We start from the raw sequence: 286,338 nt of genomic DNA, 5'->3' as shown, positions 1-286,338 counted from the left end.
GTGCTCAGTGGTCAGAGATCACAAAGATGATCTACACTTCCTACAGGCTCCTGATGAACCAGACTGGCCAGGAGGATAGCAACTTTTATTTAAGTGAGAGTCAGCAAGGGTAGTTCCCTTTCTGCTTCCCTTTCTCTGCTCACATACCAGCCCTCTACATCTCCACAGCTAGGAAAAGCCAAACCAAGGAGGGGAGAAAGAAGGCATTTTTCCTTAGTGCCCTCCAAACCAGAAAGTTCTATGTGCTCACCTCATTCCATTCAGTGACCCTTTGTAGTGTGCTTTTGGCTAGATAATATGTTGAGATGTATTTCTCTTTTGAAAAAAAAATTATTAAACTGTTCTTCAAAAAGTGATTAGAGTTCTTCTGCCAGCCATAACAAAGTAACTGGAATCAGATAAGCCCTCTTGCTGTAAACAACTAGAAAACTGTACAAAACATATGAAACAACTGTTTTTCCATTATTAGATAAAAGAAAATGCAGGTCTGTGATCCATGAAGGAGAGAAACATGAGCCTCGCATTGCCCTGGCTTTCTGTTTGAACTTGCTATCCAGACCACGGAGGGGGAAGGAACCCAAACAGACCACAGCGGTCTCTGTGAGCTGAAGAGGCAAAGATCAGAGTTCTGCTGAGGCAGCTGGAATCTGTGGGTGAAATCTTGGACAGAAAGGAGTGGCACCAAAAACAGAGCTCCAGAAATACTATAAAGGTCCTCTTGAATCTTTGGTCAAATTCTAAGCTACATTTTCACAGAGCAAGACACCAAGAAACTTGGCTAAAAACAATTACTGAGTAGTTGTGAGCTGAGTGGAGATCCCACAGCAGTGGGAGACACAATGGTCCCAACCAACTGGAGTTAAGTCCCTGAACACCCTTGCCATTCAGTTAAGACTCTAGAGAGAATACACCTTATCACTCTAACTCAGTGGACTGCTTTAAAACCACCTAAGAAAGATTCTTTTTTAAAGCCTAAAATAAGTAAGCTATCTTTTAAATATAAATTGCCTATCCAGAAAAAAAATCTATATTCCTTAAAGGAAAATAACAAAAACTAAACAATGTGCCATCCATAATCTTCAGTATGTGATCAAAAATTACTAGCGATGTGAAGAAATAACATGTGATCCATAATCAAGAGGAAAAGTAAGTCAAGACAAATAGACCAAGAGGGGTAAGGGGATGGGCAAAATGGACGAAGGGGAGTAGGAGGTACAGGCTTTCAGTTATGGAATGAATAAGTCACAGGGATAAAGGGTACAGCATTGGGAATATAGTCAATGGTATTGTAATAGCATTACACGGTGAGAGATGGTAGCTACACTTGTGGTACACCCAGCATAACATATAGTTAGCAAATCACAAGTTGTACACCTGAAACTAATGCAACACTGTCTGTCAATTGTACTTTAATGTAAAAAAAGGAAAAAAAAGACCAAGAAATAATAGATATGTTGAAATTAGCAGACAAGTATTTTTAAATAGCTATCATAAATACTTTCAAAGATTTAAAGGAAAATATAGTGAGGCAGAATAGATGCAAAATTTTAAGAGAGATGGAAACTATTAAAAAAAAAAAAGAACCAAAGAGAAGCTTAAGAATCCAAAAAAAAAAAAAATATCTGAATTGAAAATGTTAGTAGATTGGCGTAAAAGCAGATTAAACATTGTAGCAGGAAAGATCATTGAAAAAGAGCAACAAAAACTATCCAAACTAAGCACAGAGATTTAAAGACAAAACAAAATGGCAGACATAAATACAATCAACTAAACTTTGACAAGAGAACAAAAGCAAATCAATGGAGAAGGGAGTCTTTTCAACAAATGTTGCTAAAACAAGTGGATATCTACATGCAAAAATTTAATCTCAACATGCACCTTACATCTTTCACAAAAATAAACTCAAAACTATAAAACTGCTAGGCCAAAGACTAGAGGAAAAAATGTAGGCAAATTTGTGGTTGGCAATGACTTAAAAAAGAGTATGATCTGTGAAGGAAAAAATTGCTAAGTTGGGCTTCATTACAATTAAAAATTGCTCTGCAAAAGATACTGTTAAGAGAATGAAGCAAAACATAGACTGGGAGAAAATCATTGCAAAACACAAATCTAATAAAGAACTTTCTGAAATGTATCAAAAACTCTTAAAACTCAACAATAAAGAAACAACCCAATTTATAGATAGGCAAAAGATCTAAACAGACACTTCACCAAAACAGATATATAGATTATGGATAAACATATGGAAGATGCTCAACATCATGACATTAAGGAATTACACATTAAAACAGTAATGAGATACTACATCATACCTATTAGAATGGGTAAAATCAAAAACACAACACCAAATGCTGACAAGGTTCTAGAGCAAAAGGAACGCTCATTCATTGCTGGTGGTAGTGAAAAATGGTACAACCACTCTAGAGGACAGTTTGGCAGTTTCTTAAAAAACTAAACATATCATTACCATGGGATCCACCAGCCATGCTCATGGGTATTTGCCCAAATGAGCTGAAAACTTATGTTCACACAAAAACCTGCACTTTAATGCTTAGAGCAGCTTTGTTCATAATTGTCAAAACCTGGAGGCAACAAAGATGTCCTTCAATAGTGAATGGATAAATGGATAAATTGTATATCCACACAATGGAATATTATTAGCTCTAAAATGAAGTAAATTATCAAGCCACATCGGAGAAACTTCAATGTGTATTGCTGAATGAAAGCAGTCAATCTGAAAAGGCTACATACTCTACAATTCCAACTACAGAACAGTCTGGAAAAGCGAAATTATGGAGACAGTAAAAAGATCAGTGTTTGCCATAGTTTGTGGGGAGAGATGAAAAGGTGGAATGCAAGGAATTTTTAGGATGGTGAAACTATTCTATGACACTGTAATGGTGGACACATTTTTATACATTTGTCAAAACCCATAGAATGTACAACACAGAGTGTTCCCTAATGTAAATTATGGACTTTGGGTGATAATGACACTTAAGTATAGGTTCAAATATATCACTGTATATTTGACAAATATACCACTTTAATGCAAGATGTTAAAAACAGCAGAAACAGACAAATGTGAGTGAAGGGGTATATGAGAACTCTCTGTACTTGCCATTTTTCTTTAAATTCAAAAGTGCTCCCCAAAAAAAGTCTCTTGGTTTTTTAAATGAACTTCAGTTCCTAGGAAGCTTTGGTGTCCTATGGGGTAAAAAATTCGAGGGCCAAGAAAAGAGGAGAGAGAGTTGGACGAAGAGGAGAGGAGAGGAGAGGAGAGGAGAGGAGAGGAGAGGAGAGGAGAGGAGAGAGAGGAGGGGAGGGGAGGGGAGGGGAGGGGAGGGGAGGGGAGGAGAGGAGAGGAGAAGAGAAGAGAAGAGAAGAGAAAGAGAAGAGAAGAGAAGAGAAGAGAAGAGAAGAGAAGAGAAGAGGAAGAGAGAGAAGAGAAAGAAGAGAAGAGAAGAGAAGAGAAGAGAAGAGAAGAGAAGAGAAGAGAAGAGAAGAGAAGAGAAGAGAAGAGAAGAGAAGAGAAGGGGAGGGGAGGGGAGGGGAGGGGAGGGGAGGGGAGAGAAGAGAAGAGAAGAGGAAAAAGAAAAAGGAAAACAAGAAAAAGAAAAAGAAAAAGAAAAAGAAAAAGAAGACAGATAGGGGGGCTACTAAAGAAACAGTAATGCCAAAGATTGTCCAAAATTGATGAAAAATACCACTCTACAGATCCAAGGTGGTCAACAAAATCTAAGCAGGATAAACTTAAAGAAAACCATACTTAAACACATCATAATCAAATAGTGAAAACCAAAGATAAAGAGCAAATCTTTAAAGGAGCCAAGTGTACGGGAGGGTCACCTGACAGAGAAAGAACCAGGACCCGTCATCATTGATTCCTAACCAGCAACAACACAAACCAGAAAATAATGGAATATTTTTTTAAGTGGGGGAAAAAGAAAAAACGCATGTCAATTGCAATTCTAAATCCAGTGGGGAAAAAAATCTTTCAAAATGAAAGTAAAATAAGCATATTTAAACAAAAGCCAAGAACTTTTGTCACTACTGGATTGGACAACAAAACATTTTTTTTTCTTTAGGAAGTTATTCAGACTGAAGGAAAATGATACCAGATGAAACCTCAGATCTGTAGGGCAGGAAGAAATTATTCACTGCAAACCATAAATATAGGGTTAAGTAGAAAAGACTTGTTTTTCTCACTTCTTAATTTCTTTAAAAGGCAATGAACTATTTAAAACACTAACAATAATGTATTTCAGGAAACATAACTTATGTAAAAGTAAAATGTATGTAAACAGTAGCATGGGGCGCCTGGGCAGTGCAGTCTGTTAAGTGTCAACTCTTGATTCAGCTCAGGTCATGATCTCAGGGTCCTGAAATCAAGCCCTGCCTCGGGCTCCACGCTCAGCAGGGAGTTTGAGATTCTCTCTCTCTGTCTCCTCTGCCCCTCCCACCCCTGTGCTCACACACACTCTCTCTCTCAAATAAATAAATAAATCTTTAAATAAAAATAAACAGCGACATAAAGAACAGGAAGGCCAGATGTCACTGTATCACTACAAGGTTAATAAATCATTTCAATAAGTGATTATTTCATACATGATAAGGTATTAATAAATAAGTCTAGGGAAAAATTCAATCTAATAGATAAAATGTAATACCAAAAAATGCCCAATTATTTCAAAAGAGGTCAGAAAAGGAGTAAAAGAACCAAGGGGACAAAGAGAAAGTAAATGGAAATATGGTAAGTTTAAATACAACCATACAAATAATTGTGTTAAATGTAAAGGCAGAGCATTTCAGATTAAATTTTTTAAGTAAATGCCAAACATTGAAGTTTACAAGAGACTCACTTTTTTTTTTTTTTTTTTTTTTTTTAGAGAAAGAGAGTGTATGTGTGCATGTGTGCCCACACAAGTGGAGTGTGGGGAGGCAGAGGGAGAGGGAGAGAATCTCAAGCAGGTTCCAGGCCCAGTCCCGATGCAGAGCTCAATCTCATGACTCTAAGGTCATGACCAGAGCCAAAATCAAGAGTCAGATGTTTAACTGACTGAGCCACCCAGGAGCCCTAAAAGATTCACCTTAAATATAAAGATAAATGACAAAAAAAAGTATGCCACACAACATAAATTAACTAACAGCAGAGATGAAAGAGAGGACATCCCTAACTACACTCCAGACATTGCAAGGATAAGAAAAGACTATTCTAAATTATTTCATGCCACAAAATTTGATAATCTGATGAAATTGACAAACGTCTTGAAAAGCACAAATCACCAAAACTGATACAAGAAGAAACAGGAAATATAAAGAGCCCTATATCTATTTAAAAATTGAAGCTATTATTGAAGACCTTCCCACCAAGAAAACTGCAGGTCCAGAATGCTTTACTATTGAATTTTATGTAACATTTAAGAAAAAATAATGCCAATTCTACATAAACTCTTTCAGAAAACAGAGATAAAAAAACACTTTCAAACTCACTCTATGAGACCAACATGATTGTGAAACCAAAACCAAACCAAAGGGTAGTCATAGAAAAGAAAACCACAGACCAAGATCCTTGTGAATAGAGATATGAATTCCTTAGTAAAATGTTAGCATAGTATACATGTACATATTAATATAATTAAATAAATATAATAGTAATATATATAAAGTAATGTATCATGACAAAGTAGAGTTTATTCCAGGATTCCAAGAATATAACATTCAACTATCAATCTATGTAAGTTAGTATATTAACATATAAACTGTATGTATCTCAGTAGATGCAAAAACAGTATTTGAAATTTTTCAAATTCATAAAAAAAAAACAGAAATGAGTTTTCCGCAACCTGATAAAGAATATCCACAGAAAACTTACAGCTGACAAAAGACTGAATCCTTTCTCCATAGGATAGAGAACAAGGCAAAATGCCTACTCTCACCACTTCAGCATTTTACTGGATATATTAACTAGTGCATCAGAGCAAGGGAAAGAAATAAAAGGTATACAGATTGAAAAGGAAGAAGTAAAACTGTCTTTATTTACAGGTAATGTACTCATTTATGTAGAAAATCCTAAGAAAGCTAAAAAAAAAAAAAAAACAGGAGAACAAAGTGAGTTTAGCGTAGCTGCAGGATAGAGGCTCAACATACAATAACTAATTATATTTCCATATTCAGGCAACAAACAATTGGAAATTGTAATTTTAAAAGTACTGTTTATGATAGCATCAAAAAACATGAAGTATTTAGGGAAACATTTAACAAAATATATGCAAGAATTGCAACCAAGACTTGAATAAAGGCAGTTTAAGACTTAAATAAATGGAGAGATATATATGGGGTTATATATCCGGGTGGCGCAGTTGGTTGAATATCTGACTCTTGACTTCAGATCAGGTCATGATGTCATGACGGAGCCCCACATTGAGCTCCCCACTCAGAGGGAGTCTCTTTGAGGATTCTCTCTCTTTCTCCCTCTTCCCATCCCCCCATTTGCCTACAAGCTCACCTGCTCTCTTTCTCTCTCTGAAAAATAAACAATTCTTTTTTAAAAATGAGAGATATACCATGCACCTGGATTGTAAAACTCAGTATTGTAAAGATGGCAATTGTTCCAAATTTGATGTATAGCTGCACTGTCCAATATAGTAACCACAAATGGATCAAGCACTTGAAATGTGGCTAGTTTGGTTTAGCATGTGGTAGAAGTGTAAAATAAAACCATATTTCAAAGACAGCACAAAAAAATAATGCAAAATAACTCATGAAACATTTTCAACATCTATATTACACATTGAAATGACAATAATTGGATATACTGGGTTAGACAAAATTCATCATTAAAAATAATTTCAACTTGTATTTTTTTTACTTTCTTTAAAGTGATTATTGGAAATTTTAAAATTACATATATGGCTCACATTTGTGGCTCACATTATATTTCTAGTGAAGAGCAATGATTCATGGTTTTGTGGCATACAACAGGCTTTTTGTAGAAATTAGAGGGCTGGTTCTAAACTTTATGTAGAAGCTGAAAAAACCAGAGCAGAACAATTGTGAAAAAGAAGAAAAAAACTAAAGGATTCATATTACCTGATTTCAAAACTTATAAAGCTACAGTAATTAAGAAAGTGTGATAATGATGTGAAATTAAACACAGAGCTGGTATCATGCAGTCTGGATTTAAAATAACGCGAAAAAGTGCTGGATGTGATGAATCTCCATGAAAAGGTAATCTAAAACCATAATGAGATACTACTATACCAGTAGGTTGGCTAATTATGAACCTAATAATGTCAAAGTGCCAGGCAAGGATCTAAAGCACAATCTAAACTCTCATAGACTGCTGGCGGCAATGTAAAATGTTACAGCCAGTTTGGGAAATTCTTGGTTGGTTTCTTATAAAACAAGGCCATGTCAACCCTTGGGCCCAGAGATTCCACATCTACTTCTAGGTATTTATCCAAGAGAAATGGAAATATGTGTACAAAAAAAAAAAAAAAAAACTTGTACAAGAATGTTCATAAAATCCTATTCATAAAAGCCAAAACCTGGAAACAACCCAAATGTCTATCAGTAGGAAAATGGATAAGCAAACTGTGGAATAGTCATATTACTCAGCAGTAAAAAAAAAAAAAGAATGGTCTACTGATGCATGTTGCAAAGTGGATGAATCTCAAAAACATTGCATTGAGCAAAAGAAGCCACACACTGAAGAGTACACCTTCTATCATTCCATTTACATGAAGTTCTAGAACAGGAAAAGCCAACGTACTTTGGCTGAAAGAAATCAGAATAGTGGTTGCTTCTGGTAGAAGGACTGACAGGAACCGCCTGGGAGGGGAAACAAAGCAGCTTTCTGGGGTGTTGGAGGTGTCCTATATCTTTTTTTTTTAAGATTTTATTTATTTATTCATGAGAGACACACAGAGAGAGGCAGAGACACAGGCAGAGGGAGGAGCAGGCTCCACGCTCGGAGCCCGATGTGGGACTCGATCCTGGGATTCCAGGATCATGACCTGAGCTGGGGGCAGATGCTCAACCACTGAGCCACCCAGGCACTCCAAGCATCCTATATCTGGATGGAGATGTGGGTAACATGGATGTAGGCATTTGTCAAAACCAATAGAACTAACCCACTTAGATATTGTGTACCCCCATACTAAACTGAGCACTATGTGAATTGCACTTCAGTTTTTTGAGTTTCTTAGCACTACATGTTTAGCACTTCTGATGAAACAACACAGAGAATTAATTAGTGTGCCCCAACTTCATTCTTCCCCCTGCATTACCCCCTCCTCCCATGTCATAAACGTTGACAGCCTGGAGTAAATTCCTCTATACCCTCCTCTATGCTTCTAAGACTCACAAAGTCAAATCCATATTAAATAGGAAAGGGCAATAGCACTTGTCTGTGTGTGTACGTGGTTTTCTTTTGTTGTTTGTTTGTTTATTTGTTTATTTGTTTTAATGAGAGTTCCCTATGCATGTGTTTCTGCTACTTGCTCCTATCGCCTCACCATACTCCAGGTCATAGCTACACAACATCCCATTGCATGAGAAAACCACAATTTCTCTCTCTACTCACTTACCTCCACTTCTTCCATCCCAGTGATGGACCATCAGGCTCACTCCAGTTTTTGTCATTATAAACCATGTTGTGTAAAAAAAAAAAAAAAAAAAAAAAAAAAAACTGGTATAATCATATACCTCATCTCCCTGGTGCTTTTGTTTTTATAGGAGAATTTCCCAAAGTGGGACTGGTGAGTAAAAAAGACAAGTGGGTTATTTGTTTTAATAGATATTGCAGATTACATTCCACAAAAAGGTTGTAGAAATCTCATTCAGCGTTCGGTCTGATATATTTTAAGTTTCTGCAGACTGGCTCCAGAAATGGAAATAAACTATGAACATAGCATAATAATCATTTTAGGCAATTCATCTATGCTTTGAAGTGAAAAAATTCAGCAACATATCTAAAGCCACAAATAACCAAGTTATTCTATCAAAATACATTCTGAGAGGCAGGAGAGCACGATGGATAAGAGTCAACCCTGGCTAAGGAACTGTCCAAACCTGTCATGCATCCATTTCCATGACCTTGAATAATTTACTTGACCTGTTCGTGCCTGAGTTCCCTCGTTAACAGAAATGTAAACCCTAATAGTGCCTATACCATGGAAGATTAAGTAGAGATAACGCGAGGAACCTGGTACATGGAGAGTGGACAGTATCTAATCCATGGAAGGAGCTTTATAAATGTTAGTTATTATTGGGCAATTTGCTTAACTTCTCTGAATCTCTGCTTTCTTACCTGTAAAATGGGGCAAATAGCACTAACCATCTCATGGGCACATTAGAACAATGTTTTTTTTTGTTTTGTTTTGTTTTGTTTTAATTTATTTATTCATGATAGTCACACGGAGAGAGAGAGAGAGGCAGAGACACAGGCAGAGGGAGAAGCAGGCTCCATGCACCGGGAGCCTGACGTGGGATTCGATCCCGGGTCTCCAGGATCGCGCCCTGGGCCAAAGGCAGGCGCCAAACCGCTGCGCCACCCAGGGATCCCTAGAACAATGTTTATCTCAGGTTAAGCTTTCAGCACAATAGCTAATGTTATTAAAATACAATACAAACATGAAGGAGGAGCCAGGTTTAGGCAGAAATCTAAATATGATGTGGCTGGCACTCAAACCTTCCAACACTCAAAAGGAAGCTAAGTTCCTGCCAGGCCTGTTGATGATACTGAATTCTTGGAAGGCCGTGCAAATCTTCCAGAATGCAGAAAGAAATCGATAGGCACCCTCCAAAGATTTGCTTCCCTCCATGGTGAATGATGCACATTTATCTCTTCCTACAGCCGAGTGGCTCTGAACAATTGAAGAGTCTGGAGCCACTCCGAGTTGGCGGCTCACCCAAGCAGAGGCCTTCTGCCTTCCAGGGTCTGCCTGCAACTCTGACCTTCACGAGGCCCACAAGCCCAGGTGAACAATGTGACAACTGAGGCTACCAGAAGGCTCAGTGCGGAGTGACCTGGAGTGTCAGAGGAAGTCAGTCATTCAGGTAATCTACACTGACCGAGCATTCACTGTGCCCTAGGGCCCAGACTCCAGACAAAAAGTGGGGGCACCAGGATGCAGAAAGCTTGCCCTACATGATGAAGACAAGAGACCCCCCACTGGCCACGTCCACCAGGGACTGCCATTCAGTAGAAGGTGCCTAGATTGTCAAATTGGAGGTTCTTCAACTCTGTTTATTAACTCAACTATAGATTTTTAGTTAATTTAAAAAATAAAAAAGCTCTAAGTCAAGTCAGTGATTGTATTTGGGAAAACCAAGCAGAAACATGCCTATTTTATCTCCTTACCAGGGTCAAACAAATAAACTTGGCTTTGATTTACTAAAGGCTCCTAATCCTGCTTTTTACTGAAAGTTAAATATCCCTTAGTTTGGGGACAGAATAATCAGCCCAGGTGGTCAACTAAACTGATGGTTGCTGTTATGAGCCTGGTGCCTGACGACGAGAGGTACAGAGGGAGTACTGGCAGCTGGATTCAGGGAAAGAACTCCAGAGAAGCCTGTGGCTGCCCAGGGCTGGACACTCAGGTTTGTCCATGTGCCCCGAGATGACCAGATCTCATGAAACTATTCACTCGGACCCCTCCCATAGCCTTGATTCCCACTGTGAGGCAGACTGTCCCCAAACTGCAACACTCATACCCATTCCCAGAGGGTGGTCCCACTATCAAGGGACCAAGGAAAGCCAGTTTCTGGTCATAAGTATGGAATCTGAACAAAGGATGGTGGCTGCTCTTGGATGACACTGGATCTAGCGGAGAGGCTCAGGACCTCATGAATACTCCCAGGTTCATGCTTCTGGTGCGCAATCCTCCCCAGATGCCAGGTCTATTGAATGAAAAGTATATCTTCCCCCTGGGAAGTGGGTTTCTGCCCATGCCTGGGGCCCCCTAACTGGCCAACACCACTCACTTAAAGTACTGCCTCCCTTACACCTAACGGGAGGCCATGAACAACAGTAGCTTTCACCTCAGAGGCCTCCTGCCCACAGGAACAGAGCTACCTTTTGGCTGTAGGGCTCACACAAAACAAGATGTGATCTTTTTTGTATTTGATGCCCATAAAATCAAGTCACATTTTAATGGGCCATTTCTATGACACATGTTTTAAGTGTCTGAACATATGCATGGTGGGGGAAGGGCCTAGAAAAATATCAACCAACGATATAATATCGATTATATTGGGAAGGAAATATGATAAAACTAAATCTACCAGGCAGCATGAATAAATAAAATAAAATAAAATAAAATAAATAAAATAAAATAAAATAAACAAAAAAAAATATATTCCCATGTGTTTCACATCACATCAAATCTGGATCATGGCCCAGATTATCTGATTAAAGCCTCATGAAACACAAGTGAATTGCTTATTGATTAGAAGCTAAATGATTAAGAGTTTCTTAACCAATCTCTCCATCTCCTCCACCACCCTCACTAACTTGTCCTCCATACCCACCGTCAGTGACATTTTAAAATTATGATCACTCACCTGTTCAAACAACTTCTTTAGTTTGTCAAGACTATATAGTAAAATCCAAATGTCTGAGGCACAGAATTCAAGACCCTACTAATCCAATCCCTCTCCTAGGAAACCCTGCCTTACACCCTCTGCTTCGAGCCCCCCTAAAGATGCCTCTGTGTCCCTGAAAAGCAAGTCCCCTCACCCGGTACCACCTTCTCCATCTTTTCTATTGTTGACCTTCTATCGATCACTCAATCCCAGTATCACCTCATCCCTCATTCTTCTACTATGCCTTTCAGAGTTCCATTTCTGTATCTCTCACATTGTTTTGGAATGACTTGTCCTCTTGTGCTTCCTATTTTTTTCTTTTTTAAATATTTTATTTATTTAATTATTTATTTGAAAGAGAGCATGTGTGGGGGAGAGAGAGAGAGACAGAACATGAGCATGGGAAGAAGTAGACCCCTTGCTGAGCAGGGAGCTCGATGTGGGGCTCCCAGGCCAGGACCCCAGGATCATGATCCAAGCCAAAAGCAGACACTCAACCAACTGTGCCACAAAAGGGCCCCTCCTATTTTTCTCTTATTCCATTTCCCTGACTAGAGCCTGGAGTAAGTGTTGGTAAACACTGGTGGGTGAGTGAGATGGATAGTTGAATAAATAGCAAACAAAAAAGTCCTAGCTAATAAGATAAAGATAGGGATAGAGAAATAGAGAAATGGATGAGTGGATGGGTGGATGGATGGATGGATGAGTAGATAGATGATAGATAGATAGATAGATAGATAGATAGATAGATACAGATAGACAGACAGAATAGATAACACAGATTTCCTAGTCCTCTGCTTCTCCTCTGATCTCCAAATGATTCATATATTCTATTTTCAAGAAAGGAAGAAAAAATGTTATTTTTGTCTCAGGTAAAAATTGGTAGGATTTTTCTGGCAAAAGAAATGGGGCACAGATAGCTGACCTAATTTCTCTCCTCTCAGTGAAACAGACTGTGGCAAATCTCAGCTTGCAGAGAAGCTCCAGAAGACAGAAGAACCTCAAAAGAAGCCAGGCCTCGGCCTCCAGAAACACAAAACAACTTTACAACTGAAGCCAGCATTTCCTCAGAAAAGTCTCTCACACTCCCACATACTGCATTTCAGGGACAAATCCATCAAGAGTCTTTGAATGTTTATTGAGATTCCAGTCAGGCCACACTCACCCCACCACCCCACCCCCGGCTCTGGCCGTGTCCTGCATCGAAGACTGAGCTGTAAACTGAGTTAGTGTCACATATCTGTGGGCCATTCCTTGCCTGCTCCTTCTCAAACATACCCCATAAACTGATATGTTAGTGGCCAAAGGCTATGCAAAATGTCCTCATTGCCACGTTTCCATTCCTACAGGAGACCAATAAAATTACTGATACTGAAAACAGGCTAAGCTGGGACCCAGGTGTTATCATGTGAGCACAATAACACCACAAGGCAGATACTATTATTAGCATCCCCCCATCTTACTGATTATGACACCAAAGCACGAGAGGTTAGGTAACTTGGTCAAGGTCCACAGCTAGTTAGTGGTGAAGCTGGGATGCCAACCCATGCACGCCTGGCCTGCCACTCCCTCTTAAGCACTACACTGAGTAACTAAGGTAGTAAGAATGCATTTTGTCTCGTGGGCCTAAATAAATCTACTTGGATATCCTACGTTTTAGAAATGCAACCCCTGAATTTGTTCATTTTTCCTGACGTGTCCCTGATGCCAAGCCTAGGCAACCAAAGAAGAAAAGTGGGCATCAAAAGGCCTCTGCTGGGTCCTCAGTATTCCCCTCCCCCAACTCACCTCACCTCCCCCCACAAACTGAACCTTCCCTGGAGGAGAAGTATCATTGCCCATCATGGCTAAGAAAATCAAGGTCAAAAATTAAACACAGAGTTACCACAGGACCCAGCAACTGCCCTGCCATGTATCCTCCCAAGAGAGATGAAAACATCTGTGCACAAAAAGTGACACATGAATATTCATAGCAGCATTACTCATAATGGCCAAAGTGGGGAAATAATCCAAATGTCCATCAACTTATAGGTAAACAAAATGTGGTATATCCACGCAGTGGAGCCCTAGCCAGCTCTATCAAGGAATAAAGACAGAAGCATGCTACAACATGGAGGCAATTTGATGTCCTTATGCTAAGGGGAAGAAGTCAGACAACAAAGACCACCTACTGTTTGATCCCTTTGACACAAAAATGTTTAAAATAGGTAAATCCATAGAGACAGGAAGTAGAAGAGTGGTTGCCAGGGACTGGAAGAAAGAAAAATGAGAAGTAACTAATGAGTAGAGTTTCTTTTGGGGGTGATGCAAATGTTCTGGAATTATACAGCGATGGTGCTTATACAATTCTGTCAATTACAGAGTTGAAGGGGATGGATTTTATGGTATGTGAATCACATCTCAATAAAAAAATAAATATTTTTAAAAGATTAGCAAGTGCATAAAAAATGTGAATGCCCTTCAATTGTGAGAGATCCCAAGTGTAAAAACTTAATAGATGCTTTCTTAAACTTGGCGACATTCCTTAAAATGTACATACTATTACCAATAAAGAGTATTAAGGCAAAAAAAACCTGTTCTAAAGCATTAATAATAAATACATTTCAATCAATCATGCTAGAGGAAAGGCTGAATTATCCCTCTCTCTAGGGAAATTATTATAAATTCTTTGTCATATGAAGAGGCAGTGACAGTATGCAGCCAAAGATGATAGGAGAAAAATATTAGAGACTGTCAAAAAATAATAAAATTATCTTATTTTTCTGAGTTTCTATCATTTTTTTGCATTTTTCAGTTTTTTTAATGAGTGATTTGTTACATCTCTTCTTTTCCTAAATAAAAAACTTAACTTTTATACAAAAAAAGTGGGGGGACTAGAGGTGAGGAATACAGTCTCTGGGCTGGGAGTGGCATCACATCCATATGCCTATGGCCATTTCTTTTCTATCTCTTCCTTCTACCAACTGGAGTTGCAAGACCTGCAGCAGGGCCGTGGCCGTCTGTCCCTTTCACCTGTTTTTCCTCCTCCATCAGGGCTCCAGGCTCAGGTGCCACCCCAGACCGACAAGGAATTTCATAATCTCATAACACCCCTTAGCCATCCCTACACATCCCCCCAGCCAGAAATGCTAAAACCATTTCCATTCAACACCTGCCCACCCCTCTTAATATCCCGGACAGTCAGACACAGATAATTATGAAGAGATAGATGTTGGGGGATAAATGTCACTGGTGCCATTAATTCTCCAGGTCACTTTGCAGATTTCCTCTGTTCTGAGATGGATGGTGGGTGCTGTGTTCATAATAATGGCCATCAAACCTTAGCCTTTGCTTAACATTTTGCAATTTATATGAACTTCTTTGATCCCCAGAGCTCCACGAAGTAAGGACAACAGTGTAATTCTAACATGGGTACAGATAAGAAAATCAGACTCTGGCAGGTCAAGTGATGGCCTGGCCAAAGGCTGCTGAGTTTGTATTTTAATGTCTAAAAAGTTATCTCAGTCTCTCTAATATGAATAAATATCTCCCAGGTTTAGGGGATTGGGTTGACTAACAAGAGGTTCTCTTTGAAGGCCTTTTATACATGAAGGGTGAGAGTTGCCTCCAAACACAGTTACTCATCAGGAAAAAGGCCACCTCCTTGCCCTTCGGACAAAAGCAGGTACATGTTTTATATAAAATGGATCTTCAGGGCCCCTGAATCAACAGAGCCCTCTCCTTTAAGAACCGTGAAGTCTATCAAACCTGTCGATGGTCAGCTCTCTTCCCAGACAATAGGGTAAATCAGCCTTCTTCTGCAGCCTCACTCCAAACTGACCTTGACTAGATAAAGAAAGCAAGAGTACCTAAAGAACACCACACAGGGGTGCAGCAACCGATTGACACCTTCCAAGTACCCCAGCCAGTAACCAAGGCAGGCCATCTGGCTCTTTCTCCGGCCCTCCATGAGGAGGGACTCACCACGGGGCCCCGTGTTCCTCTGAGGCTACCACTCTCAAGCACGCCCAAACCTGAGAGGCCTGGCAGGAGGGGGTTAGCTGCAGAGAGGTGAGTACTCAGTCCAGGCCCAGAGCAGCAAGTGGGAGCAAGTGGGTGAGCTCTGAACCTCTGATAAGAAACAGGACAAAGGGATACCATCCCCTAAATGCCATCCTCAGGAATATTTCCCATACAGTCCACCATGCTGATCTTCTCTGGAGCTCATAAATTCTGTATATAAAATGCATCAGGGAAGATTATGGACTTCCAGTTGCTCACACATGAGCTCTTCCTTTCTCTCCCCCCCCCCAACTTTCTATCTATCATCTGCCTTTTCATGCTGCCTCAGAGCCCTGTCTCCACAGGTGTTGAGCATTCAAAGGCGAGACAAACTTGTAGGTGAATCCCATCCCCAACTGAAGTAGGGGCAGAGATGTTGGCATTGCTCCATTTCATCATCCATCCATCCAGCTCTCCCTGCCTCTTTCCATCCATTCATCTACTCATTTGTTGACCAGTTATCAATAATCCCCCCTCCATGCCAGGGTCGTTGAATTAGATCAGTACCCTTTCCAGAGAACCTGACAGTCTACAGGGAGAGACAAATTCAAGAGCAATACAGAGTGACGAGTACCTCAGCAGGGATACAGAGCAGCATGGAAGGCTCCAGAAAGGAGGTTACAAGGGAGCAGGGCCCTCAGTGGTAAGTAGGAGTTGACCCAGAGGTCAAGGCAATCAAAGGACATTCCAGGGAAAGAAAATAGCAGGTGAAAAGTCAGAATCTGGGACTATCAGGGCCAAATCCAGAATTAACCTTGGGAAGAACTCTCTTTTATTGCTGGTTTGAGATAATATCTAACATAAAGTTTCCCTCATTTTCCAGTCATGGGTCCTGTTTGGGTCAACCTAAAGTTAAAATGGTAATACCAGGAGAAAGAAAAGCCATAGGGAACAACGCCATGAAGGTGGGAATGAGTAAGTCAAGTTCTGGGAATAGTGAACAAGCAAGCCAAGTCGCTTTGGTTAAATCAAACAATCCTTCTAGCCTGTAAAGGAGATGAAACTATGCCAAGCCAGTGGCTTGGCATGGGAGAGACCACGGTGGCAGCCTTTCAAAAATGAAGTGTTACATTGCTGACACATTTTCTCTCTTTCTGGAGGTCATTTAGAAGAAAGGGATACTGTCTTAGTCTGTTTGGGCTGCTATAACAAAATACCTCGGACTGAGTGGCTTATAAACAACAGGAATCTGTTTTGCACAGTTCTGGAGTCTGGAGAATCCAAGATCAAAGTGCCAGCAGATTTGGTGTCTTGAGGATGCCTCCTGGTGCACAGATGGCCATCTTTCTGCTGTGTCCTCACACGGCAGAAGGGGAAAGGGAGCTCAGTCGGGTCTCTTCCATAAAGGGCTCCAATCCCACCCATGAGGGCTCATAATCACCTCCCAACAGCCCCACTGCCAAATACCACTAAATTCAGTTAAGCCTGGAATCAGCAAAAAATAGCCAGGCCCTTGGGTCAGGCAAGGGGGCGATGGGAGAAGCCAACGAACGGCAAGCTTGTCCATTCTCCATCCTCCGAGTCCCAGCCACGGGAGTTTAAGGGTGGTGCCACGGAGTATCTTCTCCCGCAATCCGTAACCAGCAGGCCATTAAGTGCCTGCAGCTGAGGAAGACAGCTGTTGGATAGGATAATATTAATCATAATCGATCATGGCTGATCAGTGCTAAGCACTTCAGATGCGTACTCTCAAATCTCCAGAGCACCCCAGGAGAGTATGAGAAGCCTCATGATACAGCGATGGAAATTGAGACCTGAGAAGTTGCCTGCCATGGCTCGTGCAGCTTGCGAGGAGCAGACCTGGCATTTAGTCCAGGTCTGCTTTCCCGTGAGAAATCTTTGACTCACCAGTGGGGAGCCCCACTCTTCCGAGGACCTGGACAAAGCAGGCACGTGTGCAGGCCGGCATAACTGCTGTACAGTAAAGACCTGAATGAACTGGCATTGCCCCCCTGAAAGGACAGTCTTCTCCATTTCTGTATCAAAAATAGCATGCCTTGGGGCGCCTCAGTGGCTCTGTCACTTAAGCGTCCAACTGTCTGGCTCGGGTCATGATCTCAGGGTCATGAGCTCAAACCCTCTATCCAGCTCGGCACTGAGTGTGGAGCCTGCTTAGGATTCTCTCTCCCCTTCCCTCTGCCCCACTGCCCCACCAGGTCTCTCTCTCTCTGTCTCTCTCTGTCTCTCTCTGTCTCTCTCTCTCTCTCACACACACACACACACACACACACGTGCATGCTCCCCTCTTAAAAAAAAAAAGTATGCCTTTGTCTTTTGGAGAGATTTGAGAAGCTCCTCATTGAAAGCACCTTGTATTCGTTTCCTAAGGCTGCTGAAACAAAGTACCAAAAACTGGGCTGCTTTAAACAGCAGAAATGTATTATCTCATGGTCCTGGAAGCTAGAAATCTAAAATCACATTGCTGCAGGGCTATCTCTGTGACAATTCTGGGGGTGACCGCCTCCTTGTCTCTTCTAGCTTTCTGCTATTTGCCATCAAGGCTCGGGGTCCCCTGGCTTGTAGATGCAACACCCCCATCACCCAGGGGCCGTCTTCCACCATGTGTCTTCACACCATTTCTCTCTGTTTCTGCATTCAAATTTCCCCTTTGTATGACAGTAGTCATACTGATTGGAATCCACCCTAATCACCTGACTGTACCTTGCTTACCTCTGTAAAGACCCTGTCCCCAACTAAGATGACATTCTGAAGTACTGAGAGCTAGGGCTGCAACACACCTCCTTGCGGAGCATAAATCAACCCATAACTCATGTACCTCAGCCACTAATCCTCAGAGTTGAACTTTGATTCATTTCCTGCCAGCCACTGGCTCTCCCCTATCCCCGATCTAAGCATAATTATGTCCCCGCATCCCCACAGTGCTGGAGGTCATCTGGATCTACAGTCAGACACCCCATCCCCAGCTCCGACCTTCGCTCCCATCCAAGCTCCATCTCTCCTGAGCTGCCCACAGGATCTCTATGAGGGGCAAAGAGGCTTGCTTTTTTATTTTTTTTCCTGGCAATTCACTAATTTCACTTTTATTTCCACTTGCTCACAGCATCTGGCAGCTCAGTGCTGACAGCCCGGTGCCACTCTGTCATAATCAGCTCTTTGTCTGTGGCTTCCGCTTGGGTGTGTACATGCAGCTGGGGACAGTCAGCTGTTTCCCCAAACACTATTGTATGCTTAGGAAGAAAAACTTAAGTCTTTTTCATTAAGCACCATCCTTCAATATGGAAGCTGAAAGCATATCCACTTTACCTCGCTTCACCCCACAGATGTATCCCTGAGGTAATGACACTATGGTAGAGGCTCTACTATTTTTTCTGAACACTTTCCCACCCACAAGGTCTTGAAGATTAGCAGGAGGGCAGGAATCCCCATGGAGCAAAAGCAATTATGGAGGTCATAAATAACTGTGGTTAAATAACTGGCACATGGTGTCTTGGGCCAGGCCTCATTCTATTTTGTCACAGGACATCAGATGTCACAGGACATCCTTCCTGTCCACAGGCTGATAGAAAGCCCGTTATTTATACAAACACAGAGCAAGGATGACATCTGACTTCCAAGATGGCCCGTGTTCTTTTAGCCCTGCTAAGGTTTCATTTGGAGGAATGCACTACGTTCCATTGTGCCCCTGGGCCTTTGCACTTGCACTTCTGCCACCTGGAATGCTCCTTCTTCCAGTGCTACACCTTCAAGTGTCAGCTCATGAGTCATAGTCTAAAAGAAGCATTCTTCCTTCTTCACTTTATTGAGGAATGATTGACAAATATGATCACATACATTTAAAGTGTAGAATGTCATGATTTGATACACACATACATGAAGAAAAATCACCAAGATCAAGATTATTGACACACCCATGGCCTCACATAGTTTTGTGTATGTGTGGTAAGAATGCTTAATATCTATGCCACCAACTTTCAAGGATGCAGTAGCACATTATCCGTCATGGTCACCATGCTGCGCGTGAGCTCCTCAGAACTTACTCTTCTTCTAACTAAAAATGTGTATACCCTTTAACCTGTGGATGAGTGGATAAAGAAAATGTGGTGTGTGTGTATTACATACAATGGAATATTATTCAGCCATTAAAAAGCCATTTGCAACAACATGGATGAATCTGAAGAGCATTCCACTAACTGAATGAGCCAGACAGAGAAAGATCAATACTGCATGGTATCATTTATATGTGGAATCCCATAAAAAACAAAAACAAGAAACCCATTTCATAGTAGCAGAGAATAGGATGTTGGCTGCCAGGGGCAAGAGGAAGGCAAATGACCTCTATTAAGAGGTCACAGTGTACAAGTTTTCAGTTACCAGAGAAGTTTCCTTGATGTTTCAGGTGGGGTCACCCCTCTCATCGCATCCTCTCATAGAACTCTCCACTGGGCCAATCATTTGTCACAAGTGAAATTGGCTGACTTCTCACGTGATGATATATTTAACAAGATCCTTCCTTGTATGTGCAGGGCAGGAACCAAGAATGCCTTGTTGATTTCTACCCCGCAATTCTGTAACCCCCACTCCTGTGCCTGGCCTGTAGTGAGCTCCATAAATATCTGTCAGATGAATGAATGAAGGCTCTCATCTCCATGAACCGTGCCCGCCAAAAGGGCTACCCCTTCCTTTGCAACACTCCCCGATCCCCAAGCACTTTGTTGATAATCAGAATATAACAAAGGGGGGATCCCTGGGTGGCTCAGCGATTAGCGCCTGCCTTCAGAGCAGGGCGTGATCCTGGGGTCCTGGGATCGAGTCCCACATTGGGCTCCCTGCGTGGAGCCTGCTTTTCCCTCTGCCTCTCTCTCTCTCTCTCTCTCTCTCTCTCTCTCTCCTGTCTCTCATGAATAAATAAATAAAAATTTTTTAAAAAGAATATAACAAAGGTGTCAGGACACTCAGGACAAAAAATTTAAGACGCTCACATGACACATGATCTGTGTACAGAACAAAATGCTGGAAACTGGGACCAGGAGAAAAGTTGGTATCACAAAAGGACTGTAATCTATCACATATTAAATTGCATTATAATCAGTGTTTTATCTGTCTCCTCTTCCAGACCATGAGCTCCTGATGACAGTGACCATGTCTTACTCCTCTGTACTTTCAAGACATAGCATGGGCAGCAAATAATTGTGGGATGAATGGACTGCTGAATGGAGTCCATTAACTCTCAGGAGTTAAAAAAGAAAATACTTTGCAATGCCAGCAAATGTTACCCAATAAATTGGCTTGCTAAGATTGGATTGCTTTATAATATGAACAATTTCTGAAATGAGACACCACTAGAAAACATGTTAGAATGAAGAATTTTCTATTCTGTTTGCCATGAGGACTTTCGCATCACCTTACAAGTTTGGGAGCCCCAAATGCTATTTTCCATTCTGATCAGTCACAAAGCATATCAAGATTTATTAAACCCAGAAACCCCAACCTAAGTAGAAATCTGTACACACACCGCCCCACTCCGGCCAAAACCGCTCATGACATTTAGGAATAAACCCAGTAGCCAGGGCAACTCAGTGGTTTAGCACCACCTTCAGTCCAGGGTGTGATCCCAGAGACCCGGGATTGAGTCCCGCATCAGGCTCCCTGCCTGCTTCTCCCTCTGCCTGTGTCTCTGCCTCTCTCTCTCCTCTCTCTCTCTCTCTCTCTCTCTCTCTCTCTCCATATATATATATATATATATATATATATATATATATATATGGATAAATAAATAAATAATCTTTAAAAAAAAAAAGTAGCCAAAAAGTAGAGGCAACATGGGGTCTTAGAAAGAGAAGAAACTTGACCTGGCTTTTTCAGAGGTCAAAGTTTCTCATATTTTATTCATCACAGAATCACTTGGTTGGAGAATGAGGAGTATATCGTAAATATCCAGATTGGCTCTCTGTTCTGAGGTGGGGCCTAGGATACTGCATTTGCGACAAGCTCCAATGTTTAGCAGATGCTAATACTGCTGAGTGTGGATCATTCAGCAGAGTTAGTGAAGGATCAAGAATCTAGAATCTAGGGGATCCCTGGGTAGCTCAGCAATTTAGCGCCTGCCTTTGGCTCAGGGCATGATCCTGGAGCCCTGGGATCAAGTCCTACATCAGGCTCCCTGCATGGAGCCTGCTTTTCCCTCTGCCTGTGTCTCTGCCTCTCTCTCTCTCTCTCTCTCTCTCTATCTCTCTGTCTCTCATGAATAAATAAATAAAATCTTAAAAAAAAAAAAAGAATCTAGAATCTATTGCTTAGCTGCCCTAAATCTCAATTTCCTCCCCTAGAAGATGGTACTGGTAACCTGTCTACTTTGAGAGGTCATTGTAAAGTTGAATTGAGACCAAAGATTAACACCACCCTTGTTTCCTCTCCCTCTACTTTGGTGGGTTCATAAATTCTGGAAAGGAATCTTTGGGGGACTCTACTTCCTCACCATTTTATAGAACAGTGAAGTGAATGGAACGAGGCTCTGATGCAGGCAACTGGTCTACCTCCTGGAAGCCCACACTCTGAAGGCAACAAGGAGTCTCCTTTGGGTAAATGGCATCATTTCTATTCAGGGCCTCTCTTAACTATTTTATGTTCGGTAGTAGATGTTGCCTACACTAAAACATGACCAAAAATGTGAATAGATAAGTAAGCCAACAAACTGATAAACAGGCAATCAAACTTAATTTAAAGCTTATTATTTCACATGCATGTCATTCTCTAGCCTGAGACCTTACATCGTATTTTATAATGTATAAACAAGTAAGATTGACATTTCTAAAAGGAAGAAGCTGAGGAAGAGCAAAGCTGGACCTGGTTGTAATTGAGGTTTTAAGAAAACATTAAGCTCCTTGTCTGGACATTTAGGACCATCTATGGTATGATCCCCACCTGATTCTCTGGCCTTCCTTCTCACCACAGGCCCTTCCCACCATGTTTAGTCTATGCTACCCTACTTCCTAGTCCTGAACAATCTGTTCTGTCCCCATTCCACACAGGCCTTTGCTCACTTTGGTCCCACAGCTGAATATTCTTCCCCACGTCCTGCCCAGGATATAACACGTGCCCATCTTCTAAGACTTAGCTCATGTACCATCTCATCAATGAAGTCCTTCCTGAGTCTCCTACAGAAGATGATCTCTCCCTGCTCTGGCCTGACCTACCATATCCGCTACAGCTTGCATTTATTTATAATCTGTTTATACTCTTTCTTGCTCCTAGACTGAGTTCCCTGAAGTAGGCACTGTGTCCTGTAGAGGCCACACCTCTATCTTAGCAGATCTTAGTCTTTGTTGAACAAAAGAATGAATGAATCTTAGTGGCAACACAACATCGATGCTTAACTCTAACACTGCCCTGGTCACACTAAATTGCAACTTTTTGCTTAGATGTTTACTTCCCTATTAGACTGTGAGCTCCTTAAAGATGCTTCTCGGCCCCACATTTTTAGCACCTGTCAATGCTCAATAAATATTTATTTAATGAATGTGGGTTGCTTTGGATTAAAGTCAGACAAGTCTCCTTCAGAATACAAAGGATAAATGCCTGATGATAAAGATTTTAAAGGGCTGTCAAGTTCATGTGTTGATTTATGGAACAAATTAATACGACAGCATCAACACTTACAGCCCTCCCCAATCAGTCTCGGCAATTATGTGTACCCAGGGCAGGGCGCAGCTGTTTGTGAGACGTGACATGAGAAAGGTCTCCCTTGGTTTGCTCAAAGGTCTTCAAGATATTTTTAGTTGACAAACAACCATGTGTCACTCATCAGACATCCCATTAAACCAAATTGTACAACTTGTTAGACAGTTTCCCATATTAGTTGTGAAGGCTCTGTGTGTGATTTCAATCCTGCTGAGTGCTGAGCCCACCCTAAAGCCAGGAATGGGGTGTGTGTGTGTGTGTGTGTGTGTGTGTGTGTGTGTGTGTAGAGTGTGTGTACATCTTGAAAAATACTGACCCCATGGCTTTCCTCACCACCTATGGTCTTGTTCCCCCATACCAGTACAATTTTGTACCAATTTTGTACCAATTTCCACAGGGAATTAGCAACATGGGATATAATTAGCTGGCAAATTCTCTATCCTAGAACTCCTAATAATATCTAATGTTATAGGAACTATCAACATTCTTGCCATAAAGTACATCTAGAAGTTTTATCAAGAGAGGTGCACCTGCGTGGCACAGACGGTTGAGCATCTGACTCCTGATTTTGGTTCAGGTCATGATCTCAGGGTCATGGGATAGAGCCCCACATCAGGCTCCATGCTCAGCATGGACTCTATTTGAGATTCATTCTCCCTCTACCTCTGCCCCTCCCCACCTCCCTCTCTTTCTCTAAAGATAAATAATCTTTTTTTAAGTTTTATCAAGAAAGATTATATGACACATATTAAATGTTGAGTTGTATGACGCATACAGACACTGCTAATTCTGAACCACCAGTAATGCCATGGAAACCCCATCTCTAAATACGTGAGGGAGAGCATGGGGGGGCTGGAGGGGCAGAAGGAGAGAGAAGCAGACTCCCTGCTGAGCATTGAACCCAAGGTGGACTCAATCCTAGGACCCTGAGATCATACCTGACCCAAAGGCAGACGCTTAACCAACTGAGCCCCCCCCCAAAAAAAAAAAAAAAAAAACCAACTGAGCCCCATCCAAGCACCCCAGAGGACCTTTATAAAAAAAAGTTACAGAAAACCCAAGAGCCATTAAAAGGGGAACAGGAATTGACATATCTGTCTTTATAAAAATGTAAAGCTTCTCCAAGTTAAAATAAGTGCAAGATTAAGAGGAAATATTTATAAAATATATAACCAAAAATGGAGAAACATCCTTAATATGTTGAAAGTGCCTACAAATAAACAATAAAAAGATACACATTTGTAAATGAGTCAAATTTTAAGTAGGCAATTCACAAAAGAAGAAATATAAATGGCCTATAGGCTTGTAAAAAAAATTCTCTTTTTTGCCAAATCTCATTATGATAGAGTAAATATGTATCAAAGCAATATTTTCCCTATTGGACTGAAAACAGGTTGGTGCATTCGTGGAAAACCAGTGCTCTCATCCTTTCATGGTAGAAATTGAAACTGATACAACCTTTTTGGAAGGCAGTTATCTAATATTATTAAAAAGCACAGTCCTTAGTCATTCTATTTCTTGGAATTTCCCTTACAAAAATATTTCCTCACATATTCAGACATACACTGCCACATGACTTATACTACTGAAATTTGGGAAGGAAATATATATTTACAGAAATAATATAATAAATATTAAAATATTAAATGATACATATTTATATGAGTGAATTGTGGTAGAAGCATCTCATGGAATATTCTTCACCAGCAGAAAGCATGAGTTGGATTTAAGTAAAAACACTATCAACAGATAGATGCCCATATCATCATGCATACTGACTGACACTTCTGATTTGAAGTCAAGACTGTGGAGTTTGCACATAACTACTTTTAGGTTATATCTGTATCTTTTGTCTTCTACACAAAGAAAAATAATTCTCAAGACCTGAGAGATGATAAAATGGAAGCATCTCATAATCAGTCATTTGCATGATCACACATGACATATGTAACAATTTCAGAACATCAATATCAATACTACCATCACTGATAGGGTTACTGAAAGTTTAAAAGACATTGAGTTTTTGTATTTTATCCCCTCATTCTTCTCCATTTTACAGCTACTCTCTAGATACACTGTCAGAGCATGTAGCTGCTAAAGACTATTCTCTTTCCCATTAATTTTATTTTTTATTTGTTCCACAAATAACTATACCCTTAATGTCTACCAAGGTTTCTTCTGTTAATGGCTTGCTAGTTCCCCGGACAGCCTGAAGCTCATTTGTCAGTAGATTCCTCTTTATGGTCTCAAATGAACTATACTCTGAGTTCTCACCTATGTAACAGTTCATTCTCTTTTAAACCTGAACTTCAGGCTTGATGGACATAAAATCCCTGGCTCACATGTGTTTTCCTCAAGCATACTAAACATGCTGCTCCATTTTCTTCTAGAATGAAGCAGCACTTTCCAAAACTCTGCTGAGGATCTAGTGTTATTTCCTTTTAAAGTTAATAGCTCTCTGGACCTAGCTACCTGAAGGATTTTTCTTTTCTTACAATCCAATAATTTTACTAAAATATGTGTTTGGGTTGGTTGTTTTGTGTCAATATTCTCAGGAACAGGGTGTGCTCTTTCAATATGTAGTTTGAAGTCATAGCTTATAGTTTATATAATTGGATTATATTTGGGGTATTTGTTCTGTTTTCTTGTTTTGTTTTGCTTTGGTTTCCAGCTTCAGAGCCTCCTATTGTCCCTATGTTGGATTGTCTTTGCTTATCTTCAAATATGTCTCCTCCTGAAACCTTTTTATTTTTCTGTTTTCACTTGTCTTTGATTTTTAATTTCTTTCTCCTTTTCACTCTTCTATTTCTATTAAGATATTTATGGTGTTTACATTTTCTTCTGCTCCTTACAGTTTAGTCTTTAAAAAAAAAGATTTATTTATTTATTCATGAGCAACACAGACTGATAGAGAGAGGTAGAGACACAGGCAGAGGGAGAAGCAGGCTCCTCACAGGGAGCCAGATGTGGGACTTGATCCCAGATCCTGGGATCATGACCTGAGTCAAAGGCAGATGCTTAACCGCTGAGCCACCCAGGCATCCCACAGTTTAGTCTTTATTTCTTTTTATTTCTCATCCTTTCTTGAGTCCCATCACTGTGTCTCTGGGTTTTTCTAATTATGATGTATAGAATTCTCTCCTAGCCTGTAGCATAATGTCTTTTATCCCTCTGAAATACAAAGTGATGTTTCTCTTCTGTTTTGTGGTATGTCTCTTTATTACACATAAATATCATCCTCCTCCTTATTCTCTTGTTTTCTTACAACAACTTTGTATTGGATATTGTCTTGATTCTTTTTGTGGCCCATTCTTATGTGACAGTAACCTTTCTAAACTTTTAGGAGCCATTGTTCACAAGTTAGAAACATTAACTTCATAGGGGTCCTTCTTCTATTGTTTTTGCTGTGTTTACGGCTTGCTTTTTGACACTCCTGGCCCTGTTCTCTCCCACTGCTCTTACTTGGGCTTTCTCTTCCTTTGTCTCTACTGTCCTGGTTCTGCTCAATTTTGATTCCACAATCAACACTTTCTCATGGGCACAGGCCCTCTTTTGGAGAAGTTTTAAGAGGAGTAGCAATCTAATCCCTGTTCCTTCCCTTGCCCACTCTATTGGATTGAGCAAAATCTCTGCACTTCAGCTGGGTTCTCAAATATACCTGCCATGCTCTCCAGTAAATGTGGGGGGAAGGGAAAGTGACCTAGAGCCTCTTGAGGTTTTAGCTATGTTTGGTTTTATTTCCCCCTAACAGTATCATCTATGTGTATAATCTCTGGTGTTGTTCTGAGTCCCAAGATTTGCCTGGCAGCTGCTGGGAAGGGTCAGGAGTGAGGCTATGAAGACATAGGGAAAACTGCAGGACCACCAGAATCTTACTCACTCTGCAGTTCATGACTTAAGGCATCCCTTGTTAAGGTGCAGACAGCTGGTAGAGAACTTGGTTTGCAGATTCTGAAGACAACTGCATTTAACAGGAAACACCTCCAGCAGTTCCTGGATCCATCAACCAAATAAGTGACTTTGTAATGGTGGAGTCTTAGGCAGTATGGCAGGCAGATGAAGAGATGGTTGCCATCTCTGTCATCTTCTGACCCTCACTGACTAAAGCCCAGGTTCCCAAGCCAGAGAGTGGTGGGGCTTGGTCTGGGCAGTAATTTCAGCAGAAAGAGGGTGGAGGTTGCATGTGGGGAGCAGTTTCCTTGGATGACTTGGGTGGGCATGAACCCAGAATCCTCAAGTGCTGAGACAAGCAGACATCACTGACCTTCTAGAACAGGACAAAGTCCCCTTGAAGATGGAAAAATTTGGAAAATGTCATAAAGTAAAACCAGAATCCAGTGCAGGGAGCCACTTGTACTCTTTTCTGTAACTTAGTGCAAATGCCTAAGAGGTAGGAGATTGGCCGGCAGAGAACAGGCAAAGGCCTTGCTCCCAGGTGTGACAGACTCACAGGCACCAGAATTACCTTCCTGGAGTGCAGTGGGGTAGGAGAGAAGATTGGGAGTGGAGACCCTGGGGAAGGGGACCCAGAAGGTAGCATAACGTCACAGGGACACCCTGAGCATTTTCCACCTGCCTAAACAGCTACACCTCTAGTATCCTAATGAGCATCCTTAATGATGTCACCCTCATTTTTAAGTCGAAGAAATAAAGACACAAAGAAGCCAAGCGACCTGCCAAGAACCACATGACAACAACACACTTGGTTCCAAATTCTAATCCAAGTTGTCCTCCTAGCCCAGAGGCTTCACTCTTCACCACTGGGCTTTGGTTAACTTCCAGCTCTATCATCACGTGGCTGTATGACCTTGTTCTGACTGCTTAGCTCCTCTGCCCCTCAATGTCTTCATCTCAGAAATGGAGAACATTCACAGAATTATTTCAGAAATTAGATGATTCATCCACATCCCCTATGTGTCATCTCTAGCATGGTGGCTGGGGCACGGAAAGCCCTCAGCCTGAATGTGCCCACTTCTGTCCATCGTCAGCTGCCATGCGTGCATCATCTTTCAAGGAACCATTAATATGCTGCCATTTCCATCTTATCTCCTTCATCCTCTTCATTAAATCTATAGAAACTGTCTCAAAGAGTTATACGGCATCCATGGAAAATACATGGGGAAAGATTACAGTTTCGTCAATGAATTCCAATGATTTCCCTCCGTGACAGTTCAGAGTGGGCAAGAAATTTGCTTTTCCTAGAGAGTCAAATGACATTTAGAGAATTATGTTTTCTGTCTTATTGCAGGGAGATAATCCATCTAACCCTTAAACATCTGACAATCACTAAACCTCAGGAAGAGACCAAGTGAAAGGTAAACCCTTCAGAACAGCCCCCAAGGACCGGTCTAGAAATCACACTCGAGACCAACTATATTGTGGAAGGGAAGGGCTGTATTGTAGGAGAGGCCCAGGAGGACAGTCAGCCTCGATTTCAAGAGGCTTTCAGTGATGTTCTAATCCATTCAGTACACTCCATAGTTAGGGAACTAGAGACCCAGGGAGAGGAAGTAACTTGTCCAATGAATTGCTATGCCTGAAACTTGTACCCAGGTCTCCTGCCTCCTAGTCTGAGGCTCATCTTGGCACATTCAGCAGCCTGTCCTTTCGGAACTGGCATTGCCCCAAAATCATAAACAAGTTATGGCTCCACCACTTAACGGGGGAAGGAGGGAGCCCTTAGTAGATGAGTTAGCCTTCATGTCCTGATGCATGAAAATAGGAACGGGACTAAAATCAGCCTCATGGACTAAAAGAGGTAAGGATGTGAACAGCCTGCCAGACAGACACAGAGGAAAGACCAGGTGAAGAGGTGGCCCTTCTAAGCCCTTAGAAGAAACCAACCCTGCAGATACCTTCATCTTGTCTCCAGAATTGTGAGACAACACCTTTCTCTTATTAAAGCCACTCGGTACCATGCTTGTTACTGCTTGTCTGTGGTTATCTCTAGGTTTGCAAGCACCAAAATTGTCCCCAGGGTACCCCTGATTTCCAGATACGCTCTCTGCCCCCATTATGCAGCAACAACCCCACCTCCCTGCCGTAACCAGGAGCTCCCCTGCCAGGATAACTCCCTTCTCTGGCAGCTAATGTACCACTATGACCAGGCAAAGGCTGTCCCTTTAGGGGAGCCCTTACTGTGCCCCCGGGAACCCAGCCCTGGGGTCCAGCAGAGCAGGAAGTTATAGGGATGGAAAACACAAAAGCCCCAGATGGGCCCCCAGGGGTGATGGGGAAAGAATCCACTCCTGCTTCCACCTCCTGGCCCCAGGTAAAGATGCCACCTCATCCCATGCTGGGGCTTGGCCACCTTCTACTTGCAAGTGGACCCCACAGGCTTGGTGTCAGTGACTGAGAGCAGTTCCTGGATCTATCAGCCTCCACCTTCTGCTCACATGCTATGGGCCGGATTCGGGGAGGGAGTCAACAGCCTGAGCTGCCATCTGATTCAAAGCAGTATTGGGCATCGTAAATAAAACACAGGCCGAGAATACATGTGTGGTGGAGCAGTAGATGTCTGGTGACAGACCAGGGTGCCTCACAGAGAGCACAGCCCCCACCCCATCCCCAGACAGCTCTGACTCCCCCCTGGCCTGGCTCTACCATCTACCTCCTCCCTGAGGCCGACTAGACCTGGAAACCGGATATTGCCAGCCAGTCACACACTGGTTCCAAGAGTACCACACAGTTATCCAGGACTTACTCTTCTGTCCAAAGTCATTCATGCAAATTCTCTGTTTTGTCTGTGTGAGCCCCCCTCCCCGCCCACCTCTGCTGTAGGCGAGGAAACAGTGACTGGAGAGAAGAGGTCACTTGCCCTCAGTGGGGGACCTGAAATCGGAATGAAAGCCATTTCCTCAGAGCCCCTGCTCCTCACATGAAAACGGGTATCCAAGAGGAGGTGGCCCTCAGAGAGAGGGGGGACCAAGCCACGCTTCCACACTCTTTGTACAAAGAAAGGTGAGATGCACGGGCTACAATGACAGCTAGCCCCCCGCCCCTCCCCGCGCTGGGTCCCCTTCCTCTTTCGCTGTACCCATCACCATCCTACCTGTTATTTCCAGCAAAACATATGTTCCATTTGCCCTGAACAATTAAATTGATCCCAAAACACTTCCCACCCTGCAGAAGAACCCCTCCCTGAGAAATCAGCTTGATGAAATCGGGTGCTGAAGTTCTGCTGGGAGAGGCCGCCCAACTCCCCACAAATGTTCTGTCTTTCAGCGCATAAAGTCAAAAGTAGCTTTCAGGAGACGGTGTTTACTCCAAAGCGGGAACTAAACATTTGTCCCCCCCCCCCCTTTTTTTATATATATCTTTGAGGCAGTAACACCTGTGAAGGCAACTGGGATGGCATTTACAATTATAAGCAGGTCGATGTCATTTCATCCACTGAGGTATCACATCAGGGATTGGAAAGGGCTGTTTCGGGGGTGACAGGATGTCACACGGCCCCATCGCGTTCCCCAGCCATTGGGTGGTGGGGCTGCGGGAGCTCTTTGAGAACACGGGCGTTCCTTCAGCACAATGTGTGACCTCTGCTCCGCCTCTGAGCAGATGAAAGGATAGAAGAGCTTCTGGTCGATGCTGACATTCTCCCTTATTTAATGGCTTCCATAGAACCCATTGCCTAACTGTCTTATGACCAAAATGAAAGAGAAACAGGGCCTTGAGAGATGCTTAGACGTGTCAGGTAGAGAGCTGGGATCCTGGGGCTGCGTTGTAATTAGGTCCTCGTGCATTCTGCGGCACCAAGGGTTCCAGGTCTAGGGACACTGACAGAGAAGGGGTAGGTGGGGTAGCCTACAACTGCCCCAACTGGTTCCCAGACTTGAAAGCTAGCTGGGAAGGAGAGAACACAATGAAGCAAGATGCTGGGCACAGCCCCGGGGACTGAGCACAGGTGGAGGACCGGCTGAGAAATGGTGCGATGAGGGGAGCTGGGCTTTGGGTAACTGGCAGGTCTGCACGGAGGCCCCCTCTGCCCCTCACTGGCTGTGTGACCTTGGGCCGGTTACTTTTCCTCTCTGAGCTTCAGCTTCCTCCTGTAAACTGGGGATAGGATTACCTACCTCCCAGGATCTGTGAGTGCCTCAGATCAGGTTCCCCAGAAGAAGGCCATGAGATGAGGATGTGGAGCAGTGATTTTGTGGGAAATGTCTGCAGGAAGAAGCAAGAGAGAGGGAAAGGAGAATCAAAAAGAAAGATGGAGCGAGGATGCCATAGCAAGGTCTTTGCTACTTGAAGCGTGGCCCGTGGGCCTACAGCAACAACCATACCTGGAATTTGTTAGAAATGCAGAATTTTGAGGTCCACTCCAGACCTACTAAGCCAGAATCTGCAGTTTTAACGAGATCCTGCAGAGAAGTGGAAAAGCACTGGGAGAGAACCAGACTCAGAGATGCTCCATCAGGGAAGACCAGTCCTCGATGAAAGGTGCCCTGCAGCTCGGCAGGGAGGGCGGGGGCCGTGCCGGGACCTGATGGCGGCTCCGGCTCACCGCCCGCCCAGGCACCCCCTCAGGACTGAGCCGCAGGTGCTGGCCGGCGGAGGTGAAGGCAGAGGAGCAAGCCCAGAGAAACGGAGCCAACGACACCCGCCCCGGGGTGACCACTACAGACCTCGATGACTCCCTTAGGACTGCACTTCGCATCGAGTCCCTGCCCCTTCCCCCCTCCTCTCAGGCCATGAGCACCCAGGGATTCAGACAACGCCCTGCTGAGCACCCGCTTGTCCTGGCTTCATTCCTGTGGAGCAAAGGCAGGTAACTGGGCTTGGCAGGTGAAGAGGCGGGGATCTCCCTTTGAGGATCATGCATCTGGTTTGGGGTCCTATCACCCTCCTCAGCAGCCTCTGCTGATGTCACCCGGCCTTCACCCCACCCTTGATGGAAGTACAGTCCCGGGAGCTTGGAGCACAGGCACCCTTCGGCTGCTTCCAGCAGGTGGCACTGCTCTGGTCGCAGGGCCAGGAGCAGACACCTGCTTCTCCCTCTCACCTGGCATGCTCGGCCTCTTGCCCTCACCCCTACCTCAGTCTCCCCATCTTTCACACCACACTCCCCCAGATGTGGAGGCTTGCTCTGAGGCTCAGCCTACCAGCTCAGGACCAAAGTAAGGCCTGCCTGCTTCTCCTCAGCATCCCTTGCCCTCTCGGGCTTGGATCCTGTTCTCCACACCCGCGAGCTGGTCAGAGCTTTCCTCCACAGCACTGACCCCTTGGACATGACCTGAAATACCCTGCTGCCTGCCCTACCCCCGCCCAGCAGACACTGATGTGACGCTCCATGAGCATGACCCTGGCCATAATAACCCTTTCTTCCACCCGAGAGAAAGCTGACCAGTAGGTTGCTTCCCCAGCCTCAACCCCTTCTGGACGTGGCTCCCTGTCCCTCCGAAGTCTCGGGGGCCTGTGAAAGTCCAAAGCAACAGGCAGTGCTGGCTCATGGGTGTGGGGCTGACCTGTCTGGTCACACGAGGCCCTGCACTTTGGGTTTAATGCTCTGCTGTTGCCATCTTGCAATCCTTAATTTTTGTAGGGGTTTTCCCCATTTTCATTTTGCACTGGGCCCCCCAAATTAGGCAGCCAATTCTGATAACACATCATACCTCGTCAGACATTTGCCCCAGCGATCTAATGGACATGCTGCCCCTTACCCAAAGCAGTAGGGCGGTGAGCATTGTGTCTCCACACTCCATGCTCTTTCCGCCCTACCTCCTCTCCTCTCCTCTCCCACCACTCCTCACCCTTCCTGATCCTTCCCCAAGAGCCTACTAGTTGGCCCCTCAGCTAGGACAGCAAGATTGTCGTGGGTCGAGCGGCACACAATGGGTAGAAGAATCCATTCTGGTCCCATTAATCTCCATCTAGAACCCCATGTGTCAGAACAACTCCTTGGGATGTGAGTTTATACGTTTCATCCCCCAGGTCTCCCCTTCGCTACTCCCATTTTTTTTTTAATTTTTATTTATTTATGATAGTCACAGAGAGAGAGAGAGAGGCAGAGACATAGGCAGAGGGAGAAGCAGGCTCCATGTACCGGGAGCCCGACGTAGGACTCGATCCCGGGTCTCCAGGATCGCGCCCTGGGCCAAAGGCAGGCGCTAAACCGCTGCGCCACCCAGGGATCCCCGCTACTCCCATTTGAATAGATGGCACTGGATTTTCATTCCAAAGCCAAAGATGAGGATTGGAGAGAATTAAAAAGAGAACTAGGGAACAGAGGCAGGGAGGCCTGTGTCAAGCCCTCGGCCCCCTCCGTGTGCCTGAGATTTATGCACACTGCACCCAGGCCCCATCAATCAGGCTCTGAATCCGGGGCCCTGTCAGCCACCCAGAAAGGAAATCTTGAGTGACCTGAGATTCTGGGCCAACATTTACAGCTGTGCTATTGCAGCCCAGAGATGGAATTCCCGGCCTTGGCTGTACATGAGCATCACCTGGGAGCTTTTAAATATCCACTACCACCAGATACCCTGATTCTCTTGGGTGGGACCCAGGGATGGGGGAGCCTGAAAAGCCCCCCACATAACACTCCCGTGTAGCCGAAGTTGAATGGGGCTGGGCCAGGAGCTGCACTGGAGGCATCCTGAGGCTAGGCCCTCACCCCTCTCTCTGCCCAGTACAAGTGGATCTGCTTAGCAGCACCTAGCAGCCAGGCCCCATCCACACCGGGTCAGAGGCGATCCAAACCCACCCAAAGTCAGCAGACCAAGGAACAGCCAGGGCTCTGGATGTTCTCATGCAGCTCCTCTGTTCTGGTCACACTGCCTCTGCTGGGATCCTGAGTTTCAGCCCCTGCTCTGCCCCAACTCTGGTCACTTGGATCCCCTGCTCTGTGCACTTCCTCCTGGAGGAGCCACTGAGTGTGGATGGAAGAACCTAGAAGGTTGGGTCAGAAGCCCTGGATTCAAGTTCCTAGCTCTGCCACTTACCATGGACACTCAATAATGGGTAAGAAGATGGCATGAGGCAGCAGCTGCTTGTGTCTGAGCAGGGTGGTCCCATGTGGTCCTGGTGAGACCACAGGTCAGTGAGCCCCTTTTCCAGGAGGAAGGTGGGCCCTTGACCCAAATGAAGCCAATCAGACTCACCTTCCCAGAAATGTATATCCTGAGCAAAATGACCCAATAATTTAAGAAAAATCGGTTTGCTCGTTCCTCCCAGCAGAGGTCTGCTAGCTAAATCCTGGGATATCAGGATGCCTGGGTGGCTCAGGTCTGAGTGGTTGAGCGTCTGCCTTTGGCTCAGGGCCTGATTCCAGGGTCCCGGGATCCAGTCCCACACTGGGTTCCCCATGGGGAGCCTGCTTCTCCCTCTGCCTGTGTCTCTGCCTCTCATGAATGAATGAATAAATAAATCTTTAAAAATACATGAATAAATAAATAAAAATAAATCCCGTGATACTATGGCTCCTGTCCTTTCAGGGAAGTTTCTCAAGCAGGGTGGCTATCATCAAATAACATCAAGTGAACATACGACTAGAGACAACAAGTGCTGGCAAGGATGTGGAGAAGAGAATCCTTGTGCATGGGCGGGAGGAATGTAAACTGGCGCAGTAACTGTGAAATACAGTATGGAGGCTCCTCAAAAAATTGAAAATAGGGGCAGCCCGGTTGGCTCAGCAGTTTAACGCTGCCTTCAGCCCAGGGTGTGATCCTGGAGACCTGGGATCGAGTCCCGCGTCGAGCTCCCTGCGTGGGGCCTGCTTCTCCCTCTGCCTTTGTCTCTGCCTCTCTCTGTCTCTGTCTCTCATGAATAAATAAATAAAATCTTTAAAAAAATTGAAAATAGAACTACCCTCCGATTAAGCAATTCCACTTGTGGGAATATACCCAAAGGAAATGAAATCAAGATCTCAAAGAGATATGTGTACTGCTATGTTTGTTGCAGACTCAGTCCCAATAGCCAAGGTATGGAAACAGCCTAAGTGTCCACCTACAGATGAATGGATACACACACACAAACATACCCTGAAATATTATCCAGTCATGAGGAAGAAGGAAATCCTGCCATTTGCAACAACACGGAGGAAACTCGAGGGCATTATGCTAGGTGAAGTCAGAGAAAGACCTACGGTGTGACACCACTTACACATGGAATCTAAAACCACAAAACACAGAGAAACAGGGGAGGATGGTGGTTGCCAGGTGCTGGGGAAGGGGGAAAAGGGAGAGAGAGTAAAAGGGTACAAACTTTCAGCTATAGGATGAATAAGGGCTGGGGATCTAACGTACGACATGGTGATTCAAGTCAACAATATTGTATTATAGACTTGAAAGTCACTAAGAGAATAGATCTTAAAGTGTTCTCGCCACTAAAAAGAAACAGTAATTTTGAGAAGTGATGGAGGTATTAACTAACCCTGGTAATCATTTTTGCAACACGTATGTGTGTGTCAAATCACCACCTTGCACACCTTAAACTTACACAATGTTATATGTCAGTTATAGCTCAATAAAGCAGAAAAAATAAATAAAACTAAGACAATAGTAAAAAAAAGATAATAGAGGTACCACAAAGCTAGAGATCGTCCTTTTTTTTTTTTTTAAGGAGTATCTGTGACAATTGTATATAATTTTCAAGGTTAATGGCATCTTGATTCACAATAATGAAAGTCTTGTTTATCTACATATTAGTGTCCTGAAGCTAGCTTAATTTACATAATCATAAATTGCATTTCAACTGTCCTCATCAGCTTGTTCCCTATTTGATGAAAATGTAAACAGTAATTTTATTTGGGCTCAATTGCATATAGACTGCATTTATGCAGCCTCAGAAAACAGCATTTTAATCTAACCAGCAAGTTGGGCTCATTACCAAAAAAAAAAAAAAAAAAAAAAGAATATTGGTTAAAACACCAAGTCAGTTCCCCAAATGTCTTTGAAGGCTCCAGTCATTGTATTATTACCCAGTTGGTTTTAACTGTATTTGCCCAAAGCTGGGAAAAGCTGAGACTTCACAATGAAAATGTCCTTTAGAGTCCAAGCTACAAGCAGCCAGTGGACGCCAGGATTCCAAGACGGCTGGTGGAGGGAGGCCACGAGCGTGCAGGGGCCCCTCTCTAACCGATACACCGGGTACCGACGGCGACCAAGAGCTGGGAAGGAAACTCCTCTGACAGGAGACAGGGTGACCCAGGATAAAGGGGCCAGCTCACCCAGATGAGAGCCCAGGCCTGGCCCCACCCAGAAGCAGGCTCCATGCGGGGGGCCCGACGGGAGACCCGATCCCAGGATCCTGGGATCACGGCCTGGACCGAAGGCAGCCGCTCACCACTGAGCACTCAGGTGTCCCTGGGGAGTCTTTTTTATAAGGACACTTATAAAAAAAAAAGGACACTAATCCCATTCATGAGAGCACCACCCTTATGACATCATCACCAGTCACAGTGCAAGTTGGGAGGGACAGGCACAGAGTCTCAAAAGATCACCAGGAATGTCAAGTTCAGGTCCAGGGAACCAAAGGGCAAAGCAATGTGGGGGGTTGGCCGGGGGTGGTGGTGGAGCAGGACTCCCCGGGACAGCACCCATCACCCTGGCCACCGCGCCGCAGTCCCTACAGCTCCCACCGCGGCTGCGGCCACGGCCGCTCTCTGCAAGATGCGACAAAAGCTTAAGGGAGAAGGGCACGCGTCACAGCACCTTCACAGCCCACTTGGCTCACGCCAGCTCCAGACTCCAGCAAGCAGGACATGTTTCCTGCTCATCGAGGTGCTGGCTCACAGCCGCGTCCGGCCCACTGGCGCTCACAGGCCGACGAACCCACAGCTGGGGGCAGACTCTGCAGCTGGAGAAAACGGTCAGATGCTTGCCAGGTACGCGAAGTAGACGCTCTTCTCTGCTGTGGACCAGCCTTTGTTCCCGAGGCCCAGGGGACAAAACAGGAGATTTCTCTAAACCCGGAGTGGCCAAAGTGGGGAGAGGGATGCTCCTGCTTATGGGAACTCGGAGCAGCCACGCCCTTTAGAGAAGATGCTCCCACGCTGCGGCCTCGGTGGCCCGGAGACCAGACGGGGCAGGCGGGTGCAACACAACCAGTTTCCAGGATGGAGTAACCCTGCAGGCCCGCACACCCTGCGCCTCTCCGCACACGTGTCACATCGCTGGCGCGACATCTCTCATCTTGCACAGTGCCTTCGCGACGTCAGGCACACCTGGGGCAGCCCTGCCTTGTGAGCGCGCTGCAAGCAGGCTTTCTCAAACATGCATCTCCCGGGGAGCCTGTAAAGCCACCGAGGCCGGGCCCCAATCCAAGACCCTCTGAATCTCTTTTTTAGCTAACAAGCAGCGCAGATGGCCCTGGAGACCCCGAGGAGAAAACAGCTCTTTATCCCTTATGGCCGGCTCAGGACCCAGGCTCCCAGACCCCCTACCAAATTCCTAGTCCCCTGGTCCAGAAATGCATTAGCAATAGCTTGTAGGGGCACTTTCACTCTTGACTGTAGGATAACAGCCTACATTCTAGAACCCCGCACTGTAATTTACTCCCTCAAACTTACGGTACAGGGCACTCAGTGATGCCTGAGCTCCAGCTTTCCCTGCTGAGGACAGGTAATGACCTGAACCAGGACAGCAAGGAGTTAGCTTCCAAGGTGATCTCGTCTGCAAATGTCTGCATGAACCACATTGCTCTGTGACAAACCCTGAGCCGGGACCTTTGTTTCTTGTTCCTGGACCCCTGGATCCTGCATGTTTACACATCCCAAACAGAAACACATGGAGGCTGTGATTCCTCCCCTGTGGCACCATTGCACAGGCCTGCCAGCAATAACTCGGGGCCAATGTGAAGGTGGTGAGTTCCCTGTCACTGAAGGTATCCAAGCAGCAGTCGATCTACCATATATCTGGAACGCCAGTAGCCATCAGCTGAAGCATTAGACCTCATAACCAGTGAAGTCCTTCCAACTCCAGGTGGCTTTGACTCCACGGATTTCAGATTTGACTTCTGCCACGACATCACCCAAAACATCCAAATTCTGCCTACACGGCTCTCTGATACTGAGACCGGTTTTGCACGAAGTGGTAAAATACAATTTAAATATCTCCTAAGTGTCAGAACCATGAGAAAGAAAAAAACAAATTAATCAACAAAGAATTCCTTTTCAGTGGTTTTCAAGCCAGCTTGTGTCTGTCACCAAACCACAGGTGAAATGCTAATAAAGCTCCGCTTGCAACAGCAGCATAACAATTTAAATCTGGCCTATTTTTCTAAAGAAACAGAGAATATATTTCCGCACATGACAAACTTTTTTCTACGAAAATGATCAGAATACAGCAAAGGGCTCCTGAAGCCTGGATGGAGGCCGAGTCACCGCGGGAAGGTGAGGAAGTCCCTACACCTTTCGGCCCGGCTTGAAGAGGCTGAGGACCTGCTGCGGCTCCGCAGGCTGCGTGCTGAGTGCGCGGAGAGGCGTGCGCCCACCCCGAGGCGAGCCCCGGTCCTGGAAGCACAGTCTGGCCCCCTGGCTGCCCACGCCGGCGGCGCCCGCCTGCCATTCCTCACACCCTCGGGTCTTCCTCTGCTTCCATGCTGCTGCAACTTCTCTTTTTTTTTTAATAATAAATTTATTTTTTATTGGTGTTCAATTTGCCAACATACAGAATAACCCCCAGTGCTCATCCCGTCAAGTGCCCCCCTCAGTGCCCGTCACCCAGTCACCCCCACCCCCCGCCCTCCTCCCCTCCCACCCCCCCTAGTTCATTTCCCAGAGTTAGGAGTCTTTATGTTCTGTCTCCCTTTCTGATACTTCCCACACATCTTCTCCCTTCCCTTATATTCCCTTTCACTATTATTTATATTCCCCAAATGAATGAGACCATATAATGTTTGTCCTTCTCCGATTGACTTACTTCACTCAGCATAATACCCTCCAGTTCCATCCACGTTGAAGCAAATGGTGGGTGTTTGTCGTTTCTAATGGCTGAGGAATATTCCATTGTATGCATAGACCACAGCTTCTTTATCCATCATCTGTCGATGGACACCGAGGCTCCTTCCACAGCTTGGCTATTGTGGATGTTGCTGCTAGAAACATCGGGGTACAGGTGTCCTGGTGTTTCCCTGCATCTGTATCTTTGGGGTAAATCCCCAGCAGTGCTATTGCTGGGTCGTAGGGCAGGTCTATTTTTAACTCTTTGAGGAACCTCCACACAGTTTCCCAGAGCGGCTGCACCAGTTCACATTCCCACCAACAGTGTAAGAGGGTTCCCTTTTCTCCGCATCCTCTCCAACATCTGTGGTTTCCCGTCTTGTTAATTTTCCCCATTCTCACTGGTGAGAGGTGGGATCTCATGGTGGTTTTGATTTGTATTTCCCTGATGGCCAGTGATGCTGGAGCATTTTCTCATGTGCGTGTTGGCCATGTCTATGTCTTCCTCTGTGAGATTTCTCTTCATGTCTTTTGCCCATTTCATGATTGGATTGTTTGTTTCTTTGCTGTTGAGTTTAATAAGTTCTTTATAGATCTTGGAAACTAGCCCTTTATCTGATACGTCATTTGCAAATATCTTCTCCCATTCTGTAGGGTGGCTTTGAGTTTTGTTGACTGTATCCTTTGCTGTGCAGAAGCTTCTTATCTTGATAAAGTCCCAATAGTTCATTTTTGTTGCAACTTCTCTTATCCACCTCGGCCTTGCTCCAAACACAGATTCAAAAAGCACCTCCTCCAAGCTGTCTTCCTGGGTTGCCATGGGGATGGTGACTACTGCCTGCTGTGCACCTGCAAGCCTCCAAATGGGTCCCCGCTGGGATGCGGATATAAAAAGATACACCCCCAAACAATCCAGCCATTTTCTGAAACTTTTGGAGATTTGGAGATTACGCTCTTGGCCTGAAAGGCATGGCCCCCTCCACTGGGCTCTGGGCCCCCATTCTGGAGTCGAGCTGAATGGGGATCAGCCCAGTTTGCCACCTTGCCATGTGGCCTCTGAGTCTCGGTTTCCCCAGCCACGACACAGAGATAACAACTCCTCCACTGACTTGTTAAAAGGTTGTGATGAAATAAAATCAGTGGAAGCACCTGGCACCAAGGTTTTTCCATCAATGTCATGCTGTCCGGTCCTTGCAGGGTTGCCTACTGTGAGAGTTTAGACACTTGGTACCTCAATCTTATCATCTGTAGAAAATGTGGGCATGTGCTCAGCTTCTTATTTCACTGCTCAAGAAACAAGCTTATGCAAAATAATAATAATAATAATATTTATAATGAACTTCATGCATTCCAATATTTACTGAATAGTCCATTTATGCGCACTGTCACGTGAGTGTGCCACGGTCATCCATTCCTCCTAAACAATGCAGGAACTACCATCTGTCATTCCTAAAAGGATTGGGATGGTCACCCACTGAGGACACGCTATTAGCAGGGAAACCAGGGCCCACGGGAGAGCTAGCCCCTTGGAGGGACAGGAGGGGCCTGCACTCCGCCTTCTGCTGCCTGGTGGCCCCCCAGCGGCGTGTGTAAAAGAGCCTCACGACATCCCTACCACAACGCTCGAGGCTGCTCGTACACTTCACCATTTACAGATGAGGAAACTGAGGCTCAGAAAACCTTGCTGGGTCCGGCCCAGAGCCCTCTGCCCACCACCGGCCAAGACGCTGAAGGAGGGAGAGCTGCGTCTCAGAGAAGGTGGAGCCGGGTGCAAGTTTGTCGGGGGCGCCCAAGAGGAGCACTAAAGGTTAGGTATTCCTGGAGCACGCCGCCCCCCTCCGCCTCCCCTTCCAGAACAGGGAGGGGACGCACGAAAGGAGAAACGTGAGGCTGCTGGGAACACAACAGAACTCAAAGTCAGGCCCACTGGGTCTCCTGCGATCCCCACAGCGCTGCAGAAGGGCCAATGTTTGAACCCACGTAGTTAAGAGAAACAAAAAGCGCAGTAGAAGATAGTTCTCAAGGGTCTTCAAGGTGAAAGCACGGGACCATGCACCCCAAGCTGCCGAAGACAGTCCCAGGTTATGCGAAATAGGGGCCAGAAGTGCCCCCGCGTGCTGTCTAGGGTACCCTGAGGTATAAGGTGGTCCCGCAACTGCTCAGCCTCGGCTCCACCTTAGACTCACCTGGGGAGCTTTGTAAACGAGATTACATCAAAACCTATGGGGGTGAGATCCAGACATTGGTCTTTTTTTTTTTTTTTTTTTTTTAAGCTTTCACCAGCGATTTTCCTGTGCTGCTGAGACGGAAGGCACCGTCCCAGGTGGAAGACACCGCCCTTCCTGACACGCGAAGGCGAGTCAGAGCCACAGACGGCAGCTGACAGGTGGGCCCCCAAGGAGCCTGAGCCGCCCTGGGGGAGCCGGGGCAGCAGAGGACCCCACCTGCGGCCCAGCTGCGCCTGCTGTTCATCTGCCTGTTCGTATTTATACTTGCCCACCTGCTTCTGGAAAGACTGGAGGCTCCGTGGCAGTTCCCGTCGGTGCCAGCGCACAGCGAGCAGATCATTAGGCTCATCCGGCTCCCAGAGACGCAGTGAGGGAAGTCGCCGGTTTCACCTTGAAACAGAGAAGGAGGCCTGGGGAGACGGGTTTTTCCACACATTCCGGAGAGGTCCTGCCAGAGAATTCCATCGAGGCTACTGGCAAGAGCGGCCCCAGAGCCCAGGGTACAAATGTGTCCTGCTCGGGGTTTCCTGAACAGATTGTCCCCAGAACTGCATCCATCCTAATTAAGGCTGCCAAGGAAGGCCCCGGCCCCTCGTCGAACAGCAGGGAGGCTCCTGGGGAGACAGGGGCCGCCCTCGCCTTGTCCCAACCTCAGAGAGCAGGGCCTGTCCTCCGGCTGCTCCCCTGGGTTTGGAATCATTTTTACAGCTCTGGCACGCTCACTCCTGACCACAACACATTTCCAAGAGGAGAACCTAACGGGACGTTTGAGAGATTTCCTGTTTCTAAAGAGGGCCAGCAAACATCAGGGCAGCCAGACCTGGACAGATGCATCCTGGCTACATAACACGGTCCACTTCTCGGTGTTTTTCACACTGTATCCTTGAAAAACTGAGGGTGCATTGGGAGAATCTGCTCATGAAATACCATTTGGGAAACTTCAGAGTATACGGAAAACCTTTGTCATTCGTGGATGTAGCATTCACCATTTTGACTCGAGGGGGAAAACAGGTTACCCAATTGCTCCCTCATAAAAGTTATAATCATTTCACACACACACACACACACACACACACACACACACACACACACACACATAAATCTCACTGTCCTAGGATCTTCAAACGTTCTGATCTTTGCCAATCTGAAAAATGAAAATGATTACCCCCATGTAATTTTATTTTTCATCTCTTATTAGGAAGACTAAGCAATTTCTCATAGACCTCAGAAGCAGTTTACTTCCTTCTCTATGGACTCTATATCCTTTGCCCATATTTCTTTTGGGTTCATAATCCTTGCTTATTGGTTTGTAGAATCTCTTTATATATGAGAGACTCCAGCCCTTCCTCTGCAATACAGTAAGCAAACAACTTTGCAGTTTGATGTCTACATTTTTATTTTGTTTAGGGTCCATCTAGCCAAGTCTATTTGAATATAAGTAAATGTATTTATATTTTCTTTTGTGGCTTCTGGGTTTTGATACTTTAGAATGCTTTATAAGGAAAACATCTTTCATTTTTCCTTTAGTAGGAGACTTTTGAAGGGACCGAGCCAGGCCAGAAAGCATTCAGTGAAAAATATTCAAAGAAAATCATGACCTAATGTTACCCTTTCTGCATGTGAAGATCATGGTAACCAAAGAGAAAGCTGGCAAAACACAACATCCATTTTCAAGTTCTGTCCACGGTGGAGCTTCCATCTGAGGGACTATTTCTCATAAAATGTCACAATCTAGAATTCCCAGCTCCAGAGTGATTAAATGCATGTGCATACCAAGGTCCTGGTCACATTAGGGGAATCTCTTTCTATCAAACCCACAACTGCCATGTCAGTTGGGGTCTCCCAGACAACTTCACACAGCAATAAACGCATGACACAGGTGAGACTCAGTGTCAACATATAACATGGAGGGTTTCTCTAGGGAAACTCTAAGGAATTAAATAAGTTTTCTTTTATAGATATTTAGATGTGTTCTGTTTCCCAGGGATTCCATTGCTCTCCTGTGTCACCAAACCCATACAATGGGGCTTTTGCCTTAGTTTCCTATTTGGTATTCAAATATTATCCCTGGGCATGGATGACTGCCCTGAGCCCCAGCCCGGCAGCTGGTGATCTGACATCACACCTGCCTTAGCCCACACCTCTCTGTCATGTTGCCTTCTCCCTCCAGACAACCCTGACTCTGGATCAAATCATCCTGGTGGTACATGAGAAGACATCCACCTTTGGGGACAGGCTTTTGCCCAATTAACTCTAACTGCCCACCTACTATGTGGAGACCTATGTACATGCTGGGGAAGCTGAGGCAACAGGACAGGTTTGAGTCTCCTGGGGGTAACTGAGCCCAGAGCCTCTCCTGAGCATCAAACCAGAGACTCCCAAGAATGGACATCTGGCTTCACCCTCATCACCAGCCCCTGTTCCCCCCACCCCCCTTCAGGTCCCCAAAGCATCTAGACTTCAAGCTGGAACCCAAGCATGTGACTGGGTATCCTGACCCTTTCCAAGGTCCTGCAAACAGAGGTGGGCCCTTGGCCCAGACTTCCTCACCTGGTTTCTAGAGCACCTCCTTGGTCTTCTGAACCCTCCCTGCAAAAAAACAAAAAAACAAAACAAAACAAAACAAAAACCGTGGCCATCTCTCAAGTTTGCATGGGGTATAGAAACATCCCCTCAAATTGATCTTGTGTTTAGGAGAGCATGGTTCCTAGATCAGAGTACTCCTAGCGTGAGTGACCATTTATTAGTGCAGGAGAATGTTAAAAGCCTCAGGGAGGGTGAGCCTTGCTCCAAGGTCAAAAACTAGTTGGCTTCCAAGCCCAAATCAGAGCCCAAGCTTGCTGGTTTCCAGCCCTGTGTTGCCCCACCAACCCTCCGTGGCTCCCAGACCAACTGTCTCCCACTTCCTTGGGGGACGCGCCTGGTGAGAACTCTGCTTTTCAATTCTATCTGGGATGAAAAGAGAACGGGTTGACTTTGTAATGTCATCAAAAATTAAGCTTGATTTCCCAGCTTCTGACATCCAAATTGCCAGTGAGCTTGAAAGCCCGGGTGGAGGCTGTTGGCTGTGTGGATAGAAAGGAGCTTGCAGCAGGGGAGGAGGGATAGGGGCCTCTCAACCGCAAGAAGAGATGAGCAGGAGTGAAGGGGGGGGGGAGCTGCAGAGCAGGTGACTGCCAGGAAGCCAGGGACAGGGCAACAGTCCATAAAGTGAGATCAGGGTAAGGGTCCTCCATTAAAATTTTAAACCACAGGCACTCCACGACCATGCACACTTGAAATGCCGTCCCCGGGAGATGGAAGCCAAGAGGCTGTTAAGGTTATTGTGTGAAGTTGCCAAAAAATTGAAGACATAATGCATCCTTTGTCCTTTGGAAATTTTTTAAAAGAAAAGTTCCCCATGACATGGAACACGTTGTACAAATGGAGGAAGGAACATAGCGCAAGCCTCTCTGAGATTGCACCAAGTGTCCTCGCTGAGAGGGTAGTCAGAAAGATCTCTAGAGTTAGAACAAACGGGCTCTAGAGCTAGAAAAACCTGGGTTTGGTCTCTGGCTTTAATGCATTTGTTCACTGGACAGGGCATAACCCCTTGCAACCTTGGTTGCCCCATTTGTAAAATGAGGCTAATCGCACTTTCACCAGAGGGTTGTTTGGGGGTTACGTGGGGTGTGTGAGAAAGGCCCTGGAACGGGACCCGACCCGGGGCGGGTCTGAGCTGGTCATGCCTCCTCTCCTTTAAAAGCCTGAAGTGGCCTTTATGACGTGCTTATCTCAATGCCTTCGTTTTCCATGTGGGGAAAATGAGTCCCAGGTGTGCAGTGACTTACCTGATGGGCCTCAGCAAGCTAGAGGCAGAATCAAATTCGATTCTTCTGATTCTCTCACATTAAGAGACATCTCTTCTCAAATACCCCCTCCCCGCTTTTCCCCAGCCGATCAACATCTCCTAGGTTTGGAGCAGGAGGGAGGGAAGGCAGGCGCCGTGGCCACTGCTGGGGATCTCCAGCACCACCGCTTTCTAAGTGATCACTGTGCGACCTCCCCCAGAGATCTGAGTCCGGTGACGGGGCCATAGGAAAGGGACAGGGGGCCAAGGGAGGGAGGGAGAAGCCTGGGGGGCCCTGCAGGGATTCCCAGGGAGACCACAGTTTGCTGGGGACATTGTTTCCGAACAAGTAGGGAAGGGGACCACGTGTGGCTGTTGGCCAGGTGCGCAGGACCGAGGGCAAGCAGGACCGCCAAGGACGTGGGCGAAGGCCGCACCTTCCCAGGGCTCCCTGTGAGCACACGGCATTCACCGGGTGCAGGTGGGGGGGGGCTCCCAGGAGTCCAGGAACAGCAGGGGCTCGTGCTCCTGCTTCCATGATCTCCCTTGATGCAAGTGTTCTGATGCTCGAGCAGAGCAGGTGCGAGTGGGGCCCCCTCGGGCCGCGCCCTCTGGCCTAGCGCTGAGGTGCTTCCCGTAATGAGCATACTTCCTCCTCTAAGAAGCCGAAGGCTGGGGTGGACCCCTGCGCCCCTCATCCACTCACACCCCGGCTTTACTGCTCTACAACCTGAGTGGGAAAAACACTCCGACGTTTGTCCCCTATTACTCTCACTCTCACCACACTCGTCACACTTCTGACACCAGATGTGGGGCTCTTGCACACGTCCAACAATTCTTCAACCCCAGCTGCGTGTCTCCCTGGATAGAGCATCAGGTCCCACAGATTAAGGACTCAGTCCCACAAGACTGACCCCACCTCAGATGCTAATTGCAAGTCCTGGTTGTCTCCTAGACTTCTGACCAACTGGCTATAAATCAGGATTTCTGTGACCCGCCCCCCTTAGGTTTCATAATTTCTTAGAACAACTCACAGAACTCAAAGAAACACTTAGGTTTACCAGTCTATTATAAAGGCTATGATAAAGGAAGGATGATATTATGATATTATTCTAATGATATTATGATGATGATATTATCATATTATTATGATATGATAAAGGACAGATGAACACCCAGATGAAAAGATACACATGATGAGGTCCCGAAGGGTCCAGACCACACGAGCCTCTGTCCTCGCGAAGTTGGGGCACACCACCCTCCCAGCACATGGGTGTTCATCCCAGCACACCACCAACCTGGAAGCTCTCTGAGCCCCTTACTTTGGAGATTTTTATGGTGGCTTCATCACGTCCACATGATCAACCATTAACTCAATTTCCAGCCCCTCTCCCTCCCCAGAGGATGGGCGGTGAAGCTGAAAGTTCTAGCTTCTAATCATGCTTGGTGTTTTTAGCAACCACTTCCCATCCTGAAGCTATCCAAGAGCCCCACCAAGAGTTGTCTCATTAGAATAAAAGACTCCTATTATCTAGGACATTCCAAAGGATTTAGGAGCTCTATGTCAGGAATCAGGGGCAGAGATAAAATATTAGAGCAAAAGATGTTCCTGGTGCTCTTATCACTTAGGAAATTAGAAGGCTTTGAGGAGTTCTGTGCCCAGAACCAGGGCAGAGACCAATATGTCTATTTTCCATCATTGCACACAACCCCAGACTCTGATTCCACATGTTGGGGGGGAGGCCTACTAGACCCCTCCAAGAAGGATGCTTGGCCTCAAGGAATGTTCTAGCTGGATGGCAAAGATGAGATTTGGAATAAGATTGTGCATTAATAAAATATAAATAGATGGTACCTGGAATGGGGGGAAAGGGGGCGATCCTAGGCACAATTCAATCCAATTCTCCAATATTACAAATGGAGACCCTGAGTGGACCAGAGAAGAGAAGGGCCTTGCCCCAGATCACACAGCTAGTTTCTGATATAATGGAGACTAGAACATGAGTGCCTCACTTAGCTTGTTCTTGTCGGTGACTAGAAGGCCCAGAGGAGGTTCCATCCGTCTCCCTGTGCACATGTGACCCTCCTCCTGAGTCCAGACTGACCCATCAGTCAGAAAGAACCGTGAGGTGCCCGGGTGGCTCAGTTTGGTTGGTACATCACAAAGAATTACAAGACCCTAAGTGATGCCCACTAAGTGGTTACTACCGTGCCCCACGTAGTGTATAACTGCGTCTCACTGTGTCCATTAAAGTATTACCCTGGGGACACTGCCCACTGGTTTTTACCCTTCCCTGTAAGGCTGAAGGAGGGCTGACACTGCCTAAGCCACCTAATGCTTTCATAAACCAGAGCTCTCTGATGTCCTATAAACCCATGTGTTCTTGTGACCTGGCCCCAAGGCTCTCACCTCTTATCTTCAACCAACTGAATCACCCCAGCCCCGTACCTTGTCTGCTGGACATTGGCCATGATAATGCACAAAAAAATAAATTTTACACATCAATTAAAATTTCATGGTGAACTGGCAAGGCACTTCTGGCATGCTGGGTCCAGAGACCCACGAAGAAGAGCCTTCATCCACAGGTCCATGACAGAGGGTGTTTTTAACAGCTGGCACTAGCCAACAGGCTGTCTGGGGGCTAGGGGCCCTTCCCGCGGTGGGGGCTTAGGGCAGAGATCATGCTGAAGTGGCCATGGCAGCCTGTAACCCTCCAGAAAAGGCTGTCTGCCTGAGGACTCTGATGATTTGTAATCAAATTGTGTTTCATTAAAGAAAGTGTCCAGAGGTTTCCTGTGGACTGCATTCTTGCAAATTAAAGATAATGGAGTTAACAAAGAACAACTCTAAGTCACATACCAATAGGTGAAATGTGCCCAAGGCAGCTCCATCTTTTAGGATGCTCACATGCTGGAGGTGGGCCCTGCTCATCCTGGCCCCAAATCACGGGTACCCAGTGAAAATAGCTCTGGCGCTGGCTATCTTTGACTCTGAGCCAGTCTCTGACCCTGCCTCTCATCTTTAAAAGAGGCTAAGTTTATAGGGTGACCAATGTCCTATTTTGCCTAGCACTTGGGGGGATGGGGAGGATTGGTTCCCAGGGCACAGGATTCCATTGCTAAAATCAGAAAACTCGACAAAATGGGACAAGTTGGCCACCCTATTAGGCTTCCTGCAATCCCTGACTATGTCAACATTCTGGGATTATTTTGACTAACTCTAATATTCTTAAGAATTACTGAACTGGGAATCCCTGGGTGGCGCAGCAGTTTGGCGCCTGCCTTTGGCCCAGGGCGTGATCCTGGAGATCCGGGATCGAATCCCACGTCGGGCTCCCGGTGCACGGAGCCTGCTTCTCCCTCTGCCTGTGTCTCTGCCTCTCTCTCTCACTGTGTGCCTATCATGAATAAATAAAAATTTAAAAAAAAAAAAAGAATTACTGAACTGGGGGCACCGGGGTGGCTCAGTCAGTTAAATGTCCAACTCTTGGTTTCGGCTCAGGTCATGATCTCAGGGTCATGGGATTGAGCCCCACTTTGGGCTCCTTGCTCAGTGGGGAGTCTGGTGGAGGCTCTCCCTCGCCCTCTGCTCCTCCCCACCCTCCCTCATAAATAAATCAATTTAAAAAAAAATCACTGAAGTGTAAGAACCCTTGAGCCTGTAACAAATATGTCATGAGCCAGTAGACTTTCCAGTACACAGTAGGGACTCTGCAAGTGCCCCCCTTCCTGTGTTCCTGGCCAAGGACTGTTGCCTCTGGGTGGTCTGAAACCTTGGAGTTCAGTTCTAAAAAGTCTCCAGAATGTTACCACCTGCAGCCTTCACCCCAAACCCAAAGGTTGGCAAATGTCTCTGTTCCAGATGAAGAAGCAGATGCCCAAAGCAGGTGTGTGATTTGCTTGAGGCCACAAGGACGTTAACTAAGCGAGTGCAGACTCCATCCTACGTCCTCTATTCTAAGCCCAGTGGCTCCTTGGCCAAACCAGGCTGCTGTGCACCCCACATACACACCCACGTGTGAGCCCATACCCCCAATGTATCTGGGCTCCTCTCTACCTAGAAGCACCTGCTCAGTGCCTGCTTCTTTCCTCTGGAGCACCCCCACTTCCTCTGTGCCCACTCACACCTACACAGGCACCTCATTACCCAATGCAGGGAGGGGTGGCCAGAGGCCCAGCAATCCTGTGTCCAGGTATCAGCCTCACCCCACAATAGGCCCTCCCTGTGTCATCAGGAGCTCAGTTCTTGCTCCCCATCATCACCCCCAAAAGCTGCCCAGGAGAAAGGAAAGGGCCAGGAGGGGCAGGCAGGCAGGCAGCGTAAAGGGCAAGCTGCCCCACCCTGCCACAGACGGGGGCTCAGGGAGCAGAAGCCCCTGCGGCTGCACCCCCACGGAGACCCAAGCTGGGCGAGAGAAACCCGTAACTCCAGCCAAGAGGGACGGAGACCCAGGAGGAGCCGGGCCTGGGAGGAGGCGGCAGTGTGTGATTTTTAATTTACTTTTTCTTGCCCTGAGACAAAAATTAATTTGACTTGGGAAAAAAAAAAAAAGTAACTTTTTACTTGACTTTTGAAAGTAAAATTTTTGCAACTCTTTTTCCACTTAACAGAACATTTCCTCAACTTCTAAGGCATAATGTTAATATGCGCCAAAGATGGGGAATTCCCTGAGCTCAGCTCACATATCACTGAACTGATTTTTTTCTTAATTTCCTAGTAATACTGGCTGGGTTATGCTAACAGGAGAGTTAACAGCTAATTTTGCTACAGGGAAGATAATAACAGGAAATGATCTTTAATAATGAATTAAACAGACTCCTTGGATCCTGATTCCTTTTATTAGATAAGGTCAGTGGCATCTTAAATGAGCAAATCTATCCTAGGCTGGCAACACGATACAGAGAAAACTGTCAAGCTGACTTACAGGGGAGAGCGTGAGCTCTGAAGAGCAGATGGTAAAGAGTCTGATACAGCAGTCAGAGCATGAGCTTTAGGCCCCAAAACTGCAGGCTAACCACACCCCAGCTGTGTGATAGCCCCCAAATCTCTGAAGTCCTCTCGTGAGCGGTTCGTGGGGATAATAATCCCCACCTTCCAAAGCTTCGAGATCATTCCTGAGCGACAGTGTGTGAAGCCCAGCACAGCACCGGGTGCCAGGCGGGTGGCCCTGGTGAACAGCACCACCTCCATCTGCCCTGAGTAGGGGACGTAGTTCACGGAGCCACTTCATATGCATGATGTAGTTCAGCTTCAGAAAACCCTCCTTAATATGGACCATCCAGACGCAACTAGCTTCATTTCAGGACGAGGAAGGTCAAACGTTGCCGCCAGAGGTGATACATTTAGCAAGAGGCAGGGTCAGGATCTTAAGGCAGCTCCTCCCATTCCAATTTATCTCATCTCTGTGGTCCCCCTTCCAACTACGCCTCTCCACTTTGTTCCAGCCATGCAGATTTCTCAGCAAAAAGTTTCTTCAGGGGTGTCTGGGGGGCGCAGCTGGTTAGGCGCCCGACTCTTGCTTTCAGCCCAGGCCATGATCTCAGGGTCGTGAGATCGAGCCCCGTGTCCAGCTCTGCACTCAGCATGGAGTCTGCTTGAGATTCTCTCTCTCCCTCTGCCCCTCCTGTTCCAGCTCTCTCTCTCCCTCTCTAAAATAAATAAATCTTAAAAAACAGTAAAAGAAAAGAAAGAAGAAGAAAGAAAGAAAGAAAGAAAGAAAGAAAGAAAGAAAGAAAGAAAGAAAGGAAGGAAGGAAGGAAGGAAGGATAGTTCGTTCGTTCCTGGAGTAAGCATTCAAAAGCACAACACACCCTCAACCAGCATTTATTTATTGGGCCTCTACACGTTCTGCTCTATTAATCCTACACACTGCACTATCCTATTATACCCTGTTCTTCTCTACTAAAATCATACACACACACACACATACACAAAAATAGGAGAAATGGATACAAATGAAGTATCAACTGGAGTTCTTACGTTCTCTGGCAGGAAGAGTGAAACCGCGTAAAAGCATTAGGTCAGTCAGAAATCAAGGTGCCTGCACCAATGCTCCAGTGAAGCTGGATGGTGAAGCAACCTCTTTGCTCTCTTCTGCAAACCTCCCCTCCTCCCTTCTTAGCCTTTTGTTTCAGGAACCCAGTACCACCCCAAAGACGAGATGAAGGAGGCTCAGCGCACACACAATTCCTGTCAAAACCGGCTGGATCCTGTATTTCCCTATAAGCCCCAGCCCCTTCCTCCAGGAAGGCTTGCGGGTTCCTGAAGGCCAGCGCCCGCTGCAGCCTCCTCTGCCTGGCAAAGCAAGAAAGCTGCTGCTGATCTCTATCCCGGCTCGAGCTTCCTGTGATGCTGCAGCCCCAAGCACGGAGGGCCCTGCACCAAGAGGGCGATGCACAAAAGCCGGGGGGAGGGGGGGGGGACGCTGGGCTGAGGTCGGGGCTGGCGACCCTAGTCCTGCTCCTTGCTGCATCAAAGAGGAAGCAGAGGGGGATCCCTGGGTGGCGCTGCGGTTTAGCGCCTGCCTTTGGCCCAGGGCGCGATCCTGGAGACCCGGGATCGAATCCCACGTCGGGCTCCCGGTGCATGGAGCCTGCTTCTCCCTCTGCCTGTGTCTCTGCCTCTCTCTCTCTCTCTCTCTCTCTCTCTCTCTCTCTGTGTGTGACTATCATAAATAAATAAAAAAATTAAAAAAAAAAAAAAAAAAAGAGGAAGCAGAGGTGTGGAGATGTAGGACGGGCCTGCTCAAGGTCACGCAGAACTCAGCTCTCCCTGCCCAGTCCCGCTCCATTGCACGGAGCGGAGTTGGCAGTGATGCCAGCAAGCCCGAGGGGGCCTCGGGGGCGGCCGAGGGGGTCGCAGGGCCCTACGCAGCCCGCCTCCGAATGCTCCCCACGCGCTTCCACACCCCAGGAGCTCCGTGCCAGCCACAGCACCCGCTCACTCTTAGCCAAAACCCATGTGCGAAGCTTCCAGTTCCCAGAAGTTTCCAAAGCGGGGGATGTAATTACGATGTTTCAAAGCAAACAAACACACACCCAAGTGGGAGGACAACATATTTATTTGACTAATTAGACGGAATTCACTGAGAGGATGTACAATAACATCGGCCTTTTTTTTTTTTAAGTGATTCTTATTGACATTTTCTTCTGACATTTTATTAGTAGCTCATCTTTACTTTTACTGTGCTCTCAGTAAGGTACCAAGGTGAAGCATCATAGGCTCCGACAATAAACAGGTGTGAATCACGCATCACAAAAATAGCAGTGGCTCGGGGAGCCCGCGATGCAGAGCACTGGTCTTCAGCCTGCTGCAGGGAGGGGAGGCGGCGGGCGATGATCGTGCACAGGAGGAGGCCTGCCAACTGGCTGCCTGGCTGCCAGGAGCCCTGATTCTGCTCCACCCGGCTCCTGAAGGGGCTGCGTCAGTACTGCTGGGCCCCAAGCCACTACTGGACCCCGATGACCAAGAAGGACACACGAGTCTGTAGACACGACGCGCAGCACCTCCTACCACTGCTATAGGCCATTCATTCCTAAAAAGAGCCGAGAAAGTGTGGTCTCAATTCACAACACTGTTAATCCATGTTCTGGAGAACCTAGAATGTGTCCAGCTAAGGTGCTACCCACAACATGGATCCAACAGATCTGGGGTTCAGGGTAGTCTCTCCGAGTTCCCATTTTCTATCTGTAGGGGAGATTAAATACCTACCGCACGGTTTGTACCGAGAATGAAGTCAGAAAATTACATAAAGTGTTTTACACAATGTCTGATGTATTCATGTGTCCCAGGAAGATGTGTTGAGGGCCGATGGAAAATACAATTATCACAGCTCAGGGAACTTCCCACCAGGACTCAGTGCGTACATAACAAGCGCCCTGTCAGACTCCATAAAAACTCAGTGCTGGAGAGTGAGGCAGGAACAGAAATCAGTGTGATGTATGGCAGGCTCCAACAGGTTGGGCGATGGGGAGCCACTGAAGTTCTTTGAGCAGAGGAGGGTGACAAGAGCTGAACTAGGCCGAGGACCAACACGGCCGGTGGCTGCTGAGCACTTGAAATGTGGCTAATCTCAGCTGAGATGTGCCCTACGTGTAAAGCACATACTGGATTTCCACTTGATACAATAAAAAGAATATAAAATTACTCATTAATATTTTTCGTGAAAATCAAATGATAGGATTTTGAATATATTAGGTTAAATGAAACATGTTATTAAATAGAGTTTACCAATTTCCTTTGTGGCTACTAGAACATTTAAAACTACATCTGTGCCTCCTATCATGTTTCTATCGGACAGCATTGCCCAGGAGTGTTTGCCGGACGTATCAGAGCAAAGAGCAGTTGGAGGCAGCAACATCTGGACCATTTCATTCCAGCCAAAGTGCTCATGTCCTCTCAGCCTGGCCCTGCCTCGCCTGCTGCCAGTTCATGGAGTAATTAAAATGCCTTGAAGCAAAGAGCCCAGCCCTTGAGTGTGCTTGACAGAGATCAGAATTTTGCAAAGCTATTTCAGCAGGGAACATCCGGGAGATGTTCTCGAACACCCCACGCTATCCACAGTAGGGCTCGGCTGCCAAAGTGCCTGGCTCTCAGCCTCGTGATCTGGTGGCCATAGCTCACACCCAGCAGCAGCCATTTCGCAGGTAAATTAAAAAGCAACCAGCATTTTCCTCTCCAACTGGCACCAAATGGATTCTCTGTGAGTACTTCTTTTGTGGAGAGTTCTCCAAAGTCTGCAAGATTTATCCCAACAGATTCCGTGAATGGTGCTCCCAGGGACAGAGAATAGACAGAGTAGATATTGCTCCCCTGCATTCAGCCTTGGTCTGCAAGCTCCAGGCTCAGACTTAAAATTAAACCAATAATGCCACTGACCTGAGTGGGGACCTTGAACCTATCTATGGCTCCACTTTTCTCCCTCAGCAGAATCTGGAAGCTGGGCTGCATGTTCTAGAACACTTGGGGTGTGTGTGGGGTGGGGGGGGGGATTAGGTGCGTGTGCTTTGCAGTCAGCAGGTCTCTGTTCAAGCACTGGCCCTGCCACCTGCCAGCCATACTGCCTGGGACAGATTTCTTTGCCTGTGTGAGCCTTTGTTTTCTTTGTTATAAAACAGGAATGGGTGTAGTAGCAATCTCATGGGCTGCTGGGACGGTTAGATGATGGGGAAAAGATGCATGGTGCAATACTTGGCACCTAGTAACCACCAAGCAAAGTCATCTAGGAAACAGACTTCACGGTTTGTTGTGTAAACATTAGTCCCGGCCTCAGGAGGCCTTGGTCAGCACGGGAGCTTGACAGCTCTTCCAGATGCTGGAGGGATTCCAATGCATCTTCCAGTACAGAGGGTCTGCACCCAGTAGAGGCAGGGGCAAAAGGGGTAAAAGTGACTCTCTTCGGAAACTGCTATCCCAGTGGGCACAACTGTGACTGGAGATCAGGAAATCTGGACAGGATCTGAACTAGGATCAAGAATATGGGGGACACTGATGCTCATCCATTATGGTATGCAGAATCCAAGATGGCCCTGTGATTCCCACCCCTGATGCACCCTCCCTCCCCTTGAATATGGGCAAAACCTGTGAATATGAGGACTGTCACTCCCCTGACTAGGTTACATTATATGGCAAAGGTAGAGATGTTGCAGATATAAGTAAGGTTGCCTTAGATGAGAATGTAGGCCCAACGGACACCTTGAATTCTGCCCTGTGAGTCCCTGAGCAGAAAATCCAGCTAACCCAAACCCAGACTCCGGACCCACAGAAACTGTGAGATAGTAAATGTGTATTGTTTTAAGCCACTGCATTTGTGGTGATCTGTTATAAAGAAAGGAAAGACTAAAACACACCCACCCAGCCCGTGCTGGGCTCCACTCCGCCCCTCCCTCTCAGGTCACAGAGAACCTGTTTGGCCAACCCTGTTAATAGCCTAACCAATCAGCTGACTCCCATCCTGGACATGGGACCCAACTGGCCCTGTTCAGAGTGCAGCCCAGACATTTGTTTGGTGGTCAGACGAAGAGAACCTCTCTCCTCCCACTGCTACAAAGTGGGAATAGGTGGAGGAAGCCCATGAGGAAGCAGGCTGGGCTAGAAGCAGGTATGGGGGAAGGGTGACCACGTAACCTCCTGGGCCTGGGGCGCACGCCACTCGTAAGGCCCACCCAACTCTGGACTCTCCAGACACGTGAGCCAATAAACACCCTTCACTAACCCTATTGCTTAAGCCATTTGACATTGATTTTTCTATTCCTTAAAACCTGCAACTAAAAACCTTCTTCCTGGTACAAGAGGTGTGTTAGCATCCTCTGTGCAGGCCCTGACTGGACGCCACAGCTTCCTCCTGGCTGCTGCTTGAGTCCTAACAAGAACAATAATGCCTCATGCTCTACTTTGTTCATTCAACAAGAATTGATTGAGGGCTCTGTACGTGCCAGAAATTGCATTACTGGAATGCGGCAGTGAAGTGGCACCACGGTCCCTGCCTCGTGCACATCAGGGTCCAGTAGGGCTACAAATGAGCAAACCAGCAATTGCTAACTGCACACAGGGTACAAGGTACACGTGCTCTGGCCAAATGGCCAAATATCAAAATTTGCACCTAGTCCCTGCTGAAGCCAAATGACACCATCATGGAACTTACTTCTGGAATAAAAGAACAACTCTGGCATCTTATTTTAAGAATTCATTATTTTACACTTTTCTCATTCACGTGTTAATAACGTTTTGAACATTCAGTGTCTATGGGCAGGAACGACAGTCCTCAGGACCCACCATCAAGGTTCAGGTGGCCCTAGGACCTCGTATTAAATGCTCCCTCGCAGCCTAAGTCAGAAGAGAAGACAGGATCTTTGAGGGCTGCCTCATCTTTGGCTTTTTCTTTAAACCCTATAGTTTTTATTATGGGTAAATCATATTCATCATGAATGATGGATGCAATTTTGGAGGCTTTCCTCCTATTCTGAGGTAGCAAGGTGAGAAACGTTCCTAAATATTTTCTGGAAACCCTCATGACCTACAACGACTCCCTAAGAAAAATTAAATAGCTAAAAATTACATGTCATTACTAAAGTTTATTCTGTGTAACGTTATGAATGCAGGTGCACTAACAATTCTCAACTATTGCAACTGTGATATAATCTAACTTCTATTATTCTGTTCTGTATTATTATTTAAATTCTGGAAACATTAGGTAGCTCAGAAGGAAGTAATATTCTTCCTAAAGTTATCTAGCTAAGACTCCCAATATTTGTATTAACTATTACTCTATCTCTCTATTTGTCAACTGGAAATACGTTAAGATGATTTAGCAAATAAAATTCACTTGCATAACCAAAATTAATTATGGAAGTGCTTCACTCTCACCATCATTTATACTGCAAATAACCGATAAAACTTTTAGAGACAAAAAGTGACCCTGTAATACTGCAGAAGTGCTTACCTATATCTGAAAGTGAATATTCAGATATTAACAATAAATACAAAAGATGGACATCCTCATATTGTTACTCAATTGTTATATAAATCAGACATAATGATAATCTAGGCATCGCTCAATCAACGATGACTCCCAATTTCAGATTCTGAAGGTGACACTGAACCAGGCACGTGGGTGTTCAACCACAAATACCAAGGGCAAAGCCAAGCATCCGTCCCTGCATCAGTCAGGATCCAACCAGGGAAACAGAAATCTCTTGAATGGAAGTAATGCGGAGAATTAATCTGACGAGTGTGAAGTTAATTTTATGTGTCAACCTGACTGGGCCACAGGGCGCCCAGATATTTGGTGCAGCACTATCCTGGGAGCGTCTGCGAGGGCATTGCTGGGTAAGATCAACATCTGAGTCAGTGACGTGAGTAAAGCAAGCACTCTGCCTAATATGGTGGGCCTCATCCGAGCCCTCGGAGGCCTGAATGGAACAAAAAGACTGAAGAGAATAAAATGGTAAAGGAAAGTAGGATCCTTTCCGCCCATCTTTGAGCTGGGACAGGAGTTTCCTCCCAGCTTTGGACACAGTCTCAGGCGGCAACTACACCACGGCTCTCCTGGGTCTCCAGCTTGCCAACTGCAGGTCTTGAGACTTCTCAGCCTTCACAATCCCACGAGTCACTTCTCTATTTTATATATTTTTCTTTTATTTATATATAATATTATATTATACATATATTTATCTATAAATTACATTAAATAAAAAATTATCCTATTGGTTGGATTTCTCTGGAGAAGCCAGATGAATACAACAAGCGGTAGAAGGGCTGATAAAGCCACCAGGAGACAGTGATGTAATCCAGAGGTTAGAAAGTGCAGGAAACCGCTACCTAGCCTGGGGGGACAGAGAGAAGAGGTGATGTCACTGGAGGCTGCGGTGTCCCAACGCGCGTTCCTCCTAGCTGTGGCCACAGAGGAGATACAGCGTGTCCCTGAGAACCCACAGAGACACAGGAAGGAGAAATAACTCTTGCTTCTCCCTTCCTCCCACCTGCCAGTCTCCTGACACTGCTTCCCACTGGCTGAGTCCAGCTAGAAGCCAGCTGTCACGGGAGCATGCAGGAGTCACCCATGCCCCTGACTTACGTAGGGAGTGCACTGGGGAAGGGTGAGAATGGGCCTGACCACAAACAGGCCAGGACCATCACCTTCCCATAGAGTTTCTGGTCCTCACAGCAACCTCAAAAAGGAAGTGGTTCATGATCACCAAGTAACAATAGTTCAGAGAGGTGAAGTCACTCTCTTAAGGTCACACAGCTATTAGATAACGAGGTTCAACATTACGGCAACACAAAGACCTTAAAATGGACAATTAGATACCCCTGCTCTCCAAAGCACTTCTCCAGCTGCCCTAGGACTCAAGTCTTCTCTCCTCCCCCCTCCCCTGTGCCAAAAATCTTGTTCATTTCTTAGACAGATGCACATTGTGCTTCTCCATCTCCTTCAGACCACATCCTTGGGGACTCACCTTCACCCAAAGGGGCCCCTCAAGGGATCTTCCAATGCAAGAGTCTCTCCTCCAATGGAAACTTGGGTCCTAAATGTTAAAATCATTTATGTGCCCTGCTCCATGAACAAGATCCATTTGAAGTGTGTCATTAAAAATGATGGAAAAACCAATGCCCTAGACAATCCTCAGGCCTCTTTCCAATCCTTATATTGTGGTTCTAAGAAGTCCTAGAGGGAGGGACGTCCCAAGCTGGTCTCCAAGAAGGACTCCTACCTCAGGGCTGTGCAGCCAGGATGGAGGACACAGGAGTCTTTGCTCCTTTCATTAGAGATACAGAACACCCCTCGCTCCCTCCCAGTGAACTGGGTCAGTCCCTGCAAAGCCCTAGAGCAGTACTAGGTCCACTGGAAATGCTATTCTCAGGATTATTACATTTCCATGGCAGCAAAAATGCACATGAGCACCATTTTAATGGATGCATCCCATTCCATTAAATGGATGCACGGATGGGTGATACAAGCTACTTATCCACTTCTCTATTGTTGGATCTTTAGGGTCTTTCCAAAGTTTTGCTACTCTGCCCAGTGATAAACTCACACGTAAATCCTTTGCATCTGTTGATTTAGCTGACTTCCATCATAGAAGAATAATTGCTAGTTCAAAGGCTAGGAGCTTGCTTAAATCTCAGTGCATGATGTGGAATTGTTCTTTAGAGAAATTGTACCAAACTTACTCCATGGTGGTGGAAGGAGACCCTGCAGCCTCCGCATCATCAAGTAGTTGTTTGATTGTTGTGAGTTTTGAATCCGTGCCAAGCAGATGGGCAAGAAACAGTATCTTGTCATCTTAGTTGATATGTTTTCTCTCTGGCTAGCTCAGTGAAGCCCTTCTACCCCATTTCTCAGCCTCCCCCTCCCCACCCTCCATCACCCATGTCTTCTCTTCCCACATATCCAGCACAGACAAAACATCAGTCTCCCAGCCATCAGCTGAGATGTTAAAGAATAGCTGCTGCTCCCAGGGGCCTGAGGTCACTGAAGGCGCCTAAAACATGGCCATCCTGATCGCTCTCGGAATTTGTCAACAACAGTGGCAGAAATCAGAAAGAAGACAACAAACAGCTCTCTAAAGCATTCTGGAAGAAAATCTCCTGGGATTAAAGCTGGTGATGAACCAGGACCAATAGCCATGAGGTGTGTTTCCACCTCAGGAAGGTATGGACGGACAGGAAGCCCAGCGAGGGCTGTCAGGCCCCAGGAGAACAGGAATCAGGGGGAGCGAACTCCCAGTCAAAAGGGAAGATTTCCAGCTGTGGCCCTTGAGGCCACCTGGGCAGCTACTCAGTATTTTACCCAAACCCCAGTGAAAAAAAAAAAAAAAAGAAACTACCTTTTCAAAACTGTGGATATAATTAGTCTATTCCTGCTAGGACTGAGAAAATAATTGTGCAGCATGTCCTAGGTAACAGGGACTCTCAGCAAATGTTTACAGAATAAATAAATCAACAGAGTAGGGAAAATTGGTTTGGGATTTGTCAAAAGTTCTGATTGAACTGAACTCTCTTGTCAAGACTTAAGAGATCGTTAATGGATGCAAAAATCATTATGTTTTAACTGGCTGTTACGTGCAAGGCACTCAGACGCTCGGAGACAACAGAGAAAAGAATGGACGGGCCCTGCCTTCAAACCACTTCCAGGGTAGGGTTGTGGGTAGCAACGTGCCCTTGGGTTTCACTCTCAGCTCCCCAGTTCAATAGCTGAGGATATGTTGAGTGGACAGTCCTGGAGCCTCGGTGTTCCCATCTGTGAAATGGGGCGCTAACAGTAACCACCTACAAGGCCCGTGAGATCAAAGAGATTATATTTGCAACATGCGTGGCAGGGAACAGACAGTAAACGACAGGTGCTGTTATTTTATTTTCATCAAGAAGGAGAGAAGAGGCTCCTGCTCTGATCAGTTCCCCAGCCCCAGGCAAAGTGGGAAGGGAAACCCATGGCAGCCTTCCTTAGTGAATGCACTTAGGGCTCATCCTGTCTTCTTTCTTCTTAACTTTCACCTGCAAAGACCCCACCTCCAGTAAGGTCCTACTCACAGGGGCCAAGGGTTAGGATTTGAACATCTCTTTCTGAGGGACACAGCTCAACCCCTAACAACCAGGAACACCCTTTCCTGTGGTATCTGCACAGTTCACTCACTCTTTTGCTTCATTCCAGGCTCTGCTCAAACATCACCTTCCCAGAGAGGCTTCTGGACTCACCTTACCTGAGGTGGCGCTCCTCACCCCATGCCCTCCTCGGCTTTACTTCCCTCCATAGAACCTGTCACTTCCTGCCCTGTTACATATTTTAATGTTTGTCATTGATCTCTCCCACGAGAACACAAACTCCCTGAGAGTAGGGCTTAGTCTGGCATACAGCTGGCACTCAGCAAATGTTTGTGCGATGACTGAGCCAGTGAGTGATGGCTGTCTACTTGCTCTGTTGGGGCACTGGGGGACACCCACACTACAGACAGAGAGTCTTCATTTTAGGCTGAATGTCCCCCCAAAATGTCCACATCCTAATCCCCAGAGCCTGCAAACCTCACATGGAAATAGGACTTTGCAGAGGTGGTTAAATTAAGGATCTTGGGAGAATGTCCTGGACTAGCAGGCAGGTCCAACCTGTCCACGAGAGTCTGTGTAAAGGGGAGGCAGGAGGGCCAGGGACAGAGGAGACGAGACAGGAGAAGCAGAAGCTGGAGTCTATGCCTGAAGATGGAGGAAGGGCACAGAAGCCAAGGAATGCAGGCACCTCTAGAAGCTAGAAAAAGCAAAGAAACAAAGTCTCCCCTAGAGCCTCCAGGAGGAACACAGCTCTGCCGACACCTCAGTTTCAGCCCACGGGGAGCCATGTCAGATTTCTGACCTCCAGACCTATAATAAAATAGTAATTTTCTGCTGTTTTAAGCCACTTAGTATGTGATTTGTTACAGCAGCAAGAGGAAAACTAATACTCACACCTTGTTCTAACTCCCCAGAGCAGCTCCTCCTGAGGCAGCAGGTCAGCTGGCAGCAAGGATTTGCAAGTGAAGAACTGAGGTCCAGAAAGGTCAAGGAGCTTGCCCCAGGTCACACAGTTGGGGACAGGCCAACTGACAATTTCAGCCCAATTTATCTTCCTCTGAAGTCCTTGCTTTTGCCCCAGGACCAGTGTGGAAAGTGTGCACACGTGTGCAGCTTTGCATGGCCAGTGAGACCATCTCAGCCCTGCCCCAGCTCCCAGCAGGCACCCCGAGGTCCACACAGAGACAGCCACGTAGACGGCGTTCTGCTTCTAAATGGCCTGTCCTGGCAGAAATGCATTTTGAATGATATTTGGGGACACACCTGGTCACCATACAGGCTATAGCCTGATTGTTCAGGGAGCAAGGAGAGCAACTGCTGCGATGTGCCCAGCGTCTTCAGAGGTGACATCCCACAGAGCCAACCTCCCAGAGCAGCCCCAGAGCCAGGAGGGGCTGGAACGGGGAGGGATGGACGGGAAGCCCCCAGCGCTCACGCACCACAGGGCATCCTCCTGCCGACGGCAACTCTGGGTCTCGCAACAGCCTGTGGGAGTTATTACCCCATTTTACAGATCAGGAGACAGAAACTTGAGGAAGCTGCTAAATCAAGGAGGAGATAGAACTGGGCTTTGCCTCCAGAACCTGAATGATTCAAAGACTGTTCCTTACTGGCCCCAAAACCCCCACACCCGTGACCGTGCTGATAGAGTCGAGCCTACAGAGCAGGTGTGAGCTGGGCCACTCGGCCACCCACCTGTCCGGGCCATTCCGTCACTGCCTCCGCGTGGGTCTCTAACAGCCCCCAGCCTGCTTTCCAAGACAGTCTCAAAAAGAAACTGAATCCTAGCTTCATAACCCCCCTTCTCTCTCTCTCTCTCACACACACACACTTACCGGCACACAAATGCACACACCCATATACACACATGCATACACCCTAACACATACATATTGACACTCAGAGACACACACCCACTTACACAGACACGTTCATACAAATGCACACTGACATAACCGTATGCACACACATACACACATGCCTACCCTCAAAAGTACTCACCACATGCACACCTATGCACATGTGTGTGCACACACAAGACACAAATGCAGAAACACTGAGACATATGCATGCATTTTCACCCTCACAGACTCACAGACGTACACATGTGCACATTCACTCAGACACGCACACACACATTCCCCAACACAAGCACACACACACACACACACTCACAGCTGGGCCACAGCTGCCATTCCTGCTACTCACCTGCTTGTTTATTCAGAAACATGAAACGACCCTGGCCCACTGCAGCCTCCCCTGGCAGAAAGACAGACTAATAAAATCCTCAGCTTAGCATCATCTAATCCGGCCTCCCCACCCATCGATTCCCCTCTGATGCTGCCGTCAAGCTGTCTATTTCTGCGGCATGTGCATCTGATCTTGCAGAAATCATAGGATTAGTCCCCTGGCCTTACACGCACCCTGCTCACCCCAGATGGGGTTCTCCTGGGCCTGACACCATCTCCCTGAGCCATTCTCTAGCACAGCGGGTTCTCTCCTTTATTAGGAGGACAAGGAACAGAAGGGCCATATGCGCTAAGGTCAGGAAGGGCTCCACTACTCCCCAGCTGCAAGCATGGGCCAGATGCCCCCAGAGTCCATGGTTTCCCTTCTGCAACACGAGGATAGAGATCCCTGCCCCTGAGAACAGGGAGAAAGGATGAGGTGGAGATCTACTGGAGCCCAGACAGCAAGATAGAAAATGCCAATAAGCAAGTAGAGAAGGTTCCAGAAAAGGTATGGAGGCAGAATTAAGAGACAGGAAACACGTGGTGGCTGAATTTAATCCTGCATCTGGTCAGCTTTTCTAGAGCTGAGCACTTCCTGGGCAGTTTTGAAGACTTGTTAAAGACCCCGTTCAGGGCTCCAGTTTCAGCTACCCTGGGGTTCACTGTCACCTGTTTGCAGCACCTATTTCCAGGACCCACCAATATGAACTCAGCAAATACTCAGAAACCAGTATTTTTAAGTCAAACCATGCAAGACCTACCCTCCAACGAGGTGAAATTTTGCAGTTATGCATTCTTCATGAGATGTACAGTAACATGTTGAATCTTAAAACCAATGTTCACCATGCAACCCCTAGAGCACTTCTAGAAGGATCTGGGGCTGGAAGCAGATGGATCTGAGCTCAGAGCCCCGCTCTGCCACCTGCCTGCCAATTGAGCGGCCTTAAACAAGTTTCTTAAGCTCTCAGAACTTGCTTTTTCTCACCTATTCAAGTAGTGGGAACACCACCAGTTCCTACCTTGCAGGATCTTGAGGGGACATGCTGATGTGCCATGTGCAAAGTACCCACCAGAAGGCCTGGCACAAAGTAGGTGCTCAGAAAGGGGAGACCCTCTCCTCCCCTCTGAGCACTTACCAGCCAGTCCTGGTACAGGGTTGGGGTAAAGGCCAGACTTGAAATCAGACTCTCTCTGGCCCTGGACAGGTCACTTTGCCATGTAGTGCCTGGGTTCCCACCTACTAAGGGTTGGCTGCTCCTGGGGAAGGGAGTCCCAGCACCTCTGGTATGCCCACACTTGGGCTGAGCACCTCTAACTGTGGACAGACAGATACCCTCCGGGACAGAGACCTGGGTACTCCAGGTGGAAGTTCACTGCTCTGTTCAGGAACCATCCACTAAGGCTGCAGGTGATAGCAGGTGGCCCGATGGCCTAATGTGCAGAGCATAGGCCAGGAGGCCCCGGGGCATGGTGCTGGGCACTCCACAGGCCCTGGGATGTTTTTGCAGGCATGTCCCCCTCTGTCAGCCTGGGCCCTGGCACCAAAATGGGGCAATGGAGGTGCATTTAATGAAGGGCCTTGTATGTATCCACTTCCTAGGGCTGCAATCCATGACAATTCAGAAGTAATTCATGACCTCACAGCTCTGGACAGAGGGCAAAGCCTGAAATCGCAGTGTGGGCAGGGCCACGATCCCTCTGAAGGCTCCAGGGCTGAAGTTTCTGGGCCTCTCCAGCTACTAGCAGCAGCTGGCATCCCACTCAGCCTCTGCGGCTGCCTTCACACAGGCTCTCCCTGTGTCTCTGTGTCTTCTCCTCTGCTGTTTCTCATAAGGATTCTTGTCACTGAACTTGGGGCTCACCTGGATCATCCAGGATGATCTCACCTTGAGATCTTTAACTTAATTATATCTCCAAAGAGCCTTTTTCCAAATAAGGTCACATTCTTACGTTCCAGGGCTTAGGGCACAGACATATCTTTGGGGAGCCACTAGTCAATCCACTACAGGGCAATTTACAGAGGCGCAGGCAGGCTTCAGGCAGCCCAGCAAGGGAAGGTGGGCACCCCTAGGCCTCCAGGGGTGAGGGGAGAGGGAAGGACTGGACTGCAGAAAGCTGTGAGCTGGCTGCCTGGTTCAGCCACCACAAACTCTCAGTGCAGCAGGGAGGGAGCCACAAAGAAACACCCAGTTCTCCCTCCTGTCCCTGGTCCCCTACAGCTGCCCCACCACTGGCCAAACTGAGCCTGAAGCCAGAAGGAGGGGGAGCCCAAGTGATGCAGCCACAGCAAGCACACAGCAGCATCAAGAACTCTCTAGAAGAGCAAACATGAATATCCTGCACACCCCAGTTTCTTGCTTCAAAGTCCTCTGGGACCAACAGTCTCCTAAACAAGCATCCTATTATAGGAGATAATAGGAGAACTTGCATTTCCTTCAAGTTGCTCAGACTTGATCCTCTTGTGCCAAACTCCTGAACCCTTTCCCATGCCCGTCCTAACTCCATAATGGTCCCTGATCCAGCGCATCTCAGGACAAGGGCAGACCCCCACCCATATCCCTGCCACACCAGACAGGGAGAGACCAAACGAATAATCTTGAGGGGTAGACAGGAGAGCCTGAGGTCCTAGGACTGAGCTGGGGTGGACCCAGCAGTATGTTCTGCATTAGAGACAGAGCAAGGAGTCTGGAGCCAGAAGAGCCCGGCCCAAGCCACCAACCAGGCCGCGTGCCGCACCCATCTCTGCCCCGCACTGGGGAGCCAGGCCATTGAGGGGCTGCCAAATGAAGTCTATGGCCTGGGACCTACCAGACAAGACTCTGCCCAGATTTGCCACCTTCTCGCCAGAGGCCAAGGCACAGAATCCCAGCCCCCGGGCCGTTATGCCAGGCCCGCTCCAGTGCATGAAAAGCAACCCTGCAAATCACTCGAGCTGCTGTTTCATCAAGTGCCATGAACAAAATATACTGCAGAAATCACACAGAGGCTCTGTGGAGGGGCCTAGCAGCCCTCCAATTACTGTCACATAACCTTCTCCAACTTGATCTCCCTTATCTTATCTATAATAGATAAATGCCCAGCCCCAGGGAAGGCAAATATTTTTAAAAGCTGAGTATAATAAACCAGCAAAGTGCCAGCTGTCAGCAGCAGGAAGCAGTACCCATTAGTGGACTCGGAGCAGTCCTCATGGCCCCCACCGAGCCCCTGGTCCAGGGAAGAGTGCTCTGGAAGTCCCTCGCTCACACTGGAGAGCCCACTCTGAGCCAGGCCGGAGGAGCAGCGGCCGTGCCTGCTGTCCTCCACTAGCGGCTCCAAGTGCGGGGGAAGACTGTGTCTGAGCTGCAAGCAGCCAGCCCAGAGAAGATGTCCTTGCCCAGAACGTCGTGGGCACAAGCCCTGCATTCTCTCTCCCTGACCTCCTGTCAGCCGCTTGGAAGGGCCCGGGCAGGCCAACCAGCAGGGAGCTTGGTTAAATCCACCCTCTCGGCGGGAGCTGCACATTCTAATTTTGCCTTGGCAGAGATGGGAACAGCTGACACACCAGGCCGTCCTGGGGGAGGGAAGCACAGAGCCAGCGGCCACGGGTGGAACGCAAGAAAAGGCCGCCAATGAGCGTGCGCCACCTCCTGCCGGCCACTGAAGTACCCATTCTGCAGGCCAACGCTCAGTCACCTTCTGAGGCCATGGGGGGCCAGGCCCTTCTGTGGAGGCTGAGGGACTCCAGGAGAGAAGGGGGGCCTGCTAGAAGGGCCCCAAAGTTGAGGGGCTTCTGCCCCGGGTCCATCTGGCTCCCGATCACCACCAGGACCCTGGTGCCCTAACGGTGAGCACGGGCCTTTACAGGTAGCCCATCCGAGGTCCCTGTGAACCTTCCGCTCAGGCTCAGGGACCAAGGAAACAGCTGCCAGCAGGAGGGAAGTCACCCCCCGCTGCCCGGGCCCCACTCCTGACTCCACGTCACATTACTAACCTGTCTGAGCCTCAGTTTCCTCGTGTGCAGAAAAGAGCAGCTAATAGGACCCACCTGAGAGGGTTGGAAGTCAAATGAGAAGAACCACAGGAAGCACACATGGTAAGTGCTCACCAAATGGCAACCGTTAGTGTCATTACTACTATTTTATGACTTTCTTTTTTTTTTTAATTTTTATTTATTTATGATAGTCACAGAGAGAGACTATTTTATGACTTTCTTTTTTTTTTTAATTTTTATTTATTTATGATAGTCACAGAGAGAGAGAGAGAGGCAGAGACACAGGCAGAGGGAGAAGCAGGCTCCATGCACCGGGAGCCCGATGTGAGATTCGATCCCGGGTCTCCAGGATCGCGCCCTGGGCCAAAGGCAGGCGCCAAACCGCTGCGCCACCCAGGGATCCCTATTTTATGACTTTCAAATGGGGAGCCGAGGGTGCAGGCGAGTGATACCCAACAACACGCAGCAGGAAAGTGAGTGGGAGACCCCAGCCCAGGACGCGGAGCCCACCCGCCCACCCCGCCCCATCCAAAGCCTCCACGGTGCACACGGACGCAGTTCAATCACAAATCAGATGCATTTCCAGTCACCCTGGGGAGCTGTCAAGCAGCTTGCTGGACACAGCTGCGCCCAGAGCCCTCCCACACTGGGTCACTTCAGGGAGGCTCCTGGGGCTGCGTCCCCAGCTACACGACAAGGGCGTAGAACCACACGGATGTGCCGCTCTCCGAGCAGCGACCCCGGCTCAGCCCACGCCTGGGTCCCCTCCTGTCCCACACCTCCCAGCCCCCGGGAATGGGGACGCCCTGGCCCTACTGAGTGCGGCCCTGTACTCTCTTTGCTGCTTGAGGCCAACACAAGACATGTCTAGTTGCTGGAAATTTTTAAGTCATGGAAACAAATATTTCTGGGAGAGGGTGGAACACAGGCTGTTTTCAATATGTATTTTTAGGACCCTGTACAGGCCTGAAGTCCCCCTGATTAGCTTAGAACCAAAAACACATGTGTGTCAGCTGCGCCTGGCTTAGGCGCGGGCGGGCGGTCTGGAGTGGGACGGCTCCGGTCCCCGCCCCACCGGGTCTTCCGATGTGTTGGCAAAAGCCAAAGGCTCTTCAGAACAAAAAGTCAGTCCTGGGCCCCTCCTTCAGCCCGGCTCCCATTCTTCTCTTTCTCTTGGCCTTCATTCCCGTCTGGGCGTGGGGGTGGCCGAGGGCCCTTGGGAGGCCTCCAGAGCAAGGGCATCCCGCCCCGACCGCAGCCCCAGCCCCGCCCGGCAGCTGGACACAACTGCTTCCAGATGATGTGCGCAGGCCAGGAACCGCCCCGCGCGGGCTGGAGAGCCTACCTCCCTGAGACATTCCTCTCAAACCACGTCGGGAACCGTCCAGAAAGATCAGGGTATTTGCCCGGGCTGTGCCGAGCGGCCTCAGAGCCCACACCCCGTCCCGCAGCCTGCCTCAGGCACACTCGCTGGATCTGATCCCCACGGGGGGCGGGGGGACACTTCACCAGCTGACCCCGCCTCGCAGGAAAGCATGTGCATCCACGTCGCCTGTGTGCTCATGCCATGGCGGCGTGAGGACTGTGGCTCTGCCCAGACGGAGGCCACGAGGGCCTCGGGACCGCCCGAGGCAGCCAGACCAGAGCCACCTACACGCCTTCTCTCCCTGGAGCCCCGCCACCGTCCCGTTCAGATGTGCAGCCACTTCCAGAAAAGCCCGAGGAGCCCAGAAACATGAGGGGGCTAGAAAGCAACAGAGCCAGGGGAAAACCCAAGTCTGTGTAATTCCACAGCTAAGTCCTGGGACTGTAAGCCCAGAGGCCCTGCGGACAGATGTCTGGGGTGGGGGGAAGGCTAGTCATCCACGTGTGGGTGGGCAGAGAGGGAGCATGGGTGCTCAACCCCCCTCCCACGCACACAAGTGGGGCCCTGGCTGAGGGAGGCCAGGACTTGGGGACCTTCCACACACACACCCCACACACATGCACAAACATCCTCCCACCCCCTTCTGCTTCCTGTCCTTCAAAGCCTCCGTGGATGCTTTTGAAACTTCCTGTCTGCTTCTTTATTCTAAAGGACTCCCAGCCTTTCTGGAAGCAGACAGCATATAAATGACGACTATTAACACGTATTCATATCCCCAGACAGCACATACATGGAGACACAGATGCAGGAAGTACACAATCGCATGCATACAGTTCTCACACAGGTTGACCCACAGACACACACACACACTCCCCAGCGGGGCTGGTGTCCTGCAGGCCTGGGGGCGGGTCAGCCCACACCCCCCAGAAGGTACCAGGTATCAGTCTGAGTACAGGGTCTAGATAAAGTACAAAGTCTAGATAAAGGCGGGGGGGGGGGGGGGGGGAGGTGCAAGGAAAGAGACTTGGAAGGGAACAAAGAGAAGAAACAAGAGAAGGAAGGAAGAGGGGGGTGGAGGGAAGGAGGGGGAGTGAGTGCTGGATCAGGCCCCCTTTCGAACCTTAACCTCCAGGTCTGTTATCAGGCATGCAATAAATCGCCTTCTTATTAGCTGTGTGATCTTATTCAATTTAACATCTCTGAGCCTCAGCGTCTTTTTCTGTAAGAAAAAATAATAATAATACAGTAGCTGTGTCAGAAGCACAGACAGAGCACAGCGCCAGGCACGCACAAGGTACTTGGTGAAGGTGGAAGACGGACCAGACAAGGTTCCTAGACGCGCGACGAGGCCATCGGCACCCCACGCCAGGCATGTGCTCATTGCTCAGAGGATAGGAACGGCTGCTGCTTTGTGTCATCATCATCTTCATCACACGCCAGGCACTGCTCCGGGTGCCTCTGTGCCCAACTAACCGTGATCTCAACAGCCCCGCCCACAACCCTGCAAGGTATTATATCATCTGTTCGGGCGCACACGGCTAACTGGCAAGTAACAAAGCCAGGATGTAAGAGGGGCCCCGAGCCTGACTCTTCCACAACATCACCACGGGGCGGGGCACTTGGAGTTTAAACTGCGCTGTTAAAAATTGAATGTAAATGAGGGAATGAGTCCATACCTGCCATTTACTGAGCACTTACTGCATGCCAAAGCCTGTGTGCAGTGTTTTTGTTCTTGAATCCTCACAATGATCTCAGGAAATAAGTGTTATCATGCTTTTTTTTTTTTTTTTTTTTTTTCTAATGAGAAAACTGGAGCTCAGAATGGTGAAATAATTTGCCCAGGGTCACCAGCTAGTAAGGGAACAATCCCGACTCAAGTTGCAAGGAGGGTCCCCAGACATGAGCTCCTCACTACTCAGCTGGAGACAGACAACCTCACCTAGTGATATGGAATAGTCTCTAGGACCGATTTTTTTTTTTTTAATATATTTGAAGTCAAAAGCAAGGTGCAGAACAGCCTGTGTAATGTGCTTTGTGCTTAAAAAGAGACAGAAGAACGCAGACACTTTCATCTGCACAGGGTACCGGGGAAGCCTGGCAGGAAGCTGGCCGTAACTGTGGCCTCCAGGAAGAGGACGGGGAGGCAGGGGTCAGGGATGGGGGACACTCTTGGTACCCTCGACATTTTTATAGACGCCTTTAAAAGTATAAATGTGTTGGCCCCATGTTCAGAAAGAAATTGTTTTTATTACTGTCAGCTTAATGGAAACATGGTGTTTGCGTGGGACGGAGGCTCAGGCGGGGATGGAGGTCATGCCCCTGACTGGAGCCGCCCCCCAGAGATGAGCTGTAAGGGGTGGCATGTTCACTGTGTCCACAGCCTCCAAAGAAGACTGACCGTGGCTCCAGGGCTCCTCCCGGTCAGCTCTGCTCTGGGCCCGGGACGTGGATTGCAGAGAGACGCCTGCAGACCAATGCGATGTGCCACGCTGCAGCTGGAGAAATGACGGTCTCACCCTGGGGAGTGCTCCAGAACTTTCTATGGCTCACTGCTGCCGTCCCCTGCAGGTGGGCGGCGGGAGGACCTCCGAGCAGGCTGATGCCCTTCACAGGACGGCCTTCCTCTCTGGGCCAGCTTCCCCGCCAACAGAGCAGTGAGGTTCCTCCCAGCTGCCAAGACATCAGGCCCAAGGACTCCAGTGCCCCCGCCAGCTGCAGGCCCCACAGCACCTGCCGGCTCCCCGCAGACTCCGGCCTCATGGGCTCCCGCCTCATGGGCTCCCATGTAGATCTGGCTGCAGGCACTGGGTGCCCGTTAGCCCAACCCTCCACGGGACCTTCTCACGCCTGTTTCAGAGGATCCTGACCACAGACTTTCAAGGGCCAATCCGGACGCCCCGGAGTGGGGCCCCCAGCCTACTGCGATGCAGGTGGCGGGGGCTTCGGGCAGCCCCTCTGGCCGTCCCTCGAGGGCCCCCCGCCCCTCTCTGGGCAGTGGGGCTGAAAGGGCCCCTGGCGGGGAGGCCCCTGGGGGGAGGCCCCTGGGGGGGTCCAGGTGCCCGAGGGGTGTCGAGGCCCGTCCAGGAAAGGGTCTGCGGCGCGCCGGAGGGCATCGCCTCTAAAGACCACGGCCCCAACCAGACGGCGGGGGGGGGGGGGGGGGGGGGGGGGGGGGGGGGGGGGGGGGAGGGTCCAGGGCCCGACCCGGAGCAGGGCAGCAGCCCAGGGCTCGCAGCGCCACCCCCACGGAGGCCGCGCGACCTCGGGCGGCCCCACCTTGGCTGCGGGGGGGGGGGGGGGGGGGGGGGGGGGGGGGGGGCCGGGGTGGCGGGGGGGGGGGGGAGGGGGGGCCGGGGTGGCGGGAGGGGGAGGGGGGAGGGGGAGGGCCCCGCAGCCAGGAGGCTGCTCCGCGTGCAGCGGCTCCAGGGGCGCGGGCGGGCAGCCGCGTGGCCACAGCGCCCTCTGCTGACCGAGGGCATCACCGCGCGCCGGGCCACTGCGCCGCCGCCAGGGACGGGGTCCCCGCCCCCTCGCCCCCCTCCCCTCCCCTCCCCCCCGCGTGTGCCTCCGCATGTGCCCGCGGGCACCCCGCCCTGCTTCGTGTGCACGGCAGTGGCTGCCTTCCAGTGTCAGGGCAGGCGGACAGCCCGTTCCCCTCCCTCTCCCTCCCCACCTCTCCCCTCCTTCCATCCTTCTCCCTCCCTCCCTCCCCCTCGATCCCTCTCCCTCTCTCCCCCCCTCCCTCCTCCTCCTCCTTCTTCTCTCTCTCTCCCTCTCTCTTCTCTCTCTCCCTCTTCTTTCCCCCCTCCCCTCCCTTTTTCCCCCTCTCCCCTCCCCTCTCCTTCTCTCTCTCCCCACTCTCCCCCTCCCCCTCCCTTCTCTCCCCCCTCCCTCTCCCCACTCTCTCCCCCTCCCCCTTCTCTCCCCCTCTCCTTTCTCCCCCTCTCCCCTCCCTTCTCTCTCCCTCTCCTTCTCTCGCCCCTCTCCCCTTCCCCCTCTCCCGTTCCCTCTCCCTCTCTCTCCCTCTCCATCTCTCTCCCCTCTCTTTATATATATATATTTTTTTTTTTTTTTAAAGGACAGCAGCTGCCCACGTCTAACACACCCACACCTCCCCCAAAAGCATGGAGGCTCTCCTTGTGAAATGCTACTTCCTTTCCCAGACAGCGGCACCCAGATGTAAACCCCTGAATGCTGGTGGCCCTGACTTCCCTGACTTCTTGGACCTCAGGCAACACTCCCACAGTAGGGGTCCCATCTGAAAGCTCCCCTTTCAGGACTGAGCTCCAGGGTCCTAAAAGCACAGAACCCGCCTCCTGCCTGCCCATCCTAACGGCAAAGGCCTCACTTCCTCAGCTCCGGCTGCTGTAAGCACTTGCCCACTTGCCGGGTATGATTGTCACATCCACCTGTTATCGTCCCATAGGGATGAGGCAGCAGAGGCACAGGGAGCTCGTGGAACCGGTCCAAAGTCACACAGGTAGAGAGGAAGACAGGATTGTAATTCCTGCAGCCTTGGTTCGGAAAGGAGAATTTCAGGTATGGAGAGAAAAAAAAAAAAAAGAAAAGTCACTTCTCAGACTGGGCAGTGCTGGCGCGCTGGGGCCTCCAATACATGAGAGTCAGGGGTTCCTTGCTCCAAGTTCTCTGGCTCCACCACAGAGCCCGCATCAGAACCGCCCCAGGGGAGGACAGGGGAGCAGAACAAGAGGGAAGGGGCCCCTACAAGACTACGCCTGCAGACTCAACCAGAACCATCACTGAGGTCAAAAACTAACAGAGGACCCAGTTTCCCCTTGGTGGGTGAGATGGAAAGCAGGCAAGGCCTCCACAGTGACAGCTGGGCCCCAGAGCCCTGAGAGCAAGAGATGGGAAGTCTTGGGAGGGAGGAAGACAAGCTGAGGGGCCAGGGTACCACTTATACACACCACCTGTCTGATTCTTCCCTATTAACACTACCCTGGAGAAAGAGGCCAGACCGCATTGCTTTTTAAAACAAATCACTTGAGTTTTTCTGCCCTTCTCTCTAATGGGAACTCACCTACCAATTCCCCCAGAATACCCCAGAGTTGAAACAGGAACGTGTCACACTCAGATATCCTCTCCCCTTTATTATAAATAGCTGAACCGTGGTGCAAGGCATGCTGGGATCTTGGTTCTGTGGATCCAGGGGACAAGAATGTGGAACCTGGAGGAATTGAGGGCAGTGGGGGGGGGGGGGGGGCTTTGATGTCTTCTTAGAACAAGCCATACTCCTCCAGCAGCCACAGGACCTCTGCACACGTGGCTTCCTCTGCCCAGACTGCTTCCCTGCCCCTCACCCTCTTTACCCACCAAATGATGGGCCTTTCTTCAGCTGCAGGAAAAATGTCACTTTCTCAAGGAAGCTTTCCTGACACGTCTCCCCTAAGTCTAGTGTAAAGTCTCTGGGCAGCAGAAGGTGCTTCTGTGGGGTTCCCAGAAGGCACAGCCTAAGACCAGGACTGGGATGCAGGTAGTTTATCTGGGACGAATCCCTTGGGAGCAGGAGTGAGGGAGGAGACATGGAGAAAAAGATCAGCAGGGGGTCTGCTGGGGCCTCCTGAGAAGCAGTGAGAAGACCTCAGAATTGGCCCTGGAGAGGACAGGAGCATCTATCACCCAGCGCCCACATGAAGTGGATGCTGTAAGAGCAAGGTTGGTCTGAGCTGTCAGGGAATGGGCCACCAGCCACCGTCGCTGGGGCTGAACTCATAGCCAGCCCAGGAAGGTGAGGAGCAGGTGCTTGTCACATGCCTTGTGCCTATTTGCTGCTTTCCCTTGCCACCCCTGGTGCCCAGCATAGTGCTTGCCGGCAGAGTGTGGGGACTTAACGGGTTACCTTCTGAATTAACGGACTGAGTGACTGAATGAAAACTGTAAGACCGGCCCCCAAAAGAGATGAGCCGTCTGCTCTAGGACATTCTAAAGGTCCCCATCACTGCATCAGACAATACGATCAGCAGAGCAAAGGCAACCAACACAATGAGAGGAAATATTTGCAAATCCTGTATCCAGAACATACGAAGAACCCCTACAGCCCAACAACAAAACATCAAATAACCTGACTGAAAAATGGTCAAAGGACTGGAAAAGAGATTTCTCCAAAGATGACATACAAATCACAGACAAATATGAAAAAATGTTCGTTACTAATTACAGAAATGCAAATTGAAAGCCACATTGAGGTACCACCTCACATCCATTAGGACGGCTACTATCAGAAAGAAGGAAAAAAAAAAAACACAGAAAAGATCAAGTGTTGGCAAGAATGTTGAGAAATTGGAACTCTTATACACTATGGGAACGTAAAATGGTGCAACCACTATGGAAAACAGTATAATGGTTCCAAAAAACAAACAAAAAAAAAACATATGGTTCAGAAATCCCATTTCAGGGTAAATATTCAAAAGAATGGAAAGTAAGGCCTTGAGATATTCACACCCCCATGTTCACAGCAGCACGAGGCTTAAGAGCCACAGGTTGGAAGCAACCCGCCGACGGATGGGTAAACCAAAGGTGATGCGCACAGACACACACGGGGTAATATTCAATTCTAAAAAGGCAGGAAACCCTGTCACGGGCTACAACGTGGGGGAACCTTCGGACATGGTGCTCAGTGAGATAAGCCTGCACAAATCCACTTCTAGAGGCATCCAGGACTGTCCAATTCAGAGAGACAGAGGAGAAGGGCAGTTGCCAGGCGCTGGGGGAGAGGGGGGAGCTACTGTTTATGGAGTTTCAGTCTTGCAAGATGAAAACGGTCGGGAGGTCTGCTGCACACCAATGCGAACGGAGGTCACACCTACCAAACTGTATACTTGAAAATGCTCAAGACGGCAAATGTTCCGTTAGGTGCTTTTACCACAATTTAAAGAGAGAGAGAGAGAGAGAGAGAGAGAGAGAGAGATCCTTGAACTACCTTTAAACCCAGGTGAGAGCGGCTCCTGCCTGGGATCATGCCTTGGAGAGTGCACATTATACAAACATCGAAATCTTTTTCTCGTTCCTTTTGGTCTCTTAAGGAAATTCTTGGAAAACCAGTAATCAATGGACAAATGGAAAAGGGAACAAGAGCCACAATGGGCACCAGGGCAGAGAGCGCTGGGGGCACGAGACGGGCATGCGGAGGGCACCTGCTGGGGGTGCAGGGTGTGGGTGGACGCGGGGACCATGTGGGAGGATGGTTCAGCTTGAGGAGCTGGCAGGCGCTGGGGAGGCACCACGGTGGGGGGCCCGTGACGTGTCCAACACCAGGCACCCGCCCCCACGGCAGAAGCCCGAGGGCAGGAGGGCAGAGGCTGCTGGAAAGTCCGCAGAGGGTCAGGCGGAGGAAGGCTCGAGCTCAGGGAGCCACAGGGGTTTGGGGAGTAGCACAAAGGAGCAAAGGAGCTTGTGCTCCAGTGAGCGCAGCCCCTGCTCCTCCCCTTCCATGAACTAAGGGAAACCCTGGAGGGCGGGTGCCCCCGGGTCTTAACTGTCTGATTGTCACTCTAGCTAGACAGTCACCCCGGCCTTGCTCAGTGTGGTAAGCAGAGGGTGGAAAAATCAATCAAACCCCGCTTCAAGTCGGGGCCTCTCCCTCCAACCCTGCGTCCCACCGCAGATCACTCACCTCCGTGCCTGGTGGGCAGGAAAGGCCACACCATCAAACTCCAGATGCCAGGGAAAGGGGACATCGCATGAGAATGATCATGGCGTCAAGGGCTCCGGCACAGCAGAGGAGGCTGTTTCAGGCCCCACTCGACTCTAGAGGCTACTTTTCGGAGAGAGAAGCGGGAGGTAGTTGAGGCACCCCCCGACAAATCAGGCAACGGGCGACCTGCAGTGTGTGCCCAGATCACTGCAGCAACCGGGCAGGGACAGCGACAGCCAGGCCTAGACGGATGCTGTCACTAGATGTTGTACGTAAGGGGTTTTCCATCAGGAAACTGCAGATGGAGAGACACTGAATCCCTCGCAGTTGACAGGAAGGCTCTAATTCGGGGAGCCCGCCCTGCAACGCACCAGAATGTGGGAAATGGACGGTGGCCAACCAGCCCAACGCCTTGAAACGCTCCAGCTCATCTGTCCTCCTCCTGGCATCCCTCCCTTCCTGGCTCAGCTCTGCCCCTGGGGACTGCCGCCAAGCCCCCTCTCGTTTCCATTACCAACCCTTCACTCTGACCTTTGCTGTCCACTGATTCTGAATCACTCCAAGTCACCAGGGCCTTTCTTCTCTGTGACCCCAGCTGTGGCAGCTGTGGCCCAGACCTGGCTCCTGAGACACCAGCACAGGCTCTGTACCTCTAGATGAGGGGAGGCAAACGGCATAAGGAATGAAAAGCACCATCACCCTCAGCCTCCCGACGGGGACCCTAGGAGGAGGATGAGGGGCCAAACTCAGGACTGCAGAGAATCGCTGCGATATTCCACTCCCAGTCATTCAGGCAGGTCCGGGGATTACTCATTAATCTTCCCGTCATCTTCCATAGAACCCAGGTTCAGAGGGCCCCTGTGGATATTGTGACGGTGGCAGGTGTATTTGTTATCCACTGCTGCATAACACATTACCCCCTCCCCCGCCCCGCAACTCAATGACTTAAAACAACAATCAACATCTATTATCTCTCACAGTTTGTGGGTCAGGAATTCAGGAGCAAGGTAGCTGGGAGTTCTGGCGTGAGGTCTCCTAAAGGTGCAGCCAGGACCTCACAGGACATCCCCCCGGCTGAAGGCCTCGGTGGGGCCAGAGGATGATCCATTCAGATGCCCGCAAGCCAGCACTAGCTGCTGGTGGGAACCTCAGCTCCTTGCCACGTGGGCCTCTCCACAGAGTTTCTCGAGCGTCCTCGTGGCATGGCCTCCCCCTAGGGAGCCACGGCAGGGCCCGCCCCGCACAGGCCACTGGAGCGCACAGGGCAGATGCTGCAACACCACACGAGCTGAACACCAGAGGTCATCCGCTGTCCCCTCCACCACGCCCTACTGGTCACACAGACCAGCCTGACTCAGTGGAGGGGCCGGAGCAGGCTGTGGGTGCCCGGGCGGAGACCGACCACCCCGGCAGCAGGGCCGAGCTAGCGAAGGGGCCCCTCCCGGGCCTGCCCAGCTAGGAGCCCCGTGGTCCCAGGCCTACCCTCTGCCTCTGGGGCATGGGTCTTGTTGGGGGAATCTGGCCAATGTTTGGGGGTTGGCAGGAGGAATAAGAGAGAGATCAGGGGCCAAGAGCACGGGGACAAGAAAGACGGAGGTGAGCTCCTGACCTGTCCTGTTTCTCCTTCCATAATTATACAGAAATGCAGCCCACAGCCCACCATCAGGGAGCCTGACGCCAGACAGGACACAGCATAGGGGGCCACCCACGGACAGAGACCACACCTCAAAGGCTTTTTATTCCTCAAACCCTGGTTCTCAGCTGGGAACTGCTTTATTCCCAGCTGAGGAATAATTTAGCAGTATCTGAGGATATTTAGCAGAATCTGAGGATATTTAGCAGTATCTGCAACATTTTTAAAAGATTTATTTATTTTAGAGTCGGAGGAAGGAGCAGAGCGGAGGGAGAGACTCTCAGGAGACTACCCACTGAGCACGGAGCCTGACACGGGGCTCAACCCCCCAGCCCCAAGATCACGACCAGACCCCAAACCAAGAGTCTGACACTTCACCCACTGAGCCCCCCAGGGGCCCCTAAAGACGTTTTTGTCACAGCTTGAGGGGAGGGGAGGCGCTATTTGCACATAATGGGTGCAGGCCAGGGCTGCTGCTGAGCGTCCTCCAAGGCACGGGACGGCCCCCACAAGGAAGAATCATCTGGACTGAGATGTGCCAAGATCCAGAAACCCTCACTAACCCTGCCTATAAATAAAGGCTGTGACCAGGGGTAGGGAAGAGAGTGCACGGGGCAGCATAAGATGCCTCAAGGCTTGTCCAACACCAACAGCGCCGCTCTTAGGCTCAGCTGCCCACCTGGTGTGGATGGAAGTTTCCGGAGGCATAGACCCTGAGAGCCCCCATACACAAGTTTTTTAAAAATTCTTAGGATTGAAGTATGGCTGACATACGGTGCCGTACCAGCCTCATGTGCAGCGCAGATTTGGCAGTTCTGTACGATACACGATGCTCACCACGGTAAGGGCTGCCCCTCTGTCACCCTGTAATGTCACTGCAGCAGCGCTGACTATACTCCCTGTGCTGTGCTTTTCATCCTTGTGACCTATCACTGGAAGTCTGTGCCTCTTAATCCCCTCACCCTCAGAAAAGAGGGGAATGACCGGAAGGTGAGGCCAGCTCTCAGGACAGGTTCTCGGGGGGCCTGTCCAAAAGGCCCTAAAAAGCCGCCATCCAGGATCCGCCGTCCCACAGGACCTCCGAACCTGAAGCTCTAAGGAGCCAAGATATTCACATCCCGTGACCTTCGACCTGGCTAAGCGGAGGAGAGCTTCACACACGCACACGCACACATGCACAAACCCCTTGGCCTGTATGGTCGCAAGCACGCAGGGCACGTGCAGACACACACAGCCCCTGGGGGCTGCTCCCTGGCACTATTTCTATTAAGGGAACTGAGACCAAAGGAATGACATTCCCGTGACATTCTAAGCTGTGAGGTGTGTCTAGTGGGAAGACGGACCCTGGAGCCAAGCTTCTCAGCCCGACGCCTTCTCCTCGGGACTCGGGGTACCCCCCGGGCAGAGCCCTGTCTTGCGGCCACAGCAGACTGAGGACCAGAGGCCAGTGACGGGCCTACCCCGTTCCGTCCCTCATTCCAGAGATTCTCAGTGGGCTCCTGCCTCCTGTCACCCACGGTGCAGTGAACAAGGCCGAGACTGCCCCTTGGCCTCAGGATGGGGACAGAACTTCCCAGTTCGTCACACACATGAAAATGTCACCATCATCATTCCAGCGGTAGCTGCCACCTGCTACCGGGCAGTGGCTCTGCGCCAGAACTGTGGCCACTGAGTTACTATCCCGTTCACCCTGTCCGCCGGCCACGGGCCCGACGTGGCCCCAGCTCCTCCTCTCTGTCGCCGCCTCCTCCCAGCGTCACCAGTGCTGCGGGTTTGGCCATGGCTCCCCCGGTCCCCACTCTCTCCTTGCCCCTGCCTCCCCCAGTGCCCTCTCCCCGGCCACACCTCCTCTAACCCAGCTCCCTGCCGCAGTCAGAGGGGGCCCTGACCACATCCTGTGCCTCCACCTCTCTGGGGCTCCCCACTCTCTTCGGCGGCCTCTAAGCTGAGCGCCCGCCCGCCCCCCAACCCTCGGGCCTCCAGGGTGGCCGCGATGCCAGCCCAGCCCGGGGCTGTGCGCACACACAGAGCCTCAGTCCTGCAGCCCAAAGGGACCTGAAGGCAATGCAAATCTTCACCGCCCCTCTCAAAGACCCAGGACAGGTTCCCAGGCAGAGCTGGCCCTCCTGAGGCGTCCTCAGCTCCCTCTCTGCTCCCCCTTCTCCCCCCACCCCCGGCAGCTGCTCGGGACTTGGGCCCCTGCCCCCCAGCTCTCCCCAGCACCCAGGGCCCCCTGGCCATGCCAGATCTTGTAAGGCCTCCCTCCTCTCTGCCAGCTCTGTCACTACACGGGCACCTGCAAAGCCACGGCCAAGGGCCCCCTCCTCAGAGCACAAGCCTCGGGTCTCTCCAGCAGGGAGGAGGCGAGCTTGCACAGATCCCTGAAGGGGGGCTTCACCACCCCACCGGCCCTCGCTGTTGCTGTCCCTCCTCCGAGCCCCCCAAGGGCAGGGAAGTGGCCCTCGTCCATGGCTCGCATCACCCTGTCCTCACACTGCCTGTGGGCTGTCTCCCCCTGGCCCGTCGGCCGGGCAGGTCCTGCACCGCACCGCACCCCACCCCACCCCACCACACTCCATAACCCTCCTCAGGGGGACTCTCTCCAAACCAGCAAAGAGCCAAGCGGTACCATGAAAGCCCAGGGAGGTGTGGGGTGGGCAGGAAGCTCTCCACGCACACAGAAGTGTGCATCGGACGAGAGGTGTCCTCGTGCGACCCCACAGGGGACCCGCACTGCAGACAAGAAAGGGTAATTTCTGGCTGAGTATGGAAGGAGTGAGTTTTCAAGTAGGTATTTGGCACCAACAAGTGTCAAAGCAAGCAAACTGATCCATTTCTCCCCCTTTATCTAATCTTTTTTTTTTTTTTTTTTATTCATGGGAGACACACAGAGAGAGGCAGAGACACAGAGAGAGAAGCAGGCTCCATGCAGGGAGCCCAATGGGGGACTTGATCCCGGGACCCCGGTATCACAACCTGAGCTGAAGGCAGATGCTCAACTGCTGAGCCACCCAGGTGTCCCCCTGCCCTTACCTATTCTAATAGAGAAATACCTTCCTGCCTCTTCTGAGCATGAATCAGGACATTGGCAATAGCTAAAAAAATTATAATAAACCTTAAAAGCATAAAAAAGACCCTTTCCTTGTGAGATGGGATTTTTTTTTCTCCCCTCCCCAAGGCTGCAGTTTTAAAGGGAAGGAGATACGTGCTGAAGGCAGCAAAGGAAGCCCACACAGAGACAACGGGGAAGGCCAGTGTTGGCCGGGGCAAAGAGCCAACTGGCCCGAGACCCTGCAGAGAAGAACCAGAGGGGGCTGCAAGCTTCAGGCCCTACGCAGAGCCTGAGCTCACGAAGACAGGAACACCAGGGTGAGAGGACCACGGAACCACAGGGCGGGAAGCAAGGAGGAAAATCCAAAGGAAAGGGCGTCCATTTCCAAGGGACTTCCAGAGCAGTGGTCACACGGGGAAGGGGCCCCAAGGGCAGAAATTGGAAGAGCCAGACCGGGAGATGTTGGCCACAAAGGACAGAACAATCCTGCCTTCCTCTGGGCTCTCTGTGTACACCTGAACTGCTTGCAGGAAAGACGACTGATAATGAGATGTCCCACCGTCCTGTCCCCCGTAAGACTCCAATCCCAGGGCTGCGTTTATATTTTGACTGACGGACTGCGAGCTGGCTTGCTCTCACCAGGCTTAGTAAAGGGGCAGCCTATTCCCTGACAACCATGGCAAGATTCCCCGCCCAAGTCCCCTTCTGCAGGGTGGCCTTGACACTACCCCCCCGGGAGGTGGGGATGTAAATTGGCACACAACTACTTCAGCAGCAGAACACACAGAAGGGACGCCCGCCGTGTGACTTCCAAGGCTGAGTCATTAACGGCCGTGAGGCTTTCACTTTATTCTCTGAAACACCCACCTTGGAGCTCTGAGCTGCCAGGTAAGGAGTTTAACCACTCTGAGGCCGCCTGGCTGGGAGGAAGCCGAGCTACACGGAGAGGCCACAGGGAGGTGGTCCTCTTGGCAATCCTAGGCCTCTGGTCATCCTGACCCAGATGGCAGACAAATGGGTGCATGAACGAAGGAGCCTCAGATGATTCTGGACCCTGCCATCAAGTCCCCCTCCGCTCGGGAGTGTTCCCAGTGGACAGGCGATCCCCACTATGCTGAGCTCCAACCCACAGAATCTAACACACCACAGCGTTCTCTGCCGCTACCCGTTGCTAAAATTTGTTGCACAGCAATGCTAATGGGAACAGGTGGGGTTCAGGGATGTGCCACATAAATCAAAGGCTAGAAAAAAAACCCTTGCTAATTGAACAATCAGACCTCAGCTCAAATTCAGGTTCACTCAAGGCCAGGTGCCTCAGCTCCCCACCTTGCCTTCCTCATCTGTAGAGTGGGGACAACACTGCCCTCGTGGTGAGGATTTCAGTAGCTGTGAAAATTATCCCTGTGAACTCTGAGGGAGATGGGGCCAGTGCAGTGGTATGGGCCGTTGGATCACCCCAGCATCAACTGGTGGGTGACAGCCTGCGCTCACACTGACAACCGAGTGACCCAGTTCCATGGTAATCAAGATTCTATGGCTTTGCAGACTAAATGAAGAACCCGGGGCGTTGCCCCGATGGCAGAAATCAGTGAGATTTAATTTATCTCCTGTATGTTTTTGGATTTAATTGGAAATTTTTTCCCCAATGCATGGAGAAATTCACTGTCAAAATACAGGAAAAAAAAAAGGTGCACTGAGAGGCTGGAGAAGCAAACACCATAGCAGCTCTCATATTAATATAGTTTTTCCAAAATGGCAACTGAACTTGTGTCACAATTGAGCAAATGGGCTGCAGGAGTCACGAGCCTTTGAAAAATAATCCTGTGAGTATCTCACACTGGGGAGGGGTGGTGAAGGTCCCGGCAGCACCCTGGCCGTGCGTCTTTATTCCTGCCTGCGGGAATGCCCGCCACGTGACTCCCAGCACAGAGAGCACATGGGAGCCCCTACACCACCGCCCCCCCAGGTGCGAGGGGCATTCTGCTGGCTTCTCCACGCTTCCCAGCATAGCTTGGGTATGCGCAGGACCCAGTAACAGGGACCGTGAGGACAGGCAGCCTGGTGAGCCTCGGGAGAGAGCTCTGGGCACAGACACCACACCCCGAGGTGATCCCCCCAAGATGTTACGGTCCGTGAATGCCAATAAGGTGGGCAGCAACAGGAAGAAATTAAGGATGCCATGACAGGGCAGAGAGGGGCTCACATGAGACCCTGGGACTGAGAATCCCCAGGTGACGTTTCTCGAAGGTCCTCCAATAGCAGATAAAACCAAAACCTCAGAGAAATAGAGGATGGCTGCAAACGGGCAGCTGGGATGTCATGAGAAAGGATTTTATAGGAGGATATTCATGCCTACTGGAGACGGTTGTCGGGGGACTGAATGAGATCACTCATTCATCTGCTCACAGAAGAGCTGCTGAGCACCTGCAAAGTGCCAGACACTCAGAATGGCACACACGTGGCCTGGCCCTTGGGGAACAGAGTGATCTGATCGCCGGGAGTGGAGTAGGGCCTGGTTCCCCTCCCCCCTCCGAGACCACATCCTCATCTCCTGGGACTCAGTCATCCTTCGGGGTATCTGCTCTGGAAGCCAAGAAACAGGTAGAAATGTGTTTCCTTTAATAAATAAAATCTCCTTTGCTTCATGAACCCTGCCTCCAGGCGGATGCTGGTAATACAAAGTCAAGCGGGTTCTGTTGCGTATGTATGTTTTAATAAACGAGAACCATCTCCCCAGCCTCATGTTAAACAAAAATCTTCTTCAGGACAATTCCGTGGTGTGTTTCAAAAACAAAAATCCACACATTTTAATGGCCTCTGCCATCACCCAGAGGTCGGGAATGGTCCCTCCGGGTGTAGGGCTTACAGACTAGGGGAATGAGGTGGTCCCTACCCCACGCCACCCTAACGCTCCTAAGACCCGGCTGGATGATCCAGACTCACCTCCAACTGACGGCGTCCACGGTGGCTTCCTCAAAGCCATGTCAGCATCCCATTCAAAGGGTGGCACCATGGGTCCCCTTGTCATCTGTGTTCTTGGCATGCCCGGGCCTCCACTTCCCAGCCGCTGCCGCTGAGACTGGCAAGAAATGGAGCCGGGGCTGTGCCCGGCATTTGTTGTGAATCTTTTTTAACTAGGTAAATAATATCTCAGAGGCAGACATCTATAAAATGAGCTGTTCCGCCTCAGTGAGGCTTGTCGCAAATATGAGGGTTTGTTCTTTTCAAAATACTCCAACATCCTGCGGGTATGAAAAAAATAATCCCCTCTCGACTGATTGAGTCAGAGCAGTGTTTGAGCAGGAGCCACAGCAGCTGACTAGCAGAGCACTTCATAAAGGACACAGTCCCGGCACCGTCCTCTGGAAGGGCCCACATGGCGCTCCCACTCACCGAGTATCATCAACAGGCTGTGCGATCGCAGAAGGAGGGGCAGGGGGGCCAGCGGCCAGGATCTCACAGCCCCAAACAGGGCGCTGGGCTGGTTACAGGATGTGAACTTGACCTCCTGATGGAGCCCGAGAGAGGTCTCCTGTCCCGGCACCCCCACCAGGGAATGAGGGGCCTGCTCTGCAGTGAAGAAAGCACTCAATCAGCTGCTGAGTTCCCCCTCCACAGCAAAGGCTCTGATAACGAAAACCTCCCGTCAGATAGAAAAGGAGCAATCCTCAGGGAAAGGTCCAGAATGCTCTCCACATTGGGGATGACTAAAAAGGTGTTTGTGAGCAACCATGTCATTATTGAGGAAAATCACCAGCAAATGGAAAACGTATTTTCAGTTTTTGTAGTGATGGAGACTAATCAAAACCAGCTTCAAACGTGCAGTGTATTAAGGATCCAAGAAATGACCTTGATTCAAGCAATCACTTAAAATTGAAGTTGATAAGTGAGGAGAATGAGTCCTTCATTAGCAAGGTGACACCTGTTACCTGGCAGGAGCAGGGAGCCCTGGGGGCAGGAGCCGAGCGGGTGGACGCTCGCCATTGGCTTCACCTGGGTGCTTCCCTCTGCACAGCGGGGAGGCTGCTTGCACCCAGCAGCGCGGATGGGGCCAGGTCCCCTCACAACGCACTGCCTTCAGTCTTGCGTCTTTGTAGCCCAGGGTCACTTTACCTTTGTGCTGGGCCTTTACTCTGAAAGCTTTGCTGAGCATATGAGTATGATGCTCTCTCGACTCTGAGACGAGGCTTCAAGTGCAAATGGTGAGCGTGAATGGTGCAGAGAAGTGGGAAGGTGACACGGAGCCACGAAAGGGCGCGCTGATAACCTGTGACCATGGGGATGCCGATGTGGTAGGCGGGATAACGGCTCCCCAAAGATGCCCGCCTCCCAATCCACAGAACCTGAGAACACACCACAGGCCACACGGCAGCGGACAATTAAGATCCCAGGTGGAATACAGACTGCAGGTGGAGGAGGGTGTTAGTCAGCTGATGTGGAGACGGGGAAATTAGCCTGGTCTGGCCAGGAGATCCTAAAGGAAATCATAAGGGTCCTTATACTGTGGAAGGAAAAGAAGAGTCAGCTGGGGAGCCACGTGATGCGGCCAAGAGTCATCTGGCCGTTGCCAGCTTTGAAGACGTAAAGGGAGGCCACCAGCCAAGGAATGCAGGAGGCTCCACAAGCCAGACAAGGCCAAGAAATGGATTTTCCCCCAGTGCCTCCTGGAAGGTCCTGCCCGCACTGTGATTCTGGCCCAGCGAGACCTATTTCATACTTCTGGCCTCAAGATAGTAAATTTGTGTTGTTTGAAGCCACTAACTTGGTCATGACTTGTTACAGCAGCAGTGGCAAATACAAGGGACCGTAGGAAACTCTCCTGTGCTTCCTCAGTAAGCCCGGGCTGCTATGACCAAGTACCGGAGACCGAGGGGCTCGTAAACATGACGGGAATTTCTTTCTCATGGTGCTGAAGCCTGAGAAGTCCCAGGTCAAGGCAGCAGCAGACTTGGTGCCTGGTGAGACCTGTTTCTTGGTCCTTAGTTCTGTGTCCCCATGTGGAGGGAGGGGGGTCTCTTTTGTAAGGACGCCACTTCTATGCATGAGTTCCACCCTCACAACCGCGTCACCTCCCGATGGTCCCACCTCCAAATACCACCACCTCAGGGTTTAGGTTCAGGACTTCGGGGAGGACGCACACATCCAGTCCGTGGCAACGCGAGAAGAGCAAGAGGCGGGATGGCCATCCTCATTCATGTGGCCTCCTGGATTCGTTGGTGGGATCTAGGAACTTCCTGCAGGCCTGGTGGCCAAGCTGAGTCCCTATCTCGGCTTTTACCGGAGGCTGTGCACCCGGCTCATAACAAGCCTTACGTGTGCCACTCTCCCAGGCAAAAATCTCAAGACAGAGACACACACAAAGCTCATGGGGCTGGGCCTGTGGCCGGGCTGCAGTCAAGACCAGCTGGGACCTACAGGAACCAGGCCCAGGGAAGGGAGAGGGAGACAGGGCTCTGGGCGCTTCTATGTCAGAGATGTCCCGTCATCCACACCCTCTCGATTGCTCCTGCCTCCCTCATAGCCAGGAAGCCCCTCTCACCTAACAGATAACAGAGTGTTTCGGGCTGGTTTCCTGGACATAGACACTGGGATGGAAAGTCCCTGAAGAATGTTTCTTGCCAAGTGGTCCTGGGAGACACATGAGAGTAGTGAGGAAGGTGGGCCAGACAGAGGGACAGGCTGACCACAACACAGGGGGTTATGCTGTGGCCACTGGGGCCTCGGCTGATTCCAGGGGACCCTGGAATTGTCCCCATTTGAGGCCAGGGGGAACGGCCCTTCAGAACTGCACTCCCTCCTCCCTCAGCCAGACGTTAGCTGAGGGGACGGGCTGCACCTGCAGTGAGGCAGTTCCCCATGGCCAAGAGCAATTTCCAGGGCAGGATGGAGCTGGGGAGTATTCTCAGCATCTGGGGAACGGGTATGAAGGCCCTAAAGATGCAGAGGTCTGTGCAGAAGCCCCAGCATCCATCACAGAGGAGAGAGCCTGCTGGCCACGGTGGGCAGTAGCTGAAGCCTGGATGGAAGGGTCACCACCTCCGGTCCCGGCAGACGGGCCCCACAGCACTCCACACCTCCTAGGATCCCACAGGGGCACTGCCCCCCTCCCCGTCCTCGGTCCTGAGCAACCCCAGTGAGCCAGCCTGTCTCCCCCACAGAGGTGCTAACAGACACATCAAAGCCCCAGCTTCTCGCTTTCAAGAAGCTTTGAACCACACTTCTGAAATGGCTGTGTCCAGGAAGATTAAAAGTCTTCCTATTGAAGAATCAGAGGGTCTCGAGCATCAGAACGGAGTGGGTGGGCTCGCAGACACACAGTGCTTTGTGCACCAGGCAGTGGAATAGAAAAGCCAGAATAAAAATATGTGGGGATTCTAAGCAGTAAAGTCTTAGTTCCAGAATCTCTAATGTGGTGATCTAAGCGGGCAGGGCCCCAGGTGGGGTTGGGGAAGTGAGCACATTGCCAGGAAGGAAGCAAAGGCCCTTATTCATTCACTCAATCATTCATTCATGCAGAAATGATTAATGAGCATCTACTAAGTGCCAGGCACTATGAGAGGGCCTGGGGTACAGAGGGAATGGTAGAGATCTGCCCCTGCCCCTAAATTGCTGAAAGCCTGGTGGGGAGCCAGACAAGTAGTGAGCGTGAAATGTGCTGAGATGAGGAAGCACAGGGGCTGTGGGATTCCAAAGGAATCAGGGAAGGCTTCCCGGAGAAGGCAAAGCCTGAGCTGCACCTCAAAGGATGCTCAAGAGTGAATCAGGTGAAGGGCAGTGGAGAGAAGGGAGTAGGAGTGCAGCAAGGAGGAGGAGAGGTTGGAAAGAGGAATAGAGACAGGTGCCGCTGGGGGTGGGGGTGTGGTTAGAGCACACAAGGCCGTGAAGGACAGGTGAAAAGCGTGGCCTTTATCAGGAGGGCACGAGGAGCCGTGGAAGGTCCTTGAGCAGCGGTGTGACACGATTCCATCTGGGGATTAGGGCGATGGCAGCCCCACCAGCCCCTGAAGACGCTTCTGGGTTCATAACCCGTGGCTCTGACCCCAGGTTGGAGAGGGCTGGCCCGGTGGGGCAGCGGGAGCTCGGAGCATACGGGTGGAGGCCCTGCCCCATCTTGACTTTTCTACAAAGCCAGCACGTCTCACACAGCGACCTGATTAAAAACACGCCATCTGCCCACACGCCTAAGGCCCTGACTCCTCCCAGGATGGTCTGTTCTACTCCCCAGGCCTGAGAGCCCGGCCCCCCTCTGGCTTCCTGTGGCTGACTCCTCCGGGTCCCTAACTACCGCCACCACCCACAGGCTGGTCAGGCTCTTCCGCTCAGAGCCACCCCGGTCCCAGCGTGTCCCCCAGGCACAGTTCCCTGCCGTAGCCACCTGCTTCCATGCCTGCGAGTCTACCCGTCTACCTGTGTGTCTACCTGTAAGAGCCGGGCTCCCCAAGGGCAGGGGCCTCATCAGCACAGACCCGCTCCCCCCAGAGAAGCACAGCAGGCCCAGCCGGTCCTTGCAGCCCCGGGGCGGGAGGAATCATCAAACATCGCCTTGTCCAGACCGCTCTTCCGAGTGAGCAGACGTGGGAAGAGGACAGCGGTGCGGAGCTCCCACCAGGGCCCAGGCCTTCGGCGGACACCACCTCTCATCTCCCTCAAATCCACGTGCCAGCAGGTGTTGTGAGTCCAGCTCTGGACGCTCAGGGGGCAGGTACCAGCCCGAGCCACAGAGCTGGTCAAGGGCAAACCAAACTTGGGAGGCACACTTGGCCCTTCGCAAGTCCCCTCCCATATCACTGTCCAGCCCGCTTCTCATGGAATGGCAGCCACATATCCACCAAGCGGCCTTCTGTGTCACACGCTCAGAATACTCTCCTGTGTGTTCACACACAGACTGCTCACACGGCCTCCCTCAACAGGGCTGCAGATCTTTGGATCCATCTGATTCAGGAGAGAGAGGAAAAGCCGCCCTTGGGCCACTACTGTGGCTGCCCTGGGAGCTCACACGTGTCACTGCTGGCTCCCAAGCCCCAGGGCCTCCCAGCAAGCAAAACTCAGCTTCCTCACAAAAACCTTCCTCTAATCCCTCAAGGCCTGGCACTCACAAACCTGGCCCGTGACCCAGCTTCTTGGAGGCAAGGAAAGCAAAGGGAGAAGCGGACGGTCCTCCAGGATCTGTGGGACCCCGGATGGACCAGCACCTACGTGACTCAGCGGACCAGGCAGCTGGGTGCACAGCTGCACCTGCATCAGGGTCCGCCAGCGCCAGGCTGGGGCAGCCTCTTGGCCCAAGCGGATTCCCTGCGAGAGCTGAGACATGGCCCCTTTTCATAACATCCTCATCATGCCTGGAAAGCCACTGGCTGATGGAGGACAGGAGATGAACGTTAAGAAGGCTGACGGTGACCCACCATTATCCAAATCCGCTACTCTGGGAAATGAGTCCACTGACAGTCATGCCCGGGAGGAGCCCGGCAAAAGCCTTGAATCTTTACATTTAAACCCCAGAGGTCACAAAGCACAGCGTGTTTTTACTCAAATTGTGTGACAGGCATGGCCTTTCTGAACAGAACAACTGGGGAAGTACAAATAGTCTGATCCACGAAAGATCATCAAATTAAAGAAACATCGTGTCATGATGTGGACAAGCACATGTTGTTCTTAATTATAGTTTATTATGACTTTATTGAATGTTTTCTTGTAAGTCACCTCAAATCCTTTGAGGAATAAAGCAAGGCAAAAATAAATAAATGCTTTAAGTTAAAGCGTAGGTGGGACAGCATTCCAGTGACAGCAGTGGGCGCTCAGGGAACCAGGGAGGGCTTCACAGGGAGACACAGGCCCGCACGATAGGCAGCAGCTCCAGTCTCCATGTGGCTACACTTGCTCAAGCCTACCAGACGTTTCCACAGTAAGTCCAACCCCAGCATCAAAAGCCAGCATCTGGGCAGCCTAGGCGTACAGGGACTGCCTCCCTCCTCAGCACCCCAAGCCTGTGCCATGTGGAGGGAGGGCCAGGTGGATAGAGGAGCGTCTCGGAGTGTGGGGCCCTGGAGCCCCTCTGTCCCAGCCTTCCTGCTCTGTGCCCTTGAGCATACCTCTTCACCTCCTGCTCCTGAAATGGGGCCAGTAGAGCACCCGCCTCTACAGGGTGGTGTTGAGCTCGCGCCCAGAAATCTTGCAGCTGGATTGTTTAATGAGTGCTCGGCAAATCTCAGCCTGGCCCCTGGGAGTCAGCCTCCCCACTGGGGAGTAACGCTGCTGTCCACAGCCTGGGACGACCCAGGGCCCCTTGGCTCGTAGTAGGGCCTGGACCATGGGCTTGGTGGGGCCCCAGAGCAGGCAAGGACCGGAAAGTCTCAGAGGGGCTTCATAGAGAAGGAAGGGCCAGGGTTGTCTCAGAAAGGAAAGCAACACTCCAGAGAGGCGGAACAGCACACAGGAAGGCTGGAAAATGGGAATGGCACAGTGGGCGTGGAGGGCGACAGGGAGCCAGCCTGGCTGGGCAGGCGGGTGGGTGGCTGCCCAGGGGAAGGTGGAAAGCTGGCTCTCCCACCTGGAGGCTGAAAACTAAGCAAACGGACCAACAAGATTAATTCACATAGGCAGACAACTCAAAGCCGTGTGTGTGTGTGACCTGAATGGTGTGTAAATACTGGAAAAAAATGAAAAAGAAGAATTTTTTGATTGATCCAGCTGACACGGATTCTAGAATTTCTGCCTTTTGCTGGTGTTTAAAGAACTGAAATTAGGCCTCTGCCAGAGAAGGAGGCACTCCTGGTTTTGATAAAGATTAAAATGTTAGCACTCAGTACGCCCTCAATAAATACCCGTGGAAGGAAGGGAGGGAGGCAGGGAGGCAGGGAGGATGGGGAGGGAGGAGGGCAGGAAGGAAGGAATTGGAAAGCTCATTAAAATTTTTCAGGTGCCCCCCACTTGCCTGCAAGTTGGAGAAAGATTGTAATTCTCATCAGCTGGAGCCCCCTGGCTCCCTAAAGAGACCAACTGTTCTCACTGCTGTGTTACTATTGAACTTCACCAGAAAATGGGGCCTTCAGGCTAGGAACCTCCAGGGTTCACACTGCCAGAATCTTATTAGGAACACTCGTAATTCTGAATTAAATCCTGAAAGAAGGGAAACTGGAGTGGCAGGGCAGGGGTACGAAGCCCTTCCAGCCAGGAGGAGAAACACAGTTCAGAGCTCCAGCTTCCTGCCCAGAGCCAGGGGGCTCTGCCCTTGGGGTTCCCTGGTCCCTCCTGGACCAACCCCCTTCCTTCTCCCTCCAGCCCCAAGGGGCATGCTCCCCAGGGCTCTGGCTTGGATTCTACACCCCCCGGATTCAAGTCATGGAAGAAAGCACAAGTATCGAGCACCTACTGTATGTCTGGCCCTGGGCTAAGTACTTTCCGCGCATTATCTCCTTTGATCCTCAGAGCAACCCCCCAAGAAGGTATTATTAGGCCTAGTTTACAGATAAAGAAACTCAGTCTCAGAGGTCCAAGGTCACACCATTGAAAGAGTCAGAGCCAGGTCTCCCCACCCAGGCTCTCAACCCTACTAAGTGGTCCTTGGACAAACATCGGAATGTTTCCTTATTCCTGTACCACCTGACTATGGCTTACTTAAGATTTTTCCTTAAAATGACTCCCTTTGGGATCCCTGGGTGGCGCAGCGGTTTGGCGCTTGCCTTTGGCCCAGGGCGCGATCCTGGAGACCCGGGATCGAATCCCACGTCGGGCTCCTGGTGCATGGAGCCTGCTTCTCCCTCTGCCTGTGTGTCTGCCTCTCTCTCTCTCTCTGTGACTATCATAAAAAAAAAAAAAAAAAAATGAATCCCTTTATTAACTTAAATAAATGTATTGAAAGAAAACATCATATCACTGTGATACGTGTAAAAATAGTTCCCCTTATCAAAAGTGACCAGGATGGGGACGCCTGGGTGGCTCAGCGGTTCAGCGCCTGCCTTCAGCCCGGGGCGTGGTCCTGGAGTCCCAGAATCGAGTCCCACATTGGGTTCCCTGTGTAGGGCCTGCTTCTCCCTCTGCCTGTGTCTCTGCCCCTTTCTCTCTGTCTCGTGAATAAATAAAATCTTAAAAAAAAAAAAAAAGTGACCAGGAAAGAAAACTCACACAGTGAGTGTGAACTGCCACCAGATCCTGTGGCCTGCTGAAAGCACATGCCTCCGCCCTCTTACTCTCCAATCAGAAGGGAGATTTTAGCAAAACCCAGAGGGCTCACTGGCACCCAAGTGCCTCCTTCACCAAGACAGGACGGACAGAGATCACAAGGGTCCCCCTTCTCATCCTGTGACCCAGCCCTGGAAACATGTGTCTGGGCCCCTGATGCAGTCAGGGGCTGCAGTGACCCACCCACCCACCCTCAGGAACAACTAGCCCAGCCTGCGGGAAATGCTCTCCCCCTCGTGTCCCAGGACCCACCCAGTCCCACAGCTTCTGTGCCACCCTCGCCCCCAACACATGTCTACAGCCCAGACTCCTGTGGCCAACTTGTCAACACTCAGATTCTCCTCCCAGGAAGCATCGGAGGGCCAAGCCCACGGCCAGTGCGCGCTGATACATACCCCACTATCCACACACTCGGATGCCACCCTCAGCCCAGGGGCCCAAACTGGAAAGGAGTCATCTTGACCTGCGCCCTCACCCCAACATCTGTAGATGTTCCCGTAGAGTGCCAGGCTGTGAGCTGGATGCGGATGGATCAGACACATCCACCATTCCTGCTCCAGTGGGAGTTCTCAGTTCAGGGACAGAGCACCCCAGACAGCTCTCACCAGGCCTGGGGAGACAGACAAGGAACCACCGTGGAACTTTCGGGGGGTGGGGAGGCGGGGGATGGGGCTCACGAAGGAGGTGCTGCTCACTTGGCAGTTCAGAAAGCCTCTCTCTTACATCGCTGTATGTGATTCTCAGAACGGGGCTGTGGCTGCGGCAAGTTTTACAGAGGAGGAAATAGAGACCCTGCAGGTTTAAGCAACACGATGTCACAGCGCCTGCCTGAAACTCAGCCACCGACCCTGCACGCTCCACTGTTTCTCCGATGGGCGCTCAGAAATCAGTGGCCTGCATCCAATTCCTACACGTCCACCTTGAGGCGAAGCCCCTGAATGCAGGAGTCACCGCCCGTGCTGTCTCCTTCGCCATCCTCCAGTTCCCAAAGCGTGCCCGCGGCACCCAGCACGCAAACCACAGGGGCTTCGTCGAGTGGGAGTGGACAGTGCTAAGAGCGGGAGGGGAAGGAGAGGGGGAGGCCACAGAGCTTCCTTCTCCCTGAGGTGACCGTGCCCGGGGACCCGGAGCAGTCACACGCCAGGTGCCTCCGGAAGGCCTCCTCAAAGAGGTCATTTTTGAAGTTGGTTTTGTGCAGCCCCAAAATGTAACTGGGCTTTTTTGCATATTTGAGAGGCAGGTCGCCCGGTAAGGATGGATGGGGAGCAGCTTAGAGACGGGGCTCCTTCACATGCTGTCCACGCCTGCCAGCCAGCTCAGCAGCCCCTGTCTCCCTTCCAGCCCCGCTTTGGGAATCCCGGATGGAAAGCCCCAGAAGCCGGCAGCTCGGGCTCCCTCTGCGGGAGAGCGGCCCTTTGCAGAGAACCGTGGGTCCCTCTGGTGGCCACGGGCGGCAGCGGCGCCGCGGAGGGCGCGGCTCTGAGCAGGATCTGAGACCTCTGGCCAGAGAAGGGGAAGTGGGGTCCAGCCTGAGACCCCACACACCGAGCCGAGCGGGAGGCAGGGTACGAGCGGCGCCAGGGATGCCCAGAGGAGTTTCGTTGGCTCAGCTTCTGGTGAAGCTTCCCCTCCTCCAAAGGGCTTCCATAATCTGCCTTTTCAATAGGATCTTTGAGTGGGGTGTTAATGACACGACCAGAGACACCAAGCTGGCTTTCAAGGGCTTTCCCCCCACCCCTGGTTTCTCAAATCTGAGTAACTAACGGCAGCCACTTATTGAGGCACTTCTCAGAGTTTTCTGCCTTCTTTGCCCTGGAGGTAAGGGAGAAAGTTTTCTGGTTTTCAGTAGTAACAGGGTTTTCCCGGGCAATCTTTGCACTATTCGTAGGCCGAGCCTCCCACCAGCCCACAGGCAGGGACAGAAGTACAATCACAACCTGGCACAGACCTTCCCCGTCAGCTGAGCCAGGCCTGCTCTGTCCTTCTATCAAGGGAGCCACATGGGTGGCCCAGCAAGCTGGGTCGTGGTGACTGCTGCAGGCAGGCCTCACCTGGGAGGGGCCAGGAGGACATCGCCTGGCAGTGGGGCACCCCAAATGACCTATAAAATACACTTTGGGGAGAAACTGCTTCTGCAATTTCAGTCCTTTAACTGCCTAGTGGACACAGCCTGGAAAACCTGCCAGGGGGGGGATGTTTATTTAACAGAACAGGGATGGGAAGGCCTTCGCCAAAACAGATGCAAATAACTCATCCCAAGACCCTACAAGTTATTGTTGTGGGTTCAGGGAGGAGGGACCAGGGCACTGGTGATGCGTTTTCCTGGGAAACAGCTCCCATGGCTTACCTGGCACCAGCTGGCCGCCTGACAGCCAGCAGGGCAGGCAGCAGCACCGAGAAGCTTCAGTGGTGACTTCTGCAGACGTCCCAGAATCTGGAGCACTATAGGTCAAGTGCTTTTTGTCATTTAATCCCAACTCCACAACAGAGACTGATATTAAAACTCTATTAACCCTATTTCAGAGATGAGGAGACTGCACCTTGGAGATTAAGGGATTTATTCAAATAGCAGAGCTCCAGAGGTGGGAGGCAAACCCCCACCACACAAAACTTCCAGATGCCAAAGAGGCCCCGCCCACTCTTCCCCCCACCCCCAGGCTAACAGACACATACACACACACAAATCTCACGCTTCTACACCCAGCCACCACTGGCTCGTCCAAAGTCCCCTCTGGGGCCATCACACAGCCACACCTGTTCTCAATCAGATACCCAGGATCCCACTTATCACCATCAAAGGGGCAAGTTTCTCTCCATTAAACTTACCAACCTGCCCTTTGTAAATGGTGATCGTACCGTACTATGGTGACTACAACTGTGCTCTGCTTACATTACAGCCAATGCTCTGCCAGCAGCTCCCCGTAGTAAGAGACGAGATGTCCCCTCCACCCCCATGCTCTCTGCCCTGGGTCAGCCCTTGTCACCTCTCACCTGCACCAATAGTGGGAAGCATCCCGCAGACCTCACATTAAAGCAGCCTGCCCCAACCACCCTCCTAACGACCACCACCAACCACCACCGATGGGCTCCTGGCCCTCTGCATCTTCAAATCCTCCAAAAATTCTCCATCGCTCTCAGGGTAACACCCAAGTGGTTGACACTAGAAGAATTTATGTTGACGGAGCGAGTAAGGAGAGGGCACCACAAAGGTCCGTGCATGGTGTGGGGAGGGTGAGGATGGAGTCCATGGGGATGGAGGGGCAACTGAGAGCCACGTGAACTTGAAGACTCCCTTGCCATCCTGGGTGTTCAGTAACTATAAGGGAGCCACCTAGCCTTTCTCAAGCCCTCTGTGTCTTCCAGCAAAACGGACTCTAGCAACACATTGCCGATCTCTGACGCCCTCCCAGAAACCAGTGAGACACAAGAGGCCCTTTGTAAGAGTCACTGCTGCTTGATCGAGTTTCGGGGTTGCTTCCATGGTTGAGGCATTCTAAGGGGCATGGTGCCAGAGGCCCATGTTAAAGTAGGCTTGCAGGGATGAGTAAAAGGTGGGCAAATGGATGGAAAGGAGAACTCTGTTCTAGTTAGGGCAAATGATCTGGGCAGACCTTGGCAGGCAGGAGAAGCCCCTTCTGAGCACCTGCTGTATACCTGGCACATTGCATTCTTACTTCACACTCCCCAGAATCACTGATAACCAAAGGGGAGGGGGCTGTGGTCAATGTCTGCTCACCAACGCTGCCTTTACAAAAATGAATAAAGCAACCACTAACAGGGGGAAAAAATGCTCATAGGCAAAATAGACAAAAGAACTCCTGCATGTCCAAAAAAAAAAAAAAAAAAAAAAGAACTCCTGCATGTCAACAATAAAAAGATCACCAACACAATTTTTTAAGTGAGCAAATGACTGGAACAGACACATCACAAAAGAAAATGCAGGAATGGCCAATAGGCCCATGAATAATAAGGATCACTGTACATCACAGAAATGTAAACTAGAACCAAAGTGAGGTGCCACCGCATGTCCACCAAAGCAGATAAAATTAAAAAGATCAACATCACCAAACGCTGGCAGGAATGTAGAGCCGCTAGAACTCCCTTGCGCTGGGAGTGGGAGCTACAATGGCATAGCCACTTTAGAACAGTGTCTGGCATATATAACGTTACATAGACACCTACCTGTAGCCCAGCAGTTCCACTTCCAGTATCTACTCAAGAGAAATGAAGACAGATGTCCAAAGCTTTGCGCGTGAATGTTCACAGCAGCTTTGGTCATCATAGCCCCAAACTGGAAATGACCCCCAAATGTCCATCGGTAAGGGAAAGGACTAAACGACTCGCCATGTGTCTATACAATGCAATGCTACTCGGCAAAAAAGTGATGGACTTTCGACATGCAATAGTATGGCTAAGTCTCAAAAACCCTGAGCCGAGTGAAAGAAGCAGTATTTGAAAGCAAACACAGTAGGTAGGAGGAGGATGTACTATATAATTCCTACATTCCTACAAAATATATTCTATATTTCACTCTATATTCCAACAAAGTCCTATATTCCTATATTCCTCACTCTATATTCTTATATTCCTACCAAAAAAACCTACATACAGTATATAATTCCTACATTCCTACAAAATCCAAGAACAAAGCCAACCTAGACAAAGTTTACCACCCAGAACAGTGGGTGTCTCCCCAGGGGGGTAGGAACTGATAGAGAAGAGGCACGAGGGAGGATGGTAGTGTTCCATACCCCGCTTAGAGAACCTATTAGATGGGTGAACGAATAATACATTTGCCAACAGTCACTGAGCTGAACATCTAATCTATGCATTGTGTGCCCCTCAAGAAGAAAAAAGACTGTGCAGTTAGACCATCTAGGTTCAAATCCTAACTTCCAATCCTTACCAGCTTTGTGACCCAGGCTAATCTCTGAGACTCCATTTCTTCATCTATAAGATGGGGACGATAGCAGCTCTTACGTAGGCTCATCACAGCTCTTAAGTGAGATAATGAATGGGTATGAAGAGCTTGCCTCTGCGCCCTGGGACTTGGAAAAGCAGGCGCTACATGGAAAGTGGGTGAAAGCAGCTCGCACGAAGTCGTGCACTGGTAGGAAGCAAACAAAGGTAGAGGTGAGGATGACACCAAGGGCGTGGGGTGCAGCAGGGACAGTCGCAGAGCGGAGGACCAGGAATGAGCCAGGCAGGTGTGCTCCCAGCCCACCCACTGCCCCAGGAGGGTGAGGTGAGGCCAGAAACTTTGGGGGGGGAAGCACAGTGCCAGGAGCCCTCTGAACACCACTGCCCCAGACGTAAATAGAGGTTGACGCTGGAGTGGGTCATGATTTCTGGGTCGCCAGAGGCTGCAAGGAGAGGACAGACGGGCGTGCCCAATGATTCGTTGTGGGAGTTATCACCACGGAGAGCAGGCAGGCGGCCCTGGAAATGGCCTAGGCCACCGGACAGACAGACACACACACACACACACACACACACACACACACACACACGCGGAAAGTAGATGGAGCTCTGTGTGGGGAAACTGAGGCAGTATGCACCGCTCATACACCACAGTGAGGGTGGGGGAGCTTTCTCACCACAGCTTCCCTCAGCCTACGGGGTGTGACGGAGGCCAGCCCCACCTGCCAAAGATGCAGGGGCAGCCTCGGTGACTGTGGGGCCCTTACAGAGCCTAAGAGCACCCACCTCCTGCTGATGTTAACGCGGCTTACCTCTGTACAGCTACGAATCCTGAGGTCAGCTGCCCAGGGGCCTGGCTTGTCCTCATCAAGCCTGTCCAAGGATCCCCTCTCCACAAAGGACACTAATTAATTTGTGACCCCCAGCAGGGGTCCGCTGCATCCTGCATCTGCCAACCTAATTATAAAATAACTCTTCCAGGCTGGCTCACGGCCCCGGGTGATTCCAGCACAGGCACCAACAGCTGGAGGGAACAATGACTCCAAAAAGAAAGAATTAAAAATCAGGGCTGCTAATGACGATAATGAGCATCACTGCTAACTGCTATTTATCAAGCGCCTATTAGGTGCCCTGTATTTGACAGATATTACCCCCACATTCCCAGTGACCCCGAAGGTGTCACAGCAGGAGCGTCTTCCAAACCAAAAAACTGAGATTCAGAGAGGTTAACAGATTTGTCAGAGTTCACACAGCCAGTTAGCCCCGGAACCGAGGATGTCTTACTCCGAAGCCCCAGTTCTTACAGGGCAGCGCACCCCTGAGGGGGTCCCTGGCCCCGCAGGTGGTGGACTTCAGTCTCCCCACAAGTAGATGAGGTTGAGTCTGGTTTACCATCTGCCCTCAGTGGCCGGCAGGGCCCCAGTGGCAACTCGGTGAGAGTCCCCTTTCTAGAGACAGAGGCTTGGGGTCAGCATCACTGAGAACTTTTCATTTTATGGCCTGAGGCCACGAGGCCCCCCGTCAGACAGGCAAGCACCAGGTCTCAAGAGGTACGTGCATTTACAGTGATCTCCGCAGCTCTGAGTAATTAAGCACCTCTTGGGCACCGGTCACCTCCGAGGTGCCAGGTACCACAGGGGACTCCTGCAAGTGAAGAGTTGGAAAAAACAAATGTGAGAATGATGGACAAAGACAAAGAAAGTGGACAAAAAGCTGCTCAGGCTTCGGGACAAACAGCACTGGGAGGAGAAGGGGTTTGGGGAGGCTGTTGCCGTGGAGAGGCGTGGTGGGGGAGGGAGCACTCCGAGGGTAGCAGGTGCACTGAGCCCGGGGGCCCTGGGAAGAGGTCCTCGGGGCAGAGGCAAGCGCAGAGTCAAAGGTAAAGGCAGGTCGGATCCAGACAAGCGTGGGAATGGGCCATTCGCCTGGTCAACAACTGACCCAGGAAACCGAGGGCACGAGAAGGGAGGATGAATGCCACCCGCGTGAGATCTAGCCCCGGGGCAGCGCGCAGAGTGTGGACGGTACTGAGCAGGTGACCGGGATAGCGTACACGTACACGCTGGTTAGAGAAGCTAACCGGCTTAGAGAAGGTGGTTAGAGAAGCTGCCAGAGGCGCGGAGGACTGGTGTGGTCATCCGCCTGCACCCCATCAGCCCTGGAGCAGCCCCTTCTCCCGGACTCGACCCAGGCAGTGGCCCCATCCTCGAGGCAGCGGGATGTGCCACGGAACCACAGCCCCGTACCTACACCAGCTTCGAAATCTTCACTTAATTCCTGAAAATGATCATTTTTTATCATTTTTTTTTCTCTCCACTCTTTTACGTGATGTCTCTGACATCACAGAGGTTCAGGTCTCAGCTCAAAGGTGTCACTTCCTCCCCGAGGCTGTGACCGCGCCCCCCAGGTTAGCATAGCCCCCAGGCATTCCCTCTCACAGGATCTGACCCTAGAAAAAGAATCTGCAAACAGAACAGCACAGCAGGATGTCATATTTGTGCATTAAAAGAATAAAACTGACTCAAAAAAGCTTATTTCCAGGCTGCACATGCACACACGCTGCCCCTTTGCAGGGCTTCATCCTCCCCCGGGAAAATGGGCCTCGCCCTGGGACGGGCCCCAAAGAGGGACCACGGGAGGCTCAGACAATAGGAAGGGGTGGGGAAAGTGCTCCCAGGGGAACAGGGTGGGCTCCGTGGCCAGAGGCTGGAGGGAGCAGTTAGGAGACATACGGGGGGGAGGCTGGGATTCTCCACATTTGCTGGGGACAACCTGGCTCCTGTCTTTTCAGCCCCCCTGACTCTCATCCTCAGTGACCCTCAGAGTCACACGACAGCTTACTGACAATGCAGATTCCCAGGTCCGCAGACACCCTTTATCCAAATCTGAGGTGGGGCCTGAGATTCTGTATTTTTTAAAGATTTATTTATTTGAGAGAGAGAGTGGGGGTGTGGGGGAGGGCAGAGGGAGAGAGATGATCTCAAGCAGACTCCTCGCTGAGCATGGGGCCTGACACAGGACTCGATCTCACGACCCCAAGATCATGAGCTGAGCTGAAATCAAGAGTCAGACACTTAACTGACTGAGCCACCCAAACAGCCTGAGAATCTGCAGTTTTAACAAGTTCCTCAGGTCATCCTAAATGCCCATACAGGTTTGGGAGGGGTTTGCTTTCTCCCCTGGGCCCCTGGGTCCCTGGGTCCCTAACTATAGCCCTCAGCGCCTTATGCTAAGAGCCTTGCACCACAAGGTTATGGAAAAATCCATCTTTGTTTATTATATTTCTGGGGGTGGAGATGGGAGTGCCCTTATGCGCAGGCTGGGTGGCAAGGGCATTTCTATTACCTTGAGTTCACAGCCTGTTGTTCAATATGGGTAAGAGGGGGAGAGCTTTCTCAGGCCCCATAAAACCTATTTCTCTTTGATCTAGCTACCTCTCCTTTCCCCCAAAATCCTGAGCCATGCACCAAACACACGATGCCCTTCCCCGTCCGGGAAATCTCTCGTGGGTGACACCAGCCTAGTCTACCTCTACCTGCCAGGACAGTCTTCCCTCCATCTCCTCCTCCTATTTCCTGGACATAAGGGTGGGGGTAGGAGACACTAAAATCAGCTAACTTTTCCTTACTATCTTACCATTTCTATGGGCATATTTTTTTCTCTTATAAAGAATTTTTTTATTAATGACGCTCTTTGTAGTCCACTAGTTTCAAATGAGTAGCTTAAAATGCAATGCGATCTAATACTCTTAATATAATAAACAATAATAAAACAAAGACTCTTCGTTTGTTAAAGGTCTGCTGTGTGCCAAACTCTGTAATAGAAGCTCCCAGACGGGACGAGTTCTTGTTCCCAGTTGCATGCTGGAACCTCCTAGCAGCCTTTTTAAAATGCTGCTATCCAGACCCCATTCCCCAGAAATTCTGATGAAACTGGTCCAGGTGAGGCCTAGGGTGGCCCCCGGCATTGGTACTTGTCTTAATCACTCTGGTGATTCTAAATAGACGACCAGGATTGAGACTCACTGGCTTGATTCCAGCCAGGGCCCTTTGAGATGGGTGTTGGTGGTATCTCCATGATGCAGATGGAGAAACTGAGGCTTTAGGAAGAGGTGGAGCTGGAAGGAGAGGATGCAGAGCCAGATGTAACACACTGGGTAACTGGCCTGATGGCAGGGAGGGGGCAGGGGCAGCAGAGAGCTCAGCCCCCACTCCAGCACTGTCTGAGGGTAAGGATGCAGGGTGCAGCCGTGGATCATTCCCAGTTAGTGACCAGTAGGTAAGCAGAGGAAACAGGCTCCAGCCAGTGATGAAGAAGGAAGGCCAGGGAGGTGTCCCTGCCTGCTTATGCATCAGCCTCCCATGGGGACGACTGGAAGTCCCCCCAAACAAGGACCAAGGGGGTTCCTCTCCTTCCGCCAGGGCCAGGCCATAGTAAGAGATCACAGGTCGATGGGTGGGGCTGGCTGGGCTGAGACAGGAAATAAAGAACAAATTTCAGACAGTACTCAATTTTGCAAGAATAAAAAAAGAAAGCAGCCCTGTGAATAAAATAACATTTGGGGATGGGGGAGCGCAGGGGAGGGAGGTAATAGTTCTCCTGGCCCCCAAATCATCCTGCTTCAGTTCCCACCACTGGCAGCAGAGCAATAGCAGGGATATATAATTAGCAGCTGTTATTACATTAGCGTGTGGGATCCATGCTGATGAGATGCCTCAGTCTGAAGGCTGCAGGCCAGGAAGGCGGTGGGAAGATGGGGGGTGGGACGGAGGGCCCCCTGGCTCAGCCTCTGGGACCCTCACAGTGGCCAAGTCACACCCAGGACATCCCCCGCACACCCTCCTGCCAGCCTCCAATCTGGAGGGGCGGGGGGGGTGACCTTCCTGTCCTGTGGATGAAGCGCACCCTGCTGCCCCTCCGCCTGGCAGATCGACACCCGCCTCCCCCCAGAGCATCACTCCGGGGCCAGCAATGACACTTAATATTCCCCATCAAGCTCTTGCAAGATGTTCTGTGTGTTAATAAATTCAGGGCACTTTGGGATTCTGAGCAGCTGGTTATTTCAAAGCAGCACTAGACACGGTCCAGCAGGCAAACCCTGCCCAGAGCTGCGGCCACACGGCTCTGGGCATCAGAGCAGCTTCCTCCGGTCTGCTGGTTCGGGGCGAGCTATTCCCCAAAGCTAGCATTCCACCCGTTAGTAGAGCTGAGCCTCACAGGCTGAGGGAGGATACTGGGGCTCCCTGGCCGGTGCCGAGGCCACGATTCCCAAAGCATCTTCCAGGAGCTTCGTGCGTCACCCACGGTGCCAATCACCACGTGCAAACAGGCAGACTGCAGGGTCAGGACTCCAGGCCCCCACTCAGGAAGGCCTGAGAATCTGGTCAAGTTCCCCAGATGGACTAGATTCACATAGAGATTTGGGAAGCCCTAATCCAAGGACATGGTAACAGACCACAGGGTCACCAGTGGGAACAGCCAGATGCTGAAGGAGGCTGCTCCGAGGCCCTGCGGCCAAGCCCCTGCAATGTGCCAGCGCCCCTGCACGGCGGAGGAGGGCTCCATGTCCAATTTATAGGTTAGGAAACTGATGGTCACAAAGGCTCAGGCCTCAGCTCAAAGGTGTCACTTCCTCGCAGAGGCCATGACCCTGCCCCCCGGGTTAGCATGGCCCCCCATCATTCCCTCTCACAGGATCTGACCATAGCACTTGAAACAATTAGAAACGATTTTGTTTGGTGGTATGTTCGTGCCCCCCAGTGACCTTGATGATTCTGTTTGTCACTACGACCCCAGCACCTGCCACTAAGCCTGGTACACAGTCAACATGCCTTGAATGAGGGAGACAGAGAGGTCAAGGTTCACACTCAGGTTTGAGGACCCCAGAGGCATCCTGAGATGGTGGCCCACGGCGAGGTCATGGGTAGAACAGGGAGGGGGGTGCGGACAGGCAGCTGGACCCTGCTCTGAGCCAGGCACAAGTCAGCAGGCATCTTCTCTGCCTTCGTGCTGCTGCCAGTCAAGAGGCAGGCGGAGAAGCATAAGCAGGGGTAGGGTCACAGTCCTGGTATGCAGATGAGGAGCCTGGAACCCGAAGGTGAAGTGAGGGACCCAGGGCTTCCCAGCAAATCAACAGCAGGCATCCCACACACATACTATCTTCCTTTCTCTTCTGCAGGTGGGCACAATTTTTCCCTAGGGGGGTGCTGGGGGCTGAACCCCAAGGTGGCAGAGGTAGCCGACACCCAGCCTTGCAGGGTTCTGGAAGGGTCTGCTGAGGCGGGGGCGGGGGAGAGAGGAATGTGGGCGAACAGCCCAGGCACGTCTGTGGGCCGAAGACAATTGCAGTTGTGCCTCCTTCTGGGAGAGCCAGGATGGGTGCTGCATGCTAAGCAGCCCCGGCAGCTGGTCCACGGTGAGGCCTGCAGCTCTGCCCCGCCGGCGCCAGAGAACGGACTTTGAACAGGCAGCAAATGAACATGTCAAGCCCAATCCCTCCACACCCGGAGACCGGGACTGCTGGGGGTGGGGGCCGCCAAGGGACACCGACATCAGGCACAGCTGTCCCCGCCGGCGCCGGCTCCTCCAGGGCAGGTCACTGCAGGGCCCAAGGAGCCTCCAGCCTAGGCGGAGGGGCAGCTGCCAGGGAAGAGCTGGGGGGACACAGGCAGGGGGACAGGCTGGCGTGCGGGAGGGGGCAGAGGCTCTTGGGGCGGGCAGGGTGGAAGGAGGCCCACCCACAGCTTAAGCAGGCAAGCCTGCAGCCCCCGGGCCGGGAGAGAACTGCCTCCCTACTCCCCACTCCAGGTCAGGAGGAGCCCAGAAAGGCTTCGAGAGAGAAGCCCTGCTTCAAAGGAATCCATCAGAGCTCTTAGTGCCCATTTACAAACCCAAACCCCTCTGACAGGCTCCTCTTAGCCCCACTCTGCAGACTTAGCATCAGTCACTGAGGGTGTCAGGGAGCCACCCCCATCCTAGCCCCACCTCCACCCTAAGGACCCCGACATCCTCTGCAGACTCCCCTCCCCAGCAGCCCTGACCGCAATGGCTCAGCCTGGGGCTGCCTCTGTGTTTAGACCAGGACTGTCCAAAAGGTGGGATGGAATGCCCCCCCACCCCCACCCCCCACGCCACCCCCACCGCATCCCTAGGCCTAAGCCCAGCCAAGTCTCTGCTGAATGAAGGCAGAGAAGGGCACCGACTGCAGGGCAGGTGCCAGGCTGAGTGCTGTACCTCTGCTGAGCTCTTCAGACGCCACACGGACTCTGAGAGGAGGCCCTTCCGTGGCCGCTTTATCCGCAGAACTGAGATCACTGGGCCCAGGAGACTCACTGAGGCCACAGGGCACAGGCACGTGGCACACACAGGACACCTCAGGATACTCCAAGAGTTTGCAGTCACCCCAGAAGCACGTAGCACACCCAGGACACTCCCAGACACCCCAGGGCATCAGGAGCACGCAGCATACCCAGGATACCCCCAGACACCCTAAAAGTATGCAACACACCCAGGACACCCCATGGCACCCCAGGAGCATGCAGCAAACCCATGATACTCCAGGGCACCCCAGGAGCATGCAGCACACCCAGGATACCCCCAGACACCCTAAAAGCATGCAACACACCCAGGTGGCCCCAGGGCACCCCAGGAGCATGCAGCACACCCAGGACACCCCAGGGCACCCCAGGAACATATAACACACCTAGGATATCCCCAGATACCCTAGAAACATGCAGGACCCCCAAGATACCCCAAGGTGCCCCAGGAGCATGCAGCACACCCAGGACACCCCAGACACTCCAGAAGCATGCAACTCACGAAGACTAAAAGCCAGTCGTCCTTTCTCCCACCTCAGGGCTCTTCCCACCGGTCCGGCCTTACCTCACCAGTGCTCAGTTAAGCATTTTGTACTTAAGATTTCAGCAGAGAACAGTTTCTACCCCTTTACTATAAAGGCATAGTCCCTTTGTAAACTAACCATCAGAAACTAGCTCCATTTGTGCAAGCTTTTATTCCTCACCTGCTCAGATTCCACGGTGACTAACCCATCCACCCTCCCACCCCTTGTCGCCCCTCACCCAAACCTTGATCGACAGCTGCGACCTCAGCCAGATGCCATCCCATGAGCATAGGCAGTGGTGGACTGGGAGGACATTGCTCACATCTGGATTTCCTGCCAGATGGCCACCAAGTGGTCACTTCTGAGACCTCATTCAGGACATGAGCACTGTCCAGAGATCTTGCCTGTCCCTCTGCTCCATCCTGAAGGAGAGAGGGGGACCCCGTGGCAGGACCAGGGTCAGGCATAAAGCAGACCTGAAACATTCCAGCACAAATGGGCAAGGATGGCCTGCAGGTTCCATCAATTTCTCGAGGCATCTGGGGTGTGTGTATATGGGGGGGTCCACCCCCTACAATGTCCACCCCTACAGTGGAGCCAGCCCTCTCTTTCACAACGTAGGAAACTAACAGAGAAAGGGAGGAAGAGGTCACACAGTAACCAGGGTGGTGGGAGAACTAGACGCACCACCCTGAGCTCACAAGCACCCATACGCTGTCCCACAGACCTTCTGATGCAGGAGCCTAAGGGTTCTACGGCTCACCCCAGCCCCCACAGGCCAGGCCGCGGCCAGCTCCCACTCTCTGGGCCACCAAGCTACGAAGGGCTTTTAAGAGGAGTACTTTCATCTTCTTTTAATTGACATATAACTGACATAAAGCATTTTATCAGTTTTGGGTGTGCAACGTGACGATTCGATATTTGTGTATATGGCAAAGTGATCGCTACAACGAGTCTAGCTGACATGTGTCACCACACAGTTACATATGTTTTCTGGGGATGAGAACTTTTCAGATCTACTCTCTTAGCAACTTTCAAGTATGTAATCCGGTCTTAGTAACTATAGTCACCATGCCGTCCGTGCATTACATCCCCACGACTGACTTACCTTGTAATTGGGGATTTGTACCTTTTGACCACCTGCACCTGTCTCACCACCCTTGCCTCTGTTTTCTGTATCTGTGAGTTTAGGCTTTGTTTATTGTTTAGATCCCACATATAAGTGAGGTCATAGAGGATTTGTCATTCTCTGCCTTCCTTCACTTAGCAAATGCTCTCAAGGGCCATCCGTGTTGTTGCCAATGGCAAGATTTCCCTCTTTTCCTTCCATCTTTAATGAAGAAAGAAATTGAGGAGGTAGGCTGGGCTACAGAACTCAGCAAAGGTTCCCCAGAAAGGACACATGATGCTCTGCCTCCCAGGCAGACCCCAGGCACTCCTGGGGCCTCAGCGGATGCACACACCCGATCCTCAGGGAGGCAGGCAACTCACCTCTGATGATCTCACAGAGGAAAAAAGTGGTATTACCTGAGTAGGGGCGTCAGAGTCAGTAAATAAAAATAGAGAATGTCCCCATGACATTTGAACTTCAGGTAAACAATGAATAATTTTTTTAAATGAATCATTCCTAGGGCTCTGGTAACAAGAAGCACAAACAGGTGGCTTTATTCATTCTCACAATTGTGGAGGCTGAGAGTTTGAAATCAAGGTGTCACACCCCCTCGGAAGGCTCTGGGGGAGAATGCGTGCTATGCCTTTCTTGTAGCTCCTGGCGTTGCCATCAATCCCTGGCTTATAGACACATCACTCTGATCTCTGCCTGTCGTGATGTGACATTCTCCCTGTGTGCGTTTTCCAGTGGCCATCTCCCCTCTGTGTCTCTTTGCCTCTTCTTAAAAGAACACCAGTCGTATTGGATTTAGAGCCCACCCTACTCCAGCAGGACCTCATCTTGACTTCATTACTTCTGCAAAGATCCTATTTCCAAATAAGGCCGCCTTCACAGTTATCAGGGGTTAGGACTGGAGCATATCTTTTTGGGAGACCCACAATAGTAAGTTTCCACCCACAATATTTGAGGTTTACCTCAAATATTGCACGGAACATACTGAACTTCTGTGATAGTCTATATGGGCTGCCATAACAAAATACTAGAGACTGGGAGGGCTTAGCCAACAAATGTTTATTTCTCACCGTTCTAGAGGCTGGGAAGTCCAAGGCCACAGTGCCAGCAGATCCGGGCTATGGTGAGAGCCTGCTTCCTGGTTCACAGACGGTTCTCGCTGTGTCCTCACCTGGTGGAAGCGGCAAGGTCGCTCTCTCGGATCCCATTCAGAAGGGTGCTACTTCCATTCATGAGAGCTCTAACCTCATGACTTAATCTCCTCCCAAAGGACCCATCTCCAAATACCATCACCCTGGGGGGTTCAGATTTCAACATACAAATTTGTGGGGTGGGGGGAGCCACAAACATTCGGTCTACTGTCATAACCAAAAACATACTTGTAATTTACCTGAAATCCAAATGTAATAGAGCATCCTGTATTTGATCTGGCAACCTTATACCTGAGTCCTGGGATCTTGCCCCAAGTCCTACAACCTGGTCCTGGTTCTGCCCTCTGGAAAGTAAACTACTATAAAAGAGGGAGGAATGGGGATGAAAATGAACTATTTATGAACAAAAGGTTAGTGCCCAAAAGCACCTAAAAATGAGACAAGATGGGGGTGGAGGTGGAAGCAGGGTGGGGGTGGGGGGTGGTTGCAGACATTCATACCTGCTCCACATCCCGGATCTGTGCTGGGCTCCCAGGACAGACAAAGACGGAGGAGGGGGAAGGCCGGGCAGGGTGGGCACTGGGTCCCCAGTGCCAAAAAATATGCAGAATCAGAAGGCTGCTCCAGGCACCGCACTGGCCTGGGCCATGAACACACGGTGGGACAGGGTATCTCCCGTCCTGGCATCAGAGTCATTCACCACTTAGCCCCTCAACTCTGCCCTGGAAGAGCAACTCTGAGCCCTGTTCCTCAGTCTGTGACTTTCTCACTGCACTACATGTCCTGGCAAATGCAGCCAGAAGCCCTCAGTCCCATGTGGTCCTCGAACCCAGCTGGGCAGGGTCACTGAGTCACACTCATTAGGCTGTCACCTGCCTACGTCTCCCCTTTAGATCCCTGTGACGTGTGAGGCCTGGCAGACAGCAGGGGAGACAGAGCTGGACCCCTACCCTGGAGGATGGACGCTTCCAAGTGAGACAAGACTCAACACGTGACGCAAGTTGATTAAAACCTGCCTGAACCACCCCCCTCTGGGTGAGGGTAAGGCTGACCTCCCTGGTAGGGGTCTCGGGGCTTCGGGGCTGGAGTTGCTCATCTGCTGAGAAGGTGAAACTGAAGTCAGGGGAGAGAGCAGGGCCATGGGCCCAAAATGAAGATCTAAAGGTCAGAAAGGAACACGGAGGCAGCTTGCTGACTTCTAGCACTGACAACCCTTACTGAGGACCCACTAAGCAGGTGCCAGGATAACTTTGAGCATGAATTCTCTCCCTAAACTGGGGGGAGCTGGGAGAGTTAGGGGTACCCAGAATATTGCTTTACTAAATTAAATGGCAATTATCAGAGTGACCAGGTAATCTGAGAGCTAAGGGCTGGTCTTGGGCCACATTCAGAACAGCTCAGGTGACAGGTGGACATGGCCTGGCTGGGGTGAGTGGGGCTCCGGTGCCCCCAACATCTCAGGGTGGAATGTGCAGAGCGGAGTGGGCCTTTGCAGCCGGAGTCCTGGCAGAGTGACTCCACCTGTGCTTCCAAGCCCTCAGTGGAGACAATGTGCTTGAGAGTGGGCAGGCAGGGCAGACAAAGGAAGCTGGCACTCGTGCCTCTATCGTGGACCTGGCAGCATGTAGCAGAAGGAACTGACTGTTGCCCTGCAGCATGCCTCCTCCTGGATCTCACATCCAACCTGGCCAACTCCGACTTCTTCCCTCACCTGCCTCAGACGCAGCATCATGGGCCACGTACCCACACACGTGTGCACACTCGTGTCCTCAGTTCCATCTATCTGCACACACACACACACACACACACACACACACAAATCCACACTCAGATACACACACACTTGCCCACTACCATACATCAGAAGCTGTGGTTGGTTCAAATCTGTGGATTTACACACACACACACACACACACACACACACACACATACGGAGCTTTCATACCACACTCGACTTCATAATTGCACCCACAGCATATATTTAAAGTGTTTCCCTGGCTCTCCAGTGGAAAATAAATTTCTTTTCTCACTTTCCAGATATTCAATCCTCAACCTGGTGCCAATTTCCATTTATGAAATGACACCCAAGAAAAACCAAGAACCTAGAAAGGGACATGAATCTGAACCCAACAGGTGCTGGCTTCCCTACAATGTGGCTGTAACAGCCCATCTCTGTGGCTGAGACAAAAGGGCACCGGCAAAGGGGAGTATCAGAACGGGGACACCGAGCTGCTGCTCAGGCCAGTCATCAGTGGACGGGACAAGGGTGATGGCCCTATAGGAGGTGGGCACAGGGCAGTTAAGCCAGCAGGTTAGGAGGAGCAGAAGGGAGAGCACAGCGTGGCAGGAGTGCCCATGAACAAACACAAGGCTACCTGCGATGAGCAGAGTCGCACACGTGGTGCCAACTCTGAACTACGTAAGACAGCAGGGTGGGGGCAGGGATGTTGAATGGTTTTCCAGACAGTAGTGTGGCAGCTTGGACTCAAATCAGGATGTAACTTCTGCTCCTTTGTGGTAGTGCAGGCAGGATGAAAAGAATGATGTGCCAAAACTCAGAGCACTAAAATGAGAGCAAAAAGTGCCCTGATAAAGTACGAGTGTGCTAGGGCTACAGTACCACAGCACCCCAAACTGGATGAATTAAATAACAAAAGTGGATTGTTTTGGGGTGCCTACGTGTCTCAGTTAAGCATCTGTCTTCAGCTGAGGTCATGATCCCAGAGTCCTGGAATGGAGCCCGCTTTGGGCTCTCTACTCCGTGGGGAGCCTGCTTCTCCCTTTCCTCCTTGTGCATGCTCTCTTGTGCACTCTCTCTCTCACTCAGATAAATAAAAATTTTTTAAAAATACTAAAATTTTTATTTAATATTTTTAATATTAAAATTTATAATAATTTTATAATATTTTTAAATATTTATTTATTTATTTATTTATTTGAGAAAAGAGAGGGCATGAGTAGGGTGGGGGCAGAGGGAGAGGGAAAAGCAGGCTCCCCATTGAACAGGGAGCCCATTGTGAGGCTCAATCCCAGGACCCTGGGATCATGACCTGGGCCAAAGGCAGATGCTTAACTGATGGAGCCACCCAGGTGTCCCAATAAGTAAAATCTTAAAAAAAAAAAAAAAAAAAAGGAAGTGGACTGTCTCACAGCTCTAGAGACGGGAAGTCAGATATCAAGGTGTTGGCAGGATGGATTCCTTCTGAAGGCTAGGAACGAAGATGTCCCACACCTCTCTCCTTGGCTTGGACGTGGCCATCTTCTTCCCATCTCTTCACATGGATTCCTTTCTGTGTCTGCCTGTGTCCAAATTCCAAGGACACCAGTCTCATTGGATCAGGGCCCACCTTAAACGGTCTCACTTTAATTCAATTGCCTTTGTAATCACATGCTGAGGGACTGGGGGTTGGGACACTAACATCTTTGGGGCAGTCAGGACACAATTTCACAGATACCAGTCAAGACTGAACCACATCAATAACAGAACTAACAAAGACCTGGGGGTTGAACTTCCCCTCTAGGTCATGATGGAGCAGGTCGGCAGTCAGAAAGGCAGACCCCAAATACACCGGGCCTCTAATGGCAAAAAATCAAGACTCTGCCCCAAGTTTTAAAGTATTCTATTGTCAGTCACTTACTTATTTTTATTGCAAAATAATCCTTCTACAAGAATGAAAGGCTTTATTTGTGTTCTCGGCTGAGAACGGGCAGTCTTTGTGCCAGCTGAGCTCATTAGAAGTGGATCTGAGAGGTCCACGTGGGGCTGAGGAGGAAAGCAACCTCTTATCAAAATCACAGTTTGCGACTTTAAGTAAATAAACACAGTTTTCTACAAACATTCTAACAAATTTAGTTTCCTACCACAAATATTCATAGTCTCAAATGGTAAAGTTCACAGTCCTTGGAATTATTAAACCTTTCAATATTTCAGGAACATTCTTTGTCCTCTTAGGAAGCACACTTGGATAGAAAATCAACTTTCTGATGACAAGATACAGGATAAATACAGATTTCACTTGAATCTCATGGTAACTGCATAAATATTTGCTGCGCTTCTCTATCTCCATAAAAGCTAATGCTTAATCCAGGGTTCAGCCTTCTCAAAAGTGCTCTGTCCTCTCAGGACACTTGCTACTGAAGCTTGAAGCCTCTGGCCTCAACTTCATTTTAATCAAGTCTAATTTTAAAGCGTTTGGAGTTTATAACTTTTAATTCTATATAGCTCCGAGGAAGCATTCCCAGGGCCCCTTCTTTAGAAGTCAGGATCTTGAGGCGGTCTTGGGGCAACTCAAGGAAGACAGCCTGCTTCATAAGCAAAGACTTTGGGGCTGGCCTGCCTGGGATGGAATTGCAGCCCTGCCCTGCACTAGCCACATGGCCTTGAGCAGAGGGGTAACTTCTCTGAGCTTCGCTTTCCACTTGTAAAATGAGAATAATACCAATTTCACTAGATAATTGTGAGAATTAAATGAGATCATATGTGGGTGGTGGATGCTGTGCTGTACCTCCACTCAGAAATGCAAGCCTTATTTCCCAGCTTCAGAGCACGCTGCCAGAAGACAGCGCTCAGCTCTCAGCCCTCCTGGGGGACTGTCTCAGCTACAGGAAACCATCCAAAGGGGACGCCTGGGTGGCTCAGCAGTTGAGCGTCTTCCTTCGGCTCAGGGCGAGATCCTGGGATCTGGGATCAAGTCCTGCATCGGGCTCCCAGCATGGAGCCATGGAGCCTGCTTCTCTCTCTGCCTGTGTCTCTGCCTCTCTCTGTCTCTCTCATGAACAAATAAATAAATCTTAAAAAAAAAAAAAAAGGAAAAGAAAAGAAAAGAAAAGAAAGAAAAGAAAAGAAAAGAAAAGAAAAGAAAAAGAAAAAGAAAATCATCCAAGGTCACACTTCCTTCCAGGGGTGGCCTGCATTAATAACTGAGCAACACAGGGGATAGAAAGGCCTAGCGTCCTTGTCTCCACTCAGGCAAGTCTGCAGGATCATCCCAGCTCCAGGGCTTCCCACTGGGCTGCCTGACCCCTGCCCAATCCTGTCTCTTGTCCCTTCCCTTTCCCAGCATGGATCCCAAGACCCTCCCGCCTCCTTCATAAACATCCTGAGCTCTCATCTTTGACTCAGAGTTTGCTTTCCCAACAAGAACAGTATGTGACAACACATGAACTGCTCAGGAAAGTTCCTGGCATGCAGTAAGCATGATTGAAGGGCCTGTCAAATAAAAAGCTAGAAAGACATAGTGACCACAAGGTATCCTCGGTGCCTTAGAAGTAAAGTGGTATCCGGATCCAAATCTGCCTTAGAGGCAGAGGCCTGGGGAAGACCTTGGAAGGGGACAGGGGGAAGGAATATTATCGGACTGCATGCCTCTGGGCCAGGGGAGGTGAGGGTTAGGAGAGAAGGAAGGTAAGACTTGGAGCTGCCCTATACCTCCCTGCCCTGATGCTGCCTGCTAGAGACTGGTGGAAAGGTGGGGGATGCAGAACTTTCTTCCTGAACTTTTCATATTCTATTTTAATACAGGACCTCCAGATGCTTTCTACTATCATAGCTCAATATTCCTCCAGAGCAAGAACATCTGGGGCAACCAGAAGAGGAGAATTCAGACTAGAGCAGAATAGACATCTAGGACAAGTCATTAGCCAAAGACGCTTGGGACAATGTGAATTTTTCATCTAAAACTTACAAATACCAGCTTTGGAAGGAAATGTCTCTCTCCACTGATATAGGGCCCCCTCCCAGCCAAGGGATAAAAGGATGACCATGTAGACCCTGACTCTTACCCCTGAACAAGTGGCCATTATCCCCCATTAAAGCAGGTATCAAGGGCATAAGACCGGTGCTATACAAGAAAGGGCTTTCATGTAACGGAAGCCCAGTGGGGGAAAGAGATGAATTCCGTCTGGAGCAGTGAAGACAGGCTTCATGGAGGAGGTGGTGTTTAAAGTGGCTTTTGAGAGATAAATACAAGTTCTCCAGTTACACAAAGTTCAGGGGGGTTTCTAGGTCGAGGAAGCACCGTATCCTCTAACACCTAGGTACAAACAGGTGGGGAATGTTCAAGAAAGGTTAAGGTGATTTACTTATTTACTTTGGCAGGAACTTGGAATGCTTAAGAAGAACTGGCTGGAGTGGAGACCAAGGAATCACAGAGGAACTCGATCATGGCTCGCCCAGAATCCCAGATCAAAGAACGTGGATTTTATTCTGAATATGGTAGGGCACCCACAGGTGCTCCTAAGCAGGGGATTGGCCAGGCCAGACACAGTTTTGGAAATATGATTCTTGTGGTTAGTATAGGGGAATGAGATGAAGGCCTCACCTGGCCACAGGATGCATCTTTCCAGGTTGCAGTGCTCAAGCAGGAGGCAGCAACCTGGGGTGTGCACTGCTAAATGAAACCTAAAAGACAGACACGGATCTGGAAAAGACAGAAGGCCCAGAGTTAAAAAAAAGAAAAAAAAAAAAAAAGGAGCTGGAGCAGTTTCCTTCTAAACAGCTGTGGTGTACAAGCATTTGGATTTGGCTTGATTATTTAAATGGAATGTACTTCTCACTGCCTCTCCTTGTTTTATATCAACATCTGAGGTGGCCGCAACAGTATCCAAATGATCCAGGGACTTGCTCAGCACACAGCAGACGCTCAGCCACGAGCCACAGCTGGAGAGCCCATTTTTCTATGGAATTTCCACCCATAAAAAGACCCAGATGTTCTAAGATGATTTTCTTGGTGCTGAAAGGATGCCAGGTCTTAGCAAAGAACTGCCAAGGAGATGGGTATCTTAGAGTGAATTCCCTGGAAACAAATTGTCGGGTGGAGACTTGCATACAGGAGGTTTACTGGGGAGTGTTTCAGGGAGACAGATCTTCAAAAAAGAGAGGAAGGCAAAGCTGAGTGGAGGGAGAGGCCGACCTGCAGTGCAGCGACTGAGGCCCAGCCAAGCCTATGAGAGCTCTGGGGCAGGGAAGGCCCCAGAGGAGGCAGGGAGTCAGGCCTTGAGCTCACTGGCCACAGGAAGAACAAATGTTGTACAAGGAAATAGCCACCAGTCAAGGGAAATTCTCGGTGAGTGCAACAGCTATGAAGTAAAGTACTCAGCAGCTGAGGGATAGGGGCGTGAGTGGGGAACTGGGCCAAGCACTCCAGTGTCCTCCACAGTGAGGATCCAAGTCAGTCTCCCCATCCATAAGCCCCCAAACAAGAGCCCATGCAGTTAGGGCTGATTTAGGAACAAGCCACATTCAAAGGACAGGACCCCTTACCCAATTCAATCCACAAACTATGGCCTTGGCAGTCCTCTGGGTCAGCAAAGTGTCATTCACCCTCGGGGGCTGCCTCGCTGGGCACTGATGCCAGGAACCTATGAGCAGCCACAAAGCCAGCTGGACACCCAACATTACTCTGGACGGCCAACTCGACTATGCACGATCCATACGGGGTAGTCCGTCTAGACAAACATCACCAAGTTTTTAATATTGAGGACCTGTCCATCAGGATACTATCAGACTTTCTTAAAATAAAAACTTTTTTAAAACATACATGCCGCCCCTGCTCGGTTCCTGCTTCAGAAAGTCTGAGGCTGGGATGAGCCTGGGAACGCATGTGTCTCAGAAGCTGCATGGTTGATTCCAATGCACAGGTCTCTTTGAGACCTCTCTCCTAGACCAGCCTGGACTGACTGCTGTCAACCTGTGTCAACCTGGGGTCACAGGCTCAAAAGCCCCCCAGAAGGCACAGGCAGGTATCCCTATGATGTGAAATGAGCCGAATGAGGCATCGTAAACACAAAGTAGAGAAAGCATGTCCCTCCACATGAGGGGAAATCAGGACTCAGTTCCAACTGGTAGTTGCTAAATGAGAACAGGCTCTCACTGAGGCCACAGCTTTTCCCAGATAAACAAGAAATCCAGATTTTTATGTGAAATCTTCTGATTTTAAAATGCTGGCAATTAACTCAAATATTCCTACACATTTTGTAGGCCACATAAACCAATCTCAGATCATGTGGATCTAGTTCTGGCTTTATTCTTGGGGTACCAATTCATGATTTCTGGTGTAGATCCTCCCCAGACTGAGCACGGTGAAGAGTTCTATACAGAACAGTGTCGGCCATGGGGTGACCAATATGGACAGTCGTGAACTAGGCAGGCTAGCTATCCTGGATTTGACGGCAAGTGCAGTTCTAGATTAATCTGTACAGACCAGTGAATGTGAAAACGGGTAGTGCTGGGTTGGAAAGTATAGACTATCCTGGATTTGACAGCATGGAGAGTCCTAGGTTGGACACTCTGGAGAAGTGGTTCTCAATTGGGGATGATTTTACCCTTCAGGGGACACTGTCAACGTCTGGAAACATTTCTATTGTCACAACTCAGTGGGAAGGGGCACACTGGCATCAAGTGGGCAGAGGCCAAGGATGCAGCTAAATATCCTGCATTGGATAGAACAGCCATCCCCAATCCCAACAAAGAATTATCCATTCAAAAAGTCAATCAGAACAGACATGCAGACCATCCTGGACGAAAGCACGGACAGCGCTGGGTGGAAGAGGTGGAACCGTGCAATCCAAAACGGTAGCTACCAGCCACATACGGCTGAGCATTTGCGATGTGCTAGCGAAACTAAGGGACTAAATGTTCATTTCATTTTAGTTCAATTTTTATTTTATGAAATCTCAATACTAATCAAGTATTCCCAACGAAATATTAACAATTAACACCTGAATTGAGATGCGCTATGAATACGAAATACACACCAAATTTCAAAGGTGACGCAAAAAAAGGTAGGACTCTCTCCGATAATTTTATATTGATCATGTTCTCAATATTTTTTATCTATTCAGTTAAATAGTATTAATATTGATTTCACCTGTTTGTTTTTACCTTTTTAAACGTGGCTACTAGCAATTTTGAATATGTGGCACACACTATATTTCTATTGCACAGAATCTTCAATTCTCTGGCACAGATGGTCCTGGGTTGGACAGAACAGACCACCCTGAATTTGTTAGCATGGTTAACTGGGCTGAACGAGGCAGATGATCCCGGATGGGGGAGAGAGGAGGGGAGAGGCGGAGAGGAGGGTAGGTAAGGAGAGGGCATGAGGAGCGGACAAGGGGGTAGGTCACACAGGGAATGGCAGGCTCTGAGGAGTTAGTATTTCCCCCTACCTGTTAGGCCCTGTGTAGGGCCCCGTGTAGGGTTGAAGCACATGATGCAATTGGATTTGTGTTTTAGGACAATCCCTCTGGCAACGGAGTGAAAAGTGGATTAGACAAAAACAAGTCTGGCTTCTACATAGAAGATGTGTCAGAGACTTTGACTACATTTTGTTCCCCGTTGCATCCCTCATGCCACCAAGCACATGGGTGACACCGAGTAAATACTTGAATGGATCGATCGATCCATCAATACCTTTGGTATCATTCTGAACTAGGGGACATAGTTCAAGGTCAAGCAGATGGCAGAGCCTTCCTCACACCTTCTCGGAGTACAAATTAATTGCCAGCTCCCATGCTCCTACGTGAAGAGAAGAGCAAAGACAAGTATCATTTCTTGGAAAGAACAACCTCTCTGTGGCTGTGTTCCCTCTTCAAATTCAGAGAGAGAGATAAAAGCATAAAGCTCAGCCTCCACATCCCCTAAACAATTCGCTTTTTCCTTATGCAGACTCTCCAGCAGCCGGGAAGTGGGTAACTGGAAAGACACAGGGAGAGGGAACAGACGCTACCCAGGGGGTGGGACTGGGGATGGGTCAGAGCACTGCCCCAGGACCCCAACGCCAAGCCCAGAACAGACACATTCTGGATCATGTGACTCTGGGCAACTCTGCACAACCCCTCTGGGCTCGCCCTGTTGCCCAGGGGAGTGACTTTAGCACAGGGGGCAGCACTCAGGTGCCCTGGCTCTGTTCCGGTTCAAGTGTGCAGCTGTGTGGGTCCCTGACTCACTGGGCCACATTTCCCCAGAAAGAAGGGGTGAACAGAAAGTCTCTGAGCTCCCAGCTAGGCCACACAGACAGCAGAATCTCTGTGGTACCAGATGTCTGAAGCCCAGGAGAGGGCGGTGAGCTGGGGCTGCCTCTCCCAAAGGGGGCATGGGCTCCTAAGAGGCCTGGAGGGACCCCATTTCCCATGGGCAGTCACTCTCCACTCCATCCTCCATTAGGTAGCTGACAGCCGTGTCTGGTGGAAGGAGCTTGTCCCCATTGTCCCTCCTGCAGCCTGGCACTGCGCAGCCTGCCCTCCAGCCATAAGCTTCACTTACCAGCAGGCAGGACACGTTTTACTATAACTCAGGGGGAAGGAGGAGCAGCCCCTCTTCCACATAACATGGCAGGGGTGAAAGCGCTTTTGGTCTTCGGATATTACACCCAGAAGAAGGCACGACCTGAGGGGTTCTCTCCTCAACCACGCCACCACCTTCACGACCCAGGCCCCCACTGTCATCCAGCAGGGGAACAAGAAGAAACCTCCTCTAGAGCTCAACTCAGGAGCAACTGGCACCTTAAGAAGAGGGATGGAGGGACAGGAGAGGCCAGAAACATTGTGCCACACTCAGGAGAAGGGGATGGACACCCACACCCAACGGCAGAGCCCGGGAGATGCTGAAGGGGCCAGAGGAGTCACCCCAGTAGCGTGTGTGATCATCGGGTAGGATCTCGTGAAACTGGAATGGAAAAACATGATGTTCATTCTCTGCAATTTTGGGTGTGCTGGGCTCCGCCCTCCCTCCCACAATAAGAGAAGGGGATTAACACAAACCAAAACCTTCACTGAGCACTCCCCATGCGCTGCCCCACCCGGCTTCTCCTACAAGGGTCCTGGGTCGTATTCCAGAGACTGCTTCCCAGCCCTGGGGTCCCTCCGCTGGCCTCTCTGCTACATTCCCCCAGGGGATTTTGGGGCCTTCAGAGGCTGCAGGACCGCCTCCCTCATGACACATCCCCAACTTCACAGGCCTCCTTTATCTGAATGCTTTGTAAATATTGACCAAATGCCCACTTTGTAAGACATATGCATAATGAAAATCCTGGGGGCATTGTGGGGGGGGGTGTTTTTTTTAAAGATTTTATTTATTTATTTGAGCAACTGAGAAAGCGGAGAGGGGGTGCAGAGGGAGAAGCAGACTCCCCACTGAGCACAGAGCCTGACACAGGGTTCGATCCCAGGACCCTGAGATCATGACCTGCCTGAGCCAGACACTTAATCAACTGAGCCACTCAAGCGCCCCTGAACATCCTGTTTTAATCATTGTAACCAGCTTTTGAGGCTGACCGTGGCATTAATTCCACTTTTCAGATGAGGACTGAGACCCAGGGAAGGGACAGTAAGCAGTTCGTTGTGGCTGGAGGAGACGGGCTGTTCACTCCTCCTCACGTCACTAGTGCCTCCATCCCCAGCACCTGAGAGGGAAAGGGCCCACGCAGGCTGGCGTGCTAAGAGAAAGAGCACAAGCTTTGCAGTTAGACCTGGGTTCAAATCCTGACTCTGCCACTCAGCAGGTCTGTGATCTGAGTCACTCACTTTACCAGCCAGGGACTCAACAGTCTACTGCAAACTGGGGTATTGTCGTCCTGGCCCCATCAGGTAGCTGAAAGGAGAAGATGAGGCTGTGTGGACAAAGCTCCTTGCCAGGATGGTAGAGAGGGCATTTTGTCATCACTGCTGTGATGGCAGGTCATGGATGAAGAAACTGAGGCCCAGAGAAGCCATGCAACTTGCCTAAAATACCACAGCAGGGAGGCCGAGCAGGGCTTCAGACTCCAAATTCAAGACTGTCCTTTGTCCCTCTGTTTCTTGCTGAACTTGGGTCCAGAACAAAGCAGGCTGGACGACCCAGAGCCCAGCTTCTGCAGAGACCAGTAAGCAGGGCTTTTTGTCCTGGACTTGGATTTGCTTACAGAGTAGCCACGTGCCTCCCTCCCCATCAGCTTGGGCAAAGAAGACAAAGCTCAGCAGAGCTGGTTCTTCGGGCCCTTCTCCCGAGGCTGGCTGGGTGACAGCCACAAGCAGAGCTTTGGCAGGGGACCGGGAAGCCACCAAGCACAGGGCGTTTAGGAAGTGCTGGGTGTTCTGTACCCATTGCTGCCCGCTAGTGAAGGGGCATTCTTCTGTACCCATCACTGTCCTAGTGAAGATGGTCAGTAGCCCCCAGGCTAGGGGTTCCCAGGCCAAAAGAGAAAATTTAAAATGACGGGGAGCAAATGGAGAGCTGCCCACGCATTACTGTTTGTAAGAAACGGGACTGTGCCACTTCCAGCAGCTGAAAACCTCTGCGCTGCCCTCCGGTAGCAGGTCCGCTATAGTAGCCTTTAGTCCCAAGTGGCTCTCTGAATTTAAAGCAATTAAAATGAAACTAAAGTTTCAGTTCCTCATTGCACTAACCACATTCCAAGTGCTCAGAGGCACACAGAGAAGTGGTGCTATACTGGATACCCGGATATAGAACGTTTCCATCGTCACGGAAAGTTCTGTGGGACAATGAAACTCCGGCTCCCACGGCGGCCTATAGGTGCCTTCCTCTGCAGCTTCGTCTCAGGCCACTGCGCCTCCTTCTCATGCAGCTCTCATCATCCCCGTTTGGCAGATGAGAAACTGAGGCTCAGAGAAGTACAGTGATTTTCCCAAAATCAGCACAGCTAATAAATGCGGAATCCCAAACTTGAACCCATGTCTGGCCCATAAGCCTTCACCTCTCAGGTTCCGTATTACCCCCACAACGCTCCAGAACAGCCCTCCACCCTGCTCGTCCAAGCACAGCTCGTTCCCTTCAGGCTCCCGTCCCCGCAGCCTCTGCACCGCAGGAGCTTCTGCCGTGACCTGTGCCCGTGACCATGACAAGGTGAAAGGCGGTACGTCAGTGTGTGGCCGGGCCTCTGCACCATCAACACGAGGAGCTTTGCCCCAGCTGCTGGCTTTGAGGGGCCAAGAGCCCAGAGCGGACCACGCACAGGCAGGACCGACTCTTTAAAGGCAAGGACACAGCTTCGAAGACATTTCGTGATGGCAGTACATGTACACACACAGGAACGCACACACGGGCTGGCACACACACACGGTCATGGTGCATGCTGGCTGACACGGACACACACACACACGGTCCTGCGTGCATGCTGGAAGACACAGACATACACACCAGCACACATGCACAAACGTACTACACACTGGCTGGCACACACACACACACATACTGTCATGCATGCATGCTGGCTGGCTGACACAGACATACACACCAGCACACATGCACAAACATACTGCACACTGGCTGACACACACACATATACACACACATACGGTCATACGTGCACGCTGGCTGACACGGACACACACACACACACGGTCATGGTGTATGCTGGCTGACACAGACACATATACACACGGTCCTGTGTGCATGCTGGAAGACACAGACATACACACCAGCACACATGTACAAACATACCGAACACTGGCTAGCGCACACACACACACACACACACAAACATGCATGCATGCTGTCTGACACGGACACACACACGGTCATGCATGCATGCTGGCTGACACGGACACATACACGGTCATGATGCATGCTGGCTGACAGGGACACACACACATGGTCCTGCATGCATGCTGGCTGACACAGACATATACACCAGCACACATGCACAAACTTGCCACACACTGGCTGGCACACACACATACACACACACACGGTCATATGTGTATGCTAGCTGACACAGACATACACACCAGCACACATGCACAAACATACCGCACACTGGCACATACACGCACACACACACGGTCATGCATGCATGCTGGCTGACAGAGACACACACACATGGTCCTGCATGCATGCTGGCTGACACAGACATACACACCAGCACACATGCACAAACATACCACACACTGCCTGGCACACACACATACACACACATGGCTTGCACACTCTCACACGCATACACAGATGAACACAGTCAAGCTTGCACAAGCTTGTTAATATAGACAGCAGTGTCCACACCTGAAGCATTTCAGAAAGAAGCCAGGAAAGTGTGCCCCAACTTAATACAGAGCTGTTTCTCTGAAGGCAGGGCCCTTCCAGTTTTGTCTCTGATAAATCCCCAGGCCCCAGAGACAAGCATCCACAGAGGCTGTTCAGAAGCACAAACATGGCCATAAAGACCGCATCACAGTCAGAAACGCAGGGTGCAGGGAGAGTGACGGGGCAGGAACACCCAGGTGCTAAAGGGGACCCACAGGTACAGACAGTCTGGGTGGGAACAGCAATGACAGGACACAGGGCAACAAACACACTGGCCTGGCCACAAAGCAGATGCCAGAGTTACCCCTAGGCCTCCCCGGGTGAGGAGCCAGTCTCCACAGCAGCCAAACAGGTGCCACAGGGAGAAGAGGAGGTAGCTGGTCAGGTTGGGTGTGAAACGGTAAGTTTCCAAAGCTCATGAACATTTGCAAAAATACCCAGGCCAAGGAAATGCTCTGAATTTCCATAATAGTCCCAAACAGGAAAGAACCCAAAATATCCATCCACGAAAAAAAAAGACTGGTATATCCCATGTGGAATACAACGGAATGTTGCACAGCGATTAAATAAGCAAGTACTGACCCACACGGCAACGTGGGAAGCTCACTGGCAAAGCAGAGGGAAGCGGACTGCGTGACTTTCTTTCCCCAAACCCCAGAGCTGGCAACACGAACCCGCGCTGTTCAAAGGCCTGAGCATGTGACCTCTGGCAGCAAGGGAGTGAGACACAGAAGGGTCACGAGGGAATTTCTGGCTGCTGGAATGATTTTGCTTTTGTTTTCACTGAGTTATATGCTTCAGATGTGTGGCCTTCAGTATACATGTTAAATACTTCAACAACTATTTTAGGGGAGGGGGAACATGCTGGCCAGCAGGTGAGTCTGTCAGAGCCAAGGCCCAGCCCCGGGGGGGGGGGGGGGCCTCCCTGCGTGTGAGGGCTGTGGAAGCCCAACCCTGGCTTACCCTATAGCTGCATGGGGCCCTTCTTCCTGCCCACCCCTCCCCCCCCACTGCCTAGATCCGTTGCTGCGTCTCCGGGAATAATGCAGTTGACCGAGCACCTGCTACCCCTGCAGGGGCGCTCTTCCTGCCAGCTTGGTCCTGCCATGCCCCATCCCTGTGGACCTGTGAACTTGAGCCCCCTCGGCACTCATGCAGGGGATCCTGTAGGAACCAAGAGAGGCTGGACCCCACGCCGGCCCAGAAGGGGCTCTCAGCTGCTTGAGCACATGCCCGCGCACATGGGCGCATGCACAGCTCTGCCGGGTGAACTGCGGGACATGCAGGGGGGCCACACCAGGGCACACAGTCCTGAGGACGGAGAAGTGGGCGCAGTCACACTGTCCCTCAGTGCATCAGGGGCAGGAGGAGAAACCCAGCCTCTCTGCCTCTACCTCCTCCTCAAGGCAGGACCCCCGTGGTGTGGCCTCACTTTCTGGTGCAGCTCTCAGCTCCAGAACTCCGTACTCTACCTACCCCTGCCTCAACCCCATGGCTTTAATTCTCCTGCTGCCTCCAGGAGCCTCAGTGTTACCTCATCTCTAAAATGGGGCCATAACCTCCTTGACAAATGGCTGTGAGGACACAGTGTAGTCATGCCCAGCCTGGCCCCAGACACGCAGAACATGCCCAAGTCCGCATTGTCTGCTCCCTTCCCTTGCAAACTGACCAGTGTGGCAGGGGTTCTTGGACTGGGGACAGAATCTCGGGCCCTTACTGGTCATGCAGCGGCCTCCGAGGCCCTCCTAGGAGACTGGGGCTCAGTAGGGCCAAGGCACTGTGTTTTCTACTTTCCCGATGACTCTCACATCGGAGACATGAGGGAAACTCTGCTGGGCAGGACAGTCACCAGACTCCGGGTGGGTTGCTGGAATAGGATGACTAAGCCTGTCTTGTCTAGAGGTTTCAAGGACTCAAAGATGTTACCATTCTACGGGGTGTGCTTATGAACTTTCAGACTCCTGACCTCAAGTCCAAGCACAGAGCAGGTGCTCAGCCAACTGTATTGTCCCTGGAGACCCAGCAATGGGTCAAGGTACTGGGGGACCAGGAGGAAGGGCCCCCAGTCAGCTATAGAGCTAGCCAGGGCTGGGCCCCCACAGGCCTCTTAAGTCAGTGAGGTCCTGGCAGTGGGGTACAAAGCTTCAGGACAGTGCAGCCCCCTCGGAGGGATCCTGGATGCTAGGAAGGGAAACAGACCACAGCCAGGAAAAACCACTCCCACCGACTCCGACTCCCCCTGAACTGCAGACTCTAGGAGGTGCTTTGCCAACATCCCCTCATTTAAGCCCAGGCAGGCGGAGGCAACGCCGGTCAGTGCTGCTGCTTTCAGACTTTAGGGGCCCTCGGTACTTCTGCCTTTGTGGGCACCTTCCTCCAGAAGACAAATGGTTAAAAATTATATCTCACAACTGCACTGGTATGAAGATGAATATAATCCAGTCCGGTTTACATTTACTTTTCTTCTGATTTGAAAAGAAAGGAGAACATTTCTGTGGGCCCCTATAGTCACTTTCCCTTGCTGCTATAACGAGCCATCGTAAATTTAGCAGCTTCAAACACCACAAATTTGTTATTTCACAGTTCTGGAGGTCAGCAGTCCGAAATGGGTCTCAGTGAGCTAAAATCAAGGTGTGGCAGGGCTGCGATCATCTCCAGGGGGCTCGAGAGGAGAATACCCTCCCCTGCAGCTCTGAAGGCCCCCACATTCCTGACTATGGCCCCTTCCCCATCGTCAAAGCCCACCTATACCCCTGCCCATCTAAAGACCCGCCCCCCACCCCAGGTAATCCAGACTAATCTCTCTACTCGAAGGCCAGCTAACTAGCAACCCTAATTCCTCTGCAACCTTAGTTTCCCTTTGCCACATAGTACAACATAGTCGGTTTCCAGGGATTAAGAATGAGCATCTTCGGATGTGTGTGCCTACCACAGCCCCCACTTTACTATCCTGGCCCCTGGCCACTGTCCCTGCAGAGCCTAATGGGAAAATCGGCCTTGAGCACGTGTTCCCACTTTATAGCTGAGAAAACGGAAGCTCAGAGAGTGCGAGCATCTCCCTAGCAGTCACACAGCATAGAGCTGAGGTGCCAGCTCAGCCCTGCCTGCCTCTGAGTTTGAGAACAGGGTGCAGAGCTGCGGTCAGGATCTGGGGGAAGGTCATGCGGGGGCACTAAAGACATCTGCCCCAACAGCACCTGGGAGGGCCTGGCTTTGGTGGGGATGCGAAGGCCGGCCTAGCTCTTCGAAGCTCCCGGCACTCAAGCAGGAAGGCAACGCTGGCAGGCACTGACAACACGGGGGGCAGCGGTGCCAGGGGCTGCGTGATTCATGGTCCAGCAGATGCCTCCCTGTACCAATGTGCTGATTCTTAATAAAACAGATTCATTTATCTCTGACATTTATGACCGGAGACAGAAATCACATTGGGGTAAATGTATTACTTTTCAAATACATGTTTGTTTCTTCTTCATCACCTGCCGGTAAGCAGATGCAGGTAACAGTTATTTATTTGAGGTCCTATTAACCGGTAATTTAGTTGCTAACACGCTATGGAAGATACAATTATGCAGGTGAGAGCGCTGTCTCTGGTGATGAGCCAGGCTGTAGAACTGGGTGGAGACCCTGCCACAGCCCTGCAACATGGGGACTGTGACCCAGCGAGCCCAGAGAGGCCAGCAGCAGCTAAGGGGTGGTCCAACAGAAGTCAAGGACCCTGAGCTCTGAGACTGGGAACTGGGGAATTCAAGGGACACCAGGGAAGGGGACAATGGATCATCCTGGGGCCGCAGTGGGTCTGGAAGCAGGACACAAGCGTGGTAAAGAAGAGGAAGGGCTGAGGACTTGAGGGTGGGGACCCAAAAGCTCACTGGTGTGCACCCCAGAATAGTAATGCCTGCTGTTCACAGAGCGCCTGCTGGGTGTTGGGTACCTGGCACACAGCTCCTCTGAACCCCCACAGTGCGATCACCGTAGCTGACGGGCACCAGTATGCTGACTGTGGGTGGTACTGTCCCTGGGTCTCCCACGATGCCTGCCAGAAGTATCCCCAGTTTTCCAGGTGAGAAAACCCAGGTGCAGAGAGATTAATTCACCTGCCCATGCTCACAAGCTCAGGGGCTGAGACTTATACTTAAGTGGGTGGGCACCCAGGACAAGAGAAGCAGGCCTCTCCTTGCTCTACCTGGCCAGTCCGAGCGCCCAAGAGTCTCAAGAAGGCCCCAGAGCTTTCCCCCCTTCTCCAAATCCACCCCACACATGGGCCCAGCCTGGGTGTCGCTGCTACGGCGCTGCCACTGACAAGGGCCAAGACCCAAAGGGAGGCAGGGAGGGGGGCAGCGATCTCTCGGCTCCCCGGCTGCCTGCCCGGAACCCCTCGCAGATCATTTTCTCTGAGTTTATGTCCTTCCCCTTATTTATTAGCCAAGCTGTCTTAAAATTTATGCCAAATCAATGTCGTATCAACAGCTAGGCTGCAAAGATTGATTTCTTTTATTTAAGGTGAAACTAATTTAGTTTGGAGACCCTGAGCAAAATCCTAAATTTGCTGAAAAGAAGCTGCTTGGCGAGAGGATTCCTGGGAAGAACCCCAAAAGCTGGAGCGCCCCTGGGCAAGCTGCCAACCTTCAAGGCTAGTGGTTCCCAGGGGGGAAGGTGCCCAGTGAGTAGGGTGCTGCCACCCACACCACCTGAGCGCGGGGAAGGGCAGGTCTCCCCCATTAACATAAACGAGGAAGCCGAGGCATAGAAACGCGGAGAAACTCATCCAAGCCACCCGGCGCTAGGGCTAAATTTACGGGACTTTTCTGAACCTGGCGACTGAGGGAACCTCCCCCTCCAGTCAATTCTCTAAGTTTCTGAAACCACATCATAAAATGAATTGTAATAAAGCGGGACATGTTTTCCCACAGGAATGACAAGATATTCAGCTTGGGTTTCCGATCAATGACTGGGCAGCCCGTACGTCATAAACACGACTAACCTGGTATCATAAATGTAAGCGTACAGTAGCTATAAGTGTCTCAGTAATCCGCTGAAACGTAAAACCTAAGCGGTCATGTAAAATTCGTCACCAGCCCTGAGACTGGAGAATGAACACAGTGTGTACGCTGGTCACAGGAGAGACCTCGAAGCGTCATCAGTAACACCTGCGTGCAGTGCGCTTCGCACCCTCGCGTTAAAGCAGTCGGTGGCTAGGGCGGAATTAGAGGACTGCGGGGAAGGAGAGGCCTTCGGCTGAACTTCTCTTCCGACCCTTGCTGGATCCTCACTGCCAGGGTCTTCCGGCCCCTGCTCGAACATCACAGGCACCGGAAGCCCGCTATCTCCGTGGCCCCCTGGCCTACTTTGGATTAAACTTCCCCTTAGCTGCTCCCCGTGCATCCGATGGTTGCCTGGAGGGAATGAACACAGCCTCCCATCAGGGTCTGGCCAGGGTGGAGCCAGCAGGCCTCAGGGGAGATCTTGTCCTCGATGGAAGCTCTGCCACCTGCTAGCTAGCTGTGTGCCCCTCTGTGATCCTCAATTTCTCCATCTGCTGAATGGGCACTGATAGTGGTACCTGCGTCCTACACTGTTGTAAGGACCCAGCAAGGTCATCCACGTTAGCTCTCATTATTAACATTACTAATATCCCAACCATTGGCCAAGCGTCCTTGATTTCTCTCATGCGTGCCTCCCTATGGGAGCGTTCCTGATTGGTTTTCTAAGTGTCAGGGCAAGGCCTCCAACGCATCCTTGTGACATTACATACTGTTATTCTGAGTCATTTCTCCATCTTTTCAAGTGATCCTGATCCTGTCACTGAATGCATTCCCCACTCCATGGGAGTTGGAATAGCCCCTTGTGTTGATGAGCGGACAACTGATGTCTTCCTCTAAGGCACTGATGAAAAACGCTGAGCTAGATGGGCCTGGGATGGAGCCCTCTGGCTTACCACGAGAGAGCTGCCTCTGAGACTGTGTTTCCCAAGCTGTGTTCCACAGAATCTTTACTTTCCATGAGATACAAATATGTGTTTGCAATAAGAGAGCCTGTGATCAGACAAGGCTGACATACAAAATAGATGCTAAGCCAGCACTTGCATGAAAAAGCAAAGACAACATCTACTGGTAAGCGTCCAGGCTAGATGGTTTCCTTTACAACAGAATGAACCCTTAGATCTGTTTTATCCATTATGATATTTTAGAAGGTTTTTTTAAGATTTTATTTATTTATTCATGAGAGACACAGACACACAGAGAGAGGCAGAGACACAGGCAGAAGGAGAAGCAGGCCCCATGCAGGGAGCCTGATGTGGGACTCGATCCCAGGACCCCAGGATCAGGCCCTGGGCTGAAGGTGGCGCTAAACCGCTGAGCCACCCGGGCTGCCCATTTTAGAAGATTTTATTTATTTACTTGAGATAGAGAGGGAGAGAGAGAAAGTGCACATATAAGCAGTGGGGCGGGGCAGAGGGAGAGGGAGAAACAGACTCCCTGCTCAGCAGGAAAGGGGGTTGATGCTCAACATCTCTCATCATTATGTATATGTAAATCAAAACCACAATGAAATCCCACTTCACACCCAGTAGGATCCCCACACTAAGAAATTTAAATTTAAAAAACAAAAACAAAAAAAACACGACACCTGGGTGGGTCAGTGGTTGAATGTCTTCCTTCGGCCTAGGGTATGATCCCCAGGTCCTGGGATCAAGTCCCATGTCAGGGTTCCTGCAGGGAGCCTGCTTCTCCCTCTGCCTGTGTCTCTGCCTCTCTCTCTGTGTCTCTCATGAATAAATAAATAAAATCTTTAAAAAAAAAACACAGACAACAACAAATGTTGGTGAAGATGCGGAGAAATTAAAAGCTACATGCACTGCTGGCGGGAACAGAAAATGGAAAACAGTATGGTGGTTCCTCAAAAAAGTAAAAATGTGATTATCATGTGATCCAGCAATTCCACTTCTGAGCATGTATCCAAAAGAACTGGGAGTAGAGACTCAACGAGGTATGCGTGCCCCTGTATTTGTAGCAGCCCTATTCACAACAGCCAAAAGATAGGAGCAATCCAAGTGCCCATGGGCAGATGAATGGATAAGCAAAATGTGGTGTATATGTACAATGGAATATTACTCGGCCTTCAAAGGTGGGAAATTCCGACACATGCTACAATATGAATGAACCCTGAGGACGTCACGGTGGCACAAGCCCTGTATGATTCCACCTCTCTGGTACCTACAGAGGGCAGATTCACAGATACAGGGCGCTGAATGGTGGTTGCCAGGGGCTGGGGCAGTTAGTGTTTAATGGGCATAGACTTTCCATTCTGCAAGATGGAAAGTTCTGGAGATGGACGGTGGTGATGATTGCCCAGCAATGGGAAGGTACTTAATGCCACTGAACTACACACTTAAAAACGGTTAAGATGGCCAAACCGTCTGTTACGTGTGCGTCCTATGAGTGCCCTGCCTGTAGCCAGTCACTCCCGCCTTTCTCAGATGCAGTATTTCACTGCCCTTGCCCCTGCCCCTGGTGGGAGGCCCAGCCCCTCCAGCACCGGAGAGATTTCAGGCACTTCCTGGGGACCCTTGTTTGGTCAATTTTGACTCATCTCCGTGGGCTTCTCTTCAGACCCTGGGCACCAGCTTCAAGAGGCTGCGCCCCACCCCAGCCACTTAAGGTCCCCTCCCCACCCCACCTGCCTCTGCTGGAGCCCCTCCCAGGGCTGAGAACAGAACTGCCTGGACCACGAGAAATGGCGCATCCCAAATACTGCATGCTTCTGCCCTGACGTCCGCACCCCTCCCAGAGCTGGCCCACAGTGGCTATCCGCCGGGTGAAGGATGCCCAAACAGAGGTCGGACAGCCCCGAAGGTGGGCTCAGCGCTCTGGCCTGGTGACCGTCCATCATCTCAGACTCCTCTCCACCTCCCCTCCCGGGCCAGCCTGGGACACAGCCCCTCCAGGGTTATTCATATACGTAAATATATTTTTATGTATATTTACATATATATTTATTTATTTATGACACTTGCTAAAGATGATAAAGGAGACTGTGTTCAGGACCATCACCACAGCCGTAGGGACCGCTGCAGTGGAGTCAGGGGAGGAGAGAGAGGGTTCAACTCCAAACAGCATGAGCAGGAGGGCACTTAGAGCCCAGGAGCAAGGGGAGTGGGGTCACGGATGGAAACTTGCTGAGAAATAACAGCGATGAGGGGAGTTCTGCCTCGAATGACCTAACGGGATCCTTGCTGAAGGCAGGGGGGAAATCAGATGCTACCTGGGGATGGGGAGGGTGAGAGGAGGCTGAGGGACCTGACCAGATTATGGGGCGGTGGGGGGGGGGGGGGGGGCGGGGCGGCTGGCCTAGCAGGGTTCCTTTTAAAATTAGATTTTACAAAGACGTGCACAGATGGGCTTAGGAGAAAGTTAGGGAACCTGCCCAGATTTTTTTTATCAAGAAGAGAGTCTTTGGGGGCTCCTGGGTGGCTCAGTGGGTTGAGCGTCTGCCTTCGGCTCAGGTCATGATTCCCAGGGTCCTGGGACTGAGCCCTCATCAGGCTCCCTCCTCAGTGGGGAGTCTGCTTCTCTGCGGCTCCCTCTCCCTCCGCCTGCCTCTTCCCCTACTCATGTGCATGCTAGTTCTCTCTCTCTCTCTCTCTCTCTCTCTCTCTCTCTCTGTCAAATAAATAAATAAAATCTTTTAAAAAGAGTCTTTCTCCCCAGCCTTTCTCAGGTTTGCAAATGGACTCTCATCAACAGCGCTTAAACATGAAACCCACCACCATTCCACTCTCCTTTGCTCAAAAGATGCCTTTTGGGGAAATGGGCGGCCCACGTCTCCCAAAAACGTGTCTAAGGAACCCTAAATGGTGGCCTCTCCTCTTCCCTGTCTCAAGTCCTGAGGATGCGCATCAGTTCTCACCAATGGCCACTAGATGGCGACATCCTGCATCAGTTAAAATTTTCCAAAGAGCAGCTAGGAGACCGGGCACAGAGATCTAAATGCAGCAGAAAGATGGGAGGAAGAAGGGGAAGCGGGAAAACAGGGGCTTTGGATTACCGCTTCTCCTCCTTCTACGTGGCTATATAACCTGGCACATGTCCCTTAACCTCCCTGAGCTTCTGCACCTCTACAATGGAGCTGGGGAGCTGGGGGCCGGGCGGTGGGGGGAGGTTTACTCCTAAGGCAGTGATTAAAGCCCTGGGTGCACATTAGGACCTGCTGGGGAGCTTTTGAAAACTGTGAAATCCAGCCCTCACTAAGACCATGTAAATCAGAATCTCTAGGCAGGCTTGCCGTTCCCCTACGTGGTACTCAGAAAACAGAGGACAAACAAACAAAAAGCTCCCTGGGATCACTACAGTTGGGAGGCGAGGGGAGGGATACCACTTAAAGCAGTAGCTCTCTAAGCTTGAGCATACCAAAATCACTTGAAGCTCTTAAATAACACAGACTGCTGAGCCCCACTGAGTTTCTGATTTAGCAGGTGTAGGGGAGGGTCCAAGAACAGGATGATGCTGCTGGTCAGGGCCAGGTGATGAGAGCCACTGCCGTGGAGGGAGAAAGTGAGCTAACGTGTAGAAAGCACTGAGCACCTCACCTGGCACAAAGGAAGCCCTCCAGTGAACATCATTAGTGACTCTTTTCCTTAACCCACTGCTGTGCTCCCAGGCTCTATATGTGGGTGGCCCTGGCAACTTCCTGAGCCCAGCTTTGATGCTAGACACTCTGCCCTCTACTAGCTATATACACAGGATTCATCTTTTTTTTTTTTTTTTTTAAGATTCCTCTTTGAGCTTCAGGTTCACATCTGTAAAATGGGAGTGAAAACTATCTTGCCAGGAAGTAATGTGAGATAATCATGTAAGGTACCTAACACAGGGTAGGTCTTAAGAAGTGGTAGGTAGCTAAACTTCCTGACATTGGATGAGGGAACAGTTTTTTAGGTTTGATACCAAAGGTACATAGACAAAAGAAAAAATATACATAAAATGGAGTTCGTTAAGACTAAAAACATTCATATTTCAAAGGGCACAATCAAGAAAGTAATGACAACCCAGAGAATGGGGAGGAAACATCTGCAAACCATATATTTACTGAGGGACGAAGATCCAAGACATGTATATAAAAAAAAAGTTCCAACACAACAACAAAAAGACAACTCAATTAAAAATGGGCAAGTGGGATCCCTGGGTGGCGCAGCGGTTTGGCGCCTGCCTTTGGCCCAGGGCGCGATCCTGGGGACCCGGGATCGAATCCCACGTTGAGCTCCCGGTGCATGGAGCCTGCTTCTCCCTCTGCCTATGTCTCTGCCTCTCTCTCTCTCTCTGTGACTATCATAAATAAATAAAAATTTTTTTTAAAGCCTGAAAAAATAAATAAATAAATAAAAATGGGCAAGTGACCTGAACAGACATTCTCCCAAAGAAGATACACAAACAACAATAAGCATGAAAAGATGCTTAATAGCATTCGGCATTTAAGAAATGCAAATCAAAACCATACTGAGGTACCACTTCACACCTACCAGGATGGCTATCATCAAAAAGACAGATATGACAAGCTTTGGTGAGGAAAATGTGGAGAGATCGGAGCCCCCCATATCGCCGGCCAAGAGAAAAATCATGCAGCTGTTTTGGGAAACAATTTCACAATACTTCAAAGATTAAATTTCGAGTTACCATATGTGATCCAGCAATTCCACTCCTAAGTAGAAACTGCAAGAAAATTCAAAACATCTCAATACAAAAACCTGTACAGAAGTGTTCACAGCAGTCCTATTCGTAACAGCCAAAAGGCGGAAACAGCCCAGATGCTCACCAACTGCTGAATGGATCAACACACGTGGTATATCTATACATGAGAATAGTATTCGGCCATAAAAAGAAATGAAGTCCTAATACATATTACAACATGGATAAACCTTGAAAATGTTGCTGAGTGAAAGAAGCCCACCAGAAAGGTCACATATTGTACAATTCCATCTGTATGAAATGTCCAGAATAGGCAAAATCCATAGAGACAGAGCAGTGGCTGCCAGAGGCTGAGGGGAAGGGGACTAGGGAGTCATTGCTAATGCATACTGGGTTTCTTCTAGAGTGATGCAAATGTTCTAGAATTAAATAGTGGTGACTAATGTACAACTTGGTGAATATACAGAAAAGAAGAAAACAAACACTGAATTGCATGCTTTACAAGATAAGCTTTATGATTTTTAATTACATCTTGATAAAGCTCTTATTTATAAAGGGGAAATAGCTATATTCTTTAGTGCTATTGTTTGTCATGGAAAACTTTTGGATTCAATTTCAGGGAGTTGGAGGTGCTAGAGATTCTTGGCGAGGTGGAATCCAGGCAGTGGAAATGGTGCATGCAAAGGCCCTATGGCCCAACAGAGCACTGTTTGCAGGGAACTCAATCCTCCAGCAAAGCTGCAGCGGAGGGGTGTGGAGAGGGGCTGCAGGGGGCGTCAGGGTGTTTAATTCCAAGCTGAGGAGCTTGGACTTTGTCTCAAGTGTAAAAAGATGGTAGCTGTCATGCAGGAACTGGCAAAAAACAGCAGACTGATGGGAAAAGAGGTGGGATGGGGTGCAACAGGGTGCGGGAGGGCCATAGGAGGGGTTCTAGATATGAAGGCCCTGCAGGGCTGGCCTATGGAACAGGAGGAGGGGCAAGCCATGCCCCACCAAGCCTTCTTACCCCCAAGGACTCCAGATGCTGCTTCTACCCCGCCCTCCCCAAACTCCGCGGCCCTGACCCTAGTCCTCCTTCAACCCAGCCAAGGACCATCATATGTGTCCTGCAAGCGGCCCCAGCCAGGCCTCAGAGGTGGAAAGAAACTTTCCCAGAAGCACAGAGTCCTGAGCTGTTCTCAGGATTGTCCCTGAGCCCAAGGCAGAGGAATCCCCGATGGCAGCCAGAGTCTCAGACACAGGAGGTGCAAAAACAGCCCGAAGCTTTGAAGAGTTGTCCACACAGACGAAAGACCCCCAGCTTCCTCTTCACCGCTGGTCTGGCTGCAAGGCCCAGTTTAGAAGTGTCCCTTTCCTGCCACCACCTGAGAGGTAACAGGCTCGGAGACACCCCTGTGAGTGTGAGCCGCAGCACAGGACTAAGGAGGATTTCTGCGGGCTGGTTAGGGTCTCTCGTTCCCCTTCTGGTTCTCGGTGGTATGACAGGTGGGTGAAGTGGAGGATCCCCAAGATGTGTGCCAGCCTGAGTGACCCGTCCCATCCAATCTGCCTTGAGTTCTCCCTGGCAGTTCCATTCACTAGGACCGGCTCAGACCCCATCAAGAGGCAGGACTGACCTGCCCCTGACCCACCTTCCTGCCCTGCAGATGGCAAAGGCTCCAACCCATTGTTCTCCAAGACACTTTGACAGAGGACACAAGGAATGTGGGGCCTGGAGACAGGAAGTCCTGGTTTTCAAGGGATGAGTTCTCTGCCAGACCCAGGCCTGCCCTCCAGATGGGGAAGCAGGGTCTTTAGTCTCATCCTGTCCCCAGCTCACTGGGCCACCCTGAAGCAAAGCTCTGACTTCTCTGAGCCACTGCAGGAGATGGGGGTACAGAAAGCCTGGTCGGTGGGGTAACCAAGACAGGTGATTCCAGGTGATGCAGGAGGAAGGTGCTGCCCGAGGCCTGGCCCTCCCGCGGCCCGGCTGTACCCTTCAGCCCATAACGCCCCATACACACACAGTCAGTCCACGTGGGCACCGTCCATGCTTTATGTGTGCTCTTACACGTACACATGCAGCCACACAGCCACGCAGCAAACACTGCACACGCAGCACTTGCACCCACACCCTCATGTGTACACAGGTGATCTCGCACACTCACGTGTGCCCCACCATCCACCTCGGTTGATGTTATTCTCATGACTGACATTTACTGAGCACTTACTGCACGCCAGTGACTGCTCCATGAACTTGAAGCTTTTCAATAACCCCACAAGGAAGGCATGCAGTCGCTCTCACTTTACAGAAGGGGAAACTGAGGCACCAAAGGCTATGTCCAGGATCAGCCGGACTGTATGTGGCAGGCATGCCCAGGACATGACCACAGGCACCCTTCAGAAGCCTTACCGGCTGCTCCGTGGGCCCCTCAGCCCCACAGCACGGGAGTACCGCTTCCTACCAGCCTTCCCCGGATGTTGTGGGAGAAAAGTGAGAAACATCTGCGAAAGTGCTTGGCGGATAAGGTATTGTTCTCACTGTCGGGAATTCAATTCCTGCTTAGCCAGTCCTTTCCTGGCCGAGGAGAGGCCCAAGTCCAGCTCCAGTGACTGCACCTGCGCGGCAGCCCTGGCTTGAAGGTCCGCAGCCTGCAGCCTCTTCCCGACCTGACCACAGGCCCCCAGCCTGGACCCGGCAATGCCCCTAAAACTCAGGGCTCCTTGGGTCCCTGCCCAGCATGAGGCCCCAGGTGTGCCCCTGCCTGAGCAGCTCTCCACCCCCCGCCTCGTCGAGCCAGTCTGCGATCACCCCCCGCAGAACCTCGGTGCTTCCCCCGTGGGACGGCTTCTCCATCCCGAGTAGGCCTCGGCGCCTTTGACCTTGCCTCTCCGTCTGCCTGGCCAGTCCTCCCTCGCTCTGTGCTTGGGGAACTCCTGCCCAGCCTTTCAACATCTTGGGACCTCGTCCTCCAGCAGCTCCCCGAGGCCACCTCCCAGCACCCCCAGCACAGGGCACACACCCGTCACCAACCTGGCCCCACAAGTGCAGCTCACACTAATCCGACACATCAAGGACAAGGACCTGGGTCACCTCTGCATCCCCCATGCTCAGCACAAAGCCAGGCAAAGCCTAGGCACCATTAACAGTGTACTTTAATAATCAACAAGCATAAAACATTATTATACAATGACAGGTTGTCAAGAGTAGGATGATGTAAAGTGAGCACTAAACCAGGGACCAGAAGACAAGGACTGGAATCCTGGCTCTGCCACTCGGGAGCTGTGTGACCTTGGGCAAGTTACAAAGCCTGAGTCTTGGCTCCCTCGTAAGAAAAATGGAAATATGAATAGTATTGACACATCTCGGGGCTGTAGTGAGGAATCATTACACAAGAAAATACGGGACAGAGGGGCACCTGGGTGGCTCAGCCAGTAAAGCATCTGCCTTTGGCCCAGGTCATGATCCCAGGGTCCTGGGATCGAGCCCCCCATCAGGCTCCCTGCTCAGGGCCTGCTTCTCCCTCTCCCTACGCCTGCCACTCTGCCTGCTTGGGAGCACATGCACTCACTCACTCTCTCTCTCTGTCAAATAAATAAGTAAATAAAGTCTTTAGAGACACCCGGGTGGCTCCATGGTTGAGCATCTGCCTTCGGCTCAGGGCATGATCCTGGGGTCCTGGGATTAAGTCCTGCATCAGGCTCCCTGCGTGGAGCCTGCTTCTCCCTCTGCCTGTGTCTCTGCCTATGTGTCTCTCATGAATAAATAAAATCTAAATAAATAAAGTCTTTTAAAAAGAAAAAATAGGGGAGGGGCCCGAAAGGCTTTGAAACCCAATAGCGGTGCAGGTGGACAGAAGCTTCCCGGGGGCATGATGCTTCCCGGAATGGGAATGTGGGGAGGCTGGTGGAGGCGTGGTGAGCTGGGCACTACGGCGCTAGGAGGCTCTGGGCTGGCAGAGGCCGGAAGCAGAGCACCCTCGGAGGCCGAAGCTGGAGCAGCTCCCCCGAAGGCTGGACCTAGGGTGTGGGGCAGGGCCTAGCCCACAGAGGAGCCCTGGCTGGAGCTGGCCAGAGCCACGCTGGGCCACTTGACACTGTGGGCAGAGCACGCCCCCCCTCCCGCCGCCCCGGTCACCGTGAACGCTGAAGAGATGGAACAGAGCCTGGGACCCAGATGGCGCGTAATGATGCTGAGGTCGTGGCCGTGCAAGACTCCGAGTCTGCTGGGGCTTTGTCCCTTTCACTTCCCTGGGTGCGCACCCCGAGCCCGGCACAGAGCTGGGCACCGGCAGGGCTGAGGGGCCGACGGCTTGATTGGTTCGGCCACCCCGAAGCCTCTGAGGACAGGACGCCCCACGCCGGGCGCCCCACGGACACACGGGCACAGCCAGCCTCGGGGCCGCCTCGCCACACCAGCCACTCACGCCCGCGTCCTTCCACGCGTGACGCCCTCTCTCGAACTGCAGCGGCCCTGTCCCGCCCGGAGAAGCCCTCCCCGCTCTGGGGGAGCCGAGGCACCCCGCTGCTCCTCCGTCTGGCCCTGTCCCCCGGCCCCTGCTTCCCCCAAGGCGTCGCCGTCGCCCCCACCGCAGCCCCGAGCCCCCCGAATCCCTCCTCGCCGCAGCGAAGCCGGCTGGCCCACGAGGCCTCGCAGGCCGGCCCCCCACGGGAGCCCCGCACGCCCGCGGCCCGAGGCGCCCAGGGAGTCTGAGCCCCACGCGCCCTCCCTCCTCAGAGCAACTGCAGGACAAGAGCGACACCTCGGCCAGGCTTCTGGCAGAGCGAGCCCTGACGCGACGCAGGGAGCACAGCCCAGGACGGCCCGACGGCGCCCCCCCCCCCGACGTGCCCTGACACGCGTGCCCCCACGGCTCCCCGCGGCCCGCTCCCTCCGTGCCCTGCCGAGGACCCGGCCCACGGTGGGCGGCCGCGTGCCAGCGAGCCACGGCGCCAAGTCCCCGCTCGGACACTCACCGCGCCGGGAACCCGCGAGCACGGACGCGCGAAGGGAGCCGGCCCCGATCCCGGGTGGAAGGAGCGGCGGGGGCCGTGAAGGGGGTCTTGCGGGTGCTGGGGGCGCCCGGGGCACGCCGGCGTGGCAGAGACGGTGGACGGAGGCCGGCGAGCAGGCCGGGGCGCAAAGAGAAGGCAGCCCGGGGGGCGCAGAGCGCAAGCGACCCAGGGACGAGAGGCTGGCTGGCCTGGACGCCGTGCGCAAGGCGGCCCCGCACCCTCGTTGACGGGCCCTAGGGTGCCAGCCGGGGGGCCGGAGAGCTGGGGCCGGCGAGGACACGGCCTCGGAGACAGGCCGGGGTGGGAAGGGCCACGCCACCACCGACAGGCTCTGACGTGGGAAAGCGTGTAACTCACTGCCTCTGTTTCCCCACGCGCGGCGGGGAGGAGGACGGTCCTGCTCCGGGTGCGAGGAGCCCCGAGGGAGAGCTCCACAGGTGTGCCCCCCAGACCCGAGCACCCCGAGACCTCCAGACGCGCCACGGGCCTCGGGTGCCCCGCCAGCCATTCTGATTCCATCCGCCGGGGGAGGCCCAGGCATCTATTTTTAACAAACCCTCCCCAGTGATCCCGCGGCAGGTGACCTCAAGGCCACACATTAAGAAACGTGGTTGCTGCGGGCCTGTGTCGTCTTCTCTGCCCTCTGGACAGCCCTGCGAAGTGCGGCCGGGCAACCCATTTCACAAGTCGGGAGAGGCTCCGGGAGGCTTGTCAGCGGCCCCCGTCACACGGCCAGTGAGAGGCCAGGGCAGGACCTGAAGCAGGTCTGCAGCTCTCCCAGCAGGCGTCACAGGCCGAGCCCCCAGTCAGCCTCGGCCCTGAGACGACGCGGGTACCCCCAGGCCCCGCCACCCCCACTGTCGCTTCCTCCTCCACTGCTAATCAGGCCTCACAGACCATCCCGTTTCCTGCCAGCCCACCAGCTGCCTCCTGTGCTCCCGATGGCACTTCCTGGCCTTGTGCCCTCCCAGCACCCCCTCGGCCTCCAGAGGGGCTGAAGCAGGGGCTGGGTGGTGGCAGAAATCGGGCACGAGATCCCCAGGGGCCCCAAGGGACACGAGCCCTCCTCCTGTGGCCCGGACGACTCTGCAGGTGCCCATGTGCCTTCCCCAGGGGCTCACGCCTGGAGGGCCATCCCCCTGTTTACAGACGACAGGAACAGCAGGCTTCAGGGCAGAGGTGACTTCCCATGGACTGGGAATACAAAGGGAACTGGCAGATGGTGCCAAGACAGACCCTGTCTGCATGTGCCACCAGTGCCAAGTCCGAGATCCAGCAGGAAGTGATGCCAGGCCAGCCCGGCCCCATGGGCACGTAGGCCCCAGAACAGGCAGGCAGCACCAGCTGGGGGACAAGGGTCCCGGGCTGCGGGACAGGAGACGGCACACTGGCCCGTCCGGGCTCCTCCAGGGCCACCCCCACCCTCTGACAGGGGAAGGCAGAGTTAAGCCTGTTGGAGAAGAAAACAAGAAAACGCTGCGCCTTTGTTTGTTCATTCCGCCAAAAGTGATGGAATGTGCTGGATCCTGTGCCGGAGCCGCCTCCAGACCATCCCCCTTCCACAGGTCGCTCTTCTCCCACCAGCATCATTTAGCCTCACCATCTGCTGGAAGTCCCCTCAGCACACACACAGCTCTACACACACACACACACACACACACACACACACAACCTCCCGTTTCTCGCTCCCGTCCACTCTGAGTCTTGGGAAGGAGCAATGATCACACACATCTCCCCCTTGGCCTCCCTTCGCTGGCCCCTCTGATCCGCCCTGTCTACTCCGTTCCACCTCACCTGCTCTGCCCACAAATGTCTGTGACTTCCAGCCTCCAAACCCACCCTCCCCTCACCCAGACTGACCCGGCTGACACCCCGTCCTCTCCTCGCCTACTGTCCACGGCCCTGCCCTCTCCGAGCTTGCCCCCTCCCCCACTGGGCTCTCCTGGAAGATCTACAAATGTGGGAGGCCAGGGGGCTCCCTCCCAGTGAGTCATCCACCCCCAAGGCCTCAGGTAGATAAGCCATAAATAAGCTCAGGGCTTCCGAACCTCATCTCTAGGCCACCTGTATCCACCCATCTCCAAATGCCAACCTGGCATCACCATCTGGGCGCCTAAAAGCCATCTCAGGGCACCTGGGTGGCTCGGTCAGTTAAGCATCTATTTGCCTTTGGCTCAAGTCATGATCTCAGGATCCTGGAATCAGGCCCCCCGTCGGGCTCCCTGCTCTGCGGGGAGTCTGCTTCTCCCTCTCCCTCCGCTGCTCCCCCTGCCTGTGCTGGCTCATGCACACACATGTACTCTCTCTTGTCAAATAAATAAAATCTTTAAAATAAATAGATAAACCAAAAATAAATAAAGCCATCTCAAACTCAACGTGCCTGAAACAGAGAAATCCTGAGCTCCCCTTCCCAAAAAATATTCTCCTACTCTGTCCCCCATCTCCGTACTCACATCTACAGATTTACTGAGTGCTCCTGGGCAAGATGCTTCCCCTCAGGTCTCTGTTGGTTCAGTCGTATAAAGGAACAAGTTTGGGACTTCCCAACCACTCACCCATGGGAAGAGGCAACCATTCAGAGGACGGATTCCCATTGCTCACGCTGGGAGAGTCCACATCAGTTGAGCTGGAACAGGGCCCCAGGATCTGCAGTTTCTAAAAGCTCCTCCTAGGACTCAAAATTCACAGAATCTGAGCCCATCCTACCCCCAGCTGCTTGGTTCTGATGGACTGATCCCACCTTCAGCTTCATTCTAACTCTTGTTAATCTCAACCACCATGTGAGGCTGAGGCTCTGATTATCCCCACTTACAGATGAGGGAACCGGGCAATGGGGGGACATGACTGGCTCCGCAGTCACAACAGAAGCAGAGCTAGGGCGCTTGACTCCACTTGATATTCCCAAACTCAAATGCCCCCACCTCCAAACCCTGGCTGCTACCTTAGAGCTAGAACCCATGCCCCCCTCCATCAGGGAGAGGCCAACCTGGCTGGCCCTCCGGAGCTAAGAGCTGGTTTCCCATCTCCCACCCACCCCACCCCCAAAGGCCCTGAAGCCTCCCCATCACCCGCAGTCTGCCGCCCTTCCAGCATGTCACGGGTCACCTGGGAAAATCTGGCTCCTGGCCCGGGCTGACCCAGGCTGGACTTCTGGCTCTGCTACCCCCTGGCTGGGTAGATGAGCACTTGGAGACTCTCAGTGCTCTGAGTTATCACAGGGGGTGATGACACCTGCCCTCAGAGTTACAAGGAGGATGAACTAAGGACTGTGGTGAGTGCTGGGCCCAGGGTTGGGGCCTGGGGTTGGGGTCTGAGTTGGGCGTCCCGGGTCGGATCCAGGCCTGGGCCTCTGTGAGGACAGCCTGGCGGGGCCGAGGCAGCCGCCCACCACAGGGCCTGCCTATCTGCAGCCAGCCCGGCCCTCACAAAGGAACAATAACAGGAAACCATCCCAGGGGGAAGTGGGCCAGGGCCAGCTGGAAAACCTGAAGGGGCGGCAGCCAGGCCTCCCTAGTCGGCCGGGTGTGGCTCCCCTCAGAAGCTATCGGCTGAGCTCCACAGAGCTCCACACCAGCTCAGCCCCAGCCGGACCGTCAGAGGGAACGAGGACACCTCTGAGCCCGCGAGCACGGTGAGTGAGGAATCCCCGCACCCCATTCCACCCCAGACTCGGGGCATGTGCCCACGCTGAGAGGATGTCTGGCTTCCCGGTATGGAAAGTGGCCGTCGTCAGGGCCCCAGGCAAGAGCCATTCTTGGGGGGCAGACCATGGCTCAAAGCAGGGCTGGGAAAGCGCACCTAGCGGCGGTGCCATAGACACAGACGGGCATTCTCAGGATCAAGGGCTAACGATGTGGCTCTTCCACATGTAGACTCTCCACCCCTGTGTGACTGGAAGGCCCAGTGGCTTCCATCGGTGCCATGATCAGAGAGGGCGAGAGTCTGTCTGAGGTGCCAGCACACCAGAGGTAGAGGACCAACCCCAGGCCTAGTCTCCCTAGGGTGGCCCTCCTCCATGGCCTGACATCATCCCTCCTGCCAAAGTTGTGAGCTGGCATCAGGAGAGGAGCCCTGGAAGGGGAGCTCTGAGCCCTGGGCCCTCTCTGTCAGCCAGTACCCCCACTGTTAGAATAGGCAAGCCGAGGCTAGGATCCGGGCACCTGAGGCCCTACGGATCCCTCCCCTCCCTGCCCTGGACACTGCAGGGGCCACGTTTGAGCTATGGGAGCCTATGGGAGCCTACAGGAGTCTATAGGAGCCTATGGAAGCCTACAGGAGCCTATGGGAGCCTATGGGAGCCTACGGGAGCCTACAGGGGCCTACAGGAGCCTATGGGAGCCTACAGGAGCCTATAGGAGCCTATGGGAGCGTACGGGAGCCTACGGGAGCCTATGGGAGCCTACGGGAGCTTATGGGAGCCTACAGGAGCCTACAGGACCATGGGAGCTACAGTGAGGAAGGCAGCCCACCTGGATGCCCCAAGGTTGGGACCTCACAGGCCTCATATTTTAGGGAAGTCCCCCCAAAAGACTTGAAAGCAAGCAGTTTAGGGTGAGATCCACAGATCTAGCTCCTTCCCATGCTGCTTTGGGAAAATTACTCAGCACCTCCAAACCTCTGTGTGCTTGTCTGAACAATGGGACAGGGACTCATGCCAGCCATCATGGAAACTGGAGGTGATCAGGATAAAAGGGTCTAACTGATGGAGCTCATGATTCCACTACTGCCAATGAATCCATAAGTTCGATGCGTCCTTTCTCTGTTCCTCAAGGGAGGCAACTGAGATTGGGCAAAGAAAGAGCAAGAGTGGGGATCTGAGCCAGGATCAGGACCCCAAAGCCCAGATCCCAGACCCTTCTCAGCACCAAGGAGCTCCTCCATGTCTCAGCATTCTCATCTTTAAACCAGAGGAAAATAGTCTTCACGAGTCCATTAAAGGAGGCAATGTACACACCAGGACTGGCGCCAGGAAGGGCTCACAGAAGGGGGATCTTCAAGAAATCACAGCTGAATTTACCCACTCCCCCAGAGCCATAAATGTCGTAACGTTTTTGACCCTGGGTCAGTCAGTCCCCAGTGGGTGGAGGTGGGTGCAACAGAGAGGATGTGGACTCAACCCTTCTCCTGGTAGGCACTCCTCACCAAGCTACCCCATGGATGATGCTGCTGTGTGAGGGGGACAGATGGGATCCCACAAGAGATGAAGGGCTCCACAGAGGCAGGAAGCCTGGGTAGCTCAGAGGACTCATGAAGGCTGGTGTGGCCACAGGGGACACTGGAGGCCATGAGTGCCAGGACCAGGGCCTCTGGCTCACCTTCGGGTGGTGGGGAGCAGCGGAGACCAGCCACCTTTGGGCCCTAGCCTGGAGGGCAGCGGGTAACCTGCAAGGGACCCACGAGCTGCTGAGCCCCCGGGCAGCCCTGCCAATTCCATTGTAAGGCAGCAGGGGAGGCGTCCACTGGCCTTGCAGGGGTTAAGCTGTCCACCCCACAGTTTCAACCTGACCAATTGTGCTGCGAAACAAGGGCCGGACATGGGGGCAGGAAACCAGAGGGGCCACACGGATTTTCTCTCAAAGTTGGCTGACTCACAGCCCTGCTGCTGCTGCTGCCTTGGGGACACAAGGTGAACACAGTGGCCACTCGCTCTAGAAAAATCTTCGGTTTCTTGCCTACAGGGACCCATCCCTGCTACTGCCAGCACCTCTCTCCACCTCCACCCCCCCGCCACCCGGCATCCTTGAAGCTACTAAAACAATTCCTATTTGACAAAGGGGACCAGGGAGCTAAGAGAGATCAAGCAACCAGTCCCAGGTTACACAGAAAGCGTGAGATGGAAGCAAAATAGGAGTGAGGCCAGCCCCTCTGACCCACAGTCCCACCACACTCCAGAGTGAAGCTCGGAGAGAGGATAAGTCAGGGAGGGTTAAACCTGACCATTTAAGCCACACAATCAGGCAGGAGGACAAGCCAGGGGCCTAAAGATCCTGGAAGGAATGTTCTAGGAGACAGGTTCTACCCTGAGGAGCTTAGCTTCTGGCTAGAGGATACTAAAAAGTCCATCCTAACCCAAGTCCCAGATGTTGGATGGAAAATTTTCGAAAGGCTTCCTGGAGGAGGAATATGGAGAGGTCTTAGGTCTGCTCTCCGACCTTCAGTCTTCTAACCTCTCAAGGGCAAGGCATGGACCAAATGTTCCCTAAACTCATTCAGGGACCTCCAGATTGTCTGCCTTGGGACACAGTAAGAGTCAGATCCTGGCAGGCACAGGCACTGGGAGGAGGGGAGGCAGGGACCCTGCAGCCAGCCAGGCAGCGAATGAGATTCCCTTCTGGAGAAGAACAGAGGAGGGGTAGGAGGTGGGCCCAGGGCAGAACCGGGAAATGAAGTCAGGTGTGAGTTGGCCAGACACGCCGCAGCCACCAGGCTGGAGTCGGTGGGTACGTAAGAGTCAGGACGCCTGCATACTTACTGAGTACCTACTGTATACCAGGCTTTACACCCATGATCTCATTTAATCCTCCTGACCAGAGAGGTAGCCATTTTTGCGTCCATTATCGAAGAGGGAGCTGGGGCCCACAGAGGCAAGGGATGGGCCTCAGGCTACACAGCTCTTGAGCAGCTGGGCCAGTACAAATAGGCAGGGACATGTGGGGCTCATTCTGTTGCTCCAATGACTGCCTCGGAGCCTCAGTTAAACTCAGGAAGCTCAGAGAAGACTGGAAAAGGCTCCCTGGTGGAGGTGACGGGTGCTCTCCCCCTGAAACCTGGAGCTGCCCCATTAGAAGATAGGGCATAGAGGCACCTGGGTGGCTCAGTTGGTTAAGTATCTGCCTTCAGCTCAGGTCATGATCCCCCTTCGGCTCAGGTCATGATCCCAGGGCTCTGGGACTGAGTCCCACATCAGACTCCTTGACCAGTGGGGAGCCTGCTTCTCCCTCTCCCTCTGCCTGCTGCTCCCCCAGCTTGTGCTCTCTGTCAAATAAATGAATAAAAAAAAAAAAAAAAAAAAGACAGAAGGCAGACTGGATGATCCTAGAGCCCAGAAACCCAGCACAAAATTATCTGAAATCACAAATGAGGTCTGGTGAATTGCTAATATCTACTTGAAAGATTGTACTGAGGATTGAGGGACTGAATTCAAGTTCAGTGGGAATAAATATTGTGATCCTGTAATCAGTGATGTTTGCCATGGGTATGGAAAGGGTATGACAACCTGTGCGCTCTGCTTTGCCAGGCCTACATAAACAGTCCCTTGCAGAGGGACAGGTGTGTGTTCATCAGAGGATAATCTTGTTGTCCTCAAACAATCAAAATCCTATTGGTGGTGTGTCTAATGTGATGGACCATCAGAGATGCTATTTGGGGGCAGGGGAGATGCTTTTGAGCTATACCCCAGGTTGCACCTGCTCTGACCACCCAAGGTCTTGTCTGCAAATATGCAAATTTGTTTTAAGTCCTGCAAGTGAGGAGGGAAGCAGTGACAAGACCAGAACTGGAGACTGAGGCAGGCTGACAGGCAGCAGTACAGACAACGACACCACAAGGTCCAGGGCCTTGAGTTCATGCAGTGGGATGCTGGGATAGAGTGAAGACCTAGCCCAGAACCCACCTGGTCAGAGATACTGAGGCTAGGAGGCAGAGGCAGCAATCCTAGGGTCCTGCTGGGGCAGGAGTCAATCCAAAGGGAGGCCACCAGGGGCTTGAAAAGGAGGAGCGCATTCACCCAGGGGACACAGCAAGCAAGGGCATCTGTGCAAAGAGCCTCCTAGAGAGAGGAAGAGCAATGTGCATTCCAGAAATGTCTAGCTCTCCTCATGGCAGGGAGGGGCGGAGATGACAGAGAGGAAAGCCAGGGGGATGAGCAGGAACCATGCCATGCTGGGCCCTAAAACCAGTCTCAGGAGCCAGGCTTCATCCTGCAGGCGGTGGGGAGCCAGGGAGGAATGGGCAGCAGCAGAGCAGCACTGTCAGCATGAAGGGGAGCCGAGATGGGGAATCTGCTGGCAAAACTCTAAGAGGAGGGGATCACCTCTGGGACCTACAGGAGCAGGTCTCTAGCCTGAATTGAGCCACAAACCAGGAGAAAGTCCCAAGGGGCCAGTTCGTAGCTGCCCAATCCTGCCTCCAACACACCCCACACCCAAGGCTCCTAGGGCCTCCCCCTTCATCCTCCCATGTCTGTGGCTGCCACAGCTCAGCTGTAAATGCTGGGGGGCGAGTGGACAATGTGGGAGTCCCTGAAGGAGCGTGGGGATCACTGGCTCCAACCTCTGTCCTGGACTGAGGCTCAAGGTGGGGAGGTGGGAAAGCAACAAGGAGGGCCACCCAGGGTCACACAGGGAGCGGGGGCTGCAGCACTTGCCTCTCCCGCAGGCCCAGCCCCCACACAGCCTGGCCCCTAATCCCTGACCCGGGGCCTCTGGGCTAGAGTCCAGAGCCAGTGGGAGGTTTGGGCTGGGACTGATCATCCTGTCCACCCTCGAGGCTGTGCCTGGGACTGGATTCAGCTGCCAGACCCTGTCCCACTGATGTGGGTGTACTGAATGGGAGCAGAGGGGCCGCTCTGCACAGCAGAGACTCTTCAGGAGTTGGAGAGGGCAGATGAGTGGGGATGGGGGTGTGTACTTCCATAGACACAGCTGACAGTGTTGTGTGTCCATGTGGCATGAGGATGTCATGTGTGGATGCTTGACCTGACCTGCAAGTTTCCTCTACCCCATCCCAAAGGGCCCTCCAACCTGCCTGATAACCTCTTCAGGCCTAGACTCAGCCCCTGAAACCTCAGGCTTCAGCAGGGCTCTGGTCAAGTCAAGAAGCAGGGGTCTGCTGCTGGTTGGGGGCAGGACTAGCCCAGGGGCACCTGCCCGGTTGCCCTGGTGAGGGGCTCCCAGCTGGTCCAGGCTTCCTAGGGTCTATTTAGCTACAAAAGGACCACCTCTGGCCCCTCCCCTATGTCCCCGTAGCCTTTGAAAACCCAGAGCAGAGCAGACTTCACAGCCCCTTTGAGACTAAACCCCATTGACAGATAGGGGCCACAAACAGAAAGGGACCAAAGGGAGGTTAGCCTGATGTCCAGAGCAGGTCAGAGAGGGGCAAGACTCACTCCTGGACTGAGACCCTCCAATCAATCTGGGCCCTACTGGCCCCCACCTCCAGCTTCTTGCTCTCCTCCATCAGCACATCTCACAATTTAAAGCCCCATGATGGGGATCCAGCCTGTGTTTGCTCCCCGTGTAGAGTTCAGTGCCTGGGACACAACAGTGCTCAATAAATGTCTGTTGAGTGGCTTTGTAAGCCAGAGCTCTAGAGAAAGCTTCAGAGAAGTGGGCACATGTGACTAAATCCAGGCAGAGGAGAGAGAACCTCAAGGGCAAAGGCCAGGAGGCTGTGACCCAGCCTGGTGGGTGTTAAAGTCCTGCAGGCTGGGGCTGCTGCTAGAAGCCCACCAAGCACCCCCGAGACCCAGTCAGGTAACTGGAAAGAAGCAGAGGCAAAGGCGCCCACACTTGGCTCGACCTTCAGAGCCACCCCTTGGTCCTCAGGCTTAGCCCAGGCATCTCCATCAGTGGTCCCACCCACTGCGGAGAAAGACCTGGAGCCGACCCCCCATCCGGCCATAGGTGAGCCCAGCTATCCCCCAGATTCTCTGAGGCTCCTCTGCCCCTTCCCCCGGGTTCCATGCCCACTCACCTTGGACCACACACTCTGAGCCCCCCAGACTGTCCCAGACAAACCGAGGACACAGAGGGACCACCCTCATCCAGGAGTTCATTTGCAATTGTCCCCAAAAGACTCTAAGAGGGCTCCAGGGATGGGACACCATCACAGATCCTGGGTGACAGGGACACAGAAAGGCACCCGGCCTCGGTGAGCCCACCGTACACATCTGAGCTGCCAGGCAGATCTCCACGCCCCTCAAGGCTGTTGTCAGGCAAGTTCCCAGGGCTGCTCAGCTGGGACTTTCAGCTCATAGAAATCACTTCCAGAATCCTCAGACCCTCCGCTCCTCCATCATACCCCAAATCCACTGGGCAGCCTTTCAATGGCTCCCAAAACCTGGTGAAGGTAAACGGCTTATAAGAAGGGAAGAGAAAAAAAAGAAGGGAAGAGCTAGGGGATCCCTGGGTGGCGCCTGCCTTTGGCCCAAGGTGCGATCCTGGAGTCCCGGGATCGAGTCCCGCGTCAGGCTCCCGGCATGGAGCCTGCTTCTCCCTCCTCCTGTGTCTCTGCCTCTCTCTCTCTCTCTCATAAATAAATAAATCTTTAAAAAAAAAAAAAAAAAAAAAAAAAGAAGAAGGGAAGAGCTAAAGTAAGCCTGACCCATACCTCCAGAGGTGCGGCCAAGCGCAAGCCTGCCTCCAGCTGTGGGCACAGCAAATCCCTCGGGCCGACTTTCTCTCTATCAGCAGTAGGAGGAGAAACGACTGTCTGACAAAACCCTTCCTCTTGGCCCCCATTTTGGAGGCCAAATTTCAAACACAAATAGTAAAAGACCCAAATAAATGTAACTTTTCAGATGGAAAAGTCCCTCAGGCTCCTCTGGGTTTGGGTGTGGGAGGAGCCCAGGATTCAGAAAAAGATCTGCATGAGGGTTCTAGACCCACCACCCATGAGTTGTTTGTCTCTGTGCCTCAGTTTCTTCCTCTGGGAAATGGGGCAAGTAATTCCTCCAGCCTGGAGTAATATGAAAACCAAATGAGACAGCATCTGTGAAAGCCAAACACGGAGGGTAGTTGTTTATTATCTTTACATGCGAGCGTCACCAAAGAGTCAAAGAGAGAGTAGCATGGTGCGGAAAGCAATATTTGGGGTGAAAGGCAGCCTAAGTTCAAATCCCAGCTCCATCTCTTGCCACCCACTGAGCCGGGATGACTCACTCCACCTGTCTGAGCCTCATCTGCGCAGGGGGATGACTACCTTGCAGTCTACATGGCTTAAATAAGATGCCATGCACCACTGTGGAGGTGCTCGGGGGTGTCAGCCCCACTCCACTGCCCCAGGCAAGAAGGGGCTGGCTTGAGAGGGCACTCTCGGGGCAAGCTTGTGAACAGACATGGGATTATATGATCCTCATCCCTAAAGTCCTGCCACCCAGCGACACACCAGTGACGTGGGGTGACTCGGGGAGCCAGTGCCAACCCTGTGTTGTCAAGGGATTTCTCTCCAGGGGTCACAGCAGGGCCCCCACTGGACAGAGACTAGCATCCAAGGGGATTTTCTGCACGTTCAGAGAACACTGTGTGTGGAGCCAACCAAAACCCACCAAGGGCTGAACGTCCCCTGTGAGCCATGTGGCCAAAGCCTATGACTGGTGGCCTCGCTTTAAGTCCAGTGTGGTTATTCACTTGGATGATGGCAGCTGTCAGCCCTGAGACCACTAGCCCATCCACGCAGGTTCCAGCAGAGAGAAAGCCATGCTCGTGTTCACTGCACCAGACAGGGTTCCGGGGGAAACAGAAGTTACCACCCAGCGGGGTGGGGAATGGGGTCAAAGGCAGGGACTTGAAGGAAATACCACAGAGCCGTGAGCGAGATGAAGCGAATAAATGATCTGTTGAGACAAACAGAAACCAGCAAGAGCGGGAAGCTGGAAGCACCGCAGGGCTGGAGGCACGAGGAGGAGGGACATTTCCAGAACCCAGGAAGGGACAGAAGCTGGGAGGTGCTGCCTAACAGGAGCGTGGGCATGGACAAACTCAGCCGCAGCAGGAGACACACACCAGGGCAGAGAGCACTGTGTTAAGGAGCAACACTGGTAAAGGGAGGACTCAGTGACGTAGAGTCAGTGTCAGAGAGGACGTGCCCACGTTCGGTTTCATTGTTAGCTACTGTTCTTTGTAAATACTTTTGAATTCAGGCCTGAAAACAACCCTGAGAGGTAGATGCTAGTGTTCCCATTGTACAGATGGTGAAACCAAGGCTCTGGGGGGTAAATGTCTCGTGCAAGGTAATATAGTGACAAAGCAGTGCAGCTGAGGTGCAGTAAAACCAGAGCCCACGCCCATCACCCCGTGCCACCTGAGCCCGAAGAGGAAACACCCATGGGTGACTTGTGGCTGGTCTTGGGGAGCAGGGAAGACACGATGGGGCAAGACAGAACGGTGTTCTCCAGGAAGGAGAGGGAGTTGTGATGTGAGCCTGTGGCAGGGCCTGGGCATCAGTGCTGGGACCAGGCCCAAGCTTGCACTGCAATGGGGGATGCCAGAGAGGCTCTGGACGGCCAGATGGGGGGCCATCCTGGGTTCCTTTCCATCTCTCACCCCATGTCCCCTCCCCAGCAGGTCCTGCTCACTCTACCTCAGAAGCACCCTCCAGGCCCTCCCCTCCTAATCCCTATCTGGGTGACAGTGACCGCCACCCCTGGGTCTCCCCTCTTCCAGCCTTTCTCCTCATTGTAGCTGAGACCTCTGCAAATGAGAACACTTCACTCTCCCATCACCTTAGGGAAATCTCTCTCCCGAAGCTGTCCTACAAGGTCCCTTGCAACCCAACGGTACCCATTTCCAATGGCTGAGCCAACAAACTACCCCAAATGTGGTGACTTCAAACACAATTTATTTCCTTTTTATCTTACGCCTCTGGAATGCTGAGGTCTGACAAGGGTTTCAGTGGGCTAAAAATCAGGGCCGCGTTCCTCTGGAGAGCTAGGGATGAATCTGTTTCTTAGCCTTTTCTGGCTTCCAGAGGCCGCCCACATTTCTTGGCCTGCGGTTACCCATCACACCAATTTCTGTCTCCAATGTCATGTCTCCTTTTTCCTGACTCTGACCCCCTTGCCTTCATCTTTTAAGGATACTGTAAGTGTATTATGCATAACCTGGTCCACATGATCCAGGACCATCCTCCCTATCTCAAGAGCCTTAACTTCATCATATCTGCTAAAAGTTGGTTTGCCATAGAAAGTAACATATTCACAGGTACCAGGGATTTAGACATGGACATCTTTGGGGAGCTGTTACTCCGCCTACCACACTGACCTGGTCACCTCTTCCTGTCTCTCACCCCTTGCTGCTCATTTCCACCTGAGCCCAGGGGGGCTGCTTTGGTTCTTCAAGCACAGTTTTTGTTTTGTTTTGTTTTTTTGTTTTTTGTTTTTTTTTTTTTTGGCCTCAGGACCTTTACATGTCCTCCCGCCTGGAATGCCCTTCTTTCCCCTGGTGTTCCTAAGACTAACACTCAGATGCTGGTTGAAGTGTCATCTCTCTGAGAGGCCTACCTGACCTCAGCGTCTCAGTCAGCCACCCCCACTCTCTGTTGTACTCCACCAGTTATTGCTAACTGGTGTTTTCCCAATTCACTTATTTTCCAGGTGTTCGCACTACAGTGAGCACTCCCTGGCCTTGCTCACTATTGGACCCCAGTGCCCACTACGGAGCCCACATACAGTGGGCACTCAATACCCATTTGGCTCAGTGCACAGGTTCTCACTCTGTCCTGCCTAAAGGCCTGAAGCCTCTCTCTCCCTGTTTCTCAATCTCACTTATGCTCGTTTTACTTTTTCATTTTTGAGTCACTTCTCACTTGGGAGGAAGAAAGAACCAACACTCAAAGTTCCTTTGTAGGCAAAAAAGGAAATGACGCCCCAGGCCTGAGCCCAGTGGGCTGGGGCAAGGGCATGCCGGCCACCCCCCCTGAGTCAGGACCAGCTTCCTGGCCAGCACGCCCAGCCTCCCCAGGTCTTTGTTCACTGCCTTCCTCCCGCCTAGAATGGTCACCCTATCCACGTCCTACGTCAAGGGACACCGAGCTGCCTACCCCAGTTCCACCATCTCACAAGTAAGGAAACTGAGACCCAGAACCTCTCCCCAGGCACACAACACGTGCATTCTGGGGTGTGCTCCAGCACTCTGTCCCACCCAACCCTGGGAGCCCGCTTCCTCCTGGGCCAGCTGCAGGGACTACAGGGTGGGGGCCTCAGATGCTAAGATCAGCAGACCCGGCCGGGCTAGCCCAGCACAGACATCCTGGGCCCTCACTGAGGACAGCCTGGCGCCAGTGGCTCAGAGGAAATGTTACTCGAGTTTACAGACTTCCTGTAATGTAGAGAATCTAGGCTCCCCCTCAGGCCAAGGTGGGGGACAACCTTGGGCGGTGACCTCCCTTCAGCGGCCCATGGTCCTTGTCTCTTTTCAGGCAGGAGCCCTACCTAGTTCCTACTCCCACCCACCTGCCCTCTACCCCCTGAACTAACCCAGGAGCCACAGATCAGAGACACAGGGACGCAGCATGAGTAGATTAATGGGGTCAGGGTTGAGAGGGCACAGTAACAGCCAAAGTCACAGCCTTCATCCACCATAGGGCAGTGGGGGAAAAAAATCCCCCTTTCCTGGAATTCAGGATAAAGCCATGCCCTGATTTCTGGTGACCCAAGATCCTGGCCTAGGCTGATTCCCTGTCCCCAGGGCTGCCTTTTAGGGTCTGCAAGCACCCTGGGCACTGCACTTGATGCCTGGTTTCGTGTTCTTCTGTATCCATCTTGAAATTCTTAATATTTTTTGAACAAAGGGCCCCACACTTCCATTTTGCACTGGGCCCCACAGGTTACGAGCCCAGCCTCTCAATCCCCTGCCCCCTCTCCCCACTACACACAGACTCCTGCTCTTGTGATAGTTCCTAAACTGATCACCAACTGTGAGCTCTGGACCTGGTGAGGGCCTGACCCTCTGGGTTAAGACACTGGGGTTTCCTAAGAACTTTCTGAAGACAGCATCAAAGCAACGCTGCCACAGGGGCTCTCGTGCTGGCCGGGGGGCATGTTTGTTCAGAGGCATCTTTAAGTCCCACCCGCAGCAGCTGTTAGGACAAGAGAGGGCAGAGGGAAAAAACACGAACTTGGTTCAAGTCTGGCTCTGCTGCTCACAGTCTAGGCGATCTCGGGAATGTTAACTAAAGCCCTCTGTTCCTCGGCTTATTGGTCACATGAGGGTTATAATTATATCCACCCCTAGAGTAACTAGGAAAATTAAATGGGATGACATATGTAAAGTGCTGGGAACAGTGTCATGCTTGTAATAAGTACTTGATAAGTGACAGCTGTTGGGGTCAGACACCAAGACTCCATTCCCAGCCCCACCACTGGCTCCAGCGTGAACTTAACCTCTCATGTGTAAAAGGAGGGTTACAGGGGTGCCCACAGCACAGAGCTTAGGGAGCTACCATCAGCATCTCCTTTAGAAAACCTTCCCTACAGCCCTCCTTGGGGCTCCACGGTCGCCTGCGCTCACCACACTAGCACATGTGACACTTCAGTAGGAGGTGTCTCTGTGTCTGCCTTCCTCTCCTAGACCGAAAGCAATTTGGGGGCAGGAACAAGCATCTGGTTCTGCTGGTATCAGCAGCGAGGAAAGGATGGCAGAGTGAACACATAAGGGAAGTGCAGTCATTCCCGGGAGCTGCTCACCCCCCGGGGTAGTGACCGCCATGCCCTGGTAGGATCTCCTCTCTCTCCCCAGATTGGTGCCTCTCAGGAAGATGCGGGCGCTTGTGCTGCTGCTCGCCGTGGCAGGCACCTGCCTGGTGGAAGCTGCGGCCAGTTCCAACGCTGCCCCACTGGACCCCCCCGGCGTGCTGCTCACCCACCGGCGCCAGAAGAGAGACTGGATTTGGAACCAGATGCACATCGATGAAGAGAAAAACACCTCGCTACCCCATTATGTGGGCAAGGTAAGGCTCAGGCCTCAGGGCAGGAGCAGCGTCAGCGGCAGCGGCACTTGGCCCATAGTGATGCTGATGGTGGGACAGATGGTGACAAAGACTGACTGTGCCGACTGTAGGTGTGGGGCCCATGGCTGTGAAGGTAACGGTGGTAGAGGTGCTGGTAGTGGTGGCGATGGTGGCGATGACGATGAAGGAAAAGCAGTGGTAGTGACAGTGAAGGGCAGGTGACACCGTAGCAGCTGAGGGTGCGGCCAGCTGGGGCTCTCCCCACCAGCCCGCCTACAGCCAGCCGACCGTGCCCACAGGCTCCTCTGGCTCCCTAGAACGGCTGGGAAATCGAAATGCCTCAGTATGGCCACTCGGAGAGAAAGCTGCTTGACCGGGGTCACACACGGAGACCCGGCCAGGGCCTGAGGAGAGCCTGGCCCTAAGAAAACACGGGGTTCCTGGCTTGCAACACAAACGTGACCTCTGTGTCATAGAGGAAAATGTCGTCAACCCACCTACATCTTTCCCAATGGGATAACTGTGCCGTGAATCAGCCACTGAGAATGGCCAGGCCCGAGGAAAACCTGCAGGATGAATCAGAAGAGTCCGCGGAATCAGGAAGAGTCCGTGGAGGCCACCTGCATTGTGAGCAGCTCTGACACGGAAACCTTTGGAGGGATCTCCTCCTCCAAGGGTCTTCGAGCAGCAGGAATTGCGTCAGGCCTGCCATCATCTGCCAACAGCGTGCGCTTGGCACGTGGCATGCGGCCAGGAGACAGAGAAGCCATATGTGGTCCCCACCCTGGGAAGGAACAGGGTCCCTGGAAGAGGCAAGGATGAGGCCCCAAGGATCACCTCCAGGCTCCCAAAGACGTAATCTGAGGGAAGGAAATCTCTGTTTATCAAGGCCCACAGGCCGGAGCCTTTGTTTACAGACTGGTTGGACAATGGGAGTGACCCTAAGCAGACTTCTGAATCCACAAATATGGGTCAGCATGGCTTTCAGCATTAAGATGTTATGTCCAAATATAGTGATAATTAAAAAAAAGAGAGAGAGAGAGAGAGAGAGCTCCCAGAAACCTGTAGCTTCAGCCTGATTATGAGAAAAATATCAGATAAATTCCAGTAGAGAACCATCCTACAAAATATCTGACCAGTACTCTTCAAAATTGTCAAGGTCATCAAAAGCATTCAAAGTCTGAGAAACTGTCACAGCCAAGAGGAGCCCAAAGAAATGCAAATGATTAGATGTAATGGGATATCCTGAATGGGCTCCTGGAGCAAAACAAAGGCCATGAAGCAAAAACTGAGGGAATCTGTATGAACTATGGCCCCCAGTTACTACAAATGTCACAGTATGGGTCCACTACTGAGAACAAAGGCATCGTACTAACATAACGTCAACATAAAATGTTGATCATCAGGAAAACTGGGAGCAGGATGCCTGAGAACTCTCTGTATTATCTTCCCAATTTTTCTATAAACCTAAAACTGTTCTAAAAAATTAAAAGTTGGAGGGAAGGAGCTTATACTCACGTGGAATCTTATGTAGAATTCCAATAAAACAGATCAAAGTGCAACTGGTCCCCATGACTACCCCTGCCCATGTGGGCCCTAACGCACCCCACCCCCAGAACCAAGTCTGGAACTACCATCTAACCCTGAGCAACTCACCGAGTCCCAGACTGTCCCTTCTCCTTGAACCCCTACTATTCTCCCAAGCCACAGGTTACAGAGCTGGGGCATCTGCTTCCTGCCTCCTGACCCACTGTTCATCATATGTCCAGGCCCCTTGGGACCTCCTCATGAACCCCCCTGGCCCCTGTTCGTCACAGCCCTGCTCCACTCAAGGCAGAGGGTCCTCACTTCCTGTTTCTACTTCCTCACCTTGCAGCCACTTCTCCAAGCTCTGGCATCTGGCTTCCACCCCACCACCCCCCACTCTGATGCTGCTCCCACCGAGGGCTCCAACGTCTGCTCTGCTACTCAGCTTAGGGATGTTTTCCAAACTCACAGGATTTAACCACACCCTTTCTGACACTCCCTCTCCTGTCTTGAGACCCATCTTCCTTTGTTCTTTTCAGACACCTTCACTCAAGGTTCTTGCTCCCTGGACCTTTAAATCCTGCCCTTCCTCAGAGTCTCAACCCTGAGAGCAAGAATAGGGTCTGGGTTAATTCTATGCTTCCAGCGTGTTGCTTGGCACCTTATTGGAATTCAATTTATGTACTTTTAATTGAATTGCACTGTATTTTTTTTAAAGATTGTATTTATTCACTCATGAGAGACACAGAGAGAGAGAGAGGCAGAGACACAGGCAGAGGGATAAGCAGGCTCCATGCAGGGAGCCCGATCTGGGACTCGATCCTGGGTCTCCAGGATCACGCCCTGAGCCGAAAGCAGGTGCCAAACCGCTGAGCCACCCAAGAACTGTATTTTTTGAACATTCAAACCATCAGGGCACCTGGGTATCTCAGTGGCTCAGTGGCTGAGCGTCTGCCTTTGGCTCAGGGCATGATCCCAGGTTCTGGAATCAAGTTCCACATCAGGCTCCCTGCAAGGAGCCTGCTTCTCCCTCTGCCTGTGTCTCTGCCTCTCTCTCTCTGTATCTCTCATGAATAAATAAATAAAATCTAAAAAAAAAAAAAATCTATGAGAATACTACTTTACATGCATGAAATATGATTCTCCTATGTTCTGAAGGGTCTCTATTTCTAAGATTCTATAAATGAAATGTTCAGCACTTCTTACCTATATCTTTTAACATATGGATCTATCATGGATAATAACAGGTATTTATTGAGAGCACATGCAAGTTGCTTTACGTACATTAGCTTCCAAATCTTTTCCTAAATCTTGTTCCTTACAGCACTAATAGTATGTGTTACAAAGAAAAGTGTTCTTACTATAATGGGAAGTCCTGAGCTAAAGCTCATTAGAGTTTTTTCCTACAGGACTGTACATCATAAATCTCCAAGAAGAGAATATTTTGTGTACCATTCCAAAACTAAATTGACCAGGACCAGCGGTGTGCTGATAAATGCTTGACAAGTGGTTCTCCAGGAGAAAAAAAAATCCTGATTCCTAGCATTCGCTCATTTCCATTTGTATGTAAATACTTTCACCATGTCTGTTTGAAACTTCCAACTTGATGGCACTGAAGGCAGAGTTGTGAAAAGATATGTCTTAACACAGCATTGTGTGGTATTTCCATCATTCAACACATGGGCATAACCTCAAGAATATAGTAAAATGAGGAATTTTGAGTAGGCTACCCTTGTTTTTCATAGGATTCATTTAACTGATAAGTTTATATAACTGAATTTTTAATAATGGCTATATTTAAAATCAGTTCACAAACATTCCTTAAAATGTAAGTTGGTTCTTGAGAGCCAAGCCAGTGCAAGCCATCTCCAGCTCACTGGAATTTTCGTGTGAAATAGCAAAAAGACACCAGTGTTTCCTGGAATTCACTTTCAGAGGTACCGTTCTGCTCATGAGAGCAGCTCAACACCAAAAATGATATTATCTCCACTTTACAGATGAGGCTACCACAACTCAGAGAGGCTAAGTGACTAGTAAGCAGCAAAATACCCCTTGCCTTCCTTTTTTTTTTTTTTATTGTCTTGAGTTAGATTTTTTCTTTTTTTTTTTTAATTTTTTATTGGTGTTCAATTTACTAACATACAGAATAACCCCCAGTGCCCGTCACCCATTCACTCCCACCCCCCGCCCTCCTCCCCTTCTACCACCCCTAGTTCGTTTCCCAGAGTTAGCAGTCTTTACGTTCTGTCTCCCTTTCTGATATTTCCCACACATTTCTTCTCCCTTCCCTTATATTCCCTTTCACTATTATTTATATTCCCCAAATGAATGAGAACATATAATGTTTGTCCTTCTCCGACTGACTTACTTCACTCAGCATAATACCCTCCAGTTCCATCCACGTTGAAGCAAATGGTGGGTATTTGTCATCTCTAATAGCGAGGAATATCCCATTGTATACATAAACCACAGCTTCTTTATCCATCATCTTTCGATGGACACCGAGGCTCCTTCCACAGTTTGGCTATCGTGGCCATTGCTGCTATAAACATCGGGGTGCAGGTGTCCCGGCGTTTCACTGCATCTGTATCTTTGGGGTAAATCCCCAATAGTGCAATTGCTGGGTCGTAGGGCAGGTCTATTTTTAACTCTTTGAGGAACCTCCACACAGTTTCCCAGAGTGACTGCACCAGTTCCCATTCCCACCAACAGTGTAAGAGGATTCCCTTTTCTCCGCATCCCCTCCAACATTTGTTGTTTCCTGCCTTGTTAATTTTACCCCTTGCCTTCCACTGGCGCCAAATATACTCTTTCACTCAAAAATCTTTCTGTAAGCACTTGCAGTGTTCCCAGCGCTGTTCTAGGCAACTAGGGCAGTCACGTTAATGTGTTCCCAGCGAGCTGGCTGGGAACAGTGCGCTAATGACCAGTCAGAGATGTGCATAAAGACTGAAGGTGCCACATTCAGGATCCCTGGCCAGCACCACAGACGCGTACACACACCCCCGTGCAAACATGTAGGTGTGCCGGATACACGTGTGCATATATGCCGGCGTACCTACATACACCTGAACGCTCACAGAGTGTGTGCACATTCACACACACACAGCCACCCCTGCCCATCCTCAGCTCACGGTTCCTCTTCCTTCCTAGATCAAATCGAGTGTGAACAGCAAGAACGCAAAGTACGTGCTCAAAGGAGAATCTGTGGGCAAGGTGTTCCAGGTCAGTGAGGACACAGGGGACGTGTATGCCTTTGAGAGGCTGGACAGGGAGAAGATCTCTGAGTACCACCTCACAGCCCTAGTGGTAGACAAGGACACCAGGAAGAACCTAGAGTCTCCTTCCAGCTTCACCATCAAAGTTCATGACGTGAATGACAACTGGCCTGTGTTCACGCACCGGCTGTTCAATGCATCTGTGCCAGAGATGTCGGCTGTGGGTATGTGCCCCGTTTGTATCCCACCCCACCCCACCCCCGCTGCTCATCCCCAGCCTGAAGGCACCTCTCCCATCAGCAACTTCACTGCCTGGGGTCAGAATTTAGTGAGTTCAGTGCAGCTGCTATTTTATATGGCTTGAAAGAAACAACGGTCCCTTAAGACTAAACTCTGACCTGGCCCTAGACTGAACCCTGATCCTGATCATGGACTGAGCCCTGATCCTGATCATGGACTGAGTCCTGACCCTAGTCATGGACTGAGCCCTGATCCTGATCATGGACTGAGTCCTGACCCTGATCACAGACTGAGGCTTGATCATCAGAGACACACACCTGTTTCATTACTCTACAGCAAACCCCACCCACTGCTCTGACTCGGAACTGGCATTCCAAGAGCGCAGCCTTTGCACGGAAAGAATACCAACTCTGCTACCACAGTGAGAAGTCATCTCTAGGATCCATACAGGAGTGGAGGGAGCAGAACTACAGCCCTTACCCCAATATGTAGCACCAGCCTGGACCCCAGGCCTCTCAAAGTTACTACTTCTCAATTCCACTCCAGCCTCTAGTAGATACCAGAAAAGGATTCCCTTCCCTACCCCTTGGTCTAAGTTTCCCAGCCAAGAACCTGAGAGATTGTAACAGATCTTGTAGAGTATGGAGATCCTGGAGTTCAAGAGAAACAGAGATGTGATACTCACCTTCCTGTTCTTTTGTTCTCCACCCTCCAGGAGAAGGAAGGGCAGCCCTTCAATCTCCTCTATCTCTCCTCATGACCCTACCCCTCCATGCCCTCCCTCATTTTTGCCACGACTAAAAAACCACCTATTCTCTTTGCCTCATTCAAAGATGACCAGGTTGACCCTCCAGCACTGCCAGCACTCTGCCCCTATGCAGGCTTCTCAGGAAACAAAGCAGTCTTTTTTCCTCCAGGACCTAAGGGAAATGGGTTAAGGGAACAGCCTGGGCCCTATCTATCCTGATCCGGGAATGGGGAAAGGGGCCAGCAGTCACAAGGCAGTAACCCCTGGATTCTCTTTCCTCAGGGACCTCAGTCATCCGTGTGACAGCAGTTGATGCAGATGATCCCACTGTGGCAGACCACGCCTCTGTCATGTACCAGCTCCTGAAGGGAGAAGAATATTTTGCTATTGATAATTCTGGTCTGTGTTACTAACCCTCTGGGGCAGGCGCTGGCTTGGAGCAGGGTAGAGGGGGATACTCTAGATTGCAGAAGCTGAGGCAAGTCAGTCTGACAGGTGTCACCTACCACCCAACCACACCATCCTGTGGAAACAGTTCCTTGATGCACGTTAAGACAGGGTGACTGGTGAGGGCAGAAGGAAGCAGACAGCTGCTGAAATAAGGACTCCAGCCCAGGAAACAAAATCAAGACCTGAGCAGTGACACAAGAAGCAGAAGAGAATGCTGGTCAGCAGCTGTGGGTGTAGAGTCACACAGATCGGGCTTCCAAAAGCAGTTCTGCTACACGCCCCCTCTAAAGACCTTAGGCGAGTCAACTAACCCCTGGGAGCCTTAGTTCCCTCATCCTGAAGATTTGAAAATGTATATTTATTTTGCATGGCAGCTGTGCAGTTTGAATTGAATAACGTATAGAGAATATGTGGCCCATAGCACGTATCCACTCAGTGTAACTTTAAAAACTGTAAGGACTGAGTTTGGGAAGTAAGACAAAAGTCCAGGCGGTCAGGCCTGGGGCACACTGTCTTTCGGAAGGATGGCAAGTACACAGCTCAGATACCACCACAACCGATGACGTGCCAAGGCAGGTATCACTACTCCATCATAGCACTCTTTCCACGCTAAGCCTAGCCGTGGCCTCACACTCTTTCTCAACACCATGCTCCAGGCAGCTGGGACCAATATCGGACCACACCGTTTGTGCAGCTTCAGTCTAGCAGAGCAGAGTGTGAAGGCAGGAGGTGGTTGGCCAGTGGTTCTCAACCTTGGCTGCATAGTGGAATCACCTGGGGAGCTTTTAAGTCACGGGGTGCTCTCTGGATAAGGCTTGGGCACCAGTGTTTTCTTAAAGCCCTCCAAGTAACGTGGCTCCTGCTGGGACACTTTTTGCAGGCCTCATTTTCACGACAACCAAAAACTTGGACCGAGAGACACAAGCCAAGTATGAGATCGTGGTGGAAGCACGAGATGCCCAGGGCCTCCGTGGGGAGTCAGGCACAGCCACAGTACTGGTCAACCTGCAGGACATCAATGACAATTTCCCCACCTTCACCCAGAGTGAGCTCTACCCCAGGGCCTTGGGTGGCGGGGGTGTGGGGGTGGTGATAATCCAAACTCAGTGACCTGGGGAATCCTGTGAAGAAGCCCAGAGCCCTCTCTCTCTCCCTTGACCCCAAGGTGGGCCTCAGGCCCAGTAAAGTCATTTTGGTGCAGAAAGAGGTTCCTCCCCATCCCTGCACACATTCCTAAGGCTGTCCAAATGCCACCTGCCACAGTGACCTCACGGGCCACAGGGAAATCACACTCCCTGCTGTTCCACTATCAGATAGGAACAGTTTCACCCAGTTTCTATGGGCTAGGAAAAATCCAAGCCCTAGCTAGAAAATCCCCATAAGCTGGTGGGCAGGAATATGGCAAATTTCCATATCCAGAGCCAAGTCTGGGCCTGGAGCCCACCCACACTGATTGTCTCCCCTCAAAAAATGTCTGATAAGAGATTTTCCCCTGCCTGGGTTAGAGCTGGGGAGGAAAGTCAGACAGTTCATCACTTATACCCTCCAATGCTGAGGTGTAACAGAGGCTTGGCCATCCCAAGGATAGCCTGAAGTGGCCTCACTGTACAGGACAGAAGCTCCCTAAGGGTAGGACTTGTCTCTCTTGTCAAATGACAGGTCCCCTAGCAAAGTACCTAGCATACAGTAGGTGCTCAATTACTATCTGTTAAATGGATGGATGGATGGAAGGATAGATAGAGCAGAACCTCTTTGCCTTGGGACCCCGAATTCCAATGGTAGTATTACTATTATCATTATTATTATTTTATTGTGCCCCTTTCCTGTATAAAAATGTATTGGGATAGTATAAGGGATAACCCCCTTGCCTGTCTCATTAACCCAATGCCCTGGGGGCCACTCTATCTACATCAGCCAAGTACATATTTGCCGTGCCTGAAGACATCCGTGTGGGCAGCTCCTTGGGCTCTCTGTTCGTTGAGGATTCAGATGAGCCCCAGAATCGGATGACCAAGTACAGCATCGTGCAGGGTGAATACAGGGACACCTTCACCATCGAGACGGACCCCAACCACAACGAGGGCATCATCAAGCCCATGAAGGTTTGTAGACAAGCAGCAATGACATCAGATGTAAAGTTTGGGGCTCCCTGCATCACCAGGACTCACCCAGGGGCTCCAAGGTCAGAGGCCATCAAAGGTACACGTTATGGGTCAGCTCAGAGCTGGCCATGTGCTTTAGGAGCTTTTGACCCTGGAGTTGGGAAGGGGAGCCAGGAGAGAAGGATCAGTGCCTGAGACTGGTTACCCCAGAAGCAGACCTTAAGGCAAGGAGCTGGGTGTCAATAATTTACTTAGGAAGTGATCCCAGATGCCCCAGGAGCAGTACCACATGAAACCTTAACATCAGATTATCGCTTCAGGCAAGTGGGCACAGTCCACTGGGGACATCTGGAGAATAGGGTGGGATAGTCCTCAGGGTTGCAGGAGCTGGGGGAGAGTGAGCTGTGGGGTTGATTGAGGGCCCCAGGAGGCATTCACTCTTGTACTTTCTGGCCAGCCCTGGGCACCTGCCAAACCAGAGCCCTGGAAGTGTTATAGGCACCTGCAGCACAGAGCCATAGCTAGGGAGGGAACAGTGCATGCTGGGGGAGGTGGGTGGCCACTGGCAGTGCCTACTGTGGACAGACAGAGCAATCAGACCAACTGAATCCGGAAGAGGAAGGAAGGGACACCAAATACCTCTAGAATGGCCATGCTGAAGACTGGGGTACCTGGGCCAGGATGACCCATCTCAAATGGGACATTCTAGAACCCCTGTGCCTGAGCCAGGTCAATCCTCCAGCAGAACTTTCCTACTGCTGTCCCTGATCCAGCCCTGCACTGGGGACTGGAAACAGCCAGGGGAGTCACGTGGCCTCCACAGCATCGAAGCTCGTGGTGAGTGGGGAAGACTCACTGTGTGTCCTCAATACTTGGAGCAGGGCCAGTCACAGAGTTAGGGTCAGAGGGGTCGCCATGAGGCTGCTGAGATGCAGTAGGGGAGCAGCCAAAGACAGCCAGCCCGCCCCAGCCCCTCTCCTGATGAGCCTGGAAACATCACTTCTTTAGGCCACAGGCCCCCATCCATAAAATGGGTGTCATCCAGGGCAAACGTGTAGGGTAGCTGTGAAGATCACACCTCACATGCGTGGCTCAGAGCAGGTGCTCCCGTGCTTTCCCCTTCCACAGCCCCTGGACTATGAATACATTAAGCAGTACGTCTTCACCATCGAGGCCACAGACCCCACCATCAACCTCCACTACCTGAGCAGTGTCTCCATCCAAAAAACAGCCCGCGTCATCATCAACGTCACAGATGTGGACGAGCCCCCCAACTTCCACCAGCCCTTCTACCACTTCCAGCTGCGGGAGAACCAGAAGAAACCTCTGATTGGCTCAGTGCTGGCCACAGACCCCGATGCAGCTCGTCGGAGCATTGGGTAAGGGGTGGAGGGTGGAAGGGTGGTGCTGATCATGAGGATCCTCGCACTGAGGTTCTTAACGTCCTGACTCCAGGACTCAACGGGGAAAGTGGCTTCTCCTGGCACATACACGGGACATGGCTGAGGCAGGACTAGAAGCCTGAGCTCTTCCACCGACCCGAGCAGCCACGTGGGATCCTGTCTTGCCCAGGCACCCCTAACCCGCACAGTCCTGGCCATCAGAGCTGGCCAGGGGCTGCTCTACCTTGGAGTGGCGATTCTTTGGACCTGGCTCCCACAGGTCCATCTTGAGAGATCTGACGGTCAAGAGGGTAACCAACTAGAGGACAGACGTGAAACCATTTTACAAAACGTGTTTTACTAAATTTGCCTTCCCAAGACCACAAAAGGAAAAAAGTAGTCAGTTCACACAGTGAAATGACACAAAGGTCTACAAAGAAAACATCAGTAACCCCTACTCTCGGGTAACTGATGTTCACGGTTTGAGGTGGTTGTTTCATGACTACAGAAATATCTCCGTACATTTATGGTGGGTTTGTTGTCTGTCTGCCTCTCTGTTTCGGGGTTTTGATTACTTTCACAATTTTTTGGATCATACCATGCCCACTTCATCACCAGCTAGGCTATCTCCACTAGACTCTGAGCCTCTGGGACCAAAACTATAGTTCTAACTCATACATTCTAGAGCCATACAATATTTGACTTCAATCCAATCTCATTTTATTCCAGAGGGGTAGCTGATTGTGTTAGCACCACTTATTAAATAAGTCAACATTTTCCTACCTTTGTTTTATAGATAGATAATAAAATAGATTCAAGTAATTATAATTAATATAATATAATATAATATAATATAATATGATATGATATGATATGATATAATACAAATAACCAGAATCTAATTCTGAATCCTCTTCTGTCTACTATTCTGTGGCAAAGCCATTCAGTTTTACTGCAGCAGCTTCATATTAAAACTTAGTAGAGGGATCCCTGGGTGGCGCAGCGGTTTGGCGCCTGCCTTTGGCCCAGGGCACGATCCTGGAGACCCGGGATCGAATCCCACGTCGGGCTCCCGGTGCATGGAGCCTGCTTCTCCCTCTGCCTGTGTCTCTGCCTCTCTCTCTCTCTCTCTCTCTGTGACTATCATAAATAAATAAAAATAAAATATAAAAAAAAACTTAGTAGATATAAGCCAAGTTTCTACCTTACTTTTTTACTTTCTGTAGCTTTTTGTGTTTTTAATATTCGCTCTCTCATACAAACTATAAAATTCTTTTATCTGTTTTTTTTAATTTCACAATTTTTTGGATCACACCATGTCCACTTCATCACCCACTTCTATCCAAAATGAGATTGTATAGAAGTCATTAGAATTCTAATGAAAATCATATCAATTTAGAGAGAATTAATATTACTATGACAACAGGTCTTTTTATTAAGGTCAAAAAAACATGCCCCCAAAAATAGAAATTTGGGCCACATCACACAAGTTTTGGGACTACTACAGTTTTTGTGGCCAGTCTATTCTAAGTAGTCTGTAATGACCATTTTTTTATTTCTTTATTGATCCAAGAATTTACTTAAGACATTGATTTGATTTTTTTTCTTTTCATTTACCACCAGTTAGGTATTTTTTGTTTTTGCTTTTACTTGTTCTGTGATATAACACAACTGTGTTTGTGTTCATTTTTTCTAAAATACCTAAGATTTTGCTTTACATATTTTAATATCTCTATTTACAAAGGTTCATAACTATTTTACTTTCATTATGACTTGTTACTTTTATCCCTATGAAATTACCCAATTTGTTCTGCTAAATACTTTGCCCTCACATTGCCTAATGTTAAGTTTGCTGGTCCTCTTTTCATATCATTTGTCTTTTCCTGATAGGAGTTTTCCAACTTGTACTTTCAACTTTTCGAACTTCTGCTTTTTACTTGGCATTAAGTTGTCTCTCGAAAATAGAGTGTAATTGGTTTTGCTTTTTAATCTACACTGAGATGCTTTGGGTTTAACCTATTTATATTTGTCATCATAAGTGATATGTTTGAGCTTACTTTTTTGTCTTGTACATTTCTCATTTCTCAAACTTAATGGGGTTTTTTTCCATCATATTTGCTATAGAGTCTTTTCTTTTCTTTTTTTTTTTTTTTTTTTTTTTTTTTTTAAATTTATTTTTTTTTTAATTTTTATTTATTTATGATAGTTACAGAGAGAGAGAGAGGCAGAGACACAGGCAGAGGGAGAAGCAGGCTCCATGCACCGGGAGCCCGATGTGGGATTCGATCCTGGGTCTCCAGGATCGCGCCCTGGGCCAAAGGCAGGCGCCAAACCGCTGCGCCACCCAGGGATCCCCGAGTCTTTTCTTTTCTTTTCTTTTCTTTTTCTCCTGGATATTTGGATGGAATATAAACTTCTTCTACCGGTGAAACTCTCTTCTATCTATAAAATTAAAAATGTCTTCCTGGTCATTTTCTACTTTAAAATATCACACACATACACACAATTGCTTTCCTATGCATGATAAAGAAATCAAATGTTTCATTTTAATTCCTGTCAAAGCAGGCTTTTTCTTTATATTGTGACATTTCTGAGTCATATGAAGTTAAGTTTTCATAAAATATTTTTGGGACCCATCTCTATGGGTGATATATTTCCTGAGTTCTTGTATAAATATACAAACACAAATATAAAATATATTTATACAAATATAAATATACAAAATATACAAACACCTTAGTTCCTCTGCCTTCTTATGCTAGTAACACCACATGTGCTCCCATAATCCTCAGAGTATCCTCAGACTGTAGACACCTACTTTCAAATTTTTCTAGCATTTAATTTTGTGGGGACATTTGGGGTAAGTCTGATTTTCTTCACAAGAACATATTTTTCTGTCTGGATTCTGTTCAGTTGCCTCACATAGCCTTGAAATTCAAGTGTCATGAGGATATATGTAAACATTTATCTCTTTTGAAAATTATACTTGATATTAATGACCTCTTTTAATCTGTAGACTAGAGGCTTTCTTAAGATCAGGAAAGTTTTCCTTTAGTATATCTTTTGTTATTTCTTCTCTTCTATTGGTTCTGGAGTTTTCTTCAATAGTAGTAAATATATATATTATATATTACATATCATATATTTCATATATATTCATCTCTCATTTCTTCATATCTTTTTCTTGATTTCTGGAACATTTCAAATTTTTACTTCATAAATTTCATTTCTTTTTAATCATTTCCTATCTATTCCAGCTACTTTTTTATTTCTTCCTGGCTGTTCCCCATATATCTCTTCATTAATCACAAAAACCAACCTCAGCTCTGTTGTACTAGATTATAGTGCCACCTGCCTCAGCTCTCAAAGTGTTCCTGAGGGAGTCTCAAGGTACCATCTTCAGCCCAGCCAGGGCAGCATTGCTAACATTGAAGGGATTGTCTCACCACTCTGAATCCCTCCAGGTGCTAGAACATGATAGCAGAGAGAGGAGGATGGAGGGGCTGCAAGCCATAGATTCTGAAGGGCCTCATTAGTCACACTGAGGAGTCTGCACTCAGGAAAGAATAATGGGAGGCCATGAATTTCTCTCCCCTGGCAGATATTCCATCCGCAAGACCAGTGACAAGGGCCAGTTCTTCCGAATAACCAAGCAAGGGAACATCTACAATGAGAAAGAACTGGACAGAGAAATCTACCCTTGGTATAACCTGACAGTGGAGGCTAAAGAACTGGATTCTAGTGGTGAGTGGCCCCACATGCCAGGGAACCTGGGCTTTTCTCCTTTCCCTCATTCGTTCAAAATAGGCATAATCTGTCATCTCTATCTTAGAGGTATTTAAACTCCTGCTGAAGTACCACTTGGCTAGAATACTATAGAGCCTCCATCCCCAAGAGTATGGATGGACCAGCAGCATCCATATCACTTGAGACCTTGTTGGGAGGGTAGACTCTTGGGCTACCCCCAGACCAAATCAGAACCTCATGCACATTATACTTTAAGAACCACTGTCATAATACAGCCTGCTGGATGTCCCTGTGGTGAGAATCATCTAAGGCACCTTTTAAACATAGAGCTTCCCTGGAGGTTCTGGTCCAGTGATTCAGAAAGGGGCCAAGAAATGTACATCAAAAAAGTACCACACGATTCTTATGATCATGGATGTTTAGAAAAGGCTGTTTGTGGGGAAGAGAGGGAGAGGATTTGTATGTCAATCAAGCTGAAGCAGCTTTCAACTTCAAAATGATTAGGTTCTCCAACTTAGTCTAACTTTTGCCAGAGGAAAAGTCAAGTATTGGAGTTTCTGTACCCTTACAAAACTTAACATGAGAAAAATCGCAGTTGCCCTCCCAGAGATGGATTAATATTCCCGCCTTACCTTGGAGAGCACCAGGGCCCAGAGGGGCAGGTGACTTGACTAAGGCTGGAATGGTGCTACCCTAGAGGGCCCCTTATTCCTGCTGCATCTCCCAGACTTAGTCATTGCCCCGCATGGCAGCTAAGCCCCAATTTCAATCGGCTCCCGCATGTTTTCCAGATCAGTCTTTGCCCCTTTCTTCCCCATCTAACCTCATTCACACAATTTTTAAAACTTAAAATAGTTGTGCGTTTTTAAATATGAGAGAAAATACAGAAAAAGAAAAGAAAATCATCCCCTCATAATCCCACCACACAGAGATAATTACTGTTAGCACTTTAGTATACTTTCTCTGGTCTCTTTTTTTAATATGTATTTTTATATAAGTGAGATCATAATATTTATATAAAAATCATATCCTGCATTTTTACTTAACCTTATTCCAGAACCATTGTCTCATGGTACAAAAACCTTTTTTGGGGGTGCCTGGGTGGCTCAGTGATTGAGCATCTGCCTTCAGCTCAGGTCATGATCCTGGGGTCCTGCATCAGGCTCCCCGGGGTGGGGGGCAGGGCGGGGGGGCTGCTTCTCCCTCTGCCTGTGTCTCTGGCTCTCTCTGTGTCTCTCATGAATAAATAATTTTTTAAAATATTTTTAATTACATCTTTTAAATGTACTTTACATACACATTGTAAACAGCCACACATTCCATTCTTTTAAAGTGGTTTAATTTGTTAACCCCATCTCACTTAGTTTACCTTTTAGTTAATTTGTAATTAATTAATTTTATTTACTTAAACAGATTACATTTATTTAAATTAATTAAACTATTGGATCAATTTGATAATTTAATTAAAACCTTCTTTAATTTGCTCACATCATTTCACTTTTTGATTCCCACAGCAACTGTTGAGTAAACATCCCTGTGCATGAAGCTTGATGCCCCCCTCCCTTCCTCCTCCACCCTTTTCATCCAGAATGCTATCTCTGGCCTCTCTTCCAGAGATCCCTAGCCACCACCACCACCACCCCCGTCCTGCAAAAAGGGTACCCCTCTAGGATTCCCCATCCACATACCTTCTACCCGTGGGGCTGGAATCACAAGCCCTTCCCCCACCCCCCGCAGGGTACCCCACAGGCAAAGAATCCATTGTGCAAGTCTACATCGAAATTATGGACGAGAACGACAACCCTCCAGAGTTCGCCCAGCCCTATGAACCCAAAGTGTGTGAGAACGCTGCCCAGGGCAAGGTGAGTCTGGCTCAGGTGGGAGGGTGGAGCACACCCCCTGAGGACAGGCTTAGAGGCAGCACCTCCCACCCACAGTCAGCTGGCATTTCACTGAGCTTAATGTAACTGCCCAACAGCCATCAGGAAAGGTGCTATTATCCTCACTTTACCGATAGAGAAACTGAGGCTCAGAGGGAACGTATGGAGAGTAGACCAGTGAGGAGGGTAGTCCAAAGAGCAGCTTCACGAGATCATTTAGGTTAGTGTTGCAGGTGAGATGCAGCTGTGGTCAGGTCTGAACCCAGAGTCACCACCACGAAACCCCCAGCCACCCCAACGCCATCCCTGATTCTCCATTTTCCATACACCAGCTGGTCGTGCAAATCTCGGCAATAGACAAGGACGTAACACCACGAGATGTGAAGTTCAGATTCTCCCTGGGCACTGAGGACAGCAACTTCACCCTCACAGATAATCACGGTATGCATCATAGTAGTCAGCCTGGGGCGGGGCAGGGTTATTTGAGTCTTGAAGCCCCAGCGTCAAAGACCAAGCCAACAAACTGAGGGCCTATCCTGACTGGGGTCTTCAACTTATGGTATATTTTGTACAACTCCTTCCCAGTCTGTGCCATGGTCAGAGCTACCCTGGCCAAATTGCCAAGTCCATACTCCCCAGAAGATGCTCAGGTCAGCAAGGAATATAGAATAGGTACAGGGTGCAGACAGTCGCTCAATTCACTAATGAGCCAAGGGATTCCTTTCCACACTGGATCTCTAATGCTCAGCACAAGTGCAAATCCTCTATGAATTTTGAGGTCACTACCAAAGAGTCTAAATTGGAAATGTGAAATCCAAAATGCCAAGAATACAGTGAACTTTGTCTTAATTCAGCTATGAGGACTACTTACCACCAGGTGGCCCCAGGACAGCATCTGGTGCACTCCTCACAGCCCAGAGTCTGTGATGTCAGTAGTATTGGCCGATGAGAGCTTCTGATGAGCATGTGCTTACAAGAGTGGTGATGATGCTGAGTTGATTGAACTCTAGCCAAAAGCAGACAGGCTTCCACAGCTTCAGCAGATTCCTGAGAAAAACAGAGAAAATCCCTCTTGGGTCTGAACAGAGCAATCCTTCCACCCAGTGCGGGGTGGAATTCCTGACTATCCCTGATCGGCAAAACTGTGGAGGATGAGGATCCCTGTTCAGAATAGCCACTGCCACCTGTGAGGAAGGTCAGGGGCCCTGAGAGTGTGAGGCGGACCCAGGGGATCAGCCACATACCCATCTTTAAGGAGTCTCCTTCCTGTGGGACTGGAAAACTGGCCATGATGTGCTGGCAGTCAATGACAGACCATTCAAATGCTCAGCTGTCTGTAATAGTAAATAATGTGGCAAAATTATCCATCACGCCACTCCCCCCACCCCATGTTCACCTCCATCCCACCTCAGAGGCGGTCTGTATTGGGATAGAAAGTTTAAGTGCCACCCCAAAGGCACCCCATGTACAACCAGGAGGCAAGCCTGTTGATGCCAGATTCACTTACAGCATGAATGTCCTGTTAGGATAGTGAGTATAGTGAGAAAACTCTAATTTCTCTCATAAAGGATCAGCAACCATATAGCTATTATTTTCAACTATAATAGACACGGTTACTTAATAAAATGTAATTAGCTTTCATCTGAAATGTAAAAGATGGCCTTCTTTGCTTTTGGCCAGCTTCCTGAGTGAGCTGATCCCGTGGGACTAAATAAATCCTGGAGCAGTGAATCCCTAAACCCTCTGACCACCAGCATTGTAACTTCCCAGGAGCCCACAAAAGGCAAACTATCTGGCCTCTGCCCAGAGCCACTGAATCTGAAATGTGGGAGGGGGAGATGGGGGCAGAGGGGAGGGATATGGAGAAGGAAGAGCAGGGTTCTGAAAATCAGCACGTTTAAAAAGCTCTCTGGGGGAGTCTTCGGTCTATGGAACCATTGATTGGAGCTGGGAGGGGGATCCAATATTTGGGTCAAAGCACATTCCCAGTTGCAGTCTGCCCAGGAAATCCTCAGTTACCTATGTCATCACACCCTCGGTGCCCCAGGGAACATGTGCATTGTTTTCACTTTCTAATGGATTTTCAGGAATAGGAGAAACAGCCTTTGAAGTCAGCCCAGTGCTAAAAGACTTTTAAACACTTTTTTTTTCCCCATCACCAAAGCTTGAAATAATGCACTGAGCCCAAAGAGAACCGCCTGTTATTGGAGCGGGGTTAGGGAAGAGTTGGGGGTCAGACATCAGTTGCTCACAGAAACAGAAAGCAAGGATTTTACATGTTGGCCATGCCATTGTCAGAGGCCAGGTCCAAGCAGCTACCCCAAGTGTCCCCTCTCTGGAGGAACAGACCCGCACTCAAATGATTGAAACATGAGGCAGAGAGAAGCAGCCCAGGCTGCACGTGGGCTGGCACAGTCGCGGAGGCTTTTATGGAGGAGGCAGGCCGAGCAGAACCTGACTCTGCAGCCCTGGTGTTTCCAGATAACACAGCCAACATCACCGTCAAGTACGGGCAGTTCGACCGGGAGCGTGCCAAGGTCCACCACCTGCCTGTGCTCATCTCAGACAATGGGAGGCCAAGCCTCACAGGCACCAGCACGCTGGTCGTGACCATTTGCAAGTGCAACGAGCACGGCGAGTTCACCTACTGCGAGGAGATGGCGGCGCAGGCAGGTGTCAGCATCCAGGCGCTGGTGGCTATCTTCCTCTGCATCCTCACCATCACAGGTCAGTGGCCAGCAGGGCGGCGAGGGACACTGGGGGGAGGGGTGGCTTCACAGAAGGAGGACCAGACCAGGGCCCCAAGGGGCAACCCTGCCTCCAGCCCCTATCCCACCCTGGGCCTCAGGGTCCTGGGTTCCACACCAGGACACAGGGATAGCTCTACCTCCCTGAACGCCTAAGGGTCGGGGGTAGATACGGGGGGAAAGGGAGGATTCAAGGCCTTTCTCTACTTTAAAATACTTTACATTCATTCATTCAATTTATACATTTTGAGCACTTACTGTTCTAGGCATTTATTGACATGAAACCTATTTTTTTAATGCCTTTTTGGGAAGGAAAAAAGAAATTGTTTAAATTCTAGCTTAGATCACCTCCAGTGGCTTTCTTTCCTTTATGAGAATTCCTACAGCTTTGATATCTTTCTTTCTTTTTCTTTCTTTTCTTTCTTCTCTTTCTTTGTCTTTCTTTCTTCCTTTCCTTTCCTTCCTTTCCTTTCCTTTCCTTCCTTCCTTCCTTTCCTTCCTTCCTTTCCTTCCTTCCTTCCTTCCTTCCTTTCTTTCCGGGAGCATTTTAGTTGTAGATTACCCAGGAAGCACATCCTGGGACAGGGATTGGGGTACAAGTGCCTTAAACCAGAAGTGCTCCCAGGAAGCCCTAGAAAGAAGAGTGGGGGTGAAACAGGGAAGAGAGGCAGCGGATGAAGGGAAAGTTGTCAAGACAAGTCATTAGCCGTGTGGGTCCCTGGGGCTTCCTGCCATGGCACCTGGGGCAGCAGTGAGACACTCACAGCAGGGGTTTATCCAGCAGCTCCCCTCAGCTGATGGCTGGGGGCTCCCAGGGGAATAAACGCTCCTGGCTTCACCAGCCCTGAGACCCGGCAGGGCCGGCCCTCTGCGGAGGAAGGTTAGAGACGCCCGGTGCACTGAGATGACGGGCCCTGGGGCTGCTGGGGGCATCGCATTGTCTGCGCAGGGCTTCTCCTGCCAGCGGCTCCCCTTAGAGACCCCCTGGGCGTGCCACCATCCTGGCGCTTCTCGGGAAGAGTCCAGACTCAGCTCTGCTTTTGGTAATAATGAATACTGGCGATGATCATGACCTCGCCGCCACACACAGGTGGCCCTCAACCTCATTACTACCTTACCAAGACCAAACAAAGCAGAGAAGTGATGGTGGGCCTGACCCTGGAGGGGCGGGGCGGGGCTGGCTGGGCTCTGACCCTGACGGGTACAGCAGGTGACTCTGAGGGGTGCAGGGGTGCAGCTGGGCTCTGACCCTGAGGGGTGCAGGGGTGCAGTAGGTGACCCCGAGGGTGGCAGCGGGCTGCTAGGTTGTGACCCCGAGGGGTGCAGGGATGCAGCTGGGCTCTGACCCTGAGGAGGGGCGCAGGGGTGCAGCGGGGCTCCGACCCCGAGGGGTGCAGGGGTGCAGCAGGTGACCCCGAGGGGTGCAGGGGTGCAGCAGGTGACCCCGAGGGGGGCAGGGGTGCAGCCGGGCTCCGCCCCCTCGGCGTCGGCCCACGCAGGGCCGGGCCGGCCGGGGCACTTCGGGGCGGGGCCTCGGGGGCCGGCGGGCCGGGTCTGACCAGCTGTGGCCGGCTGCAGTGATCACCCTGCTCGTCTTCCTGCGGCGGCGGCTGCGGAGGCAGGCCCGCGCCCACGGCAAGGGCGTGCCCGAGATCCACGAGCAGCTGGTCACCTACGACGAGGAGGGCGGCGGCGAGATGGACACGACCAGCTACGACGTGTCGGTGCTGCACTCGGCGCGGCGCGGCGCCCCGCCCCCGCGGCCGGCCCTCTACGCGCAGGTGCAGAAGCCGCGCCCGGCGCCCGCGGTGCACGCCGGGCCGGGGGAGATGGCGGCCATGATCGAGGCGAAGAAGGACGAGGCGGACCGCGACGGCGGCGGCCCGCCCTACGACACGCTGCACATCTACGGCTACGAGGGCGCCGAGTCGGTGGCCGAGTCGCTCAGCTCGCTGGGCTCCGGGGCCTCCGACGCGGACGTCGACTACGACTTCCTCAGCGACTGGGGCCCGCGCTTCAGGATGCTGGCCGAGCTGTACCGCGCGGAGCCCGCGGAGGAGCTGCCGTACTAGGGGCGGCGGCCCGAGCCCGGACAGCCCCGCCTCGCGGGCCGCGGGGCCGGAGCTCCGAGGGAAGCAGGCGCCGCGCCCCCAGCGCCCCGAGCGCCCCAGAGCTCCCGCGGGCCCTTCACGACGCCCCGCCCGCCGCCGCGATGCCCGACCCCTCGCCGGACCGCAGGCCCCGCAGGCCCGCCCCACGCTCGGCCGCGCTCCTGCCAGCGGCGGGGGCTCCCTCGAAGCCCCTGGGCCCCGCGGAGGGCGGAGGGCGGAGGGCGCCCGCCTGGAGCAGCCGGCGACGGCAGGGCCCGGGGGGCCGCCCCAGCGTCAGCCCGGCCTGCCTCGGCCCGCACGCTCCCAGCCCTCCGCCACTCCCAGCCTCCCCGCAGCGGGCGGCCCCTCGACAGCGAACGGCCAGGGGACCTCGCCGGCCGGCCACGCCCGTTTCTGCCGCGTTGCGCCCTGAAAACTCAAAGTCGGGAAAAACGGCCTGTCGAACTGTGAAGCAACTGTGAAGCCACCCTGGAGGGACAGTGGGGGCCAAGCGTGACGTGCTGCGGCGAGGCCCTCCTCCACACCTGCACCTGTGGAGAGGGCCCGGGGTGGCCGTGACGCCCGCGCGACACCCCTCGGCAGCCGCCGCGTGTCGCCTGCGGACTCGGGCAGATGTGCTGGGAGCGCAGCCTGTCCCCGGTGTGCCTCGCCCAGTCACTCATTCATGCTCCTCTTTTCTCTCTTTCCATCTATTCCTCATCTCTTGGCTCGAAGGCCCGCGAGTAGTGACCCTCGGCAAGTCTGGCCAAAGTCCAAACCCAAACCTGACCGCACAACAGAACCGTGCTGTTTGCCTTTCCACACCTCATGGTTGCCGCATCTCAGGAAACACCCCCCCGCCCCGCCCCAGGGCCCCATCCCTCAGGCACACCCTGCACAAGGCAAGGCACCTGCCTCGTCCACACCCCGTGGCCATCCGTGCGTCTCCCACTTTCAGCCAAACATGGGTCATTCCACTACGAACATGTCCTGGAGAAATGGCATCACTTGACAGGAGAGGGCAGGAAAGGAGGGAAACTCTCCAGCTCACTCACCCTCGGTTGTGGACTAAGGTTCTCCTCTGGACAAGGCCCCTCACACTTCAGGAGATTGTAGATAACACTGACTTTTTTTTTTGACTGATACCTAGTTTTTGTAATTCTTTATCTTTTACTAATAATACTGACACATTTCTAGCTCTCACAAACATAGAATAAGGGTTTTTGCATAATAAGTGGGCTGCTATTTAGGTTAACAATTTTAATTCAGGTTTTTTAGTTGGATGAACAAATTCCTGTAACCTTCTTTTTCCTATCATCGTAGTAATTACTCTAGTGATAATGACTGTATATAGGCCACACTGGTGCATGGGACGTACTGTATTTTTTTATAACTAAATAAAGAAAAGTCTTGAAATTCTTTTTATTCCTAGAGCTTAGAAAGCTCATGAAACACATACATATACATCGCCACCACCACATCATCATCGAAGGAACCCTTGGGCGTGAGGGGACATTTGCAATTAGGATTTCAGACACTCTCTCTGCATTACAGCAGTGGATAACAACGGACACCTAGACCCGCCACCTCTCCTCCCAGAGCCCAGGGCCTTCACTTGCCTCTGTACAGGCTTCCCAGTCCCACCTCCACCCTACACAACAGGCAGGGCCTCTGGAAGCTGGAGCTGCCACACCATTTGCATTTGGAAAATGAATCAGGGCAGGTGAGATTCATCAGCAGTGAGGGAGGAAATCAGCCTCTAATCGGCTGGTTGACAGGAGTGAGCAACTGGCACTGTATTGGGGGCGTGCACCCAACACTGGAGGCCTACAGGGAAAACCTCACAATCAAAATGAGAAGAGGAAACCTCCTTGTCAGACTCAGGTCTTGAATTGGGGAGTTAAGGGTTGAAGTTCACTTCAGCAAGGCCCCTGCTCCTTGACCCCTACCAGCAGGGTTTCATGGGGACTGTGACCTACAGGGATATTTTCTAAGGCTCTCAGGAGTAAATTTGGCTTCATTCCAATTCTGCTCTAACTTCCTTAGTGATTTCGTTTTTGATCCATTGGTTATTTGGAATGCATTATTTAATTTTCACATATTTATCAATTCTTCAAATTTCCCACTGTATTGATTTCTACTTTCATTCCCTTATGGCCAGAGAACATAATTTTTATGATTTCAGTCCTTATAAACTTATTTCAGACTTGTTTTATGCCTTAACATGTTTTATTCTGGAGAATATTCTGTGTGCACTTGAGAAGAATGTGTATCCTGCTGTTGGTGATGTAGTATTTTATAACTATCTGTTAGATATAGCCAGTTTGTAGTGTTGTTCAAGTCTTTTATCCCTCACTGATCTACTAGTAGTCTACCTATTATTAAAAGTGGGGTGCTGAAATCTCCAACTACTATAGTTGAGTTGTCTATTTCTCCCTTCAATTTTGCTTCATGTATTTTGAGTCTCTGTTGTTAGGGGCGTATAGGTTTATAACTGTTATACCATCCTGAAGGATTGACCCTTTTAGCATTATAAATTGTACTTTTGTAACTGCTAACAATTTTAACTAGTCTTTTTCATCTAATGTTAGTATAGTCACTCCAGCTCTCTTTTGATGTGTATCTTTCTATCCTTTAACTTTCAAGCAATTTGTGTCTTTTAATATAAAGTGTGTCTTCTGTGGACAAAATATAATTGGATGGTGGCAGTTAATCCATCCTACTAATCTCTGGTATTTGATTGGCATGTTTTTTTTTATTTTATTTATTTATGATAGTGAGAGAGAGAGAGAGAGGCAGAGACATAGGCAGAGGGAGAAGCAGGCTCCATGCACTGGGAGCCCGACATGGGATTCGATCCCAGGTCTCCAGGATCCCGCCCTGGGCCAAAGGCAGGCGCTAAACCGCTGTGCCGCCCAGGGATCCCCTGATTGGCATGTTTAATCTTTTTACATTTAATGTAATTACTGATAAGGTAGGATATATGTCTGCTGTTTTCTTATTTTTCTCTAAGTCTTATCTTTTTTGTTCCTCTATTACCCCATTACTGCCTTCTTTTATGTTAAATAGGTATTTTCTATGTACCATTTTAACTCTCGTCATGTCTTTTACTTTATTTTTTTCCTCAGTGGTTCCCCCTGAGATTGTATTTAAAATCTTATACAATCCAGTTAGAATTTTTACTAATTTAAATACTGTACAAAACTTTGTTCCTATATAGCTCTACTCTCTCTCTCTCCTCCTTTGCATTATATTGTTGAACATATTACATTTTTATACCTTGTAAGCCCATCAACACAAATTTATAGTTATTTGCTTTATTCAGTTGTCTTTTAAATCAGATAGGAGGGGGGAAAGTTACATGCAAAAATATGCCTATCTAAATTTTTATATCTACCTATATAGTTACCTTTACTGCTGATCTTTATTTTTTCATATGGATTCAAGTTAACTGTCTGTGTCTTTTCATTTCAGCCTGAATGACTCTCTTTAGTAATTTTTGTGGGGAAAGTCTGGTAGTGAAAAATTCTCTCCATTTTGCTTATCTGGGCATTGATTTCTCCTTTATTTTTCCAAAATATAGAATTCTTGACTGATAACCCTTTTCTTTCAGCACTATGAATATCATCCCACTGCCTTCTGGCCCCCCTGACTTTTGATGAGAAATTGGCTGCTAATCTTATTAAGGAAACTCTATGTGATAAATCATTTTTCTCTTACTGCTTTGAATATTCCCTTTTTGATCTTCTATAATTTCATTATGATGTGTCTAGGATAAATCCTAAACTTATCTTATTGGAGTTTATTGAACTTATTGGATGTATAAATTAATATTTTTACCAAATTTGAAAGTTTGGGGCCATTATCTCAGATAATGGCCATCTTCAGATACTCTTTTTGCCCCTCATGCTCTCTAGCTCTCTCTCTTCTCTAGGATTCCCATTATGCATATATAAGTATGTTTGATATATATAGTAGATATCGAAGGCTCTGTTCATTTTCTTCATTCTTTTTGTTTTTGTTATTCCTCAGACTAGATCATCTCAGTTGATCTATCTTCAAGTTTACTGATCTTTCTTCGGCTAACTCACATCTGTTCTTGAGCTCTTCTGAATTTTTCATTTTGTTTATTATATTTTCTTTTTATTTTTTAAGATTTTATTTATTTATTCATGAGAGACAGAGAGAGAGAGGGGGGCAGAGACACAGGCAGAGGGAGAAGCAGGCTCCATGCAGGGAGCCCGGTGTGGGACTCAATCCTGGGTCTCCAGGATCAGGCCCTGAGCTGAAGGCAGTGCTAAACTGCTGAGATACCCAGGCTGCCCATTGTTTATTATATTTTCAACTCCAAAGTTTCTGGGTTTTTTTTTAATACTTTCTACCTCTTTACTGATATCTTTTTGGTGAGACACAATCCTCACATTTTTCTTTAGTTCTTTAGACATGGTATCCTTTAGTTTTTTCAAAGTATTTTAAATAACTAGGTTTAAACTCTTTGTCTAGTAAGTCCAACATCTGGATTTCTTTAGGGATAGTTTTTATTAATTGCCTTTTTCCTATGAATGGGCCATACTTTCTGGTTTCTTTGTATGTCTCCTAATTTTGGTAGAGAGTTAGAATATTTTAAATAATATAATATGGCAACTATGGAAACCATACCCTTGCCCTCCAAGGTTTGTTAGTTTTGGTCTTTGTTGCTGCTACATTTTGTTTAGTGGATTTCCTAAACTAATGCTATAAAATTTATACTCTTTACTGTGTGTGGCCACTGAAGTCTCTGCTTGGTGGTAGTCAGCTAATGAGTGGTAGATACCCCCTTAAATGCCTAGAACCAATAAATCTCTCAGCACTTGCTAAAAGGCACTGTGTGTAAGTCGCAAAACTTCTTCAAAGCTCAGGCAGGCAGTTTACAACTCAGTCTTAGCCTTCCCTTTCTGACTGCACAGAGCCTCAAGGTCAACCAGAAGTGAGCGCTTAGAGTTTCCCCTGGTCTCTCTGGGGCATGTGCTTCGACCTACACATGTGTGTGGCTTTTCAGATTCCCAGGAATATACCAAAGATTTTTAAATGAGTGGACAGCCATTCCCTGATTTTTCCTTTTAAAATTTTTGGTCATCTTCTTATTTGCCCAAGTTATTATCACTACCTCAGGCAGTTGTGATGTCAAAGGATTACCACTGATTGTTTTCAACAAATACCTTCAGGAAAAAAAGCCATTTGCATTGAGCAAATTTCAGGTCAGAGGAAATAAAAGCAAGCTTTCAAACAAGGCCTTCTAAGGACCACCAAACAGGTCAAATAATGACAATTACTTGGGAATTGGGCTTTGGAGGAGCTCCAACACCACTCTTCCCCTTCCAGTAGCTGCTAGGCTATTGATTTTCATTTTGATGGTGGGGCTCTTAGGTTTCAAGGCTACTGCAGGGCAAAGAGAGGGAAATGGAATAGGGTAAGTTAAAACACCACAAAGATCACTGTTCTTACCAAGATTTAGCCACTTCTCATGAATTAACACTCCCAGAATTGTTGATAGAATTTGATTAATTTCCAGAGGGCTAAAAAACGTTGATTTTGGCAATTTTTTCCAGTGTTCTCATTCCTTTTATGGAAAACAAGATTTTTTTATTCTGCCATTCCTGTTGGTGTCAACCTGACCACCACCACCACCTAGGCTGGTTTTTGAGCTCCGTTTTCCTACCTATCTATTGTCTAATCCAGAGCCTTGCCCTCTGAACTCAGAGCTGCCCATCACCTGGAGCTCATGAGATTTGTCCACTACCTTTTCCTCCAAGAAGCCTCCCAGGCTTCAAGTCACCTCTTAGCCCTCCAACCCTCCAGTAGGGTCTGGCTCTGAACTCTCAGCCATTCTAGTTACTTCTTCTCTTTGGTTCCTGTTTATCCTGAGGTTGGAGGAGTGATTTTTGTGAAGGCAACGGCTTGCCTCTGAATTCGCAGCCTGTGGTAGACACCACAGTAGGGCACAAACCCGGTGCTCCCCGGATTTGGCTAACCACACTGCCCCAGTGAACCTGGGCCCTGGACCTGGCAAAAGTACACAGGAGCAGCAGAGGTTCAAAGCCCTTTCCCTTATCCCAGGTCAAATCTATGAAGCCGACATGACCTTCCTCTTCATGGAAGACTAAAGTGAGACCCAGAAAGGGTACAACATAACCAAAGCCACACAGTAAGTTAGAGACTAGGGCTAGAATCCCTGTCCTGGGTTCCCCAAAAATGTGGATCTGTAGGAGACTTACCCAGACCTGGGGGTTGAAGGCTGGACCAGGAAGTGCTAACCATCTTTATTAAGCTGGTCCTGGGAAAAATGACCACTTGGGGGCGCATGGCATAAACGAATGCTCAGCAGCAACCGCAGTGCAGTGCACCAGATATCTTGATGTGGACCAGAGGCTCTGAGCAGTCTGGGCCTTGACAGAAAACCTGAATCAGAGAGGCAGTGACAAAGTCCAGCCCCATAACCCACATTAGGCTCTGGCTCTGTCCCTCCCTTTGAGCCAGGCTCTGATGTGGGAGAGCCTAGGACCTAGTTCTCCACCTTCCTAAGGAAACAGGGCACCTATGACCTCCAGCAGTCCTCTTGGCACTGAGAATCTCAACTCCTAGGGATCTTCTGGCCTGGCTGGGAGCTTTATAAGGTCACAGTCCACTGCACAATCCCTCCTGGCACCAACCCTGCCTCAGGGTCCATGCCCAGCCCTCCTGCTCTTCCCTGCCCTTTCACCAAACCAATCCTGGAGCATGGACTCTGAGTCAGAAACAATGTCCATCCCTGAGTGCCCTGGTTCCTGGCACCTCCCAGATCAAGGATACACACAATAATAAATCCTACTGTCCTCAAGGTGATGGACTGAGTCTCTGATGCTCACAACCAAAACCCTAGTCCACCCAGCAATCCCCCTTCTAAATATTAGCCTAGGAGGCACACAGAAAGTACATCTGCCCCAGCGTTAATTTCTGGTTATGTACAAGGCAAAAAAAATGGAAACAGTGGAAATATCCAAGAAATTGGTAGGTAAATTATGGAAGATACATAAAAAGAAATACTGGGCAGCCATTAAAAGTCATGTTGTCACATAGTGGTCTTGAGCTGAACTCAAAGTCGAGAAAAAAGGCAGAATCCAATGCATTATTTATAGTTGGATCCCAATTTTTTTTTCTTACTAGTAGATATTCATTTCCAGGTTTTGGAATTACTAGGAATTTTTCTTTTCTTCTTAATTCTGTTTTCCAAATTTTCTATTTCAGCACGCACTATGTTTGTAATCAGAAAGGACATTATTTTAATGCTAATAGGTAATCACTTTCTTCTAATTGAAAAACAGTGAATATGATAAGCAAAATGTATCCTCAAATATCATTTTTTAACATTGAGTTTTTGTTTTAAAAAAATGAGTTTCCAATTTATTAAAAAACACTTTCTGGTTTTTAAATTAACCAAACTGGGGCACCTGGGTGGCTCAGTCAGTTAAGTCTCTGCCTTTGGTTCAGGTTATGATCCCAGTATCCTGGGGTTGAACTCTGCATTAGACCCCCCACTCAGTGGGGAGTATACTTCTCTCTCTGCCCACTCTCCCCACACTTCCTGCTTGTGTTCTCTGCTCTCTCTCTCTCTCTCAAATAAATAAAATATTTTTAAAATAATTAATTAGGGGATCCCTGGGTGGCTCAGTGGTTGAGCTCCTGCCTTCAGCCCAGGGCATGCGTGATTCTGGAATCCCGGGATCTAGTCCCACATTGGGCTCCTGGCATGGAGCCTGCTTCTCCCTCTGCCTGTGTCTCTGCCTCTCTCTCTCTCTCTCTCTCTGTCTCTCATGAATAAATAAAATATTTTAAAAATAAAATAATTAATTAACCAAACTGCTTTTAAAACCATTGCTTTTGAACCAGGCAAAACTATTGCTAGAAGGTTTATTAATTTGATTTTTTTTTTTAATTTTTGAAAGCATTTATTTGGAGTCCTTTAACACCAAATTTCCATGAACTTTCTGCAGCAGAGCAATTGCAGTCCATGTAATGAGAAAAACCTGGTTTTCCAGACAGGTGATCTTCATACGATTCTGCAAAAGCATAGAAATACCCTACATTACTCTTTCTCAAAGTTGTAAGAGAAAGAGCCGGAACCATTTTCCCACAGCCCATCCTGAGGCCATCTGGGGATGTCTGGGAAAGCTCTGTAGCACCAACATTCAGAAATTTCACAGGACTTTACAATGCGCTTTTCTGGCCTGCGGCATTAAAAGCAAAATTGACTTAATACACTCCTGAGTAATGGTTCCTGGAGGGACATTTAACGATGTTACACAGGAAGCTGTGCAAGGAAGTCTTGTTTTTTGATGAGACTCTGAGCCGGAAGTGAGTCTTCCTTTCCATCAAAGGGAAAAAAACAAAAGTTCTACCTTTGAGATCAAGGGTTTTCCTTGCTAAGCAGAAGACGACCTTCAGGTGGAGAGCGTTTGGCAGGAGAAAAAAGCCCCACCTGGGGCAAACAGGTCACAGTCCACTGAAAGCAGCTAACGTTTTGCAGAGCACAGAGAAGGGTGACAAGTGATCTGGGGCTTGCTTGCTTTTTCTTTCTTTCTTTCTTTCTTTCTTTCTTTCTTTCTTTCTTTCTTTCTTTCTTTCTTTCTCTTTCTTTCTTTCTTTCTTTCTCTTTCTTTCTTTCTTTCTTTCTTTCTTTCTTCCTTCCTTCCTTTCACACCAATTCTAGTACAGACATATAACAAAATACTACTGAACAACAAAAAGGAAGGAAAAATTGATACATACAATGACTTGAATGGATCTCAAATGAAATATGCTAAGTAAAAGAGGATAGATTCCAAAGACTACATATTTTGTGATTCCATTTATACAACATCTGAAAAAGGCAAAACTAGAGCAACAGAGAACAGATCAGGATTTCCAGGAGTTGGCAAGGAAGGAGGATTTGACTAACAAAGAGAAGTTGCCCAAGGGAGATTTTGGGAGTGACAGGACTGTTCAGTATTTTATCTGTAGCAGTGGTTAACCAAGCCTATGTATTGGCAAAATCATAGAAGTGTACTCCCCAAAAAAGTGAGTATTACTGTATGTAAATATACATTTCTTTAAATCAACATTTTTTTAATGGAGAGATATTTAATCAGGGTCTGTCTCATTTTATTTTTATTATTATTATTGTTATTATTTTTATTTTTTAGAAAGTGTGCACAAACAGGGCGAGAGGGGCGGAGGGAAAAGGAGAGACTCTTAAGCAGACTCCACACCCAGCACAGCGCCCAATGTTGGGTTCCATCTCAAGACCCTGAGATCATGACCTGACCTGAAATCAAGAGTCAGGCGCTTAACCGACTGAGCCACCCAGGCGCCCCATCTCATTTTAAAAGTGATTGGTTATTGGTCACATCATTGGCACACAAGGCCAAGTGTATGTACTCACTTACTTGTGTATTCTGTCTTTTCCAAAATATCTGTTGAACAATATGCTAATGAACAAATTCCCTTGACTTTGCTCCTGTCATCTCCTGAAGCCCTCTCCTCTAAACTGTGCCGGCCTTAGTTGAGGCCCTCTTCCTTCTCTACTATGGTATTCCCCAAATTCCCCAGTTGCTCTTTCTACCTCTAGCCTCAACCCCCACCAGTCATTCTCCTGCTTTCACTGAAGTTATGTGTCTCCAGTGCATATCAGATCTTGCACTCCCTTAAGCTCAACAAACAGAATTTTTCAAACTTTCCATGGCTCTCCATGTCAGATGACAGAGCCTAAACTCCTCAGCCTACTACCCAAGGCCCTGCATAATCTGGCTTTTCCTTAACATTTTAATCTCTTTATTGCCATACTTGCCTTCATGCCAAACACTGTCACATTAAGCTGTTAGCCCTTCCTCAGAAAAATGGCAGGCTGTCTTAGTGGTCAAAATATGCACTGCCCTTCCCCATGGGAGAATTACACATACCCAACCCATTGATGTCAAGCTTGGGTGGGTGATTCAATTTGTTGAATGTGAGTGAAACTTGCCATTTTGGAGCAGAAACTTGAAGAACAAGCTTGTGGTTGCACCAGCTCTATTCTCTCTGCCCCAGCAATGAACATATAACATGAGCAAAAAACAAACTTTCATTTTTGCAAGCCACTGAGATTTGGGGGGGGCTGTTTGTTAGCACAGCATAACTTAGCCTAAACTGATCGAAACATTCCATTGGAACCCAAGCTCCATAACTGTTCCCTTTGTAACCCTATGTGCGATACAGACACATGGCTGGCAGTACGTATTTGCTGAATGAATGGAAATAGTCAGTGAATTAATGAGCCCATGACCTCTGGGCCTTTGCACACATTGTTCTCTCAGTAAAGAGTCCCTTCTTTGCATCTTCACTTGCCCAATTCCACCTCAAAGATATCCTCCTCCAAGAAGCCATCTTCACCCATCACTCTCTCCTCCCTAAGAACTCAGTATATATTTCTGCTCTCATAATAACTGTCTGTCTTCTTTCCCTGACCATAAGACCCTTAGACAAGGCCAGATCCACCTCCCCTTGGTGGCCCTATGCCCAGCACACACAGTCCACAACAAATGGATGGATGAATGAATAAAAGGGTAAAGGAGTAGGGAGTTTCCAATTCCTTCAGGTAATCACAGGCTTTCTCCACTGCAGGCCTTTGCTTATGCTGTTCCCCTGGAAAAAAAATCAGTCCCTTCCCTATTTGCTACCCTAACCCTTCTAAATCCTTTAGGGTCCCCTGCCCCTTCCACTGCACATTCCTGTCATAGTTAAGTCATTCATTCTCCCCTGTTCCCATAAATTCAATACACCCCTTCAACAAAGCCTTTATCACATGGCACTGAGATCTTCTACAGACTGTCTCTATGAGCACTCAGGCCCTGCCTGAGTCTGATTCCATCCCTGTGTCCCCATACCTAGGAGTTGATAACAATGACAGCAACAACAAATAATAAAGATAACCAACCAGGGTATGCTCTGGTTAGATAAACAGATGAATGAACGTGAATGGGTTCTAGCACATCCTTCCACTGACCTTCAGAAAGCCCAGACTCATCACTAGAGGAGCACATTCTGAATGTGATGGGGGCTGAGCTGACGGATGCTTTGCTACCCCAGATGACTGCTCGCCCAGGCCCCTGCTCCTGTCCCTACCCTCATGGGTCACGTGACCCCACCAGTGCGTGCAGGACACTGTAGGGACCAGCACACTATCCCACTTCCCAATCACTGACTCCCCCACCAGCAACCTGGAAGAAGTATCCCAGAGCATGACTCCAGGGAAGTGTGTGCACCAGGTCTGTCAGCCCTGGAGCCTCCTCTACTCTGTCACCAATAGGGGACAAATGGGAGAGGGGAGGAATGGAGAAAGATTTGCAGAAAAGGAGGAATGGGAGGGAATCTGCATCCATCCCGAAGTCAACACGCATGGCCAGTTGCATAGTTGACTACAGACGTGACTGGGAACTCGGAACATGACAGCTAACACCCAAGTCAAGAAACACTAATCGCTCCGCATGATGCTTTCCCTCCTCTGACTCTTGCTCCAGAGAATCCCGAGGGAATCAAGGAGAATGAGAGGGGTGAAAGAAAAAGCAGCACTTATCCAGAACTCATGCTAAAGGCAGACCTCCAGGAACTTCGATCCTCTAGAAACCAACCAGGAACCAGAAGCAAATAAAAAGCTCCATCAGAAATGTCAAAGTCATGAAAGTAAGGAAAGAAGGAGAAACTCTTACAGATTGGAAGAATCTGAGGACACACAATCACCATGAACAATGTGGGATTCTGGAGCAGATCCTGAAACAGAAGAACATTTGAGGAAAACTGGTGAAATTCACGTAAGCAACAATAATTGTATCGTACCGCTGTTGTTAATTGGTTTTGATCACTGGGCTGTGGTTTTGAAAGTTGTTATCATTAGGGGAAGCTGGATGAAGGATACACATGAATTCTGTTTTTCAAATATTTTTATAAGTCTTAAAGTATCTTAAAATAAAGAAGTGTGCTTTGTTTTGCCTTCCAGAGGACTTGTGCGCAGCAGCCATCAATCTCCTGGTGAGAATTCATTCTCATTAGACCTAGTTTTTTACTGAATTGTCTGTGAATATAGCTTATTTATTTAGCAGTCATGGATATTATTGTCTCAAGAAACTTACAGGTCTGCTGTGAAGCTTTGAAGTCATGAACGGGAGGAGGAGGAGAGCTAGAAGTGACACACTGAGAAGTGTCAGGGAGAAAGAAAGAGCTACAGGGCTGCCATTCGGGGCCATTAGTGCCAGGGCAGATCTGCCCATGCGCCTGAAGGACCCCCCAGAGGCAGCTGCCTGTTCCAGCTCAGTCGACCCTGTGTCTTTATGATTCGATTCGACTTGCATAGGAAGTGTTTATGGAGCCTTGAGCCATGCCCTGAGTTGAGCCATGCCCTGAGTTGGGGACACTAGGTTCCTGCCCTCCAAAGGCTCACAAATGGGGAGGCATGTGTGTACAAACACAAAAGAAAACATTACACAATTTCTATCATTTTGAAATGCGAAGCGTGTTTAGGAACCCCAGATCCCTAATAATTCATTCAACCTCCAAGAAGATACGGTCAGAGAAGCTGCTGAAGGGGGTCTTTGGAAGTTAGAGGCAGCTGGAGCACGGGGGTTCAGGTGGAGAGTGACTGCAATGGAACCTACGAGGTGAGCGGGGACCAGATCAGAAAAATTCTAACTTGCTTTCCAGTGTGGACTCTGCAAACAGAAGCTACTGAAGGCCTTAAGCAAAGACCTGGGTTGATTTAAGGAAGCTCCATGGTTGCAGTGTGGAGGGGTGTTCTTTCTTCAAGACTGAACTGAGAAGTTATGTCAAGGCCACTGTGCGTCCTGTTTTAGGGGGCGGAATGCCTGCAGCACACTGTGAGGGTGAAAATGAACAAGGCGATAGTCCAAACAGAGATGCTGAGGAACAGTTCCTTCCCCACGGGGCTGAATTCTCAAGACTCTGCTGTCCACCAGGCTGCCCTGCCTTGCCCTGTGTGTAAAGGCTCAGCTGCTCCAGGCTGGGATGTGCACGGTCCATGCCTTCAGATGGCATGGTTACTGTACTTCTGGGGGACAAGTTCTCCTGGTAGCATTTCAAATCCATCCCAGGCAGCTCAAAACGAATAGCAGCCAGACTACCTCCTAACGGAGGGGCAAAGAGGGGCACTATCTCCCTCTGACCGTCCAGGCTTCCTGCTGTCTCCACTCTCTTAAGTCTCCAAGCCGCTGTGCCTGCTTAAGAGGAGCAGGTGCAGAGGGCAGCAAAGCCCCCCAGAGCGGTCACATCGGGTGTCGGATTCTCTGTTCTTCTGAGTCTTGTGAATGTGTGTGGGTGATGTGGAGACGTACCCGAGTCCCCAAGAATCACCAGGAACTCTGATAGAGAGGACTAGGACAGAAAAGAGAGGCAGGGTTTAGGGTTCCCTTCACACTTGTTAGCTGCCCCAGCAGAGGGGGCCATAGGCTGAAGATGCTGGAGACGCAGGTCCCAGGCAGTGCCTTCATAAGACCCTTCTGCTGGACCAAGGTACTGAAAGAGCAAGCAGTGTGCTGCAGGGAGCACAGCAGGTAAAGGGCAGAGCAGAAACAGAACCAGGTTTTCTGCCTCCAAACCCAGACCTCCTGAGCCAGTCCAGAGCGAACTTCTCTGTGCTTTCCGGAACTTAGAGAGAGCAAAGGCCTCATGCAGTCTCGTGTTCCAGCCCTACCTCCCACCGACAAATGCATCGGGCACCGACTCTGTGCCAGGCCAGCCCCTCCTGAACCACGACTCTCCCCTGTAACTATCCTCTAAGACGGGTGGTAGAAATGCCTGACACATATGCAGGTTTTCTATAAATGTTTTCTGCACCACTGGTTTATTCATATACCATCTTCTTCCAAAGAGAATCAAAGCCACTTAAAAACACACACATACTACGGATAATGTTTTCTCTAACAAGCGAGTAACTAGGAGCAAAGGAAACATACACACATCTCAATTTTTTTAAATAAGTGAGTGAATCAGGACAAGAGAAACACATGCATTACAATATTTTTTTTTAAATAAGTGAGTGAAGTGGGACAAAGGAAAATAAAGGATAAGGAATCAAAGAAAAAACTGGAGATGGCTCTGAAAGACACAATCCCTGCACTTGCCAGAGGGGGACCCCAAAGATTGGCTGTCAGTAACAACCACTATAGTGGGAAGCTCCCTCTATCTTAAGGTTCACAATATTCAAGAGATACCTAAAAATAAACAAAAAGGAAAAATGTTGTTTAGAAGAAGTGAAACTATTTTTGCTACTAAGCATGGAAAGGAAGTTTGCTGAGGGACTTAATAGATACTAGCTCCTTCCCTTTGCCCCTCTGCCTGAAATCCCAATCCCTCCTCCACGCTCCAGCTGGGAGCCAGCCTAGACTGCCTCAACCGGGCAGATGCACAAAAAATGGGGCACTTTTGCTTTTTTAAAGACTTTTTCTCAAAAGTATAATATACGTACATTAAAATGCACATGAGAGGACCGTTCAGGGAATGTTCACAAACAAAATACACCTACGTACTCAGCACCCAGATCGAGAAACAGTATTACCAGCACACCTGAAGCCCCCTCCCAGCCAATACCTCACCAATACCTCACCAAGGGCAAACTGCCCAGACTTCTAACACCGTAGATGTGCTTTTCTTATTTTGGAGCATTATATAAATAGAATCATTCAGTGTCTGGCTCCTCTTGCTCAACCCTGTTTGTCAGTTGCGCATACATTTCTTGTACTGTAGTGTGTTTACTCTCCTTGCTATACTCCAGCATGTGGCTATCCACAATTTATTCTCCTGTTGATGGACAGGTTCATCCATTCTTGGTCAGGAAAATAAAGACAATCACAGGTTGCACATGGCTGTTTTTAACTAAGTTAGTTAGTAACTAGTTAATAATTTAAGTGGAGTTCAGAAGATGCCAATGTTATTTTTCTAAACTTTTAAATTAGACTCAAATGCACCATCTGAAAACTGTCAGTCTGGCAGCTGTCATTATTTTGATCACTGAAATCTATTTTTGTAACCAAAGATGTCTCAGTCCTGTGGCCAGGGAACCAAAAAAAAAACATATAGAAAAGCCATACAATTTTTTTTTGCTCTTTTGCAATTAGACATTCAACATTTGTAGTAGGCAACATTTATTGAGACTTCACTATGCGATGGGAACTGTACTAAACATTTTGCTTGCATTATTCCTTTCAACTCTGGCAACAACCCTGTGGAATAGTTTCACTTTTATTACTCTCATTTTTCAAGCTTTGTCCTCAGTACTTAGTGTAGGATCTAGTACAAACCAGGCACTCAGTAAGTGCTTATTAAGCCAGGCAGTGAATGAACGATAACAGCTACCACTTATACAGCCCATAGTACATACCAGAAACTGTGCCAAAAGTTTACATTCATCATCCCATTTAATCTTCCCAAAAAACCTGAGATAGTATAGGAGACACTTTGGGGAGTTTTGTTCAACTCACAAATCCCCACTTTCTCTGAGAACTATCCCCTGCTCATGCAAACCTCCACTAGCTGTCACGTTTGTGCTGTATGACCCCATCCGTTTGGTCACAGTTGATTGGAACAGAAGTAGACACTTGATGAGACTCAGCCAATCAGATTCTCTCTTGGGAATCCGAACTTGACCTTGAAAGATGGTCAGTTAGTTTTGCTCATGGTGGGAATTGAGGTGCTATCAACTCACCCCCAAGCTGGAGTATAGACTTTTTTATGGAATAATGGATAAAGAGGAGAGAAGGGATCCCTGGGTGGCGCAGCGGTCTGGTGCCGGTGCATGGAGCCTGCTTCTCCCTCTGCCTATGTCTCTGCCTCTCTCTCTCTCTCTCTCTCTCTCTCTGTGACTATCATAAATAAATAAAAATTAAAAAAGAAAAAGAGGAGAGAAGTGCAGAGACAAGAGGGTCCCACCTGCTTCTCTGTTCCTGCTCTAGGCCCTCGAAAAAGTCCAGATTTAGATAGTTAAGGTTTTTTTTTTAAGATTTTATTTATTTATTTATGAGAGATACAAAGAGAGGCCGAGACACAGGGAGAGGGAGAAGCAGATTTCCTGCAGGGAGCCCAATGCGGGACTCAATACCAGGACCAGGGATCACGCCCTGAGCCAAAGGCAGACGCTCAACCACTGAGCCACCCAGGTGTCCCTGGATGGGTAAGTATTATCTTTCTCCTTCCATATATGATTAAACTGAAGCTCAGAGGAAGTAAAGTGACTTGCCCAGAGTCACAATCCAGTAAATGGCAGAGCAAAGACTTGAACTCAGGTCTGCCCAAGTCTGCAAACTGAGCTGTTTCCCCTTCCACACACTGATGTCCCTTGGTCCAGATCTCTGAGAGCACCCCCAGATCAATCTTTCATCCCTGCTGCAAGCTTTTTTGAAGACCAGGGCCACATCTAGACTCGTTGCAGCATCTCCACCTGGGCTGAACACTGTCAGGTGTCAATGGCCAGCCACCAGGATGGAGATTTCATAGGGCCAAACAAAACACTGTGGTGTGACTGATGGGAAGTTAATGAGTTTTGTGAATATAAATTATAGAGGTAGAAAAGTGGGGCATGGAAATGAGATACTTCCTAATGACCCTGACAGAGGAGCCAGTGAGCAACTGATGAAAGTCCATAGCAGCCATAGCTGGAGAGGGACCACCAGCAAACTAAAGATGGTAGGAGGGTACAGTATGCCACCCTGGAAAATAGAGAATACCTAAATCTTCCTCATGACACAAACCTCAGCCTGGCTGCCTTGAGTTCACCCTTGGCCAAATAAGAGAAGTGAGAATTGGTTCTGGTCCAGGCCAAATGTGGGGGACTGGCCAACATCAGGGGCTGAACCCACAGCACATCATTGACCAAAGTCCTCATCCTACAGAGACTGAACCATTTGAACCCCTCTGCACACATGTACTCCACCCCATCTTCTGCAAGGTAGGCAGAGAGATCTTCAAAAACACCAAGCTGATCAGGTCACCCCCTCCATAAAGCCCTCATGTGGCCCCCAAGGCCCTCAGCCTGTTATTCAAGGCCTTTACAATTTGCTGTGATACAGTGAGAGATAGATTTTGTGATAGCAGCACCTTTCCTTATATTAGGTTTTGTGCAGAGCTCCTAAGATTCCTGGAATTTCCTAAGTGATAGGAGAATCTTTGGTTATTCATTACAAGCCCTTTTGATCACACCTAAGTTTATGCCAATGAGGCGATTTCTGATGGGACCCTAACACAGCTTCGGAATAGGTATGGTCACCAGAAAGGTCAAGTGGTGGAACTTTCAGCCCCACCCAATAACCTTCAGGAAGAGGGACAGGGTAGGGTGACAGTGGTGGTGGCTGGAAATTAAGCTGTATAAAACCTCTTAAATAATGAGGTTTGATGAGCTTCCTGATGGGTAAATATGTCAAAGTGCTTGGAGGGTGATGTTCCCAGAGAGATCATGGAAACACCACACATTAACCCTGCATAAGCTTGCCCTATGCATCTCTTCCATCTAGTTGTTCCTAAGTTGTATACTTTGTAATAAACTGATAAACCTAAGCAAAATGTCTCCCTGAGTCCTGCGAACCATTCTAGCAAATTATTGAACCCAAGGAGGGGATCAAGGGAAACCTCGACTTAGAGCCAGAATTGTAGCCTGGTGAGTGGGACCTAGAGTGGTGAGCAGTCTTGTGGTATTGAGCCTTTAAGTTACGGGGTGTCTATGTGAACCTCTGGTAGTTACTGTCAGAACTGAATTGAATTGTTGGAAGCTCAACTGGTATCTGAGGAGTTGGAGAATTGGTTGTTAGTGTTAGAAAACACTATGGACCTGCCGTTTCAGCCTTCTCTTATAATACACCGCTCACTCGCACTCAAGTTTGCTCCCAATATTCCAAGTTACTGTATTCCTGACAATTTAAAAGAACTTTAAACTCAACTCAAGGAGCACGATCTCAAAACAGCCTATTCTAACCTCCTCAGATTGGGTTAGGTGTCCTTCCTTTGCACACATCTAGCACAGAAAACATACTATTGTGACCACGGGTTTACACGTCTGCCTTTGCTAACAGATTGTGGGCTCCTTAAGAGCATGGACTTGGTTTTTCTACATCATTTCTTTTTTTCACCGGTACACAGCAAACTGCTAGGTCTATAGTGGACATCGGTAAGTACATATGGGATGCACGGGTGTATAGATGCAGGTAGGGTAGATAGTTGGGTAAATGGCTGGATAAATGGGAGTGTAAGGATGGCTAAATGGATAGGAGGAAGAATAAGTGGATGTGTGGGAGGATACGGAGGTGGATAGATGAGAGGAAGGTTAGATAGATGACAGATGGATGGTGGGTGGACAGGAAGGTAGGAGAAGGGATAGGTGGGTAAGTGAGAGGATAGATGGGTGAATGAGCGGATAAATGGATAGATGATAGGACGATGGGAGTAAGGACACGTGGATAGGAAGGATAGGATTCATGTATCCATCTAGGAAAATAGATGGATACATGAATAGATAGAAATGGATGCATCCATCAATTCCAATGCCTACACGTCCAAGCCTAGGGTTCCGCCCTAGACTCCTCTCAGAGTTCTGCTGCCTGCCAGTGAGTCCTGAAATCCAACATGTATAAAATCAAATTCACATTCATCTTCCCCAAATTTCCAGTGTTCCGCTCCTCAGTGAATGGCAGCACCATCCCCCAGCAGCACACCTAGAAATCCAGGGATGATCCTTGACTCTACTCTACTCACTCCCTCAACCCCCATACTCAGCACATCACCGAGTCCCGTTGACTTTACCTCGACAGCTCTTGCCACCTGGTCCATCTTCCTCCATCTCCAGGGACACCATCACGTCTCTCCTGGGCCAGGGTGATCACCACCTCACTGGCCTTCCTGCCTCCATTCTGTCTTGCCCCCCATCATGTCCACACTGCCAATAAAGCTGTCCTTTCAAAATGCAGATCTGGTTATGCCATCACCACACCTCCAATATTGTTTACAACATTCTAATGCCTTTCATTACATTCAGGATCCAAAGCAATCCTGACCTCTGCCCATTTCTCCTGCCTCATCGCACACCCTCACAAGGTCACACCTCCTAGAATACTCTCTCACATCTTTCCTGTGGCATGCCCCATCACTGCAACCTTACCTCTTTCTCTGTAGCTCAGTGTGGTTAATGTCCGTCACCCTCTCCAGGCAGTGAGCCCTACAAAGGAGAGATCATGTTTATTTTGGCTTTACTTGTTTGGGGGCAGGCGGGCTTGGGTGCAAATCTGAGATCTATCCCTAATTAGCTATGTGACGTTTAGCAAGTGACTTGACCTCCGTAAACCTCTTTGCTCTACATGAAACACCAGAAAAGGCTGTCCCCTGCTACAGAACATTGGAATGAAGTTAAATAATGCATGCAGTGTGGCTATCAGAGAGGCTAGTCTCTATGAAGACATGTCATGACTGGGCTGCGAGTAGCAGCAAAAAGATCTGTACACAACCCTGCTCACTCCTCAGCCAGTTTACCTAAAATAGGCTCTACCCTAAATACAAATCTTCAAGCAGGCCCAGAATGAAGTCCCCCCAGAGGAGGGGCTGTCTTTTACACTTCAGCACCTGAAGACCTCTCTTAGGGGCCTAAAAGGGTGGCTTTTCCTCCTAAAGGGGAGACAGAGGGACAGCCCACCCTAGCCCCTCCAGCCAGGAGAATGGGTAGCCAAGTTTTATTAAGTCCCTTGAAGAGTTTAGAAACCCAGACACCAGCCTTCTTAACATATCCATTTCATTAAGTCCCTTCCTCCCTCAGGAGCCTACAGCATCAGGTACAGCTTCCTTTACCTAGGATCTCACCACCACCCGCCTGCTGGCACCTGGAGCCCCACAGTCCACCCTTCATTCAGATAGGTCTCTTTACCAACCTGTCTCCTCCTTCCTGATCCCACACCCTGCCATCTGTCCTGGAAAGCCTCCCTCTATAAATCCTTCCCCCTCTCTCAAAGTCCCTCTTTCAGAAAGCTCTCTAGGATTAACCCAGCCTACATTAATTTCCCTCTCTTCGGAGGGCCCAAGGCCCTGGTGCCTCCAATTAAAGACAAAGCATTGGTGTAAGACCCATCTGGATGCAATGCCAAGCTTTCTACCAATAAAGGATACATTTTTAAAGGATAAAATCATGACTGTTATACAAACATAAATAAACATTCATCAAAGACTTTAACACATTAATCAGTGAGGGAACCAATAAGATTATACACAATTCAAAAAAAAAAAAAAGATTATACACAATTCAAAGGTGAATCTAAAGCTCAGCCACGTGTATATAGTTTTTAGGCCACCCCTAAGATATCAATTGACCGCACCTGACAACATTCATGTGCATCTCAGTAGCCAAGAATATTCTGCATGATAATCAGTTTTATTCAACTGATAAAACCGGAAAATAGCTCAAAGACCATGAAAGGCACAAAATCCCTTAGAAACAGATAACCAGGGACACCTGGGTGGCTCAGTGGTTGAGCATCTGCCTTTGGCTCAGGTCATGATCTCAAGGTCTTGGGCTTGAGTCCTGCATCAAGCTCCCCATGAGGAACCTGCTTTTCCCTCTATCTATGTCTCTGCCTCTCTCTCTCTCTCTCTCTCTCTCTCTCTCTCTCGTCTCTCATTAATAAATAAATAAAATATTTTTTAAAAAGAAAACAGATAACCATAGGTGAGCTAACACCTAATATCCAATTTAAAAGATACCTGGTAATCTTTTTTGACTATTTTAAAGTGCATCAGCATCTTCTTGGGTGTAGCTTAAAGAGCTGTGGAACTCTGGAAAGTCACTTGAACTCAGAAGGCTCAGTCACCTCATCTGTAAAGTGGAGCAACAGTGCAGAATTCTCCAAGCTCTCAGCTTGGAGAGCAGATCCAGAAGGAGCTGCTTCGGGTTTGGCAGATAGCTCTGCACACCAGGCCTCTCTCCCTCTACCTCAGCGCCTGCACCTGAGCCTACCGGCTCCTGGGCCCTAGAAGGGTCTTGCTCCCAGAACCGCCCCCCCACGCATGGAGCAGGGACCCCAGGCCCCTTCTTTCATCTCTCCTAACACCACCAAGACACAGTCAAGAGGACCTTTAACAAGAATCAGAAGGAAAGAGGAAAAGGCTTTGAAAAGCTGGTGGGATAGGTCTCCCTCCCTTTTCGCCTTCCCTTCTTTGGAAAATGGTGTGCTCTCCACCCCCAAAGTCAAGGCAATGGTGGGGGGGGGGGGGGCTTTGAATGTAATTCAAGGCTGGGAAGATGCTTTTGAGATAATTCTGTCTAAGGGACATACTTGAGAGAGGTAATCTTCCAGAAAGGTCTAATGGATTTTTAGACAAAAAGCCACCAAGAAGCTAGACCATCCTAATACTTTCAAAACCCTTCCCTCCTCACCTCTAGTATCAGAAGATTCCCTTCAGCAATAGAGTTGGTAAGGTGACCATACCTTATCAGTAACAGGAGTGATACAGAGCACACTCTAGGACAAATCCTCATAGCCTGGCATTTGAGGACTCTCAGGGCACCTCACTGTCACTGCCTGTCTTCTGGAAGGCTCCTCCCTCCAGCCTCCCTACCCCACCTACACCACCCTCTTGGTCACGCAGTCCCTACACACCACTATGCTACCTTGGTGCCTAGGAGATGCCCCTCCTACAAGTCTGACCCCATTAGAAGAAAGCTTCAAAAATCTATGGGCATACCCATTGAAATAAAGAATAATCATGAACGTGCACAAACCTACCCATGGTAATGTTCGTCAAAGTGTTGTCTCCACGTGTGAAAAACTAGAAATGGACTAAGCACAGCAATAGAGGATTAGCTGAACAAGGTATAGTACAACTATCTGATGCAATGCTAGGGAGCCATTAAAAGTGTGACGTGGACAGAAGAGAGACAGCCCGCTCCACTTAAGGATGCCTGTAGAGTTCTACAATGACAAGGAAAGAAAAAGAACACTCAGGAGTAACGTTGACCACTTTCTATGTTCTTCTTCTGCCTGTTGATGTTTCACAAGTGTCCCACACTAACAGATATTTGCAGATGGACAGGAAGGTAGGTAAATGGACATAGTTCAACTCCCTGGAGTGAGACCCGCCACCACTGGGCCCAGTGGAAACCAGTTCTGGGCTCCAGCGTAAAGAACAAGTCAGCTTTGTCAGACCACTGATGTTCAAGGGGAGGTGGCAGGGAAACGAATTCTTAAGGGTCAGAGCCTTCCCCAAGTTCTCCCTTAAAGTGCCACCCGCAAAACACATGTGCACAGTCTTACCAAACTGGACAGCTTACAGGTAAAACCACTAACAACCCGAGTATCCATCCTGCAAGGATCACCTGCTAAGTGTCTGCTCAGGGAGGTCAAGATTACCTTTATTGGCGTTGTGCAGTGGGCACAGCCCTGGCCTGGGAGTCCGAGAGCTACCAATCCCAGTTCTCTGGCCCTGGCCTGTTCCCTCCTTTCTCTAGTTCTTCATTCATTCATCCATAAAATAGATGTATAGGGTTGGACTAAAGGACTCTCAGTTCCCCTTTCTAAGGACTCTCAAAGATGTTTCCCTTTATTCTGGTCCCATTCCGCCCCATAGCACATTTGCCCCCATAAGTAGCCCCAAACAGAACCGGAATCCCCCAGCCTGGGTCCCACCCTCTCCTGTTTCGGGGAGGGGATGGGGTGACAGTAGAGCCCAGAATGAACAGTTACCAAAGGTTGGGAACTGTCTTCACATGCCAAAGCCCTGGATCACGCAGGTCACTCTGCCCCTCAAGCCAGGGTTGCCCAAGACACAATGAGTGGCCGAACTGAGAGTGGGGTTTGTTTTCTTCGCCAGACCCTGCTCTGCCTCCACCCTCCCACGGGACCCACGCGGGGCCTTGCTTATGTTTGGAGCCATCCCATGGCTCCTCCACTAGTCCGTTTTATCATAACCACGCATAGCTCTTTGCCCTCGTGTTTTCTTTATGAGAATCACTTCCAAGCTGCCATCGACAAAATGGGAGTTAGGAGAGAGTCGCCGACAGTATTTCATCAATTCATTCATCAAGTTTAGCGGGCAGGGCCAGCGCAGGACTCCGGGAGCTTCCTTCCCAATCAAGCAGGGGAGACCGAAGTAACGAAGTAAGGGGCGCAATAAGCCGGAGCTCTGCTGCAATGAAGCAAGGAAGACTTGGAGGATGAGCTAGACTCGTCCAAGGCCCCAAGCGGGATGCAGCCAGGGCAGGCCCACGTGCCAGGGCCAAGCTCTGTGCCTGGGATTCGTGGGGAGCGCAGGGCAGAGGGCACGGGGCGTGGAGGAAGCGGGCAACGCCGGCTCAGGAGAGGGAGGCCCGGGCGGCCTAGCGGACACCCGGCGGGCCCCGACCGCGCCTGCGGCCTCGCCCCGAGCCCCCGCCCCCAGGGCCAGCGGTGCCTCCGCGGGGTCCGAGGGCTCGGCGGTCCGTCCCTGCCCCGCCGCCCCCGTCCCCCTCCCACACAGGCCCGTGCGCCCGGCGGCGGGGCGCCCTGCCTCCCGGCCTGCCCGCCTGCTGGCGTGGGTGTCGGGCGCGCTTCGAGCCTCGCCCTCCGCCCTCCGCCCTCCGCCGGGTCCCGCGGGCGACCCCGGCGGCCGCCCCGCGCTGCGGAAGCCTCGAAGCCCGCGGCGGCGCGGCCAGGCCCGGGGGGCGCGGACGGCGGGGCCGGGGGGAGGCGCGGGGCCGACGGGCTGGCGGGCGGGGCTGCGGCAGCGCGGGGCCGGGGCCGGGGCCAGGGCCCGGGCCGGGGCCGGGGGGAGGGAGGGAGGGAGGGAGGGAGGGAGGCCGCCGCCGCCGGCACCGGGGCGCGCGGGCCGCAGGTCCACCCCGCCGGCCCCGCCCCGCCCGCCCCGCCCCTGCGCGCGGACCCGGCCGAGGCGGAGCGGCGCGCCCCCCGCGACGCCCGAGCCGAGCCCGAGCCCGAGCCCGAGCCCGAGCCCGAGCGCAGAGGCATCCGAGCGGGAACGAGAGCGGGAGCGGGAGCCGGAGCGGGAGCCGGAGCGGGAGCCGGAGCCGGAGCGCGAGCGGGAGCCGGAGCCGGAGCCGGAGCGGGACCCGGACCCCGAGCGGGAGCCGAAGCTGGAGCCGGTACCGCGGCTCGCCGAGCGGAGCAAGGCGGCCAAGCCGAGTAAGGGGCGCGGGGCCGGGCCGGGGCGGTGCTGGGCGGGGCGGGCAGGGGGTCCCGGCGCCCTCCCCGCGCTCGCGGCGGCCCCGGCGCACGCACACACCCCGGGCGCTCGGCGCGGAGCCCCGGCGCGGGCAGGGCGGACGGGCGGCCCGGAGCCGAGCCCGGCGCGCTCCTCTCGGGGCCCCCGCGCCCCCGCCCCCGGCCCCAGCACCCCGGCCGGCCGCCGGGCCACGGGGCGGGGAAGGTCCCCGGAGCGCGGCCTCGGGGCCCCCAACAGCCCACCCAAGAAGGGGGAACTAAGACGCGCTGTCGGCGGGGGGCGAGGGGAGGGGCTCCGGCCTCGACGACTTGGAAGCGGCAGCCCCCCGCGGCCGCGGCCGGAGCCCGACCCTCCGACGGGCGGGTGGCGGGCGGGCGCGCAGCTCCGCGCGGGGGAGAGGGGCGCCCCCGCCGCGCCCTGCTCCGTCGGGCGCACCTCCCCGCTGCGCGCCGGGGGACGCGCGGGGTCCAGGCCCGGCCCCGGCCGACTGCGCAGCGCCCGGCGGCGCACACGCCTGTCCCCCGCGCCCTCGGAGGCCGGGCCGTGCCCACCCCGCCCCGCCCCGCCCCACCCCGGCCTCGCGCGGCCCTGCCCCCCGCGGCCCCGAGGCGGGTGCGCAGACGACCCGGCGCTGCCCTCCGGGTGTCGCGGCGGCCAAGGCCTGAGTGACAGGTGTGCGAGGCAGGGGCCCCGGGAGCCCGACCCCCGGTCTCCACCCGCACGGCCCCACGGGCGCCCGCCTCTGGGGTGCCCCGCAGGACTCCCTCCCCAGACAGCCTGACTTCACCTCCCCGTGCCTCAGTTTCCTCCCCGGACAGGTGGGCAGGACTCTGTTGCGAGCAGACCGTTTCGGGCTTTGGTACCGCAGGACGGGCTTGATGGACTTCCTCGCCGTGTGACCCTAGACAGAGACACTCCACCTCCCCGCAGCCTTAGTTTCCCCACCAGGACTGTGTGTCGAAAGGAGGAAACGGGATGACGCCGGTGGGGGGGGGGGGCGCCTGCCGTGGTGCTTGGCACGCAGCCAGGATTCATTTCAGGTTGGCTACAGGTGTCATTTTAGGAAGTTTCGGGCACCAGCAGATGCTGCGGCGGAGTGAGTTCCCCTGAGGCCGTGGGGACGCGACCCCCCACCCAGCCCCCTTCGGGGAGGCCTCTGAATCCCCCAAGGCCTTGAAGGCGTCTAATTGTGATTCAAAATTTAGGGCCTGCCCTTTCTCAGACAGCCCCTCCTCCGCCGGCTTTCTGGCTTTCTGCTCCCTGGGCCAGCTCTTCCCCCACAGCGCGCCACATCCATCCAGGAGGGAAAGAACTGTATCTGACGGCCTTTCCCCTGTGCCCTTGGCTGCTGCCTGCGGCCCTGGAGGAGGCTGCTCACGCACTTCTCACAGCGTGTGCGCCCGGTTGTGCACACCTCTCCCCACTCTGCAGTTTGGGGGAGGGGCGGGGGGGAGGATTGCTCTCCCTGAGGAGCCATAGCCTGCCTGTCAGGTGGCTTGGACGTTCCAGCAGTGGCGGTTCAGACACGCAGCAGAAAACAGCAGGGGGAGCAGCCACCAGGGCAGGGAGACAGCGGGAGGTCTGAGGGGTCTCAGCCCTGTTTCCCTGCTTACTGTGGTGTGTTCACCCAGGCCCCTGAGCCAGGAGGCACCAAAAATGGTGAACTTTGGGAGAAAATGGAGCCAGTGGCCTACTCCGGAGCTGGAAGGTCCCCAAGCAGAGATGTGCCTGTCTGTGCAGCTGGGGTCTCAGACTCCGAGCAGAGAGACCCAGCACCTAGGGGAGGACGCTGGGACCTCTGGGGTGGCGGAGGGTGTAGGCAGCAGGAGCGCCGTTGGGAAGAAAGCAAAGATCCAGCTTGTGGACACCCAAGCTAGTCCTGGCCACCTGTGGCTTAGCGGCCCAAAACGGGGCAGAGGAGGGGTGGGTCTGTCCACACGTTGCCTGATGGGGGACTTTGGGAATGGGCTGCCTCCTCGGGGCTCCTCCTACACAGAAACCCCCCTTCTCCTCTTCTTCAGGTACCCCGGCCTCCCATTCACCCACTAGGGTGTCATATCCCCGCATCCTCCATAATCCTCACTCTTCTTCTTCCCAAAGGAGTTAATCAGGAACTAATTAGGTTTGTATCTTGCAGTCCATATAAGTTTCTAGAACACAGCCCAGAGGGAATGTGATGGGGATATGGGCATTACCTTCAGTCTTTGGGAATAATCAGACACATTCTGTCCTTTTACGTGAAGCCTTTGCCTTGGAAGTGCTCAGAGCACAGGGTAAGGGCCAGAAAGGTCTAAATCTGCCCTCAGCCTCCTAAAAATAGAAACTGAGGCCTGGGGACCTTCTGGAACCCCTTGGCAAGTGAGCACAAAGTAGAGCTGTGGCTGAGAACATGGCTACTTGGAGCCAGCTGTCTGGGTTTATAACATAGGATTCTAGGCAGGAGATTTATCTTTCAGAGCCTCAATTTCCTCCTGAAAGTGGGGAAAAAATATATTACGCACCTCCCAGTACAATTGCGAGTCTAGAAGAATAGATAGGAAACATAAGGCAATGTCAAATGGGCCTCTCCCAGTGGCCTTGCCATGTCTGCATTGTGAACGTACATTGAGCACATGCTGTTTTCCAAGCATTTCTCTTTGAATTCTGGCAACAGTCCTCTGATTGAGGTACTGAAATTGTCCCCCATTTTATAGATGAGACCACTGAGGCTTAGAAAGTTTGAGGGCTATCTAACTTTGCTAGTATAGAACACTTAAAACATCCCTATGACTCATCACAATTTTATGAGTCTATAAAATTGATAATTAGCACGTTGTATCTTAGATGATATGTAATTAGTTATTGGAATGCTTCCTCCAGGAATATCTTCAACTACTTTATACCTTTATGTTAATTGTCTACAGGCTATAGAATTTTTAGAGACACCTTCACTATTCAAACAGTAATCAAAGTCAAAAAAAAAAAAAAAAAAAAAAACAGTAATCAAAGTCATTTAAAAGAGCAAGCCCCCCCCCCCATTTTTCCCTATCCCTCTTCTATCCATTTTTTCTCATAGCACTTATCACCCATCACCAACATCTCTATATCATACTCATTTGTTTATTGTCTGCCCTCATCAATATCAACTCCCCAAAGGCAGGGACTTTTAACCATTTTGTTTATGATGATATCTCCTATATTCAGAGCCTAGAATAGTACCCAAAGCTTAGTATGCTCTGCAAATTATGAAATGTTTTACAAACATAAGGTCTACTGTTATTATTTTTGCCAAGTGTATAGCTTGCCTGAAAAATAAAACATTAAGGTTCATGGCAGAAACCATTCCCTCAAAAATTTGGCAAATAGGACTTGCTCAAGTGCCAGGGAAATTTTGATGAAGGTTAAAAACAATGGAATGATTTTCCTAGCATTTTAATAAAGCTCCTTATCAGTGAGTTCAAAGACCAGTTATTTTTGTAAATCTTTAATAAATGGCATGTTTGAAGGCAATTAAGTTAGCTTTAAAATTTTTCAATGAGTTAACTATCACTGACTTAATTACTACTTGTTAGCATGAAAGGTGTTTTCAAATCTTCATTTTAATGATTTTTCAGATCATAAAAGTAATACATGTTCATTGTAGAAAATTTGGAGAATCATAAAAAAATGTAAAAAACAAAAATCCTCTTTAACCTCAACACTGCCCACAGAGCACAATGACTGAATATTTTCATCTATTTCCTCCCTAATCCTTTTCTATACATGAATATTTTCTCTAGGTTTTGTTTTCTTTTACAAAATAAGGATCATGTTGTATGCAGAGTTCTATAACCTGCTTTTTAAAAGAATATAACCTGGGTGGTTTTTTTTTTCCTCTTAACCATTATACTGAAAGTCTTTACCTATGTCATTAAAACGTCTTTAAAAATATGATTTCATGGTTATATATTATTCCAGTATGATTTGCTCAGCTTCTCCTCTCACTGGACAATGGGGCTGTGCCCCATGTTTCCCTGCCATAAATAATGCTTGTCTGAGTCCTCTCTGTGGTGTTTCCTGAACCTTAAATCGGGCTCCTCTACCCAGCGGGTCAGACCTATTTGCCAGTTGGTAGATGGACTGGTTTATGCAGCTAGACAGTGAATGAAGCCTTAGAGATTGGACCTTGGTGGCCGTGAAGCAGGAGGTGGCAGTCGATCCTACAGAAGGCTACTGGCCGGGGGATGTGCTTCTCCGTGGGTCCCAGCCTCGCCTAAAGACCTTCCTGCAGAGGAGAAAGGTTTCTGCCACCTGGGGAGCTCCGCCCGCGGCCCCAGGACTTAGCGCCCTGCCTGGTGAGGCAGCTGCCACCCTTTTAAGATTAACGTGTCTCACCAAAGTCCACCTCTGACTTTCTTCTGGCTCTGGGCGAGGACATGCACGCCCACGGCTTCATGGAACCCCTGCGAGATGGCTGCGTGCATCCACTCCTTCGTGGAGTAAATAGCCCCTGAGCACCCGCTGCAGGAAGGAGAGAGGACGGGAGTTACCCGCGCTGTCCAGGCCGTGAGTCCCCACCTCGCCCTCCTGCGGGCTCCGTCCTCCGCCCCAGTCTCCCAAGCGGACGCGGGCCGTGGGCTCGGGGCTGGTCTCCCTCGCCCCGCACCCCGCGGCTCTGACCCCTCCCCGGGCCCGCTGCCCGAGGCCCCCGCGCCCGCCCCCCCTCCCCTCCCCGATCCGTGGCCGGCCCGTTGCGCGTGGGGCTCCCCTGCGAGCAGGCAGCCGTGAGGACGCGCGCGGGGCTCCCGTCGGACGGGGCTGCGGCCCCCGCTCGCCCGCGTGGACCCGTCCTCCCCCCGCCCCGCAGAGGCCTCCCCACCGGGCCGCGCCCCGCCGCCCCGCCGAACCCGCGAAGGGCAGCCAGGGCGGGGGCCCATTCTGCCGCCCACCCCCCTCATTTTCCGAATCTCAGTGTTGACATCTGCAAAATGGGGGGGCTGCTTTGCGGGCCCGGCCGCCGCCACGTGACTGCGGTGGCCCGGGCGCCGCAGCGGCGTCACGTCACGTGGCCGAGCACAGCCCCCCCCCCCCCGCCGCGGTGCCGCAGAGCCCGCCCGGCTGCCGCGCATGCGCCGTGCCGCGCCCGCCCCCCGCCCCCCCGGGCCGCCCCCGCCCCCGCCCCCCGCCGCGTGCGCGCTGCCCGGGGTGAGTGTCGCAGCGGCCCGGCCGGGGGGCTGGGGGGGCGGGCCGGGCCGGGCCGGGTGACGTGCACTTGCCGCGCGCCGCTGGGCGCTTGGGGACCCGCAGCGCCGCCGCCCCCGGTGCCCGCCAGACAGCGCCGCGGATGAGTCACGGCGGGATGCTGCGCCCCGGCCCCGCCCCCCGGCCCCGCGGCCCCCCGCCCCCCGGCCCCCCGCCCCCCGCCCCGCCGGCGCAGCGCACGCACCTGGCAGTCGCTCCTTTGTGTGCAGCCCGGCCCGGCCCCGCCGCCGCTGCACCCCGGGGAGGGGGGGGGCGAGGCCGCCGTCCCGGGCCCGCAGCGCCCCCCTGCGCCCCCCTGCGCCCGAGCTTGCGGGACACGCTCCAGGTGCTTGGTAGACACGTGAAGAGGCCGCCGCGAGCCGGCGGTGCCGGGAGGAGGCAGCGAGTGTGGAGCTGCAGGGGCAGGGTCCGCTGGCGGCGCAGCCATCGCGGTCCCCACGGGGCGTCCTCCCCGGGAGGTGGAGCGTCGCCCGCGGGCGGCCTGGACGCCGCAGGCAGTGCTGACATCAGCCCCAGACGGGTTTGTCCCAGCGTCCCGCACCTGCGATGCCCCGCAGCGCCCAGCCCCGGTGACTCCCCACGGGCCGCAGCGGCCCCCTCCGTACCCCGGAGGACGTCGGAAGCAGGGGCGTCCTGGAAGGCCGTCCAGGTGCCTCCAGGTGCCGTGGCCGCGCAGCCCAAGCGACTGCCCCGTCGGCAGCACTCGGACTCCCCTGAAGAGCTTTCTCGAGCTCCATGCTGTCCTAACTGGGAGTTGGCCAGGTGCGCAGGAAAGAGGTGACATGCCGGGGACAGGGAGTGGCCTGCAGGTGTAAAAGGCCCAAGGTGCCCAGGAAGCTGGCCAGCAGAGCCCTGGGGGTGTCATCTCTGCGGGGCGTCTCTGCTGTAACTGGGGAGCACCCCGAGACAAGACCCCACCCTGCACAGCTCTTCTTCCCTCTGTTCTCTGTGACCTCGAGTGGATCAGGTCACTGAGCCTCGAGGTTCTCATCTGCAAAATGAAAATGATGTTCCCCACGTCGGGGAGCATGTTGCAGTAATGTTGCTGCCGTTACATCCTGGCACACGCGGGTGTCTGGTGAGCGTGGGTCACACCTGAAAGCCCCCGCGCCCAGAAGGCTTCCATATACAGACATGTCTACCTGACCCAGCCCCTTGCCAGCCTCCCCAGCTCTTTGGAAACTAACACATTGCCCACCGAACACCTTAAACTGACCCCAAAATACGCAGTGTGACAGTTCTTGGTGCCTCCTGCCCTAGGCAGAGGGCAGACCCCCAGACCCCCCTGCGGCCTCAGCCATCATCTGAGAGTCACAGGACCTAGTGAGAGGAAAGAGGGAGTACAGGGGCTTCTAGGAGAAGCAAGACCTCAGGGACAACTGCTTGGAGTTTAGGGGGTGGTCAGCACCCTCCATAGCGTCGGGAGCCACCAGCATGGCCCTGTAGGAAGTGTACTTCCAGCCTATCTTTATTAAGCACTCCCATCACGCCCCTTCACTAGAGACGTAAACAGAGCGCCCGGGCTAGGGAAGTGATGGTAGAAGCCAGGTCATTCTAAGGACACTGGGGAGTTACGAAGGGTTTTCAGCACTGGAGTGACATGGTCCATTTTGCCTTCAAGAGAGACCTCTCTGGAAGCAGCCTGAGAGATGACCTGTCAGCCCACCGAAGTCCCCCTCCAGATACACACATGGCCACGGAGCCCAAGGGCACACCCACAAATGTGAACACAGACACATGGACACACAAGTATCTTTAGAAAGAATAGATCCCAGGCCCTGAGATTCTTCATGAATTTTCTGGTGTGAAATCACCATTCCCCAAGCAGGCTGCCACACCAGAGAAACTTCTCTACCAGGACTAGGGAGATAAGGAGATCACATCCTTCACTTCCCCCATCAGGACTCTTGTTGGTTTCTGTGGGGACTGGGAGTGGGCATCAGACCTGCCTGGGGCTCACACCTAGGTTGAGCTTGAAGGAGCCATCTGGAAAGAGAGAGTCCAGGGTCAGCCGCAGCAAGGCCTCCCTCCGTCCCACCGCCGGGACAGCAGAATGAACCTGACATACATACCCCTCATCCTCATACCCCTCATCCTCGAAACTGGTGAAGTGCCTTACTCCGCTCTCCTAACCTGAGGATTCTGCAGCCCAGAGAGGTGAAGTGCTTTGCCCGAAGTCGCCCTCCAGGAGGCAGCAGTGTTGATACCAGCACTCGGGAATCAGACTTCTCAGGCTCTCCAAAGAGAAGTCTTTGATTCATTTATTAAACAGGAAAAAATGTTTTTAATCAGTGCAACTTGACCAATGGTCTCCATCAAAACGTGGTTTCCATTTGAAGGAAAATATATAACAAAAAAGATGCCTGTGGGAGACAAGGATGGGAACCCCTGGACCTGCCTCTTACACAAAAGTTCTGTCCCCGGTGTCATCCCCAGGATCAGGGATGATCAGGTCAGCTGCCCCCTGGGACAGGAGGGTCCAGGCTCTTCTCCTGTTGGCTTCTGGCTGCGAGCTTCCCCGTGCGAGAGCCCACTGAACTCTGCATTCCTTGGTCCCTGCTCAGCAACTGCCTAACGTGCAGTTTGTTTTCTCCAAGTCTAGCGACCAAGGTCCCTAGAAAATAAGAACCACATCTCCCTGCTGTTCACACAGCTTCATGTCACTTGGAGCTCAACCAATTGGATCTGAACCAATTCACATCTTTAGCAGCATGGGAGGCTGGGTTACTTTTAAGAACTCTTTCGTCTCTTACAAATGGGTGTTAGAGTGACCAGGCGCTCTCTGGCTGCACAGACATTCAGGCATCACACCAAGTTCACATGGCAGGGCAGGGAGATTGGGAAGAGACATTTTCATTCTCTTGGCCTTTATTAGGTCCTTCTAAGTGGTGTGCTGGCTGACACCACTTGGAGTCAAACAGGCCGGGGTTCTAGTCCCAGCCTGTAATTAGAAGCTGTGTGATCTTGGGTAAGCCACATAACCTCCCTGAGTCTCAATTTCCTTATTTATAAAATGAGAATGAAAAGAGCATCACTCCCTTAAAGGTGTTGGAATAACAATAATCATAAGGTCTCAGGTCAGCAACTCTGAACACCCTTCCAAAGGCAGCTCTGGGACCTTGAACTAGTTCCTCACCCTTCCCAGGTGTGTGCCCCTTCTGTGATATGAGGACATTGGGCTGGTCTTTAAGGGTCCTTCCAGTTATAAGGTTCTCAGAATGCCATGGTCTGTTGCAGTTGTCTCAAGCAGTGGGCTCTCACAGGTTCATGAGACAGGAGAACTCCAGGAGATCTCTCGTTCCTGCTCAGAAGAGATATTCCCCCCTCCACACACCACTGAGACCCCAGTGAGACCCACACTTTTGCCCCATCTCTGCCCCTGGACCCCCATACTCTGCAGCCCCGAGCTCCCCACACCCCCGCCCAGACTGGACACATGCTGTCAAAGTCCCCACCTTTCCCCAGAGGTGGACAGCCCAGGGACATGAGCGTCCGGCTTGTGGGGTCAGTGGGTGCTGTGTGGGCGTCCCCATCACCCGCCTGTTTGTGTCTCTGCAGGTGAGCCGAGGCTCCTTCTCTCCTTGAAGGCGGAACTACACACGTGGGCAGGCTGGCTCCCCTGTTCTGCTCCAAGGATTACATGTCCTTCAAACGCCCCTGTCCCTGTAAGTCTCCTTCCTACACGTTCTGTGGCTCGGGACCAGACAAGGGCTGGGCTTGGAATGTTTGGCCAAAGAGCTCCAAGGATCTGATGAGGGGCTGATGTGATATGATGGGTGAGGGAAGGGCAACCCAGAAGACCCCTGACGTCCGGCGGAGACTTCCCATTTTTACCAATGCCTCTGCAGCTGCCCAGCACTTCCCGGTGTGGGGCAGGGCTCCTCTGAGGGATAGTAATGGGATTACTACTTTTTTTTTGTTTTTAATTGCGTGGCCAAATGAATGTGGGAAACACCGAGTGAGACAAGTTAAGTAGCTTTTGTTACCACAGGACTTTTCAGAGCCTTTAATGTGGTGATGTGTGCTGTGAGGCTGCCATAGAAAAGAGAAAGCCCAGTGGCCTTCTCAAGTTTAACTGACCACAGGAATGGGGCTCCACAGAACATACTCGTCGGAGTTCACTGTCCTAAGGAACCCTCCCTGTAGCATCCCCACCATGAAGCCTCTCATTTACTAATTCATTTTGTCTAATGAAGCCTTGAGATGATTTTGCCCATAACATTCTTCTCATGGCTCCCTGACGTCTGTAAGTCCAGGTGATGGACTCAGTCCGGTGTACCCCTGGGGCTCAAGGCTACAGCCCCCTTTGGCTTACTCTCCTAGTCTCCACCAGCCCCACCCTTACCCCAGGGTCCCCTTCACCTGTCCCCATGGCAACCATCTTTCTCTCATGATGTCCCCTGTGCCCCCCAAAGCCACCATCACTTGGTACAGTTTGGGAGGACATCCCTTCTCCTTGATGACTCAGGACTACGAGTCTGTGTGAAATCCAGGCCCTGCCTTAGCCCCCGTATCTATTTGTCATGCTTGCCCTAGCTGATCTCTCATCCCCACTCACCAATGTCTATTCAAACATTACCATTGGTTACATGTCACACATCGTGGAGTTGGGGTCCTGTCTTCCAAATAGTCGAAAGGTCAGTTGTTAAATCTTTCAACATCAAAGGACTGCTGCCCTGGGTGGGTAGAGGAGACTGGGGTATCTGCTCTGGGTGGGACCATCACCAGATACGGGGTTCCCCACCTGGGGAATACGGTGACAGGAGGATTCACTGTCCCGAGAGTGGCGTTCAGGGGGAGCTAATACAAGCTCGGTAAGTTGTTGTTAATGTTGCCGCTGCTGCCGCGGCATAATCAGGAAATCGAAGCCACGTCCTCATCCTCTCAAGCAGCTGGGAATGGAGAAGGCTGGTAAAGGACAAAACTGGGCTGCTCAGTGTAGAGGGCTTTCTAGAACTTTCTGGGGCCAAGCCAGGCCCTCCAAAGCCCTGCCTGTCTACACAAATAATGGCCATCAGCACAGGACAGCCCTCTGCATACCCACCTCCTGAGGATAGTAGGTTGTGGCCGTGGATATTCTGGGCTGTTCAGACGCGGTTCCTACACATCTCTTCAGTCGTCCCTCCCCCTATAGGCCCAGTGCCTGGCATGCAATGAGCACTCAATAAATGTTTGTTGAATGAATAAATGTATAGTCAAACATTCTGAATGAGGAGCTGGAGGCGTTAGATGGGGGAGAAGCTGCTGCTCCTGACTGTGCCACCAGATTGTCCCTGCGGCTTCCGGCAGCCAATCCTCCTCTCTAAGATGAAGGGGTAGCCTGAGGCCAGTAGGTTCCAGGAGCTTGAGGCTGCTGGGGGGCTCCAGGGAGAGCAAGGGGGGCATGGTAGGCAGAACTCTTGGCCCCTCACTGCCCCTTGCTTCAGCCAGAGCAGCTGTGCTTACGCCTATACACAGATCGGGATCTGCTCAGATTTCGCCGGAGAGGGGTCCCTGGCAATGGCAGGCCAAGTGCTGTGGGGTTGTCCAGACTCACCTCTTCCTCTGCAGTCCTCTCCTTCTCTGCCAGATTCTTCTCACATTTTCCAATCCGACTCCTTCCCTTTTCTCTGAACATGTCTAAGAAGTATTCACTGCCCCGCCCCCACCTTCAGCAACCCCAGCCTACTTCAGTCTGGCTTTGGCACCGCCCTCCCCCTCCCCCCATATCCCATCCACTCCTGTGCCACTAAATCTATTCTGCTTCCAGTTCTCCTGGTCACTTCAGTTTTCTTGATGACTTCTCCTTTGGGCGCCCTAACTCTGAGCCCTCTGGGTTCTCCTCCAGCACCTCTGGCCGTCTGGTCCTCTGACTAACCATTGATGATGGTGTCCTTTGGCCATGGGGAGGAAGGATTCTTGCCATACCTGCCCTGGGATGCTGGGTCCCCGGGACTCGAGCCCCATCCTGGCCTTCCTCCTCCAGACCGTCTCATCTTCGCTCTGCTCTCAGCTGCAGCTTCTAGGCCAGCAGCTTCCACGGCTTTCTCTCCCCCCTAATTTCTTCCTGCCTTCAGGTTCCTTCTTCTGCCTTCTGCTGCCTGTCTTCCTTGGGCAGCCTGCACCTCTGCTCCTCAAATTCAGCCTGTTCCCGACACAGCTCTTCACCCCAAGCTGTGTTGGCTTGGTTTTGCTGTCTTGGTTTGGGGCACCACCCTTGACTCGCTCCCTCAGTTCCCCTCCAACACACCCATCACTCAACTGCCTGAAGAGACCCAGGGGTTTCTAAATTGGGTCGTTAGATTGCCATTTAGACTTTGCCCCCATCCGGGCCACCCTGCAGAATCAACCTGGAAATTGCTGCCTTGGTTAATGTTTATTGAACAACTGGATATCGCCACATGAAGCGGATGCCTTGTAGGCAGCCTCCTCAGCTCACAGACCAGAGACCCTCACGTAAGTTCCGGAAGGGATGCAGAACCACAGGGCTCCAGACATCCTAAAAACACCTGACACAGGAATAGTCTAAGGAATGAAACCAGAAATCCCAGGAGGGCCCTGACACGGATGCACACCCTCTTTTTTTAATGCCTCCTCTCTTGTAGTGGGAATTTAGACATCTAATGGAATTGCTTTAACCTTCTTAACTCACAAAATTATCTATCCTGGTATAGGTGAAGATACCAAAGCCCGTTAAAACTTAGGGTGGGAGCCATAGCTTGTTCCCATTTGGGTTTCCACCCCCCTACCCCCTGCCAATTGAGAAAGGAGGGTGAAGTCCCCAAGAGGAGAAACAAGTCCCAGAGTTTCCCAAGCAAGACCCCACTCCTAGGAGTCAGAGCTCAGGAGGCTGGGAAGAGTGAGCAGGGAAGGGGAACCGGCACAGGGGGAGAGCTGGGCTACGGATGGGGATCTGCCCGATTTCCACAGCTTCGGACACTGGGTGCAGCAGGACTGTCCATTGGCCTCTTGGGAGTCAAGTAGGCATTAGCCGGGCCAAAGCTGCACTGACTCCTCCCAGGCACTGCCCACACCACAGCATCATCCCCTGACCCCATCTCACCTTTCAGGCACTGCAGCTCATCCCTGTCCCCCCAGAAACAGCCCCACCCTGAGTTCTGCAGGTGAGAAGACTTGAGGCAGAAAGTGGAGGCAAGAACAGGTAAGAAGCCCAGAGGGCTTTGGCCACTGCGAATGGGAAGTCAGATCTCCTGCCTGCAAGTGCCAGGCTGTGAGCCACTTTCCAGCCTTAAGCCACTGAGTAAGGTGGGGGAGGACCAGCCTGGCTCCTCAGGAAAGCCAGAGGCGTGGGAGCCTTCTCCATCTGGCCCCAGCTGGGAAGAGTGGCCCAGGGTTCCCCCAGGACCCAGACTCCAAGAACAGATGCTTTATAACCTCTTCTTAGCCACTGGCAGATGGCGGTTCCACGGAGCTCCCTGTGGCATGGGGGTGGGCCGCCTTCCTCTGGCCATGGGGGAGGAGAGGCTTTGGGGACCCAAGAGAGGCCGAGCCTGTACCAGAGCAAGAAGGAGGCAGGGAAGGTGGCATCCACTGATCCATGGAGAAGTCAGCTGGGGTTTGTCTCCGCTAAGCTCTTGGGCTGCCCACAGGCTGGCAGGAAATGCAGTCTGGCAGAGCGTCTGGGCGGGCTTGGGTGTCCCTCAGGACCAGTGCTACGTGGTGGGTAGTGCTTGGGTTCGTGTACGATCCAGTGCTGGTGCTTACCAGCCGTGCTCTCTGGAGCAAGCTAGGTAACTAACATCTAGAAGTCCCAGTTTGCTCCTCTACAAAATGGAAACATCCTACCAGCCTTCAGTTTCACGTTCAGATTTAACATGCTCCACGAGGAGAATCTAAGTTGGTGCCAGACACTGAGAAGATCCTCCAAAGGAGATTGAAAGTCCCGTCCTTTGACCACCTCCTCCCTACACAGCTTAGGACTACCCCATCTTCAGTGATAGAGCAGTGAAAGAGAGACACATGGGGACTCTGGAGGCAAATTTGGGGTTCGGACCAGATACTACTGTTTTCTGTTCTGCTCATTGTAACAGTTACCTCTGCAGAGACTGACTTATCAACAGAAGGAAAGACTTGAGGGCAAGGAACGCAAATGATGGGCCACACTCACCATTTACCACTACTGTGCCCAGAGCAGACATGGCCAATCAATTGCAGCACTCTCTCCTCCTGAGGCTCGATGCAATCTCAGGCTCTCTGCAACACAGACAAGCACCACCCCATGATCACTGGCCTGTGACATGAAACCCTTGTTCATTCCTCGCTGTGGCCTGACTTCAGAAGGACCAAGGGACTAGAAGAAGTGACATCAGCTAGACATTTCTCTCTGAGTCTCAGTTTTCTCATCTGTAAAATGGGAGCCAATAAAAGGCTCCACCGCAGAGTGCCTTTACAAGGCCTTATGATCATCTCTTCACATGATTTCCTTAAAGCAGCCCTGCAAGAGCAGGGTCAGTGTGCCCATTCTACCCATGAACAAGCTGAGCCTCACAGACATGGAGAAACTAGTCTAGGTGACACAGTAAGAAAAAGGCAGGGCCAGGGATATACCCCAGGTGAGGCTTTCCAGGGCTCAATTTTAGCTAAAACCACAGATGGCCAAGAGGACAAGGGTGGAGTCAAGTCAACCACTTCATCCCCACCCCTTGTATGGAGAACCCATTCTACAGCAGGTCTTCATGGCCCCACGAATGTCCTGGCTGCACGTCCTCAGAGTTCTCTGGTCTAGCAGACTCTGACTATAGCGAGTGCTCAGCATCTGAAAGCTAATCTTGATTTTAAATGCACATTTTATATTAGAGTCCCTGGAAGGTAATGTAGTATGTGGCCCAAGTACACAGCTCCAGCCTGTTTACACTTCAGCTTGGACACCTGATGTGGTCATACTACAGGCATACCTCACGTTTTGAAAGTTTGGGTTACGCCACTTCACTTTTACAGAAGACCTAGATTAGTACCTCTTTTCCCTAATCAAAAGAAATCGGAAGACAATTTTGCTTTCACGAAAAGCAAAGACCGTTCAACATTTGTTTCGAAACAAGCCATTATAGAGGCCGTGCACACCCCAGGCAGCAACAGTGGCCTCACCAAGCTCCTTCCCCACAACCACACATAGCAGCAGCTCCACATCCAACCACCAGAGCTTTGGACTGGGTCTGTGAGCATCTGTGCCTTATCTCAATTAACTTTGCGCATCCGTTAGCAAGTTGTATCCTAAGGTATCAGAAAAGCCTAAGAGATGTGATGTTTCTGGGGTCTGGGAATGCTAGAACTTTTTTCCAAATAAATTACTGATAACTGCTTCTTCACTTGACACCATTTTGTCTTACGAAAGGTTTCATGGGAACAAACGCTCTACTTGCAGATAGTGGGGGAAGCTTGTGATGGCAGCAGTACCCCCAGCTTTTGCAGAGCACTCCTGGCTGGCAGCGTTCTTGCATTTCACTCCCCACCCCACCCGGCATTGAGCTTCCTGGGTGATGTCATCCAGCCTCATGGCATCGAGCAGCACCCATATACTGACAGCCCCCAAATTTATACCTCCAGCTCCAGACTCCTGTGTCCAACTGTCTGCCCCACTCACACGTATCTCCACTCAGATGTCCACTCAGGGTCTCTAGAACATCTCAGATGTCCTGCCCATCATCTTCCCCATCTCGCTAAATGACAGCTCAGTCCTTCCTTGGGCTCAGGCACCGAACTTTGTCAGTTTTTACTGCTCTCCATCTCATCCACTGCCAACTCCATTTAATGGTTTCACCTTCCAGTCTGACTGCATCCTGCCCTCTGGACGAAGACACCACTGGCATCACATGAACCACTGTCCAGCCTCTTCTGCCACAACCAGGGAGTGTGGGAAAAGGAAAAATTGAGAAACTGAGCCCAGGGTTGGTGGAGGGTAAAATGGTTTCTGTATCTAGAAATCTTGCCAAGGAAAGCATGATCTTCAGAGTTGTCACCTGTGGCATCCCAAAGCCAAGAGCACTGAGAGGAGAGGGGATGGGTTTTCCTGCAAGCAGGAAGGTGTAAGGACATTGCCATTTCTCTGCCAAGAGCTACCCTAGATTAGCTACCCCGAAACTCAGCTGTGCCTGCACCTGGAACTGTGCCCAGGGTGACTGGGGAAAAGTGATTGTCCTCTGTGATGTCACTGCAGAAGTGGGCAGGCCTGGTTGCTTTCCAGAGAGAAGAGAGAGGCCCCAAGAGAGACAAGTCGCATGCCCAGGGACCCGCCACAGGAGGAGACAGGATTCAAAAGCAGGGCTTCTGGATCTAAGCCCAGGGCACTGGCCACAAAGACCCCTCTGCGAGCTCGAGTACACTTCACCTCCCAGAGTCCCCTCTATTTGCTTCTGTCCTGCATCGGCCCCCTAGCAGTCGGCTTCTAGGGGCTGCTCCCTCTGCCTACCCGACCACACCTGGACTCGATGTCTGCAGGTGATCTCTAGGCCTTGCGAGAGACCATCATCCCGAGCTCTTCTCTGCCCTTACCGCAGGCTCTTCAGCCCCTAGGAAGGGAGACAAATAATTAGACCCCTAATCCTCACTGTTAGTGCAATAAAAACAGCAAGAATAAAATTTTATAAACGTAAAAGCCAAAGTGGGCCCCTCTTAAGTTGGACAGCAGCCGTATGAAAGAGTTTTTGTCTATTTTTGAACTCTCAGATTTTCGGCTCAATGAAAGGTGAAGGGTTGCTCATGAGATAATGAAAACTTTTTGCAAAAGCCTCCTTTTTTCAAGATAGAAAGTTACGTCCAACATTTAAAAATAGCGACAGTGGCCCTAGCAGTTTCAGGACTGTTAGTACAGGACACGTGTGGCCATGGCACGAGCGGCGTGTCCCCGCCACTCCCTAAGCAATGGGAACCGCACCCCGCCCCCGGCCCCCCTCAGGAGGGAGCAGGATGATCAATGACACCTGCGAGAGAGCAGCGCACCGGCGCGTCCTCCAAGCGTAAAATCCAATTATCTAAAACAACATGACTATCAAATTCTCAGACACTATGTAATTTATAACAGGATTTGTATATTCAGAGACCTGTGGCGTGTTCTTTGAATTCTTTTAAAATACAAATTATATTGAGTATTAAATAAAAACACTGGACTAAAGAGCGTAGCCACAGTCGGGGCGGAGGTTCAGGCTCTGGTTTAACGAACGTTTACCCGCCGTTTCGATCTCCTGCTCAGCGCGGGCACATCCAGCATCTCTCCCGCAGGAGGCTTTATCTGTTCGTGCACAGGAACGAGAGGCCCAGCTCTACGCCGTTGTCTTATTACAAGAGCCACGGGCCTGGCAAGCTGACAAACACGTGTAAAAGGAGAAAGGTGCGAACAGTGTTTTCCCCTTTGTTTAGCACTGGCTTTGAGAGCGGAAAGCAAAACAAAACAAAACAAAAAAAAAAAACAGCTTATCAAAACAGAACGAGGGTCTAAGTTTGACTCAGTAACCAAGGACGGTAGTTGTGCGGCAGAAACCATTGCAGGATGGAGGTAGAAAGGGACACTGATGTTGAAATGTAGGTAATCAGAGGCACCAAAGGCTCTGGTCATGTGAGTCATCATCAAAAGACAGGCCGGGTAAATATCGCACATTTCCTGTCAGCTGCTGCTAAGACTTGCATTTTTCGAACTGAAAAGGAATCCTGCAGGGCTTTTTACTTATCACTTGTTTGAAGAAAGGCTGTTTGAGGTCCCTTCACTGAACATGAGGCCTAGGTTGCAAAATTAGTTTTCCTGTATCATCGCAGGACGTATTACACTCTGTTAATCCTGTTTGACATTGAACTGTTGTAACTGATGCTGCCACTACTCTCTTGGGGCCACGGCAAAGAACATACCCATTAGAGGGAAATAACTGATTGTGAGCAGGTGGATTGCCCCCCCCCCGCCCCTCCCCACCCAAAGATGTGAAGGACCCTTTTGTGTCTTGAGAATCTCTTAACCACTTCCAGGCACCTGTACAGACAGGAACCTCCATGGGAAGCAGTCTCCAATGTCCTGGGGCGGGTTGCAAATGATGCATTTATTTGGAGAGTCCTCAAAACCTTCCGCTTGCTCCAGCCATGGCCTTGACCCTGTTCACATCTCAATCCTGTGGAGTTCTTTGGCTCCCTGCCCACTCTGAAGCCCAAACTCCTACCAAAGATCTTTATTTTAATATAGTCAAACTTAACAATTTTTTTATGGTTAGTATTTTCATATCTGTTTAAGAAACCCAAGGTCATGAAGACATTCTCCAGTGTTTTCCCTCTTGAAGCTTTACCGATTTACCTTTCACCTTCAGATCTATGTCTAGGGGATATTTTTAAGATTTTAAGGTTTCATTGTCATCTATTGAGCACACACTGTGTGCTAGGCATCTTGCAAGGCAGTGTGCTTTGAGTAGTTCATAGCAGAGATTGCTGTTTCCATTTTATAGATGAAGTGATAGAGTTCAGAGGGGCGAACTGCTCAGAGGGCGCTGCCTGCAAGAAGCAGGGCCAGGCTTTGAACCCAGCACTGTCTGTCTTACCTAGCCAGAGCCTAGGACAAGATGTGCTGGTGGAGGAGCTCTAGGCTTCCCTCAGCAAAAGTGGCTGAAGAGTGACCCTTCTCAGAATACTGGTGAATAAATAGGCTGGTTTTGCTCCAAAGGCCGCTAAGGGCTTCCCCCCAAGGGAATCTTGGGGGTTCAGAGGATATAAAAGGCTTTTCCCAAATATCCCATAATGTTCTTAGGACTCCATGTCCCGTGAACCACATGCAGAGAAACTATTCCGAAGCTCCATGGCTCAGTGTGATGTTAACCATCAGTTAAGATCACCAGGATTTATCATGGCCAAGAGGTCTCTGGCTTTGCCTATTCTACTGGCTTCTCTCATCCTACTTACTAAAGTGACATATTGATAGATATCCTGGTCTTAAACCATTCTTGCATTCCTAGAGTAAGCCTAGAATTATTCCTAGAATAATCCCGTCTACTTCTGGGATATTATTTTTTAATGCACTGTTGCCCTGGTGCTGGTTTCCCAGATGCCCTCATAAATTCTGAGAGCTGAGGGAACCTCTGTGGAGCAGGGGACAGTGTCCCATCACCTCTAACATTTTTCCAGAATCAGAACCCACGATAGCAAAAGGCCAAAGCAAAACTCGAGGAAGGTAATGTAGTATGTGGCCCAAGTACACAGCTCCAGCCTGACCAGGTTGTGGGGGGATAGCTGAGGATATGCAGCATTCATAATTTAACATTTTCTATATCAATTATTCATGAACTTCCTGGAAAGTCCATGTTGTAGTAAATGGTCATTTTTCCAAGCCGTGAATTTGAGTCTCATAATGCAGGTTGGGATGTGGGAGCTAATCCCCCTAGCTGATGGGTGGGCCAAGCCAGCCCCCCAGCATCTGCTTCCCATCACAATTACATGATTTCCTACTCATCCAGCATGACAGTGACTCAGCTGGTCTTATAAAAACCTGTGTGTGTTCTTCGTGGAAAATAGCCTTAGAGCCAACTTTAGGTGTTGACAAAAGAGGAGAGAAAATGAGGAGGTTGAGGCCAGTGATGATTCTAGTAAGAAAATGAGAGTTTGGTGCAGGTTCAAGTGGAAAGTCTACTTCTGTCGTGGCTTTGCTTCTTTAATGCGAGTCAGTTCACCATTTGCTCTGTAGAAATAGGGAAAAGTGGTTTGTGACACTGTTATGGTGTATTTACCAGCCAATAAATAAATAATCCATCAAACCAGAGATAAAACCTTAGCGAATGACAAGACCGTAAACTTACGGAATTTAGATATGCAGAAGTGATAGTACATCTGAGTTAATTTTGGTGAATTTATTTAAGTGGCATCTTAATAGTGGAATAAATCACTTTCATCTTATATTTATGGAATCATGAAAGGCCTGTGGGTAGTCACTTATGTTTTCCAGTCATATTTTAGTGTAGTGGTTGAGAATCTTCTACAGGCAGGGAAGCGCTCTCCTATGAAGACTAATCTGTAATACAGATGGAAGCAGAGCTGAGCAGTGGGCCCCATAATGTCCCAAGCTTCTCCTCTAAGCCCTGGGGCACCTTGTGGGACCTCTTGCTTCCCACAGTTTGAGAGGCTCATTTTAGTCTGATTCATGTCATGTTCCCAGTGTCTACTAGCACATGTCCCAGCATGGAATAGGCGCTTAGTGAGTATGGGTGGGAGTATGGGTGGGTGGATAGGTGGGTGGGTGGATGGATGGATGGACGGACGGATGATTGAATATATGGGTGGATGGTTGAATATGCGGATTGGTGGATGATTGAGATTGAGTGCTGAGTAGATGCCTGTGTAGACAAATACATGAGCAGGTGGATGATTGGCTGGCTGAGTGAATTTATAGAGGATTGATAGTAGATTCCAATCCTCCTTTCCACTATAATCTACCCCACTTATATTGCCACAAATGACCAAGTAAAAGGTTTCAGGACCTTGACATTACATTAGCTGACTTCTTGTAGAAATGCCTCCCCATTGTAAGAAGAATCCTGAACACCAAGTAGCCTTCCCCTCACCTCCATAAGCCCAGAGTTCTGCTGCCATCAAGGTGACATCCTACAGCCTCACCCCAGGAGCATCTCCTCCTTTCCTGAGTTCTGCTGGGACCTCATCCCTTTTAGGCTGCTTCCTCCCTCCTCTGATGCTCTTCTGCTGGCCTGTCCTCCAAGGCCCAGCCCCACTGTGTGGATACCCCTGACCCACCCCCAGCACTCTGACATCTCTCCATCACAGATGCCTGGCAACCAGAAGATGGGTACCAGCAAGTGGGCTGAAGGGCTAACCTCAAAAGCAAAGGAGGAGACCCAGAAACACCCAAGCAAGTGAGCCCACCCTGCCATGTCCCCCACCCCAGCCCCTCTGCACAGGAGGCTGGGACCAGATACCAGCAAGCAGAGGGAAGAAGGTGCCGGAATCCTCTTCCCCATATTCCCTCCGATGACCTCACGGCCTCATCCTGGCGGTCTCAGCAGTGTAGGGCAAAGTGCAGTGCTGAGGACAGACTTGCCAGGGAAGTGGACCTGTGACAAATGTCTTCAGACTTTTCTGTGACAAGAGCCATCTGTCAGATTTGAGTCGTTGGCCCCCCCTTTCCCCTCTAGCCAGCGTCTCCGAGGGAGAGGACTAGAGGTCTAAAGATGTTGGCTCAGCACCTCCAGTGTCTTCATGTCCTTCCCTTGTCAGTGCTCCTCGGGTGGCTTCAGGCTGCCAAGACTGCTTCCCTGTACCCAGAGGGACCATAGAGTTGCCTGCACACTACATCCAGCAACGACTTGGTAGTGATCATCTGCCTCAGTTTCCCTGACCTGCATGTTTCCCAGACTGGAGCCAGCCCTGACCATGTCCCCCTGGCATGCAACTGGATCTTGTCACCTCCCCTCACACCCGCGGTGTTCACCTGGCTTCTCCCCCTCCCCATTCCTCTCAGACCCATTCACCCATCTTGGAGGGAGGAACGTTCAAGAAAAGTATCTCTTTGGACAAACTGCCAGCAGGTCCAGAAAAGGCAGGGGGATGCCAAAGGACACACGGTGAGTGAGTGACAGACCCAGCTCTCCTGCCTCCACCCCCGCCACATCCTGCTCTCTGCCCCTGCTCTGTGCCCTATTTGATGAATTATCAGACACTCCTGGGTTCAAATCCCAGATCTGCCACAAAACTGGGGCAAATCTTCAGCTCACCAAGATCCAGCGTCCTCACCTAGAAATGAGGATGGCAATGGCATCTGCATGGAGAAGAAGCAAGCCCCTGACCCCGCCCCACATGCAGGCCTGGGTCACGTAAAACCTTCTGACTCAGTTGTGGCTCCCAGTCCCAGCACTGGACCAGAAGTCTGGAGGCAAAGACTCCTGCCTGGCACAGTGGTGACGCATGGACCGGGGTACCAGCCCAGAACCAACGGGGGGACCTTGGGACCCTATCTGCCAAGTAGGGAAGCATTTAGCCTGCCTCTGAGGCCTGCCCAGAGCCCATCAAATCAGAGAGACAAAGAAACTCTCTGCAGTGGCCTTATGCCTATCAGATGCATTCACCTGAGCCCTGCTCCATACTCAGCTCTGCATAGTGTGGGGCCGCAGGCCTCAGCCTCCTCCCCCATCTCCATGCTCATGTGGGCAGCGGCCTCCTTCCTGGTCTCCCACTTCCCATCCTGCCCCCCATTCTGCAGTCACAGGGCTCCCCTAAAACACTCTGACCACACTCCTTCTCCCATGTCTCCTCTGTGCCCTTGAGATGGACAGTCTCTTAATGTGATGTTCAAGACCCCTTGTGGTCTGGCCACTGCCAGCCCCTCCAATCTCAGCCTCCACCTCTCTCTCTCCCTTTTTTTTTTTTTAAGATTTATTTATGATAGACAGAGAGAGAGAGAGAGAGAGAGAGAGAGAGAGGCGGAGACACAGGAGGAGGGAGAAGCAGGCTCCACGCCAGGAGCCCAACGTGGGACTTGATCCTGGGCCTCCAGGATCGTGCCCTGGGCCAAAGGCAGGCGCTAAACCGCTGAGCCACCCAGGGATCCCCTAGCCTCCATCTCTCTCATGAGTCCTCAAATCATGATCCCTCACTGGGAGCCCCAAGGTTCTCCTTTGGTGGCATTTGCCAGACTGATTTACCGTCAACCTGGAGCCGACCCCAGACCCAGACTTCTCGGTTGATACCTGATTTGCTCCCCTAGACGGCAGCACCTCTTTCATTCCAACAACCTGCCGGTGCTTGTAAATGCCTGCGAATCCCGTGTGTGGGCTGCATGGCGGGACCGGTGGTGGTCCTGCGTGTGGGCTGGATGGTGGGGTGAGTGACGGGCCGAACGAAATGCCAGTGGGTGAGAAGGATGGAGAGCAGCTCACCCTGTAGCCCACCCCCACGTACCCAAGCACACAGAACGACCAATCCCTGACTTCCCTTCTTGGGATTCACATGGCTCCTGAGCTTCCTTTCCATGCTGGCCATGCCCGAGGCACTGAAGAAACCCAGTGACAAGACAGAGGACACAGGTCCTGCCCTCCAGGGGCCTCAGCCCATGTGGAATCAGAGGGAGTAGGAGTGCAGGCTCCGGAATTGCACAGAACAGGCGGGATCTAAGTTCTGGCTCCACCTCTTTTACTAGCTCCGCCCTGAGCTTCCCCATCTGTAAAATGGGAGAGGAAGACACACGTACCTCTCAGGTCACTGTGCTGATTAAATGAGCTCCTGGTGCTTAGAAAGGGTGTAGCCCGACCTGTGCTGGTAGGTGCTCAGTGAGAGCTACCTTGTTCGTCACATTGTTCCTCTGTGGAGGGATTGCCCCGGGCCCCTCCCCACGGTCCCAGGCACATCCCTGGAAGAGATGCAGAGATAGAAGATACACAGAAGAGGGGACCCCTCCGCCAGCCCTGGACCGATTGCCCCTCCTCTTGCCACCATCTGTCTCTTCCCGACACACACACCGGCTCCTTCTCTGGAATCCTGGCGTCTTATCAGCAATGTTCAGCTGCTGATATGCCTTCACCCTGCATAAGCTGTAGGTCAGGGCCTGCTTTGATTACAATAAAGCGATCCAGAAGAAGCCAAGCATCGTTTTAGAGATAGGAACGTTTTAATTTACCAAGATCCAAAAAAACATGAGCTCTCCAAGCCTGGTGCCGGGTAGTCACAGAAAGAAACCTTGGCTAAGAGCATGGGCCTTACGCTGCCCACTGACCCAGGTCCCTCTCTGTGGGCTACATGCCTGGGGTGAATTACTTAACTGTCTGGGACTCAGTTTCTCTACATGTTACTTTGGGGATCAATTTCCTCTTGACCGTGGGCACCTTTGTGGAAGATCCTTGGGAAGAAATTCCAGAATAGAGGCAAAGCTTGCTTTATCCTCTGTCCTTGCCGCAGCGGCGTGGGGACAGGGAGACGGGGGTGGGAAGGAGGGCTGTCATCATGTTATTTCTCCACAGTCACATATATCTCGTTGGTAAAATGGGCCCTGCACTTAGAAATTGGAAGAGTTTCCTTCATAATTTAAGGCAGCACCTACCTCTGCCGGTGGTGGTGGCTGGAAGATTAATTTCTCAACCAGCCACGCAGGTGGACGCTGGCGCCGACTGCTCCATGTGCAGGCACGGGTGATGCCGTCTCTGCGCCCAGCGGGTAGTGAGACTGGCACTGCCGGGGCAGGAGGGCCAGGCGCTCATCTGACGGCAGCACGGACTCCCCATGCCCCTACCTTCTCCTGAGAGCTGACGTCCCTGGCACCCGCAGCCCTGCCCTGGGCTTCCGAGGTGGGAGGCCACATGGTGAGGGGCGAGAGGATGACATCGGGTGACAGCTGGCTAGCCTGGACTTCACTGGAGACAATCCGGTAGCAGCGTGACCGGGGCTCAGCTGCAGGCCAAGCCAGGGCCACTGGCCACGGGCTCCAGCATGGTAGCACAGGGCACTGTGGTCACACTGGATGAGTGGGGCCCCAAGTTCCACCTCCCGACCAGGTGGAGGGCTGTTGGAAAGGACACCTCCTGCACCGAGTAGGAGCGAGGACCGTTGTCACTTAGTAAGGTCTGCCGCCGGCCTCGATTGAGGAAAACGTGGCAGGCATGCCCTGCGTCCACGGCTAGAGGACTCAAGCCCTCCTAAATTGAGGTCAGAGTAGACAATGTAAATGGATCTTTCCGGCCTGAGGGAAAGACAAAAATAGAGAGCTTCACCTCGCCACCTTTCAGCTGTGGGTCTTGAAGAAAAATGGAGAAGTTTAGCTCAGGGTAATAGCTGACAGGCAAGGGAATAAAAACAAGCAGCAGTCACAACCAGTCAAAGGGAGACCGAAAGCCAGCTCTGTGCCTCACCACAGGTGGGGTCTGGAGGGCTCCAGCTCTTACTGTCGCATTGTCGGTCCCTACCTCCAGCGTGTCAGCTTTTGCTCCGGGCATCCGAGGTGCACGAGGGTTTATAATTGTTCTAACTTCCTCATTGCCCCTTTCTTCATTGTAAAATGTCCCTCTTCTCTCTGATGACCTTTTTTGTTTTAAAGTCTACTTTGGGGATCCCTAGGTGGCGCAGCGGTTTGGCGCCTGCCTTTGGCCCAGGGCGCGATCCTGGAGACCCGGGATCGAATCCCACATCGGGCTCCCTGCATGGAGCCTGCTTCTCCCTCTGCCTGTGTCTCTGCCTCTCTCTCTCTCTCTCTCAATCTCTATCATAAAAAAAAAAAAAAAAAAAGTTTAAAAAAAAAAAAAATAAAGTCTACTTTGTCTAATATTAGTGTAGCCGCTCTGGGAAGCCTTCTCTGATCTCATCTGACCCCCTGACACATCTGGGGCAGTGACCGCCTGACTTCCCCGGAACCCCCTGCGTGGGAGGCCAGTGCTGGAGGCCAACGGAGTTGGTCCTCATTCGGTGACCCCACTCCCGTCCATCACCTGCCGTTTTCCAAACTCTTGGCCAAGCTATGCTGACCTTCCAACCTCAGGCTTGGTGGAGTAGAGTCTCTGTCTGGTACCGAGTCTGGGGATCAAGCCTCAGCTCTGCCACTGGTTTGCCGTGTGATCTTGGGCAGGTCTGTTGCCCTCTGTGAGTCCCTCTCTTCCTGTCTGTGGGTTAGTTGAGCTCTCAGGCCAGAGTGGGCCAGAACCCCCACTCGCAGAGGTTCCTGCAGGCGTATCCTTACTGCTTCCTTCCTCGCTGGAGCAAGCAGCCAGGACATGGTCCATGTGGCTGACCTCAGACTATCTTCCACTTGTTCAGGCACAAATAATTCACAGAGCAGCAGGGCTGGAGGAGGAAGTGTCATAGGATCTCGGCCTCAATTCAGTGTCCTTTCTCTCTGTTCGCAGTAGCTCGGTACAACCGAACCAGCTATTTCTACCCCACATTCTCAGAAAGCTCGGAGCACAGCCACCTGCTTGTGTCTCCTGTGTTGGTGGCAAGTGCTGTCATAGGTGTGGTCATCATCCTCTCCTGCATCACCATCATCGTAGGCAGTATCCGCAGGGACCGGCAGGCCCGGCTCCAGCGTCACCGCCACCGCCACCGCCGCCACCATCACCACCATCGCCACCGCCGCCGCCACCGAGAGTACGAACAAGGATACGGTGAGTTGCCATCCACCCCAGGCCCGGCCTCCTGTGTGATTGTCACTACAACCCAGCCCTGTCGTGGGTGGGCCAGGGTAGTCAGGAAGGTATCCAGGAAGTGGGGTCAGGAGGAGATCGGAGGCACTGTCCAGAACACTCTCAGGGGCCTGAGAGGTCCAGTAATCTGCCAAGGGTGATGCTGAAGGTCAAAGGGAGGCTACAGTGCTATTCCCCAGCCTCGGCCAGTGTTGGTCAAGGAGGATGAGGAGATGGAGAGGTGAGGGGACAGGGTGGGACATGGAGCAGTGGCTGAAGGGAAAGATGGATGAGTGGATGGGATGGGAGATGGTGGACAGAAGGACACGTGAAGAGAGGATGAGTGACTGGGGGGGAGGGTGCATAGATACAGATGTGGATTGGGTAGATGTGTGAGTACATGGATGGATGGGCTGGGTGGGTGGATGGGAGGAAAGATGCATAGACAGGAGGGTAGTGGGGTGGCTAGGTGGGGAGTGACATGGGCATACGAGTAGGTGGATGGATGAGTGACGGCGTGAATGACGAGTGAATGAATCTATCCCCAGACAGCCTGCAAAGTGCACACAGACCGACATGAGAGTTTCCCAATTAGTGCAATTACCCTAACGCAGAGTTAGTGGCTAATTCCTGGGCCAAGCAGTCCCGGAAGTGCCCATCCGGCCAGAAGGCCTGAACTTTTTAGAGTGCAGCCGCCTGACTCTGTCTTACACCTGGAAAGGACCAGTTACCTGAAAGCAGCAAGAAGGAGCTCGAGTCATTCAACCCTCGGAGCCTGCCCTGAGGCCTGACGGGGGCCTCTGCCTGGGTTGGGGGGTCTGCCCAGAGGCCACCATCCCACTGCAGGTGAAGCCGTCTGGAGGCTCCGGAACCATGGCAGCAGCTGAGAATCTGTCCTCCTCCGGGATAGGCAGAGCTTGAGAGGAAAAAAGAAAAGAAAAATTTAAAACCTGGTTGGGTGCGATCTCCTCCCGCCTGGACCCTGGAAGGCCTGAAAGCCACGGCCCCTCCCAGCACGGCCTGACCAGCCAGCAGCTTTGTGCCACCCCCTCCCCTCTTCCCACGCGGAGTTAACTGCTTGGGGAAGGGGCCACGTTTTAGCAATAGGGACACCCGCAGGTGGGGACCCGAAACACGTGGGAATTGGGCCGCAGGAGCTCCCTGCGTGCCGGCCACTTTTCACGCACAACCTCGTTTAATCCTTACAGTGGTCCTCTTTATTACCTTCTCGGTTTACAGATAAGGCAGTTGAGGTTGGGGGGTTGAGGCTGCTGTGACAAATGCACCCTAAATTGAGTGGCTTGTATGCAAGAGATATTTAGTCCTCCGTCCTGGAGGCTGAAGATGCCCAAGGTCAAGGCACCTGCAGATTTGGTGTCTGGTGAGGGCTCGCATGTTTCTCGCACGGTAGGAGGGACGAGCTAGCTCTCAGGGTCTCTTTCATGAGGGCACTGCTCCCCATGATGAGGGCTCCACCCTCCTAACCTAATCATCTCCCAAAGGCCCCACCTCGTAATAGCGTCTTGGGGGTTCAGATTTCAACATATGAATTGCGGAGGGGGGCACAAACACTCAGACCATAGCAGGGTGCTTAAGTAACCTACATAGGGTCACCCACGCAGGGGGACCCCAGATTTGAGCCCAGGTCACCCGATCCGGATTCCTGTAGGCTACCCACTGCACAGCACTGCCTTGGAGGGCCCGGTGTTCACACCCCTGAGGGAAGCTGAAGGTGTGGGGGAGACAGCAGCAGGGGCACCCCATGGGCTCAGGGTCCCATCTGGCAGACGCACTTAAGACCTAGGCGGCCCTGCAGACCCAGATGTCGTTCCTCTGTCAATGCTATTGGGAGAAGAGAAGAGCAGGAAGCTGGCCTCTGAACAAGACCCAGAGAGACATCAGCATGGCGGGGGACACATGGCTACAATGGAAGAAAAGTGCAGCAGGTTAGGGGTTCGCCCTCACTGCCCAACAATGGAAACTAAAGAGAAGCAACAGCATGAATAAGGCAGCTGCTGAAGTTCAGCCAGCCCCAGTCCCCAGGAGCCAAGGAGTCCCCCAGGAAGACAAGCCAGGAGCACCCCAGACCAGGCCTGGCTTGTTTCTAAGCTGCTTCGCCAGCCTGACCCTTAAGGATTGCAAGGCTCCGCCCAGCATGGCCCACCCCCAACAAGGAGCCAGGGCCCCCTCTCACGCTCCCCCTTGCTAGCAGGGTGCTGCTGGTCAAGCCCAGGACGACAGGGTGCCTGCCTCCCATGGCCCAACTCTTGCCGCCCCCCCCCCCCCCCCGGCTTGTCCCCAAGCACCTCCTTCATGCTCCTTCCCACCTCCACGCCTCTGCACTTGCTCTTCCTAGGCCAGAACACTATTCCCCGTACTTCCCCAACTGACAAAAGCCAGTTGTCCTTCCAGGCCCAGCTCAAGTGCCACTTTCTTTTGGGAGCTGCTCTGGCCAGTCAGGATTGCATGGCCCTTCCCTGTACTTCCTTGACACTTATCCACACCCCTACCAATGGCCCTGTCATGGGGCATCTGGGTTGCATCAGGGAAAGCAGGGCACAGCTGTGTGTAGCTCTCACCCGGCCGAGCCCACAGCCCAGCACAGGATCTCACCCAGAGAAGATGCTCCTGGGTGGAGGAAGGAACCACCGCATTTCCTCCTCACCTCGAGAGCTGTGTTAGCTTATGCTACTTATTTATTTTATATATATATATATATTCTTGAAGTAATCTCTGCAATGTGGGGCTCAAACTCAATCTCAAGATTGAGAATTGCATGTTCCACCAACTGGGCTGGCCAGGTGGCGCCCCTAGCCCATTTTAAAGACTGGGAAGCCAAAGCACCCACTTGAATGGCCTGCAAGTTCCCGCCTGGGCGGTGCGGAGAGCATGAGAGAGGGCCCGCCGGAAATCCCAAGCTGAAGTCTGAGAGAGCGACGTTGGCCTTAAGGAGAGAGATGAGCCTGCTCAAGGTGCCACATGGGCAAGGCCCTGGCCCTGATCTCTGGAGTAGGCGGGGTGACAGCAGGTCACAGCCAGGCCAAGTCTGGCATCTGGCCTTTGCTACCCAGCTGCAGCCCTGCGGCCCTGTCACCGCGGGCACCCATTTGTGGGGTTCCCGCTTCCCTGCCCCACTTCTGTTCTCAGCTCTTGCTTTGGCGCCTCTGTGGGGACTCAGTAGGGGGCCCAGAGGCACCGACACCCTCCACAGCGTCCTCCGGCCTCCTGGAAGGGTGCTGGGGAGGAGAAGGGAAGCATGCTGTGCATGCCGGGAGAACGCAGCAGAGCGCTGACAAGCATCCGCTATTGGCCCTGGGGACCCTTCTGTTCTCCAGACACCCCCTTCCCCTGGCTCCAGTGACTGAGGCCCTCCTGGTCTCTCTCCCACCTCTCTGCTGGCTCCTTCTCAGACTTTCTTACTGATTCCTGGTCTCCGAGGAGAGGAATATCGAGGACCCTCAGAGCCCAGGCCTTGGCCCCGGGTCCTCTCTCTATACCCACCCCCTGCTCCATCTCAGCCACCTGCCAGCTTTGGGCTCCACCCATCATCCTCGGCCAGGGATCCCCCAGCATCTCTCCTTGGTCTCACAGGCCCTCCTCAGAGCCAGGGGATCCAAATGGCCTTTGTCTTCCACATTTTACGACACAACCTGGGGAACGTTGTCCAACCGCTGTGTACGTCAAGTGGGCCACCTATGCAATGGGTACCGGGGGGCCACCCCTGCAAGTTACTGTGAGGACTAAATTAGCACGGCACCTGGCTTCTGAGTGCATGCTCAATACATGTTAACTCTTTCCATTCTTTCTCCCCTGAGAAAACCTGAGCCAGGGCCACTTCAGTGACACTGGCCACCGCCACTTGCCAACCACCCAATCTGGCACCTGCAAGGCACTCTCCACAAGGCGACCCAAGTGACTGAACTGTGAACACTTCCATCCTCTGCTCGGCACCCCTCAGTGGCTCCCCATGACCCTCAGGACAAAGTTGGCCCTTCTCTGCTTGCCCACAGAGCCCTTGCAGTCTAGCCAGGCACAGAGAGAGGAGCCAATAAATGGTTGAGAATGAATGGATGGATGAATGAATGAAACTTTGTTTCTATAAGATGGAGAAATCTTCAGCTTTAGGAGGCAGATCTGGTCTCCTGTCACTTGCTGGGGTTTAGGATAAGTGGCCCCACCCCTCAGTTTCTCTGTCTGAGAGCAGGAGGTGGCTACAGTGCCTCTTACGGCCGTGAGGGTGAGTGTGATCAGCAGACTAGAGGTAGGTGCCCATGGATGCCAATTCCTGCTCCCCACTCCCAGGCTTGTCAAGGGGTGTTAACCTCGGATTTGGGTTAAATAATGAGCTAGTGTTTCTCAATTTTGGTAAAGAAGTGGGGAGGGAGACCTCACTCCCCATGAGGTGGCTAGAGGGCCTTCTGGAAGCCTAGACCATCAGGGTCTGTACTGACACAGAAGTATGGAGAGGAGAGGGATAAGAAAGAAATTTGAGGAGTTGAAATGAGGGGCAGGGGAGCCTTTCCAGCTGTTCCTTGGGAGCTCGGTCTGGGCTGAGCTGGGTCATCTCAGGACTGGGGCCACTGAGAGCTAGGTGAATGCCTCAGCTTCCCTAAGCTGCTCAGCCTCTGGGAAGCCCAAGGAAAGCAGCCCAAGGAGAGAGGAAAGAGGCAGTGTGGCCTGGCTCCATCAGCTCGAAGGCATGCCTACCAGGGCCACCCCACCCCGTCCAGGAAATGGCCTTAGCTCTCCCAAGGTCTAGACAAGCCACAGCCTCCTGCAAGGTGGACGGGACCCTCCCTGGCACTGGAGCGCAGAGGCCCACGTTCCACTTCTGTCCTCACCCCGTTTCGTGATTCCTTCTTTCCCAAGTTTCTTCCTCAAATTCTTCCAGGAAGTCTTCCCTTCAGCTGGTGCCCTAAAGGGAAACAAATCTCATTTCAGCTCCTTTTATAGCATGCTTTATTGGGTACCTTTATCCTAGGAGAAAGGTAATATGTGTTCACCGTGGAGAACCTTTAAAATACAGAAAATATAAAGAAGAAAATAAGGGTCACAATCCCATCATCTAGACAGAGCCACTGTTAACGTGTTTGGAATATTTTCTTCTGAGAGCTTTCTCGATGTGCACAGATAGCCCTGGGATTATACCCACAGAAGAAAAATCCAGATTTTTCTTCTCACTGTTGTATCAGGAGCTGGAAAAAGAGATTAGGGGAGTGGAGAGAGCAGGCTGTACAGTTACACCGAAGCCTCAGCTTGTAGAATGTAGCATGGGGCGCAGTGTGCGCTGACCTGAGGCCGCGAGCCCACCCGCTGTGAGTCCTGATCTCTGAGGACTCTCAGACTCTCTGGGGAGCCCACTGGCTGGGGAGACCTCATGGCTCAGCCCATCTTTGTGGCTCCCACTGTCCCGTAGCCGCTATTAGAACTGTCAGCAGCTGGGAGGTGCAGAGCTCACAGGGTGAGGAGCCAGGATATCCAGCTGCCCTCTGGTCCCACCACTAACTTGTTTGTGTGGCGTCTGGCAAGGCCCTGACCCTCCCTCTTGATTCACACTTGTAGAATAAAGAGATTCTGTTCTATCAGCACCTCCTCAGCAGTGTTACTAGATCTAAGAAAAGAAGACTCTGGTCAAATGCTGCATAAGCACAGTCAAATGTATTTCTCAGGTGCAGGACTTTTCAGAGCCTTTGATGGGCTAGTATACGGTAAACAATCAAAAGAGAAGAGAATACATCAGAATTCATCACAGAAGTGCCTTTTCTCCTGCGATAACTAAGGGAATAATGTGTGGTTGGGTACAGGGAGTAGGAGGGCCTGACCCCAGAGACCTCTGCCGCCCTCATTCCCTGACTCCCCAGCTTTCATACCCCAGGCCTTCCCCACGGTTTCAAAGCTTCCTTTTCACACCACACTCTTCTTTCTAATCTCCTTTCTTGGCTCCACCTGTTCTGTGTCTGTTGCCCGGCCTGTCCCTCTTCTCTTGGTTAATTCCTAGATAAGACTCCACTTTAGGAGCCCCTCCTCCAGGAAGCCCTCCTTGACTTCCAGGCTAGGTCAGCTCATCGGTGTTCCCCCAGGACCAGCGCTGCCTCTATCAAATCTCATGACACACTGCTCCGTACCGGGCTGTCCCCAGGACGGGCTGCTCACCACCCTGGGAGCTCCACCTGGGCAGAGCCAGCTCTGCTTTCTCTCAGACCCCCATGCCCAGCACAGCCTGGGTGCTTACATTCTAGGGCTATCTCTGAGAGAATGACAGGCAGCGTGCTTGGTGAGCTGCCAGGCGGTGAGTTGGAGAAGAGTCTCGGGGGCCTCAGGTGGACGTGTAAGGACCTCCCTGTTTCTGGCCTAACGCCCAGGCTGAATGTCGTTCCCCTGCAGTGTCCGATGGGTACACGTACAGCCACCCGAGCCACAGGATACGCTATACCTGCAGCCCTGTCGAGGATTGGTCCCCACCATTGGAGCTCAGTTCTGATGGGGACATGGATGCCACAGTGCTTCGAGAGCTGTACCCAGACTCTCCACCAGGGTAAGGAGGCTGCATGGGGGAGGAGGGCACTGGGTGTGAATCCCCACCCCCCGTGGGAAATAGCACTCCCATCCCCAAATTACACCAAATGGTGTAAATGCAAAATATCTCTGGGTGTGGAAGCAAGTAGGTCCCAGTGAAGCAGAGCATGACACAACAGATGTCACTAAAGAAGGAAGAGAAGAGCTCAGGTCCTTCAGGCTGGGACCAAGGGGTGGAGCGGGGGGTCCAGGCCCCAGCTCCTTCGTACGCACCCCCAAAACCCAAATCACATCCACTGGGTCAGGGATCACTGTAACCAAATTGTTCTCATGTCCATCAGGTGGCCCTGTCCCATTAGAGAATTCTTCTCTGGGGGCCATTTGGGTTTTCCCTGCCACCCTCAGGCAGATCGTCCATGGGATAGTACTTGAAAAAAGAAGAAAAGGCCTCCATCACTTCCTCCCCCCAGGAGACCTCTCTGGCCTCGCAAACAGCGAGGGGGGCAGTGGGTGCTCTTTTGTTCTTCAGCTGTGGGTTTCAGAGGAGCCTGGGGTTCTCCTTAAAACTGGAAGGTAGACTTGGGTGACTTAAGATCAAGGAGTGTCAGCCTAAGGTTGCTGCCACTAGCGCCACCCACACTGAGTGCCAGCCGGGGAGATGCTCTAAGCTCAGTGACTTGCTCACCAGGGTCACATGGAACACAGGCTGAGTCAGGACCAGAATCCAGTCTCAGTGGCTCTGGGGTGCCTTTCCTGGGGGGAGTCGAGAGGTTTCATTAGAGCCAGCATGCCAGAGGTCTGGCTCGGTCCACACCAGGGCAGCTGTCACTGTAGACAGGCTCCCAGCCCTTGGGGAAAGACCTCCACGCCCACCCTAAGGCCAGGTCCTACAGAGCCCTGAAGGACCCTCTTCTCTTGTAGCTATGAGGAGTGCATGGGACCAGGGGCCACTCAGCTGTACATCCCGACCGATGCCCCACCGCCCTACTCGCTGACCGACTCCTACCCCGTGCTGGATGGCGCCATGAATGTGGGCAGCGGCCCCAGCCCCGGCCGATACCAGCAGGCACAGAGGATCCTGGGCTTTGGTGGCCTCCGCACCGTCTCCATGGATACCCTGCCCCCTTATGAGGCTGTGTGTGGGGTCAACCCCGCATCAGGTCTGCTGCCGCTGCCTGGACCAGAACCAGGGCTAAGGAGCTCCCAGGGCTCACCCACCCCAACCCGGGCGCTGGCCTCTGGTCCAGAGAGGATTCTGTGAGAGATGCAGCCAGCCAGGTCCTGCCGGTCCCTCGGGCTGAGCCACAAGGGCGTGCACACACACATGCACACACACATACACACGGGCTCACAAGGGCATGCACACACACACACACGCACAGACACGTACACGCACGCGGATGTGCACACGCAGCACTCTCACATGCACACATGTATACACAGTTTGTACACACACACATATACATGCAGATATGCACACACAGCACTCGCCCCCCCACACACACATATACAATCTGTACACACACATCCAGATATGCACCACACATGTACAGACATGTGAATACACACAGGCCCCCCCGACATCCACACAAACCCATCTGCTAAGGTTTCATTAAAAATGAAGCTTTCTTGACCTCCCGTCTCCTCCCCAGCCTGTTGATAATGCCTCTGCAGACAATGCTGGGAGAAGACAGGTGGAGAGGGACAAGGGCTTGCTCCTTCCTCTCCCTGGCCTGTTTGCCTCTGCCTTCACCTGGCAGGCTGTGCCCAAACTCTGATTCTGCCTCCCGAAACTGCTCGACCATCCCAGGTCAGCCGCCTGCCCCTCCCACCGCAGGGCGGCGTGCCCTCCTGGCTGGTGGGACAGGCTTCAGTGAGGTCCAGCTACACACTGTACCTCTCCCTCAATTCCAGGGCAGCCACAACATCACCACTCTGCCACTTATGGGGTGAGGGACACGAGTCTGGGGGCTCAGGCCCTCACCACCCACCCTGCCCCTTCCCTAACCCAGTGCCCCCAGCCTCGTGGTGCTGGCGGAGTTATTTTGGAGGCCCCCACCCCACGCGACAGGTGATACGCAGGGTCCTTGTTGGGCACGCGATGGTGGTGGTGGTGGGTTAAAGCTGTCCCCATATCAGCCCAACCGCTGCCCAGGGCTGAGGGTCTTCAAAGAAGAGAAGGGTGGCCTGGGCACAGCTCTGAAGCAGAGAAGTGGCCCCTTGCTAAGTGTGTGCCCAGCTGACCATCATGGCCCGAGTTTGGGCTGTCCTCCACGGTGGCAGCTCCTAGCTGGGAATTGTGAGCTGATGTGTTCTGGCCCTGCCCTCCAGGGTATTTGCGGAAATGAAGGGGAAGTGGGCCCCCCTAAATACTAGCATGCCACCACGAGAGGCTGTATCTGGGCCTCACTGCCAAGGGCACCCCAGAGAGAGATATATAGGTTTGCCTGCTTCTAGAGTGGCCCACAAATCCCAACAATTTCCATCAGAGACCATGCAAGTAACAGAGCTGATTTCTGAAGACCCAGCCTGCCAGGGGGTGGCAGCCGAATATCTTTGTGGAGTGTCCCGCCAGCATTGCCAGCGGCAGGAAGTGGAGTCCAAGTCCACCCTGCCTCCCCCGCCCGCACCTATCCTCTTCTCCCCATTTCCATTTCTCTATTGAAGGGCTAAGACATTTCAGTAATCCCTTTCTTGAGAAGGAGGGTGACAAGGATGGCAATCGTGAATTTTATTTTCTGTAGAATTAGGATTTCTTCTGGTGCAGAACTGAAAGAAATCCGTCCAGAGGTCCTGTGGCATCCTGGAGCACCCGACTCCGCCAGGAAAGGGACTTTGTTTACAAGCAGTTCTGTCCGCCTCTGTGGTGTACTGTTTTCTAGGCAAAAAATATCTGTCTGTTGTACTGTATAGCCTTTAAATGCACTCCAGGGATGAGACTCTTTTAAGAAATGCATCCTGCTTCTGCAACCCCAGAGAGTACTAGGGGGGACAAAAGATAAAAATCCCTAAGTACTCATCAGTGTTTGAGGGATGGAGCTAACAGCTTTTCTTGTTCCTGGATTAAGCGCTAAATAAGCAACAATGTATCTTTTCTGTGTTCAAATAAGTATATCGTATCAATAAAAATGTTGCAAAGCGAACATTCTCCGTGCCTGGGTTCCCTTCCTCGGTCGCCCTGCCCTCCCACTCGAACTCCAGCCGCACAGCCCTAGACCCGGTGCCCCGCACCCCGAGAGCGGGTGGGATCCCAGAAAAGCCCCCTCCCCCCCCATCGGCCCAAGCCCACAGCGCCCCCTGCCGGCGGCCGCTGCCGGTGCTCCAGGTGCGCACCTGCGTCTGCGGCCGGGCGGCTGCGAGCTGGTCCTGCACCCGCGGCGCTCCGGGGCTCGGCCGGCAGGCATCCCGCTCCCAGGCGTCCCTCCTGCCCCTCGGCCAGCTCCCCGCCCCCCGCACACGAACCCACCTCTCCTGTTGTCCACGCCGCGCTGCGCGGCCGGCGGCCTCTGGTCTGGAGCCAGCGCAGCAGCCCTGGCGGCAAGGTGGGCAAGGTGCCGCCCGCTGCACCCGAAGCACACCAGCAGGCCGTTGCAACAGCACCTGGACCCCACCACCCCCGCCCCGGCCCAGGAGGCTGCTGGCTTGACGGTCCCTGCCTCCCGCCCACCACACCCTGCGTGCACCCTCGGCGCCCCATGCAAGGTCCCGGTGCTCGCTCCTACAGGGAGCCCGGCCTCCTCTCCGTGCCAGGGCCCGAGGCGTGGGGCCCAGCAGCACAGCCCAGGAGGCGGCGCTCAGCCCGGGGGCTCAGGAGGGCCCCGAGATGGGAGGTGACAACTGTTGGCATGCCATGCCGGGAACCGGAGTGGGTAGGACCGGGGACAGGACGAGGTGCCAAGGGTTGATGCAGGAGATGAGTCCGCGAGCGCCACGGGGTCTGGGCAATGAAACGAGGAAGGCAAGGGAGCCAGTTCAGGGCTTGAGGGTCCACAGGTACCCCTCTGGGAGGGTGGCGAACGGGGTGGATTACTCACACCGGCTCCCAGACTCCCCAGGGCCATCATTCGAGGCTGCCTCCGGAGAACGTCACTCCTGCCTCTCGTGCAGCCCAGCGAGCGCCCCTCTGGCCAGAGGCAGTCCAGCCCGGGAGTTGCGGCTGCTGGTGGGGAAGGCAGTAGGCATGCGGCGCGTCCAGGTCCGGCCAGGGCGTCCCCGACAGGGCACTCCACACAGGGCATCTCCAACAGGGCATCCCCGACAGGGCATCCCCGACAGGGCACCCCGCACAGGGCACCCCGCACAGGGCACCCCGACAGGACACCCCGCACAGGGCACCCTGCACAGGGCACCGCGACCAGGGCACCCCGGCCACTTGTGCCGCCACCGTGACCCGCAGCCGGGAGGAGGGCCACCCTGGGACAGCCGTGGGCTCGCGATAACTGAGCCCCCCTGCACGCGGGGTCCCTCAGCCCAGGGGTCTGACTCCCCCAGGCTCAGGCCCATGCGGCAGCCTCGGCTCTCCCCACCTGCGGTCGGGCGCAGCCTGCTCGGCTCTGGTGGCTTTGGCGCGACCCACCGGCGCACACTCGGCTCCTGCACAGGGCCCCCCACGCCCACTGCAAGGCCACCGCCCCTACTGAGGTGTCACCGCTGGGGGCCCAGCTGACGACTGGCGGGCGGTATGAGGCAGAAGGGCGGCAGCTGCACCCCCTGAGGATGACTCCTCCGCCCGGGGCCCCTCTGCTGGCCTCGCGATGAGTCCTCAGGAGGACTCCCAACAGGGGCCAGTTACCTGGGTCGGGTAGGTATTTCCGTGCGGGGGTGGGGGGACACAGCCATGCCCCCAGGGTGGCAGCCCAGCTGTGCCGCTCGGCATCTCCTGGGGGATCCCAGGGCCCCAGCCCTAGCTCGCAGACTCCCCACCAGTGCCCTGAGCCCTGGGGTCCTGGGAAGCTCTGAGGCCCATTAGCATCCCCACGACTCAATTACGAGAGATGGAAACCCAACTCGAACCTTCTTCAGCAAGAAAGGATATTTATTGACTCATGTAACTGAATTGTCCAAGCAAGAATTCTGACTTCAGGCTTGGCTGGATCCAGGAGGTCCGGGAACATAGGCCAGAGTATTGCCTCTCTTGGCCCTGCTGCCCACCATGTCACCTTCATTGTCCCCCAGGAGTGACGGCTGTGGGTGCTCCAAGCCTATTTCGGCGGGCCCATGACCCGGCCCCAAGGCCTATATCACTGCTGGGCTCTGACAGCTCGTCCTCTTCCCAGCCCTTTCCTCCCGGGACTGTCCCTGTGTTTTTGAATCATCGCTGGCAGATGTCCCAGGGCAGGACTCAAGCTGGTTCTTCTCTGAGTGGTGAACCCAGGGGGTGGGGGCTTGGGGTGGACAACGGGCAATTATGATGGCAACAAATTCCTCTCTCTCTGTCACGGCCTTGAGGAGCCTAGACTCAGAGTTCTAGACTTGGGGTCCCTGACCGGACAGCACCCACAGCTGTACTCCCTGCGGCCTCTGCGGCTTTGTGGGGTACTTGGGAGCCTTTGGGCAGCAGGGACAGCTGCGAGGGAAGGCTAGGAGCAAGGCCCCTAGATGCATGGCTGTCCCTGCTTCTACCATCAGCTCACTGTGACTTTGAGCTGGCTCTTTTCCTTCTCTGGACTTCAGGACCCCAACTCACCCCCACCCCCACCCCATAGCTCTTGCATATCTCCAGTGCTCCCTTCCTCACCTCCTCCTGCCCCCTGTATTGTCATCAAAGTTAGTCGCCCTGGCAGGCAGAGAAAGGTTCTCACTAAGCCAGTCGCTCCCCCAAGGGCCCGGACAGCATGGGTGCAAATAACACCAAATCCGACAGTTTCAAGAGGCCCCAGAGGTCCAGTGGGGAGGAAACTGGTCCTGGAAAAGTTGAGCTGACCCCAGGGCGAGAGGAATGATTCCAGGCACCTGCCCAGGCACTATGCCACTGTGCTCTTGGGCCACCCAGGGGAGAGACAGTCCACGGGCACAGGGGCATAATGGGGTTCCCAAGAGCTGAGAAACAACGTGTCCAGGATGAGTGAAGTGGTTACATCAGTAAGTAACTAAAAGCAATAGAAGAATCATACGCGGGATGGGAGGTGGGGGTGGAGACTAACTTGCGAGAACCAAATTGTTAAACTTTGGCTATTAGTAGGGAAAAAAAATGCAGGCCATTCCGGCCCTCTCCTCAGGGAGCAAATCTGCCTGGGGCCAGGGACAGAGACAGAGACAGAGATAGAGAGACCACGAGAAATAAGGCCCTTCTGTTTTAGACGCACATACACCGCCCAGCACCGCCTTCCTTGGCCTGGCGCCTGTCTCTTCGGCACAGCTCAGTGGCCTGGAACTCTGCAGGCCCCCTCCCCCGAGTCTGCCACTCCCACTCAGCGCTCTTATAAATCTTTGGCATCAAGGAAAAAGCATGGCCTGGGGTCTCGGATAGTTCCGGCCTGGTAAACCGAACAACGGCCTCCAAAGATGCCCAGGTCCGAATTCCCAGAACCTGTGATTACGGTTGCTTCCATGGCAAAGACACTTTGCAGGAATGATGAAGGACCCTGAAAGGAGGCCGTGAACCTGGGTCACCCAGGTGGACCCAATATGATCACCAGGGTCCTCACCAGAGAGAGGCCACATAGTCAAAGTAAGAGAAGATGTGACGAATTGAAGTGGCAGGAAGAGAGAACCGAGAGGTTTACACCTGCTCCACTCCAGGGCAGCCTTGGGAGGAGAGTTGCCACCCCCAGGGATCCAGTTTCAAGTAGTTCTCCAAATGGGAAGGGACTTCCCAAGCACAGGGACAGGAATCACCCTGGCCATGGAGCTCGAGAAGGTTGCAGGAGGCAGGGGAGCCTAGGAGCTGGGAGCAGAGGGCCCCGAGATGTGGCAAGCCTGGGGCTGAGGCAGCTCCGAGTAGAGGCCCTTCCTGGTGACTGGAAGGCCGGGAGGCCAGCACAGGGTCCTAGAAAACCAGTGATCAAGAATCCTGGGCTGTGCTACTACATGACACCACGCCCTCAGCGGGGCTCTCCAGGCTGTGAGCCACCCGGGGCAGGGACTTCAGCTCATTTGCTTCTACAGCCCCCAGGCTGGCCTGCACGGGGACACACGCTGGATGCTCAAGGACAGCGTTTCCCCCAAACACCACAGGAGGACATGAAAGGGGACCCAGCGCCTAAGAAGTTGGGAAATAACACACGCATGCAGCCCCCTTGCAAAAATTCACACCTCTACACACCTGCTCCATGAAAAGTCCTGAAACCCAGGAACCGGGGGACCTTAATTAGCCCAACAGAATTTATTTGACCACAGGAAACTTTTACTCACACAAGACTGATTATGAACCCCCAACAAGTGCTCCTCGTGGAGCACGCCTTGAGAAATGCTGACCCACACGGAAGGAGTGAGTCACTGAGTGGCTGAATGAGTGAATCATGACTTAATTATTTGGTGAATGAATGGAAGGAAGGGAGGAAGGTGGGAAGGGAGGAAGGTGGGAAGGGGGGAAGGAAGGGAGGGAGGGAGGGAGGGAGGGAGGGAGGGAGGGAGGGAGGAAGGAAGGAAGGAAGGAAGGAAGGAAGGAAGGAAGGAAGGAAGGGAGGGGAGGAGGGGAAGCCCAGCTCCAAATACTGGCCTCCACCTGTATCTCCCCAAATGCACCTTGCCCCATGGGGGCTCAGATACTGGGGGGTGAATGAGGATCCTAATGCTGCTGCCCCATTAATACCTGGGTCTGTATGAAAAGGGAAAGTCTCCTCTATTATAATTTTAATCTACTGCCTCCTGAGGGAAGGCTGAGGGGCGGTGAGCTTCTAGCATGAACCCCACCCTTCCAGGCCCATAAGGTTTATAATTCGCATCTCCAGTCTGGGAATAAACCAGCAGACTGTACAACAAAAACAAAAGAAAACAAAAAGGATGGAGGAAGGCGGGGAGGGAGGAAGATGGTGAGTGCAGAGAGGAAGGATAGAGGGGAGAGCACATAGGCAGTTGGCTCTGTTACCCCCAAAGCAGTCCAAGGATTTGCGTACAGCTTATTTGGGAGGTGATCCCGGGAAGCACGAGAGGAGTAGGGAATTAGGACAAGGGAGGGAGAAGAGCCAACAAAGCACGCTTTGTTGTTATTTCGTGAGCAGCTTATTGCAGCAGGACCCGGAGCCGACCCCGCTGGGACCCTGTGAAAGAGTGGAGGACACACCTCAGAGCTGTCCCTCCAAGGGCAAGAAGCTGGGGGCTCTGTTCACTCACCCTCCTTGGTTGGTGGAGGGCTGGCCCTGGGTGCTGACACCTGGCACTTGCAGTTTGTCCCACACACCAGCAGAGCACACTCCTACAGCCGGAGACCGTTCTCAAGCAGGAGCATCACGACCTTGGCTGGTGACATCCGGAGTGGGCTGAGGGGACAGGCTGGCACAGATGGATGTGGGTGCCGCTCTGTCTGCTTTCCCATTCTGGGGACAGGGCAATGCCCGAGCCTGACCTCAGCTCTGCTCCACTGGGAGGACATGGCACAGCCCCAGCCACACTGTCTGAGCCCCCGGAGTGACAAGGAGTGAAGGCGAGGGCTGCGCGCAGCTTTCTCTTCTGCTCTCACTCCCTCCCCAGCCTCCTGACTGAGCACCTGGGGAGGCCCCCCCCCCCCAATTCTCCTGGGCCCTCACCCTCCAGGAGCCACCAGGAGCCAGCCCCCAGCCCCAGGCCCAGGCCCAGGCCCGGCAAGGCAGCTCCGCAGACCCTCCTGGGCCACCTCCTCAGCTACCAGCAAGCGGAGGCAGGGGCGGCAGGCCCGGGGCTGCAGGCCAGCAGCCTCACCCACAGGGCCCGCCCTCTCTTGCATCCGCCTGAGCTTGTGGTCTCCAGCCCGGCCCGGGGGCCACTCACTCCTGGGGGGCGCCCAGCCCTGCCCGGCCCATCTGCCACCAACTGGGGCAGGCACTAGAGTTCCTGGAGCTCGTATCTGTCAACCTACCTCTGTTTCCCTGGAGGAAGGAAATCAGGTCCCTAAAGGTAGGCACCACCATGCCTCTGAGCAAGGGGGTCTCGGGTAGGGGCCAGAGCTCTGCCTCTGGGGGGAGCAGCATATCCATCACGCCCGCTGACTTTGGTCCCATTTCACAGTTGGAGAAACTGAGGGCTGAAGAGGTTAATGCAACTTTTCTATTGTCACCAGTCAGTAAGTGGCACCACCAGGCCTCAAGCTCAGGCAACGCAGCCTCCAGCCGCTAGACTATATGGCCTCTCCAAAGGGAGGAACCCACGAGCTCATAATAAACAAGGGGAGGAGTCTAGCTCTGGAAGGAAAGCTTTACTGTCTTCTGGCTCCTGGCCAGGACCGCTGGCGGGCAGTCAGGATATCGGGGCCTCACTCCAGCTCAGTTATTCTCTTGCTGTGTGACTTGAGACCAGACCTGTCCTGTCTCTGGGCCTCAGTGTGCCCTTCTGTGAAATGGGACAGAGGGGAACATGATCACGGACCAGATTTCCATTTGGCCAAAAGCCACAGCCCAACTGCTTCTCAGGAGCCTCCAGTGTCCCGGGGCATCAGCCCTTGGTCCTGCCTGGCTACTCCCAGCCACTCTGCTCATTGTGTCCCATCTCTAATACTCCTGTTTGTTCCAGACATACGCTGGGAACTATGCCTACCAGGTGCAGCCAGAGCTTTCCGAACACACGCTGCACACCTTCTGGGCAGGCTGGGCTCTGTGACCACCTCCGAAGCAGAGTTGTCACTTGTCCAAGCCATCAGCGTGGAGGACGCCAAGCAGATGGTGCTGGAGATCTTCCTGGCAAGAGCTGCATGCGAAGCCATTCTGGGAACCTCAAACAAGCAGGTCCCGGGACTGGGCAGAGAGAAACCAGCCAGGCCCCACTCCAGGCGCAGCTCAGAGAGAAAGCTGGTGAAGGCCCACAGTCGCCCCGAGGGGGCCCAGCCAGGCCCAGGGCCCGCAGAAAGGCCGGGGTCTGAGAGGGCCCCGGCTGAGGGCCCTGACTGTCAGAGGGCTGCGCCAGCGCCCTGAGTCGGCCTGAGTCCTGGCGTCCCTCCGCAGCCCCTCGCTGGCCCCTTGCTCGCCAGGGGCCCATGCTCAGTGAGGAGTTCGTGACCTGCTACAGTGACCTTGTTCTGCATGGGACACCCTTGTCCCCCAAGGACCATGCCCTGAGCAGCCCGAAGGGAGACCAAGCCCAGGCCCAGCCTGGCCCCAGCCTACTGTCAGGTGAGGCATCCACCTCCTCAGGCTGCAGCGCTGAGCGGTCCCTGCCCCTGATGCAGCTCCTGAGAACCGAGTTGTCACTGTACCTGGCCAGCTCTGCCTGACACTGGGTCCCCAGTTGTCGGGCAAGCCCCCTGGCCCGAAGCCCGAAGCCTGAAGCCCAGCTGGAGCTGACCACCCCCGACACAGACGCTGTTCCTCCAGACACTTCCTCTGAAGTGGATGAGCTCTGTGAACACTTCTCCCACCTCCTTGGGCCCCCAGCTCTAGCAGGCCATCCGAGGGGCTTCCCGGGCCCCAGAGGTGAGGACAAGGGACAGCCAGAGCCCCTCAATGGGGCCCCAGCCAGCCGGCAAGGGAGGCAGCACAGACAGTAAGGCCACTCAGCCCTGGAGGCCTCTCGACCCCCTCTCATGTACAAGAGCCCCCAACACTACGCCCCTCCTGTGGGAGCTGTGTGCTTGGTGAGTTTTATCAAAAGGTTCATATCAATGCGTCTTATTACTGGCGATATTTACCTGCTGCATCCCTGGAATAAACTACTTGTCTTAGGAGCCCTGGGTCCCTTTACAGGAGAATGATGTTTAGACACCAAGATCCAGGTGCCAGGTGTGCTCACTGTTATTGTCACTGCTTCCAAGCCTACTCAGGAGACAAGTCAGGAAACATACGGACATATAGGAACCCATGCATACGGACATATAGGAACACAGGTGGCTCTTTTTCCATATCTGTACAGAATTTTTTAAACCATGAGTTTATACTGATACCTCTGCTTCTAATCCAACATCACAGGCTTTATTCTAGCTGTCCCCTTTTATTAAGAACTCCTTTCTCTGGAAGAGAACGAAACCCAGCTCTCGGAATCTACAGTCTACTTGTTTGTTCAAGTCTATTACCGTAGTGTCAGAACCGCTAACCATACCTCCATGAGAAATACTTTTAAAATGATAGGATAGCATCTAGGAAGAGTAATTTTTGCCTTCACTCTTCCTGCATCCATTCAATATACTGTTTTCTAGTTACTTAGGCTACGTCTCTCCAGCATGGCTGTTTTTCACTCGTGATGCTGCTCGGGTCAGCTGCGTCTGTATTCTGTGTTCCATTCCCCCTACAGCCGAGGTGATCTTGTTTATTTAGGGGGTAATGGAACACATCCCCATGGTTCTAAGAGTCAGTTATACAAGAAGACACATTCACACAAGTATCAACCCCTTCCCCCTGCAACATCATCCCATCCTTCCTTCTCTCCAGTCTGTTTAGTTGACAGGTTGTCCTCCCTGTATTTCCTCTCCATCTGTATATTTTCTTAGGTTTCTGCTTTTTATATAAAGGGTAGTAGATACTCATACTCATTTGGATATTGCTTTTTTTTTTTTCCACTCAAGATTGCCTTACATCCTGGAAATCATACCTGTTCAGAGAGAGCTTCCTCATTCTTTTTTCTACTCCACTGCGTGGCTGTACCATAGTTTATTTTAGCCACTCTGTTATGTAGGATCTTTAGGTTGTTTCCGATTATTTTCAGTGAAAAACCAATGCTGCCATAAATAACCTTGTGCGTAGATATTTTCATATTGTAGGACGTACACATTAGATCCCAGAAGTGGGATTGCTGGATTGCAATGTAAGTGCCGACATAGTTTGTTAGGTACTGTCAAACTTTTCTCCAGAAGGGTTGTACAAATTTATACTCCCACCAGCAATATATGTGAGTACTTGTTTCCCCACAGCCTCACCGACAGAATGCTTGTTGTTTTGGTTTGCTTTCTTGCCAGTCTGGTAGGTGAGAAATGGTATGTCAATGTTCTTTTAATTTGCTTAGTCCATTTGGGCTTTTATAACAAAATACCACACACTGGTGACTTATACACAACAGAAATTTATTTTTCACCGTTCTGGAGGCTGGAAGTCCAATGTGGTGCCAGTATGGCCGGGTTCTGGCAATGGCCCTTGGCCAGTTTGCAGACTACTGATTTCTTGCTTTGTCCTTACTGGTTAGAAAAGGCATGGGTGCTCTGTGGGGTCCCTTTTATAACAGCACTGAGTCCACCCAGGAGGGCTCCGCCCTCATGGCCTAATCACTTCCTAAATACCATCGCCTGGGGCATTATGTTTTCAACATATGAATGGTGGGGAGGGGAGACACGCAAATAGACCATGCATTTGCATTTCTCTGAAAGAATTTGAATTTTCTTTTTTTACGTTTATGGGTCATTTTTAGATCTTTTTGGTAAGTTGTCTTTCACATCTTTTTCTCATTTTTCTTTTTGATTTTTGGTCCTTTGGCCTTCATTTATAAAGAATTCTTCATGGGTAGTTAGGAATATTGGTCCCTTGTCTGTTACATAAGTTGCATCTTCTCCCAGTTTCTTGTCTTTTGACTTTGTTCATGACAGGTGTTATCACCCAATTTAAAAAAATTTTATTTTAGGCACATTAACCTTCAGTTGCCCCTGGATTTTGAGTCGTAGTTAGGATTTCCCTAATTCCAGGTACTTGCAAGGTTCCAATTTTTACATTTAGATCCCTAACCACTTGGAGTTTATTCTTGGCTATGGTGTTAGATATGGATCTGTCTTTATCTTTCCCCAAATGGTCATGTTGGCATCATTTGTTAAAAAGTCCATCTTTACCCCAGTGATTGGAAAGGACATCTTTATCACATACTAAATTTCCAGGTGTGCTTAGTTCTCTATCTGGGCCATTCGATTCCACTGCTCTATTTATCTATTCGTGCAGCAGTACCACACTGTTTCAATACTAGAGGTTTTAGAGTACTTTTGAATGTCGGGTAAGGCTAGTCCTTTATGTTTTCCTTTTTCAGTGGTTTCCTGGTTATTCCTAAATGTTTGCTTTTTTAGTGTTTGTTTTTCTATATAAACTTTAGAATAATTATTATAATAATAATTCCATAAAATAGATTGTGGTGCTTCTACAAAGACTGTATTAAATTTGTAACTTAGGCAGAACTGACATCTTTATGTTGAGTCCTCCCATCCATGAATGAGATGTCTCTACATTTGTTCAAGTCTTATTTGGTGCCTTTGAGGAGAATTTTTGGCATTTTTCTTCTGTTTTTGGACATATCTTGTTAAATTTATTCCAAAATATTTAATCTTTTTACCATGGTAAAGGGGATTTTCACTACCATTGTGACCTCTGTTTATTCTTTGCATATGCTAATTTTGCATCCTACTACTTCATGAAAATGTTGTTGTGTTAGTTTTATCACTGATTCTTTGAGATATATCATGGTGTTAAATTCTTTACCCCAGCAGAAGGGAGTGCTGAGGTTCGTGGTGCCCTCCTGCCTCAGTGGGGGTTTTCTCAGGAATATTTCAGGACAGGGGCCTCTATGAGAAGCTAAACTATATGCTTCATGAGTGAAGGGACTGTGTCTGTCCTGTTCATCAGTGTGCACGTGTCACCCAGCACAGGGCCTGCCACAGGGTTTATGCATAAACCTGCATAAGTGCTGTTGAAATATAGGCAGAGAATAGAGGCCTGCTCACAGATTGCCCGAGGACTCTGGACTGAGCAAATGGCTGGTGAAGATGCTGAACCATTAGGTCCCCCACACCCCTGATGAAGAAGCAGATCTTAAAAATGAAAATACAAGATCTCTACCACTCAGGCTTGGAGCAGTCCACCAACAGCTTCTCCCTCCAGGAAGGTGCAAGGAAGTCGGTCTCTTCTCCAGCCAACTTCAGAGACTTGGAAGGAGTTTGAAGGAGGAGAGAGTAGCCTGGCGTAGCTCCAGACCCTTTGTGTTCATCTTACGTTTAACTTACCCCTTCGTAGACCATGCAGCCTCTCTCCTCATGAGGGAGAAAAACACCCCAGTGTCCACGGGAGGAAGAAACAGGACCAGAGAAGTGAGGGGACCTGCCAAAGGTCTTGTACTCAATAACAAGGGAAACTGGGATCTCAGCCCATATTCTGACCCCAAAGCCCATGTCCCACCCACAAAGCCAAATGGATCCCAAAAGGTAAGATTCACTTAAAACTTAACAATTGGCCATTGCCCATTTTTCTGGGCATTTCTTAGATGAGCCCAGAACTGCCAACATCTACCCATCCCTGGCTACAAATAAATCTGCTCTGTGCATTAGGGAAAGGACTAGTGAGAGATCACCTAAGCCCATGGAAAAGATCTGCCAAGAAGACTAGAAAACCATCAGTTTACCGTGTAAGGAATCCAGAGCCTTTTGGTACAAGGAGCGGTGTCCATTGCCATGGCCTGAGAAGCAGCTGTCTCTCCAGCCCTCTCATGCCACAGAAAGCCAGACGCAGATCCAGAGTCCTCGTAGGAAACAGGAACATTTTTAAAAAGAAAAGAAAGGCCAATTGCTTGCCCTGCGTTCTCTTATTCCAGAAAAGCCGTGAGGCACTTTTCAGAGGCACAGTCCCAAAGGCCAGTCCTAACCAGGGCTGTAGCCTGTGCCTACTGAACAGATCAGTCAAGGTGGCCCCCTGATTAACTGGTGAGAGCACGCATCCACACCACTCGGATGGAAAGTGCCGGTCACTGCAGTTGCTTCCATTTCTCAGCCAAGCAACTGTACTATGGCCCCATTTTCTGGGCTACATCAGATGAACAAACATTTATGGGGACACTCGCATATCTGGCCCTGGACCAGACCCCTCCCATGTGGCAGGTCAGTTATCCTTGCAGCCCTGAGAAATGAGCAATTCTCTCATTTGATAGACAAGATAACCAACGCTCACAAGATGTTCAACAATCAACAAGGTGCCAGGTTCTCTCCGAACTCTGGGATGTCTGATTCTAGAAAGTGTCAATCTCAAGAGGTGGCCCATAAAGGGTGGCCCCTGGACCATAGCCTCATCGTCATCTGGAACAGTGTGAGAAAGCAGATTCTCGGGCCTGCCCACCCCAGATACCCTAGATTGGAAACTGAGGGTGGGCCTAGCAATTCAGGTTTTAACATGCCCTCCAGGAGATTCAGATGCGCCGAAACTGGAGAACCAGGAGCTAGAGACTCCCAAGAGCACAAAAGCAGCTGCAGGTCCCCTAAAAGTGCTTTTCCCCATATGTGTTCCGAGGAACACTACTCTCTTGGAGACTGTTAATGGCTATTCCCCAATGAGGGGTTCTACTGTCAAAGAGTTTGAGAGTCCCTGGCTTAAAGTTGAAAAGGTGTCCTGATCACAGGACTGCTGGAGTTGAACCTTGTGCATCTCAGAGAAAGTAGCCAGGTGCCGCTTCCCTAATTTCCTGGACTACGGAACCCTCCGTTCTCAGAACACCTGTGATTACCTCCCAGGACACCTGTGCTCCATGGACCCCAGCCTTGAAGAAAAAAAAAGCCAAGAAATGCAGAAATTCAGGACGATAGCAGTAACCGTGGAAACCCACTCCAGATTCCACAAGACTGGCTCTCTCCCGGCTTCTGTTTAATGACAGCCTTTGGCAAGCTCACTGTCTTCTGTAACCTAGGGGAGCACTGAGCTCACTCGGCCTTAGGGGAGCTGCAGGGTTGGGGTTATCAGGAGAAGAAAGCCCTGCCAGTGACCCTGGGGCCCCAGGTGAGTAATCCACCCCAAAGCCCAGAGGCGCCAGGCGGGACATTACTGTGACTAGATTCTCCACAAGGGGGGCTGACATTTCCAGCAGCCCCAGTTACTCTAATAACTAGAATTCTTCGGGATGGAGAGACCGCAGGGACGAAGGTCATTCATTCCACAGATGTGGGAGTATTTACAGGGAGCGCCCCCATCTGGCTCCAGGGCTCTAGGACAACAAGATGACACAGATTCAACAGTATTCAGGGGTAGGCAGGTTCTGGAAACATCTACCTGGTCTCAGAGTAGTAAATGCTTCAATCCTCTCCCTGACACCCCACCCCCGCCCCAGGTCTGGTGGTATGAGTCTGCAGGAGTCCCAGGCAGGGTCTCTGACTGAGGTACCCCACAGGTTGCGGGGGGCACTTCTCATTTAGGTGAGGCGCTCAGGTGGAAATGAAGGAGGGAGGGAGAGAAACGGAAAGGTGACACCGTTTCCTGGGGTCCACAGTTAGGGAGGGCTTCCTTGAGAGCCACGCTGTGGGAGTAGGTCAGACTGGTGGTCTCTGCCCATCTCAGAGGCAGGCTGAGCACCGGCTGGTGAGGAGGATGTGAGGTGACATGAGGGCAGGGGGGAGGGACACGTGGGGCCAGAGGGCGCAGAGCACTAACGCCGGACCTGTGGTCCAGCCTGTGGGTCCCCACATCCCTCCTGCCCTTGCCCCACCTCCAAGGCCTCTAGCAAAATCCCGTTAGAACCTTCCAGCTTATCTCAGTTGTGCCTTGCAAAGGTCATCATCAACATTAGAATTCACGTGTGCGTGGGGGACAGCATGTTCTGACAGTATGTCAGGGACCGTATGTCCTGGCCAACATTAGCCGGAGCAGGAGTTCTGGCCCCATCTTGGACAGGGAAGTGCTGGAGGGAGGAAGGAAGCCACGAACCATGAAGTTGAACTGGGCACCGAAAGCAGAAGGAGCCCAGGATCCTGATGGCCTCGGAGCCACCACACCAGCCCCGGATCACCCACCTCCACGCTTCTATGTGACACAGAAATACACTCCTACCTCATTTCGTTTGTTAATCGTCAAGTACATGAGATATTTCTGAATTATTCTAATCATGTATTTTGCATATAAAATTAAAAACCTGTAGTGTAAATTAGAACTATTTCACTAAAAATGCTGACTAAAACAATGTATATGCTGTTCAAAATTTTTTTTTAATTGCTAAGAGTCAAAGAGCCGAGACAGCTCTGGGGTATGCTCACGTTATGCCCTGCGGAACCCCACCTCAAGGTAAGAATGGGGCAACCCTGGCAAATCTGGAATGTCATTGCTCTGGCTTGCTAGGTCAACAGGTCAGAGATGCAAGCCCCTGCAAGGCTCCTCCCAGCCATTCCTGAGCCTCTGGGGATCACCTCCTTCTGTGCTAACACTAGGCCCCCCGCCTCCCATGTGCCATCTCCCTTCTTCTGCCCTGGCTTTTGTAACTGCTCCATGACCCCTGAAGCCACCAGCCCTGCCTGCCACGTGGGGAAAGCAACCTTCATCCATGCCAGCTGGGCACCAGCTGTTTCGTGTGACCTATCTGGGCTGACAGATTTTGCCACCTGCTCTGGCCTCTGCAGATACACAGCATCCTCTGCAGGGCCAGAGCAAGAGGATGGTGAGCTCCTTCGAGCCCATCCATCCCATGTTAGGAAAGATGGAGTTTACAAAATGACACACTTTATTCTACTGGCAGAGGATGCTGGAGGGAGCTAAAATCACTGGCCTAGGAAGCACTCCAAAATTAACAACAGGTTTTAGGTGAAGGATTTATTGGCTACCACAGGGCAATACTTTACTATTTTTAAATCATATTTCCCCCAAAACAGATGCTTAAAGTGAGCTGTGGGGATACTGGACTGTTCATTTACAAATTTCCAAAGACTTCCCTGGCTTGTCAAGACACCTGGCAGTACAGGCTCTTGCCTCCCCCAGGCTTCTGGTCAACCACTGACATTTGGGCTGAGAGACACATCCCCACTGGGTTGCTGCCCCTCATCCTGACCATGTGGCCCAAGAACTGGTCTGGGAGTCACAGTGCCTGCCCCTTAGCACTCCCTCTGGGACTGGACCACTGGACCAGCAGGATGCCTGTCAGCCACAGTGTGCACAGGAGCCACACTCACGCAGAGGCTGGGACGAGGCCTTCCAACCTGTTTACAACAACGCTGCTCAGGAGAGGCTGAGGCCTGTTTCCCCAAAGGTCACAACTGACCCTGCCCCACATCTACAGCCAGGCTTCTTGAAGCTCTCTCGGCCTGCCTCCAAAATATCAGGAGCATGAGTGCTCTAAGAGCCTTGGCTTGCAAGCTCTGATCTTCCTGTCCAGATCGCCCCCTATGAGACTGTTCTTTCTCTTACTTCCCACTTGACTCAAGAGACAGCTGTGGCTTTGATGCATTGTTACAGCTCAGTGAAGCTAAGATATATTTTGAGCCAATAAAGATGATTTCATGCTCTCTGGTCCAAGGTGTCTCCTTGGGTGGAAAAACATTTCAAAAAGACATAAGGCCACTTGTGTCTCTTCCCCAGGCCACAACCTCTCAGTAATTCCAAAGGCAAAGCTCTTCACACAAGGCCATTATAGACTGAGGCGGCCTCGGAATCCAGGGCTGATGGCCCCTTGCCCCAGCTTGGCACTGGGCAAACCATCCACACACCAAAAGCCCTTTCTCTGACATGGCACTGGCGGCAGCTCAGGCAAGGCCTTTGTCACCAAGGAAACCAAACACCATTCAGGAGTCAACGCATGATTCTCCCAAGGACACAGAAGCCCAGATGCCGAGGTGGCAAATGCCACAGCGGCCTCGTGCTGGGAAACCACTGAACATTAGGCTCAAGCCAAATACAGCACAATTTTGTGAAAGTCTAAGAACATCAATGGCCCTCGAGAACTACTCAGATAATGAGAAAGTGATGATACTGTCTCCATGCTCTGCTGGCTCTCTCCATACAGCTGTGAGATCTGTAGCAAGGGAAGACAGGCTCTCAGGATGAGACACAGAATGTTCTGGAGTCACCAAAAGTTTAAATTGTGCCAACTCCACTGTCCCTGGATGTGTGACCCTGGGCAACCCTTTAGCCTGAGCTTCTCAGAGGCCACCACCTCACCCTCCTGAGTAGTGGGAAGGGTTAGAGACCCTAAGCCCAGCATAACTTCAGGTGGCTCTTCCCTTACTCACATGGACCCAGCAGTGGGAAGCCACCAGGAGAAGGGCTGGGGGAGTGCAAGCCTGCAAACACCAAAGGGCATGACAAACCCATTGGTCCCATTTGTCATCTACCCACAAGGAACAGAGACCCAGCTGAAGACACTGGTAAAGAGGAAAAGACCGTCAGGAATACAAATGCGGCCAGATATATAAAGCCCTCTCGAAAGGAGATATTTCCAGATTGCTCCTAATAGCTAAGTTGGTAGCAGCGGGCATTTTCCTGGCATGATCTTTCCATCCTATGAACCATGTTTCTGATTCTCTGGAGTTAATATTCGGTCCCGGTTTTGTTGGAAGAGTTCTAGCATTTTCCGCATGTCGTGGTCAGCCTCAATCACCTGGAAATTAAACACACGGGTCACAGGGCTGCACTTGACCTCAACATCATCCTCCCTTCACAGAGGGAAAGAGAGAAGGATGGAGGCAGGAGCGGCAGAGAAGTCCAAGGTCACAGGCAGATACAAAGGAGGGTTAGAGCAGAACAGCGCCAGGTTCTAGGTCAATTCACATTCTCAACTACATTTCCACTTAAGAATCCGGGCAGCCCGGGTGTCTCAGCAGTTTAGCGCCTGCCTTCAGCCCAAGGCGTGATCCTGGAGTCCCAGGATCGAGTCCCACATCGGGCTCCCTGCATGGAGCCTGCTTCTCCCTCTGCCTGTGTCTCTGTCTCTGTGTCTCTCATGAATAAATTAAGAAAAAAAAAAAAAAGAATCCACTATGGCTGTCCCTGCAGCCAGCCCATAAATGACTTTTCCCCCTTTTCCCCTTAATCATCTTAATATTCCCCTAATGAGGGGGAAAGATAGATTTTACTTCTTTAAAAATCCAGTACAGTAATATCTCACTTTCCAGCAACCTCACGGCCTGGAAGCACCATGAGTAGAAGTATCTGAGCAATTCAAACAGATATCCCTCAGGCCACGCACAAAAGTTTGTGAGCATCCCTCTCTCAGATCCCACGCTGGACACACGCTCCCAAAATGTCTCAGTATCCATTTGCGCATCTGAAGAAGTTCAGCAGCAGCAAATTGGGAAAGGCAGGAGGGACGGGTGGAAATGACACACAGTTAGAGGTGGCGAGTATCAGCAGGAGAAAGAGGGCTGCTACACGAAGCCAACATGGGAACTCAAAGACATGAGTGGTCTGGGGCAAACAGTCCTACACACCTCAGCACTCCTAAGGGTGTCACTGTGTAACAGCCCAGACAGCAACTGGTGTTCCTTCAGATGCCCTGGGTCACCGGGAAGAGGGGCAATGAGGCTCCATGCCTGCTAGCCACTGAAGAAGGGATGGTTGCATCAGAAAGACCACCATCCCAAGTGGTTAAAACCAAAACCCACATCTGGAGGCTTCACCCATCTGGAATACTCCTTCACTGACAATGCTGGATAAGTGAGATGTTACTGTGGCCATCAGTGTAAGGACGTTGGAACAGGCCACCTTCTCTCAGGTCTGTCCAGCTGACTGTGAGTCTCATCCACAGTGAGGACTGGGAGAGAGAAAGGGCCCCTTCTACCCTCCCTGCTTCCTTATTCTAAATCCTCCAGCTCTGAAGGACCTTGCCCTTCCCCAGACTGCAGTGTGGCTGACATTCCCTGGGGCACTCCTCCTTCCAGAAAAGCCGCCAGCCCTGCCAGGGGGACTTACCAGAACAGGGGCTGCTACAGGGAAAAGATTCCCTTTGATGAGCCACTCCTCATAGAGGTGGTGAATGGCATCCAGGTACTCCTGCCAGGGAACACACACACAGACACACATAGGCACGCAGGCTGTCAAGAGCAGGGAGGGGAACAAACCTCTCCTCCAAGGATCTCAGGCAGGGGGGTGACTGTTAACGACCACGGAGCAGTGGCTGGGACGAAGGAGTCTGCAACCATCATCCTGGCTCAGGTGGATAGCATTAAAAGCAGCCACTCCCTCCATCAGGCAGCCTGGGCATCGTGACAGTGAGAGGCATCACTCCAGCCCCTACTCCATCCCTCTAGCACCACCCTGTACCACTGCTGCCTCATCCACACCCTCCCACCGGGCTTATCACACTTCCTGCCACTTCGCCATCAGCAGGGCCACCGGTTCCTTCATGGTAGGATCCCCAACCCTAGGCAGCCTCTGAACCCTCCCCTCTGTCCTTCCTTCGGGGGACTGCGGCCCTGACTGGCCTAGGGGACCCACTCCCACTGCTTCCACCCCACCAGACAACTTGTGACCTATGTGGGCCCCCTAGACCATGAAGATCAACTTCAGAAAGCACCACGATGGGGAACCCAGGGGGAAAGAGGCCCAGACACAACCTAAGCCATCAGAGCCTCTGCACCAGGCAGGACTGGATGGCGCACACTTTCTCATGCACAGGCCAAGGTGCTCAGGCCACACACAACCACCTCCCCAAGCAGTAATTTATAGCCAGCCCGGAAGCCCTCAGGAAAGCCTCATGGCCACCTTCTCATCCACCACTGAGTTCTCCCTTGGCAACGACAGATTTGTCCTGTAGGCCTTGTCAGAAATGTTAAGATAATGGCTTGGCTAATAACAGCTTGTAGGGACTCCGGACTTGTCATTTCTTCGGGACATCTGGGTCACTGCATAGAATGGCTGTGTCCTACCACAGCCCGGCCCAGCGCCGCTCTACTGTGCCCTTCCTCCAATCACTCCTACCTCCGGATTTCAAAGGAGCTACCTGGAGGGAGGCCTACACCTTCACAGCTGGTAGCAACCTTGCTGGTGCCTGGGGAAGACAAGGCTGGGTGGGCCTCAGGGTCAAGTCCTGCAGACTCAACAGGTCTTCAAGGGCCCCCAGTCCAGCCCATCCTGAGCTCAGACCCCCAAGACATCCCTGTAAATGCCTGCCCAGCTGCTGTCTGTGTACTCCCAGTGGCATTCACATGGGGCATTCAGTTCTGTACTGAAGAACTCCTAGGTGCCAAGCTCTGGGAAACATGCTGGGGATGCAGAAGCAATAAGATCTAATCTTAAAAAGCTCACAGTTTGGGCAGCCTGGGTGGCTCAGCGGTTTAGCGCCACCTTCGGCCCAGGGTGTGATCCTGGAGTTCCGGGATCGAGTCCCATGTCGGGCTCCCTGCATGGAGCCTGCTTCTCCCTCTGCCTGTGTCTCTGCCTCTCTCTCTCTCTCTCTGTGTGTCTCTCATGAATGAATTAAAAAAAAAAAAAAAAAGCTCAGTTTGATGAGGGATGGGGAACAAATGTCTAAACAGTTCTGGTATGCTTGTCCTTAGGGCTGTGATCACCGTGAGCCCAGTGGTTAAGGGAGCACAATGGAGGGAAGGTCAGGGAAGGCTTCCTGGAAAAGGTGACATCTGAGCTGAAGGCAAAAGAAATCACTACACAAAGGCACATTTGTGCAACTGCATAGTGAGTGTGAGTGTGAGCATAACCACGACTGGTCTCTGTGGCCAGAACATGAAAGGCAGGGAATGGAGGGAGATAACGTCCATGAGGCAGGATCCGGGATGGCACGCTACCGGCGGGGACTTGACCCCAGACTGCAGCAAGACACCCAAGGGTCTGTGGCTGGGAAATTGCATGAGTGGCGTTCTGTACTGGAAGCTGCACCCAAGCAGCAAAGTGGAGGCCAGGTTTTGGAGGGACCATGGAGGGGTGAAGGAACAGGACAAGAAGAGCAGCCCAATAGTTACAAGAGTCCTGACCAGAGTCCCTGTGGCCCTGAGCCAGAACCCAGAAGGGCGAGGCACCGGGCAAGCGCCGAAGAGGACCGCCTCGAGCCCAGTACTGCACTCAGCACGGGGGATGTGGCTGCCAGTGGGAGGGAACATTCTAGCTCTAGCGAGGCTCCAGAGCAGGACGCACAAGCAAGCAATCTTCAGGTGGTGGACAGGACAAGCCCTGGGGACACCTGGGTGGGGAGAGGGAGCAGGGATGCGTCTGTGCGTCTGGGACCCCAGGAACTGAGGCAGGTCTGGACTTCATGCAGGGTCTCCACCCACAGAGGAAATCAGAGTTTATGCTCAGTTCCTGTTTCTCTCTCGGCAACCAGCACAATGATCTCACGGAGGGAGGGGCCGGGCTGGGGTGGAGGTGGTTTCCCGGTCATTCTGCGGGCTCACGGGCACACTCACCAGGGGAATGACCGTCTCCTCTTCCCTGCATCTCATCTGTAACCTCCGGTAACAGGTCTCAGGAGCGGTCCGGAGATAAACTGCAATTTAAAAAAATAATATGTGGTTCTAATTACCCTGTTTGTGGCTTGGAAGTGGAGGCCGGGGAGAGGGGGAAGGTAGGCATGTGGGCCAGGCGTGCAGAGAACCATCTGCCAGAAGCTCTGAGCAGGAGACGCAGACCACAGCCAGCTCCCAGCCCGACCGCTGACCGGCTGTGGGGCCTCCAGTCATCTTGACCCTCAGCCCAACTTCCGTTTTTCTTTCCATGTCACCAGCCGCCCAGGATTGCTGAGAGGCTGAAGAGGCTCTGTATGTGCACAAAGCTTAGCACGGGTTCTGGCCCGTGGGTCTCAGTAAAGGTCCCGGCTATGTCCCTCCTCCCCTCCTTGCACACTAAAAAAACCCCATCAAATCACAACAGACCCGGGAGGCACAAAGGACAGGGTGCTCCACCAGGAGGGACCAGAAGCACCCGATCCTGTCTGCCCTTGGGGAGAAGATGAAAGAATCACCAGCGGTAAGGGCCCTGCCCGCACCCCTGCTGGCTGGCAGCCCCCCAAGCACCTCCTCCCAGCCCTGGGAGGGACGTCCGAGGGGTCCCTCACCTATCAAATCAACGGACACGTCGATGTTCTTCAGGATCCAATCAAACCATTCTGCCAGAACCACATAGTCCACTTCAGGCATCTTCCCACTATAACGAGAATTGTTGGGGTTTTATTCATCAAAAGGATCTGTGGGTCCTTCTGCGTAAAGGGCGTGGCACAGGGTACGTGGCACAGCCTCATCCATATGATATTGGACCCAGAACACCTCTGACCCTCTGCCGCCGGGGGACGTTTACGGTCTAACGCAGCAAGTGTCACAGACCTGCCGATGGGAGAGCACTTACGGGATTTGACCTCCAAGCAGAGAAAGGGGCTCTGAAGCCTGTCCCCAGGGAACAGGGACAGTGCTCAGGTTGGCAGGTGGAGCAGCAAACCGGTTTCACCTCTAGAAATTTATTTTGTGGAAATAATCACAGATGCCTGCTGTGGCACTGCCTAAAATAATGAAAAATGAAATCCTGGCACACTGATACAGCAGCAAACCATGCCTAACTGAATGGTGGTGGTGTAAAATGATACTTAATGACACGGAAAACACAAGTGAATGTTCAATGAGAACAGCAGGACATAAAATTGTGTGTAGTCTGACCCAACTGTATTTTCATGAGAATTCGTTCACACATTTTTAAAAAAGACTGGAGGGAGGGCAGCCCAGGTGGCTCAGCGGTGATCCTGGAGACCCGGGATCGAGTCCCCCGTCAGACTCCCTGCATGGAGCCTGCTTCTCCCTCTCCCTGTGTCTCTGCCTCTCTCTCTCTGTGTCTCTCTAATGAATAAATAAAATCTTAAAAAAAAAAAAAAGACTGGAAAGAAAAACAAAATGAATACGGTGCTTTTCTCTGAGCTGTGGGACTATAGGGGATTTTAGTGTTTTCTTTCTACCCTCCTGTATTTTCCAAAATCGGTAACATATTAGTTCTCAAATCAAGGGTTGGGAGGTGGGGAAACAATTGCATATTTAAAATGTTAACTGAAAAAGAAGGAAGGAAGGAACGAACGAACGAATGAACGAACCAAGATAAGAGACTAAGAATGCAAGAGGCCTGGCATTTCTCCCCAGCGACCCCCCCACCCCCCGGCTCCTGTACCTTTCTCCTGCCCCAAAAGGAAACCAGTGGCAAAGAGCCAGAGGATGGGCAACCTGAGAACAGAAATCTGTCAAAGGCTGGGTGATCCTCAGAGGCCCAGGAGAAGTCTTCCTTTTAACACCTCACCCACCTTGGATCCATCTTGGATCCACTCAGAGTGGATCCACAGAATCTGGCAGGACCTGCTACGGGACAGATGCTGTGCTTGGGCCCAGAGTACACAGGGGGCTTCTGGTTGCCTATCAATGGCTGGGGTGGGAGAAGAGCCCACTGGAAGGATGGTCTGGAGTTGGACTTCCACCTAGCAGGGAGGAGGGGTGCAGGGATGGGCATGGAGGGAGGCAAGAAGCTCAGACAGCTGGAGGGGAGCATCTCTGGGTGACTGACGCCACAAGCAGCCCTGCCTGGGGTCCAAATGACAGGGCATGGCACAGACTGAAGAGGAACACCCAGCCCTGGTCCCTGAGATGGTCATGGTGCCCTCAAGAGAGACCAGCTGTGCTCAGGCTGAGCAGTAAGAAAATAAACAACAACAACAACAAAAAAAAATTAAAGGAAAGTACAGTGCCTGATAAAGAACAGCAGGGGCAGAGGGGCAGCTGCTGGCGCCCTTGAGGTCTTCAGGCATCGGACCTCGGCCAGGAGACCAGAGCAGACTAACATGTGAGGGTTCCCCAAAAGAGTAGAGGAGGGCAGTGGAGGGGACAACTCCCACAACATCCTAGAGGGGACCCAAGCCAATGAAATCCAAGAACTGAAGGTAACGAACGACTTCACGACCAAAGGCTGGTACGGCGGGGGGACAGGTGGCTGCCCTGCCCCTAGTTCTTTCCTCTTACCTCCTTAAGAGTAGCCCATTATTTATTCAGGGTCTATCCACAGGCCTGCGTGTTCCAGGGAAACCTAACCCCACTCTAAGCTTCAGGGAAGGCCCAGCTGGTCTAAGAGAAATACTCTCGCCTCACCAAGCTAAGCCGATCAGGACAAGGCATCCCCTGGCCATAGGGCCCAGCCTGGACCAGTGAGACCCGAGGGAGGTTTGCAGGGGTTGATGGAAGCCACGCTTACTCCCACTCAGAGGAAGCCCCTGGCAAGACACCTACCCTCTGGCCGGCAGATGAGAGGCCTGATCCTGCCACAGCCATTTTGTCACCATGAGGGAGGGAGTTGTATTGAGGACACAAGACAGAGTAGGAAAACAGGGCCAGAGCCACTGAATGAAAGCGACCCTGAAGCCTGTCATTAAGACAGCCAGTAACGGGCACCCGTGTGGCTCAGTTGGGTAAGCGTCTGCCTTCAGCTCAGGTCATGATCCCGGGGTGCTGGGATCGAGCCCCACCTCGGGCTCCCTGCTCAGCGGGAGCCTGCCTCTCCCTCTCCCCCTGTCCCTGCTTGTGCTCTGCCAAATAAATATATAATATCTTAAAAAAAAAAAAAAAGACAGCCAGTAACAACCTCGTTGTTGAGTTGGGTTTTGGTTAGTCGTAGCTGAGAGAAGCTGATTTTAGGAAACCAAACCACTCTCTTTACAGGTTTCCCTTCGCTTTTCTTCTGGAGAACAAAACTGACTCTGAAGGAATGAGGATTTCCCAAATGGAAGCTGCTAGTCAGCCCCTCCCCTTCTCCACTAAAACACACGCTGGGTGGCCTGGAGGCCCCCAAACAGAGGAGCGACTCGGGGTGGCGGGCCGGTGGGCAGCGCGCAGGGGAGGGCCGTCCGCGGCGGGGGTCTCACGAGTCCCTGATGCGGGACAGGCAGTCTCAGACTGTACCCTGGAGGACTTCACCTGTGTCTGCAAGGGTCAAGGCACATCCTGCCAGATCCCATTGCTGGGAGAGTCCCCAAAGCTGCCATTGCCAAACTGAGTCACAGCACAGAACACGGGGAGCACAATGTCAACTAAGAACCCAAATGAGGGGCACCCGGGTGGCTCAGCGGTGGAGCGTCTGCCTTCGGCTCCAGGCGTGAGCTCTGGGCAGCATCTGCTTCTCCCTCTGCCGCTTCCCCTGTTTGTGCTCTCTCTCTCTGTCAAATAAATATATAAAATCTTAAAAAAAAAAAAAAAAAAAAAAAAAAGGAAAAGAGAAGGAAAAAGGAAACTGAGGCCCAGAGCAGTGAAGCCCAACTCAGCCTGAGCAGGAACTGAAACCTGGGGCTCCACGGCCCCCAAACCCGTATGACCATGACATCACTTGCCCTCCCTGGTCCGTCTGCAGAAGGGGCTGCTCTGGACACTGCAGCGCCTCTTTGGGCTCAGCTGGAGGAAAGTCACAGTTCTCAGGGTCATGACGTAGGCCTGAGTGTCTGGTCTAGGCCAGAGCAGGGGAGGTCAAGCCCCCAGGCCAGCCAGGGAGATGGGAGGACCTGCCTACTGTTCCAAACGCAGGGTCTTGATCAACGTCCACCTGCCCTATTGAGTCAGCGGTCTTTTCCAGCTGGGCCCCACTCAATCCCCCTACTTCTGCTCTTAGGAAAAGGTGACCAGCAATCCTGTAAAGCCTTTCCATTCAATTATTCAGCTCAGGGGCTTGGGCCACACAATTGCCTGCGTGGCCGCTGGTTTAGCCCTGCGAGGCCTTCTTGCCACCTTCAGCTTTTCATTTCAGGGCAGTGCCCACGCCTCACAAGTGCCAGTCACTGAGGAGGCAATGTAACTGGAATCTTCCTCTTTAGCAATTACCACGCTGTTCTCACACCCCTGTCCAGTGTAATTGCACTTATATTGTGCCCACCCCACACCTGCTGCTATGGGGGGCCCAGAAGAGCCAGGTCTCTCCCTGGGAAAACTCCCCACTTGTTCGAGGCCCAAACGGCAAGGACACCTTCGAGAACTTTTGCTTTAGGGGGCTGCAGAATGCCAGTATGTGGCCTGCTGTACCTCCCACCTCTCCCTCCCCAGATTCCAAGCCAAGACTGGAATGTTTCTCAACGGCTTTTGAGAAAGAGAAGAGGACCAACCCCAACACTGAGGGTCAGCAGCAACTTGCCCCCGCCCTGTGAAAGGGCTGTGTCCAACACGGTGGGAAGCCTTCTCCTTGAGCATCTGAGGGTGGGGGGAGACGTGAGCTCAGGCAGGAGCCGACACTCCACACGTGCTATCCTAGGGTCCCCAGCGCCCAGCTCAACTCCCCCTGGGAAACAGAACATCCTATTTTAGGCGTGTGCCAAGGATCCAGATAAACTCCATTCTAGCACACATTTGGTTTAGGTTCAAAATGACAGTCATCTGCATTTGGGGGGAGCAGAAACCTCTTAAAACACCTACTTTCTCAGTAACACTTCACGGTTGCTGACCCACTGCGCCGAGGAAAGCTGGCGTTGTAAGGAGAGTGACCTCGAGGAGAGCCCACACTCCATACTACCTTGCACTTGTTGCTTCGTCAGCTCTGGCTAAAAACACACTACTGTGCCTCCACGCAGAGAACCCCTGGCCTATGACTGCACCTCTCCTGGCCTAGGAGTAAATCAGGGGACCCTTAAAACAAAGAAAACACAACAAAAACCCCCCAACAACTAAAACCTGAAGCAACAAATGCAAAATGAAGAAATAATGGGCAGTGCAGGCAATAGGAAATCACGCATTACAGAACTTGCACCAGGTGGGCCAGCTGCCCCCAGGAAAGCCCGCAGGACTGGGCTCTTACTCTTCTTGACCCCAAGGAAGCCACAGGAACAAAACTCTCAGGGAAAAGGGCCTGGCATTTGGGCACAGAGTTCCTTGCCTCTGGCTGCTGGCTTCTCCTGAGGTCCTACTCCTCCAGGTGTGCTCCCCAACCAACAGGATGGCTGCCACTCACAGCTCTTGTTAGAAATGTAGGTTCTCAGGCCCCACCCTGGCCTCAGCAAAGCAGCATGTGCGTGTTACCAAGAGACACAGTGATCTGTGGGAGAAGCCCACCATAAGGACAAGTGGAAAGAGACAGAGGCCTGGCTCCTCTAAGTCGGCACCTTGGGGGCTCCAAACAGCCTGAAGCCTCTGGCCCTAAGGAGAGAAACCCAGAGGCCTCTCACCACCCCCTCATTCCTGCCGCCCCACACAGCAGAGCACGGGGCAGCTCCCCCTGCTCACCTGCCTGCCGGGCCAGGAAGGGGCACTGGCCCCGGATCCCATCTCCGTCCCTGCTTTGCCAAAAGGTTCAACGGTGCCTACACTTCAGGGCTGCCTCAAGGGCTCACAGAGGAGTGTGAAGAACCAGACAATAAATGTGGCGCCTGGCCTGCCCCTCAACCACTTGAGCAAACGCCTTTGTTTCCAGGGAATACAGATAACCGGGTCCAGGTCACAGGGGAAGCACCTGCGCCCCCCTGAGTTCTAGGCACCTTCTGAACCTGGGGACTCTGAGACACTCGGCCAAGGAGGGGGTACTTCCCACGCCACACGCTGAGCAGGCTGTTTGCTAGAGACGCAAACACAAGAACACATTATAGAGCAGACTGCAAAGTCCACATACATTTCTAAGACAAGAGAGGAGACCTCAAAGCAGCTTCCGGTTTGTTAGCCAGCTTCTTCGGGCTCTAGGGGCTCGGAGGGCAGGGGAGAGGCAGCCACCTGCAGGAGAGTTCCTTGGCCTCTGGAGGACGACACTGAACGGACTGAGGAGCACAGCTTCCCCCATCTCCCTGAAACTGAGGCAGCAGACGGCCGCCCCCCAGGCTGCCGCAGTGTTCCCAGCAGCCTCTGCAGTGCCCAAGGCCACCCATCAACCAGCAGCCTCTGGGCTGCACCAAGTGATACCAGAGACCAATCTTCAGGCTCCGACAAGGACTGCAGGGGAATCCATGCTCTCCCGAGGCTGCAGGAACTTGAGCCAATTAGATCCGGAGAACAGAAACTTCCCAGGACACGATAAACCTCTCCTGTGGTTCACTGCCCCACACAAATCCTAACCACAGGTACCAAGCTAAGGCATAAATATGAAGTTAACAAGGCAGGAGAAGAGCTCGAAAAAGTTAAAAGCTATAGTCTTTTTCCTACACTCCCCACAAGATAGCCCAGGGCAAGGGACCTACGACCTCAACCATAGCCACGGATATCAGGACATGAGAACCACCCATCAGAAACGCTGCAATGAGGGGATCCCTGGGTGGCTCCGCGGTTTAGCACCTGCCTTTGGCCCAGGGCGTGATCCTGGGGTCCTGGGATCAGGTCCCGCGTCGGGCTCCCTGCATGAAGCCTGCTTCTCCCTCTGCCTGTGTCTCTGCCTCTCTCTCTCTCTCTCTCTGTCTCTGTCTCTCATGAATAAATAAATAAAATCTTTTTTTAAAAATGCTGCAATGAAAGACTACAGGCGTGAGTACCCAAAGCCCATGGACATCAGTTAAAACTGCCTCCTGAGAAAACAGAGACAAATGGCTCCTGGGGAAATCTGCCAGGTGTTGGGCAGCCTGCAGGTAAGGGATAGGGGGTTAGCTGGTGAATTTTGTGAAGAGCAGAGTAGACAGGACTTGCATAAGGGGCACAAAACCTAAACTAGGCAACTGCTGCATAAGATCTCCAGAGATAGACGACAGGAATTAGAGAAGGGGAGGGCTTAGGGAGGTTTAGGAACTTGGCCATGCTCACAAAGACCGCAAATTCCAAAGCCAGGATGGGGCCCAGGTTCTCCGAACTCCACACCTCACTTTCCCCGCTGGGCCTCTGGTCATTATATTCCCAGTTACCCTCTTCAAAGAAAGCCAGTGGTGGCCACACAGAAGTGGCCAAGCTGATGGCAATTATAAGACAGAGAGTCTCGCTAGATGAAGGGCACAGAAGTCCCACCCCGCTGCCCAGGGTCCACTCGTCGGCCTACTCGTCTGCTTTCATCAGAGCAATAAGCAAACACTGGTGGGGCTCCTTTGTTCTTTCTCGTCTCTCCTCTGCCTGTCTTCCCTCTGGCAGAGACAATGATGAGCAGGGAGCAAAGGAGAGTGAAGTGCTGGGTAAACCTGTGATGGACACCTTGGCCCCACAGGTGAATCTCAGGCAGCTGGGGGAAGATGGGGCTCTAGCATCAGGACCACTCCTGCTGGAAGCTGGGAGGACAAAGCTACAGTCAGAACCTGCCCTGGCTAATGTCCTGACCCCATGGCATTAGTCTAATGCTCCGAATGGATGGGAGCAGAGGCTCTCGTTTTGGGGCCACACAGGCTAATAGGCATGATCCACGGCAGCTCAGGACCAATGGGAGAAGCCTTTATAGGGGCCCCCTCAGAGGAAAGGGTGTGAAACATCTGGGGCCAGAGCCTGGGGAACAGGTCTGGCTGGAGACCCAAGAGCGGTCACACATCCCATCGCCCACCCAGCAACAGCTAACCATATGGCCCAGGTGCGGCCCCATGCTGGGTTCATGCTAGGCAAGTACAGCTGACATGCCCCCTGTCCTTGAAGAGCTTATGGTTCAGCTGGGGGTGTGGGGGGAGACACAACAGACAATTGAACAAATAAACATAAACCAAGTTGAACCACATGTAACTGCCATTCTTGTAGGTCAAAATTGGTCAAATGTTAATAATTTCATATGGTTCAACCTACTCAAAAGTTGTCTTATATACTATAAAGAAAGACAACAGAAAGAAGTAATTAAAAATGAGAAAGAGGGGCACCTAGGTGGTTCAGCCGGCTAGGCATCTGCCTGTGGCTCAGGTTGTGGTCCCAAGGTCCTGGGATTGAGCCCCACACTGGGCTCCTACTCGGCCGAGAAGTCGGCCTCTCCCTCTCCAACTGCCTCTCCTCTTCTTTTTTTTTTTTTAATTTTATTTATTTATTCATGAGAGACACAGAGAGAGAGGCAGAGACACAGGCAGAGGGAGATGCAGGTTCCATGCAGGGAGCCCGACGTGGGACTCGATCCCGGGTCTCTAGGATCACACCCTGGGCCAAAGGCAGGCACTAAACCGCTGACCCACCTGGGCTGCCCTCTGCCTCTCTTCCTGCTCATGCTCGCTCACTCGTTCTCTTTCAAATAAATAAATTAAATATATTTTTTTTTAAATGGGAAAGAGGTCCAACCCATCTAGCCAGGGTGGCTGGGGAGGGCTGGAAGAGGCAACACTCAGGACAGATGAGAAGGAGCAGGGAGCCAGCATGTAGAGAGTGGAAGATGGATGTCAGGACAAACCTGACATCAGGACCCATCTGTGAGAGAGCGATAGCAGCACCCGAAGCTCAGGGCAGGAAGAAGCAGTAACGCAGAGGTTGGCAAGGAGAGGGTGACCAGGCACACAGCTACCAAGGAGAGAGGGGTGTGGAAGGAGTCAAAGCTTCAAATAGCATCCTGTAGCCCATCTCCCCAAGACCCCTAAAATCAGCAGTCAACTGAGCACAGAAATCAGGAGGGTCCCAAGCTTCTGACACCTCAGCACTGTGGGCCACCAGAAGTCCCCTAACTATGTCTGTATGAGAGTCCACTCCCATGAAGGCAGAAGACAGTTTGGAGTGAAATTATAACAAACGCTGTGCATAACATCCTAGACTGAATGCTCTGTTGCTCTAGGTCTTCACCCAGCCCCACATCACACTTTCCCATGTCACCCACATGGGCCCTCCCAACCTGTCAGACTGGGGTCGGCTAGCGTGACCTGCTTTGGCCAGTGGGATGTTAGCATATGTGAAGCTGAAGCCTGAAAAGCACTCATGCATTTCTGCTGGTGCCTTTTGCTCTCCATCGTCACCATGAGAAGTGTCCAGGCTAGCTTGCTGGTCCCATAAGGAAGATGAGCAGCAAGGAGAGAGGAGTCACCCCGGTCACCCTTGCCAGAGCCATCCTTGACCAGACAACCCCCAGACATATCACTGGGCCCAGCTGCCAAGGTCAGCAGAGTCATCTGGCCAAACACCCTAGATGCCTGAGCAATCAATGCAGAAAGCTGTCTGCCACCGAGGTCCAGGGGCTGGCTGTTACAGAGCATTACTGTGGCAGGAGCTAACAGATACAACCCAGTAGGTACTCAATATCTGTCACATGAATCCATACGTTCCAGTTTAATTTCTACAAAATTAATGATTTTATAAATAATCAATGGTGTGAACTACGGTACCTTCTATATAGGTTTTCTACAAAAATATATCTTGCGCTGTGAATCGACCGCTCCATCAACCGTACAGGTGATGTCTAAAAGAAAACAAAGTGATTCACCGACTCAGGTCAGGAAGGCTTGAAGAATGCGTGTTGCTCCCCCCGCCTCTGGTCTCTGCCAAATACAAGATTAGAGAAGCTGTGGGAGTGAGGCAGACACCAAAGCAGAAGTGCGGGTCTGACACGGGCCTCGCCTGCACTGTGCCCTCAGTCCAGGACCCTCCCCACACCCTGAAGTTCAGGGGCCAGTGCGACAATGCAGGGACTGATGGGTTCAGCAACCGCAGCCTTTCACGGGAGAGGTGAGGCTCAACTGGCTTGTCGACTTGGGGAAGTGCTAGAAAAACTGCCAAGGGCTGTCCAGCAGAGTGTAGTCAGGTGAAAAGTGTGGTGATTATGGAGCCACACAGTGTGCATCTGCTTAAGCAGACGGATCTATATGTCGGAGGTAGGGCCCCAAGAGGGCTGGGATGTGGGTGACATTCCGGGGGACTCTGCAAATCAGCGACCGAGGGCCCGCAAAGATGTGAGACCTTGGTGCCTCCTCACAGGGCTGGCTGAGGATCACTGCAGCCCTCTGGAAACTGGGAAGGACTGTGCCCAACTTGGCAAACCCTGCTCTCACTCAGCCTGGCCCACAGCACCCACGGGACCTGGACCAGCAAATCACACGCACGTTCAAAGCAATAACCCAGGAATTTCCTGGCTCGCTCTCTCCTTGTGTTTATCTGTCTGTCATCTTCCTTTCCATTTTTTCCATCGTCTCCTTATCTATGACTCTCTACTGCCCATCTGCTAGCTCCCCGCTCAGCCATCTCTCCTTCCACTCCTCTTTCCTTGTCTGTCCATCTCTTTCTCTCCATCCTTCATGTTAGATTTCCTTAAATAGATAAAAACATATACGTCCTCTTATATTCAGACCTTAGATACAATTTAGATTTGCAACTGAGTGCCTGCTCAGGGGAAGCAGGGTGGGCAAAGGCGAAAAGTGCCAACCTCAGAGGCTCTGATCTGTATCATGGAGACAGATATTTGGGGAGAAAGAAATTCATATGGATCTGCTCCTATCTTTCCATTTTTAAAAGATGCAGATTTAGGGGCACCTGGATGGCTCAGTTGGTTAAGCATCTGCCTCGGCTCAGGTCATGATCCCAGGGTCCTGGGGTCTCCCTCTCCCTCTGCCTGCCACTCCCCCTGCTTATGCTCTGTCAAATAAACAAATAAAATCTTAAAAAAAAAAAAAAGATGCAGATTTGTAGAACGATAGCTACAGTCACAACCCCCCAGCCCTGGATCAAACCATCCAGCAGAGTGGGCGTGGCAACATCACTGGCCGTAGGGATCTCCCGTCTCCTTCATGGAGAGTACCCAAAGCTGGCCTTTCAGGCTGGGCTTCCAATGCTGAACCAGAGGAGCCAATGTAGCTCTCCTCAGCCAGTCTCTCTGCTAAGAGACTCTGCTCCCATTCCCAGGCCTGTTGATGGAAGGGGTCAAGGCAACAGGTCTGTGCCCTGCGATCTGCCCCAACACCTGACTGGCACAGGGCTAGGCACAGGACCCAAGCTGAGCCAATCAAATTCTTTCACCCAATAATATGAACCAAGAGCCAGACCTCATGAAGGTTAGATCAGTGGTTCTCAACATGCAAACAAACAAAAGCATGCATTAAAATCACCTGGAGAGCTTGATAAAACACAGATTGCTGGGCCTCATCTCCAGAATTTCTGGTGCACCATGTCCGGGATGGGGCCCGAAAATGTACATTTCTAACAAGTTTCTGGGTGCTCCTGCTGCTCCAGATCCAGGCACACTTGGAGAAGAACTGAGGTAAATAACGTTGAGCCCAGGAGTGGTCAGGTTGTGAAGACTCGAGCTCACAGTGGCACACCTAGCTTAGGTTGCTGGGTGGAGGCGCTGGAGGCCGGACCTCGGAGAGTGCAGGAACAGGAGCCCTTGGCCCAGGACACACAGGAGGCTGAGCAGCGCTCCAGGTCTCTCGCAGCTTCCTCGTGAGGTCTCCTTTCCTGGCTACCATATACCCCCCACATGAAGAACGCTTTCAGAAGGCTGAAGCCAAGCATCTGAAATGTACCTGAGGACGAGTATGGTGGTCCAGCATGGTGAGCTGCACGTATGTCTGCAGTGTGAGGCCCCAGCGACAGGCATCGCGGTACATCAGACCCTGCACAGGGGAAAATGCAGCATGTTACCTCAAAGAGCTCTAGCTGTAGGACTCTGGTCTCTTCAGTCACGGCCATCTCTTGACACCCCAATGGGGTTGCAGTGAGGCGAGGGATGAACCCAACGTGGTCACAGGGCTCTCAGGACAGTGGACAGGCACCAGGGCAATGACAGGACAACTAAGTAATGGCCATGAGAGGAGCCTCTATGAAGTCCTCAGGGAACACTCCATCAGTCAGGGTTTACAGGGCCCCCTGAAGTCACTTCTCCAGCCAGCAGTCAAAGTGAGCCTATTAAACCTCAGTCAGCTCTTGTCACTCCTCTACTCAGAACCTTCCAAGGACTTCCTGCTAAATTCAGAACAAAATCCAAAGCCCTTACTAAGGCTCACAGGGCCCTAGGAAATCACTGCCACTTTCTCTTGTACCTCCCTCCCTCTGACTCAATGTGCTTCCAATCACGTGAGCCTCCTGAGTGTTCCCCCAAACACCCAAGCATGACCCCACCTCAGGGCCTTTGCATTTGCTGTGCCTTCTAACCACTCTTGCTCCAGATACCTGCACTGCTCCCTCCATCCCGATGTTTTAAGTCTGCGCTCCAATGTCACCTTAGCAGAGATGCCTTCTCCAACTACCCTATCCAAAATAGCAGCCCCGTGCCCATCATTCTCTCTTGCCTGTACATAAAAAACAGTCCATGTTCCATATTCCACTTGCTAATAATCTTAAATTCTGCCCTTTTCAGCATGTTTGCTTTTTCTTTTATTCCCCTCTCAGTGCTAATGAATTGAATTCTAGTGCTCTGCCTAGAAAACTGTGGATTCCTACCTGCAGGTGAAAGAAAATCTGAGACAGTTAGGAGAAACCCTCCTTCTTGTCTGAAGTCTGCACGTGTGCATGCACGCGCGCGCACACACACACACACACATACACTTTCCTGCATCAGCAAGCTGATTCGGATAAAGTGATGAATTAAGACTTCCCAAAACTATCAAACTTGCCCTTCTGTCCAGAGTGAAAATGTGTGTCAAGATATCTAATTCTTTAATATTCTGTGTTATAAAACTGTCATTGGAAATGCTCTTTGTGAGACACCGGGTGGCTCAGCAGTTGAGCACCTGCCTTCGGCTCAGGGTGTGATCCAGGAGTCCCGGCATTGAGTCCCACATCAGGCTCCCTGCATAGAGCCTACTTCTCCCTCTGCCTGTGTCTCTCTCTCTCTCTCTCTGTCTCTCATGAATAAATAAATAAAATCTTAAAAAAAAAAAAAGGAAAAGCTCTTTGTATCATGGAGCCTCAGACTCCTGAGACTGGGCCTGTGTCCTGTGAAATGTCAACTCTGAGCCCTAAGGTCTATGACCTAATTGTCTGACCTAATAATCCAGTCCTGGTTCCCAGAGAATATGAGTGTTTGTTATGTCCAAAGAGAATGACTGACATTCCATCGTCTCCCACATGCATGGAGGGGCAACTCTTTTTATGTCTCTGAGATTCTTTATTCAAAGACTCGAAGAGTCTTTGCCATATTTAAATAATATCCTTTTGCCTGCATTAGATGTTTTCGTAGCTCCTATCACCACCCACCAAGTCACACAGCAAACTGTCTTCTGCCTTCTTGCACCAGAATATTAGGCCAAGAGAACAGGAGCTTGGAGGTGCTCACTGGCCCTAGTGCCTAGGACAGTGTCAGGCACATGGGAGGCATGCAGTAAATATAGGTAGAATGAATGAATGAATGAATGAATGAACGAACGAATGAATGAACGCCCACTAAGTGCTTCACAGAATGCTATGTTCTAGCAAACTACAGTTACCAAGTTAGACACAGTCCCTGCCTCTAGTGGAACTCAGAGTCTAAAGAGCCACACAAGGAGATGTCATTGGTGTTGCTGGAAACGAGGAGATGATAGCACAAGCTCCTTGGTCCGTGGGTCAGACCGTGATCTGTCATTTGCCAATGGTATCTCCTCAGGCAACTTATTTTAGCCACAGTTCCCTCACCTGAAAACTAAAACTAATCATCCCTCCATCACAGGCAGGAGCCCAGAAGCAACATCCGTTTCTTCAGCTCCCTCTTAGCGGACTTAAACCCCACCCCTCTCTTTCAAGCAGCCAGAGCAGAGCATTCTCCCTGGGGCAGGAAGGGTAAGGGGTGCAAGCAGAGCATAGCTTGCTTGGTCCACCCAGACCAGGCTGGTCCACCTGGCTCCAGCGTGAGGCAGATTCAGCCCAGGACATTGCCAAGTGCTAACCCAAATCAGAGGTTTGCCAAGGAAGCTGGTTACTCAGAGATGGGTCCTAGGGCCGGGCCTGAGGAGACCTCAGTTCCAACAGGTTCTTCTAGAAGAAGGCAGGGGTGGAATGAGCAGCAGGAAACGGACACCGCTGGTAGCCAAGGCTGACCACTGGGATAGGTCTGGGACAGTGGACCCCGTGATGTGCAAACACCCAGCCAGGCCTCGGAGACCGCTGACCTCAGAACACAAATACGCTGTCATGTTCCATCTGTCCCCTCCCTCTTCTCCTCCAGGCCAGCTTCGAGCCAGCAAAGGCCTGTGCAGGGAGGGGGCAGGCTCAGGCACCAGCACCACCATTCCCAGCACTCAGGTGGAAGCGGGCAGTTCATGCAAGAAACAACACACCCACCAGAAGGCTATGGCCACGGACATTTCTCCACTTGGGCACCGGTTCCTGTAACACCTGCAAGAAAAGAAAACATCAGAGCTCTGCAATTCCTCAGGACACGGGCTCCCAGGGTGGACCAAGAGAGCCAGGCAACCATCTCTGTGAAGCCACAACTCCACCAGAGTGGCTTTCTCACGTGACTTTCCAAAGTGACCTGAGGACACTGTCCTTTCCTGAGTGCAAGTCTACACACATGCCGCCCTTCCAGCTGCCTTGGGAGCTCCCTCCCTTCCCTGAGGGCAAGGCAGTTCATTCGATCTCTCCTCCATGTGCTCTATCCTAGCCCGACTGTGCCCATGTCAGGCTGGCCAGACAGGAGACAGAAGCCAAGAGGGAAGCTACTTGCAGCACTTCCAGCTGTGGCCTGAAGCCCAGCTGCCCTGCTGGGGGCTCTCCTGTGACCTCAGCAATTTGCACCCCCCGCTCCACTTCCTCCCTTGGGTCTCTGCATTGGGCATGCAGACAGTAAGAATCAGGTTTCATTAGTTCACTTCCTCAACTGTGCCAGAGCCTCTCTAGGGGTATAGGTACATGCTAGAAAGGATTTAAATGGGGTTCTTGCAGCCAAGATTTTGAGAGTACCTGGATCCATCCAGGGACCGGAAAGGGCATGTAAGCGGGTTCTATAGGTCACTAAAGACCAAAGGAAAGCAATGTATGGGACCCAGGAAGAGTAACTCCCCCCACCCTTCTACTCCCCTGACCAGAGGCTGGTCACAGGTGGCCCTGACCTGTGCTCCATCTATGGCTCTACCATCCAACACTTACTGAGGACTCACTGTGCTAGGTGCCATGCTAGGCAAGAGTCCCTGCTTTTATGAAATTTTAAACTTAGGGCACCTTGGGGTGCCTGGGCAGTTCAGTGGGTTGAGCGTCCTACTCTTGGTTTCAGCTCACATCATGATCTCGCGGTTGGGAGATGGAGCCCCACGTGGGCTGCGCACTCAGCAAGAAATCTACTTGAGATTCTCTCTCTCCCTCCCTCTCTGCCCCTCCCCCTACTCAGGCACACTCACTCATGCTTAAAAAAAAAAAACAAAAAAACGTACTGTGAGAAGCAGGTCTTAATCAGATCATCACAGACATCACATATTTTCAAGCCCTGAGAAGTAGTATGAAACAAGGGTATAGAAGGACCAGAAGAATCTACACCAAGAAGGGTAACCTAGCTGGGGAGGTCAAGAGCAATGAGCTGAGATCCAAAGGTTAAGTGAGGTCTTCCTAAAGCCAACGAAGTTCTTTACACTACAGAGGTGTGGTCCCCAGAGCCAGTGAGCCCAGGCTGGGATCTGGCTCGACCACATGCTAGCAGTGTGACACTGGCCATTCATTTACCTCACTGAGCCTGTTTCCTGCTCTGCTACCGAGGGAATAATTGTACCTACCTCATAGAGACTACTCTCAAAAGACGGCAAAGCCAATTAGACGGTAGAATGAAGCCTTAACACAGTGCCCAGTATATAGTATTATCCTCGTTAGATGCGGACTCTTGTTATTATTATTTGTTGTTGTTCCCTGGCTCCAAGGTCTTAGATGAGAACATATGTGCTCTTCAAATGCCATGCAGAGTTACACTACTCAGGACAAGCATGTCAGGAGTCCCTAAGACCCCTGCCTCCCCAGGTGTGATGACCCACTAGGAGGATGCACAGGACACAGCACATAGTGGTATTCACAGCTAAGATTTGTACGGGGAGAGGATACAAAACAAAATTGGCAAAGAGAAAAGAGTGGATGGAAAAAAGTCTGCAGGGAGACCAGGCACAAGTTTCCAAGGGGCCTCTTGCAGGGGAGTCACACAGGAAGCAGTTAACTCCCTCAGCAGCAAGCTGAGACACCACGTGTGAGGTCGTGTCTACCAGGGAAGCTGGCCTAAGCCCAGCAGTTCAGGGATTTTATCAGAGTCCACACATGTAGGCAGGCTCTGGCCGGCACATGCAAAAATTCCAGGCTCCCAGAAAGAAAGCAGGTGTCCAGGATAAACCATATGGTTTGCACAAGCAGTTTAGGCACAGAGAGCCATTTCTATCAGTTAGGAAACGATGGAACGCTCCCAAAATCTAAGTTCCCACACGCCAGCCAAGGGCCAACGTTGCACATGAGCCTGTCTGAGGACAGTGGTCTTGGGCCTGCAAACTCTTTTCTGCACAAACAAGATGAGGGCTACAGAATGTTTATTCTTTTTATCAAACCATAGGCATATATTTTTTTAAAGGATTTATTTATTTATCTGAGAGAAAGAGAGAGAGAGAGAAAGGAGGAGGGGCAAAGGGAGAGAGATGAGCTGACTCCAGGGTGAGCAAGGAGCCCATGTGGGGCTCGATCCCAGGACCCTCAGATCATGACCTGAGCCAAAATCAAGAGTCGGATGCTTAACCGACTGAGCCACTCAAGTGCCCCTCAGACCATATATATTTTTAATAGAAGTAAAAAGCAGAGAAGGGAAAGAAGGAAAGAAAATACCTCTAAACGTATGAAAATTGTAAGATCTACAGTAACAAAGAAGAGCCAAAATTGAAAAAAAAAATGACACCATTAAACTAAAATCTACCAAGAAGAAGAGTCAGGGTCTTAGTGTAGAAGCACTTCTCCAAAATCTATGAGGTTATTCTGACTGACTGGGCTATAAATAAACTAGAGATTACGTTAATTGGCTACCCATGCTAATATTCCCCAGCCTGGACACAGATACGTCGGATTAACACTGCAACATTCCAGCCACTCTTACCAGCCTGACTTCCTTTCCACAGTAGACCCCTCCTAAGCCGACGGGAAGCCTATGCCCACAGTGTCCAACACAGTGGCTATGAGCCACGTGTAGCTATTGTAAACTTCAAATGTGAGCGGGCCATACGTCTAAAATACGTTCCAGATTTCAAAGACTTGGTGTGAAAAATAGAATACAAAATAGCTCATTGAGGGACACCTGGGTGGTTCAGCGGTTGAGCACCTGCCTTTGGCTCAGGTCACGATCCTGGGATTTTAGGATCAAGTCCTGCATCAGGCTCTCTACGGGGAGCCTGCTTCTCCCCCTGCCTGTGTCTCTGCCTATCTCTGTGTGTCTCTCGTGAATAAATACATAAGACCTTTTTAAAAACAGCTCATTGATGATTTTTACACAGATATATGCTGACATGATAACATTTAGAATATGTTGTATCAAATTAAATATTCTTTTGGGATTTGGGTTTTTCTTTTTTTTTTTTTTTTTTTTTAGTAAAACTATTAGGAATTTTATATTACCTATGTGGCTTGCATTATATTTCTATGGGATACAGCTGCTTTACACCCTCTATAAGTCACTTCCATCCAGCTTTTCCAGGTTGTCTTGAACCCAGTGTAGAGGCCATACCTCAATGTCTGTTGTGTTGGAGAAGAACTCCAGGCACGTCGTCTTCCCGCTTGCAATATTGCCCTCAACACAGATCTAACAAAAGATAAATGCACATTAGAATAAAAAATTAAGCACTGAGGGGAGTATCAGGGAAGAATTTCTAGGGAAGGGCTCAGGTAAAACAGCATAAATGATTCAGTTCAAGTCTTCAATGTGCACACAAAATTTCCCCCATGGGAAATTTCCAAGGTCCCACCATGAGCAGTGGGAATCACAAACTGATTCCCACTCCTGGTGGCTGGCTCCAGGCCCACCACGGATGGCCACCAAGTCACTGCCCGCCTAAAATCCCTTCCTAGACCATACACAGTTTGCTGTGCCCACCATAGCTCTGCCCTTCCCTAGCTCAACCCCTCAGACAGATTTTAGGCCCAAGTGTCCTGCCTCCTTAACCAGAGTACCTATGTGTTATGTGGTACCTAACTCACTGCTTTACACAGGAAAACATGGACAGCAAAGTAATTGGGCAGGAGAGGGCTTGGTTGAGCACCTTGCTTCAGGCCAGGCCATAAGATGGGTAATGTAGACCATTACCACACTTGACCGTGACAGCTAAGCAGTGAGTCCTAACATTTTCACAGAAGAGAAGAATGAGGCTTGTAGAAAGGACTTAAGCAGAAAGGACAGCTTGAACCCACACTGCTCACACTAACTGAGAGAGGGCTCACAGCCATCAGGGCACAGTGACCTATAAACCTAGGCGGGAGGGGCACCTGGGTGGCTCAGTGGTTGAGCATCTGCCTTTGGTTCAAGTCATGATCCCAGGGTCCTGGGATCGACTCCCGCATCAGGCTCCCCGTGGGCAGACTGCTTCTCCCTCTGCCTGTGTCTCTGCATGAATAAGTTAATAATATCTTAAAAAAAAAAAAAAAAAAAAAACAGACTGGAGGAAGGCAGAGAAACATGGGCCATGTAGATGGCTTGCCCAAGTCAGAGGGCTTGGCCAAGGAAAGAGATGGAAATGCACGTAGGTCTGTTAGACCCTTTTCATGACCCCAGGGAAGCCTGTCATCCCCCCCACATAACCCACGCGGGGTCACAGCGGGCCGTCTCACCTTGCTCCCCCCACTATAAACTCTGCCAGTCACCTGTGAACGTTCCCTCCCACCTCGATGTTAACAGGATGCTAACAGGTATCCGGGAGACCACACATTCCCACTTCTACAGATGCTGGCCCCCCTCTGGGTCTGGGCCCCCAGCTCACTCCCTCAGAACAAGAAATGGCAGAAGGAACCTAACAGACACACAAAAGGCAGATCCCATCAGGGCCCTAATGTATTTGTTGTCTTATTGCTGTTCTTTAAGGGAAAGGACTTTTTATCTTCCTAGAAAACATAGAAGAGCTCAAGTTAGACACTGTTCTGCAGAGACTTGGTTCCTTTCCTGTTCACTGCAGGGAACAGAGTGATTAGAGGAGACCGTCATCCAGAAGTTCCTGTTCCTATTCTGTGGTGGTGACTGACTTCCCGTTGCAGCTCAGCACAGATATTCTGACTTCTGTCCCGTGGGACGTCCTCTGGGCACCTCAGTTCGTCAGCTCCCAGCCCCCACATACAGCTCCTCTTCCTGTTCCAGTCCTCAGGAGAGGCTGCACCATCCACCCCTCAACACCCCGGGGTGTCTCCGGCCCTCACCCAGCAACTTCTCCAGGCCCTGCTTCCCAATCATCTGCAGAACCTGGCCTGTCTCCCTAGCTCCCAGTTAAGGCCTCTACCCTACACGGCTGGAGCAGCCTCCCATTGGCCTCTATGCCTTCCAGTCTGGCCCAGCAGTGCCCCCAACCCTACCCATGGTCCGCCACCATCTCTTCCTTTTTTTTTTTTTTTTAAGATTTATTTATTCATTCATTCAGAGAGAGCGAAGAGAGAGGCAGAGACACAGGCGGAGGGAGAAGCAGGCTCCATGCAGGCAGCCCGAAGTGGGACTCGATCTCGGGTCTCCAGGATCACACCCCAGGCTGCAGGCGGCACTAAACCACTGCGCCACCGGGGCTGCCCCCCCACCTTTTTTTTAAGATTATTTATTTATTCATGAGAGATAGAGAGAGGCAGACACGTAGGCCAAGGGAGAAGCAGGCTTCCTGTGGGGAGCCTGATGTGGGACTCGATCCCAGGACCCCAAGATCACAACCTGAGCCAAAGGCAGACAGACTCTCAACCACTGAGCCATCCAGGCATCCCTCACCACCATCTCTTCCTGAGAGGCAAACCAGATCACATCCGGTCGAGTCTTTTAGGAGCCCTAGGTATTGGGAACCTATCTCCAGTCCCTCCTTTTCAGCTCTCTGGGGACTGACTGGAGTCTCAGGCCAGCAGGTTCTCTTCCTTCTATGACTCACACTTGCAACTTCCTCTGCTCCAACACTCCTGCCTCCCCTTTTGCTTCATTTCCCAGGATGCTTCAAGGCTCCCCCAGGCTTCCCTGAGTCCCTGTCCTCTGGAAGCCCTGCTCCCTACTCACAGCCTCCAGAATCACTGCTATTCTAGAACTACTAAGGTCCTATTGATTGCCTTGCTCCTCATCAGACCAGGCACTCACTAATGACAGGGCTGTTTGGTCCCCAGGAATTCAGAGGATTTGAATGATTAAGAGTAGCCCCAGGCCTAAATGCAGGCTACATGCCACCTCCCATGGACTTACTTGCATGCCTGAAAGCACCCCGATAGGCCTGGCTCACATCAGTGGTAGCTCAATTAATAGCACAATAATGCATCAATTCTCAGCCAGCTCAACATAATACCCCTTCTCCCTCTGCGATGCCTATCATCAGAACCCACCCCGCCTCTCATTTCAACACACTTCCACACATCTCAAGTGTTTCTTTCTTTTCTTTTCTTTTTTTATTATTTATTTATTTATTCATGATAGACATAGAGACAGAGAGAGAGAGGCAGAGACACAGGCAGAGGGAGAAGCAGGCTCCATGCCAGGAGCCTGATGCGGGACTAGATCGTGGGACTAGATCGTGGGACTGGATCCCGGGACTCCAGGGTCGCCCAGGCCAAAGGCAGGCGCCAAACCGCTGAGCCACCCAGGATCCCCCATCTCAAGTGTTTCAATCATTGATCCCCTTCATGCAACTTTACTCCTTCCCAGGCCCTTTCCATCACCCTAAATACCCCAGAGGGCTTACCCACCCTCTCTGCCCTCTGCAGATCCCAGCCAAGCTATTCCTGACATCACCCACCAAACCACTCCCTCCTGATCCACAGAAGCTACCAACTTCTAGCTCCCTCGAGGAACTGAGCCTCTGGATTGACGGTGATCAAAATGTTGCTCCCTATCCTAGCCTGCTAAAGACTCCAACGTCTGCATGAGCACGTCCAGCTGGGCCTTCTTTGACCTTAAACCCCATACCAGCCCCAGGCCCTTAAACCCCACAGCTGGCATCTCAAAGTCACTACACTGGCTGAACCCATGTCTGTGGACCCCCATGGATTCTCTCTGAAACCCCCATGCACTCCACTAGTCTCAGCACTGGAGGGCAGGGGGCAGGAGTCAGCCGACTTGCCTTCACAGCCAGGCTGCCACCCACTAACCCAAGAAGGTAAGCATTTTTCAAATCCTTTTGCAATCTTTCATCAAGCTAACAGTCCAATCCACCTAAAGGCTATAAATACATGTAAAGACTCTTGATAAGGATACTAGAACCTGGTAACAGGTGGCCTCTGGGAAGGGGGTCTGAGGCCCAGGGGTGAAGACAGACTTCCTCATCCCCGGAGTTCCTCTTATATTTCTGTTTTTAATATGTGCACATATTCCTTCTCTCAGCTCAGCGCTCCCTCTCTCTCTCTATATATATAGATACAATCTCCCACTGTTTACATACATATAATCCTACACTGGGGCATGCACATAAAAGAGGGACTTACCACTGACTTTTTCTCTTTTTCATTTTCTCTATCTTTATCTACAAAAGAAAGAAGTCCATGTTTAAAGTCAGCTTTAAGTAATTCAGTCTTCTTCGTCCTAATTTTGGAAACCACCACAGAAACAGTAATATTTATGCTTCCTCCCTGGCCTAAGCATGTCTTTCATGGACATGGGAGTCCCCCCACGGGTGGATGGAGGCACAGCCGCCACTGCTCTCTACCTGCACGCGAGACACACTGTGCAGCGGCGGCCCGGGGCCTGTTGGCACCGCTGGGCCCCAACTGTGCTCAGCTTGTTTTGCACTTGGTAGGTCATACTTTCCACTTTCCATGCATTTCATATTTACGATCCTCACAGATGGGTCCGGCAAGTCAAAACACAGGGTGGCCTCCACAGGGGCCCCACGGCTAAGAGTGGGCAGCGTGCGTGGGTTTCGGGGCTGACATCACACGGACGCCGGGGGTGCCCCGCACCGCCCAAGACCAAAGAACGCTACACCCTGGCTGGGCGCGGCGGTTCCCCTCTCGGAAAGGGGCAGCCTCCACGCAGTGGGCGCAGCAAGTCAGAGACTAAACCACCCCCACCCTCCCGGGACTGCGGACTGCAGCTCCCGGCCTCCGTCTTCCCCCAAGGCCAAGAGCCGGACCCCGACGGGAGCAGCCCCCCGCCCGCGGGGGTGGGAGGGTCTTCCTGCTCCCCGGAGCCCCCTCCCCCCACCCCCGCTTCCCGGCTTCCCGCCCCACCCCCTCGCAGCGCCCCGGCGTCTGCAGCAGGTGCAGCAGGTGCAGCAGGTGCCGAGGGCCGCCCCCAACGCCCCCCTCCGCGCCCCGCCCCTCCGCCCCCGGCCCCCTCTGCTCCCCCCGCCCCCTCCGCCCCCGCGCCCCGCCCCGCCCCTCCGCCCCCGGCCCCCTCTCCTCCCCCCGCCCCCTCCGCCTCCTCTGCTCGCCCCGCCCCGCCCCGGGGGTAGTTTCGGGTTCGGGCCGCCGCGCAAGGAGCGAGAGCCGCGGCCCCGAGCGAGGAAGAGCCGCGTTACCGCGAGGCGGGGCCCGGCGCGGCGCCCCCCGCGGCCCCGGGCTCCAGGCGGGGCTCCCCGGCCCCTGGCGCCGCGCCGCCCGGGCCCCCCAGGTCCGCAGCGGCCGCAGCAGCATGGCCCGGCCCACCCCGCGGCCCGGAGCTTCCTGCGGAGGCCGCGAGCGCGCCCCTCCCCCCCCACCCCACCCCCCCCCCCCGCGCCCGCCGGGCCGGCTCTTAAAGAGACCGCGGCTCGTTTCACCCTCGGTCGGAGGAGGGAAGCAATTCCAGGCGAGGGCGGAGCCCTTTGCAGCCAGGAAACCTTGCCTCTAACGGGGTGCCGGCTGGATGAACCGCCGATTTGGGGCGGGGGAGGAGGGGTCGGGATGGCCAACAATACCCCCAAACCGTTGCTTAATTAATGAGTGGTGGTTGCTCAATTGGCACGTGTTCTCCCCAGGCACTTGGCACACACTTGGGGTGTCATTTATTCTTCCCAACAGTCCTGCAAGTGGATATTGTCACTCCCAGAATCCTAGCTGAGCTGATCCTCTGAAAACTTCGGAAACTTGTTTAAAATGATCAGAAGTATTCATTAAGGGGTGAAGCTGGAACTCAAGCCAGCCTTCTTGCCTCACAGCCTACGCTCTTTCCTCCAAACTTTGACATTTCCAGGGTCTAGACTGTCAATGTATTAGATGACTCAAGAAAGTGTTAAAAAACACAAACAAAAAACAGACAACAGGCTCAAATAGAGTTTGCTTATGCTAAGCCCCCCCTCCCCCAGCCAAGACTTATCTTGTTTCCAGAAATGGAAGCTTAGGCCAGTCCATCAGAAATAGCCTGATCAATACTATCTAGTTTGGCTGCTTGATATACCCCTGCCATCCCCTAAAGCAAAGTAACCTTGCAACAACCACCCAGCTTTTTTGCCAGTGTAACTTTCTTCTTCTGGCTTCCTTTTGCCTATAGGTCTTTTATCTTGTACAGCTCTTTGGAGCTCCTTTCTATCCACTAGATTGGATGCTGACTGAATCAAATTTTGTTTAAACTCTTTATTTTTTTAAGATATTATTTATTTACTCATGAGAGACACAGAGAGAGAGGCAGAGACACAGGCAGAGGGAGAAGCAGGCTCCACACAGGGAGCCCCAGGCAGGACTCGATTCCCGCTCCCCAGGATCACACCCTGGGCCGAAGGCAGCGCTAAACCGCTGAGCCACCGGGGCTGCCCAAATTTTGTTTAAACTATTAAAAATTAATATACCTCAGTTTATCTTTTAAGAAAGGCACAACCAGGGGATCCCTGGGTGGCGCAGCGGTTTGGCGCCTGCCTTTGGCCCAGGGCGCGATCCTGGAGACCCGGGATCGAATCCCACGTCAGGCTCCCGGTGCATGGAGCCTGCTTCTCCCTCTACCTATGTCTCTGCCTCTCTCTCTCTCTGTGTGTGACTATCATAAATAAATAAAAATTAAAAACAATTAAAAACAAAAAAACAAAAAAAAAAAAGAAAGGCACAACCAAATTCCAACCGAACAGAAAACTAGGGGTGAGAAGGCAGTCTGTAAATCTCATCTATAGTCAGGTAGCAAAAATTCAGCCCAGGTGTGAGGTAGATGGGGTATATATAATTCAACAGGCCCAGGCCCTGAAACCCAAGCTGATGCAGTAAGAACTGTGTGGGCATGCCCATCCTAGTGCTTGGGTGGAAGCATTTCCTACCTTTCTCAGAAATACAAGATGCTAGTAGTCACCTCTAGGACAGAGAAGTCATTTGCGAGAGGGTTCACTCAGTCTCTAGCTCTACCAGAAAACCACAACCCCATCTGAGGCTTTCTGTAATACCTGCCACAGACCTAACACAGGGAAGACGTGCCCTCCATAAACTTCAGGATTAAGTTCCACGTGTTTGTGACTTGGGGTGAGGCTGTTGGATCAGACTGTGATCCCCTGGGGGCAGGGGCAAGGCAGGAGGCCCAGGCCATTGATTCAGAATACACATATTCTACATCCAGTATGTGCCAGGCCCTGGCAACCCTTCAGGGAGAGTAGCGGACGCTGGCAGGCTCCTGCTTTTGTGCAATTTATATTCTTTTTTTTTTTTAAGATTTATTTATTTATTCATGATAGACACAGACTGAGAGAGAGAGGCAGGGACACGGGCAGAGGGAGAAGCAGGCTCCTCGCAGGGAGTCGATCCCGCATCCTGGGATCAGACCTGAACCAAAGGCAGGTGCCCACCCGCTGAGCCACCCAGGCGTCCCGCAATTTATATTCTTAAGATACATGTCAGCTAGTGTTCAGTGCCATGAAGGGAGAGTGATGGTGGCCACTCTAGACGGGGTGACCAGGGGAAATCCTGAGTTGGTGTTAGAGATGCTCAGCGTCCCGGGGTGGCCCTGCAAGGGGTTCCAGCGCACCCCCCACCCCCCGCGTGCACACCCCTCCGGAAACGCTCCGGGCGGGAAGCCCCGGAGTCCTCGGCGCCCGACAGGGCGAGGAGGGCGGTGCTAGGAGGAGCCGCCCGCGTGGCTCCCCGCCGGGCCCCGGAAGTGCCCAGGCGAGCCCCGGACGCCTGCAAGGAGACGGCGGCGAGCAGCGGCCCCCGTGAAGCGCATGCGTAGGAGCGCGAGCCGCGGGGACGTGCGCATGCGCGCGCGAGGGCGGGAAGCCTGGGGGCGCCTCGCGGCCGGGGCGGCGGTTGCTGTGGCGGCGCGAGGCCCGGCGGAGCGGGGCGCTGAGGCGGCGCCCGAGGGGGAGAAGCGCTGCTGCCGCGTCCGCAGGCGTGATGTCGACGCTGAAGCCGAAGCCGAAGCACCGCCCCTTCTGCTTCAGCGTGAAAGGCCACGTGAAGATGCTGCGGCTGGTGAGGCCGGGCCCCCGGGCGGGGCGTGCTGGGCGAGCGCGCAGGGCCGCGGGGGACGGCGCCAGGCGGACGGTTCGCGGTGCGCCCGGAGGCCGCTGCTGCCCGCGGGCTTCACGGACGCGCCGCACGGCCCAGGGAGCACCCTGCTGCGTGGACCGCACCGGGTCAGAGGGACCCGAGGGCTGCGGGGGAGGGAGAGCCCGGGGATTGCCCGGGGCTGCCCCGGCAGGCGGCAGGGAATCGCGGTGTCTGGATCTGCTGGTGAACCTGACGCGCCGTAAGAAAAGGAGAGGAGTCGACGCGGCCCCAAGTCTTGGGCCTAAGCAACGGGAAGGACGGAGCTCGCACCGCCTGAGCACCCGGGAAGCAGATGTAGGAAGGGGATCCGACGCATGGGATCGTCCTGTGGGCAAGGCGTGAGGAAACAGGAGCTGAACGACGGAAGAAGACCTCGGGGAGCCGCGGAGAAGCGCTTTTGCATTTTTTTTTTGAAGATTTTATTTATTTTATTTATTTATTTTATTTATTTATTCATGAGACGGGGGGGAGGGGCACAGGCAGAGGGAGAAGCAGGCTCCCTGCACCGGGAGCCCGACGTGGGACTCGATCCCGGGTCTCCAGGATCGCGCCCTGGGCCAAAGGCAGGCGCCAAACCGCTGCGCCACCCGGGCCGCCCACGTACTTGCATTTTAGAAGTTGTCCCCTAATACCTTTGTCCTGGTAGCTCAGGGGAGATACTAAAGGGCTGTAGCTGTAGGGATGAAGAGGGGATGGGTTCCCAAGACGGTCAGCATTAAATCAACAGGACCTGAGGATTGTGGGGAGTGGTGAGGAGCACCGATAACAGAATTAATTCTAGGGTGGGTGACGGGATAGAGAGTGGTATGAACGATTAAGGGCAAGGAGCAAGCAAGATGAGCCCAGTTTTGGATGCGGTGAATTGGAGATTCCCGTAGGTATTCAGATAGAGATTGCAAATGACCATTTATGTGTGAGATGTTGAGGATTGACTTGGGACACGGACCCACGCTTGTCGACCGAGTCATGAACAGAAGCCAAAGGAACGCCAGCATCTTAAAAGGATGGGTGAAAGGAGAGAAGCCCACCAAGGGAGAATCGCTGCAGGGGTATAAGGACTAGGAAAAAGTGACGTGCAAAGAAAAATAGGAAAAAGACAGGCAATGGCAATTAGGCCATGGGGGTCCCATAGGAGAAGAACTAAAAAATGTTCATGAAGTTTAGTAATTCTGAAAAATCATTGAGCAAAAGTAGTTTTCAGAGTGGTGAAGAAACGTGTGAGATATCGGTGGGATATTTAAAAGAGAACTGGAGACAAAGGCTGAAAGTAATGATAAAAGAGCTGTAAATAATGGATAGGGGAAGAACCTAGTGTGACTGAAATCATAGGAACTTTTAAGAAAATAGATTAATCACCAACGTCAAATTCCATGGTGCAAAAAGTTGACAGAGGATGGGGGCCGAAAAAGTAACCCTAGATTTCATGATCCATGAACTCAAGACTATGGTTCAGTAGAGTAAATGAAGTGGTTTGAGGTGAAATGTTGCTAATAGTAATTATATTAATTATAAAGAACGGCTTTTTAAGTTACTGGTTATATTTGCCACATACTCAGACCAATTTAGAAGCTTAAAGGTAGCTATTTTTAGGCTAATAAAGTGATTGAAAGAATTATGAATAATGAGCCTGTATAGATTTAAGGTTTAAAAGTGAGTGTAGGGGGAAATCCTTGGGTGGCTCAGCGGTTCAGCGCCCACCTTTGGCCAGGGGCATGATCCTGGAGTCCCGGGATCAAGTCCCACCCGACCAGCTCCTGGCATGGGGCCTGCTTCTCCCTCTGCCTGTGTTTGCCTCTCTCTGTGTGTGTCTAAAGTGAATAAATAAAATATTTTTAAAAACTTAAAAATTAAAAAATAATAAAAAATAAAAGTGAATGTAGGGCAGCCTGGGTGGCTCAGCAGTTTAGCGCCGCCTTCAGCCCAGGGCCTCATCCTGGAGACCTGGGATCGAGTACCACGTCAGGCTCCCTGCATGGAGCCTGCTTCTCCCTCTGCCTGGGTCTCTGCATATCTCTCTCTCTCTCTCTCTCTCTCTCTCTCATGAATAAATAAAATATTAAAAAAAAATAAAAGTGAATGTAGATGCTACCAGCTAACAGACCAATCATAAAAGTCTAGCCAGGGGAAACTCTTGACAAAACCATTTTCCAAAAATATAGAGATTTGGGGTAGAGCTGTAACATGACAGCTTCTACGAACATGAAATTGACAGACTCCCTGAGACCTATCAGCTTATTTTTCCTTTAGGTCACTTAACATTTCTGTGTTTTATATCATCTTCCTTTGGAAATGAGATTGAATTAGATTATCTTCAAGGCTTTTTTTTAACTCAAAATATTCATCAATTCTGATTGCATTCTATTTAGGTTAGAGAAAATATGTAAAAAGTGAAGCATCAGTATTGTTGAGAGTTTTTTTTTTTCCTTTTCTCCCCCACAGGGTTCTTCAGAGAATTGTTTTTCTCTAACAATTTATTTTTAATTTTTCTCCAATATTTTTCATGGCAACATTCTATGTGTAAATTTGACAGTAGATTCCAGATTGCTAAGAGTTAAGGAGTGATGATGAGCAGATGGTAAGGAATTACACAGTCACCATACAGGTGTTTTTGCAAAGCATCATAGAGAGAAGTAGAAAACAGGAGTTTTCTTTGGGGACCAGGATGAATGGAAGGCATGTGTGTGTGTGTTTTAAGAGAAGAGAACTTGGATATGTTTGTATTATGATAAGGAAAGGAGCCAGTGAGGAGAGATTGGAAGGTCTGAGAGAGAGAAAAAAAAAAGATATGTAGTAGGAAAAGATGAAGGGAGAAAGTGATGGTATTAAGGGAAGTGATGGTATTAGTTGTACAAGTGGAATGACAGAGAGGGACGCCTAGTCCCCTAAAACACAAAAAAAAAGGCAATATCCATACATTTTAGTAATTTTTCTTTTAGGTGTGCATATATATGGCATAAACACATTTATTACTTTAGAAATGATCATTTTTACAGCTTAAACTTGCATTCAGTAATCATTGAATGAATCTTTTTTTTTTATCCTTATAGGCACTAAATGTGACATCCATGACCTTTTTTATCATTGCACAAGCCCCTGAACCATACATTGTCATCACTGGATTTGAAGTCACTATTACTTTCTTTTTCATACTTTTATATATTCTGAGGCTTGATCGAATAATGGACTGTTTATTTTGGCCTTTGCTTGTAAGTGCTCAGTTTTACTATTAAAATTAACTAGTTTTTTTCCCGTCATAGACATTTTTAAAGACTAGTCTTTAGTTTTTTAAGCCTTTATGGAATGTCTGATAGGCTTAAGAAGGAGGAAATCTACCCACTGCTACCATATTCTGTGTTGTTACTGGTGCAACCACAGAGCATAAATTCTCCTCTGAGCTCCCACCTACCAGTAGATGGGACTGACCCTTCTGTTAGAATTCACTTAAGTGTTTATCTATTAAAGAAATTTAAATTTAAAATTATGCTAAGAAAATTATAGAGCATTCTTAATCTTTATCTCCCTTTTAAGTACGTATTGAGATGGCTTCAAAATTGGGGAAAGAGATGGAGGCAGATACACAAGTATCCAAATCTTATATATCTCGGATCTCTAAATGGAAAACTAAAATAATCTGGGAAATGAAGTACAGGGTTATCTTACGTAAGAATGTCTGTAATCATTAATGCTAAATAATTAACTCATCTTATACTACCTTATTTAATAGCATATGAACTTACCTACTCATAGCATTGAGAATAACTGCCCAGTAGAGTGCCTACATGGTTCTGAAAACAGCCAAAATAGGCAAGTTGAAGATGCTAGTTAAGGTGAACATGTCCCTTTAGCCAGTACTATTATCCAGTTCTGGGATGAACTGAATGACCTTACCTCTCTCTCCTGTTTTAAGTTTTGTCCCCAGCATCCTGTCTCTGTATGTCTCCCTCCTAAGACCCCTTGCTACCACTCCCACCTTTGGCTGGACTGATAGCTGCAGTTAAGTCTTCCTCTGCTGCACTTGTCCCATCTTCCTGGATTCCAAAGTGCTGATATCCAAGCTAGTAACCCCTATTAAGAAGGGAGGACTTTAGAGCTATTCTCAAACCATAAGCATGCCTTCAAGTGGTACCTTCTAGAACCACCTTCAAAGGCCAATGATGAACATTTCAAGCTAATCACAAGCTGAAAAAGTCCCAAAAGGAGAAATCTGGGAAATAGGATCTTCATAGCAATTCTCTAAACTTCTACTTGATCACACTTTTAGAGCTGGACTTGACTGGAGGGAAGTCTAGGAAAAGAGATCACAATGCCCTCTTCAGCTGGCCCTCAGAGTATATAATGTCCTTTAGTAGCAGAAAGAGCTAGGCTAAATTATTCTAGGAATTTCTTCAAGGACATAAGCATGGCCCATATCCTCTTTACTCAACAAGTTGTATAGTTGCTCTTCACATTCTGCTTTCCAAGGTTAATAAATCTAATGCATTTTAGTATTTTTTCTCCAAACTATAATTCTCTAGAACTTATTATAGACCCTAGCAATAAACTTGGAGCCCTAAGCTTAACAAACTACACTGAGAGGGCGAGTGGCCTATGTGTAGACTGAAATTTAGTTTCCAGTTCTCTGAGGATCAAACTTTGCTGAGAAATGGTGCTATGTGGTCAAATATGGGATTATTCCCTTATGAAACCCAGATTCCTCTCTGTTCTTGATCTAGGAGAATCATTTATTCAGCAAGTGTTACATGTCTGCTAATCCCAGCTTCTGTAATGTGTTCTTTGATAAAATACAAATCTTTTTTTAAATTTATTTTTTAATTTTTTTTATTTATGATAGTCACACACACAGAGAGAGAGGCAGAGACACAAGCAGAGGGAGAAGCAGGCTCCATGCACCGGGAGCCCGACATGGGATTCGATCCCGGGTCTCCAGGATCGTGCCCTGGGCCAAAGGCAGGCGCCAAACCGCTGCGCCACCCAGGGATCCCATAAAATACAAATCTTATGACTGTGAAATTTTCAATGTAGCCAAGAAGCAAGACAGATGAGTAATTCAGTAATAGGTGCTGGGATAGATGCGTACCCAGAATCATATGGAGGCATCCAGCCAGGGAAGGGGACCAAATCATCATAGGCTTTCCTGAAAAAAACTATGCCTGAGTCGAGGGCTGAAGGATTAAAAGTAGTTAGTTAGCAGGTATGGGGATCAGAGGGCTTTCCTGGTAGAGGAAGCAGTATATGTGAGAGTCTAGGGGAAGGAAGAGCATGACACTCCAGGACCTGCCTGTAGTTCTGAATGGATGGGATATTGAGTTGTGGAAGAGAGGGGGCAAGAGTGGAGTCTTGAGAAGCAGTAGGAGGTCAAAGCATTGCAAGCCTTTATGTGCCCTGGGTTTTAACCAAAGGGCATTGTAAGCTTTTCAGGGGTTTTAAATGAGAGTCACATGAGCAGCTTACAATTTAGGAAATTGCCATGGTCAGTGTCAATAATGGCTTAAAGAGGAACAAAACTAGACGTAGGTCTCAGAGACCACTTAAAAATTTGGTTCTAGAGATCCAGGAGCACGGTTACCGGGCGGGCTGGGTCTATGGTCGCTCTGCGGGCTGCTCTGCCGGCTGGTGCTTTTTTTATCAGGGCAAGCTGTGTTCCATAGCAGGGAACTTTTGGCAGAGCTCCCATTATTTGCAGTGGATTTTGGATAAACAAGATCTGTTGAAGGAACGCCTGAAGGATTTAAAGTTTCTCTCAGAAGAAGAGTATTGGAAATTACAAATATTTTTTACAAATGTTATTCAAGCATTAGGTGAACATCTTAAAATTAAGACAACAAGTTCTTGAACAGTCTATTTCAAGAGATTCTATGCCAGGTATTCTCTGAAAAGTATAAATCTTGTATTTTAAAAAAAATCTTGTGTTAATGGCTCCTACTGTGTGTTTTTGGCATCCAAAGTAGAGGAATTTGGAGTAGTCTCAAATACAAGATTGATTTCTGCTGCTACTTCTGTATTAAAAACCAGATTTTCATATGCCTTTCCAAAGGAATTTCCTTATAGGATGAACCATATATTAGAATGTGAATTCTATCTTTTAGAACTAACGGATTGTTGCTTGATAGTGTATCATCCTTACAGACCTTTGCTCCAGTATGTGCAGGACGTGGGCCAAGAAGACATGTTGCTTCCCCTTGCATGGAGGATAGTGAATGATACCTACAGAACGGATCTTTGCCTACTCTATCCTCCTTTCATGATAGCTTTAGCTTGTCTACATGTAGCTTGTGTTGTTCAGCAGAAAGATGCCAGACAGTGGTTTGCTGAGCTTTCTGTGGATATGGAGAAGATTTTAGAAATAATCAGGGTTATTTTAAAACTGTATGAGCAGTGGAAGAATTTTGATGAGCGAAAAGAGATGGCAACTATTCTTAGTAAGATGCCAAAGCCAAAACCTCCTCCAAACAGTGGAGAGCAGGGTCCAAATGGAAGTCAGAACTCTAGCTACAGCCAACCTTAAAACATTCTGAAGAATTCCATAGTGGACCAGTTGGAAATAAACCATTGGACAGATTTCAGTTATGTCTTCAATGGAACACAAATGAAAATGAATAGCTTGCTTCTGTCAAACATATTGGGAAGTGATTTTATTTTTGCAAAATAAGTTTTTCTTTACCTAATTTGATTCTAGTACATAATTCATTAAAATTGATTATAATTGATTATAAAAGCTTGGAAAGGTTCTAAGGGGACCTACAGACAGTCTTACATAGATATTTCAAAATTAATAGCTTTTGATTAGTATACTTTTTCTTAATTTGGATAATAGAAATTATAGCTTTTTATTAAGCCAAGAAACATAAAGCATAATTTGTTTAAAATTCTCTTTGGTCATTGAAGGACCAAAAAAGGACATAAAAAGTCAAATATATGACGGTTTTTTTTCCCTCCCTAAGTTAAACTTTAAAACTGTATTTTAGGAATCAAATCTTAACAAAATCCTGGAAGATTTTGGTAATGATGTTGATAATTTCAGTAGGCACTTGATAATCAAGTACCTATTTACTTAAAAGTACTTTTTATTCAATAGTTTTAGTATCTTGCCATGGAAGATACTAGCCCAGCCTAGCAGAAAAGTGCAATATGTATAGCATACTTTGACATTTTAAAAGTTATTATTAATTCCATAACCATTTTGAAGTGTTGGGCAAACTTAAAAAAAAAATCCTACATGATGTTCTTTGCATTTGATTCACAATTAATCAGGCATTTTGAAAGCTAATTGGATAAAACATCATAATATGGTTGAAATTTGGTAACATTTTAATGTTAATTTTTACTCTGCTGTGAAAAGTTTTCTTTTTTTAAGTTTTTTATATTACATCACACCCTAGTTTATTTTTGTGTCTTAGTGTGGATTTACAAATTTACTACAGGTAAATTGAGCCAGGAACACAATCAGGTTTCAGGCCAGTTTGATACTGGCTGTTCTTAATTCTCATGAGTGTAGGACTTTGTTTTTGGTTGTTTTTTTTTTAATTTTTATTTATTTATGATAGAGAGAGAGAGAGAGGCAGAGACATAGGCAGAGGGAGAAGCAGGCTCCATGCACCGGGAGCCCAACGTGGGATTGGATCCCGGGTCTCCAGGATCGTGCCCTGGGCCAAAGGCAGGCGCCAAACCGCTGTGCCACCCAGGGATCCCGAGTGTAGGACTTTGAACTAAATGTTATGTCAGTGGGACTGTGCTATCTGTGGAACTTAAAATAATAATTTTCTTCAGATTTGAAGGAGAGTAATAAAATTTGGAGTCATAGGATATTGATGTACAATTTAAGGATTAAATTTTTTATAAATCAATTGTGAACAATGGATTATTAAATTAAATGTTGACTTCCTAGTATAAAACTTCAAGAATAAAAGTAAAGTTCTCCAGCTTAAAAAAAAAAAAATTGGTTCTAGGGACGCCTGGGTGGCTCAGTGGTTAAGCGTCTGCCTTCAGCTCAGGTCCTGATCCTGGAATCTAGGATTGAGTTCCACATCAGGCTCCTTGTGTGGAGCCTGTGTCTCCCTCTGCCTGTGTCTCCACCTCTCTCTCTCTATCTCTCTCTCTCTCTCAAATAAATAAAATCTTTTAAAAAAATTGTTGGTTCTGTAATCCAGGCATGAAAATTATAAAGGCCTGAACTACAGTGATAACAGTAGTTGTAGAGAAAGGGTTAACCGGGTAGAATTGATAGGACTACGTACATAAGAATTAAGAATATCTGCCATTTAAGTATCTTGAGATGATAATGATATAGGAACTACAGAAAGAAGAATAGGTTTAAGGAAGGGCCAGGGAGAGGAATGCAATGAGTTCAGTTTGAGAAATACTAGGTTTTAGTTGCTTATGGAATATTCAGATGGAAATACTCAAAACAGGTCTGAAGTTTGGGAGATAGGAGTTAAAGCTGCAACTTTGGAAGTCAACACCTTGTGATGGTAGATGAGCTCTGGGACTGGCCTAAATGGGAAAGAAAGAATGGAAAGCAAGCTGAAGGTAAAACTGGGAAACGCCCACATATTGGGTGAAAAGGAGGAGGAGCCAGAGAAAAGCAGGAAAGAATGCAAGGGAGACCCATGTCATAGAAGGCAAGCGAGGAAAACATTTCAAAAAGGAGTGGTGAACACTGGCACATGTAAAGAGAGCAAAATAAGTCCTGGAAGAAATAAATATTCACAGACTGTATTCCTGGAGGTCCCTTGACCAAAATGGTGTCCCTCAAGTGGACAGGTGACCAGAAAGCTGAAAGTATGGTTAGACTGAGCAGAGGAAGAGAAACAACCGTAACTAGAGGGGTGCTGCATTGAGGAAAGCTAGCCAGGGACAAAGAAGGTTAATGAACAGAATAAGGTCCCTGCAGAGTGGTACACTCCCTAGAACCCACTTTTACCCATAAGCCATTCATATACACTTTCCTGAATTACTCACAGGAGGCAGGGCTGTCTGTCTGAAGTAAATGTGTGGCTTGCCTTGAGGCCAGCAAAATATCCAACACAGAAGAACATTAACCAATGACAGTCTGAATATTTCTTGCAAATGAGAACTTTTTCTTCCTACATGCATCTAATCTTGCCTGGTCCCCATGGAACTCTTCCTATTTTTTTTTTTTTGTTTGTTTTGAGAAAATGTGAATGAGGCAGAGGGATAGAATTTCAAGCAGATTCTGTGCTGAGCGTGGAGCCCAACATGGGGCTCTATCTCATGACCCTGAGATCATGACCTGAACTGAAATCAAGAGGTGAATGCTCAACCTACTGAGCCACCTATGCACCCCCATTTTCTTTTTAATAACCACATTTCTAAATTACCAGTTTAAGGTCTGATATTTGTATATTAACAATACATTCCTGCCTACAGTTCCCTGTAAACAGATATAAACCATTCCAGAATAAAGACAGTTTACCTTTCCCACACTATACATCCATTCAAAATGCTA

General features: G+C 50.9%; 5 protein-coding genes, 1 long non-coding RNA gene and 1 pseudogene across 14 annotated transcripts in view; 4 read left to right on the top strand and 3 right to left on the bottom strand.

Moving 5' to 3' along the window:
* Positions 1 to 71,831: 71,831 nt before the first annotated feature.
* LOC112646447 (uncharacterized) lies at positions 71,832 to 183,864 on the bottom strand. The gene is made up of 5 exons (XR_007410993.1): positions 183,581 to 183,864; positions 167,877 to 168,052; positions 83,086 to 83,243; positions 75,437 to 76,315; positions 71,832 to 72,317 (listed from the first exon to the last, which is right to left on the bottom strand). It is a non-coding gene; the product is annotated as an uncharacterized LOC112646447 (long non-coding RNA).
* CDH5 (cadherin 5) lies at positions 139,516 to 173,258 on the top strand. The gene is made up of 12 exons (XM_025426352.3): positions 139,516 to 139,676; positions 151,501 to 151,711; positions 156,392 to 156,680; positions 157,727 to 157,843; positions 158,775 to 158,939; positions 159,809 to 159,996; positions 161,125 to 161,375; positions 164,980 to 165,122; positions 166,863 to 166,987; positions 167,338 to 167,446; positions 169,487 to 169,732; positions 171,331 to 173,258. Exons 2-12 carry the CDS (start codon positions 151,520 to 151,522, stop codon positions 171,822 to 171,824), a joined length of 2,319 nt encoding a protein of 772 aa, XP_025282137.3. The 5' UTR covers positions 139,516 to 139,676; positions 151,501 to 151,519; the 3' UTR covers positions 171,825 to 173,258.
* Positions 183,865 to 195,865: 12,001 nt separating the features above from the next.
* On the top strand, positions 195,866 to 231,009 carry BEAN1 (brain expressed associated with NEDD4 1). 4 transcript variants are annotated; one of them, XM_025426359.3, is made up of 5 exons: positions 195,866 to 196,021; positions 204,840 to 204,946; positions 221,078 to 221,332; positions 227,735 to 227,885; positions 228,788 to 231,009. In XM_025426359.3, exons 2-5 carry the CDS (start codon positions 204,922 to 204,924, stop codon positions 229,125 to 229,127), a joined length of 771 nt encoding a protein of 256 aa, XP_025282144.1. In that variant the 5' UTR covers positions 195,866 to 196,021; positions 204,840 to 204,921; the 3' UTR covers positions 229,128 to 231,009. The 4 variants fall into 4 exon arrangements, with proteins under 4 accessions (XP_025282144.1, XP_025282143.1, XP_035571764.1 ...); XM_025426358.3 differs by having other exon boundaries at positions 221,075 to 221,332; XM_035715871.2 differs by lacking the exon at positions 195,866 to 196,021 and adding an exon at positions 200,451 to 200,585.
* LOC125755173 (myosin IC heavy chain-like) lies at positions 200,402 to 201,708 on the bottom strand. The gene is made up of 2 exons (XM_049110765.1): positions 201,466 to 201,708; positions 200,402 to 200,540 (listed from the first exon to the last, which is right to left on the bottom strand). The coding sequence occupies exons 1-2, from the start codon at positions 201,706 to 201,708 to the stop codon at positions 200,472 to 200,474; spliced, it is 312 nt and encodes a 103-aa protein (XP_048966722.1). The 3' UTR covers positions 200,402 to 200,471.
* A 14,427-nt stretch (positions 231,010 to 245,436) lies between the features above and the next one.
* On the bottom strand, positions 245,437 to 274,094 carry TK2 (thymidine kinase 2). Of its 4 annotated transcripts, none has more exons than XR_004815850.2 (11): positions 273,950 to 274,094; positions 272,916 to 272,953; positions 269,002 to 269,076; positions 265,611 to 265,664; positions 262,877 to 262,966; positions 260,747 to 260,820; positions 251,636 to 251,724; positions 250,989 to 251,068; positions 248,542 to 248,622; positions 248,061 to 248,172; positions 245,437 to 247,231 (listed from the first exon to the last, which is right to left on the bottom strand). XR_004815850.2 is itself a non-coding variant. In XM_025426361.3 (10 exons), exons 1-10 carry the CDS (start codon positions 274,062 to 274,064, stop codon positions 247,133 to 247,135), a joined length of 795 nt encoding a protein of 264 aa, XP_025282146.1. In that variant the 5' UTR covers positions 274,065 to 274,089; the 3' UTR covers positions 245,437 to 247,132. The 4 variants fall into 4 exon arrangements, 2 of the variants coding, with proteins under 2 accessions (XP_025282146.1, XP_048965670.1); XR_007410540.1 differs by having other exon boundaries at positions 248,061 to 248,125; XM_025426361.3 differs by lacking the exon at positions 248,061 to 248,172 and having other exon boundaries at positions 273,950 to 274,089.
* A 2,520-nt stretch (positions 274,095 to 276,614) lies between these two features.
* The window catches only part of CKLF (chemokine like factor), a 17,090-nt gene continuing 7,366 nt past the window's right edge, over positions 276,615 to 286,338 (top strand). The window contains exons 1-2 of one of the 3 annotated variants that reach the window (XM_025426364.3): positions 276,615 to 276,794; positions 279,920 to 280,078. In XM_025426364.3, the coding sequence (XP_025282149.1) occupies positions 276,717 to 276,794; positions 279,920 to 280,078 (237 nt within the window). In that variant the 5' untranslated portion in view covers positions 276,615 to 276,716. The remainder of the gene's footprint in view (positions 276,795 to 279,919; positions 280,079 to 286,338) is intronic. The other 2 variants (XM_025426365.3, XM_025426366.3) reach the window with 2 other exon arrangements.
* LOC112646453 (cyclin-C-like) lies at positions 280,130 to 284,716 on the top strand (annotated as a pseudogene).

Source organism: Canis lupus, chromosome 5, assembly GCF_003254725.2.
Source record: "Canis lupus dingo isolate Sandy chromosome 5, ASM325472v2, whole genome shotgun sequence".
NCBI classification, from domain to species: domain Eukaryota; kingdom Metazoa; phylum Chordata; class Mammalia; order Carnivora; family Canidae; genus Canis; species Canis lupus.
Note: the sequence above shows the minus strand (reverse complement) of the source record. Positions and strands in the feature narration are given on the sequence as shown.

Coding starts and splice junctions, on each gene's coding strand:
- CDH5 (XM_025426352.3), top strand. CDS start 151,520: ATGCGGGCGCTTGTGCTGCTGCTCGCCGTGGCAGGCACCTGCCTGGTG. Junction 151,712..156,391: donor TACCCCATTATGTGGGCAAG/GTAAGGCTCAGG, acceptor CTTCCTTCCTAG/ATCAAATCGAGTGTGAACAG. Junction 165,123..166,862: donor TAAAGAACTGGATTCTAGTG/GTGAGTGGCCCC, acceptor CACCCCCCGCAG/GGTACCCCACAGGCAAAGAA.
- LOC125755173 (XM_049110765.1), bottom strand. CDS start 201,708: ATGGCTGCGCCGCCAGCGGACCCTGCCCCTGCAGCTCCACACTCGCTG. Junction 200,541..201,465: donor CACAAAGGAGCGACTGCCAG/GTGCGTGCGCTG, acceptor TCCTTCCTGCAG/CGGGTGCTCAGGGGCTATTT.
- BEAN1 (XM_025426358.3), top strand. CDS start 204,922: ATGTCCTTCAAACGCCCCTGTCCCT. Junction 221,333..227,734: donor AGAGTACGAACAAGGATACG/GTGAGTTGCCAT, acceptor GTTCCCCTGCAG/TGTCCGATGGGTACACGTAC. Junction 227,886..228,787: donor TACCCAGACTCTCCACCAGG/GTAAGGAGGCTG, acceptor CTTCTCTTGTAG/CTATGAGGAGTGCATGGGAC.
- TK2 (XM_025426361.3), bottom strand. CDS start 274,064: ATGCTGCTGCGGCCGCTGCGGACCTGGGGGGCCCGGGCGGCGCGGCGC. Junction 265,665..269,001: donor CCAACACAACAGACATTGAG/GTATGGCCTCTA, acceptor CTTTTCTTGCAG/GTGTTACAGGAACCGGTGCC. Junction 262,967..265,610: donor TCCGTGGCCATAGCCTTCTG/GTGGGTGTGTTG, acceptor TCCCCTGTGCAG/GGTCTGATGTACCGCGATGC.